A 204,665-nucleotide genomic window follows, 5' to 3' on the forward strand; every position below is an offset into this window, starting at 1 on the left:
AGAAAATGGGAAGGCAATCTGGCCTTTAAATCTTCCGACAGCGAAGAGATATATGTAGAAACAGTGACATTTAAAGGCACAATCATTGGCTCGAATGTAAATAAAAAGGTAACCTTGCCACCAAAATTTAAAACCAGTACAGGAGTTTTAGTACATAAAAAAAAAAATCTAAGTTTTTATTATTTTCTGATGCTGTTAAGGATTGTCTCCTTCAGTAATGTTTCTAGAGTGAAGCAGGCCTTTATATTGAAAAATAATTACCAATACCTATATTTTATGTATGGATCCATGTCCCAGGTTAAATTTCTTTAATTATATCCCTTGTTATAATTGTGGTTTGCATGGCCAGAAAGTGCTGATGGGGCCTTTTAATGGACCGATATGTGACCATTGGTGACATAGAGATAAAGGATGAAATGGTTGAATATGACATGTATGATCATGTCCAAGAATATTAGGCCAAATGATCATTATCATTATTATCATCATGGTTGCTATTACTAGTATTACTATTACTGTCATACTCTAAACCCTAGCAAAGCTATTATAGAAAGTGCCAGTAGTCTGGAGTCCATATATTGCAAAGCCTCAGAAATGAATAGGCTCTCTCACACACTCACACACACACACACACACACACACACACACTGATGGATACCGTCTTATTCCAGGGAGATAATTGGCTGCATTTTCCAGCCAGTAGGGCCCCTCGTTTTCAGAGAGGTTTCTCTCTCTTTCTCTCGCACGCGCGCAGGGGGAATAGAATCGTGCCTCGCGGGCCCGCTTCTGCAGTGGGGATCTACCGCCGGTGTGCTAATGACGGGAGAGCGCGAGACACACAGAGAAAAGTAGAGAGAGACTGAAAAAGAAAGCTAATGAGAAAGAGAGAGACCGGGAGAGAGAAAGAAAACAGGGAGCTGGAGAGAGCGAGTGAGAGACATAGAGAGAGACTTGGAGGGGGGTGGGGGGGGATTTCTCCCGCGGGCTCAGTTGACCCGTGGAGCGGAACACCGCGTGACGCAGGTGCAGAGTTCAGCACCCGCATGTCCGCGAGCGATTCCCGCTCAACAAAGACAAGAAGCTGCCGAGCATCAGTGGCTACAACAACAAGGACGACAGGTTGGCTGGAACAATAAACAAACAAGCCAAAGAAAACAAAAGCAACAAACACCAGGAGAAACGCCACTCACAAATTAAGTCAGACACTATCCTTTAATTAAATGACATTGTCATTTTAAACATTGAAAGGACCTCAATCTAAAATAATGTAATGACATTTTAATGATAGCCTACATTTTTCTGTTGTGGATTAATCAAACTGAGTGGAAAGCTTCAAATAATTCACTGAAGATAGCCATGCTATTAAAATGCTTTTGATTTGGTGGAATTAAAATCAAAACATTTACCAACTATTTTTTATGGCCTTGGTCTGTAAACAAAAAGTAGGTCTGTGGTGATGACTAAATCTAAGCAACCACCAGCAGGGCTTAAAATGTGATGATTACATTTAAGAAACTTTACTGGTGCACAAACTCAGCTTGGTGTTAATGAAGAAGAATTATAGATGCTGTAGTTTATAGAGGATTTTAATTTTTCCAATTCAAAAACAGCTAATGAGACCATACAAATCCTAGAGTGTAATTTGAGCATAATAAAAAATTATATTAAACAAAATTTTAGCATTGAATAAAACAATTAAAATGCAATTCATTTGTGGCATAAATCAAGTCATCAGTGTGTTTTAACATGAGAATCCAAGTAGGAGTAACATCAGTGGCTGGTGAAGGAATTCTTACTACTGCCAACAAAGGTTTTTTTTTTTCTTCTCTCAATTCTCTGTATCAAGCCCCAGGCCTCTTGAAAATGCTTCAGTCAAGGCTCTGTCTGTGCAGAAACTACCTGGTGCTCACAAATGAGTCTTCCAAGTTCATGCAAATCTGGTTTTGGGGAATTTCCCTATAACATCTTGTGTAGGATATTACAAATATTACAGATTTTATTCATAAAAGGCCAAATATATATTGCACATTTGTAAGGCACACACAGAAAAATGCACCATTTTAAAGAGTTATTCCTCGATAATATAGATGTTCATTAGCAAAAAAATTGTATAACATTTAATGTTGACTAAAACTTTTTAAATTGTGTGATTTCTTTGTATTCTTTTTTTTTTTCAATGGTCACCACCATTGCAGTGATGCAGAGCAGTGATTGTTTAGTGTTTTTTTTTTAAAATTATATACAACAAAAAAATTTGGACTCATCATTAGATACTAATACCACAAATCAAACCTCATTTAAATCCTTAAAAAAAAATGCTTGTCACTTACTGTTTTAATGTGTTGTTTGCTACTCTCCACTGAAACCCTGCAAACTCTCAAATTAACAAATACAAGTTAATATGAACCGAGAGTAAAAATGAAAATATAACATTCCAGGCGAACACAGGAGTCAGTGGAGCTTTCTAATGCAATTATCCAGCTCCCCTCTGTGTATTATTCTACTAACAAGACATCCATTCACAGCCCTCTGTGAGTTTCTGGCATGGAGAAATTATTCCGACTTCTGCAGCTAAGACCAACGACAGAATATGAGAATTGAAAAGAGATGTATCATGGCGCTGTGACACTGTTGAGGCATTACATTACAGAGAAGACCAGAACGCGAGAAGCCAAAAGTCTGAGGCAGGATGAGTAGAAAAGGTTGGGGTGGGACAGTCCCCAGATCTCACTTCTATAGACCTCCACATCTGGATTATTACAGGTGTGGATTTTCGGCATATTACATAAATTGTAATAACTTGTGAAAAAGTATCAATTCTGCATGGGTTTGAGATCGTCTGTCAAAGTTTGTTTTTGTATGTCTGATCAGGGTGAAAAACAACACTTCCTGTGCACCAGGGAAAAGTCCAGCAGCTGCAGAGTGTTTAAAACAGCAAATGAGCGTTCAGGAGCTGGATCTCATATGAATCACTTATGTCTTTGATGAATTAGTCTTAATGGGGAGCAAAATTTATTTTTATGAAAATGTCACAGGTTGTTACTTTAATGAGAGGACCAGCGGAGGGTAATCCAGTTATGAGCATGGACTGAGCTTATGAGGACAATGAGAACGTTTGATAGATGCCAAGTGTGAGAGAAGTGGTGACGGTCTTTTCTATATGCTGCCTGTCTGTCCGCCTGTCTATCTGCCTGTCTGCCTGTCTGTCTGTCTGTCGTTTTGGCTGGGAAGTGAGGGAGCAGACCCCCATCAGCAAAGCCCCTCAGCATTCTGTCACGCAATGGGCTGTAAAAATGCTTATCCAACACACACACACACACACAAACACACACACACACACAGGTTATGCAGCACACAGACAACCGATTGCTGGTCGGGAGTAATTCCTGCTCGGGGCACTGTGCTCCAGGCAAGGCAGGCGCGTGCTGGATATTTCATTATTCATTAATTTACTGTTTAACAAATCCTGTCATTACTGAGCCCGAGCCAAGTTCACTCACACACACACACACACACACACACACACACACACACACACGCAAAACACACACTCACAGCAGTGGGTGTCAGGCATGGCAAATCGGCCTGTTTGATCCCGGCCTCCTCAACAAACGGGGAGAGAGCCATGAATAATAAGAAACGTGAAGCCTCGCCGGAACGAGGGAGCGTGACACTGTCTCACAAAAAGCCCTTTAGCGTGGAGCGGAGCTCCGCCGAGGCCTCACCGAGGGCCCAGGGTTCATTATATGAAAAGACAAAACAAACAGTTGGCACAACCGTGATCGATATGAAAAGGCAAAGCTCCCACACACACAAAAGGCAAAAGTGAATCAGTCATGTTTGACAAAAGACGGCGCACCGTTTCCTTTCTGCACACGGAGGAGCGTAGCATGGCTTCTGTTTAGCATTTTTACTACTGAGTCCACTAATGGGATCAGGATTAAAGCTGTAAATATGTTTCTGGCTCATCCATCCCCATTTTTGGCTCAAATCCCCACAAAAACAAAGGAGTATCTATGTGAGTTTCCCATGAAACAGTTGAATGTATATAGAACGATGAAGTCAGACACTACAATAATGACTTTTTGCTTTCCCTTTTCAGTCTAGTTCACTTAATTAATTAAGAGAGGAAGCCTCGAGGCTACACATATTCATTATTTCAGAAAGAAAAACATGTATCATAAATATTATAATGATATATTTGAGTTGTACAAGTAAATTTTTATTCTAAATCACTCTGTAACCAAAACCACCGCGCCAGACTGTGTGGCGTGCAGCTGGAGAAGGTGGAGAAAGGTGACCAGAGACTTGACAACAGGCATGCAGTGAACACGAAGGGTTAACGCCTTCAAGTCCTGGCACTGAATGCCACAGCGAAAGGATAAGGCTGTCGGTCCAAGGAGAAACAACTTTATTTCTTGATCTTCCGCCCTCAAGTACGCCGCGGTCTGTGGGTGGCCACAGACTTGATGTCATTAACATGTGACATATGTAGAGCTGACTGGGAGTGGCTGGAGGCCAGTGTTTGTCTTCGCCACTGTTCCTGTGTGTGCAGGGGCCAGGCAGGCTGAGTCTGGGCTTTGTCAGCAGTCAAGAAGCCAGCCACAGCCAGGCCGCTGTCTGCTGCTGTTGATAGTGAACACGTTTATCAGTATGCATGACCGACAGTGTGCATGAATGTGTGTTTGCCGTTATAGCTCAGGGCAGGAGGTTGGATGGTAGTGGTGGTGGGTGGGGTGGGGGGTGGGTGGGGAGGTCTGGCTGGCTGTTCTATCAGGGGGGTCCTTGTTGGTTGTGTGGTCAGGGACACAGGCAGTCCGGGTCCCTTAAGGTTGGACTGAAGACACTGAGTTGAAGTGACACAGCTGCTGCTGCTGCTGAGGCAAGGCTGCCTCTCCAGACGGGTCAAGGTTACACAGAGGAGAACACATCTCTGCCACATAGCTTCTCGCGCTCACTTACACACATCAACACCCACATACCAACACAGGAACGCGAAGCAAACTCCCTCTAAGCCACCAAGGTCAGAAACCCCTGGCGACTCATACATTTATAAGGAGAAAGCTTCATATGTTCATCACTATATTTCAGCATCCTTGTCATAGTATCAAGTCAATGTTGATTGATGCTGACATGCCATTGCGTATCATCAAAAGATCCAACCCATTCGAATATAAGGGATGACGCCTGCTTACATTTTCTTCTACATCTGCTCAGGTCACATGACCTACCACTCACGACTGTTGAACCTGCAGCCTTCTAAACTTTAAAGGAACATTATCACATTTTGGTAAATACACTTTCTTGCCAAGAGTTAGATGAGGAGATCAGTACCGTTCTCATATCTGCAGCCAGGAGACAGTTAGCTTAGCTTAGCATAAGGACTGTAGACAGAGGGAAACAGATAACCTGGCTCCACCCATAGAATCTACAGATCATTAACCATGCTATATCTTACTTATTTGAACGTATGTTTTTATATTCTATAGGGTGTTATGTGCCTGACTACTTATTGGTCAGGTGTAGTAAGTTTCCGCTGCTTGCCTAGCAACCTCACCATGACAACGAAAACTCCAGTTGTGTCCCCATGATCTGTATCCTTCGGTGGGACGCGGTCTACGAAGAACGCCATAGACCACGGTAGCCAAACTGAAATGAGACGGTCTGGCCTACGGAGGATTTTCCGTTTTTGCATCCAAAGCTGTGCCCGCCGATTCTGTTGCCTAGCAACCGTGACACATAACTAACCAGGCCGCATTTGAAGGAACCTTCAAAATGGGACAGTCTAGTCGCGTCGCCATGACGCAATCGGTCTTCAAATGCAGCCTCCGAGGAATGCAGCCCCTGATTTGTGACACAGCTAAAGACTGTAGACAGAGGTAAAACAGCTAGCCTGGCTCTACCCATAACTAGAAAACTGCTTGCATAGCAACCTCACCATGACAACAAGACTGCTCAAACTCCCAGCCAAACATTCATTTTGTTTTTTGACACATTTAAGTTTACTTTGAGTGGCAAAGCAGACAGTGATGTGCACCAGTGTTCACCAAGAGCGCGGCGGTCTGTCTCTCTCTCACCGTACACAGTAAGTGTCAGTCTAGATGTAACTAGACCTTAACCCCCACGTGTTTGCCATGACCACAAGCATGTGAGAGAAAAGTAGGCTGCTGTTCTTCATGAGATTTCCTCCATTTTTTCCCGTTAAAGTTTTTCTTGGGGAGTTTGTCTGATTCATGTGCACATCACCTCTATTGGACTCCAGCTTGTGAGTGTATGTGCATTATTAACTCCCCGTTTACTGACACCCCCCTTCCCCCCACACATCCGCCCCAAACGCACACATACACTCATACACCTGGTCCCCTGACAGCCAGTTGTTATTAGCTCTGTTTATTGTTGGAGGCATGCTTGGGTCATACCGCTTACAGACACATAAACACTGAGGCAGGACCTGACAAAGGGAGGAGGGATGTCACAGTAGGAGGTCAGACACGAGACAAGAGCATCAATCGCAGACATAAAGACAGTTCAACTCAGTGAGAGGAGACTACTTTGACCGATACGCATACATTTTCAAAACTGTTAATACCATTTTTCCAGTGTGAAAATGTTTAGAGCTGCACCTGATTGACTGACTCTGTTAAATATGAAATCCTGCTGGTGTCATGATTTGACAGCTTTTACATGCATTTAGTTTGATACTAAGAAATGAATCCACATAGATTGATAATAGCAGTTTTTTAAGGTTAAGGTAATTAACGACTCTAAATTGCGAGTATGTGAATGAGCATGAATGGTTGCAGCCCTGAAAGGACAAGCTGTGTGGCTAATAAATGAATGAATTAATAAAAGTTTGTGTTCAAAAGTCCAAAGGGGATATTTTCTTCTTTAAAGAGCGCTTTAAAATAAGGAATAAAAAAGAATAATAGAAAAACATCAATCTGTCGAAAAGTAAAACGAAGTCGTTGAGTCAAATTTCATCTATTAAACAAAATCCTTGCCGCCACAGAGGCCATAGTGCATGATGCTGTGGTTGGTTTCCTCTTCACTATAGTAACTACAAAACAACTTTTTTTCCCCTTCAGGTTTCAAATGTAATGCAGATCGAGGAGACAATTCAATGCTCATGGACGAGGCACTAAATTATTTATTAAGAAAAGTTTTGGTGCAGAAACAGACTCTGCTGCACGTAACGGTTCCTGCAGATCCTGCGGTCAACACTGCGGGAGGGCATGTGTTTTTCATCCCCAAATCAGTGCGCCCTCCACATTGAGTTGGGTGTTTGGACCCATGTGTGCAGGCTTGCAAGTAGTAATGAAGTCATTTCTGCAAACTGGGATACTGTCAGGATTAACCTTGTGCTAAATTTTAACTTTGATCTGGAAATCACATCTGGTCAACAAGCACATACTACCCACTCTGTTTCATCCTGATGCGCATCTATGCTGTAAATTCACGGCAGACACAAAAAGGTGTGATCAAAGATTTGGAAAAGCCGACAGTCCGGAGGAAAGATAAAAATGAGCGAGGCTGATGTGTTATAGAAGAGGAGGAGGTGGAGGAAAACAAACCGTATTGTCTGTTGGTTGTTCCAGATAAAAACGAAAATTCTGCTTTGGCTCACAGACAGAGACAGTTGGAGAGAGAGAGAGAGAGAGAGAGATGGCCTCAGGGCGATTGAGGTCTCTGTTCAGTGTCTGAACAAAATGCCTAGTCTGATCGAGTGAGCAAGGCCATGAACCAACCATCCACCCCTATAACATCCAGCCCACCCTCATAACACTTCTGTGTGGGGGAGAGGGAGAGAGAGAGTGTGTGTGTGTGTATCCTGTATATTTACTTCTCAGTGTGTGAGTGTCTCTGTGTGAAGGCTTGACAGATAGTTATAGCCATCAGTTCTCTGACAGTTCATCTCTCTAAAAATCTGACATACAATATAGTTTGTTAGAATACATATTTAATGCAGAAAACTGACACCCACTGTCTGTTGAAGCTGAAGGTTTTATTAATATATATATATATATATATATATATGAATATAAGGCTCATTATTTTTGTTTTCACAAGAAAAACAAATATTCAAACAAAAATCTAATAAAAAAAATACAATTTTCAACTAGTTTGACAAGACATTTTTTGACAGTACCCTTTTCTCTTCGTACCTCTCTTGCCAAGAGTCAGATGAGAGGATCGATATCACTCACAACACAGTAAATTTGATCTACAACCGGGTGCTAGTTGGCTTAGCTAAACTTAGCATAAAGACTGGAAACACAAGGAAAAAGCTACAGATGAAACAAACATGATATAGTGTTAAATAGTGAGCTTCAGAGGTGCTGCTTAGTGGACTTTATGACTTTCTTGAAAGAGATGTTTCCCCTTGTCTTCGTGCTAAGCTAAGATAAGCTAAGCTAACTGGCTGCTGGCTGTAACCTTGTATTTACTGCACAAACATGAATGGTATCAATCTTCTCATCAAACTCGCTGCAGGAGAGTGCATAAGCAAATTTCCCAAACTGTCCTAATCTGTTTCTTACGCATGTAGAGAACTTATTTGTTTTACTTTTCGTCTTCGCTTTATTACCAGGATCATTTTCTCAGCTAAAATCCTACAAAAATCTCAGCACAAGCTATGAGCTGCTGCCATTCAAAAAAATCCAATATTGGCATTTCAATATTCATATCAGCTGAACCAAGTGTGTATCCGTGTTGGGGTGTGTATGAGACAGGGACAAGGAGACAAAGGGGACACGGATGTGGCCCATGGGCTGCTTGGGTTAGTTTGGACGGCAGCAGCAGGGCATCTCTTGATGCTGAACCAAGAGGACAGGAGGAGGCCCAGCCATGACGCTCATCACATCTGAAGCCCCAATCTGTACTGGTGTCTCCCCACCAGTCAACTAGCCAACACACACACACACACACACACACACACACACACACACACACACACACACACACACACACACACACACACGCCTCTAATCTCTTCTGACAGTGCTCACATTCAGTTAGGCCCCACAGTGCTTGTGCATGTCACTGACCATAAACAAAACATACACTCCTCTACAGGAGACACGGGGCGTGGATACCCGAGAAATACCACAAGACAGGGGTGTGGGGAGTGTGTGTTGTAGACGTGTGTGCGAATGCCTATGATGGGTGTCTGAGTGTGTGTGTGTGTGTGTGTGTGGATGTGAAGCTTCCAGGGAAGGAGAACAGATGCCTGCAGGTCATGTCATATCTCTGACATTAGGGCAAAGTCAATGGCAGCCGAGTCAATGGAAACAAAGAGATGTCAAGCAAGCAGCCGGGCTGAGTGCTGCATGAGGCCAGAATCTCACATTATCTTGTATTCATGGTTCTTCTTTTCCATATTTGGTAGTTTGTTTTTCCAGTAATATAAAGTTTGTGGAAATGTTGTAAACATCTTGAACTGCTACTGAATCTCCAAGGGCGGTGACGTTACCCTGAGATTAAGGAATGAGACAACGCAAATACGAGATAAGTACAGCTTTCACTAACTGATATCACGCTTAATTGTTGACGCTCAATGATTGACAGATTTTTAGAAATATATTTAATCATCTTAGACATTCAAATTCAAACAGGTTCCTTCCTGACAGGACCACTTCAGGTAAAGACATATCTAGTCAAGTTGAATATGAGAAAGTCACAAAAGGCGTGAAAGGTCCCTAATATGCTTTGGTGAGGTTTATGCTGCGTTTGTATCGTATCAAAGTTACCACAGAGCTTCCTACTTGTAAACAGTATTTGCATCAACTTCCAAGTTTTACTATCACTGGGAAAGGCAGATTTTTTTCTTTCACTGTATCTGACTTGGGGCTTTCTAATATGGAAGAAAATCAAACCAAATAAACATGGACGCCTTAAATCAGCCAATGTTTTTCAAGCTAATTAAACTCAGATTTAATGGATATAATTTTATCTTGTCAGTCATGTGTTTATCCCTTGTCGCAGTCCAGTAACCCTATGAATTTTGTCCATGTTGGACAATTCTGTACCTCACAATTACAAAACGTAGTATGCCCTATATGTACTTATCGTACGTTTGAAAAATGCTGCCCCCCTCTCTGCTCAACAAGCCCCAAGCCTTCGTCAACGGGACACGGTCACACCCACGAAAATGACAAAAACTATAGATGCAACGGCTGCTAGTCAAGCTAGCTTCTAGAGACAATGGCCTGCTGCCGCCACAAGAGGGCAGTAAGAGATGAATGCACACCGATGCACACAGGCAATGTCAGATGCTTTATGGGACACAACGCTGCTCTGAGATCAGATGTAAGGAGACATATCGCTTCAACTTCAGTATCAATCTAACCAATGTTTTTAGCTTTAACTTGTCACTACTTGCCCTGACGGGACGCCACACTGCCTCAACCATACCATAGCTGCCATGCTGCCACATGGAAAGCAAGAATTTAAAAAAAAAAAAAGGTTAGCACTGGACACCAAAAAACTGTTGGTCCTCAACTTCATTTCAAGTTCTTGTCTGGCGATGGGGACGTGAAGTGAAAGTGTGGGAATCGTTCCCATCTCCACCAGCCATCCATATGGCATGACTATATAGCTTCTTTTCATCACCTGGTTATTGATTGCGGTCACCAGCTGTCTACAACTACAGTAAATGCTAAATTGAAGTACCTATCATGGTAAATGGACTGTATTTATATAGCGTCTTAACAACCATTCATTCAAACACACATTCATACACCGCTTCGGTATCTTGCCCAGGGTCATGTGGACTGGAGGAGCCGGGGATCGAACCACCGACCTTCTGATTAGTGGACAACGCGCTCTGCCTCCTTAGTTTACTGATGCACAACTTCACCCTCCTTCAAACTGAATAAACAAAGACACAGAAATGTACCTCTTGTTTGTTAGTAGACCACCAGATTAAAGATTTAAAATGAAATTTTTAAATGTAATTACCCCACAAGAGCAGCCAAGGCTCATTTTGATGAATGTTTGCTAAGGCAACGACAGACCTGCACGCTGTGGTTTCGCTGACAAAGTGAGAAAAAAATAAAACCAGAGAAAGCCACACACTTGTTCCAGTGTTCCCACATGTTTATTCAGCCATGTCTTCAGACATTTGGTACAGTCATGACTGTAAGCTACACAATGTAGTTCTAGATTCAAATTTTGTTCATTTAGATGTTGTGTCTCTCCTTTTGTTCCAGAGTTAAGAAAAATGACATTAAAACTGAAGGAAAAAAGGAAATTATTCTTTTCCTGTTTAGGAAAAATATTGACACACACACACACTCTCCCCTGGGGATGTTTCTCATATTTTTAGCTACTGTCAAAAAATATTACTTTAGATTTTGGTGTTGTGTTTCGGGTAGATGAGCTTCCAGTTTGCGTCCCTGGAGAAAAAGTTTGAATCCCAGTGCGCCACTTCTTTGGCTGCTGGCTGCTTAGTGAATGGAAACACGGTGAGACGTTCCCACCAGAGAAACTGTGGCGTTTACAGACTTGTTTTAAAGTGATTCTAGTTTTACTAAGCGATACAAAGCGGCGTGTGACGGGGAAAAAAAAGAAGATGGCATAAACAAAAGGTACGAGTTGGATGTGAAGCAAAAAACGTCATGTAGATGGCATGTACCCTTGGATCAATTATTCAATCCAAGTGATATTTTCTGATCTGCTGCGCCTGGGGTTGAGTTTCTGCTAAAGTTTAGGTGCCAAAACTACTTGGTTAATGTTTCAGAGATTTCACCTTTGTGGTTAATAGAAGCAAACAATGACTGTTAATTGGGGACGGGAAGCAAACTCCAGGCTGTGTTATTAAAGTCAAACACGTAGAGGTTGCTCAGACTGAAAATAGAACTGTTAAATAAATAAATAAATAAAAACACAGGAGTACTTGTTGGTTTGGGTATTTTATAACAGGTGCTGGTGAGAAGATGAAATATGATCCAGGATGTCTAGTTCAGGGAGGCAAGACCTGACTGAGAATCATTTTATCCGACACATCAAAGATTCATGACATATTTCCACGGTTCACTTTACAGTCTTCTACGAGGAATACATGATAGCCTGTATCTGACTGGCCGGTGCAGCGGGATGACAGATGTGTTGCATTACGTTGTGGCAAATCTTTTTATTTTGCCTGTTCTGCTTGAAATTAAAAAATTACATTTGATTATGTTCGTTAAAAACAAATGCAAACAGCTCCACACGTACATGCGTATTATCCATAAACACGTAACCTGTGTGGAACATACTGAGCCTGTAGTTGTGGTAACGAAGCGCTTTAAGATGTTTCTATGGATTTCCTCTATGGATTGCTTTCGAGCGATGCCAGCGGGTCACCGTTACAATCTATTGTGAGTCCGAGCTGACTGTCCTGCACGAGGGAGCAAGCTCCAAACTTGAGAAAGACACTTGTCAGGTCTTCAAGGTGCGAATGTTTGATAGTCAAAACACAGCTTTCTGCTGGAGTATTTCTCTACGAGCCTGGAAATGGTCAGATTCAAATCATTGTTAAAATGAATGTAATATTTTAGTCATGTCATGAATTGTCTAGTTATGTCTGTTTGTTATATGCTGCTGATATAGAGCAAATGTTCTGAACCCAGAGTAACAGTTGGTGTCTAGTAATAATCAAGTCACTTGGGAATGACTTCCTACTCCCTTTTTTTCTAACCCACTGATTTCATCACTGTACGTGTCTGAATGCAAAACTGCTTTACCCGTTAAAGAAGCCATTTTAAAGTTTTGCTATTGCTACATAGCAATTGTTAGCATTAACAGCTCTTTACTGGCCAGCCGTGCCAAGCGCTTCGACCGTCGTTGAGTTTACGAGACAAACGGTTAGAATACCTCTTCTGAGCAGCTGCTTCTTATAAAGGTAGCCTGGACACTACAGGGACTCGGTATCAGAAAGCGACGAGACAGTCCGGCTGGAGCGAGGCTAGCTGGTTAGCATGCTAACTTCAGTAGAAGAAAAGACATGACAGAAAAAGAAGCAAAACTCTTGGTGAGTAAAGGAATGAAGCTTAATGCTGAACTCACGTTTCTTCTCGACTGGTCAGTAAACAGCTGCTAATGCTAACGTTAGCTATGTACCAATAGCAAAATTTACATACAGGTTCTTTAAATAATGTATGTTCCAGCTTCATCACTGCCGTCATTCAACGAAAACGGCCCTGTCTGTTACTCCGATAACTTTTTGGACTTTTTAACCACCTTGTTCCAAAACTCTGCTCTACCTCTCAAGAAGTGTGCGGAAAATCCTGCAGCACTAATGCACAGAGGAGAGACTGGTTTTAGATTACTTTTATAAGTCAGTGCACACACACACACACACACACACACACACACACACACACACATACACAACTAACAGACTGAGCATGATTGACAGCTCTGACCTGAATGTGCACACATGGTTACTTCCCTCACACACAAAGCAAGCGCACACACAGACACACAGATACACAGACACACATGCTGCTGTACACAGTAATAATGACAATGATACATATTCTTACCCATATGCATTCATATGTCCAATGACAAAACCATTAACTGTGTGTGCATATATGTATGCACTATATAATGTATACTATGCATGTATGTATATATGCATCTATGTCGGATGTATATATATATATATTCATTCATTGTGCCTGCAGCTATGAGCAGCATTACTTCCAGTTTATTTTGGTCTGTGAGGATGAAGAATTTATTCATTTCCTATTTTTGTGTCATGCAATCATAATACATGTACAGTATTCTGCATATAGCCCAGATACATTCACTTTCCATTTCAACAATTTTAAACTCCAAAAGTCCAAAATTCTTCTTTCTTGACTAAATCCCATCAACATTATAAAACCTATATGATATGAAAAGTTAAAGTGCTAACACCTGATGACCTCTATATTTTTATACAGTCAGTATTGGATGAGTTTCTATATGTTGCTGCTTTTTAGTGTGTGTGTGTGTGTGTTCTGGCTCAGTATTGTATCCTGTTTCAACAACCTTTTTAAAAGCCGTCTCATTTGCTGCCAGGGACTTTAAATTAACACAGCCTATAGACTTGATTTCACTTTCCTCATATCCATTTTGACATTTAGAAGACTCAGTCACCCTCTGGTTTTATGGTGAAGGCAGGGCTCTGTCTGTTCACATTAAAAGCACTTGACCATGCCTGAACTTACGTCATGCGACTGGTAAATGTTCATCTTTTTGTTAGTGGAATCACGTTCCTGTGACCCTCAGAATTATTAGACACGTGTTGCAAAAGTTAATGGTTGGGTTGAGGTTTGATACGTGGTGTCATTGCAGTTGAAGCTCTTTAAAGCCAGGAATAATCTCATGAAAAGGGCAAAGGGCAATGTGTTAGCTCGTTGTAACACTCTCTGATTTACCCACTCTGTCAGTAGCACTCAGAATATTGGTTCCTACTGAAAATGTGAACTTTAAAAACAGGATACTGGACACTGTACTTTTATTTTCAAACATTAGTCAAACAGGAAGAAATAATACATTTTTGGAGGGACTATTTTCAGCCATGGATGAATACACATTTACTGTGCTAGGAAGTATTAATGGCAGGACAGTGTATGTGGGATTGACTCAGAATAAACTACATATTCATCACTCAGTGCAACAGTGTAGTTCACACATACTGTATACGGCCGTACTAAGTCAGGACTGAGGGTTGTTGTGCAGTCGGAGCATCGTTTCTCTCAGATCCTCTCTAAAATGAGCCAGAGGCGAGTCGAAGTGAGTGTTAACAAGAGGAATACCAGCAGCTTCCAGCACTGAGCTTCAACTTGCCCACTGGAGCCAACAGTGGGCGAATACTCATCGCTGCTCACGTAATCATTCTGACTTCAGCGTGGTAGATCCGAGGGGTTGTTCTTATGACCTGCAGGGCTGCACAGCGACGACTACAGTGGCTTGTTTGGATCATGTGAACTGGAAGGACGAGGAAGTATGATTTTTTTTTTTTTTATTTCTAATGTATTATTTTCAGGGGAGGGGATGTGTGCACCCGTCTTTCACGTTTTTACGCCTCAGCTTCAGTAGTTATTTAAATTAGCTTTTAATAAGTTTAGGGGATTTAAAGGGGAACAGATGCAAATATTCACTCTATGTATCCCCTTTTTTTTAGGCAAAAACTGAGAAAATTATTGCCTCATTATCCTGAAATCACTTTTTAATTTGAATGAATTGACTTAGGCATAAAAAAAATACAGTATTACATACCATGTTGTGACTGTGCAGTGCAAAGTAGTGATAAAGTAATAAAGCAGACGTGCCCTATTTCTAACTTTTTTAAGAACAGTGCAGTGTAGCATCCGAGGCGCGCGCACACACACACACATATACACACACACACATATACATACACACACACACACACACACACACACACACACACACACACACACACACACACACACACACACACACACACACACACACACACACACACACTGATAGCAAAGGCGGAGCAGAGAGAAGCAAAGCAGAAAGCGAGAGGAGGGCTCACCATCTTCTCCGTTAAGCCTGGCTGACTAATTCTTGCTGCTAATTTGCGTTTGGTTAATTAACTAATTACTGAGGATGTCTGAGGGCGAGGCTGTCTGTCAGCCTGTATCAGTAATTATTTTCATCGTTTTAATTAGACTCACACTCTCCTAGACTCAATTTCTCCCCTCCCACCGAACACACACACTCTCACACTCTCACACACACACACACACACACACACACACACACACACACACACACACACACACACACACACGTACATACAGACAGATACACCCACACACATGTTCAAGCGTCCTGCACTTTGTAAACAGCCTGACAACAGTACGGTCGCCCTATAACTTCTTTATCTGGTGCGCTGATGTTTAGGATGAAGGTTCATGATAATCTCAGTTTACAACTCAATGAAGTGGCTGACAGAGAATTAGGACTTTCTACTGATGTGCTGATAGGACATTATTATGTGCAGGGTCCTCCCATTGGACAGGACAGTTAAAGATGCATGCCACTGAAACATCTCCTCTGTGTGTAGTGAAGAGTTTCTATTATCTTTAAATAGTTACGGAGGTATAAGCCAAGTTAAGGTGTTTAAAGCATGAAACTCTGCCAAAGAGTTTAGAAATAAGAAAGGACAATATCAGTATGAAGACGTGGAAGGAGGTCTGCACACAGGAGGCCTCCGGGTGGAGTCATGTTACGCAAAAATAAAGGGTTAGGGTTTTGAGATATGAAACTAAAAATATTCCTCCATAAAGAATCCCTTAACTGCAGCAGCTTGATCAGTCATTTACTAAATTCAGTGGATTAATCCAGACTGACTGCAAACACATGATCAAGTGTAATCTAGGATTTTTAACGCTGTTTTCTTTGCAGCTGCAAAGAAGATAAGACTAATGAGACTCATGAAGTAGACAGAGACAATTTCCACAAGATCAGCGTCTGGAAAGTTAACACAGCAACAAGTGTTTTGTCTCAGTGATCTGGTAAGTAAACCATTCCCATTACAAAGGAAATTACCCACAATGCAGTGTACTTGACTGGCCAAAGTAGTGAGTTCCTGGATAACTGTACAGCAAAAGTTGATTTATGTTAAACTTTTTTTTTTTTTTGCAGTGTTATCATTGGAACAAATGAAGAGATTGAATTGTTTTCGCAGTGTTAGTGTCAATCTGAAAACAGTCTAAGGAGAGTTATTGTTCCGCGATTATCTAAATTCAGAATCGTCCTAAAACTCACCCGTACAGTGTATTCAATCTAGAAATGACTCAGCTTTTCTGATTTGTGACCTCTAGGTTAATACCCCCCACCCTGGCCTCCTCCCTAACACATCGCGTCTTCGACCTTTGCTACTGAATGTCCACATGGGTCGTCGCTCTACGAGTCGGAACAAACAGTAAGTGCCGTCACTTTCTGCGGTGAGGACAGTGTTTCAGAGGCTTCTCCATGCTGATAAGAATAACACCAGTGTGGCGTGTTATCATTTAAAGATCTGTGAAATAGAAAAGCAAAACAGGGCTCAAGTGCAATAATTTACCATGGCTGGAAAAATTATTATACATAGATAATTCTGAACTATAATGAATAATGCAATGTCAAATCCAACCACGAACAAAAAAAAAAAAAATCTTGTAGAGAGAAATCTTTTCTGTAAGGCTCTAAATTTGTTCTTCGCTTTGCTGTTGAAATTGTGATTTTTTTTTTTTTTTTTTGGAAGTATTGTTGTTTAGCTGTTTCCTGCCCAGAATAAGATGCCTCATCAGCTTTCTGTTGGGTCAGACCCTGGCAGAGAGAGGGAGAGTTGTAAATAGTGAGCAGATCTCTGGCAGAGCGGCCGCACAGCAGATTTCATCCCAAGAAGCCAACTTTAGTAAACAGGCAGAACTAATGAGGACAGTGAACACACACACACACACACACACACACACACACACACACACACGCACACACACGCACACAGACAGGCAGACATCCACACCCACATACACACACAACTCAGTGTCTGAGCATTTGGAGGCCTCGGGGCCCCGGGGCCAGAGCAGCCCAGATACCTGATGGGAGCAGGGACATCAAAGCTGCAGGATTAGAGAGAGGAGAGAGGAGAGAGCGCCGCAGGGAGGAAATGCTAACTTATTATCCGCTTCCCAGCTAATCCTGTTATCTACAGAATATAGCTGTGTTTAACCCCCCTACACACCTCCCTCTAACAACACACACACGGGGGTTCAACAGCCTCCCAGAGCGCCCCCTGGATCCACGCCGGCCGAACCCCCTCCCCAAAAAATAAAGGAAAAAAAACCCCAAAAAACATCTGGTTGTGTATCGTAGTTTTTAAGATAATGTAGACGTAGTTGAACCTTCGCCACACATCTAAGTCCTGGTCCTCCTCCTCCTAGATCCTAGCTCAGACACCCTACTTAGGCTAATAACCTGTTCCCAAACTGGTCCTGACGGCTCCTCGTCAGTCGTCGTCGGCTTTCAGGTGATGTAACACGCCCTCTGGCAGACATATTGGAGATCCACAGATCAGAGTTGCCCCAGGCTGAATGAGGCACCAAAGCTGAATATGATTTAGTCCCCCCACCCCACCCCACCCCCCCAAAGTCCATTTGATTTGTTCACCTACATTCACAAACCAGGTTCAGCACAGAAACACACTTTGAAGTGTATGTAAATGACAAGTGATTTAATATTGCACCATGTGCTGAAATCTAATGTTTTGAAGAAATGTATCGTTTTCATGTCCATATGTACAGAGGAGTGCAGCTGAATGTGAAAACAGCGCCCTTGATCAGAGATGCTATCCACACCGTGTCCTCTGCATCAGAATCAGGTTTGTCAGGTTGCGCCCTGCCGACTGACGACGCTAATAACTGCTTCAGTAAATAATACTGAATATTTACAGTCATTTCATTTCCCCGTTTAATGACACTGTCGCTTCACAGATCTGTCATTAGATGCTCTTGTACTGCATGAGGGTAACATGAAACGCCACCTCTAAAGGAATTTACCACTCTTTACCTTTGGCCGTCTGTGAAATAAAATACACTGAGGTGAGACTTTCACAATAGATCTTACTTTTCTTTGCCAAGTTAGCTCGCTGGTTAGTTAGCTATTGCTTTTAAAGGCAAAAATATGATGGATTAACTGTAACTGTGGTTTGATGATAATGAAAACTGACTGTTCTAATTGCACCGTACATGTAAAAGTCCAACTAGGGACAAGAGTTGAAAATTAGCAATAGCTATAAACTCTCATCAGTTTCATGCTTGGTATTGGAGCTATGTTAAATTGCACTGTTCCAATTAAGTAAACAAATAGGTAAGTAGAAAAATAAACTGAAGCATAAGTAATTTAACTTATCGTTATTCAGTTTTGTAAGAGTCATTGGACTTTGCTTCTTCTTTTATTTACATTTTCAAAAAAGAATATTTTCAACATTGAGGCTAAAATTTTAGTCGAGTATTGATGTTGCAAAGTCAAATATCCTTTAAATGGGGTTTTGTAGTCTCATTTAAATGTCTTTTTTTATCTATTACACTAAGTGCACTTGCTTTCAATAGACAGATCTGATCAGTAGCAGCTCCTCATGAGTTCAGAAGCTGTAATTGCGACTTGTTGCATATTCAGCTGCCTCTACTCAATTTAGAGATTAAACCTCTGCTGATGTGATATAATGGACCTGGCTATTGTTTCATTTGAAAAAAAAACTAACAACAAACAGAACTAGCAACAGAATGAAGAGGAGAAATTGCGTTATTATTTCATATGTAGCTGATACTTTTAGTCATTTAGAGAATGCATTCAATAGACAAAGTTGTGCAGTTATTTAGTTCTTATTCACTTCCAAACAGTAACATGCACTCTCAGTCCCTGCGCCCTAAAGATGACCTCTGTGCTCACAGCATGTGCTCTGCAGAGTCAGTTCACACTCACTGTTACATGTTGTGTAACAGGCAACAGATTCGTGATATTTGTGACAGCATGTAAGCCGCACACGGACCACTAATTCCTCGTGATTAAATTGCATTATAATGTGGTATGACAGATGATTAATTGGCAAATAAACAAACTTTTAATTATGGATCTTTATTAGCCTCTGTGTAAACGATGATGAGATAATTGCACACCACCACCACAACAACTTATTTTACGTCCGCAAGATGGCCGCATGAAGTCAAAGGGATAATGACGAGTGGTCGCGCACATTCATTTACTGCAGGTACAAGAGTTTACTTCTAGCCATAATTAGCTCATTGTCCTTTCTGACCGTAACACCTGTAAAATAAAGAGAGGAGGGGAAAAAGGGGGGGGGGGGGGAAAGAGAAAATTCCTTGCAGATAATGTTTATGTGAACAGAAGTAGTAAAAGAATATGGCGTGCTAATACATGCAGATGAAGTGAAATTGTCATTAGGCTAAACAGCACTAAACTAATTGGGAGTCATGGACCCTCCTATCTGCTAATTCTAACCCTAAACCCCAGCCCATATCTGCAAGTTGATGGAGGAAGAGAGAGAGAGAGAGAGAGAGAGAGGGAGAAGGAGGAAGAAAAGTGGAGGGAAAGAGCTGAAAATGAGAGTGAGGTAAAGAGAGGAAGAGAGAGATGAAGCCTAATTAAGAGTGCTGGGATTTATGCAAATGAGACGGTGCTGATATGGTAATCAGAGCCTGCAGGGCCGTAACAGGCTGTGTGCTGTACGCGCCGTATTTGTGTGTGTGTGTGTGTGTGTGTGTGTGTCTAAGAGGCTGACAGCTGGCTGTGAGGAAGGTCAGAGCCAATCAGGCTTTTATTCTAATGCACACTGCCCTCTGGCCACTCTACCATCTCTCTCTCTCTCTTTCTCATGCACTCGCTCACTCTCTTTCTTGGTGTCTCTCTGCCCCCCGCTGTTATTCTAACCCTCTCCACTCACTCTCCCTCTCCCTCTCTGTCTCTCTTTACATTTCACTGGTTGCCTGTCATGATGCATCCTGACACTGCACACAAACCTACACACAACAATTGTTTTAACACATTCACTGGCAATAGGACTTAAACACACATTCATCGCTACCTCGTCCATATATGATGAATGACACTTTTTTCCGTCTTTCTGTCAATTTCTACGCAACTCAAACTCAACTTTATTGCTAAAAAAAACAACATTACATTCATTCAAGTCAGCACAAAGCTTGAACTTTATCCACGGTTTTTACTGAGGTAACAGGGGATTCAGTTTGTAAATGCACAGTGTATTGTAGGATTATGTGTATGTCATTCTAGATAAAATAAATGGCAACATGAACTATGTGCTTATGTGATAAAATAACATTATATAATATCAACATTAACGGCCTTGGAACCAATCAGAGTTTTGAGGGAAAGGGTTAAAAATCCTCATCATCCTATTTGAGAACATCCATGAAAAATAGCGACAGATAAATGTGTGGATGAGTCGCAGCAGGGTTGTTGTAGGTTGCTGTAAGTTGACTGACATCAGCACATTTCAGGTCACAGTGAAAGGCAGTTCGAGCTTCTCTAGCTTCAGTAATGTGACAGATTTCCGAGTGCAACTCCGTCTCCTTGAAATTGTATTTATCCGCACAACTAAACTGCAACGGCAAATACCTCCAACCAGGAAGTGGTTAGCGTGGATGGCAGCTTTGGTTCAATTTGGGAAAGATTGTGGTTTTGGTGTAAATAAACTGAAATCTGAACTTTTTCTGTATTAAACCAAAACACAATCTTTCTTTAACCTTAACCAACCACTGTGAGAGTCTAAACAAAGCCATGAAAAAGTTTGATAATGTTGAAGTTAATGCCTACTCCAACTGGATACAGTATACTGACGACAACTGACATTGATATTTGTTTAAAATCCAACATCTTCTAAATGTCTCATGCCAACGCCACCTTGACACATAAAATACCAACATCTGCCATCAACATCTAACATCTGCTGAATTAGGTTTTGACACCAAACTGATTTTCTTTCCCAACTTAAGTTTAACATCTGTTTGAAGTTAAAGTCGTTAGAGTCCAACGTCTTTCGGGCGTCCGGTGCCTGCTGGGTAGAACACAATCCAGTCGCACGTATTTCCAACAAAACGTATTTGCCGTTTATTTGTACAGAAACGTAAATTCTAAGAGACAGAGTTGCAGAGTGAAACTGAATATGTGCGCAAGGTTTTATTTTTGAGAGTAATGTAAAACATATCCTTGAAATGTGATTGGATTGCAAAACGTCTGCATGACTTATGACTGAATATAGTGCGATACAGAGTCGTGGAGAGACATGGAGCAGTTTACTGCCAGCTGAAATCCATACACAAACCTTTACTAAGATATAGCTCTGCTAGCTAACATTCCAGTCTGGTGTTATATCATGGGTGGGTTTATTTTGAGTTCAAAATGAGTCATCAAAAATATTTTTTTATATTTTAGAGAAAAAAAGAAACTTTTTCACATAAAAAGACTCAATAGATTTTTTAGCACATGAAGCATGTAACAAGAGCCCAGTGTTGATGTGCAATGAAAGTATTTAGGATACAAAGATGTATTATTCATTTGACTCTGTCTCTAAGTTAACTGCTCCTAGCAACCGTTACCAAGCTGCTACCGATACTACAAAATAAAATAACACTTCCTAACAAAAGAAATGGGATAACTTGAATGCAATGTCAGGCTAAATGAATGGAGTTAAACACAATGGCAATTCATTCTGATAATCCAGCCACCTGACACACATGCGTGACTTTTGAATGGCTGTCTCATCACTTAACAGGTGAGTCAATTTACTGAACAACCTCTGAAGTGCTGTGACGTTAAAGCAGCGCCCTCCCTCGTCAGTCACAGCGGCTTCATGCGTCACTGTAGGATTTCTGGACCTCACAAGTGGAATTAAACACAGAGCTTCTTGATAAGTGTTAAATGCATGCATATCTGCATGTGCACGAACACACAGTCTCTCTCTCTCTCTCTCTCTCACACACACACACACACACACACACACACACACACACACACACACACACACACAACCCAGGGCCATGTGGCCATATCAACACATCTGAGTGTAATCCAGTTAACAGAGTATCCCAAATGACTAAATTAATCAGAGAAATATTATCTGGCTCATCTCTCTGTAGTGCTTTGATGTGTGCGCACACACACAAAAACACACACACACACACACACTCACTTGTATACACACATGGATACACATACAGAGGAGGAATTAGTGTGGAACATTGGTCTAACTGAGAAATTACTTTACCTGCTCTGATAATAAGGCCTCAAACCCATGGAGAGGCCTGCGAGATGCTATCATTATATCGACACCCCGAGGGGCAGGGAAACAAACACACACACACACACACACACACACACAGCTCTCTGTTGTATACATGGAAGTGAGAAAGATCAAAAAGATGCATTGATTCACAACTGCAGATAGAGAGTACAATAGCAAGCAAAAGAACAATCATAACTTGCTGCTGCACCTATGTACAAGTCTTCACCAGCCACATTATTCTTATGATGATGTTTAGACACAGTTGAGGTTATATTGTGCTGTTAACAGAGCTCTGGCTTCCTTGTTATCTTTCCTCCAGATGTTACAGCCGCCAACAGCCAAACAAAGGCGTCCTGACTCTGAACTTGTAATATTCACATCCATCCACTCAGTGACACATGGAGTTTTCCTAACAATATAAAACAGTGACTGTAAATCAGTGTAATCTGAAAAAAGCTGTGGTAAAAATGTGGGACAGATGTTCTGTTTCAATACGTCTCCTTCACTCCTGCTATGACAAATGCACCAGGAGAAAATACACATTTATACTTTTCTTAAAACTTCTAATCCCTCATGGGCCGTCCACCAAAATCACTTTCTTAATACACTGCATTTGAAGTAAGACAGAGTGTATGCAAAATCCCATTATTATATAATCACCTTAACTCCATCACATATTTTCACCGTACTTAATTGAGTCTTGGTGCAGAAGCTTAACAGAGAGAAGGTGCAGCGCTGCTTTGGAAGGCTGGTGTCACAGGTTATGTGTGGACACAATAATAATGAACAATCAGCAGAGGATCAAAATCAGTCAGTTAAAAGAAAAACAGCAACATGTACGTCTTGATCTCAGTACAAAATTTACGCCGCTTTTCTTTTAACTGAGTAGATGGATGGGACTTAAATCAAACTTGTAATTACATGAGAGTGTCAGTGTCGCAGTCTTGACGGTGCGTGACTGAATTTAATTACCATTAGTTTACAATGAGAATCTCTCTGGTTGGTCCACTGATGCTACAGCTGACCCACAGTATGACTGTGTGGCTACATTAGCATGTAGCCATGATCTAGCATCTCTGGATCGTTTTTTTTTTTTTTTTGGGTGTTCTGTGTTAATTAAAAAGGAGCATGTTAGCAGAACCACGTGGCTCTGAGCCAAACCAGCACTCGCGAGCAGAGCAGAGCAGAGCAGAAACCTCCATTAAAATAATGAAAGCAATAAAAGCAACAACAACAACAACAACAATAAAACCTTTGGAAAACATTTCATAAACCATCAGCAGCCAATTAGAGGAGCCAGCACAGGCTGTGCTGTGCTTTGTGTGTGAGTGCATGTGTGTGTGTGTTGGGTATTAGAGCGTTACAGCGCCCAGCCCGGCTGTGCCCTGCAGGCCCGACCTTCTAATCATTATCTGTCTGTCTTATTACGCTCCAAACCGGGCCACTCTTAAATAAAATATGCAAAGGTTTCTTAAATGATGACCCGAGGCTGCGCGCGCCGCCGCTGCTCTACATGCTGTTAATCTGAGAAATGCAAATTCCCTTCATCTCGCACTCGCCTTTATTAACTTTTTTGAATTTAAAATTCCACGAACAATGAGTTCTGTCAGCTTCTGAAATGATATTTTCTCTCCTCTTTTTATGTGCGCACGGAAGCGAGTTTAGAGCATGAAATTACCAGGGGAAATATGAGCGGTTTCATCTCTCCCGCACAATTTAATTGGCTGCTTTGCAATTATTAGTTTTTGCTGCTAAAGTTTTTTTTTTTTTTTTTTTTTTTTTTTTTTTTACACTTTACTGTTACTGTTTCCTTAAAGTGGCAGCTCACAACAATGTTTTATGTTTCCACTTGTGTGTGTGTGTGTGTGTGTGTGTGTGTGGTGACTGCAATTCCACCACCAACCGTTACCCAAGCCAGCTGCTCCCATTGGACAGCTGATTCCATGTGATTTGCTCAGTGATTTGATGTTCAGATTTTAAATTCAGTGATGTTGAAGGAGGTTCAGGAAACTCAGAGGAGAACATAAAAATAGATGAACAGACATGTGTTTGACAGATGATCGGATCCTTACGGCACATTGACATCCAGATTTCACCTACAGCGGGATGATGTCCAACACTGAACTTTTCCATCATGCCCATCTTTTCTCCTTTCTCTTCTGTGTCCATATTTTTCTCTTTCTCCATCACATTCACCGTGATTTTATCCCTCAGTCATTCACCTTTCCACTCTCTCTCTCTCTCTCTATCTCTCTCTCTCCATCTCACAGATCAAACAGCTACAAGTGAGCATGAACTTCTGACTTCACCTCCTCAGACTGTCAAAGCAACATCTTGATGTGTTCATCACTGCATTGCTTCAAATTACATCTCTGCTTAGGACGACGAGGGTTAGATCAGAGCAACAGTGGAAATAGTGTGAGGTTGTTACTGAACCATTAAACCACTGGGGCTGAGTCATGATGGGTCAATGGTGAGTGTGCCGTTTCATTCTCTAACTTCAAACAAGTCACTGTTGTGCCTAAACTCAACCAAACCTTAAACCCAGACAGCAAAATGTAACTTCTGGCCCAACACATGCCTGGGTCCTCGGCCCGAGTCTGGCCCGTATACAGTATTTCTACATCTGGGCAGATTCCAGCTGTTATCTTCCATTATTGTCTGACTGCCACAAGATTTGCTGTGCATGTGCCAGAATTGATCCAGATGTGCATGTAGCATCTGATTATCATTCTGCGTATGGGCCAGATTCGGGCCAGATTCGGGCCGTGGAACCAGGCGTACACTAGACCAGAAGAAAACAAGCAAGTGGCCCACGTATGGGCCGGGGATTTTTTTGCTACCTGGGAACTTGTATTCATTTACTTTGTAGTCACTTTGGGGCAGTGTAGCAAGCTGCACACACAACACTACTGACACATCACCTTATAGAGTTATTATGGCTCCCATGGTATTTACAAATTACAAAACCAAGAGCCATGGAGCAACATTAGCCTAGCATTCGTTTGGAGTTGTGTTTTTGGCATCCTGACAAATATTGGTCCAATATTCACTTTCCTTTTAGCTCTATTTTGGTCTCTACCAGCTCCTGAGGATAATATGCTAACATCAAATCAGAAAAAGTACTGACAGTGTGTTTTGACATTTAATTTGGGTGAAATTTGGAGGAAAAATTAGTCAGCATCAACAGTCCCACTGCTTTTAAAACTCCGGAAAACTTTTTTTATTTTAATTCAAGAACTTTATAAACCTGTTGACGATGTTCCTGAGAACATTCAGCTCCAGTAACAAACTGATTGTCTGCTGCAGTTTCTTCTTCGGTTTTTATCTTTCGTGTCTTATTTTGCTCTAAAATATCTTCTTCTGTCTCACCACTTACCCCCCCACCCCCGCTCTGCTTCCATCCTCCTCTGGTCTCTTCCCCTCCTGCTTGGCGGCAAAGAGTAATGGACGAGGTTATGAGTGTGTGAAAGCTTCAATTACTACAGAGGAATAATGACTCTGAACTAATGTTGATTAGAAAGAAAGGACGCCAACGTAACGGGGGCTCGTGCTTCATTCCCCTTAATCACCCTCCTTATTTACCTCTCTGCCAGACTGCGCCATCTCAGCTCAGCTTCAAGCAAGGAGCCGGGACGGGATGAGGAGCACAAAACCCAAAGGTAGTGTATGAAATTAAAGGTCCAATGTGTTGAAATATTAAGCAGGAAGATAAAGTGGCTAAAAGAAGAAGAAGAAGAAGAAGAATATTTAGACTTTTATCAGCTGTTTGTATGAATCTGTTGTCCTAAAATGAGCTGTGGCAGAAGTTTAGTTGGTGAGTTTCACCAACTGTTAATTTTGTCAGCATTTTTTTATTTAGTGTTAGTACTGTGTCAAATGTCCTCGTTAGTTTTTATTAGTTTTTAAATCATATCTAGTCAACCTCATCCTGTTTTTTTCAGTCCTGCTTTAGTTGACAAAAGGTCTGAGCATTTTAGTCTTATCTTAGGCAAAGAAAAGTAGTTTTAGTCAGAGAAAACTCTTGACATTTGAGTCTTTTTGTAGTCATTCGAAAGAAAAATATCATCTCGTATCTTTCTCCCAAGCCCTGCTGCAGTCATCGTTAACGACCAGTGGGTTAGTCCAAGTCGTCACTGTGCTCCATGCTGTGTTCACTGAGTGCTGCTGGCTGATATGACGCACACAGCACAAGAAACAGAACTGCCGCACTGAAAAAAATGACGATATCGCACCATCATCTAATCATATTCATGCGAGAGAAAAAAGTAGTTTACAGACATATTTAGTCAGTTTTCATTGACAAAATTAGCACTAGTTTCACCAAAGGGGGCTACACTTGTTGGAAGTGATTTTTACAGCTTCCTTTCGATCCTGTCACCATCTTTGACGGCATTAAAAAGTGATTTCACTCACTCATCAGGATTCTTTATGGTAAATATAACTTTATTTAAGATTTATACTGTTATGATTCACTTATATAAAAATATGTCAACGTAGCAACTTAGCTACCTGTTATTATGCAACCTAACCTAAAACCTCAATTTGCTGTTGTTACATCTTTACTGGATGCTAATTAGTCAGCATTAGAAGTGTGAGCAGCTGTTGTTTTCGACTGTGGATGCTAACTATTTCCCTTCGCTTTAGTCATTATGCTAAGCTAATAGTCTCCCAACTCTAGCTCTGTACTTAACATACAGATATGAGTTTTATAGATCTGTTCATCCTATTCTCACAACTAAAGCAAACTATTCCTTTCATTGACACTCAGTTCATAAAGTAGTAGAAGGGCTATAGAAACAGTTTCAGTTTGTTTAGCTTCCTGTGTTGGTCATTGTTTCACAGCACAGCGTCTTTAGTCAGTGCGTGGAGTTATCTCAAAGCATTGATATATCAGCTGGGTACCACTTTACAATAAGACCACCCTTATAAAGGCTTTATGAATGGTTTATAACTAGTTTATAAATTAGCTTGTTAACACTTTATAACTCATTTATGAGCTGTTATAACACATTAGATATAAAGGGCAACGGTGACCTGTTGCTTGCCAAGTAGTGAGCTCACATGTCTCATTAGTTATTGAGCTTTCTTTGTTTTCTCCATCGTCCAGCAGTTGTACCTGCTGTTCCATCACATAATTGTTAAGTTACTAGTAATGAGCCACCATCAGCATCTTAATGGTCAAAAAGTTTCATTTGGAATATCAAATTATGGCAGATCAAATTATCATATCAAATGACCTGATTCATACTCTAAGGCCTTGGCAGTATTCATTACCTTGACATGTTATCAGCCCTTTTACCAGCGTAACTAGAATAAGAGAGCCTTATTGTAAAGTGCAAAACTCATCAACATTTGTTAATGAGTTACTATAAAGCTCCTTTTGCCAGTTATAAAAGGTAGTAACTCATTGGTAAGATTAATGAGTATTAAGCATTTACTTGATCTTGCCAAATAGCGAGCCTGCATCAATGTATGAAGACTGTGTTATAACTTGTTTAGAATTGTTTTATTTATGATTTATAAAGTGTTAATGACTGAATGAATAACCTAATTATAAACCATTTTTAAATCCTTGATAAGGGTAGCCTTATTGGAAAGTGGTACCCAGCTGTACTGCAGCACACACAGGAGACACAGGCTGGCTTCAGTAATGAGCTTTCTCTATTCTTAATGTGCTGCACTTCCTGTGGTGTAAATACCACTCACTCCATGACTTTGTTTGTTTTACCTCATTATGATTCTGACATTTAGACTCCAAGTTGAGCAACTGAGCTCTTAACTGAACGACACACATGAGATTTCACTGCTCTCCTCACTTTCCTAAAAAAAACCTGTAGTCTGCGTGGTGAAGTGAAAACACTGAGGGTCAAAGGGTTGTGAGGCTCATGCTCAACTTTTTAGCAGCGGAGTGAAAACAGCAGCAGCGTCTCATGAACCTGAATCCAACGAATACAGGAGAAGATGATGAAAACGGTTTAAAACAAAGTGAACTTGAACTGGAAGCTCTGCACCCTTATTTCTCATTCCACGTTCCCAAACGACATGTACACAAAGCCCACACCTCCTCTGTGCTGCGTTGTAATTTCACTGTGCCAACATTGTTTCATTTTCACCGTAACACCCCGCACCCCCACAATTACAGCGTTTCTCTGCTCTCGACAAACTTCCTATTGTCCTTGGCGCACAGTACTTCAAAGTACAATTCACCCACCAACCCCCCCTTTCTCCTCTTCCTCCTCCTCCTCCTCCTCCTCCCTACAATCCTTTTTGTTTTGCTGTCGGTGTTCAGTCAAAGAACTTTGGGGCTGGTTTCAAACATGCAGAAGATGCTGACGCTAATTCTTCGCAGCAACACAAAGCAACGCTCGCCGCTTTGTTTTCAAACACGGATGAACAGTGGGCACACACATGGAAACAAATACGATTTAAGAATATGAATCACACATTTTAAACGTTTTAAAAGCGTCTGCATCCAGTCAACGTGTGTTACAACGACTGCAGTGTTGCCGTTATGGAAACAAATTAATGGTTTCGTACGTGATGGATTGTTGTGATGCCGGGCGGAGGAGCAATTGATTAGGCCCGCCGGATCATTGCCAGAAGAGCAGTGCATTGTGGGTAATGGAGAGGAGGTGTTGGTGGGGTGCACAGTGACACCTGCACACACACGCAAACAAACATTTACACACAAACACACACAGATTTATCTATCCTGCGATATTGTTGGTATTGAATAATTCAATGATTTTATCAGGCTCCACCACAACAAATGACTTAATTATGCTAATCTGAGCCAGAAACTCAAAGAGAAGTGTGTGTGTGTGTGTGTGTGTGCGTGCACAAGATTGACAGGAGCCTACGGGCTTCAGCACTGAAACGCTGATCTGGAATTTCACATCCTTATCCCGAAAGCCTTAGGACACACACACAGACACACACACACGTGCAAAAACTTGTTCATGCGCACATTCTCTCACACACACACACACACACACACACACACACAGTGCCCAAAGAGCCACTGGGCGATTAGCACTATCCTACCTAGAGTATTTTGATTTGCATACCAAGTCAGATGGAATTCATATNTGTGTGTGTGTGTGCGTGCACAAGATTGACAGGAGCCTACGGGCTTCAGCACTGAAACGCTGATCTGGAATTTCACATCCTTATCCCGAAAGCCTTAGGACACACACACAGACACACACACACGTGCAAAAACTTGTTCATGCGCACATTCTCTCACACACACACACACACACACACACACACACACACACACACACACACAGTGCCCAAAGAGCCACTGGGCGATTAGCACTATCCTACCTAGAGTATTTTGATTTGCATACCAAGTCAGATGGAATTCATATCAGTGTGCAGCAAGTGTGACAGACACAGACACACACATACACACGCACACACACACACACACACGCACACGCACACGCACGCACGCACACACACACACACACACACACACACACACACACACACACACACACACTCTTACATACATACAGAAGAGTATGCACAAGCAAAAAAAAAAAAAAAAAGAAGAAGAAAATCACCTGCACACTTGTATAAAGGGAGTGTGTAAAGTGAACACAAAGCAGTTGTGAGTGTGTCGCTGGCTCCTCAGTGAGGTTATAATTCAGCGTGATGGACTGTCTGTGTCTGCAGTGTATCACCGTGGGGCAGCACGCACGCACACACGCATACGCATACACACACACACACACACACACACACACACACACACACACACACACACACACACACACACACACACACACACACGAACCTGTGGTCTCAACACATTAACATAGAGCCGAACAACAGCCTGCTTCACAGTGACTGAGGAAAATAAACTCTACGTGTTTGGTTCGTCTTTAATGGCATGACTTGCTTTTGGTGGACTGTACTCAGTGGTACTAAAGAGCTGACATCATGCAAACCCAAATTATTTTAGTTTTACGAGAAAACCTTTTTATTCATTTCCGTTGTTCAAATATTTTCTATAGTTGCAAATTGAGTTTTGTCTCATTTCCTTGTTTGTCTGTTTCATTTGCAGGATGTCTGCGGACCTTGTCCACAGATGACAGTGAAATGTGGTGGAGAGTTCGAGCGCTGGCTGAGCAACAAGTGAGATTTGATGCAGATGTACATCAGGTTGAATAAAAGATCCTTCAACATTCCAAGAAAGGAGGGTATTTTTTCAGCTTTGAACGCAGCTCAAAGACGACGACACAAAGAGGTCAGACTCATGCAATAACTGCTGGTCCTTCTCTGACCCCTGGAGCCGGTGTTTCTCACTGGAATCAGCATTTTTCTAGCGACTTAATGTAGTTAAAAAATATCAACCAGTGTCCAGTGATCAACACTTAAATTGCAGTTTGATGCAGCTGCAAAATTAAACATTTCTGAAACTTTCTCTTATTTCAAAAATGAATTGAGAGAACTGTGCTCTTTTACCGTAATTGTTGAATCTGGTCATAAAGTAACACACACCAGCTAATGGACAATAACAACCATATCACAGTAACTACATGGCGCTGACTTCATGTCCCTTAAACTGAGTATGTAATATCTCTAGAGCTCATTATTGTCAGTGTTTTTAAATCTGTTTATGTGACAATCTGACAATATATAAAACATAATATATAATATAGTGAAACATCAAAAATCTTGAAACAAAAATTAAGATAAGCAGCTCGAACACTAGTTTAACCGTTCATTGTTTTTAGTTGGAGTTAGTTCTGTGAGCTGTCACCGTCACCAGACCTCATTTACTGAGAACCTGTGTGTCCTCTTGCTACAGGAAAACTTCGACATGTGAGATATGAAATGAATTTCATATTTAGACATGAGGTTTCTCGCCTTCTTTTATTTCTCGCTCCAGATAAGTTGCACTTGAACAATAAAAAACAAACTTGAGTTCTTCTGTCAAACGTCCACGCTGCCCTCAGTCCACCACATACACACCGACAGTCCGGCAGCACAGCACGGACAGAAACACTGTTTAATGGAGGCCATGAACGGTTTTATGGAAAACAGCTGTATTGAATCTGTTCCAGCTTCTTTCTTTTATTTTTTTTTCCCACCTCATGAATGAAATTTCCCATGCTGCACTGCTCCGGGCTCTGGCACATCTAGGAGGTAGAGCGCTCTCTTTCTCTCTTTGTCTCTTTCTTTAATGCCTTCACACACCTTATTGCCGTTTGTCAATTACTGACACATTTTGGCAACAAACACGGCATTAATTGAAACATTTAATTAGCATTAAAACCAGCAGTAATTAACACCTTTTCTCCAGCGCTCTCTGAGCCCAGCTCAAATTCTATTAAGGCTTTAAGCGGCTCACTATTTCCCCTGCTCTGCAATGACTTTTTGCAGCATCCACAGATGTGTGTGTGGGTGTGTGTTTGTGTGTGCGCACACTCAGGGCCCCAGGTAAGGAGCCTCCGTGAGGAGTCGAGCACCAAGGCCAGGCCTGCTGGGTGCCCAGGGGAGAAGAAGAAGAAAGGCAGTTGAGGAGGGAGGCGAAGAACGAAGAGAAAAAGCACGAGTGGGGGGGAGGTCAAGATGGAAGGGGAGGGGAGCGCTTGAAAGAGGGACGAGGGAGAAATAAGGTGGGAGGCAAAGGAAAGACATGAATGAGGGAGGGAGGGAGGGAGGGAGAAGAGAAGGAGCGACAGAGGGATTAAAGGAGGAGGTGGACTGGTGAGCGAGTGAAGACGAAGAGGAGGAAGAGGGGGGTGTGTGTGTGTGTGTGTGTGTGTGTGTGTGTGTGTGGGTGTGTGTGAAAGACAGCAAAGAAAGAAAGGTGAAGCAGAGCGACTGAACATATACACACTGAGGATTAAGCAACGCTCTCATGTGTGTGTGGCAGTGTGTTTTACATACAGTGCGTTGTTTGCACATACTTCTGTGTGCGTGTGCACGTGTGTGTGTGTGTGTGTGTGTGTTCGTGTGTGTGTGTGTGTGTGTGTGTGTGTGTGTGTGTGTGTGAGGCCTACTTGGAGCCGAAGCAGGGGCCTGGATTAGTTGCGTTTGCCAGGGCTGGGGGGCAGGATTAGCAGGCCGGGCTGCTGTCTGACGCCGCTCTGCCACCACTAATGGCATTATTAATAGGCAGCTAAAAAATTCATTAAAAAATCCATTAAAAATAAATGTGTTTTACATAAGACTTTGCCCCAGGTAGGAGAGGAGTGGGGTGGGATGGGGTGGTGGAGGGTGGGTGGGTGGAAGGATGGATGGGTGGGGGGAAGGCATGGGAGGCAGGGGGTGAGATGGGTGCAGGAGGGAGAGAAAAATGGGAAAGACGGAGTGGGCGATTGTTAGCTTTGAGGTCAGCTGAATATCACAGTTCAGATAGTGGAGAGAGAAGCAGCGAGGAGTAAACACACAAACACTCATGTGACTGGAAACATCCTGGATGTGCGATAATGAGGCTAAACCAACAAGACCGACATCTCAGCTCTGCTCGGAGAAATGTCTACAGAGCTCACGTCGAGTGTCTACAAGCCTCAAAGTGCATGTTAAACAAACGTCTGCGGCGGCTGCTGCTGCACGCCGTCAGTCCTCCTGTCAAACTCTGACATGACAGATTTTAAAAAGAATGAATGAAGAACGCCTGTGACAAAGTAAAGGGAGACGACCGGAGTCTGGACAGTGCACACTGTCACACTCCAGATGATAATACACAACATGTTTGTATAAAGAAATGCGCATTTCTTCATCTGTAAGAGCAAGAAAACTGAAAATGATTCACCATGCATATTCAAGAATACATGATGAAATCAAAAATATGCATCAATTTTAAATGATTCAAATTTTTGGTTCATTACAAAGCAAAGATGTGAAACTTTGAGGATCTGGTGAGTCGTTCCTGAGGAAATGACTCAGTGTTTAAAAAAGCACATATTTTGTTTGTACTGAATATGCACAGAAATGAATATAGCTTTATACAATAAAAAAAATAATAAAAAAAAATTCAATCAAATATTTCAAAAACCTGTCTCTGCACTCAGGAGCAGAACATGTAGGAAAAGCAGAGATTTATGTTGCACTTTACACACAAAGACTTATTTAAAGACAAGCAACCCCGTCCCCTAAAAATGCCATTCATAAATAATCAGAGACAGCGAACAGGTTCTGAAAGTGCTCGACTTATTGTCCATGTTGGCTAAAGAGTGAAGTTCAAAGTGCAAGTTTCTACATGCTAGTGTCTGAAAAGCCTCGGGTATCAGTGAGTCTACACACTGAGGTGATGCCACATAATTTATCAATAAACTTTATAGTTTCACACCCAAATAAAACTGCAGTTTTCTTCTTCACTGCTCTAAAACAGTAGCTTAGACAGGAAGTTGCGCTGTGCAGCATCTGGCAACTACTGTTTTTGAGCGACGGAGGAGAATAATTAGTCATTAGCTAAACATCAGCAATTTGGCAACATGTTACACTGGAAAGTCCCACCAGTAAAAAGATTTATTCTTCTATCAGTGAGTAAAGTCGGATAACAAATTAAAGGTTCGGTGATATTCACGTATCTGCTCATGTTTTACAAAGAGTTTAACCTGAGCCATGTCAAACAACAATGACAGCAATCATATCACCTCCATACATACAGGGTTGGCAGGATACAGCTGTTTAAAAAATTGTTTTTGTCATCGCCATGGTATCGGATCAGTACTCAATATCGGCAAATACGCAAGTTCAGGTATCTAGTAAGGAAAAAAAATGGTATTGAAATCTCTAGTTCTAGAGGGATGTTGTGGTATAAATGCATTTTAAGCAAATAAACATCATGTTTAATTCCACTGTAGAATTCATTCATGATGCCATTGTTCATATATGATAATGTGGATATTATTGTTTCTTACGTCAGCACATGTAAAACGTGAAATGATAAAGACGCAGGCAGTATTGATTCAATTGTTTTCATTAACAGGAACAGTTAATAAAGCAACAACATTGGGCCCAAATCCAGCTGCTGCAGGAAAAAAAATAATGATGATAAAGAGAAAGGAAAATATTGGCACACTGAGCATATTTTCACACACCACGTTTGCTCCAAAACACTATCCGTAGCGAAGTATTTAAACTGATTAGCCTCTTCAAATGAGTGAAATGTTGGGGGATTATTATCTTTGAGGGAGAGAGAGGGAGAGACAATGAGGAGAAGGTGAAAGGTGAGGAGGTTCTGCTTTGTGCGTGCCTTGGGGACATTTAACCAAATCAGATTAACAACAAAAGCTGCGTCTTTGGACACACACACACACACACACACACACACACACACACATACATATATATAGCTACATAAGAGAGTGGGTGTAGGGGCCTCACAAAGCGCCTAGAGGCCCTTGCTGTAGCCTCAGGGAGTCACATATGCAGGAAGAGTCAGTGGAGATTCTGGTAATTGTTCGCATACAAACACTGTGGCATCCATCAACACACACACACACACACACACACACACACACACACACACAAACACACAAGAAAATACACACGAGCATCCTGTGCAATAATGGAATTTGAATGAACAGGCAATAAGACGCAGGTTTCACAGCAATCACAGATTCATTTCCATCAGGCCGCTCTGCCCCTCAGCGTACAGCACGGCAGAACAACGCGGGATAATCCGCAGCACAAACTGCTCCTCTATCAACACATGTCGGCTACACTGACAACACATCACAGCTGCCAGGAGAAACTGCATCTTTGCAAATGTAAGACTTGTCGTTTCATTCACACTTTACACGCAATCACTCACACACACACACACGGTCAAAAGTGATCACAGCTGTCAGTCACGGAGCAGATGATGTTGATAACTTGGTCAATTTATTATGTTGTTTCCAGTGAATATTTGAACATGATGCTGGTGTGATAGTCACTAACCTACACTGTCCCGAACATGGATTTACTGCACATATTCTGTTCAGGGCCAAGGCTATTTGAAAAACATTCACACACTGGTAGACTGCTTTTCCAATTACACTGCGGTGGCAACATAATCGCTGGCTGGATTTAGTTCAGTCAACTTTTTCTTTTTTTGAATGATTGAATGTAGAGCAACATTCATAAACAGCAGCAGAGTCACCAGGAGCTGGTTGGGGCGGATGGTGGACATGCAAAGCACACAACTAGTAAGTTTTGCTACTGCTGTATAGCCAGCGTTAGCATTGCTGTTTACTCACCAGTCTAGAAAGAAACGTTGCAAGTTCAGCATCGAACTTCAATCCGTTCCTCACCGAGAGCCGTCTCCTGCAGGGGGAAGCAACACCGATGTTAACTCTTGTCTCCATCACATACTCAAGTTAGCACGCTAACCAGCTAGCTCCAGCCCATCTCATCACTTTCCGACAGAGACTCACTGCAGCCTCCAGTCTGTGGTGAAGACGTAGCGCTGCTCAGAGGGAGTATTATAACCTTTAAACGCAACGATGGCTAAAGCTCGTCCAGCGACAATCACCACCACCTGCTCCCGGTAAAGAAACCATGTTTGGCCGGCAGAGAAAAACTTACAAATGGACCCTTTAACCAAGTGCTGAGAGTTGCTACACATGAAATATAAGAATGCTGTAGTCACTAAAGTGAATATTGTTCTGCAAGATCAGACAGTGTGGTGGAAAACAAATACGTTGTCTGAACATTTTACTGATCTGCTCTGCATCAATGTCTTTGCAGCCCGGCCACATACATAAATTACATCATATCCTCTAACTGAGAAAGGGTTGTCTCCTAGAAATGGAGAGCTTAGAACGCAGCATAAATAAAGCAAGGGTCGCTCATAAGAGGATAGTGATAGCGATCGCTTCAAGCAGCTTCACTAAAACAGTGGGTGAAACACCAGCATTAGAGGGATTGATAGGGTTCAAATGACAGTTTCTGCAGTCATCTGCTACCTGCATCTAGTGCCAGATCCCTGAACCCCCCACCCATATATTACAGTTCTTTGGCTTCTGAAACAGGCCTAGTGTTGTGTTCATAAATGAGAATAACTGAGAAAAATCACTGCTTTGTAGGCATGAGAATGGGGAGGTCATCTCTCTGTGCAAAATTGCCACAACAACCATAAGCATGGATGATATTACAAGTATACAAGTTGTTGAAATAGAAGAGAAAAAGAAGATTGATTAGATTAATATCGGCAAAAACATTAAGTTAACCACTCCTAGCAACCACTACTGCAGCTTCCAAAGATGTCATTGATAGGATGGATGTATCAGTCACCACGGATTTGTTCAGGCAAAATAACCAAACAAATAACTTCAATAATGACTGAGTGAAAGCTACAGCAGAAACAGCAGATTATCAGTCTAACCAGCATCATTGTGTGAAATCAGAACCCAGATCTTTCTCTGAAGCTGGATTTTTACTGATCCATGAAATTAAATGTCAAAGATTTTGTGCAGTTTGGGCTGGAGTTGCTCTCTGTCTCCTCCTCCTCCTACAGCATCATCACCACCACCACCACAACCACCACCACCATCATCATCATCATTATCATCATCCATCAAGTGCTTGCTGGGTAGATATCATGAGGTGATTAAGAATATGTCAGCAAAGGGAACCTGTATCAGAGCCGGAAAAAAAAAAAGTCAAACGCAACTTACCGAATTTGGATGAGGAAGGGCAGAAAGTAAAAGGCAGGAAAAGAGCACCTCCCGCTGTGTAGAGAAAAAGACAGCAAAAAAGTCAGCAACATTCACACTCAAAGCAAACATCAAACATCATCAAACACACAGAATGAGACACTTTGATCTCCCAGGCTCCACAGGAAGCCAGCATCTTTGGAAAATCCTCCAAATGTAAATTAATTTACTACAGAAAGAGTCTCCCGAGGCGCTGGTGCGCAACCGAACGCCAGACATCAGAGGGTTAAACCCAAACTCTGCAGCTCAGCCCACAGAGACAGTTCAGCCGTAGTGAGTAAATCTTAACTCTGAGCCATGCATGTAGGCCCCCCCCACCACCACCACCACCACCACCACCAACAGCACAAACTAACACGCATGACAGAGTTTTACATTACTCCTGAGTCGATTACCGAACACACAGGGAATCTGTTTGTGTTAGTGCCTCAGTTCATCATTACTGACATCATAAAAAAATAAATAAAAAAAACTCCTCAGCATGTTTCATTCCCAGCAGAGGCCTTTTTTTTTTTAGCACTGAATGTTGCATGAGAATTTAGGATGTGTTAGCAAACAGACTTCTTCTGCAGGCTTTTAGCTGACACTTCAGTCATATATTAAGATGGAGATCCTCCTCCAACGTGCTGTATTTAATCATTCACATTTGTGCTTATGCAACACATAAGGATTTGCTGGCCTGCACATAAGCCAACATGAAAAGGTATATGCTGCCACCTGTGCTGGAATGTGTAACATTGGGGCTTCATTGCCATGTTTAGATTCTGGATAATTAACTTGGATTAATTAATTTTCTGGCCACTTTAGGGCAGCAGAAGAAACTGCAAACACAGCATTGACATTACTGAAGTTGCTATGGTGAACATGCTAGCAAACAGTTGCCCATTTACACATGCAGCAGACACAGAGCAACGTTAGCATTCATATGGAGTCATGTGTCTTCCCTCCATTTCCCTCCATTTCCCTCCATTTCCCTCCATTTTCTTCCATTTCCCTCCATTTTCTTCCATTTCCCTCCATTTCCTACTAGCCTAGCCTTAAGTCTCATGTAGTTACAAACCTCACATTCATCTGTTTCTTCTTGTTCAGGATACACATGTGAAGCCTTGCTAACAGCTAGCCTCCTCATCTTGTTACTCATCTGCTTTCTGGTGATCAGTATCATGCATCATATATAGCCTAGGCTACTTCCTGGTTCCACCACGTTTGAATAGCAGTAGGGAGAGTCATCATTGTTTTACACAAACCGTCTTTTCCTGAAAATGATGGTTCCACAGATGTCTTGGTCTCTACTTAGTTGGTGATTTGTGGTCAAAATTGTATAAACTGCATATATTTATTTTTGCCAGTTTGTCTGTTTCTCTGTTTGTATATAGTGAGCTCCCCCCGCAGATGGTTTAGTCCAATCAACCTGTATAAGGTGTGCTCCTTTAGACCTGTTTAGTCATGTCATTGCACTCAGGGGGTACACTGCTCTTTTAGGCCTGTGTTTCAGATATATATATCAGCTGTAAAGGGAGCCAGTTTGTGAGTATGTTTAAAGCTCCTTCACTGTTTGTAGAGTATAGTCTGTTGGAAATTCATTAGAAGAAGAAGAAGAAGAAGAAGAAGAAGAAGAAGAAGAAGAAATGGATGCACCATACAAGTAAGTAGCCAGTCTAGTGTGGACACATGGAGAAAGGACTTTTAAATTAAAAATATAACTCCAGTTAATGTAATAGTTACAGAAGGCACAAGTCTATTATTTATTTATTTATTGAATAATTACATTAAGACATCTTTTGAAGTGTTTCAAGATTTAAATACAATAAAGATACTTAAGGTTGTTTTGAGTAATTGACATAAAACTTGTCTTTTTAAACATCCATTCATTATCAAAATACTGGTTTATATTGTTTTTACTGGTGATAACGGTGCCTTAGGGAGGGAGTGGCCAATCTGCAGCTCTTTGCACCAAACACCTCACAGAGGACCAATCACACACCTTCACCTAGTAACTAAACATGTCATGTTGTCATGTTATTTTGCAACATACAGTACCAGTCATTTTATTACCTGTCTGGAATCACTTCAACATGATGGTAAGGATGAACACGTAGAACATTTTAAACAGAGTTGCAGGACTTTTATTTCTAGAGAACCAAAGTTCAGCTTCACTAATCTCCAGTGCATCCGTTTCATTTCACTTCACAGTAATGAGGACCAGGGGTTCAAGCCTTAAAATGCAAAGGAAGAAGTTGGTGCATGTGTGTGTGCACCTGCAAAGCTTGTCTGCGCATGACATGACATGAATATGAAAAGTGCTATTTTCGGTCGGGCCACACTTCCCGTATGATCACCAGCTGAGACAGTTGAGGGCAGAGTTGTTGTTGTTTTTTTAAGAGCTGCTGCATCACTGCTAATGCAAAACAGGAAGATCATCATTTAAAAACAGGTGAAAGAGAGAGTAAAAGACAGTGTTACAGACAACAACATCACTCCACATCACATCACCTCCAGCAGGACTCCAGCTGAGAAATGCTCGGCATGCTGTCTAAACATCTTTCCTTCAGGTTACGGTCAGACGTGAGCTTATCCTCCGCTGACTGACATGCTTGTCTTTTCCCTGTCAGTGTAAAATAGCTGGTAGATGTGAGAGTAGGATTGTGTCTCTCTCTCCTATACCTCTCCTTCACACCGAGAGAGACATCGCGGCCCCGCTGCCCCTCCAACCTGCCTCGAGGTCCTATAATCTTTTTACAATGTGTTGAAACAGAGCAATAAATCTGTTAGCTTACAATCTAATTTCCCTGGCCTTTTCCAGAAATCCTCATAAACTTTTGGCGCCCCCATTAACGGCCCTATTGAATCAAAGCGCTTAATCTGCTTCCAGGTGAGGGGTCAGAAAATGAATGCTTTGAGATCCATCACGCTGACGGGAGCAGAGAAAACTGGGCGAGGGAGAGCGCTGGGGAAAAGGGCAGCGTCTCTTCCTCATAGGTCAATAGCAGCCAAGAGAGTCAGTCATTCACTTTTTCCCTCAGCGCCGCTCTCATTTTCCATTTAATATGGACATCCAATTAATGTGAGCACGTCTGGGGCGGCCCGGATCCTGGTGAATTATGGTCCATCATCCCCCCAGTTATGGCTCGGCAAGAGAGAGGGAGATAGAGGAGAGGAGAGAAGAGAAGAGGAGAGGAGAGGAAACTAAATGAGAAGAGTATAGGGGAGGAAATTAGGAGTAACAAGGAGAGGAGAAAAAAGAAAGAAAGGAAGGGAAAGTAAAGGAAAGGAAGAAGAAAAACAAGGAGAGGAAAAGTTGAGGGAAAGGAAATGGAAAAGAAAGGAAACGAGGAAAGGATAGGAGGGATAAGGAGTGGAAATGAAACAAGGAGAAAACAGGAAAAGTAGGGAAACAAGATTGGGAAAGGAAACTGGAAAGGAAAGGAAACAAGGAATAAGGAGAGGAGGGCCATGGAAAGGGAATGAGGAGAGAAGAAGACCAGGGACAGGAGGATTAATGGGCAAGGAAAGGAGGAAAAGGAAAGGAAATTAGGAAGGAAGAGGAAAGGAAATTAGGGAGGAAGAGGAACAGGGAAAGGGCAAGTAAGGAAACAAGGAAACAAGGAGAGGAGAGGAGAAACAAGGAAAGGAGAAGGAAAGAAAAGGACAGAGGAGAGAGGGAAAGTGAATGAGGAGAGGAGAGCCTTTCTAAAATTAGAGATAATTGATTGGTTGTTGGGGCAGCAATGGCTGCCTCTGATTGGCTGCTAGGAGGAAGAGCCAGATTAGATTCCAAAGTGGAGCGACAGACACCTGAGCTGTGTGTGTGTGTGTGTGTGTGTGTGTGTGTGTGTGTGTGTGTGTGTGTGTGTGTGTGTGTCTGTCCAAACAGCATTACACGAGGGCCTGTGATATTAAACCTGGACAGCAGCACCTTATTGTCGCAGCAACGGGGATTTGTCATTGTACCTCATTATCCAATTAACACCATTGGGGCCCGCGGCCAAACACACACACACACACACATACACACACACACACACACACACACACACACTGGACCTTTCTCTGTGCGTTTGTGTGTGTGTTAATATGTGGATTTCAACAAAGTTAAAATAGGAAATGTTGGAGGAAACTTTCAGCTCTGCTGGCAGCTGCTAATACATAAAACTTTCTCTTTTTGAAATTCATGACACAGAAACAAGGCTTCTGATCATTAGAGGGACTGTTAATTATTTTACATCTGGTTTGTTGTTATTAAGCACTCGAGTACAGACACTGAAAGAATAACACACTTCAGAGAAGTTAGAGAATGAAAGAAGGAAGTCACAAATTCAACAATTACAAGACTTTACTCTGCACATCACCTTCACTATGTGACTTAATTGTCTAGTTTATTTCCTTCTTAATCCGACTCATCAATCTTTTAAGAACACTGCCACAAAACCATATGTACTGCACACCCGGGGGCTGTTTTAGATGACACTTTAATGGGTTAGTTTGCTGAGTAAAGCCTGGATTCATGTTACAGATTTTCAGGTTCAGAATTAGCACGATAACACACTCAAACATGCAAACACACTTCCATCATATATTGGAAATGTTATTATTCACTTAATTTTACAGGGAACATGATAATGATTGCATAGTGGATGTGAGACAATTTGAACGTCTGTAAAGTTTTACAACCAATGATAAATCATTTTAACGTTTACTTTCAGTCATAGATGCTAACGGGACATTTAGCATGTTACACTTTAAAGGGATCTTTATGTGTCTTTGTTTTATCTTTCTTCAGACCAGGGCTCTATATCTTCTCCTGAAATAGCGTCCCAACGGCGGCGTGCTTACAGGACCTCAGTTGTCATGGTTACCATAATAAACACACAACTGTACCAAGAGGGGCGTACCAATCGTCGCCATGGTTACTATAATAATGGTCATGGCTTGGTTGGGTATAGCCACTAAAACTACTTGGTCAGATTTAGGAAAAGATGGTGATTTGGGTTCCTCAACATTAGACGAACTTTGTTGTCATGGTTACAATAATAACAACACGGTTAACTTTGTTTGAACGCTCATGGATAAAAGAAACAACATAAATAGTTCGTTTCACATGGGAATCGAACTTTTCCTTTGCTCCTGTCATAATCACTACGACCACCGGGTGTCGCGGAACAACAAAACGTAACCATGGGTCGTAATAAGGGCTTCGTTCTTTTACAGGAGGACAGTCTCGGACTGGTTTACTTAACCATTGATTACTGTTTGAGACATGTAGACACAGAATATGATGTGTAGGCTGTTTGTCACAGTTTGAATCCACTGTAACAAACCAGGAATTCAAACTGCAATTCTTCGCACAGAAGGGAACTACAAACTTTGTACAACTACATTTCAAGCCATCAGGAACTAATCTAAAAGAGCACTACTTCATTTTTACTGTTTGGTTTAAGCAACTAAAACTACCTACAATTACATATTTTTTTTATACATCAACCTCATGTCCCAAAACTGTAAGGAAGGACGTTGCGATAGTATCACAGGTGTAGCAGGAGTTGGACACTCCACTGATTGCATCAAAGCTCAAATAGCAAACACAAATTGAAGCACTAAAAACCCAGGCTGTCCTCACAGCAGCTTGGCACGCAGGGCTCAAAGGGGACGAATTGAAACCTTAAGTGGAGAATGAATGAAAAGAAAACAAACTAATAAAGAGCATATCAAAACATGGGTCATCCCAGTATTTCCCCAGATTTGGAAACGTTTCAGACTAAATGAAAAAAATGTGCATTTCATTAAATGCTAATATCTGAGCGGAGCTCCACGGACTCTCTCTATCTGATTGTGTCTCTGCTCACAAATAGATCTCTCCCCGATTCTGGAGGAAAATACAGGAGTTATTGCGAGGATACAGGAAGTATTCCAGTCCAGAGCCCACTAAATCCTGATGTCAGATGTTTTATTATTAAAACTCTGAAACATTCATTCCACTCTTTGCAGTTCTCAGAGGCTCAAAGACCAAGAGGAAGAGGGAGACGGGACAGGCTGGAGTCGCTCATAATGCCAGATACAACAGACACACATCTTAACCGACCATCTACAGTAACACAAAAGGATATGAACACTCGACAAACTTCTATGCAAAGACTATTACTGATAAAAAAGAAATTTACATCAGTGAAATGCAGTGAAACACTCTTGAAGTATATTACATTTTAAAACTTTTAGGCCTTTTCTGGGTTTATTTGATTTGAGGAGGCAGACAGGAAATGTGGGAAGAGAGGTGGATGAGTTCCCTGACTTTTCCGGACATTGCTGCTATGTGGTATTCATCTTAGATCACTCCTGCCTTTCACAGTATTTTAAAGATTGCAGAAGCTACAGTGGCCAGATGGGTTTAGGGAATTACTGAGCATTTAAAATTGAACTGTCTACATGACCTCTCATGAGTCACGTCCCAACATAAAAGACAAAACGATACGCATCCAGGAAACAGGAAAAATTACAGTCATATACCACTAAACAATTTACCTAATTATGTTGTGTTGGCAACATAACCACTTTCTTGATTATGTGCAGAGTCAAAGTTTGTTGGGCGACACCAGGTCGCGGATGAGGTGGATGGCGGGGGCGTAAAAAAACGTATGATTGTCACTCCAGAGACCAGAGTTCACATCCACACTCCCGTCGTAGACAACAAGAACATTAGTTATGGTGAAAGTAATAGGTTGGGTTATTTTAACATGGGTTTGTGTGAGGTACTTATCTATAGTCAGTGTATTACCTGCAGTAGATTTGAATCAGCGCACTCTTTGGAGAAGCAGCAGGAGTTTTAGCCACTTTTAAAGATACCCACGGAAAAGTCTACGCATTATTGTGAATATTTTCACCGCTTTATCTTGCCGTCAAACAGCCCTTTACTTTGGAACTACAGTTTGTGAGCCGTTGAACTACCGTAAGATTACGCATGAGCACAACGGCGCTGTGCACTGTATCACTCCGCAGATCAGCTGTTTGAGTCAGGCAGGGCTAAGTGTAGGTGCACATATGTACAAAATACAAATATGTGAACATTTTACTGACACGTTCACTATCGGTAACAAATCCTAATTACTTGAATAGAAAGCATAATAAAAGCATATTGTCTGGGAGACGAGATCTAGTTCAGCAATGCGAAAGTGTCGTAAAGTCTTACTGTGGTTGTTTCAGCTGCATTCAAATTGCTTAAAAGCAATCTGAGCTTGTGCCTCATCATATGTTTCTTCCACATGTAATAACAATCGACTGAACATCAGATACTAAGAAACCAAAATGTATAAAATTCCCCTCCTTAAGTGTTTTCCAGACTCGTCTTGTACCAAAGTTGTGTCACGTTCGGTGGATAAAAAGGTTACAGTAATAAAAAAAAAAGCAGGTCACAATTACATCCAGTCAGTTAGCAAAACATACATACATCAATACTTTCAATACACTAAAAGCTCTGATAGTTATTTTAGTAAATGTGATTAGAGAGAAAAAGGTAAAATAATGAAAGAATAAATTCCTGCCATGTGTTGCAAAAAATAAGGTTTTCTGTGCAGGAGAAATTCACAAGTATTCTGGCCTTGGAGGAAACAGGATGGGACTAGAGTTATGACTGTGTGTGTGTGTATGTGTGTGTGTGTGTGTGTGTGTGTGTGTGTGCATGCACGCACTGCATCATAGCTGTGTTTTTAAAGGCCTAATGTTTCCTGACATCCCACAGTTAAAGTATCATAGAGGCAGAATGATCGCCCCTGGCTAGCAGGAAAGAGACTGCCTGGGGCCTTTCGCTCTGGGCAAGAGTGTGTGTGTGTGTGTGTGTGTGTGTGTGTGTGTGTGTGTGTGTGTGTGTGTGTGTGTGTGTGTGGTGAAATGGCCTTTCAACATGCAATATTCTCTGTGTCATCAGCTTAAACAGCTAAACAGGGTGTTCAGGGGAGAAGAGGAGGAGGAAGACAGGAGGAGGGAGGATAAAAAAAAAGAAGAGACGGAGAGCAGACGGAGGTAGAGAGAGGGAGAAAGCTCTCAGTGCCGACACGCAGCATTACAGCCTGGCTCTGCGCCGGACTCCTCTTTTAATGAAGGAGGAAATGAAGACGTGGGATGAAGGAAGAAGAAGAAAGAGGAGGAAAATCCTTGTGTTAAGTCGACTCTTATTATCTCATTATGCTTCCCTCTCTTTTTACCACTCGCACTCTGTCTTTCTTTGAGCGTGTGTGCCTGTGTGTGTGTGTGTGTGTGTGTGTGTGTGTGCCTGCAAAACGTGCTGGGATCTCCATTAGCAGCGACGCCGAGAGAGAGAGCTGTGGTGTTAAAACCCGTTCCTGAAATAATCAAGCAGATATATAATATTCAGCGTTAAATTATTCAAGTGTTAAAGGCTCAGAAGTTTGAGCAAATTGCTGCTTTTTTTTCTGCCTTTCCTCCTGTTTTAAGTGCAGGAGGCAGGCTGGTAACGATGTGCACTGCCGGGCCTGAAACTAGCAACTCTAGGCCTGGACTTGAGGTCTGATCTTTCTTATTAGCGAGCACATATTCCCCAGTTTGTGTTTTGTAAGGGCTGAGGTCTCCAGCTCCCATTAACAGGCAATTAAGGCCAGACCCGAGCCTGACTGCATTATTCTACAGATTATCCCAATGCAATTAACGCTAAAAAATTAAGCTGTTTTAATATTCTTAATGTCAATGTAGGTAAAAATCTCACAGTGTGGCTATTAGATACACAAAGCAATACCTTACAGATGTATTATTAGGGCAAAGCTGCAGTGACTTTTGGCCTGTAGCTGCCACCGTGCAGGAGAGAGTGAGAGAGGAGGGGAGGGTCAGGGTACAGTAGTGTATAATGGTGGATAGTGTGAGTCCACACAACAGATGAAGTCATTTCACACTCGTCTGTGAATGAAATGAGAGGCCGGCGATAGCATCTCCCCTCGCGCCCGCTCTCTGCCAGCCGAGCTTTTGATCTTCCCGAGCAGCGCTGAAATGATCCTCTGTCCGAGTTTTTACAGCAAATCAGTGCCGGACAATTCTCTCCCTCTGTCCCCATTTTCTGTCTTGTTCTGAAAAGCTGCCGAGCCAAGAGTTCAAAGCTGGAGCCCAGATGAGATGAGCACCACTCGCGAGGAATTACATTAGTGCCTGACTGTCCCATGTGCTGGCACGTAATACATCAGAAAGAGAAGAGAATATTTTCATGACTTGAAGATGGCCATATAGTGCTGTAAAAGGGCTGAGGGAGTGTTACTGCACAACCTAAATTCCTGTGGTATTAACCTGCATCCGTGTCAATTGGACTGCGGTCAGGTGGAGGAAAAAACAAAATGTCACCCGCCTTCATCACACATACTGTACAGCATAGCAATTACAGGAAAAGAGCATTAAATAAGAAGGGTGCCGAAGGAGGCAACACAGATTCACTTTAACTGAAGTTAACAGTCCTAAAGCACCGTGTCTACAGTCACCCAGGCTGTAGACGAAATCACTCACGATGAACGTGTCTTCAGACTGCATGCAAACCAAATTTCCTTCTCTTTGTTTGCAGATGTTACCACTGGAGTCTGTGTATACTCACCCCAAATAGCCAATGTAGGGATGAAGCAAATGCTGGCTATCCAGCAATGTATACACCAATGGGTGTGTGTATATGTTTGTGTGACAACTCAAGCTCTGACTGAATTGATCAGGAACTCCACTTCTTTCCGTTATTTTTCTTTTGTTTCTCGTCTCCAAAATGTCCTGAATTTTACTCATACATCCTCGGGATTATCGCAAAATCTTTCCTCAAGTTAAATTACTTTCATCGCACGCTTTTAACACTTGGGGTATACACTTTCACTTGTTTCTTGTGAATTAGATGAGAGGTTGATAAGATTCATACATCTGTAGCTCTCTGTACACATGTAGCTGGAGCGAACAACCAGTTAGCTCAGCTCAGCACACAGACCGGGAGGAGAGAGAACCAGCCAAATGTAACAAAATCCACCTACCATATATCTGCTCTGTTTAATCCGAATGAAAAAGACTAGCTAGGCTGCTTCCAGTCTTTATGCTAAGCTAAGCTAAGCAGCTGTTGGCTGTAGCTTCGTTCTTAGCGTACAGGCATGAGAGGGGTATTAATAGCTATCCTGATCTAATTCTCTTTGCATCCACTTATATCTTTTCATTGTCTCCATATGCTTCTAAAATGCACTTTAAAATTACTTATTTAAGATTGCAATTAGGTACAATAATGATATGACATTTATAATGAACAGTTCAGGCTTTAACTTCATCATCCGCCTTTGTTTTCTCTCCTAAATAGGTAAGCTGGAGGTTTATTTCAATTTTGGACTTCTTTTTAGCTGAAGTGGAGTTTCTCATTAAATTTAGAGGTTAGCGTGTCAGTGCATTGTTCTCATTAGGATAAAATTACCAGACAAGACTTGCACTATTTATAGCACATTTCACACACCCACGAAAAATTAGAAAAAAAGTACATGTCAAAGAAGACAGACACATCCACACCCTGCTACTGTCTTTCTCTCTCTCTCTCTCTCTCTCTCATACACACACACACACACACACACACACTTCCTGTGTTCATGTGGAGTGGAAGCAACATGCAGGCAGGGAGGGTTGAGCCATGAATCATGACTATTATCATTAAGTTAAGCACCAACCAACCCCAAAGGCAGTGAAAGTCTCTGTGGAGAAACGGCACTCTAAATGAGCCTGATTATTATTATTGTCCTCCAAATGAGAGTGATTAGTATTGATGTCTAAATGAGCACTGAGACTATTATTGCCCTGATTATTATTATTATTATTATTGTGGCAACGTTATGAGGAGCAGGCAGCCTTGCTCATCTTTGCTTCATTCACTTTTAATTCCACAGGCTGCCTCTTTTACCGACAGCAGCATCACATGGTCACTGTGACACACATGCACACACATGCACACAAATCTAATAAAATCAGTTACATATACATACATGTTCACACGCTGGTATTATCTAGATGCAAACAGTTGCATTCATTCATAGTTACACATGCACAAATACACATACACGTCCACATGTAGAAAGACAGAGATGTGCACATTCATACACAAAAAGACACACACTATCCATCCACATTTGCACTGAAATACCTGCATGAAACCCGCACTAACCTGGAGGAAGGCTGCGTGCAGCAAAGCAGCGGCGATGTGTGATGGAGGAGCATATGGAGGTAATCCCCTGCCTTCCCTAAGAACAGAATAAATAAATCATCATTACATCTGGACAGATAACAGATCAGAGGAATCAGCTGAAAGGAACGCTGCATATGTTAACTCAGTTAACGTGATCGACGTGAGGGGCCCATCATCCCCAGCGTGTTGTTTTCGGAGCTAATCGTTGCTGCTAATCAGTGAGTAAACATGGATGCTTTGGTGTTTTTCACTAACGTAAATGTGTTGTTGCTGTTTACTGTTATAAAAATGTTGTTAGGATTTTATGAAATCTTCCAAATGTATCATATTTTCCAGTCTAATGATTAAATTTAAATGATGAATTTAGGAATTAGGTTTGGAGTTTAGATCAGACCTGACGGCCTGTACAATGTGTGTGCATCTGTGAATGTGTGTGTTTGTAGGTTTATGTGTGTAATGTGTGCATGTGCGTGTATCTGCGTGTCAGGACAGCTGTCAGATCACCTCACTGATTGGCCAATATGACAGGTTTCAAAAACAGCCGTGGGAGGAGAAAGGAGGAGGCGGGCTGCCCAGCTGTCAATCACTGCCAGTCACAAGTCCAGCTCAGCCAACAAAGCATCACCTGGGCCCACACACACATAAACACACACACACACACACACACAACCTACAAGCCTACATGCACAAAGTATAATCCATAAATCTCCATGCACACATCCCCACACAACACACAATACCACATTCACATATAAAAGCCTTAGTGCTTTGCACGCACGTTGACTGACTCTATATCATTCTCACACACACACACACACACACAAACACACACAAACATACACACATACACAGTCATCGGTCTTAGCACAGACAGGCATTCAGTTTGACAGAGTAATTATGACGTCCCACTCTGAAGGAGCCCTGGGCTGAAAGGTGAGAGTTATCGATCCCACACAGGAGGAAATTTATCAATGTCCAAACGCTCAGCTCTGACAGGAACCCAATCCACTTAGAGCGCAATGTTCAAACTGTTCAGGTCTGCTCTGAAAACAAACCTCTGCTCACTTTAGAGGCGGGTTGGCCGGCTGCGGGGGTAAGGCACGGGGACGGTTCAGACGGGTCAGATGCCAACTGAAGACCATCTAAATAGTTATTTTGGCATTTTAGTCTTCTGCTGTGCACCTTTTCCTCACCTAGAACCTTCACTTCTGCAGCATTAGTACATTTATAGTTTTACTGAATGGCTTTCAATTATTCCAAGGGAATGTTTGAGCTTTTATCACTGAGGTTTGGATTATACCTGTAGGTGAGAAGAGCAAATAGAGAGAGAGAGAGAGAGAGAGGATTTCCAGCTGAGAAACAATGTCCTGCTGCGAACTCAAAACACATGTCTTGTGATTATATTGCATTCTGTTCCACCTAGGTGTATCAGTGCAGAATTATCATCACTGGAGACGAACTGGCGACTAATTTGGTCTCATCCTTGTTGGATTTCTCCCTGTATGACTGTTGAACATTGAAAATTAAAATGTGCATTATTTTTTCTTTGATCTCTGATCACAATCAGGGCAACATATATCTATATCGAACATACAAGAACGGTTTTAGGATAGTTATTAACATTTTCAGCTCTTGGGTCAAGGTGTGAGTCTCCGACCGTGAACACTACTGCTACAAGCTGCCATGGAAATATCTGCCAGATCATCAAACTAAAAGTCACGTGAAATGTCACTGCTTCTAGACTCTAAAGAAATCTTTACTCATATTGTTCATCATGGAATTATTTTCTAACAATTTTTGCAAAATAAGACAAAACCATTATGAAAATATTATGAATCTGATTGGGTGAATTCAGTACTGTGCAGTAGATTAGAATAACTACCCTAGTACAGTTTCCTGTATTGGTAAGTATTTATTTTTTCTCCTAAGTGCAGGTTTTGCAGCCCTTCAGTGACTCAGGCAAACACCAGCAGCAGCAGCATATTAAGAGCTACAGTATTTGGGTAACTACTCACAGAAATACTGAGGAAAACATTTACAACCAGCTTCTAATAGTTCAGTTCAACATTTTGAACACTGGATCATCAAAACTTTGGTCGAACCTTCTTAATCTGTTGCGTCCCCTTTTGTACGGTCCAGGTCCCAAATACAACTTCAGCTACAGTTGAAAGTCCTTATTTCTCTCCTTTACTGACTTAAATTTACACAAGGGAGTGAAGTTTATTATTGAAGTTGGAGTGTCAAGACTGTTTCTGTTCCTCTTTCATCCACAGCCAGTCTGTCCATCCACCCAGCTTCACCCTGTTGTGCTGACCTGTGTCAGAGTTTTGGATCAGACCCAGTCAGTTTTTTTATGAAGACTTCTTGTTTAGTTCAGTGTAAGTAATAAGCATATTACAGTACACTTTACATTTTACTGTTAAACTCTCTCTGTGTGTCGCCCACAGTCTGAGCTGTGCGTCTGCTGTGACTGGGGTTTTACTGAAAGCTCGTGTCAAAATATTTAGACTGCTCTCAGAAACCACGCTGCACTCATGTCGGGTTGAGTCGGTAACATTTATCTTTGACTGACAGATCAAGGTAGTAAAGTGTGGCTTACTGCAGCTTGAGAGGATTTTGATATCAATCTTGTAACTACAAACTGGAATTCTTACTACAGGAACTCCGCCTTCTATTTTCTAACTAGAAAAATGGTGAAACATCGAACCTGAGCGCATAATGTACCTCACTGAAATCAAGAGATACGCAAACACACGGCTCAGAGTTTAAGGTAATGTTTCAATTAAATGCTAATATGCAAGATTCCCTTCTGGAACACATTTATCACAATGAACCTTGCAAACCTGTTCTGGAGTTGCTTGTTCGTTTCCTCGATCAGGAGCTTCTCACTCAGTCAAGAACTTTAACATAGTTTTCAATGGTAGACAAGTCACATATCAAGAAATAAAACAGATAAGGACACTCAGAGAGTAAGAAAAAAAAAACCTGAACAAAAATATGATGAAGAATGAACCAGAGTAAAATAAAGTCTGAGAATAAAGGAAGGTTTTTGTGTTGTTATGGTCCAACAACACACGTGGTTTAACTAACTCAGGCTCATGATTATGGCATTAAAATAATCTTGTTTATTCTCATTCAGTATTCTTGAATAATGCTTTTTTTTTTTTTTTAAATAGAGGCAAATAGAGTAAAGAGTGGAAACCATGATCATCATTCATATGTTTGTCCTGGTGCTGATCATGTGAGTGAAGTTACACGAGGTAGGGGTGTTGGGAACCGTTCCAGCATGCACTGTCTCATCTAAAATCATGATCAACAATCTTTTTTTAATAAACCTAAGAAAGATGGACAGTTGTATCTGAAAATGAATTCATGTACTACATAGAAAATGTCTTGCTCATGATCCAACTAACTGTCAATAAGACTGTTGCACTTTTGACAAGACAGCTGAACGGGCCAGAGCTAGCTGGTTAGCGTGCTAACTTCAGTCGAAGAAAATAAGTGATAGAAATAAAAGCAAAACGAGCGGGTTGCGTTTCACTTCTGGAGAAAGCTCATGGCGAGTAAAGGAACGAAGTTTGATGCTGAACTCGCAACATTTCTTCTCGACTGGCGAGTAAACAGCCGCTAATGCTAATGCTATGTAGCAACAGCAAAACTTAGAAGTAGCTCATTCAAACAAAACAGTTTATCTTTGTTCTCATAAATGGTTCACATTCTTATGGGAAGTGCAGTAACAGATATTCTTTTGAGCATGTTTATCTTCTCAAGAAATGAAACAAATGAAAGAAATGCTCAAAAAGACATTATATTGACTTCCAGTAGCAAGTGCAACAGCCTGGAAGTGGCATCACAAACGCTACACATCCGAATCACAGGCTCACTCCTCAGGACCCCCCACCAAATGGGTACAGTAATCCAGTGATTATGATGCTTGCATGATCTTGCATGTAACTAATTAATTTCATCTTGAGTGATTACAGTAATTTACAATATAATAATAATATTAAATGGATGCCATTATGTTACATTTCAGTTTTTGTCTTCCTGCATCACACTGAAGATGAGTGCTTCCATGTTGCCTTGCACAAAATGTGATGAGGAAACGATGACATCTTAACTTATGTAATACTAATACTTACTTATACTAATAGTAGATACTTTGTATTAGCAATAATGATTTCATATTATTCCATAAAATAACCAGATTTTATTTTCTTATTGTAATTTTGTGATGATAATATGCACCTTTTACGTGACGTACTGACTCTTTTGACTCAGGTCTCCTCCTTTCCATGCTTTATACATGCAAACACACAATACCATACAAATTACAGACTATTAATTATTCCCTTGAAACCATTTTAGCAATTTTCTGGATCATGAAGAAACAAATCTTTCCCTGCATTCATAGTAGAGTTTGATCAATACTGTCAGAGGACTGCTTTCAAAATGAGATTGTCATGAGAGAGGCCTGTCGACTGAAACATCAGCGGAAAAGTGTGGTGAAAAATATATCCATTAGGGATGTGTGTGTGTGTGTGTGCGCGTGTGTGTGTGTGTGTGTGTGTGAACCCTCTTTTTAAAGTTTTGACCCTATGCACCACAAGGGAAAACCCATAGTGCACCTTGTGTGTGTGTCTATGTGTGTGTTATTTGTCTTCCCGCTCATCATCGACTCCACCATCATACTATGCCGAGATGCCGAGCACCTGTGGACATCTGCCTGCGGCCTGAGGTGATGTCCACGCCTTCATTTTTCTCAGACAATGAGTGGAATCATTTCCCCTCACACAGACCCCTCCATCATTATTGACACAGAATTATTGATCAGGACCTCGTCTGGTAAATTACAACCTATTAGTCAAACCTTTTTCCCCCTGGTTCTGAAAAAGACCAAAGAGCAGAAAAAAATGTTGATGGAGCGAGATTATGGAGAAGCTGGAAGATCTGCTGGGCGGGTTAACGCTGCTGACTGGTATTATATATTCTGGAAATTTCTGTTTTTGCGCCTGTTAAGGAGATTTATTGGGCAAATGCAGATTAAACAGCAGACAAACACGCTCGCCCGACCCATTCCTCAAGGTGCCGCCGACACTGAATCAACATTAGTTCAAGGAAGCCGAGGTTCCAGGTGAAATCTACAACACTGAAGTCAGAGAGCACACCAGCTGCCTCACTTAATTTTTTTTTTTTTTTTTGATGTTTTGCCCGAGGCCTATCCTACTAAAGAGAAGTAATTTGGCTTATCTTATCCCAGAGACCTAGCAGCTGCTTTTTATTCTTTTTTGTGAGGTCTTTTTTCTCATTTAGTCCAACAAAGATTGTCCTCATAGATTGACCTTCTCTGTGCCTGCAGGCCGTTGCCCTCATGCCAGTAACTAGATAACACACTCTATCAGAGATTTGAGAAAATCATTGGGAAAGCAGTGGGGCTGATAGTGGCATCAATCCTAACCTGACACCAGGCTGGGTCAACCATTTATCTCTCCACACCGCCTCTGGTCACAACAGCGGCCATCTTGCTCTGCTACATCCTTCTTTAATAACCTTGGCCACGTCTCTTTGCAGACTGAGAGGATAAGGCACCGCCGCACTCCTAGCTCCTCGCCTGATCGCCGCTGTTTTGTTTGCATTTTACCCGTGAAAATCGCATTCAGACGCGTTTACCGTCAGATCGACAAGATTGTCCACCAACAAGCAAACACAAGCACACACACACTCAAGATGTGTCTAACAAGAGGGGCCAAGGCTCCCAAACTCGTTAGCATAGGAGTTAATGGTGACTCCACTGTCATTAATTCCCCATGGTGTTTGACTTAAATGCTTCTATATTGGTGGAGTGAGAGATTCCCAGAGGCCTCCTAGCACTGAGATCATTGTTTTTCACTTACTAACAATGAACTTATGATCAGAGTGCTGCAAGGCTTTTAAAAAATGCCCTGTAGGATCATTACAGACCCTGTGAGTGTGTGTGTGTGTGTGTGTGTGTGTGTGTGTGTGTGTGATGCTGCCAATGAGGCCAGCAGAGCAGCAGTGTGTCCGAGGCTCATCTCGTTGCTCTGTGGCGCAGCCAGGATGAGTGGGGAGGTTAAATGGGGCGTCATCAATCTCAATGAAGTGCAATTATTTTCTCACTTATTAATCATTGCAGGCTAATAGCTAGTGGCAAAGCTGGGACCGCCATTTGTCAAACTTAGCAGATTTCTGTAATTTTGTTTCCCCGTTTCCCTCTAATGTTTGTGTAGACTTTGGCAGATATCTATGGAAGGCTGCAATAAGTCTGTGCCTCCAAGTATCTATCTCCTACCTGCACCGCAGAACTAACTGAACTTCTCGCAGTTTCTCTATGTGAGTGATTCTCTCCATTTCAGAGCTGAGTGACTATTTCATGGTCTGTGGCAGAGCAGAATGGAAAGCTTTATTTGCAGAGTGCAGCATGGACGACCTATTGATGGTTAACTGCACTCAAACCCTTGCAAACTTAAAACCAATACTCCATACTCTGGGTTGTTTGTTTCTAATTCCGCAATAAATTGTGCATGCATTTACGTTTTATTAGACACTGTATACATTCTGTTGGAAGAAAGAACCACAACATTTTCTAGGCTGAGAAATGTTACGCAACAACACTGCAATCTGGCACAGCAACTTGACATTTATCAGAAAGGTCATTATGTGCAACAAGGTGCTAACAAGGCCCAGTTGGAACAATGCCTAATCATGCCATGATTAAAGAGTGACTTAATAAGGTAAGCAAGAGGAGATGTTAAACTACTGGAGGTCAGCAGAAACAAGATTTTCAGCTGCTGTTAAATAGTTTGTTAAAACTGCACTAATCAACATTTTATATCAACAGATCAGATGACTAATGTGAACAAGCCCACAGAGAATTATTACCCAACTCCTCAGTTCCCCTCGGCTCTATAAAGCGTTTTAGCATCTTTCAGGTCATTGTTTTGAAAGCTGGTGACTAGAGTTTGAACGCACTGGAGCATTGTGCAGCTGGAGAGACAAATATTTCCCTCAAAAGTCGGCAGAGAACAAAACTTCCATTCATCGGGTGGCCAATCATGACTCCAATTGAATTTTAATCTTGCTAAAATGTTCGGTATAACAACTTTATTTTTATTTTTTAATTTAAGCAGCAAAAAAACTCTAAATAATAATCTAGATAATGTTTTTTTTGTTTTACAACTCTTTTAAATAAACCAAAATCTGTCCATTGTAATATATAAAAATGTACCTGAAATATTCAGTAAATCTAAACTGTATAACGGAGATCATGTCTAAGTAAGATTATCTAAAACCTCTCAAGCTGCTAATGCTGTCTGCACACTTAAGTTAAATGTCCTGAAACCCTCTTTTCTCTTTCAGCTCCGTACTGAGTGATGAGCGTCCACTTGAATTTCTACCACCGATACTTCTAGTTGTCCCACATAAGACATTTGTGTGTTTATGTTTTTGTTTTCTTCTCTTTTCACTGGGTTGGAGTGGAGGCATTGCTCTGCCAGAAACAGGTGATGTCATTATTTTCTTCCACCATCAGAATAGGATGACGGCTGTTAGCTGGTGTTGCCAGGGAGACACTACTACTTCGACCGTTTGTTCAAGTTCAAGTTTATTTGTCATCAGATTGAACATAATCAAAAACCTATGAACAATAAAAATGAGAATTAGAGGATAAAGCTTGTGCATTCTTCTGATAATTAACAAATCCCACCTGTGGTGTTAGTTCATTCTGTGGCCATCAACCCAAAGCCCATTGGTTCCTACTGAAGCCGTAAATCTTTAAAAACAGGTCACAAATATAAAGTTTCAGCTGTGTACTGTAGTTTATAGCAAGTGAGTGGCAGTGAGGCAGACAAGAGGTTTGTTACCCAGAAAGCAACTGTGCGCTATGTGAAAGATGGAATAAGAAAGATATTCTGTCGCTTCTAACTTTCTCTCTGAGTGACCGGTTTACAAATGAATATAGCCAAAATCACAGCACAGTGTTTGTCTTTAACTTGTGTGTTTGGTGATTTTGTCTGACAATGTTGTGGTTATAAAATCTGGATTTTAGCAGCAGCCTGGAAATGGCTTGGAAGTTAACATGCAGTCTTAATGGGCCACTTGTTCCAACTCGTTCCATCGTCTGACAACAGAAACAGAAAATCATGTGAATGAGAACAGCTTTATTGGGAATTCGGCTTCTTAAAATAATGTGTGTGTCAGTTGTTTACAGTGGTTGCACAACAGTTTTCAATTATGTCTTCAGTTTTGCTCATCGACCACATGTGGTCCAGCCGTATAGGCTTTGACCAACAGCTCTAGAGAGCTCTATGGTACATATTACTGGTTTTGGTCTTTTTGTGGGATTTGTTGACAACAGGAAAAATGCAGAATAAAACCAGAGTATAATGTAACACTAACTAAGTGCAGTGGTGGAAAGTAAATAAGTACATTTACTCAACTACAGGTACAATAATGAGGTACAGTTTGAACGTTTTTACCTTACTGAACTTATTTACATTACCTCAACAGCTGTAGTTACAAGTTACTTTCTGATTTCACACACACAGTACTGTACTTGATCAATTTATAAAATGTGATGCTTTGTTACGGTTTAAAATAACCAACAATATACAAACTACCTCTAACATCACTGTGCAGAAATGAATTCAACTGTAATAATATTAAATAATATAATATATAATAATATAACAATTACAGGAGACATTTTTCTGCATGTGTACTTTTACTTCAGATATTTAAAGTACATTTTGTTGTTAATACTTATGTACTTTTACACTACTGTAGTACTACTTTTACGTATGTAAACGGTCTGAATATTCATTCCATTACTGGTTACAGCTTCAACATTAAAATGCCACATACACATTAATGCATATGAAATGATTCTGAACTAATATTATATATAACGTAATAATACAACACTAACACAGGTCATTCAGTATTATAATAGAGTATTTTTTACTTTTGTCTGGATGCTTCTTCCACCACTCTCTAAATTCAAGTGTGACAGTCACATTGTCAACATTCTTTACATTCTGCAATAACTTGAATAAGGGGAGCTCTGGGTCACAGCTTCAGGAGAGATTTCCTGCCAGGGGCAAAAAACTTTCGGAGGCTCGTCTGCAGGATGCAGAGGCTCAGCAGGTCGACAGCTCTGTCTGCCAGATGTGTCAGGCAGTGTTGGCTGGAAGAGGCAGGACGACTGTGAGTGCTGTTTCTACTGTTTTCGTTTGTTTTTGCTCTGATATCTTAATTGTTTTTATTAAAGCAATAAAGGTTGAAATTTCAGTCTATCAGCATGTGGTTGCAGTATTTTGTGTGTGTGTTTGTGTGTGTGTGTGAGTGTGTGAGTGAATGAGAAAACGAGGGAGAAAAAAAAGAAAGGAAAGAAATTAGTGAATTAAAAAGTGCATATTTTGTTGTCTTCAATAATATGTAATTTGACTCACAATAATGGAACCACAGCGTTCACAACACTTGATTTGAGTGTGAATGAGAGACACGGTGATGCATAAATAGTTGGGTGTAATCTGTAATTGGCCCTGAGCTAAATGATGACTAGCAGACAGATGTGTTTAAGGACAGACAGTGAAATAACACAGCCCTGTGGATGTGTTTGGTTTGGCAGCCTTATCGAGCTGTCGCTTTTGAACAATGCCCGGTGAAAAATTCATCAATGAATGTGTGGTCAGTGTGGGACATCTAGTGGCAGAGATGGGGAAAGACACTAAGCTGTAGTTAATTGATGTTTTCCCTGAAGATTAAGACTGTTTTAAAACACTATCCTATTTTATGTTGAGTGTTTTTGCTGCTAATGAGCAGTGAGCTCAATTTTTTACTCAATAGCAGAACTTGGTCATTTGACACTGAACTTTGACGTAACAGCTATATTAAAGTCAAGATATATAGATATATAGGAAGTCAAGATAATATTTGTCATTAAAAGCGGCAGCAAAAACAGAAAAATAATCATTGTCAATATACAATAATCAAATTTCATATCAATGTCACCCAATGTGAATTGTACATGAAGCACACTCATGCTGAAACCAAACCAAAACCAAACTTCAGGTTTTAACTAGAGTAACTTCAGAGATATATGTGCTGCTTCATGTAGTCACAAAAACAATGCTTTTATTTTGTACAGTCCATATCCTTAAGAGTAAACAAACTTGTTATGGTTGCCATGTGAGGCCTGGGCATAACCTTTAGGTTTATATTTAATCAATATGAATAGATGTTTTAAAAGAGGTGAGAAGAAAGACAGTGCAGAAAAAGTGACTGAATCATAGTGGAGGGATTGTAAAATGAAGAAGGAGGAACTGATTGGATTTTGGTGGCTAAAGGTCAAAAGTCAAGGTCACGGTGACCTCACAAAACATGATTTACACCTTGAGGGAATTTCTTCAAATTCGGCGCAAACATTCGCTTCGTCTCAAGGACGAACTGATTAGATTTTGGTGGCCAAAGGTCAAAGGTTAAGGTCACAGTGACCTCAGAAAAGACCTTTTAGCCATTACTTAAGACTTCACACGGTAATTATGACAATATTTCACACAAATGGTTAATATTTTAAATGACCCTGGATAAACAGGGATGTAATCTAAAACTAGTGAGGCGGTAATTCTATTTTTATCTATTTGTTTTTTTCTGGGTCATTTTGAAGGCTGCAGTTTATGATGCTGCTGAATTGCACGTGTTTCTGTTATTTTGTCCATCTCATTTATATCAATTAGGGTCAGCTACATAATAAAAACTACTTTTCGTAGGATTCAACAGCAGCACAAGGGTTCCAGACAGTGCTTCAGAGGCTTTTCAGGAAGTTGTTTCAGGTGCTGGTAGACAAAATCAACGGTCACGTCTCACAGAGAAAAATACCTGCACACTGAGAAAAAAGTCATAGCATAAGAGGTGAAATGAAGTATAAGACTGTGTTTATAAAAATGTATTTATTTTTAATTATTCCATGTGAAAAAGGTGAGAACACGTGAGGTAATGTGATTTTGTTTTGTCGCCTCTTTCTTCTGTCTTTCTTCTTTTTTAATTAAGTGCAGCTCATTTGACATTAGCACCGAAATTGTATTTCCCACCTGCCAGCAAATGGTTTGTAGATTATAAATTCACTTGTCCTGAGAGAGGAAATCACTCTTTCCTCATAAAAGCCATGCATGTCTGCTGTATGGTTTAAATGTGATGCTTGTTAATAGAAAATAAAGATACTTTTATTACCCCTGTGTACCAATATGTTTCTCCTCATACTGTATATACAATCTGTATTTCCTCACTGAGCTGTAATATCACGCCCTAACCACAAGGTGTCCTCCTTGTGACAGCAGAGGATTAAAGTACCAGGTTGAAACAGGTGACAATTCATACAGAGGGTAACAGCCTCTTTATCAACTGACTGAATCAGATGTGAAGTGAACTCTAAACACTTGTCAAAGTGAACTACAGATCCACATCTGACCGTGCAGCTTCTGCAGACTGAAGAGCCGCTGAAACTTGTTGCCTAAAACTTTTCACAAATGAATATTTATTATTAATCAAATTTACTGTGCAATAAATCTGGATCAAACAAGATTTATGGACCAAACTATGCAGTTTGCAACATTATGAAATGATGTAGTTAATATGGAGATTAATGAGAAATGATAAATTGCTGTTTTTTCTTGACTTGAAAATGTCTTTTCTTTCATTTTCTGGCGGCCTGTTTGTGATATCAGCTGATAAATTAGTCACATAATCATTTCTAATTTTGAGTAATCGGTTGGACAGCCGTTTGGAGAAATTGAATACTTCTGAATGAGCAACTTGTTTGTGATGTTTTCAGTGTACTGCTCCTTTCCCTGAGATACACAACTCCACATATGGTCGTCGTGTCTCCGCCCAGCTACCCCAGACTCCCGCTGTTGTTTCTCCGCCCAGTGCGTGAGTGTGGACTGGAAGATAACAGTGGAAACTGGGCAGGGTCTTGCCTGCACATGAAAGCAGCTTCGACGCGTGCACGGTCCACTTTACCTCTAGAGAACATGACGAGCCTTTGCGCAGCTGCGAGACTTTTAACTGCGCTCAACTTCGACTCGGTGTGACATCGGTGATTCCTGTGGGCGTTACTGCGCAGACACACCGGCGGTGTTGAAGGCTACAACTTTGGGAAGTGTGTGGATTTGTTGTGAGAGCTGAGAAGGAATGCGCGGATTTGGTGGCTTTTCCTCTTGTTGTTTCTCCCCTCGGAGCCGTGTCGTGACTCCAGCCAATCTGCGGTGTCCGTCTGCTTTATCGAGTGTTTTTGTGAGCGTGCAATCGTCAGCGAACATGCAGCACGATGTGGAGCTGCACCCCTGCCTCTAACAGACTGTTTACCTGTGTTGAAACGGAGCAAGGTCGCACGTCTTGCCTGTGCAGAGGCTCCATGGGAAACCGCCGCGCGTAACGCCGGCTCTCCATGGAGGACTGGTGGAGAAGCCGCTCATCACAATCCACACTTTAACACAGTGAGTGACACTTGAAACAAGATGAGTCAAGACCAGGACGGGATATCCTTACCGGTGCCTTGCTTCAGCGCTTGTCCCGGCATAGAGAGCCTCCGCGGTGAAAGCACCAGCAGCAGTAGCGGTGGGGGAGGTGGAGGTGGCGGCGCCTCCGGGATCCCCGCAGCGGGGAGTTTCTGGCAGGACTCGGTGATCGGAAGCGGGGGGCTCAGCCCCACCGCGGGAAGCTGCCCGATGGACGGCGGAGGTTTGCTGTCCACCGGGAAGTCGTGCAAAAACAGGCCGGTGACGGTGGCCTATGTGGTGAACGGAGAGGCGAGCCAGCAGAATAACGCGGAGAGCATGGCTCTGCAGTGTCTGAAGGACGCCTGCGACACGGTGGGCAGCAAGCTGGAGACCGTGAACTTCAGTAAACTGGACTTTGGGGAGACCACGGTGCTGGACCGCTTCTACAACGCAGGTGAGTCCCCACCACCCTGCCTTATGACTGACAGGATATAACTCATTGTTAATGTGGTCAATCTTTGTCCTATTGGGATTTTTAGATCAATCCTCTAAATGCATTTCATAGGATTTAACCTAATCTTCACTCCATTATAATGATTAAACTGGAAGATCAATAGTCCTCAGTGACAGCCTGAAGTGCATTACTTCATCTTGGCATGTGGTACAGCCATGCTTACTTCTCTCCCAAACTAGTTTCAGGGGTCAAAGGTATCACCTGTGTTCCTGGAAACAGTTTGCCTGCAGGACAGGTTGCTCTGTGCACCATATACACATCACCTCAGCTCTGCATGTCAGGACTTGCGCCTGCAGCCTTCATGTCACACTTATTTCCACACTGTATTGGACAAAGTTGGAACTCACCAAGCAAAAAAAAAAAAAAAGTATAATTTGGGGTTGTTTAATTTGCTCCACAAATGTGGGGGTGATTGTTATATTTTCCCCCCACACATAGTTTCCCCCTTCCATTGTGCGCCTCCAGTGTTGTGCTGGAGTGTCATGGGTTGAGCCATGAGGCTGGACTTTCCACTGGAATCTACGAGCAGAGAAACAAACTTGAACCCTCAGACTGAAGCACTTTCCCTGCTTTTATTCATACTGTATGTGAAGTACTTGGCTCCTAATCCTACTGGAAATGTTCAGTTGCATAATAAGCATCGAAGAAGAAAAAAAAAAAAATCATTGTTTGGAAAGCAGAACTTTCAGGGGCTGTGGTCAAATAAAAAGCAGCTGTAATGTACAGAGCTGAAGGAGCCAGAAACAGCAGCCACTGTTTGCATTTACCTCAGATATTTGGTATCAGGATCTGTTCAGCAGATATTGCAGATGCCTGTGACGAGCAACGCCTTAGCAAAATACCAAAGTGCGAGTGTCAAGGATGCAGCTATATTGGTTTCATCAAATTTTAATGGGGCCACATCTCACACCTCACCCAAATACAACCGTTTCTTCTCACTTTATTGTGCACTGATAAAAACGATGACGACTTTAGCTGAGAGGAGATTTCATCTGAAGGACAAGCGTGCATGAAAATGTGAAACCTTGTGGTCTAGATTGTTGTCAAAATTCATCAAAAAGAGTTTTCAACAAGAGGGACAAGTTTAAGAACGTAAACTGTGCCTGAATAAAGGAGAGAACAACGTTACAGGACACAGCAGCAGAAATAAGGAGGTAATTTACCAGGAAGACGTCAGCATCCAGGTTGGAACCAGACTCAAACTGGTTGGATTGAAGAGTGAGCGTTATGAACAATTATTGTTTCAACAGCTTTATAATGACTCATATTTCAACACTTACCTGCTCTTCATATTGAAATACAGCCGCGGAAATCCTGTTGAGTCAATTTTAGCTGATAATCTTATAAACAGCTCTGGAAGAAATGAATGTTGAAATCCTATTCAAAGAGTGACTTAAACATTTCGTGTATTCTAGACATCTTGGACAACTTTGACTTTTCAGCCAAAGTTATCCCACTTTTAACACAAACTCTTAAATGTTTTTAATAACCAGGAAGTTACCTTTTATAAGTGTCCCGGCCCAAAGACAACAGCAGCACATGATGTGAAGCACATTATTGAGGTTTCCTGTTTATGCATGACAAAATCGTTCATGATCATTTTTACTCCTTACCTGAAAATTCAGTCGAAGATACATTGGAGATAGAGTGAAACCAGGTTTTAATAGCTCCTGAATCAAGAAATAATGTCAATAATATGTTTCTAATGCAAAAAGTTTTTTGTTTTACCCACATCAAAGCTTAAAATGCCTTCCTGGTCAGAACATACCGGTGAAACCAGACAGTTGTAAAGTGCCTGTTCGACACATGACAGGCTTGTTGTTTGTCATAACATCACATTATTGGTTGTACAAACACATCAAGTTCTCCTTTTTTTTTTCCATCTGGTTGTGTTCCTCTGAACTACTGTGGAATTTACTCATAATCCACATGGGAGGCTGGAAAGGAATTTTCCCAGAAACACGCTGTTGTATCTATTCAAACACAAACTACTTCATCCTCTTCCTGCGCAAGTGTGTGTGTGTGTAGCAGATACGAAGGCCAGACAACAAAAACCTTTAAACAATGAGCTCAGAGCTGGACTGGAAGCTTGTGCATGCCTGTTGCTGTGGAAAGATGATTTGCCAGATTCAAATACAGCGAGAGGCTGCTGGTATCTGTCCTTAAATGCCGGCCTCACATGACTGTGCACAAAGAGGGCATTTGGCTGAGAGATGGCAGAGGCCGATAGTCAAGCCTTCGGGCCATGATGCACAGGATACGTTAGGGAAATATGTAGATGCAAACTTTTGCCAACAGTAATTTTTCATCAGAGGTTTTTCTTTTTTTTTCTTGGAAGCACAGCTGTTGATCACAGACTCTGTTCCTTCAGCTCTCAATGCTGACAGTCGAATCGATCAGCTGTTTGAACATGTTGCTCCGGTGTGTCACTCACAGTGTGATCACATGTTATTGACTGATACGCGTCAACAGTGATGTTAGAAAATAAAGCGGATGACCTACATGCTGCGACAGTCCGACGTAAAGATATATTCAATTTCAAACGCAGCAACACAGTGAGTCTTTATGGCAGCGAGTGGCTGCTTCCACTGGAACTAGATTTTTTTTCTAGGTCATAAAAAAAAAAAAAAAAAAGCAGAAGCCAAAATCAATAAACTAAAAAGCATCTGTCATAGCTGCTGGTTCGCTCCTCCATCAGTATGAATCATTGATATAATTTATGTCGTCTAAACTGTACAATCCCAAAGTTTGTTGACCACTGAGCACACATTCAGTGGCTGGGCAAAGGTCAAAGTGCATGATGGTTAGTGTGTTTGTTGAAAAGGGCCTAATAATTGTGGATTGAGAATCACATCTCATATTTTGGAGAGTAAGCCAAGCCAAGCCAATCAGCAGTCTTTGTAGGTGAGACTATTGATGGGGATATAATCTAATGACGACAGTCCAGGAATCAGAGAATAATTAAACATATCCAAACAAATATGGCTGCATCATAGACTGTATATTGGAAAATATGACTGACGTAAAGAACAGCTCTTAAATCAGAGCCACACTTCGTACTGCGGCATTTGTTCACAGGTGTTCTTGCAGTTTCTTCCTACCAGTTTTAGAAAATGATTTTCCCTCGGCTCATCTTGTACTTGAGACACAGAGTCAGGAGGATTCAGCGCTCTCAGTTGTTTCTGCCTCGATCATCTCGATGGAGGATCAGGTGAAAGCGGCTAAGAGGGTTGGATTGACGGCTCGATGACTTGTAGCGCACGGCGACAGTGAATCGCTCAAGCGGAATATAGCTCAGTATGTTTTTCAAATGACTACATCAATGATTACTTCAATTGACATAATAATTGCCGAGCTAACTGCCCCTAGCCACCTGGTAACGCAGCTTGTGTGTGGACTGAAAACAAGATGGAGTGGACAGATGCATCAGCTGAGGATTGTTTAGGTCAATATAACCACTCTCCTAAAAGAAGATAACACAAGGGCAAATCATACTGAGGCGTATTTGACATGCTGATGCTACTACAAACACATTCAAAGTTAGGCTATAGGCGAATTATTTGTTTCTCTTCTTTGATAATAGAATATATTTAATTCACATATGAAATAAATTTGTGCTGAGATGCTGGCTAATGCTCGAGATTTCCTAATTACATATGTTTGAATGGAACTTCTACAGTGGCTGAATACCTTGTTTCAAAAACACCTCGATTGTACAGACATACGCTGTTGCACCTTTCTCAGCGGGTTTGCCGTTGGGTCATGGCTGTGGTATGCGGAGCTTCATCTCTCCAGTCGATCATTATGTTGCGTTACTGTGTCATTTGCAGGGAGCACAATGGGGTTTTTTTTGGAACAATTCATTGCGCGCACTCTGAGAGCAGCATTGCCTCGGTCTGAGTGTTTGCTTACCTCTTGTTTTGCACTGAGAGCTGGAGTCTGCCACTCAGCGCTCTGCCAGCAGCACAGACACAACTCACAAATTGTTTTCAGGCTGTCTCACTTGTGTTTTCGCTTTGTTGTAATATTGAGAAGGTCTGAGAGGAGCACGTTGTTGAAAACTCTCTAGTCACAAGCTAGAAATATTTTTGAAAGCATGTCAGCCACTTAAACCCTCACTGGTATATCTTTCAATTTTCTTTTTGTATTGTGCAGTTTATTTCTCCTTTATTTCCCCGTGGCATTTAGCTTAACCGTAACGCTAACTGTCATTTAGCTTCGTAGCTCATTTGGTAATAAGTTCACATAGTTTAGTCATTTATACCATAGATTTCTGCCTGAGAACTGTCTGCAAACCGTCCTCTTCCGTGACGCAGTTTATGCTCTGACAGGAGGATTAAATAAAATTTCCTAAATTTTGGAGTTATTGGTGAATGTTGAAAATTCATGTGTCAATTCAAGTTCACCAAAGTTGAACTTGATGCAAAAAACTTCACAAGGATTTCCTTTTCCCTGAAAGTGGATTGTGATATTGTGAATTTTACAGAAAAGGCTCATTTTCTACCAAGGTCTCTATATTAAATTTGCTGTTAGTTGTTGCCTCCTTGCTTTGGTTAGACATGTTTTCTAATAAGTGAAACGCATAAAATCTAAACTGTGGACCCAAAGGTGGTGAGGTGTCCAGTGTCAACATCGCTGGGGCCTCGGCTGACGGCGTCTTGTTGAGAGCGTCTTGGGATTCGCCAGCATAAGACTGTACACTCAGCTTCCCGACAGAGAGGCCACGCTGCTCTGAAATCCCATCAGCTGGCCCTCCGCTAAGTTGTTTATCCTCCCTTCTGTTTACTCTGCATGCTTTGCTGCTCCTCAGAGGTTAGAGAGCACAAGGTCAGAAGGAATTAGCCCACAGGCCACTCGCTGGCGTCTGGGGAAGAGTGACTTCATTTCGGCGGGAGAGGTAGCTGCAGACGGAAACGGAACCTCAAGTGCATGTCGGTGAGGGAAAGACTTTTCTTTCTTTTTTTTGTGTCATGATGTTACATGCTGATATTTTTCAACAGGAAGTATAGTGTAGACTCCAAATCGGAAGCAAAGAATCAGTTCTTCATCATTCATTATTGTTGTGACATCCGTGTTACAATGGCGATTTGCCGGCAATGACACACCAGAGATCACTGTAATCACTCCAGGTTTTTTTGCTTTGACATCTTTGCATGTTCTTCAGACTAATAACACTAATCCCCAATGTCCCTCTGCACAGTATTTCAATATCAAACAGTCTGTTAAAAGGGTATTTTTCATATATACACAGACCGTGTTGTAAGTGCACTATACTCTTGGATAAACCCTAGGCTAAATCTCTTAAGTGCTCCTCAGAAAAATGACAGGAGGTGGAGAGGCGGAGTATCAGAGCTCCCTTTCAGGTCTTATCAGGGGTTCATTTGAGGTAAAAGGCAGCAGGAGTGGGTAGCCAGCGTCTTTAGAAACCAGTGGGGAGTGAGAGGGGAACTGACTCATATCAATTTTAGTATGGTGGTAAGGCAGCAGGAAGTAGTGAATGGGTTTTGTTGCCACGAAGATCTGTAGGATTACTGTCAATACATAATGCGTTTTTCAGTCCAATCATAAAAGTGTAGCAGGGGAAGCAGGGACACCAGTTGGCTTCTGTAAAGAGCGCAACTCCTTCTCAGTCAGAAAAACTGTTACTACACCGTGGTTTTCTTCTCCTACATACATATAAAACAAACCGCTGAATGCAACTAGTTCTCAAACACTCTTTGCATTTACATGCACTTGACAAAGTCAAACAAGATTGTAACAGGTGTCAGTTAACAGAGGTGTGTCTCTCATCTGTCTTTACACTTGCTCCTCTCTCATCCAGCATGCAGCTCTTGTCTGGCTTGTGTCTGTGTTGTGATTCTGCACATGCACCACAAAGGTCACAGAGTCAAGTACAAACTCTTGTGTTTGCATGGGTGCTCGTGGGAATGAGGAAAATCCTTTTTAGGGCGGCAGCAGAAAAAATGGTTTCATTTTACAATAAACACAAGTTATAGAGAGAGTGTGTGTTGTTTTAAAAAGATGTCTACTGTAGGCCGCCACACACCTCTCTTGACATTAACCCAACCTTATAACTTACTGGGTGAATTCTGGTTATTTTGTGCAAGTTACTGGTTATTTACTGCAATAAAGTTATATTTAATGTAAATTTATTAAAACTTTGGAAAGTAAGAAGCTATTTATACATTTTGCTATTGCTAGATAGCCAATGTTAGCATTAACATCTGTTTACTTACCAGTCTAGAAGAAACATTGTGAGTTCAGCATCCATATTCATTCCTTGTGTGTTTTCTTCTACTAAAGTTAGCATGCTAACTAGCTAGCCCCAGCCTGTCACGTCATTTTCCGATAGCAACTCACTGTAGCCTCCAATCAGATGTAGCGGTGCTCAGAGGGAGTATTACAACCTCTTGTCTTGTAAACGTAATGATGGCCGACGCTTGTGTCAAGCGACAATCACCACCACCTGCTCCCAGCAAGAAATCTTGCGTGTTAGCATGCTAACATTTGCTGATTAGCATTAAACACAAAGTACAGCTGAAGCTGATGGGAATGTTTTGCAGATATTTGATCATCATAAACCAAAGTATTGGACAGAAATATGTCAATTAAGGGGCAATCCATGCAATATGTGTTGTGATATTTCATTTAAAATCACAAATGTGCATCTCATGGTGGCAGTAGAGGAAATGTCAGAAGATCACTACACTCTGTCGGATTTATCGCAGGGAGCCGTGAATGTCTGTCTTCAAATTTTATGCCAATCCATCAGGTAGATGTTGATATTTTGACTGGATAAGTGAAAAGTAAAAAGTCAGGGTAGCACTAACGTAAGTAGAATTCCCCATCATTCGGTAGTTTCTTAGATATTTCAGTCTGGATCAAAGGTATTACCGTCCCGGGAGAAATATCACTAACTGAAAATCTGTAGAGATCCTGAAGGTCGAAGAATCCTTCGAAATCACCGTAGGCAAATTCAACAATTGGTGTAAAAATACCAAGATATCCCCTAAGGAGATTTTTATGTGATGTTTCTGCTGTTTCACATGGATCTATTCCACTCAGGGTGCTCAGGTGTAATCTTCACTAATTCCTTCTGTGTACAGCTTTATTTCAATGCAGCAGTTTGCAAACAAGTGCAGCTCTTGCTCAATCCTATCATGTGAAATAACTGAGATAAGGTTGAGACATTGTTTACTTGGAATAAAAACAAACCCCTTCTGTTTCAGAGAGTTGAGTTTCACTGAAAAAGCAAGCTGTAAATCAAGTAGGCAAGTCGGGGCAACCAGCCCACTAGCACGGGTTGAATTCACATTCTGTTCTCAGCTATTTTCCCCCTCGGGGCCGTGGCACTGCAGTTTGTAAAATCTCTCAGTGTGTGAAAAGACAACAAAGTGGAGCAGAGGCAAAAAAAAAAAAAAGAAGAAGAAAGAACCAGTCTGCCAGGAGAGCGGTGCAACTGGCAGCCTGGTCTCATTTCCTGCATCATAGTCGTTTCTTTCAAGCAAACTTTTGTCTAAAAATAAAGAGAGCATTAATCTCTGTGCTGGGCAGGGCATCCAAATATACTGAATAACCATTGTCTAGTATTTCCCATATTATCCTCTGGGAGAATAGCTATATTTGTAGACAGAAGTGCTCAGTTGAAAGACTTCTATGGTGCTTTTTCTTCCATTCCCATGGTGGTATTTTTGGGAGCTTGCTTCTATGGGCTGTTTATACTTTGCGTGGCTTTTCGGCCTCATGTGTAGCTGAACCTGATTTTGGGATTCATTATAGATGTTTGACCACTTCTAGAGGCAGTTAGAAGTCCGTTGTCACGTGTGCCCCATGGTGTTTGTTTTGTTCCAATTTGTATTTGTTGGCCGTTCTTTCCTCTGTTTAATGAAAGTGTGGTGAAGAAGCAGTCTGCGTTGCCAGAAAGCAAATTAAAAACCAAAAAGACGACAATAAAGACGTCATCCCTCGTGAGTGATTGAGTCTCCCCGGGGGACAAACACGCACCACCTTGTTGTTACCGGCAGCTGTTGCATCACTAGTTTTGACAACCTTGACATTTCCAGGACAAGTTGATGAGATAATTCATCTTCAAAAGAAGTTTCTGACATACTTTCCAAAGTAAATTACAATTTAATTACATTTTTGTGTAGGAAAACCAGGAGATTATTCTGCTGAGCTGTTTTCAAATCTAGTGGAACAAATTTCAAATCTCAAATATTTGACAGCAAGTCCAAGTCAAGACTCAAGAATTCACAAGCAAACAACAATTTCTGGTTCCAGTAATTTACCAGGTCAAAACTTTGGACTTGAATGTTTCTGGAGACAGCTGTTGGCAAGTAGAGGAATGAAGTTTGATGCTGCACTCACAAGACTGACAAGTAAACAGCTGTTAAATCTCCTTCAACAGGTCCTTATTTTGTTTTTATCTCGTGCTCTGATCTCATGACAGATGAGGATACGGGTAAGGGGAGGATGCAGTGCACGTTCATGTCAAACACAGAGTACACAGTTTATACATCAGTGGGTAAATACCTCAATCTTAGGCTCCATGCAGACCCTCGTGGACATGGGAAAATGACAAGAATTACAACACATCACACAGACCCTTGCTATTGAAACATCTTCTCCAGCACAAGCAGCACAAGAGGTAATCATCATGCAGCTGCCACAAATTGCAGGAACACAACAACCATCCTCTCCTGTTCCTGGAAATTTGGCAGAGACTTTGGACACTACTCGAAGGTTTTTTTTTTTTGTTTTTTTTTTAAGGGGGAGGAAAAAGACGACTTCTTGAGTGTGGGAAATGGTTTCCAGTGGCGCTGGGAGACAGTCTTTCCACTGTCTCCTGGTGTCCTCGGTGTGGGCCGGGCTCCAGGGAAATCCTCCAACTGCGCTCTGCTCCACTAACACGAGCCTCGCTCCTTCCTTCAGCATTACAGATAAGGGGGGAAATCTGAAGTGCTACCCACTGATGGTTTGACTTACATCTTTTTACAGCAGTTTCCTCGCTGAGTCTCCATGGTTACAGCATCTTATGTGGAGTTGTTATGTAAGTGACTGTGACGAGTGCTTTATTTAATAACTGTACCTGTCCTGTTCCTGCATACTCAGAGTCAAACAGGGGGACTCACAGCTGGACTCACAGCTGGCCCCACGGTGACCACTGGAAACACTGCTGCTAATGTAACTGCAGTGCTTTTATTTATGTTCACAAATGTGAAGTGTTGTTAGGCCAAAAAGAGGGCACATACCTGCACATGCAAACATTTAGTCCCTCTCTTGAACTGCTAGGTCCCTCTCTAGAATGGTAGAGTAGTGGCACCGGAAAATAATAAAGGGAAAAATAATGAAGTAGTTTTCAGCAAAATTAAACAAGATATGACAAAACACCCGAGATTTTAAAAATGCTAAAGTTGATAGTTTCCAGTACAGAGGTATATTTTGGGCTGGTGTGATTTATTTGTTCATGTTTATTTTTTCAGTAATGGCACCTCAGTTGTAAATGTAACACTCTCTATGTGGATCGGATCAAACAGCCCGTTAAAGAGACAGTATGTTACTCTTCTCTAACATGTTTTAGTTGAAATATGCTCCATAACATATCTTGGTGTGGAGAGGTGCTATGAAAGACTCATTGAACAGCCTGGCAAGCCTCGCTCTTCTAACCAATCAGAGAAGGCCAAAGTCAGGAGTGGGAGCTCCGGCTCCGGCTCCAGCTGTGACGCTTTTGGTCGACTACTCCTCCCACGCTGATACTAGCTTAAAGTAGCTAAACCAGCTGCTGAAAGACGTCGCTGTGAAAGATCCTGCACCGTGTGATCAGTTTAAAGTGCTGCGAGATGTTTGGTGAAGCCGCTGGTAAAATAAAAGTATTATAAAAAAAAGTCCTCATCCCATTGCATTGCGGGAATTTTCTGTTATTATGGATAGTGTTGCTACTTTTCTAGAAAGCATTCAGTTAAACTCAAGATTCACTTGCTTGCTTTTTTTATGGAGTTTTCAACCATATCTCACAGCCCTCTTCAGCAAATGAAACTTGATGAAGTGGAAGAAGGTCATGGGATATGGTTAAAAAAGCTCTGGGAAAAAGAAACAAGTGAACCTTGAGCTAAGAATACTTAATTGCAGATATCGTTAGTTGCAGGTGTGGAGGTAAACAAACACTCATCACAGTGGACAATGAAGTTGTTTTGTATTATGCATTAGCCTGCACAGTGTATAGCTTTAGGGATGCATATTGTAGATGGTGCACACTGTCTCAGTGTTGTTTAGCTGAAGGCTGTGGGGAGCGACTGTTTACATTTCTCAACATCCTACACTCATTAAAATAGATTTCTTTGTGTCCACATGTGTGCTTTCTCTTTGGCTCGGTGCACAGGAGAGAAATAGGCTTTCTGAAATAATCCATACCCACTCTAACTGTCTCCAGTGCCATTTAGATCCTGCTGTGATTATAATATTGAGCAGCACCCCCTTCCCTCCCTCCAAAAACAGCATGTGTTACTGGTGGAGGCACTCTGGGGAGGGCTGAGAAGGATCTATAAAGAGGAGCCAAAAGACACCAAAATCATCCCCAGTAAATTCATGTGGCTCTCCGTTTTCTGAGCTGCTCATCAGCCGCCGCCTCCCTCCCTCTCCTCTCCCTCTTTCTCCCCCTTCAGAGGCACCGCTGGGCCTGAGGCACCTGCAGCAGCAGGCCAAGTGCTGCTGAAAGCCAAACAGTGTGAGAGAATATTGAATTATTTTCCCTCCTCTGCTTTAAGCAGTAGGCGAGGGAATCAATGTAGTTTTGGTCAGCCGCAGCAGGTCCTGCTGTAGGAGCTGTAGCAGGATTATCAGGGCATCACTATGCATGTTTTGCGATTGTTGTTTGTTTTTTTTCTTTTACAATTTGTCTTATCTCTCCCTGGTGGAGATATGCTTGGTTTACTACTAATTTGAGGTGATTGCAAAGACTAAACTGACAGATAAGGTGAGCACATGCGATCAGATGGCAGAGCCTGGTAAAAAGGGGGGGCTGGGTGACTTCAGTTTTCTCCTTCACTGGCTTTATGCAGCCTTCTGTCAACACTATGTTGGCAGGTGTTGCTGTTACATTGGCATGCACTGAGCTCTGCTGTTGCATTGGTAAGCAATCACGACATCTGAATGCTCTCCAGAAACAATCAGATGCTCTGCTGTTAAATGACAGGCGCTGACTGTGTGTGATGTTTCCCATCTCTGTGCGGTTTGTCTGCATGAATTCAAGGTTGTTGTCCTTAATGTGGCGAGAAAACCCCTGTCATGAAGCAACTGGAAGACTTACACAGTTCTTGCAAATGTAGTTGTATGTGTATAGCGGACAAGAACCACACTTCCCAGCGCTGCATTTCAGAACTTTAATGCAAGATACCAGCATAACTTCCCTGCAGCCGCAGACAAAGCGAGGAATATCTCTTGTATCGATGTTTATGTAACACGATAAACAAAGTCACCCCGTGTTAGCCAGAGGTTTCAGCAATGCACTCTAACATCACAAGCTACTAAGCAGCCTAAGCAGATTAGACAAGTTATGCATGAAAATGAAAGTATCAAAACATTCACTTAACACTTGTCCAGAACGAAAAGAGGATGTAAAGCTAATGAACGCGCAACACATTCAATTCATATAATAAAACAATTGCTTTACTTCCTGTTAAAGACAGAACATCCCCTTTATACGGAAGAGCAAAATAATTCTATATGAAAGTGTAGCTACATCTGTAATGATATCCTGGGAGGATTACTGAACAAGCCTACTGGGTGCATGTGTCAGGGCCCTGCGCCAGAGCCTCTGTTTGAAGTGACTGTTGACATTACTTGTTGGAAAACCAATCAAATTGCCACAAATGGACGCCAAGCAATGGCAAAGAGACCGAAATGACTCAAAATAGCTGCAGAGAGACTGAAAGTGACGACAGAGAGCAGCAAAATGACTCAGAACAGATGCAGGGCAACTACAAAGAGATGTGAACCAACGAGATATAGATGCAAAATGACCACAAACAGATAAAGCAACCAGAAAGAGACACAAAAGGACGAGAAAAAGATGGAACCTCCTAAACGGAGAGGAAAGGATGAAGGTGGCGGTGTACTACAACTATATGCAGCTTCTCATTTCAGCCTGTGATGTGCTCTTTCTTCATTATTGCTCAATACATGTGCATCAAGACTGAAACACACACTCCACACTGACGACATCATACGCCACTAGTCAAGCGTTGTCAGCTCTCAGGGGCTTTGTTGTGAGTACAAAGCACTTATGAGAACTGATTACTCCTCTCAACTCTCCCAGCAGAACAAGACTCGCTTGTGTTTTGCCCCCTTTCTTTCTTTTTTTTTTTTTTTTTCATGTGCGCACACTGTCGGCCGTGTTCTTCAACAGCCACATTAACCCTGCCCTGTGACAAACAGCAAACATTTTACTTCCATTCGCGTGAAGCAGGTGAGGTTTTCAAGCAGAGCTATGCAAAATTGCCCCACCCAAGTCATATCTGCACTTGAAAACACTGCACTGAAAATACATCTGTATATTACGCCGTTGCCTTTTAATGGCCTGTTTGTATTAAAATCTTGCTCAGATGTTATATTGATGGGTCTCCTGCCAGAGAAATGAGACTAGCCTATCTTTTATTCATCAGACAACCAATGCTGTCTGGATGTTGACATTCAGTTGCACCTTGTGTGCATTTTATCTTCCTCCCTGCAAGTAAGAGCAGGGAGGAAAAGAAATAGCCTTTTATTCCGTGTTTGCTCAGGAATGTTAAGGTTTGTAGTGAGATTAAGAATGGTGTACAAAGCATTTCTATTGTTTACTTTCAGCCAAGTCCAACAAAATACACCCGTTCGAGCCAGTCAGTCTTGGTTTGGACATTTAATAATGTCCAAGCTGATTTACTGATGATATCACTGATAGGGATACGTCACGGATGTGGAACTAACAAGTGGTTGTTAAGCAGAGGTCAGTCCAAGTGAGGATTAAGGTGTACTTTCCCTCTCCGCCTTAGACGTCAGAAAGTGAAACCTAACTTGCACTCAATCAGGGAGCAGGCATCCTGATGCGAAGATGCTGGCGGCTCATCCAGAGAACAAAACCCTCTTGATCGTCCGCATCACTGCACAGAGCTGCGGAGCTTCAAATCCCTTATATCCTGTCCTGTGCCCACTTGGCTGTAATGAAAATGTGAGGCTGTTTTCCAAAGCTCGCGTTGAGGAAGGAGGTTGATGAGATGAGAATCTCTGAGGCCGGCAACAAGTACCTGCCTGTTCCTGGTTGAATTTGCATGTGCTGATGAGGAGTGTGTAGAGCTGCAGAGGCCCCTCATCGCTGACAAAAAGCTCTCCACTACTACAATCAGCCTGCCTTTGATAGGCTTTTCTCCGCAGTGTTGTGTTGTGTTGGCATGCAGCCACAGAGCCACTGGATTACATTGACTGCTTGATGTTAAATGTGCATTCAAATTGTGAGTCTTCACATGGATGCTGTCATTGAATGATTTATTCTGATCTAACTGGTTTTCATGCCACTCGAGTGGAGCAGAACAAGCTGTAGAGACACCAACACATTACCAAAGACCGTTTTTACATTAGACAGTGATTTAATCTTTTTTTTTTTTTTTTATTGAATTTAATCTATTGTAAACACAAGTGCAGCTCTAAGTAATTTGGGGCGAGTTAAGTCTCACATCTTAAAATACAAACTGCATGTGAAGGTGCAAGTCAAAATGCCTTTGAGCAGAGCGTTTGAACATTTTCCCCTAATAGTGTTTTAGTAAAGCTGAGACCAAGTCACACACACACACCAGACTTCAGAGAAGAAAAAATATGTAAATGTAGATGTAACGGGTTCGTACCTGACCCCTGCCCCAATCCCTCCGCCAAGTTTGATGCAGATCGGTTCAGTACTTCTTGTGTAATCCTGCAGACAAATAAACAAACCCAGGTGGAAACATATTCTCCTTTGCTGAGGTAATAGATTTAATAATTAGATATTTATGGTATATTGTTGTGGTGGATATGCCTGACACTGTCTTTATTTATTTTTACCTTCTTCATTCTGACTCGAGTCCAAGTCTCAAGAGTAACCAAGGTAATTGAAAAGATAGAGGCCGTCATATTTTGCAGAGATTGAAAGCAATTGTAGGCAAATTTGTGATTTTCAGATACATAAGAAAGTGATACTTGACTTGAGCCACACATTTCTTGTCTCTCAAACGTCATCAAGCTTTAAGATGATGGTAAACTTTGGTCTGTTTTGCACTGACAACATTGACAATAACCTCTCACCTCCTTAGCAATCAGAAACATGTTCAAACTCCCTGTTCAGACCTGCAGAATTAACCCAGACCACTACACAGGGACCATCAGAGACTAATGCACCGCCTGCAAATGGTCAGAGCAGAGCAACCCATCATCTGAGTTAGTCATGGTGTGAGCAAGTCTTTAAATCGCCCCATTGTGTTGAGATGACTGAATGTTTTGGTGCTTTTCTGCAGTAGTATTCGCCCGCTCTGATGGGCGCATGCTTGAATCAACGCATTAGGGGGGAAAAAGACTCGGTCGGCTGGATCAGAGATTCTCTGCTCTTAAGCTCCATGTAATTTGTTTGTTGACACAGAGAGGCGGATAGTTGGAAACAGATGAAAAACACAGGGTGCGGTGTTATCTCTGTGGCGCTCCTCTGTCATTACTGGAGTGCAGCCCCCGGGTTGATTTGTTTTTGTTGTCATCAGCGGCTGGAGGCGGCCTCGGGGACGGCGTGCATACAGCTCCACCTCATGTGAGGGTCTCCGTAACACCGCCATGCTTATTCTACAGGTTGATGAGCGTGTTTAACACCACACACCCACCGTAATAACCTCTAAATACAAGATTTGAGAGATTTTTTTTGGGCTGTGATATGACTATGGCTTCAGCTCTGTGGTAACACAGCAGTCTGTTTTGCCGGACTCAGCGCTGGGAACTCTCCGCCCCTTCACCAGAAGCTGTAGGTCCCCGCTGGCTTGAGTGACAGTCGGCAATATTTACTTCTGTTAACCTATTGATCCTGATCATATGGCTGAGTCCAGCTGGAGTCAGTGTGGTATTTACTGTGTTTGCATTTATTGACAGTGTTGAAAAGGTGGGTCGAGCCCCCACCATCGATGGAGTAATTCTGTTTTTCAAGAGCGTGCTTCTGAATTAGCTCCACTTGTCCCTCTGACATGAGAATCTATCACTGACAACAGACTGCAATAAAAGCTGCTGTGAGCATCACCTTTCACAATATACAGTTTCCACTGGTGACAAATGCGTGATGTGCTTTTGTATGTGTCCATTAACCTTTGACCTCAGAGCTGTGTCTCTCTCTCCCAGAGCAATAAAGACCAGTCGATGTTGTCTATAATGAAAACCACATATCAACAGTTAGTGACTTTCACCATTTGATTTGATGCAGGTTTTACATTAAGGTTTACACATTTGATTAAAGCTACACTGAACATTTTATTTTTGATTAGTATTCGTACACACGAAGCACATTTAATTGATCAAAATTGTAGTTTTCTCTGTCAGTCAACAAATCAATTTATTGAATAATTGTTTGAACATTGCATCACTGTTTTTTTGTTTGAAAAAAAAACACTTAACTTGCTAAAAGCGTTTCTTACTTTAGCAACAACACTCTTTACATTTGTATAAATTTCATACAAAAATCTGCTCTTGTTTTTAACGTGTTGATCATTGGTTTTTAGAGAAGAGCTGTTGGCACAGGTTTTGGAGAGGTGTTATGATAAGGCTTCTGGAGCAGCATTTGTCACTTGTTCAAAGTGAGTAAAAACACAATGAGGCTGTAAAGGTGGACTGGTAAATACCTCGGTTTTCGTGTTCGTGTGACAACGTTTCACGTCCCCGACAACCTCTGTAGTCTCATTTAGCCACTTGTTAGTAACCACCTTTTTTGTCATAGAATTTAACGTGAAAATGTCTAGAGCTTGTGTTGACCACAGACCTTATTTCAGGCATTTAACCAAAAACCCACAAAAAATTTTTTGTTAAAAACGCCATTGATTTCAGGACGAGGGAACCTGGAAGTGCTAAAATGCAAACTTACTTCCAGGTTTTAGGATTCATCCCTGCAGCACGCTATATGGTCAAAAGTATGTTTTTCATCTTGGGCTGTTTCTCATGGTTTTGAAAAAGGTCCATTAGTTCCAATGAAAGGAAATCTACAGTATACAATGATATTTAAGGGCGTTTTCACACCTAAAGTTCGTTTGCTCTGAACCGATTCAGTTAATGAGTTTATAAACTTGTAGCATTTTCCCCTTGGTTCGCTTTGCTTTCACACAGAGAAAAATTCCATCTCAGGTTACAGGAACTGTTGAGCTCAGACTCGTGAGTTCACCTGCCAGTGGGATCGGGTCGAGCTCAGAACTCTTTCGCACCGAAAACGAACCGCTCCAGAGTTCGTTTGGGACTGAGAACAGCTCCTCGGAAGGGTCTTTTGGTTCCCACCCGAGTGCGATTACTGTTTTCAAACCTGCCCGAACGAATCGTACCAAGGGGGAAAATGAACCAGGGTTCGGTTTAACCGGACTCAATAATAATGAGCTTCCATCTTTATACCAACAATTTGCATCTAATACTGTCTTTCCATTGACTTTATTTGCAATCACAGTGCCTTTTGAATTTACGCAAATTTCTGTGTGAACAAACCTTTATAGCTGCAGATCAATGCCCATGGTTTTGGAATGAGATGTTCAACAATCACATATGCGATTGATAAATCCCCAAAATCCCCTGGCCATAGTGCATCTGTATTACTATTGTCGCAGAGACAGACGCCTAACACAACACCTGCCTGTTTCTCACCATCAGACCTTGCTGTGGTGGAGATGACGGACGCCTTCCGCCAGCCCTCGCTCTTCTACCACCTGGGAGTCAGAGAGAGCTTCAGCATGGCCAACAACATCATCCTGTACTGCGACACTAACTCCGAATCCCTCCAGTCCCTGCAGGTAAGCCGTCACTACCAACAGGAACCGGGACGATCCTGCCGCCCTCGTCACTCCTGACACATGGTCGTGATTAAAGGCTTTATTTAGGAGCAGGCATGAGGCACGTAGGATTGACAGAAATGTAATTTGGTGACAGCGGCACATAAACGCATCAATAATTTGATGGAAGGAAACACATTTATGAAACATTTAGAGATGGGAAGTCAGCGGTGGCCTCATTTAGTTGTGGATGAGCAAAACAAATTGGGTCTCCGAGGGAAAATCGAGTTTATCATCGAAAGACAATTGTGTTTTGTTTTTCAATTAGTGATCAACCACTAATTTAAAGTGGTATTTTTATTTTTTGATGTCAGTGGTGTTCGTGCTCACCTGTTTTTATGTAGTGTTTTGTGTTTCGATTACATTTAAGATTCAACTTCCACCAATGAGCTTCTGTTTTCAGCACTAATTGTTTGTGAACTTGAAAAACGTATCAACAGATTTCATTAGTTACTTCATAAGTTTCGACCATGAGACAAGGAACAGGTTGATCTTGTTCCCGGTGCGAAGCCAAAAGAAAGATTAAAAAACATTTCTTATAAAATAAAACCTTCAGGGGAAAAGAACAGAGCTGCAGCTTCACACAACGAAATGCTGTATAATTAGTAATAGTTTAGCAGCAGTAATATTTTCTGTCCCGTCAGATTATTTTGATAATACTTCTGATATATTTATCCATGTTGAGAGTGAATGACAGACTCGCATCAGGCCGCAGGCTGCGCTGTAGTCAGTGTGTCCGGGAAGCAACAGTTACCCACAGAATCAATTCCTCTTGGCAGTTTTGCCTACAGAATAATAGCACTCACTTAGACTCATCTACTGGCTAAATGTATTACAAGATAAGGTTTCTGGTTTCTGGTGGTTTCTGAAAATCAACTTCCTGGGGGAAACAACGTAACTGCAAGTAACTAAGTGTTGTTACATGATTCCCAACGATATGCAAACATTTTTTCCGTGCATGCATTTAGTATAGATTGATTCACGACTATGTTACAGGAATCTGCAGTGGAGAGTAACAAAAAACTGTGTTCATGTTAAAATGTCCAGTTGTTGCTTTAATGGGCTGGAACGCTGTTTTGGCTGCGTCAGCATATGACAACAGTGCGAGTCTTATAGCTCCCGTGTAGCAGACGAGACGCGGTTCACGCAGTCTGAGGCCCGGGCTGAACACACCGAATAACCTCCAGCTGCAGGCGTGTTGCAGCAGAGGAACACTGACGCCTTTATAGTAGGTAGTTTGTGTAGTGAAGGGGAGTCTTATGGCGACAGGGATCGTCGGCCAGCGGCCACACTGTGCTGTATAGTCAGCGTGTAGCACTGCACACCCTGTCAGGGGAGAGTCAAGACAAACATGACATTAAAAGCAAATGCACATTCATCGAACCTCTATTATTTATGCTTCGTAATTGCTTTAGATGGCATTCAGTCCCGCTCCGATGCAAACTGGTACCTAATAGGCGTTTTCCCTTCCTGTGGTCTGCAGTGGTGCCCACCCGTCTGGCTGGGCGGTGGGCTTGCAGCTCCTCAACCCAACCTCTTCTCTCTGGTGGTTTCCTCTGATCGCTATCAGGCGGTGCTGTTTTAAACTCTGGGCTTTTCTTTAAATACTGGAGCTCCTTTTAAAAATACGGAGGCCTTTGTGTACTCACTGTACCCATGCTGGTCATGCTTCTTTTCACTGCAGAATAAAATAGTCTCTCTGTACACACAAGTCCAATCTGTTTGAGAATGAATGGAAGGTTGAGAGCTTATGATTTTCTTCACCTACTATTCTACGGTTTGATTGTATGTGCTTGTTGTGTGCTCAGGATTTCTTTCTTTTCATTTGTGATTGCTGAAGTTCTAGGAAGACATGGTGATGCTTTGTGCCATGTAATTTAAATAAGTGAAGTGGCTACTCTTCCTTTTTAGCAGCTCAGCCAAATCATCTAATGTGTGATGAAAGATTTGGCACCTCGGGCGATTTGTGTGTCTCTGGTTTAACGATATATGTACTGTAAGTGGTCCAAGTTAAAACTTGGGATATTATCCCAAAATTAAATAGGTGAAATTGTGGCAGTGGCAGAGTTGGATAGTTCGTTCATTTTAAAGCCTACATATAAAAAATTTATCAAAAACAATCTTCCAGGCGCAGAATATCTGACTTTATACAACACTAAGGCTTCAGTACGCTTCAAACACACCGGCTTGTACATCATGTCATCGAGAGAAGTTAAAACCCTGCGCGTTTTCACACCTCCACAGATCTGCCCAATCAATGCATGAAGTGGATGTGGTTGTAAAGCTTCAAGGTTGTCTCACCAACCTTCAGCAGCTCACCCCCACCCTTTTTCAGGTTGAAAGACGGTGTTAGGTGACCCAACAAGCACTGAAGCATTTGAGGCCTTAAGTTATAATATTTACATTATTTAACTTGCAAAAGATCAAACAAAGACCAATACTATTTTTTTCTATTACTAAAAAGCCTTTAGACTCAGGACAGGTTAATCATTTATTGTTTTGTAGCCTGGAGAGCTACCACCTAAACGTCAGGGATTCAGATCGTTAGGTTTTAGCTGTGTCATTCTACGTTGTACAGAGCGATGCCTCCCCTCCCCGAAAAGTCAAATATTCATGCAATGTAGCGACTCAGTCGAACGCTCGACTTGAACAGTTAAAGATACAAAATAAAAAATATTTGCAAAACCTTTTGAATACTTGGAGACCTTCCTCGCTTACGGCAGGAGGACTCGAGTCGGAATGAAGTCACAAAAATGAAACATTGATTTGGACTGAACAGCTCTGAGAATTGACTTCCCTAAGACTTGGTCTGTCTTGTGACTCCACAGCAGAAACTTTTCAAGGTTTGAGTTTTGACCAGGTAAAAATAAATAAGACAGTGTCAGGTATATCCGCCATAACAACATACCATAAATATTGAATTATTAAATATATTACCTCAGCAAAGCAGGTTATGTTTTCACCTGGCGGTTGTTTGTTTGCCAGCAGGGTCACACAAAAAGTACTGAACCAATTTGCAGCAAACTCGGTGGAGCGACGGAGCAACCCGTAAGATTTTTTTGGGGCAGATCCAGGACCATTTACTATGAATTAGTATGATGTATTAGTATTAGTATTGTGAATTCACATTTGTATCCTTTCCGGTGCATCACTGGCAGCAACTGTTACAACATAATGTACGCTTGCAACATCACAGCTTATCACCAGAAACATTCATTAGGTATTTCTCAACCAGCCGAACCCCCAGAAGGTCATTGTTATCATGATGAAATGTAACAGTCTCAGGTATGATGTGTTTGATTTTGGTTGAACTGGTAGGTTTTGTATTGTTTCGTTCAGTAACACTGTGTCCAGAACAGAATTGCCGTTAGGAGAAAATGTTCTTGTTGAATCTCTAAATGCATCTTTCTCTTCTCTTCTTTCAGGAGATAATTTGCCAGAAGAACACTGTAAGTACACAAAGCAATCTTTTTTTTTTTTCCCTCTCGCCTCTGACTTTCACACATTACTCACCCATTGCTCACACATCACACATATTATGTGGTGCAAAGAATATGCTTTTCTACAACATGCATGGAGCACAGTGTCTAGCACCTTATGCTTCTCCTCTCTGTGTTTGTAAAGGTTTTCTCCTCTGCAGCCCACTTTTGTTTAGGAGCTGTGATAAATGCTCCGTTCACAGAAATTAAAAATTAAAAAAAAAAAAAAAAAAACATCTTCTCTTTCAATTACAAGATGTTTTTTCTCAGGTGACAGCCGGTTCAGGATTTGACTTGCAAAAGCTGCAGCATTCAAATAAGGTGCTGACTTAAAACTAAGGAAATCCTGTTCTTTACTAAGTCACATCCTACTGTAGATCCTAATACAATAGCATGTGTACATACAGTATAGCATATGTTCTTAGTGCAGTGGGTAGAGGACAAACCCTGTAGTTTGGTCATTATAAACCACCGATGAGCCTTATTACAGCCCCAGTTTGCATAGCGGCTGCCAACTATTGCCACAACAGTGAAAGGATGTTTTTGTCATTGATTATTTTGACTAACCAACAGTCAAAAACTAAAAATAATTCAACTTGCAGTGATATTAAACAGAGAAAAGCAGAAAAATCTCTCATCTTAGAAGCTGGGAGTAAGAAATGTTTTGCATTTTTGCTTGATAAATCTCCTTAAATCATTATTCACTTATCCAAATGGAAAATTGATTTGACTAATTGATCACAAAGTAAAGCAAAGTGTGATCAAAGCAGGAGCAGGAGCAAGCTGATTGTTGTCCAGGAGTCCATGTTCAGGAGTCAGATGAAAGGCTTAGCTCTCTTAAGTGGCTTTTCAAAGTGGAAGGAGGTGGTACCTGTGAGGCATGAAATGTACTGATCTCTGACACTGACTCGTACCATGTGAGAAGAGCTGATTATCACTCACAGTGTGAGAGTGTGAGCTCACTGAGCTCCCTCATGTGCACTCGCTGTCTTTGTTCCTGCTCGTATTAAGGCACTCAGCTGCCCTCTGCACTGGTGCGTGTGCTCTAAACTATCTCTCTGTGCTGGTTGTAAGTGTGCTTGAAGTGCAGTAGCTGCAAAGTTTGTATTCATTTATATTTTCCATCTGTTTGATGTTGTTTTTTTTTTTGTTTTTTTTTCCTGCATGCTCCGTAATTAACAAAATGTTTATACTGTCTCAGTTTTAATCACTCTCATTCCCATTCAGTGCCAGACAGCAAATAAAGTAGTAAACTTTCACAGCTCAAAATACGCTCTGATCTCTCTTCTAATCCTGGGCTGAACAATTTATCAAAGTATTATTGAAATCAAAATATGACCCAGTACAATATCCAAATCACAGGAGCTGCAATGTTTTTTTTGTTTGACAAAGTTAAAATGTGTCACAACAAACCAGAAATGAAACATTATGGTGTTACAAAGACCTACACCTTGTATTCTTTGTCTTCAGACCTGTGCAAAAATCACATCATCTAGTTGGTTTATACTATTTCAATCAGGAGAGACGTCGTTCTGAGTGAGCGAATAAACTTTTATTGCCATGTGCAAAACCAGGGAGGAAAAGTGAAAGATGAAAGAGTCTTTGGCGATTGGACCCTCACCACACTTGAAAGGGGGTGAGGCTGTGTGAAGTATAGAAACCCCTTTTTAAAGTGTGACAGCGACAGCATGATTGGCTGGTTGAGATCTCGGTGAAATCTGATCATAAGATGTGCGTTGGGAGAGAGCGAGAGAGAATTGTAACCTTCCTGATTGAACTTGCACTTCGCTTGATTTAAGGAAAATTTAAGACCAGACTCTGTTTGGCTGCTTGTCTTTCACTTTTAACTTCCCCAAAGCCACAGAGTGGGAGAAATGTAGAGCCTGACAGCTGCTGTTACAGTTGCCAAGCTATGATTGGACATCATGCTGGTCGGGGAGGGACAAACAAATGCACTACAGGTGCATGTGCTTGATTATTCTCTGCTGTTACAAAAGCATGTGTTGCTAATTGGTTTTAACTAAGTGCATTTAACAGCCCACCATGATAGTAGAAAACCCAGGCAATTAGCCTCTGTTGGTGTACATTAAATTACTGTAATTGCATGCACATTCATTCCTTTGTGTTGGTGTAAATTCACTCACTGTAGCAACCCACTGACTTCAGATCTGCAGCATCCGCAGCCCACAGGTACAAACTCTGAAAGCTTCAGGCCTGGGTGGAAGAGGCCGTGTTAGTCATGACTACCTCAATGGGTTAATGGCGGTTGAAACAGTCATATAAATGAAGTGCTATTAGTTGTAGTCAGCTCAGTGTGGGTGTGTGTGTGTGTGTGTGTGTGTGTGTGTCTCTGTGAAGAAGGTGAGTGAGTAGGCATGCGGCTCCAATTCAATCCTGCTGTAACTGCAAATGGACAGATGGACCATCGGCAAGGCTAACAACCCAGATGACTCACTCGCTGAATAACTGACTCGCTCTCAGTCACATTCACCAGATTCCCCCGTGAGCCGGCGCCGTCACATGTGTTTCACTCGCGGCTCAGAAACCTGTTAACCTGTGAGCAGACTAGCGGAGGTTAGCTTCGAATGACCTGCAGCCGCTCTGAAATATGCATCATGTCTGTCATGTGATCCCCATGATGGCATGAATCACACACACAGGGGAGAGCTAATTATAGTGTCAGGGTTTTGCAACTGTCTGGTTACACCTTACAGAAACAGGGGTCACAGGTTTATTTCTAAGAGGCATGCAGTGCCATTGAAGCGACCTGTGATGTCATGAACTGCTGTTGCACAGGAGGAAGTAGTTATGGCTTTCATTATTTCAACAGTGCACTTTCCTTTCACTTCCTTTTTTCAGTCTGCAGCAGCAGCAGCAGCAGCAGCAGCGGTGTGTTTTCTAAAAGAGGCTGCTGAAAAGCTGAAACCACGGTAGAATATTAAAGCCGTCAGGATGCAGCTGGGTGGCAGCTCAATCGCCTTCAGACGCTCTCATGTTGTGTTTCACTGCACATCTGACATTCTTGGAATAGCTCTCCTTGAAAAGACCTCGGCTGCTACTTGAGGATGCAAACGGTGGTTTTCCTGCCGTCTCTTTTCTCTCTGTGCTGTCTGTAAACACCACACGCACGTGTTTCCTCTTTGTTTATTCAGCAGTGGCAGGAAACTTCAACAGGAGCATCGCGACCGCTGCTGGAGAGTAATGTGAAGTTAAAACAAACACAGATACAGAAATCTACCTCCAGACAAAACACACATGACAAGAATTAGAGCTCAGTAAATAAAGAAGAACACTTTTGGTACGACTGCAGCTGAAACTGAAACAGACATGAAACAAAAAGTACTCCTGAATGCCTCGGCTGCAGCAAATAACCGGGTAGAGCTCTGCACCAGGTGAGCGGCGGAGACTTCTGCGTCTGCTCGATTTTCATGAGCGCCAGGCTGCATGAACAAGTGGATTTTGTAAGCGCGCTGCTCTAAGTGTTTGTTGTTGTTGTCAGAAAGCAGTTCCTAATGCAGGTGTCACTGCTGATGCAGATCACTCCACCCCAGCTGCTGCCTGTTTAGACCGGCTCACCGCAGACAACGCCACATATACGCTAGTGTCTGTGGAGACGGATCAGAGCCCAATCCCTGTGTCATTAACTAAACAGGTCTGACCTGCCCCAGGCAATCTGCTTCCTCCACACACGATGTAATGTTTAACTGAAGTGTGTGTATTAAGTCAGCTGTACAGAGTTTTGTTTGTTACATAATTTAGATAAGGTAACTGTTTAATGAGGGTGTGTATTGTACAGTACTATAAATGCACACCTTGTACTGTAAGGCTATTTTTGCTTATACTACATTATACTCTCAGTTTGGTTATTAATACATATAACAGCAACAACATGCTCCATATAAGCCAGACTATAACCACAACATACAATAGCTACTTATAAATAAATAATGAGGAGGAATAGCATGTTGTTAGTCTTACAAAATAAACTGTATATGATGTTTAAACCAGTAAAAACAAGGATATAAACCAAGAGGACACAGAAGGAGCAAACTGCCCTTATTTTTTATTTTATTTAAATGTGTCAAACCCACAGAGTCACCATTAGTGTATTTAGTAATATTTTGTATTGAAAGTTTTATTCTTGACCTTAAAAGTAGACGATTTTCAACACAAGGTCCTTTTACTTGCTGTTCTGGAGCTTTTGATCATGTTACGGGGCCTTCTTCAGCAGGTGGAGTTCAAGAAGAGAACAGAAGTAGGTCAGGCAAAAAGTATTTAAATATCTATAATCTTAAAACCACTAGGCAAACTCTATCTGCTGAGGAAGATCATGTGTTACTATTGAAAGGTCCAGGAAACCTACTAAATGGGTCTTGTAGTGTAGCTTGTGCAGTCGGTGTAAATTTGAGGAACAGCAAAAGCTTTGAATATTTTTGTTTTTTAAACAAACACAGTTTATACCTTTTTTAAAAGAGGTAAAGAATAAAGTACAGATTTCATTTGACACACTAAAATAATCCCGTGATGTTTAAATGTAGTGATATTTGTTTTCCAAAAACTGCGTCTCTTGCATCAACAGACATGCTCAGCCAACTACACCTTTATCCCGTACATGGTGACGCCCCACAACAAGGTGTATTGCTGTGAGAGCAGCCTGATGAAGGGCCTGACCGAGCTGATGCAGCCCAGCTTCGAGATGCTGCTGGGACCCATCTGCATGCCCCTGCTGGACCGCTTCATCCAGCTTCTCAAAGTGTCGCAGGCCAACTCCCAGTAAGTACAGCGATGGGCGGACAATGGGTACATCCACTTCTTTCTGTATAATATTAATATTTTAAATCACGAAAAAAAATTAAAAGAATTTATTCCATTTTAATATGTGGTTTAACCAAACCAAATCACCTAATTCATCAAAAGTTAAGATGACAGCATCATTGCAACCCTGCTAAGCTAACATTAGTTTCAGTTAGCGGGAGTTTTAGCAGTTTTTTTTCCCGTTGTGATTGAATTTAGCTAGCTACTGCCTCATTTAGTGATGTGGGAAAACACACTTTATTGTTTGTTTGTGAAAATGTAAATGTTCAATCACTTTTCACAGAGGGGGAAAATTCAGCAAGTAAATTTAGTTTTAGCTTAAGCTAAGGCTAGCTGTATCTGTCCTGCTTTAGCTAGCTGTCTAGTTTTCTTTCACTCTGGAAGTTACATACTGGTTTGTGAGGAAATTATACATTCCTGTGGTTTATCAGTCTCTTATTGGTTAAAACAGATGCTAAAAATTCAGTCAGATCCCTGTCCTAACTCAGTTTTGACCAGAGAAGTAGTTGCTGCGTCTTGGCTTTGTAGGGCTGAATAGAGTTAACGGTTATTTCCCTACGATCACGAAAGTGTTAATGATCATCCTTGGTGCTGGAAATTGTTGAAGGAAACACTACTGACAACATAACAATAGTGATGACAAAGCAGTGGGATTTAGGATGAGGAAGCAGAAGAGAAAAACCTATTTAAAGCAATTTCTGCAAACAAGAACTTCCTCTCAAAGGAGTGTAACATGAGTGCTAATGACAGGGCACGTGTGAAATGCCCAAAAACTGCCCAGATTTCCTTGTTTGTAGTTTGAAGCAAAGGTTAAGCAGGGAAACAATGTTCAACTGGTTAATGTATTAAATGCAAACTAAGGTGAAGGCTGACAAATTAGGTACTTTACAGATGAGGATCTTCTTTAAGTTCCTGTAGAGGAAATTTGTTGCTTCTAGGTGTTTATGTTTGAGCAGCACTGTGACTGTTTTTCAGCACAGGTCTTTGTTTTACTGTCCCACTCTTCCTTTTTTTTTTTTTTACTTGCTGTAATTATTTTTATGTGGTACATCCCTCAACTTTGACTTGCGTGGTGATTTGCATTTAAAAAAAAAAAAAAAAAAAACATTTACACCGCCTCAGTTGCTGGGGTAATATTTTAGGCTTTCCTGCCAACAGGCAATGAAGCTGCCAGTTAGTTGAAGCTCAGCTCCAGGAATAGTGACTCAGGTTTTACAGGCAGAAAAAGAAAAAAGTGCACTTTGATGAAGCGTTTGTCTCCTGGAGACCAGCATCTATGAATCTCTGTGCTGTGTTCACCGGTTATAACCAGTGAACACAGCACACAGAGATTTAAGCTCAGCCATTGCTGGAATCTGACCTAAATGCATACTGTACATTGTGTGAAGGACTACTGTAATACCTATTTATAACCAACCAGCTACATATTAAATGCATTATGCCTCATGGCTCTGAGACCTGTGCTATGAACTGACAATGTGCTTTACTGTGTGGACTGTACTGCAATGGGCTGACATTGGCCTTTTAAATAAATCAGTGTATCCGTCGGTGTCAGTGTTGCCTCGTTCCAATGTCATGTAGGTTTAATTTCAAGCTAATTTAATTTTAGTCAGCAGACTCACATGGAACAGATTTATTATGGGAATAAGAGTTTGTATTGAGCATTTTTTTGAAATTTAGTCTTTAACCTTGTCACTCTCTTCAAGGTACACTAAATTCAGCAGAGAAGCGATTGGGGAGTGACAATAATCCGCAGAAGGCAATCATTTGTTCATGGATCTTTTAAAATTTTTTTACTTTAGTTCTGAATTTTGAAACAAGGTTATGAATCTGACTAAGAGTTTAGTGCTAGCTCTCAATAATCGACACTTTTATAAAAAATATCTGTGATATAGATTAATTTCATGCGGCACAAAATAAATGGATATTTCAATATCCAGCCCGGGTTGGAAGTGAGTCTCTTTATGTGTGATAAAGTTGAATCAGAACATTCACAACATTTTCCTGACTTTACTTGTACATGTATGTAATATTCTGTATGTAGACTTAATTTAAGACTTAAAGATTTCACCTGAGAACAATCGGAAGTTATGCAATTGTGTAACAGTGAAGTATCAGTAACAGTAAGAAAATGCAGGAAATTAAGTGAAACTCCAATCATGTTGGAATAGCACCTTAGGGAGATTCGTAGGTACCTAAAACAATTTGATTAGTCTGGTGTTAATTGGATTTTTTTATTGATGTTGTTTATCTTGAATAAATATCAGAGCATGCTAGCACAGAACATCTGCTTTTAGTCAAAGGAAGCATGTCATGACATGATAAGTTTAAATAAGAGAAGCCGCGGTAGCTTTTACGTAGACGTGTTGCTGTGTCATATACTTATAACCAATGTTTTTTGTCCTCCAGTCAGTATTTCCGTGAGACGATTCTGAACGAGATCCGGAAAGCTCGTGAGCTGTACACTGGCATGGAGCTGGCTGCCGAGCTCAGCCGAATCCAACAGAGGCTGGACAACGTGGAGTGCCTCTCAGTCGACATTGTCATCAACCTGCTGCTGACGTACAGGGACATCCAGGTACGGCTTCTCTCTGAACATCAACATGTTGCTGTCATTTGTCAAATTAGGCGTGCTCGCTTTGAGTAATTAACACAGGAGATCCTTGTGGAGACAGTTGTTAGTTGCTGGTTAGATGCATGTGACAATATTGGCTTGTTTTACCGAAAGGAGCGACCTTTTTGTACATCAGTTTCATGCAATTCAACATCTGCCTTTACCAGAAGCAGAAGAGTTTAACTCCATTCATACTGATCGTTGTTTCCCGCAAGAAACCATGTGTGGCGGCAGAGAAAACTTACTTATAGCACCTTTAATGTCTTTGACCAACAGCCGAAAAATTTGCAATAGTATAAAACTGGCACAAGGAGCAATCCTGGCACTGATGATGTCATAACCAGTCAAGTTGGGTGTTTTTACTTGAAAGATTTTTAATCAATTAATTATTTATCAAAATAGCTGGCAATTAATTTTCTGGCGACTGACTTATCGACTAATCATTCCAACTCTACGAAACACATGTCGGTGTCACAGAGGTCTTTATCAGGCTCTGTGAGGAAAATGACTTCAAAATCAAAAATCAATATTTCTACGTCCACAAAACTTCTCAGATGATTTCAGTCTGCAGAAAAAAAAAATGATCAAACCGAAACCATCTTACGACACCACATTTTACACCCTGTGACCATGACTCCTCAGAGAAGGACATGCAGAAACCTTCTGCAGAACATCCCAGCAAGTTTCCAGTATAAACTATGAGGGAATATTAGACATTCACTAATTACTGATGCCCTTCTTAAGTTCAAACACACTGTCAGATGATCCGGGCCTGCGTGCTGATGTGCCTCACCTTGGCAGATGAAGCTGCTGTATAAACTTGCTGTGCCACTTAGAGAGAGAGGTCACTGCCTCAGCATCAGTCTGCCGGTGTCATTTTCTCAAACCGGGGCTGCCGCAGACCGCCTGTAGAGAGCTCTAGGCAAAGCTTTTGGTTTGCTCGTCTTAAATCTGCCGCTCTCGCCGCTTTTTAGTCATCGCATAGTGATGGCACTCACAGTCCAGATCCTCCCACTCACCATAGGCAGCACTCAGACTCATAAATCATTCATTAGAACAACAAGCATTGAGGACTCGCTGAATTATTCAACGTGCTTTGGGTATAGTGACTATGTAGGCAAGTAGGAGCAGCAAAAATGTGATGAAGGGACGACTCAATTATTGAAGTGCTTTTGGTGTTAAGCAGACAGTTGATTCTCAGACAGAATGAATAAAAGGACATCACAAACGCTGCCTCTGGCCTCAGTGAAGCTCAGTACCTTGATGAGTTGGGGTTGCAGGTTTGGAGGTCACTGAGTGCAGAGGAACGTGGACAGCAGTCCCACAATGCAACAGGGGCTCATCACTGTGTTCCTTACTAGGATTATGAGTCCATCGTGAAGCTGGTGGAGACCCTGGAGAAGCTTCCGACCTTTGACCCCGTGGCCCATCCGCATGTGAAGTTCCACTACGCCTTTGCACTGAATCGGTGAGATGACGAGCACGACAACATCCAACCACACACACACACACACACACACACACATTCAGTTTAACACATTTACCAGGAGGTTTTCATTTGTGTGTCGTTGCTGCAATCAACTTTGATATGTGAATAATGTCGTTTTACCTGTTGACAATAGAGTTAAATAGGAGGCGCCCTGAAAGCATCTTAGCGACTGAATTCTCACTACTGTCTTCGCTGTATTCACCTCCTCATAGGTCACCTTTATGCTTTGACACAAGTCTGATTACTTTGCCTGTATCTTAGATATTTCTGAATATTTGGATTCATCTATTCATGTATTCATCATATTCCACATATGGTTTGAAATGAATTTAGTTCAAATGAATTCAGCTGCTATATTGATGTCTGAAGAAAATACTCCTTTCTGATTGCCTTATAGAACAAAGCAAAGATCGATTAATAGCATCCAAGTACATTAAACTGCAAGTAACCATAGCAACAATACTTATTGAGACTTAATGCTATGCTACCAAATAATGACTTTCACTGAAAGTGGCCTGAATATTAGATGAATTACACAGAAATGACAGATTACAAAAGAAGAGATGGAGTATGATTTGAACCTGGTTCTTCTTTGGTAATTGGCACATTGTATGGCGGGAGGGAAATGACGAACTCGTCTGGGGAAACTCACTCTCTGGCTTTAGCTTATCCCTCATGTCCATGTATCAGGACAACCTGCAGGCTAAAGTGTATAGGAAATGTACATATATAATGATAATTACTTTTATTATATATTTATTGTAGTAGTTCACTGTAGGGTTTTAGATACAAAGGTCCCTAACTCTATAAAACCAGGGACAGTGTGGTTTTATGGGAAACCAACAGGTATCTTTTTGGTCTTAGAGGCAGCATTTACCATCTGTTAGCAGCAGCAGTGGATCCTAAAATGTAGTTTTGAGTTTTAAGTGCTGCAATTTGAGTTTATCTGTTGGATCTGAAAGGCTTTTCTTTGAGCAACAGGAGTCTTTTTTTTTTATTAGTCGCATGTGTGCAGTTACAGATGTACAAAACAGGGAGGTTTTGACTGCCTGTTTCTCACCAGCTGCTCTTCTTGTAAACTTCCTGCGGTTTTCGAGGTGCCACTGCCTCAAACAGCAATAAAGCGTGCTGTTCTTTAATTTGGCAGCAACTGGAAAATGTTTCTGCAGGGTGCCAAGATGTCCGTGTGTTTGCTGGCACTGTCTGGCCCATTATCAGGGTGTGATATTGAGGTTTTTTCTAAGACATTCTGAGAGACAGATTCATGCGATAACTGTTGATGACAGCAGAGTCTCCTTCTGTCGTGAAGTTGAGGTGCTTTCCTCAGGTTTATAGCAAGACGTCATGAGTAGAGCCAAAGGCTGTAGGAGGTCTTTTATGTCAGCTTACCTTTTCAAGAAAGCAAGAGGAGTCTCTGTTACTACGACAACAGCTGTTGCATGTGATTGTTATGTGATGTGACTGTGGTTTCAGATGATTTTATGTTGCTCTTGTTTAGATAAAAATGTGGTTGACAAGGCAAAAGATTATTTGGACAGTGGTGGGAGAAGTAGATCTTATACTTACGTCAAAGTAGAAACAGCACAGTGTCAAAATTTTACTTGAATTTGAATTTATTAGTACAAATATTAGTTTCAAAATGTACTCAAAGTACCAGAAGAAAAAGTACTTGTTATACAGTGTGGCCTTAGTCCAGGGTTGTAGTGGTCTGTACAATAAAATAATAAAGCTGAAAAATGAGTGTGAAACTGAATGAAACCTTTATCTGAAGTGGAGTATATAAGTCATTACCTTGACGTTTCACTGTGTTCTGACTCTATGAACCTGACGATTATCAATATTCAGCCTTAATAAACACTTAATGATTGATCTGGAGTAGGTGCTCTGCTTCTAAATGAATCTGCCAGCTTGAAGTGAGTGTTTGACTAATTGGCTTCAGCCTCTCGTCCGCCGCAGGGCAGCGTCAGGCACGTGAGCGTTGAGCGCTGCTCGGATGTCTGACCGAGCGATGGAACAATCTCCTCCATCCAAAATACCCATCAACCCTCTGGAGGGAAGAAAGAGAGAGAAATAGAGAGATGCGTAGAGGAGAGAGCAGGTCATGTCTCCCTGAGCGCTCTTCCCTCTGGACGGTTTCCATGGTAATAGCTGGCAGCTCATATGTTTTATTTAACCTTCACGCCCCGGAGAGAAGCCACTTAATGTCAGTCAGCATTATTTTTTTCTATGACCATCACACATTGTGCCCATGTGAGACGCAACTTGACAGAAAACACCACTCGTTTCTTTCTAAAAGTCTGTGTCCTGACACATTCAGTAACTGAAGATCTCGGCCTGATTTGAAATTTCATACCTCGAAACAGAGTCGACACTGTGCCGCATAAATTACAATGATAATGAGGAAACAGATTTTTCCTGAAGCTTTCAGTGACCTTTGTTGATATTAATCCCCCATATGTTATGTAATGACAAATGTGTTGATGAAATGTGAGAATCAGCTTCATTAACGGTCTCTTTGTCCCTACTGATGAATAGATCGTGGTAATTAATGATTAATATATAATGGGCATAAATGAGGGCACTTCATGCAGCTCAAGTGGCTCTTTGACTTCATCTCATCGCTGTGGTTCTAATGCACTGCAAGTCAAGAGATAACTTGTGAATTTAAATAGTGCTGTTGTAATGTCTGCTTTGACTATATTCAACTTTCTGTAGTTGTCACTATCAAGAGCTGTTGCTGTGTTCACTTGATATTGTGTAAATCATAATTACAAGCAGCCGAGTAGGGGGGGGGGGGCAAAAAAAATTGTTCACATCAGCCAAACTTGTAATTCTGAAGAGGAGATTTTGGAAAATTTCTGACAGTGATGACATTTGCCACAGTTTGTCAAGAGACTGTTTGAAGAAGAGCTGCGAACGCAACAATAAGGGGCGCAAGGGTCGTTTCTGAGAACGACTGATGCAGGAAACACTTCAGAGTAACGCTGCAGAGAAGCTTCTGAATCTGCCCAAACAATCAAACAGAAACACACATTAAACCAACCTGTTTTTTTTTTCCAATTAAGTGATAGTTTCAACATCTTTATCTCCCCAAGTCAACGCAGCTTTGGTTCCTAGTTGCATCAGGTGGCACGTCTTAGTTTGCCATGATGACTCCCCGTGGATTGATGATGTGATCCTAAAACGTGCATCTTTATCTCATATAACAACATTTTTAAACTGATGATATTTCCTGTCTAGTGTTCAGTCACGTCTGACCTTTTTGTCCTCAAGCATCGTCACGTGTCCGGACTGGATTCTGTGCCATTTGCTTGGTTGAATACATGATCACGTGTCATGCAAACCTCTCAGTCTAACATATTACAAGTCAACAGCAGCACATGTCACCGCCCCCCCCAGAATGACCATGAAGTTGAAATTGAACATTATAGCCTTCATTCAGTCAGGGGTTATTCTATCAGATGTAGTTAAATGTTCCCTAATAAACTGATGACTGAGATTATAACTAATTACACGTGTGAGTCACTGACAGTCAATTAACCTTTGATAGATTTGTCAAGATGTCATCTGCCCAGCTGAACATTACTTCTGTTTGCTTCTGGTTTTTTTTTTTTTGAACGCAGCAGAAGCATTAAACTCGTCTTCCCTGGACTCTGAGAGATCACAGCAGGAAATCGAAAAAAGCTTTCATGAAGAGGCATTTGCGTAATTTAACTAATTAAGGCCTCAAGAGGTTGCAGTTCATTTCCTGACGCGAGAGTCTTTCTCTCTTTTGTTATTTTTGAATGGGTTACCTATTATAGAGCCTCAATTATTCCCTCTCAGGTTTGTTATAACAGAACCGTCTGTACCTGAATGATGCACAGTTGGATCTCGCTAAACAAAGGTGGCGCTTTTTTTTAAATGAACCCAGTAACCTCAGTAATTCAAGTCAGGCTCCTAATGGAGTCCTGTGTGCCAGATATCATGTTCCAACACAATAGCTGTGCATCAGTTCCCTAGCTACACACAGCAAACAACCGCTGTGATTATTTCATTACGCAATAATATACAAGATCTTGTGCAGATTTTTTCATCATTATCCATTCGCTCCACACTATATACGTTTCATCATGTTGTACAAATTGTATTCTTTATGCTATCATGAAGAATACTAATATTTTGTGTGTGTTTTGTTTTGTAATAATGTTTTTTGCCAACAACATTAACACTTACAGACAGTTTTATCAATGAAAAGCAGCTTCTCCTGATGTTACACATTAAAGTTTGTTTGCAGTACTACAGAGTAATACTGCCTCTGTGAAAACACGGTCTCCAGCAGCTCAGGGCTACATTAGCCACTAACACAACTGACTCTCCAACTGAACTGTCGGCGGTGGAGTTGCATTGTGGGTAATGTAGGCAGCAGGTTTTGACAAGCTAGGAGAATGCGTGGAATGTGCTCCATCGACTCTGATCCACCTTCGGGAACCAGGGCTGGAGAGTTCTTTAATGCATAAGACCAAACCCAGCTCTCGACCGCAAGCAAACCTCTGACAAAGATGTGCATAAAGTGCTTGGGATTAGCATAAGTTTACTGTTTTATAACTCCCATTGTTGTTAAATAAGAGAGGGCGTGCCACCTGTTACATATTACATGAGCTGGAATCACATGGAAACTCCAGTAGAAACTCCAAAAATAGAAAACCACAGAGTGTTTACATGACAAATGTTAATCTGTGAAATGGACCGTGAAAGATTTAAACCATCCGTTTCAAATTTGATTCATTTTCTGTCTGAATGAGCCAATTCTTGTATTTTTATGAGCCATTTTTGTTCTCATTCATATCTTTTATCCTGATGAATTCTGTTGAATTTCAGTAAAAAATGCAGCTAATTTCACCTTTAGAAAATTGAGAGTACTCAAGATAAAAAGCCAAAAACCTGACACCTAAGTGAAGGTAAACCTCCAAAAACACACTTCTACATTTCCCATAATGCAACTTAATATTGTCTTAGCATCCCCAGAAGATCAAACAGCTATTTCCACAGTCCGAGTTGTTCTTCCCATGAATAATAAATTGACTCTGGCTTATGCAATTTTGTGCAGTGACCCTTTAAGATTAGGATGGTACATTGTTATAATGAATAAGTGTTAATAGTCACAAATACACAGGTCTCCACTGACACATGCCTGGATAGATGTGATTAGTTTATTCTTCACTGCTGCTGCAGGAACAATTTCTCACTCAAGTTCAAAAATGTCAGATCTGTAATTTACTTTGCGTGCTGTGTGTGTGTGTGTGTCTCTGTGTGTGTGTGTGTGAGCGCAGGAGGAACCTGCCAGGTGACAGACAGAAAGCCCTGGACATCATGCTGCCCCTGGTGCAGGACGAGGAGCAGGTAGCCTCGGACATCTACTGCCTGGTGGGGCGGATCTACAAGGACATGTTCCTGGAGTCTCACTTCACTGACACACAGAGCAGAGACAACGGCACACTCTGGTGAGAGAGCTGCAGGGCAGGATGTCTGTGTGTGTGTGTGTGTGTGTCTGTGTGTGTGTGTGTGTGACATTTCCATTCGGGCAACCAGTTGGCTCCTTCAGACTTTTAGTCACATGTAAATATTGTTAGAAGAAATGTTTTCGAAAAGGCGAGATGCACGATGGCTTTAAGCTGACTCACTGGATCGTGGCAGCACAGTATTAAGAGTTTACCATGAATGGTGCTGTGAGTGAATGAATGAAGGACATTCTGAATAGCTGTTATCAACGAGGTAAAACTCTTTGTTGGTGAGGAGAATTGCAAGTGTCATTCAAGCAGAGGCCTGCCACAAGTCCACACAAATAGCAGCGTGTTACAGCAGTGACATGTAAAAACGCATCATACCGTCGTTTCTCACAGCTTTTATCACATGTGCCAGAAGCATGAAGAGGATCCCGGCTCTGTCAGCTAGGAACAAACGTGAACACTCACAATACCAAAGATGACTGAGGGATTTAAATGACAATATGGTGCGAAATATAAACGGCATCAGTTCATCCTGTTCTCAGCAGTAACAGGCTGCTGGTGGGAAGAGGAAGCAGTGATACGGTGATATTTCTGGGTCTGTCAATCAAGCCGCATTTGAATGACACTGTAAATGTAAATATAAGTATTGGTGCAACTATTTCCTCCTTTAATACCATTAATCTCTTTAATCTTAAAGTGAAATTGAATGTGAGAAACAATTTTCTCTCTAATGCACCGATCATGTAAAGACAGTAACACGGACACAAAAGGAAAAAGGAAAGAAAGTAGTCCCCTCAGAGATGAACATAGGCGTACAGTGTGTTGTGTGTATAGATGATGATCATTACAGTGTGTGTTTCAGTAGGCCTGAACTTCTCTATTAAAGATGCTGCATCACTTCCCTCAACCACCAGACCACAATGTTGTTGTGTTTTTCAGATCAATAGAGTTAACCTACTTTCTAGTGGCGTTACAAACTTTGTAACCTCACCTCTCCTTTGTATTCTCAATAGACTGATTTTGAGAGACTAAGTAGCTAAAATAAAGTAAATGAATGGCCGAACATATTTCCTTTTTACTTCAGTCTTACCTTCCTCATGAGGAAACTTCTCACAGGATATTATGTCATGCCTCGAGATGTTGCAGCATCTGTGCTTCGATAAAACCTCTATAAATAATTAGATGCCAGAATATTGTTTATTTAGACCAAGACCAGAACAAGTGTGAGAGGAGAGGTCGTCTGCTCATATCAGTCTGATATAGAATCAATGTCCAGTTGAAATTTGGCTAAATTAGACTCAGATCAATATAGACTGAGTATCTTTAATTGCAGGAATGTCTGTTGTCTGCATCCCTTAAGGTGCTAATGGCATCTTTTTGGATGGTGATTTTTTTAAGTTCAGTCTGCCTCTAAATCCCGCCGAGACCTTTGGGATGTTGAGCTGGATGTTCACATCACGAACGAGCCGCGGGAAAAACCTGCAGGATCTGTTTGATGCTAATGGGTCGGCACAGAGCGAGGGTGCGCGGTGAGGGTTTCCAGCACGTTGCTGAATCTTGAATCCAGGGAATTCAGTCTTGCTTTGGTCCTAGCCTGTGCGCCACCTCCTCATATGTATGCTTGAGATGTGAGCACAGAGAGGCCAACAGTAGCTGACAGAAGTTGACTTAATAATAACTCAAGGCTGCTGATTGCCTGCTTCTGGAAATTGCTTTTAAGATCTCATATCTTTGTTGATTGAATATGCCACTTAGATAATCGAGCTCCCATCTGGCTGTTATTTTCAGCTCCGTGTCACAACTTGGCAGAAGCCCCTAATAACATTCACACCCCTTCCCTCAGCAGAACAGATTGCTCATTAAATAAATGAAATTTCTTGTTTTGCGAGGGCACCCACAGTTGCTGTTTGCTGTTCTGTGGCTCCGACTCAATATGGCTGTAATTGTTTTTGTTTTGTTTTTTTTTCTAACTTGACGTGTCGGGGGAGGCCCCGTCTTGGGGGGATGCTTGGGATTCGGAGTGACGCATTTCTTGAAAGAACCTTGTTTATTGGAGTCATTTATTTTTCTTCCACTTCCTCTCAGGTTTAAAAAAGGGTTTGAGTCAGAGCCAACACTACACTCTGGTATCAACTATGCCGTTCTGCTCCTGGCAGCCGGACACCAGTTTGACACGTCTTTCGAGCTTCGCAAAGTGGGTGAGTGGACGCTAGACTGGATATTTATGTGTCTCTGATCTAAATATGTTGCTTTTCATTGTAGCGCATGCTGAGATTTCAACTAGTTTACAAAAGGGGGAGCTCGTATCGAATGATTTGCCTCTATACACTGAAATCAGGTTAAAGCTGCACTGACCAATATTTATAAGAATACTGGGTATAATTTGAGAGATGTCGCTGATGGTGACAAAGCCAAAGGAATTTATAATCTAACTCTGCCCTAAATTTACCAGGGCTTTTTGCATCTTTCAGCTCATTGCTTTGGTTCTTACAAGCTGCAACCCCCCCCCCCGTTTGCAACTGTTTCCGTTATGTTCGCCGGCTAGCCACCAACTGTGTCTGTGTGCTGTCACTGAAAACAACCGCCTGCTGCAGCCAAATGCAGAGCTATGAAGCAAGTACATGAAAGAATGAACCAAAACAATGAAGTTAGTGGCTGGAAAACTAAAGCAATGAGCTGAAGAAAGTTTTTAAAGCTCCTCATTCTTGCTGCAGAGTGGGGCAAGTCTCTGTGTTGTCACTACAAGCGTCCCCTGTCACGTTAGACATAGCTGTTTGATCCATTGTATTGTGAAAATATCAGTTATTGCTGCTTTAAAGAAAGACAAATCAGTTAATATATGGTAACAATTTCTCCTGTTTTGCAAGCAAGCATGCCGTTAAGCCTTTGTTCCCTGAAATCCGAGGCTCAGAGGAGCTCAGGAATGTGGGAAACATAGCAAGCAGTCCTGGGAATCAGCCTGCAGCTCCCTAAATTAGCCCAACCCTCTGTCCCTCGAGCTCCTGCTTACCCCTACACTCATCCCAACAACCCCCACCTGCCCCTGCAAATGATTGGTTTCTGCAGCAGGCTGTGTAGGACATGTAGCGGCAGCTTCGCTTAGCACAACCCAAGAATATTATGACAACATCTCTTACTAAATACGATGACAAATTTCAAAGCTAAAGCTCCATACTGCGTGTTGTGGCATATCCAAGTAGAGGATGGGCTTCCTAGCTACAGTCTCTCCTCCACTATTTTATCTGCGTAAAATCTCAACTGGTGATGGTCCCAGGGGAAACACAATAAAATAATTATCTTCCTTTATAGATATAATTTCATATATGTCATCTTGTTTTCCAGGAGTGAAGCTAAGCAGCCTGCTGGGTAAAAAAGGCAGCCTAGACAAGCTGCAGAGCTACTGGGATGTGGGCTTCTTCCTGGGCGCCAGCATCCTGGCCTGCGACAACACCAGGGTCATCCGGGCCTCGGAGAAACTCTTCAAACTCAAAGCCCCCATCTGGTGAGCAAACAGTTAAGCCGGTTGTCAGCTTAGCTTGCCGAAAAACACATTTCAGACCACATCCATCACCAACTGTGCCTCTGTCATTGTGATCTGAAGGGTGCTCGGCTTTCTCTTGAAACCACAGTGGCCATCTGTGGCCATTGTGCAAGCATTTGGTGTTTTTTCTCGTGGAGAACACAAAATACCACTTTGCTCATTTGAACAGCACCCTTCCTTTTCCAGGGATTTGGTGGCTGTAACAGTCTGGTGTTGTGAAGAGTTTTAACACGTGTTACAATGCAATTAATTTGCTCTATGGAGAGAACGGAGAGGAAATGCTTTTCTGCAACAGGAAAGACAACTAGAAAGAGTTTCACATTTAAATTGTTGCAAACGACATGTAGTGGACATTTACCTTCAGCTCTAATGACGCCAACAAAGTACTACCATGAGACCATGGGCAAAAGCTTTTCTTAAAGGTCCATACTTGACACTTCTCCGGTGTTTTATTTGAAGTGTTGATCCATAAGAAGATATATTTGTGGTTTAAAGAACCAAAAAAACATCTCAATGTAGTTTTACATCTCCTCTCCCAGGCTTCTCCCTGAGACTCTCCTCTGATTGGCTGACTGTTTTCTGAGTGAAAATGAGTGAAAATCCTCCAAGGTTGGATGGTGGGTCCAGGTGGGCGGGGCTTGGGACATGGCTGAGAGTGGTGACTGCTTTGTTGTGACATCACAAAGTTACAGGAAGTCCTAACGGCTGGTTTTAAGGCTCAGTTTCTGAATACAGGCTGTGTGCATTTCTCTGTGGACTGAGGCTTTGATACTTTCACAATATTAATATAGAACCTAGACCTGATCTATAATGAGAAAAGACATGGACATTTACCTTTTATATAAAATGACAACTTGCAACTGCAAATAAATTGTTTAAGTTTTCTAAACACTTTAACCTATAAGTGATGAATTATTAATGTGTGTTAATTGTAAAATAGGCCCAAACGTATTCTTTGATTTAACATATGATGAACATGAAAATAGCTTCTCTAATCAATGATACTCTCACATAATCCTTTCATAGCTAAAATTGTCTCAAAGACGTAGTTTCAGAGGCTGAGCCAGATCTGAGGAGGACAGTAAACTGTCTGCAGCTTCTTTTTTTTTCCTGCAGTGCATAAAGACCCTGCTGTTCTTTGTTTGTGTTAATGCTGTGAAAACTCTTTAAGTTTCCATTAATGTCATAGAGACAAACGTTACTCATTCTGGAAACACAATCATATGGCGTTGTTTGTTTTAGTGATTGTCTTGATCTTTTTTCAAAGGTTTAAAACAGGATAATAGATACACAAATTATCTGCCAGTTTGTTTGCATCATTGGAGATGAGATTTTCCTGGCGAGAAATAGGACGCATGTTACGTCTGGTAAAAAATCAAGATTTGGCTTCTTTTCAGCCTTTTTGTGTGTCTGGCTGGTTTCAGGTATCTGCGCTCGCTTGTGGAGACCATCTTGATATATCAGCACTTCAAAAAGCCTGGTATGGAGCAGCCGGCCCCCAAACAGGAGCTGGTGGATTTCTGGATGGACTTTCTGGTGGAGGCAACCAAGAAGGATGTCTCCTCTGTCCGATTTCCTGTAAGTGACACCAGCCAAGGAACCGGGGGCGAAACAGTGGCTGAGAATTACAGGGCAGATCTCGGGTTACTATGCGTGGAGACCAAAAAAAAAAAAAAGAAATAGCTCCTACGTGCTCAGCAAACATTAACTGGTTAAACAGATATAAACATAAACATCTCTTCTCTAGGTGCTGATACTGGAGCCCACCAAAGTGTACCAGCCTTCATATTTGTCCATAAACAAAGACGTGGACGACAACACGGTGTCTATCTGGCATGTTGCTCCTGATGACAAGGTGGGTGTCCCTCTGCAGTAAAAGCACATCGTTTACAGCATGTTGTCCATCAGCTGACCTGGTCTAAGATGAAAGGTTGTGTAAAACATTGATCACATGCAGCAGCTAGGAAGACATCCATCTGTTTGTCTTTTCAAAATACCCACCCCACCTGTCTGGATCAGTGTCGTTCTGCTTGATATGCAGTCAGCAGCAGTATTACACTGTCAGCAGAAATAGTGCAAGTGGAAATGGTGAAAGATTGGTGAAAACATGACAGTATGGATGCTAAAATATTTAATTCCTTTTAGTATACTCTGCATATAAAGATAATGATACCTGTGGTAGAATGTAAGCCTAAAATATTTAGAGCTGTAACGTTAATGTTAAATAATGATTAAGGACGTGCAGTTAAGTCTCGAGATTTTGTGTAAGTTGTTGGTAAAATATACTTGAAACATTGTTTGTGTATTTTGAAGCAAGGACTGCTCACATCTTATAAGGAGGTGAAGGTGGTGGGGGATTGAAGACTATACAAGGCAAAAAAATATCCACCATAAAATCCTACATTGTGCAAAATCATACACCACAATCATAGTTTTTTTTTTTTACCAGTTTGATGCTGAAGGTAACCACAGCAACAACACACATTATCTAAACTAATTCATGATTAAACTAAAGATACTCATCATATTTACCAGCAATGGATGATGATGATGATGATGATGATGATGATGATGATGATGATGATGATGATTTCCAGATTTCCTGTTTGGTTATCTTTGGTTAGATTCTGTGATGTGATAACAGCCTCTTGTTTCCTGTCATGTTCTTTGCATCTGCCCTATTGATTATTATCTCATATTGTAGCAGATGATTGCTCACCTGCAGTGCAGGACATAAATAAAAGTGTTTGCTCACCAGAAACTGATCCCAGTAAAACTGCAACATCAGCAACACTGACTTCAGATTTCACACTTAATTCATGTGCTGGAATGAATATAACAAAAACCCACTAATGTCTTTTTAGTTTATGGAAGGTCAGTCAGCATGTTTTGGTTTATGGTACTGCTCTGATGCTCCTATCTGTCTGCTGTTGTCAGTCAGCAGAGCGTATTACACAGCAGGCACATTGATTTAACGTCTCCCAGAAGCTGTAATGATGTTATTTGTTTCGATCTGTCCTGCAGCACAAAGGGATTCATGAGTGGAACTTCAGCGCTACATCAGTACGAGGTGTCAGGTCAGTGTCTGCTGCTTTTTAATGGCACACTCGTATTACGCCTGAGTGATGTGACGGTGACCTCACACCTGCCTCCATGAGGGTGATTGGTTTTGATTTGTCGTAGGAGATGGCGGGTTGGAAGGAAATCAGATTGAATTTGATTTGAATGCTTATTTAGAGGCCTGAAGAGGTGAGAATATCCACTGTTTCAAGTGGACAAACAAAGAAAAGCTAGAAATAAATAAACAGAACTTTGTGAAACCGGAGTAAAGAAATGTTCGAAATCATTTCTGCCATCAAGATGAATGTCACACCTCTTTTAAACCTCATCTCATCAGCCATGTTTATAGCCAGTTTTGAACTCTTATTACTCTCAGATTGCAGTTCTGTGAGTGTCACTGCTTAATGAATAGTCATTAATATTGAATTTATAGTAGCATGCATCAGTTGCATGCTAATGTGCAACAATAGCACCGGTGCATATAGAGCAAACCCGAAAAAAGCTTAATTAAAAAGTATGTACAAGAGCCCCGACCATGAAGAAACCATGATCAGACAAATACAGATTCTCTCAAAAGAGCATAAACAACGTCCAGTCAAGATGCACGTACAAGTGTTTAAACTTTAAACTTTTAATTCACAACTGTGTTTTGAATTTTGTCTCTGCTTATACTTCCGCAGGTCAATGTTGAGAAAGAGATGTTGCTCTCAATAATAATAAATAGTTTTCTAAGATTGTTCCAAAATAATAAATATATGCAAACATTTGCAAAATGAAAATGGCTGGAAAATGAAAAACTTCAAATGCAATTTAACGTATGATGAAAGAAATATATAGGATTTATGAGCCAAGCAAACATTTGCATTTGGTGCTAAATCAACACGTAAAAGAGTCACATTAGGGGCCAGACATGCAGAAGTGTCTCGTCATGCACAAAACCCTTGCAAAAATCATTTGATTGAACACATACATGATGCACAGTAACATAACAGAGCATGCAGATATGTACTGTACAGCACTCTCACAGCTCCACACTGTACCAGAGAGCTCCATTAATATCACAGACACTCCGCCATACACGGTTTTCATGATGTCTTCCTCTGCGCCTGCTTTTCCACGGTCCTCAAAGGAATTCAGTGTCAGATCGGAGAGAAAAGTGGAGGGTTGTGCTCACATGTTGCTAGGGAACGACTCATTCTCTGTGCCCACTCAGCCTGCAGACAGGCAGCGGGACACAATAGCAGCTCTTCGAGCAACAATATGACCACACATACAGGAGCTCCGCTGTCTGGCTCGGCCGCTCTGGCCTTGGCAGAATTGGGCAAGCGCTTATCCTGGCGGATAAAAGTTTTCAATTTAGCTGTTGAATGGAACCCGTTCATCTTTTGTGCAGAAATTCAGCATCATTTAATTTGATAATTTTCAAAACAACATTTATGTTTGTTCCTGATTCAGAATTTTGCTTAGAGAGAAACTGTATAACTGTTGCTGCAGCTCATACTCACAATACTACACACTTAGTGTATATATCAGCAACATATATTGTTGTTACATCTGTCTACGTATCCTGCTTTACTGGGTTTTATGTTTTGATGGAGTGGCTGTCCACATGCAGTGACAAACAGTCTTTTATTTGATCCCAGAGTTTTGATGGCTGATGTCATGAGTCCGGTGAAAGGCTTCTTTCATCCTCTGAGTCATATTTGCTCTCATGGGATTATTGTTCGACTAACTGTGGACTGTCTCTCCTCAGCATCTCCAAGTTCGACGAGCGCAGCGCCTTCCTCTACGTCCTCCACAATGCAGAGGACTTCCAGATCTATTTCTGCACAGAGATGCACTGTAAAAGGTCGGTCCCTCTGCATCTGTTTGACATCATTAAGCAAGTTCAAACAGTTAGTTAACATCATAAATCTTTACATGATGTGACAAAGAAAGACTTAGTATCATTTTCATGTGACTTTGGAAATTGTATTATTTGTGTAAAGAGCCTCTGTGAGGTTGAGCCAATCAGAAGAGAGGAGTCTCTGAGCCTCTCTTCTGATTGGCTGACTGTTTTCTGAGTCATCGAATAGAAATATAGCAGATTTCAGGTAAAAACACTCAGAGAAACCAAATCTTGCAAGGTTGGATGGTGGGTCCAGGTGGGCGGGGCTTGGGGCATGACTGAGAGTGGTGACTGCTTTGTTGTGACATCACAAAGTTACAGAAGTCCTGACAGCTGGTTTTAAGGCTCAGTTTCTAAATGCAGACTGTGTGCATTTCTCTGTGGACTGAGCGCTTTGATATTTTCACAGTATTAATATAGAACCTAGACCTGCTTTATAATCAAGCAACACATGGACACTTACATTTATATAATATGGCACCTTTAAGACATCCAGTTATGTGATTGTGACTCAGATATTACTGTAGGTGCCACTTTCTGATAATAAATAAATGATAAATAATCGCTTTAATGATAGTTTATAAATCATTTACTAAAGCTTTGTAGGTCACAGATTATCATCAGATTAATTTGGATCATAAAGATGCATGTCACACAACAAAGACCATCATCAGCTCCTTCCCATTACGGTGAGATCATCTCTTCTTAAGTTGTACCCATCTCTACAGTAAAGTTCAGGCACTCTTGTCAGCTCTGCACTCAGGTGGGAAATCTCACACCTCCGCGTCACCACCAAAGCACCTTCTTTCATTTCGACACCACCTCGGTCCTCGCTTAGTGTTCAGACTTGTGACTCTCACATCAGAGGCTCCCGAGCACTTCCAGTGCCATTATCTGGAGTGTGAGAGTCAGTGAGTCATGCCTGCTGTTGTTATGATGCTGTTTTCCTTTTTAGCGCAGAAGTAAGAGGAGTGGCAGTGGGATGGGAGGGGTGAGAAGGAAGGACAGGAGGAAGGAAAGAAGGAAGGAAGGAAGTGTGTGTGCGCCTGTGTGTGTGTGTGTGTGTGTTTGTGTGTGTGTGTGTGTGTGTGTGTGAGAGACATGCTGTGTGTGCACACACAGGCACACGTGTGTTACTGAACACCTGCAGGCACGCTGTGTGTGACAGCATAACGAGACAACTAATTCACAGCTTGTGTGTGGGAGTGGTAAAGGTCATTATATGTATGTATATGTGTGGGAGGTGTGCATGTAAACATAGTGTAACCCTTTCTCGATGAGACCAGCAGCTAAATAAAGCTCCTCAATCACAATATGTACTTAATGGATCTCAGACAACGTGCGGATCCTGTTTATTAAATGTCTCTGAAGTTTATTAATTACAGATGTTATAGATAAAATTAAAAAAAACATACGAGACAAACAAGTTTTTTGCTCTACTTCTTTATGAGACACAGAAAAATATCGTTGATGTTATTGATGTCAGGGCTGTAAGACTAATAAACTTTATTTACGCCTTTTCAAAATAAAGTTGCTTTATATTGGAAAAACTGGAACATTTAAATGTTACTATAATATAAAATCAGGCAAATAAAAGTGATATATATATATATATCATAAATACTTTACATTTTTACTTTTGGGCTTTTTATGTATTTTTCTAGCCATAGGTTTCCATTTATACAAACGTTACAGCAGAAATGACTGGAAATCAGTGGATGTCTTGCACAGAAAGAATGGATGTATTCTTTCTGTGCAAGACATCCACTGATTTTCCATTCTACATTTCCATTATCACATTTTTGTGATGTAAAATGAAATGTTGGCATTCTCAGCTTTAGGCTTTCCTTCCCTGTCACGCTCATTATAAATAAGCCTGGGTATAGGAGTGAATCAGAGAAATGCCTTTATGTAAATACGTTGCAGTCTTTAAGTATTTAGGACAAACGTTGTATTTTTGCTGTGTTGGTTCTTCTCCAGCGTGCCGGCTCTGACAAGAAACAATAACTTTAAGGTTTAATTCGTTATATTTTGCTTTATTTTGAGGATGTTTACATCCATATTGGCCCCGTAATTGTGTGACCACACTGTTCACGAATTATGAACACACTGACGAACAGAAAGCGTCTTCATGCTGTAAGTGATCTGTGCTGCATGTTTGTATGAGACTGACCAGGAGTGTCTTTGGCAGATTCTGCGATCTGGTCAACAGCATAACAGAGGAGACCTGGAAAGGTCCGGAGGAGGGAGACTGTGACACTGACGCCTTAGAGGTGAGAGGACTAGTTTTACTTTTATAGTGGCTCAGTGCATGAAGTTGTATTAAACCTATTCCTGGACAGTTTCATCAGTGTCAACCTGCTCCAGAGCCAGTGCTCTTCTTCCATTAGTTTTATGTCCATATATTTTACCTAATAAAGTAAGATCAGTCTTAAAGCTAATATCAGATTCTGTTTAGATAAAGGAATCCTAACATTATGACCTTCAACAAGATGGATTTCCCTGCTGCTCAGATTAAGCAAACTGTGTACCGTGTCAGTCATTCAGCTCTTTATTTATTGCTTGTATAACAACAACATTTTGTTTCCCCACATTGTTTTGTTACATCCTGTCGGGTTTCTGTGGTGTATATATGTTTTCATGCACGTAGATGTCACAGGAAATATGATATCCATCAAAAGTTGAAGTAGAAGTAGTGACAGAAGAAAATCTTTCAACAATGAATTAGCATTGGACGAGTCCGATGTTGGTGCCAGATATTTAATTGTATTTCATGCTAACGTCAAAAGAAAAAGCACAGAATCAACAATGTATCTCCGTCGCTTTTTATAATATAAATCTGTATTAATCATGTATGAACTCAGGTTTTCCATTAAGCCCTTTTAATGCAGCGCCTCGTAATTTGCATTATAATAAGTGAATCGAATCTCAGCTGCAAACCCAGAGAAATGAGCAGGAACCAGCTGGAACAAGGCCTGAGCGTTTGCTCTCGTGCTTTGTGTGCTCTGACAGTATAGAGCAGACACCTGCTGCTGCATTCACCTGTTCCTCCCTGCAGAGCCTGGGGAAAAGAAAAGCTAATTACCCAAAACACTGCCGCACCCTCTTTGACTCAGCGTGGCACATATCAAATGTCTAACAGGTTACTCTCTGAGGTGGTTTTATATCCGCATTTGATGCCGCACACGAGCGATCAGGCTGGATTCGCTGTCAGTTAGTCTACAGCCTCAGCTGTCAACCTGAAACCAAGGTCTTCCTCAGCGTGTTTCCTGTAAACATTAATCACACGTTTCACAAAGGAAAAGAACATGAATTGTGCCTTTGTTACTGAGGAATCGATGCAGCAGGTTTAAAGTAATCGGATTACAAAATGAAAAGACCATTTGTTTAAAGTTAATTATCAAAATCAGATCATTTTGTTTGGTTTAAAAATATTTTTTTGGATCAAAATACTGACAGTCATTTTTTGATTATTTGATTTCTTTTTATTTATATGTGAGGAAACAAATCTCTCGTGCTTTACTTTGGTTAGGATTACAGTTGTCTGTATAGACATTTACTTTCTTCAGTAAAAAATACTGCAGCCCAAATTAGTTTGTTAGATTAGGTTTAATTTGTTGCAGCCAAATGCAGTTAATTAATAATTTACAGTAAGTGTTTGTAATCTGTAATCAAATAACCAAGACCTACAGTGGTGCAGGTCTTTATAGTGAGTGTTACTAATCCCTACTGTACATCACTTTAACTATTAAAAACGACTGTTTCATGCTCGTTGTCCTTGTTTCCACAGTACGACTATGAGTACGACGAGCACGGAGAGAGGGTGGTTCTGGGAAAAGGCACGTTTGGAGTGGTGTACGCGGGCCGAGACCTCAGCAACCAGGTCCGACTGGCCATCAAAGAAATACCAGAGAGAGACAGCAGGTGAGAAAAAAGACACCGTGTGTGTGTTTGTGTGTGTGTGTGTGTGTGTGTGTGTGTGTGTGTGTGTTTTTATTATTTATTCTGGAAGTTTCACAATGTTCCAACAGAGCTTTTACATACAGGTACACGCATTGACGACTCATTTCCTGTATCATTTTTTGCATTGCTGGCAGTGAGGCCTAACGGTGGTGATCAGTCAGTCAGTCTGTAGTTTCACAGAGACGAATTTCAACACCTGCTGGTCTGTTCGCAGGGACATGTGGTGTTGATATTCATGGTCCCCAGAGGACGAGTTTTAATTAGTTTAATGACGCTGTAACAGTCGATCTAACACCACGAATAGGTGAAATATTTTAATTGTCCAACAAGTTGGTCCATGCCAAGCCGTCTCAAGATATTAATGTTAGAGGTGTCGCAATATTGATGGTATTGCAATAACCACAATATTTAAAAAATGAAATGTTGATATCATGTATCCTGTATCATTATGACTAATTCAGTCTTAATGTAACTCAGATTATTTTTACAACACAATGTGAAAATGAGACTGATCAAAAACCACAGGTTAATTTCCTTCTTCAGAAACTGGATTGTTTACATTCATGTTTGCCAGATGGCAGTCTTTTTCTTCTTCTTCTTCTTCTTCTTCTTCCTCACATTGCGACACATATTTGAACGTTACCTCCAGCGTGAAAGCAGCAGCAGAAATATGTATTGCGGCGCCCACATGGTTGAGTGCATGCAGGTGCTTCCAGGGGCTCGTGCATATCGCAAACAAGACGAGGGAAATACTGAGCGTCCAGTGATTAATGAGAACATCATGTCCCTCTCTCTGATCTTTGTTCCTGTTTCTCTCTCTAACCTGTCAACTATCAAATAAAGGCAAAATGCCAAAAACAAAGACTCCACAGGGAACCTCCAAGATAATATTTATATAAACCGTCTGACGAAAAAAGGAAAATGCCATATTTGCACACAAGATATTTTGTAATCAAATATGCAGATTTCCATGCAATCTACTGAGCACAATAAGAGGATTGACTCTTTTGATGTGAATCCCCCCTCAGGACATATTTTAACATCTTTAGCCGCTCTCCTTGCACATGTTGTATTTATCATCCTGTGCACAGATTGAATTACAGCCCAGATGTAAACAGGTGTCTGAGCCGTTAGTGCCTCATCTTGTTGTGCATTAGTGTTGAGCGTCATTAGGAAAAGTGCCGCTTTCCTCCGACTGAGAGTGTGAGGCGCACATCAGCAGTGTCCCTGGTGGGTTTCTGGCTTCCAGTGCGCTGGTATCCGCTTGAGTGACTGGCTAGTGGAGAGCTGCGAAGGCGAACTCCCACCCCTCCGCCTTTTACTCCCTCCGCCGTCTCTCCTCAAAATGCCCGTCTCCCCGTGGTTCTGCCTACTCATCTCAGATTGCAAGGCTCTCTCACTAGACTAGATGATTCCACTGCCACACTATGTTCCACTAATCACATCAGCAAGTCAGCGGGGCGCTCGGCTGCCAAGAATGTGGAGAATTTGGATAAATAATTCAGAAGAGGATTGAAATCTCAAGACAGGGAGAGAGAGAGAGAGGGAGAGGGAGTGTGATTCATGCAGAGAGCTGAATGTGAAAAGAAAATGCTGGCAGGCAGCTTTCACAAAACAGATGTACCTGCTGTTGTGATCAGATATTAAGATGCAGCCTCAGTGTTTTTCTAGATTGGTCTTTTGGCTCTTGGCTCTCGACGCATTGTCAGTAGTCATATATATCTGTCGCTCTGAGGAAAGGACACGGAGGAGTTACAGTGTCATCTCCCCATTTCTCTTCTGACAAACACACACTTAGATCATCAGTCAGTTCAGATTTTTTTTATTTATTATTATTAGTAATTTGAGCTGAAAACATAATGGAAAATGAACTGACAACAATTTTAACTTGTTTATTTATTTATTTTATTTTTTTAATGGACAACTTCACTGCTGGCAGGCAATTGTGAATATTTTCTGGGGGTTTATTATAAGAGTGATTTAATATCTTTGGCTTTTCAAGTCATCACCTTGAGTTTGGGATCTTGTAATTTGCTGATGTATAGACCAAATGATCAGTCGATTAATAAAAAAAAAAATTGGTTAATTGATTGATTCTTATTTGAATCATTTAATGGTTTTAATTTAGATATCTGTGGAGTTTGGCCATTTTAAGTTAATGCCCAGTTATAGTTTAGTTATAATGGTTATGTAGTTTGGGAGGACATGGCTCGACCCCTGAACCCAGGTTGCATCAGGAAGGGCATCAGAGACTATGTCAGTAATGTAGAAAGTAATGTAACTTAATGTCTAGTCTCAGTACTTTGGATATGGTACGTCTCCCAATACAACTGCGACCCCTCAGCTTTCACAAATGAGTCATTTTAACAGACTCCACAGGAGATTTGATACTGAACCTTCAAAAACACAAAGATCTGTAAGTGTAGAGATGATAAAGAGAGAAAAAGGGAATACTGTCTACTTTTTTAGCTTTCAGTAGTTGTCACTATTTAACCTCCTGTATTATTGTATCTGCATGAAATCCAACACTAGTGCTTTTAAAGCCTCATCTACATACAGTATGTAATTGTTCCCGTCTGGCTTCTTTAATGCAGGTACTCTCAGCCGCTCCACGAGGAGATCGCTCTTCACAAGCACTTAAAACACAAGAACATCGTCCAGTACCTCGGCTCCATCAGCGAGAACGGCTTCATCAAGATCTTCATGGAGCAGGTCCCTGGAGGTGAGACACACCTGTTGTCGCTGATAATGCTCCTACAAAGAGGAAACCAAGGAAATAAAAACACACACAACTTGATTTTATTGTCAGACCCCCCCCCCCAGCCCCCCACCCCAAAAAAAAAGTAATAACCAAAAAGTTACTTCAAACATTTCATGAACAATAATTATTTTTTAATACGAAAACCCCCAATAATCACACTACTTAAACTGCTAATAAACTAATAGAGAGCGAGATACAGACTTCATACTCACTGACACTCTGAACTGCAGACTAATCAGTGCCGTGCTGCTAATCTCTAGTCTAGAGTGAGCGTATTAATCGTTGTTGTACTTTGTCCCGCTGTGTGCAGGGAGTCTGTCGGCACTGCTGAGGTCTAAGTGGGGCCCCCTGAAAAACAACGAGCCCACCATCGGCTTCTACACGCGACAGATCCTGGAGGGGCTCAAATACCTGCACGACAACCAGATAGCACACAGAGACATCAAGGTAACTGAACACAAGTTATTGTACGATTAATATTCTTTGTATTATCTTTGTGGCATCGTTGCTGCGTCATGCTCAGACGGATTGTGTAGAGAATTGAGGGAAAAGACTATTACACTTGAACCATCTTAGAATTTATTACCATTGGTTTATATTTTACAAGGACTTCACTTTCTTCATGATAACGTTTACACTGACTGTTACCACCACTCTTGTGTCAGATACTGTAGGTCTTTCCCCGGGAATAACACGCTGCTGCAGAGGAGATTTGCTGAGATTTTGTTATAATAAGTAAGCATGAATAGTGAGACTTAGAGGTGCTTAGAGGTGCAACCACCTGCAGAAACTCAACACAAAAGACGTCAGTCCTGGCCAGTGGCCACACTGCGTGACTGACATATGATCTCTGGGAGCATCACTGCAAAAACACAATGACAGTTTTAAGAAAAACTAAAGAAACGCATGAGAGGGACAGACTGCAGAACACCTAGGACAGATTAGACGTTTGTAATGCAAAGGAATTTTTCGTAAAGCTCATTTCATTACAGGAAAACTTGATCTGCTTTAAAGGATCAGTTCACACATTTTCAAGTCTGTCTTGAAACAACGTGTACAGTGAAACACGTTCTGATGGTCGTAACCGCTCCTCCTGTTCATACTGGCCTCACTAGTGTGCTCGCAGTGTACAGTAAGTGATGGTGGACAAAATCCATGGTCCTTATTCTGTTCATCAGATCAAATAGGAATCAGAAGAGAGCCTCCTCTCTTCTGATTGGCTCACTGACCTTTTGTTACTAGAGCTCCAGATAAAAGCCTGAGAGAGGAGATTTAAAACCACATTAAGATGGTTTTTAGTTCTTAAAACTACAACTATATCTTTTATGGAAATCAGCATTTCAAATATGTGTAAAATATGGCACTTTTACACAGCACAAAACATGTACAGAAGAATAGATAAAATATAAGGCAGGTTTATTTGTATAGCACATTTCAACAACAAGGCCATTCAAAGTGTTTAACGTAAAACACAGAGGAAATTAAGATTAACATAACAAGAAATAATACATCTACCCACCCAAAGATAATAAGATCCACGAAAAGGAGCTGCCACAGACACTCACAGACGTCTGTGGCATTTGTTTTTGCACTTTTGGAAACTCCGTCCCCGTGGCTCTCCGTGCACAGTCAATTGGATTTGGTGTGAACACATAACAGGAGCGTCCTAGCTGCTCACAGCATTTTGGCATTTTGTTTATAGCTCTTTGGCTACAATAGTAATCCTGACTTCCCTTTTTTTTTTTTTTTTTTTCGGATCCCGTCCCCTGTTTTATCTCAGTTAAAACAAACAAACACTGATAACGCCTCCATCACAGACAGGTCGTTAGGGTGAGCAGCGTCTTCCCCAAGCGTCCACCTGATTTAACAACACAGTCATATAAGCGCCATTAGCAGCACGTAAATGTTAATCACCTTGTTTTGGCTGGGAGCCCCCCCCCCCCCTCCTCCCTCCTCCCACACACGTAATGGTGCTGTGTAACCTGCTGTTTGTCGCTTTGCAGGATTTGTGAGCACCTCACATTATCTCAATACCATCACAGTCATGGAATTTAAGCAGCTAAACGGGTGTGTCTGTTCTCATGGATTGTCTTTTCAATCTGCAGGGTGATAATGTTCTCATCAACACCTACAGCGGTGTCCTGAAGATTTCAGATTTTGGCACATCCAAGAGGTTGGCTGGGATCAACCCCTGCACCGAGACCTTCACAGGTACGCTCTGACCCTCTGACTGACAGATCTAATGCTGGATTTGTCTGCTAAATTCCCCGAAGTAGACATTTTCATGAAGGAGCAAGGGGCTAAACTTTCAGAGACGTCGGGTCTTGGCGTGAGTCCGCGGTCAGCTCGGGCAGGTTGGTGCCCCTGTGATGCCACCGCCACCACAGCAGTCAATCGCAACTCAGTTTGACCTCTTGCATTGGGTCATCTGGCAGCTGATTGGAGCAGACAGGGACTTACCCTGGAAGGTGGAGCTCTTTCAGGAAACTGGGCTACTCCTTATTATAGCCCGGGCCGGCTATAAATGTGTCCCTGTCTGTTTTTAGCTCAGCACACGAGCCTCTAAAAGCAGCTAAATACGCAGGCAGTGGGCTATTATTAGAACAAAAGAGTCCTTTCAATAGAAGATGAAAATGTTACTTTGGATTGAGCAGTGATTATGTGACAGCACAGGGAGAGAGGCCATTTGCTGTTGCACACACAAGGCCATAAGCCCTGTTAAAGCTTTTGTAACCCGCTTGGTCATTTGAAAGAACTGTGTCATCACCTCAGGACACAGGCAACGTATAATTAGGCCTAATGCAAGCTGTTTTTAGATTTTACATCAGTTTCTTTCACATGCTGTTGGCGTCACTTTAATTTAATACATAATCTGAAGGTTTATCTGCAGTTCTTATTTCGTCCTTAGTGTTGTATGTGGAGCTGATGCAGAGCGAGTTAGCTACAAAATGCACAGAGAGCAAAAGTGCATTTATTTTTCCAGAAGCACAGAGACTCATGTAGACCGGATGTCATTAAGATAAGTTCACGACGAGCTTTTACCGCACATTTTTGACACAGTAATTTAGTCAATGACTAACTTTTTTTTTTTTAGGTTTGTGGGTTGATATATCTGATTAAAGATATCTGATTAAAGGAGCTATTTGTAAGTTTTGCTATTGCTTCACAGCTAACGTTGCATTAACAGCCGTTTACCTTCCAGTCTTCCCAAGCTTCAGCCATTGTTGTGTTCACAAGACAAGAGGTTATAATACGTCCTCTGAGCAGCGCTACTTCTTCAAGGCAGCCTGGACATTACAGTGACTCAGTATCGGAAAATGACGAGACTAGCTGGTTAGCATGCTAACTTCAGTAGAGAAAGAAGTGACAGAAGTAAAAGCAAAACAAAAGGCTTGTTTTCTACCGCCGGAGACAGCTCTTGGTGATTAAAGGAATGAAGTTTGATGCTGAACAGACAAAAAGAGAAAAAAAAAAAGAAAAGAAAGAAAAACACAGACGCTAGTTAGCTTAGCTTAGCACAAAGGGCTGAAACAATGGGAAACAGCCTGTGTCTGTTCAAATGTTACAAATCCACAGTTTGACAATGAAATGAGTTTCTATCCCAAAATGTCACCTATTCCTTTAATGACAACCTTTGCGAAATCTAAAACCATTAGCAATTTATTAATGAAAGTATGTTTAACAACCCCTGCTGAAACACTGAGAGCCTGCAACGCATACACCCCATGTCATCTAGGTCTGTCTAAGTATTTCGTATGTTTTTCTTATGTTGTTTTCAGGCACACTACAGTACATGGCTCCTGAAATTATAGACAAGGGTCCACGGGGATACGGTAAACCAGCGGACATCTGGTCTCTTGGCTGCACCATCATAGAAATGGCAACTGGGAAACCACCTTTCTATGAACTGGGAGAACCACAGGCTGCCATGTTCAAGGTGAGGGACACCGGTGGTTACGCATCCCATCATCCCACTGGGTAACTGTTATTTTTAACAAACAGGGTGTAGAAGAGATGGTTAACAGCTGCAGGGACTTCATCCAGAGAGTGTTGGTCACCCGTGGTGATGAACAGCTGTGCCTCTGACATTTCAACAGAACTCAGAATGTGGTCAATTTTCATGTTTGAAAGCTGATAATTGCTCCCCTGATACGCACGATATTTCCTAGTCATCACACTTTTTAAGATGTTGTTAACTTGTCAGCTGAAAGCTTTACCAAAAGTGAGTTGCAATCATCTTATTCATTATTATCAAGTGCACAGAAACTGAATTAACCACTAACTTGTCCTGGCACAAGGCTGCTGAAGGACTAATTACTAAATTAACCTTCTGACTAGCTGTCACACTCCCAGAGCTAGAAACAGTTCTCCCTTAGACTCCATGATGGCACCAGACAATTAGGTTTATTAACTCTTAAACTGACGCACAGTTAGAATGGCACATTAAAAGTACAGAAAGCAAATGTAGTGTGTTGTTCAAGGCTTTTTCTACAAGGACACTTCAAATACGTTGTCAGTTAATCTATTGCCTCATGCTGCTCTCTGTCTGTTAAATGGCTATTTTCCCTCAGCTGACCTTATGAGAAAGACGCGATTAAATAAAATAATCAACAACCCTTGTGTCTGCACTTTATCAGTTCCCCTTTTCATGGAGATAAAAACCAGTGAGTCAGCTGTTGTGCACCTGCATTGTGTTGCCACCTGCGTGCTGTAATGTGATCGAGCTCAGTAGAAACTCTGTGCACAAGCGTTTGTTTGGACACAAATGAACGTGTGTAGCTCATTGAGAGGAAACCTTGAAGTTTCCAGTTTCTGCGTGCATTTGACTTTGTTTGAAGTGTGGTCGCTTTGGATGGAAATGTAAAGTGCTACACACCAATGAAATATTCTTCTTAGCCATATGTAGCCCATTAAGGGCAGTAAATATGTTTTAAGGGTTGTCTGAACGCCATTATCGCACTGAATCATGGAATTTTCCATACAGTGTGATTTAATTAAAGGGTGTGTGTTACTGTGCTGAATATAAACAAAACATAAAAGCAGATACTGAGATCTGCTCTTAAATGTTAGGTGCAATTAAATCCCCTTCATCTTTCAGACGATCTCATGTTGTGTCTGCACTTTATACGGCGTGTAGACTTTTCCCCCAGACAGTGGAACTTCTCAATACACTCTTCACTCATCCCTGTGGAATGTCTCAAGGGAGGGGCATCTCCCTGCTAATCTTAAATCAACATTCCTTATCAGCTACAACAGGAATTTCTAGCGTTGTTATTGTCATGAGAGTCTCATGCTTGAACTTTGAGCGTTACTGCTCTGAGCTTGTTACCCAAGCTAAAGTCAGGCCTGAAGCGCAGACTCACAGTTCACCAGGTAAACACTCACTTAAGCTGTCTCCATGCAGTTGATTAAATAATTTACCTTGAGGGCAGGACGTCTCAGAGAGTTCGCAGAAGCCGTGTGATTTCAGGTCTTTATTTGAAAGTTCGTCAGGGGGGCTCCTTCTGCTGCAGTCTGAACTGAACTGTGTGTAACTTTGTCTGCAGGTGGGCATGTTTAAGATCCACCCAGAGATCCCGGAGTCCATGTCGCTGGAGGCCAAAGCGTTCATCCTGCGCTGCTTTGAACCCGACCCGGACCGTCGTGCCACTGCCTTCGACCTGCTCACCGACGAGTTCCTCACAGTCACCAGCCGCAAGAAGAAGAGCAAGAGCAGCTTCACAGGTGGAGTTCAGTTCAGTTCTGCAGCTGAGATGTTTTCTGCTTTAGTCTTTATTTGCATCTTCAGTAGCTAAGCTTCCTGACTGTGATGTAATCGATAATATAATTAAATATGTGTGTTGTGAGTGTTTGTTAATAATCGCCAGCTGCTCCTTATGGACAAAGTGTTCATCTGCAACCTCAACAAACCTTTAAAGGTCCATATTTGACACTTCTCCTGTGTTTTATTTGAATCGTTGATCCATAAGAAGATTTATTTGTAGTTTTAAGAACCAAAAACCATCTCAGTGTAGTTTTACATCTCCTCTTCCAGGCTCAGGTCAGTGAGCCAATCAGAAGAGAGGAAGCTCTGAGCCTCTCTTCTGATTAGCTGACTGTTTTCTGAGTGATTGAATGAAAATAAAGCAGCTTTCAGGTCAACACTCAATCAAGGTTGGATGGTGGGTCCAGGTGGGCGGGGCTTGGGGCATGGTTGAGAGCGGTGTTGTGACATCTCAGAGTTACAGAAGTCCTGATGCAGGTTTTAAGGCTCAGTTTCTAAATACAGGCTGCGTGCATTTCTCTGTGGACTGAGCGCTTTGATATTTTCACAGTATTAATATAGAACCTAGACCTGCTTTATAATCAAAACAGACATGGAAATCTCCCTTTATACAATATGGGACCTTTAATCTCCATTGTTTGGATTTCAGAATAGCCTCAGTTCTTGTTGTGTTTTCACCCTGAAGAAGTAATGCTATCATGCGCCCTGGCACCAGCACAAAAAGATTATAGAAAAGCTTAAAATCTTGTCCGTCACTGTGTACAGGGAAATGTTCTGTTTTGTCCTTGATTAACTGCTTTTTTATGTTTTTCTCCCACAGCTCTGTCTCCAGGGTCAGGTGAGTTATTTCACTCTCTAAACTTCATCTCTCACACATATTTACCACTAGAGGGGCTACTTTATAAACAGGACATCAGTTCCAAGAAACATCTGCTTGCCCTCAAGAGGATGTAGGCTACAGTTTTCATTTTTCTTCTGCCAGCGGTTACCTCCCTCACACGACTCTGCCCTTTCCAAGAACTCCGTTGCACAACATGACCTCTTTCCAAATTCTTGAATGTCTTTATAATCCCTGTTTCGTAAATTACATGAAACAGTGATTATGATAATGTCATTTCCTGCCAAATACATCAGACAGAGCTAAACATGATGATAAAGTAGCATCTATTTGAAGCATTAGAATCCAGTTTTCACTGTCTTGGAAGCTTTAGCTCTCTTTGTGAAGAATAGCCGGTACAGAAAAAATCTCCTTCTGTGCTACACGGTAATACATCACATTATTAGTGTATAAATGATACATGAAGCACCAGTGAGGTTTAATTACATCTTGCATTCGCTGTCTCTTCAGAGTACCTCCGCAGCATCTCTCTGCCGGTGCCCGTGGTGGTGGAGGACACCAGCAGCAGCAGCGAGTACGGCTCCGTCTCCCCTGACAACGACCTCAACACCAACCCCTTCATCTTCAAGCCCAGCGTCAAGTGCTACAGCGAGAGGGATGTCAAGGGGCCCAGGTCGCTCTTCCTCAGGTAGCAAGTGGTGCCCGGGCATTTTATTTTTTTTAATGTCAAGTAAACGGGGTCAGAGCGGCCGTTTAGTAAAAGTCTGACATTTATTCCTGACATGATGCTGTTTTGTTGATTAGGTTTTCACTGCAGTATTGATGATAATACGCTGATTTACTCCAATGCAGAGGTGGTTCCCAACCTTTTTAGCTTGTTTTGAGTCATTTTTCCCTTATTTTATTTGCTGTTAAAAAACAAGTCATTTTCATCAATAAATCACTTTATTCGTCCCCAGTTGGTTGTGCAGCAGTGAAACAGAAAGAAACACGGCACATAAAACACGATAGAAATACAAAACTGAAATGGAAACACAATTGAAAATATTTCAAAATAAGTGGTGAAATATGAATAAAAATATAAAGTCATAACTTTTTCCTCACAGAGTTTAGTTGAGAGATGGCTGTGTGTTCGCCATACCTGTTGCATAGATTCTGCATCGCTGCCTATCTGTTAAAGTTTTTGAAGAATTTAGTTTGTTTTGCTGCAGCTAAATGAATGATGTCAAAGCCAAGACACAAGTTTTACATACATTCTGAGTTTTACTTGCATGTTTGTTTGAAAACTATGATGTAGGAGCTACATTATAAGTGGAAAATAAAACTTTGTTGTGGCAGTCCAAAAAGTTTTCTTTTCTTTTCTGCTCAGCATTCCTGTGGAGAACTTCGAGGACCACAGTGCCCCTCCGTCTCCTGATGAGAAGGATTCAGGGTTCTTTATGCTTCGGAAGGACAGCGAGAGGCGAGCCACCCTGCACCACATCCTCACAGAGGACCGGGACAAGGTGGTGGCCAACCTGATGGAGGCCCTCACACAGGTTGGTTATGAGAGGAGCTAGAAATGTGCAGTGTCAAATAATAAAAGCCCTCATAACTCCTGTATACCTCATCTGTTTTCATCTTCCTCTCCCACCGCTCTCACCTCCCAGGGCTCTGAGGAAATGAAGCTGAAGCCTCAGCTCATCTCCACCCTCGTGGTCAGTCTGGCTGACTTTGTGCGCATGGCCGACAGGAAGATCATCGCCAACACGCTGTCTCAACTAAAGCTAGAGCTGGACTTCGACAGCAGCGCCATCAGTCAGCTGCAGGTCGTGCTGTTTGGCTTCCAGGACGCTGTAAGTACTGCACACAAAAACGCTGCGTCACATCACAGAGCCAGAAGGTCATGGTATTTATTTTATTTAATCTCACATCTCATCCTGCTGGGTTAATGAATTATTGATCAAAATATTATCAATCAAACTAAAACAACCCAAACCCAAAATACTCCACATCTATCTGCTTTCTGCATCATTTTATCGGAGGCTCACATTTAAAACTGCAGCAGCGACAAAACACAAACTGTTCTTTTGAAGCTTTATTTGCTGAGATTCTCCTCTCCTGCACCTGTAACATGTGATTTTCTTTCTATTATCAATCCCCCTATCTGTAGGCAGAGGTGCTCCTAGCCTCTGCACCGACCATGGGCTCTGAACATTTCAGGATAATTGTTGTCATTTTGCATGAGCTGCAGACGGCAGCAGCGCTGTCGTGTTGCTGCTCCTCCTGCACAGTGATCTGACAGCTAACTGTGAAATACTTGTAACCTTTAAGTGAGGCAGTAAAAAGGTGGGGGTCTGTCAGGAGTAATTGCACATCGTGTAAAAAGGCTTTTCTGCTCTTCCCCTTCAGAGATGCAATTGTGCAGATGAAATTGCACTAGAGCAAGTGGTTGTTTTTGTATGAGGAAGAGGTATTGCATAATCCTGTAAGAGGATGAAGCTCTGATGCCTCCTGTTGGTCATCAGTGAAAACAATGTAGAGTAGAGGAGGGAGAAATTCATGCAGCCAGGAAGATTCATAGTTTGGTTTGTAGAGCACAAGTTCAAAAATTCAATAATTGACTGAAATATCTTAAAAGGTGTGCAAACATACAGTAGAATGGTGCTTTAAAGATGCCTTCTGGTCAGTGGAGCAGAGGATAATGAGAATAAAAAGGAACAATAAACTATATTTTAAAATACAAGACAAATCAAAACATAAACACTATTAAAAAGATCTGGAATATGAATTTAAAAATCTTGCAATTATTTGAAATGTATTCAGTATTAGAATACAGTATGACTTTCTTTCTGACTGTGGAACCTTTCACATTTCCAGGTAAACAAAGTGCTGCGAAACCACAACATCAAGCCTCACTGGATGTTCGCTCTGGACAACATCATCCGCAAAGCTGTGCAGACCGCCATCACAATCCTGGTGCCAGGTAGTGTCTCGAGCAGAGCGCTATGATAATAATATAAACAGAGAGAAGCAGCAAATCCTCACATCAGAAGCTGGAACTGACTTCATAATCAATCGAAACAGTTCATGAATGATCAAAATTGGTCTAAATATTCTTATTGATCGACTAATCAACTTTAATCTTTTCAGCTCTAATACTACTTTTAAAGATATATTTATGATTACTTGTCAGGAAGCTGATCTTAGTGCAGCATCAGAATCAATGATATTTTCCATACATAACAAATAAATCAAACAAAGTGCATCCTATCCATCCTGTTGATCATCATTGTGTCTTGTGTGTGTTCAGAGCTGCGGCCTCACTTCAGTCTGGCCTCAGAAAGTGACCCGGCCGATCAGGAGGACGTCGACGACGACACTGAGCCGGAGGGAAACTCCGCCCACCAGAGCCGGGCTCCTCCCATCGCCGCCCACGACGACACTGTGGCCACGTCGGGAGTCAGCACGCTCAGCTCCACCGTCTCACACGAGTCCCACAATGCACAGCGCTCTGTGAGCATGGAGCTGGGCAGGATGAAGCTGGAGACCAACAGGTAGGCATGAACGTCTGCTGTAATCGGATAGATAAACCATTAGATGTGTTATTATCTGTTCATTTCTGATAATAGTCTGTGAAATAAAAACTCCTGCTGTGTTTCCTGCGACCTGTTTGACTCCAGGCTGCTGGAACAGCTGCTGGAGAAGGAGAGAGAGTATCAGGCCATCCTGCAACTAGTGCTGGAAGAGAGAGAGCAGGAGATCAGACTACTGAGGCTGCGATCTGAGCCCGCAGGTCTGTACTCTGATTTCATTTCTACATTGACTGTAGGTTATACTAGCCTCACTTGTACAGCAGCTACTGTAGAATGCATGAAAGCGCAAAGAAACATTCAAACATTCACCAAGGTTGCATCAGACTGTTTTCCCATCAGCTCACAGCTAAAGTAATTTATAGAAGTTGTTATAACAACAGTGCACATGAACAGAGCTTCTTCTTTTTTTTTTATCAAATGCCTCCTGACTTGCTGATGTGATGATATTGCTATTGAAGAAATGATAGCAGCCTCTCAAAAGATATTTATATGTGCTGCCATTTTTATTTGCTTGTGTGTCAAAATTGGACATTTGAGCCCAATATCAATATCTGAGAATTACTGCATATCAACAGAAACATTATATCATCAGATATTGACTTTTTACACAAGCCTTTTTGATGGGATTTCCTTACATTCAGTCAGTATAGAGTCATGATAAACATTATGTACAGTGCACAATACAGCGTTACATAACAATATGTTCTGAACAATAAACTTGACCGAAAATGACATTGTCATAAATTATAACTATAAATGAATCCACAACTTTAACAAAACATGTTAAAGTTGAATTATGAAGTCTATATAATACATGAAAATATATGCATAATAAAGCCTGCCGATTTTGATTTTTATGATTTTTTTATTATTATCGTTGTTGTTCTTTACATTTTGTTATGATCATTCAAATGTTTTATATGTAGAGGACGGCCCAGTTTTAATTCCCTTTGATATTTTTCCTCATACTAGATGTGATAATAGATGCAGTTTTGTTTTGCATATCTGCCAACATACAAAGTATATTTTACTTTTATTTATCTATTTCACTATTTGTGAGTCAATATTATTACAATGTGTATATACAGCATACTATATTGGTTGGGCTTTAAGTATTGATTATTACCTTAATTTGCATGGCATAGGAAAAAAAAAGTATTGAATAAGCAAAGTTCACTATGACATGTGCAGTAAGGTCATTTTTTTCTATCCAGTGCTGTATACGGTTGCTATGAACTCAGTGAATGAATAGATGATTTTGGCTACTGTGATGATGCAGCACAGTTTTTCTTTGTGGAAATGTCAGCTGATTGAGCTCCGGTGCGCTGAAGGAATGTGTTCACTCTCTTCTCTGGCAGACGTCCCCACGTCACCGACGGAGGGAGGGACGAGTCAGACTCCAGACAGAGATGAAGACTCGGAGCTGACCAGCTGGCTGAGGCTTTACGGTGCTGACCAGGACTCCATAGAAAGAGTGAGTCCCTGCTTTTATCTTCTGGAGCTGGACCATGACTACTGCGTACTTTATTATTCAATCATTTTGTCAGTTGTTGTCATGTGTCTCATTTATCATTTGCCATTTTTTCAACTGCATTAACACTGTACACGTAAGAATGAAGTTTTCTTGGATATGCCATGAATCTGTTAGAGTTTATTTAGGTACAAGAAAAGTATGTATGTTTATATTAACATAGTGACTTGCCGTTTGTGCCATCATGATTTGTCTTCAATCAGAGCTTTACCCAGAGCTTCTCAGGCATTTCATCATATTGTGGGAAATGAACACTTAAGACTGAGGAAGAATGTATTGATCTCATTTTATCCACTCTGACTCCTTAGATACTGAATGAGGAGTATACGTTGAACGACATCCTCCATGATGTAACGAGAGACGATCTGAAGAGTTTAAGACTGAGGTAGTACATCCGTTTTTTTTATTTTCTCTTTTTAAGATGATTCACTTCTGTGTTTATTTAGTTACAAAAATACATGATGACACTTACATCTGTAGCACGCTAATTGTCCAGAATGCCCACAGAAGTCTGTGCATAATGGTAGAGTTTGTATTGATGTATTTTCAGGTTCTTACTTTAGGTTTGCAAAGGCAAAGTTTGCACTTTCTCAGGATTTAGCAGGTAGCTAAACTGCGCTCACAAGCTCTGAAAGTGTTTTCACAGGTGGCACAGATTTGGTTCTGGATGTAGTTCTCACAGCCTTTATATGGCTCTGCTCAGGAGGTCGCACTAATTGTGAAGTCTAGGTTCAGGTGGGGTTGGCAGAGCTGTGGTTAATTGATCAAGCTGATCACATCACATCTGTAAACCTGCTTCTTAGCTGACTGTTTTAAATTTCTCCCATCTGTGGCATCTTCTCAGCTCATATTGTGTCATGTTCACATAAGAGTGAAACAAGTCAAAAACCAATATTGAGCCATTATAGCCATCACTATATGTGCAGGACATGTTCATTTCTGCTTTTGGCATCCCACAGTATAAAAAAGTACATGGTGGTAAACAGCAGTACAAGCCCTACATTTATAGAGGTGAGAGTGGTGATGGCATGCAGACAAGGATGTTAAATCATTTTTTGTGGAGACCTACTGTATAGCAAGCGCTGTTAGTACAGTTAGCGACAGTAGCCAGGAAGCTCATTGTCTCATACTAAGCACTGCCTGACTCTCAGGACAAGAAAAAACAGTCAGAAGTAATGAAATGTTAGAAAGGGGAATTGTGGGCAGCAAAAAAATGCAGCCTTTTTTCAGTTCTTGGAAAACCGAGTTATAGGACATACAGGATAATTTATGTACATACAATCTGCAAGATACTGTATTGTGCTGTATATTGTAACCTAACAGTCTTTTCACTGTTTCTTGTCAGAGGTGGGATCCTGTGTAAACTATGGAAGGCCATCACAGACTACAGGCAGAAGCCAACCTGAGGCCTTAAGTGGCGACAACCACTCAGAGAAGCCAGGACCTTTGTCCCATTAACTCAGTATTCTCCTCTTTACCTCAGAATTTATAAGAGCAAGACTTTTAGGAGAAGAACCTGTGTTCACCATGTGTGCAGAGCAGCTGTCCATTCATACAACAAAACTCCCTGACCGGTGTTCTTGTAGTGTTTTATAATTTTGAAACAAGGATTTTGGATATGAGGTCATTGTGAAAGCAACAATTACTAAGAAGTGCCACTAGTTTTGTTATGCCTGATGGACATGGCGCCGCCTTTTTGTTACAGGTGCGTTTAAAAATGACAATTTTGGTGGAAAATCTATCATTCAAACCTTGAAAACTGTCAAAACATTTTTCTCCCGTCTTTACGAGATGTCACGTTTACAAAGCTGGAGACTGACTTTTTTTCTAATACAAGCCTGAGATACAAAATACTACATTCAAATTCATCTGTACTAATATTTTTATCATAGGCATCTAGTCACTACTTTATTTAAATTGATTTTTAATTTAATTGTTATGGTAATCTGAAGGATGTCAATGCATGCCCTCTTTAATTTCTTTTTTTTTCTTTTTTTTTTTTATCAGTACTGAGACTTATTTAAATTGTGGATGTTTTTTTTTTCACATTTCCTTTTTTGATAGGAATCTACATTTTTATTTTTCAGAAACATGTAAATATTGTGTTATAAAATTATATGTGAACAACATTTATGTACTTTAAAAATATATTGATAAACATTGTCAAATCTCCATGTGGACTGGAGCGAGTCTATGATGAACATGTGAAACATAAATTGGATATTATTGTATCTTGTAGTGTCACAAATCAAAGGAGATAATATTCAGTTAGTAATTGATATTACATTGGATCATTTGCTCTGTTTTTGTTCTTGTACACTGACAAAATTGTGTTTATCTTGCTTGTGTAGATATCAATCACATGTATGTTATTATGAAATATCAAATGCAAACAAATTTCACATGGAAGAGCCTTGACTTTTTTTTAAATTATTTTAAAACATGATGTCAGAAACCGGGGGAAACTAATCATGAGCAGTGTGTCTGTTTTGTTTCATATCTATAATGATTCAAGATTTTTGTGTCATATTGTTAAATAAACTTTTCATCTTGAAACTGTGAAACAAATATTGTAGTTTTTGCATCAGCATTACTTACATAATAGGCTAACACACAACCTACTGGTTTGTTTGTAGCACAATCTAAAACAGATGCAATTAAAGGAGCTTTCCACTGTAAAACTAAAAAAAACAAAACAGATACAGGCAGACAACATGCACACACACACACATACCTAATTACATCTTAGTATAAGTAAGTGCCTGAAAATATTACAGGACAATAAAAAACAAAGACCTTAGGGCTACAGAAAAAGTAAATAGATCACATAAAGTGATAAAAAAAATGTTCCATTGTAGTCTAACTTGTGCTGCTGTTCAAATGACTGCAGGCTATAATGGGCCTTTTAAGGCAAGCAAACACCAGTAAGCAGAGAGAGATCAACAGAGCTACAGGTTTGCTTGTTGTGTGTTTGTTTAGACCACTGTCACACACAACAAGGGTGACATACAATCAGACATCCATTTTGTCATTTGTAAGACAAGTAAGTAAGATATACATTAGTAAAGAACAAAGAGTATAAATCTAGTAAGTTTAATAGTCCTGTGTGGTTTCTGCTTCTTGTCTCCATAATGTAGAATAGCTACTACTGTAGGCTAAATGGGTATTCATGAATAAATATTTAATTGTGTCTTCTTCTGTACAGAAATCCCAATGGTAGAGATGTAATAGTGTAGTTGTCTGAGGTACAGGTGTGCTGCTTCCTGCGTGCCATATTTATTCATATCGGTGACGTCAGCGGGTTCTGAGCCATAGCACCCAAACGTTCTCGTCTCGCGGCCGTCTCCCCCTCACCATGACAACGACACTTTTTAGCATCGTCAGAGGACTAACCGTTAGCTCCTTCGCACAGGATCTGGCAACGATTTTTCTGTAAAATACTGTGTTTTAAAGTCGCCATTTGCGGAGATATTATTTCATGTAGGAAGGCCATCCTCTGCTGGTAAGCACCCTCATGCGTCGGAGACCAGCCGGAGGCAGAGGGAGACGCCGTTTAGCTGCGTGAACAACATGGCTCTGCTTAAGCATCCCTGGCTGCTGCTCGCTTGTGTTGTGTTGTTGTTGACGGTTCAACCTGCCTTCACTCGTTCTTCTCCGATATCGGACCTTAAATCTAAGATATCAGGGGTGGAGGAGCTGCTGGAGGAGTTCCGCAAGCAGCTCCAGCAGGATCAGGCGTACAGGGCAAGCGATGTGATTGACTCCTGTGTGGGCGACTTCGACGCCGTTGGGGAGCGCATCATCCGGGCTAGGGCCTCTGTGGAGCAAGGGGCCACCTTCCTGCTGGTCCCGGAGAGGGTGTACAGCTGGAAGGACTGCCTGCACGCCTGCTGCTCCCAGCCTCACTGCACCGTGGCGCTGGTCCAGGAGGACCTAAGGCAGCCCGGGGACAGCCTCCGATGCTACCTGTTCAACTGCACCTACAGGAACAAAAATGTCTGCTCCTTCGCTCCACAGCAAGGCTTCACCACATACAGCCGGACTCCCAACACAACGCAGGGACACCTCCCTGTTTCATCCAGCGGTTCAGCCAGGAGGCCGGGGGAAGGGCTCCCTGATGAGGGTGATGCACAAGGTGGGAGATGCTGCTGGTACAGTTAGCAGGCTTAGGGGTTTAACAACACGCCCTTCGACCATGAATCATAAAATGATTCGTCCATGATATCATCATGATATCATATCATTATTAGGCAAATGACTGTGTCTGAATGCCTAACCTACTGTTCATCTTAGGTTAAGATGATTAAAAAAATACACAGGGTCCTTGTTTACCCTTGCAGTTAACAAGTTAACAAGTATTTAATAACCAGGTAAACATGCTGGTTTGCTATTAACTTGTTAATTATAACTGAAAACAATTTAACAACAATCCAGTTACATTGCTGAAACAAGCAAAGGATTCTCCAATTTTATAATGGGCACAAAGTAAAGGTTTTATTCTGGTTACCTTGTCATAGGTAACATTTTAACCAGTGGTTCAATAATTAAAGCTACTGATCAAATTGAAATACAACTAAGAAAGGAGAATTTTCAAATGTTATGTAAAGGGTTTTTTTTTTTTTGCTGAACTAACATGAGGAACTACAGAATAAAAATGACTTGACATTTGTTTGTGAGGGAAAATGAATGAAGATGAACAAGCACAGCAGGGATTTGTGAGTGACTTATGATGGTTACTGGAAATGTTACTTAATTATTCAGTAGCATGCTACTCTTCTTATGCAGTAAACAAAACAGCAATGAAAAAGGGATGACTGATGTGCCTTTATTTATTGTGCACAGGAAAAGGTTTATGCAATAATAGAAACGTATCAGTTTTCTAACACTTCCGTAGAGCTCAGCACTTTAGGGTTAGCCACTAAAAACTGCTACTTATCTTGATAAAACAGGCAGCGTGGGTTAATGATTTGCTTTTTAGGTTTTGGTCTTGCAAAATTAGACCAGGGCACTGAGACCAGCAGCAGGTGTTTGTATGACAACAGTTATCTCTTTTATTTGTTTTACTAGTGATTTCCATCCAAACAGGCAGAGTGGACAGTGGATAGTGCAGTTACAGAAATTAACCACAAACTGTTTTGATAATGAAATCATTTTCTAAATCTCAATCTAAAGTGAATGTGTTTGGTATTTTTTCACTACTTTCTAGCAATTTATAGACTAAACAATTAATCAAAATAAAATAATCAGCAATCACAGCACTAAATAAGTACAATCTTTTAATCAAATGTAAAGATATCTCTATTTTTAATAACCTTTCTGAATGTCTTAACCCACTGTATACCACATATAACTGAGAGTTTCCTGTTTGCAGAGGTGGATGAGCCTCCTCGCAGTGACGCTGGGCAGGATGTGGTGATCCAGTTGCCCACAGACTGGGCCGTCCTGGATGGCCGGGACAGCGTGGATGACCATGGGATCAACCACTATGAATGGACTCTTGTTAAAGGGGACACAACCATCAATATGAAGGTCAGTGTTTACGTCACATAGTATTATATTCAGTTAATACGAATAGCCAAGCCACTTTGCAGCATATTGACCATACACAGTTTAATTTGGGTGCTCCCTGTGAGAAAGAAAGCCTGTAACTCACTGACAGTGGATTGCTCTAGCTCACTCCACTTAATTGAATTTCTTGTGTGAACGTTGCTAAAACTCCAGAGGAAAAGAGGCTTTGGTATTCTCTCATTTTGGAATCAGATGATTCTAACATTTGCATTTGCAGTATAAATGGTCACAGGCATCAGAGTCAAATTACATGTGTGTGTTTGCATTAGTTGTCGCATTTAAGTCAACAGAGTGGCTTGTCTCCGGAGCTCCATAATACCCTACTGTATCAACAGAGATAAGAGTTTTTATGCACAAACCTGCCTTGGAGCCTGCCCTCTGTTCACAGCCTTAGAGGCAACATGGGAAACTTCCAACACTTTCATGTATGGTCAGTTTTCACCATTTCCTACCTTCAACAGAAAATAGTTCCCAGTGAAAACACTTGACAGCGAGGCTTTTTTAATGCATTGAGAACCACAAAGAAAATTCCTCTTAGCTCCACTGAACTCGTGTGGGTACAGATGTCTTGAGGATAAATCTCGGTGGGAAAAAAAACCCTTCAAACTACTGCATTTGCATGACAGAATAATAGTAGGGGCTTATAAAAACATTTATTTTTCACAAGTCAATAAAGTTTTAAAAAGAAATGATGCTGGGATCAGATTTTGTAGCCTACTGCTAAACTCTGCTCTTACATTTAAGAGATAGAAACAATAGAGGTTTTCAGAAACGAGGGTCTTCGCTCATACAGTTTATTCAAATCTGATAGCAGAACTGTTGTCCATCCTTAGACTCTTTTTGTATGTGTGTTGAAGGCGACCCATCCAGGGCTTTTGAAGATAAGTGGTCTCCAGGAGGGTGTGTACACTTTCCAGATGACAGTCACCGACACATCGGGCCAGAAGAGCTCCGACAACGTCTCCGTCACTGTGCTGGCACCAAAACACCAAGCAGAAGGTGATGTACTCACCAAAGCATGTATCTTTGATGTGTGTGTGTGTTTTGTTTTTAGCTCTTTTGTGATGTACTGATTCTCCCTTAGATTCAAGGTTCATATTTAAACCCAAATGAAGGTGTTGCTGAGGCTGAGCTTTTGTGGTGGCCAGATGTGTAGTTATACTTTTCTGTGTCCGCAGTGTGCACAGGTCACTGTTCAAACTACCAGTTCAAGTGTGATGACGGTTGCTGTATTGACATCACCTATGCTTGTGACGGGAAGCAACACTGTCCAGACCGCTCTGATGAAGACTTCTGCCCAAACTGTGAGAAACATTTCCTGTTCAGAAATGCTTGGCTTGTTTGTTTTTGTTTTTTTTTGATGGTGTAAGCACAGTCTTTTATAATCTCTGGTATTATCAGAATCAGTTAAAGGAAACACGCTTAATGGGCAAGAAAGAAGAAAAAATACACAAAAGCATTCAGATCTACCCACCATCCATCTGTTTTCCTGTGATTACTGTAGTCGACAGCAGCAGGAAGTCAGTCACCCACCCTGTCGACCTACCCAGCCCTCATCGATCTGGAGCTCAGACAGAGGAGGCTGAGGATGGCTCCATGCTCCAGAATGGACCCAGGAAGACCATAGAGAGCATCGTACCACTTCAGGACAGCACTGTTACTCAACAAAGCCCCAGTCAACAGAAGGCTTCTGTCAGTCAAGGTAAGTGTTTATGTCTTTAAACACATTTTATCTCGAATAACTGCAACAAGAGACCTGAAAATGTTGCTGTGTGTGATAACACGAAACATAGTAGGGTGGGGATACATGGTTGGATGAGAATCTACCAGAATTTTTTACTTTAGCAGCACCTGTTCAAATGTGCACTAGCAGTGTGATCCTCCATCACTGTGTCTTTAGTGCAGTAGCCCTTTGTAAAGTGGCAGAGATGGTTTTAGTGCGTGTCTGGACAGAGAAGCAGATGGAGCCCCTGTAGGCAGCCATTGAGTCATAGCACAGAGCTGAAAATGCTGGCAAAGCCACAGGGCCACTCTGCATTCCCTGGGAAAGCAGCTCCGTGCTGCATATTCTCTGAGTGCAGGAACAAAGCACCTCTGTCCCCTCCGCCATCTGATCCCTGAATCAGGCAGACACTTCCACCATTGCTGTTTGCCATATGTATTACTAGGGTGAGGTGTATTCTCAGGAGTCTTTTCTTCATTTCACAAATGCTCAGGCCCGTGTTCACATGCTTGGCAAATTTAGTCCCCATTGTATAGCAGAGAGGAGAGGTCAAAGGGAATAGCACCAGATATATTTTGTACATTGTTGTCTTGGTGAACTCTGCTGATTGTGGGTAATGTAGTTAATCTTCTATCACTGAAAGTAAGGATTATTTTTATCGCTGATTAATTCCTCATTAGTCAGTCAGTCGTCAGAAAATAGTTGATAATGCTTGTCACAATCCCCCAGAGCCTAAGATGACGCCCTCATATTGCTTGTTTTTCCAACCAGCAGCCCAGCAACCAAGCATTTTAATTTTCAAACAGAGAAAGTCCTCACATTTGAGAACCTGAGATCACTGAATGTTTGGCATTTTTGTTGGATAAATTACTTAAATGACAAATAATTCATCCAAATTGTTGTAGAATAACATTTTTGCAATCAACTAATCAGATAATCCACTAATTGTTTCAGAGCTATGCTACACCAGTAGTCCCTATGTGCTTGTACACGAGGGGGTAAGTTTGCATGATTCCCTGATGTCAAATGTGAAACAAGGTAAAGGTAAACCGTTCTCTCTCTACCTGTAGATCCGTGTGCTGCAGCTCCAGTCGTAGGACCCTGTAAAGGCACCTTCCCACGCTGGTACTATGACCAAAACGCAGGAGAATGCAAACACTTTCTGTATGGTGGTTGCCAGGGCAACCATAACAATTTCCTCCAGGAATCAGACTGTGTCAGTGAATGCATACAAAAAAGTGAGAATTAGCTTTTTGCCCTTTTGTTTTACGCTAATTTTGTAACTGCAACATAAACTACTACATTTTACGAATAATGGAAACATCTTTCAGGTCCGGCTTTCAAACCAGCAACTGTGGCCCCTCCCATCACCAGACAGACTGAAATAGGTAATTTTTCTTAAACGGGGAGAAAAAGCGTCAGTATCATATCATTAACTTAGTGGTAACAGCTGACTGCTTCATAAACTAAACTGCATTTGTACCTGTTGTTATAGCTGCCCCTAAAGTCTCCCAGAAACAAGCAGAGAGCGACGTCCCGGTCTCAAAACCATTTCCAGTGATGGGAGGACATCCAATCCCAGAGTCAGGTGAGACCCAGCGTCTGTGTCTCTGTCCAGCTCTGGTTCCTTTCATGGTTTATGAGTAATGTTCTGTGTTTTCGGCCTCTGCTTCCTCCTCCTCCAGGTGCAATCCTTCCTCTGGCTCTCGGACTAATCATCACCGCCCTGCTTCTGCTCATGATCGGCTGTCGTCTCAGACTCGTTCGTCACAAGCTGAAGAAAGCCCGAGCCCTCACCACGGAGGAGTCTGATTACCTCATCAACGGCATGTACCTGTAGCCAATCAATCAGGGGCCGCAAATAGAAGAGCGCAGATATCTGACAAAGAGACTCGTCGAGGGTGTCATCATCAGAGCCTGAGCCAGGACTTCTTAAACTTGCACTCTGCATTTCTTGTCTCTAATTTGTCCTCACTTCAAGCTGGAAACATCACAACTCTCATCTATCATGAAAGTTTCTCACACTGAACCCCTCTGATTGATAAAACTGCTGCTGATAGACGCTGTCATCAAAACCAATGACATAGATGCTCGTGAATTCATGCTTATGTTGTCTTAACAAAATCTGATTGTGAATCCCTGAGGAATTATCAACACTCTTACTTAGATGCTGATATACTGGTCTGTATTCCCCCATTGATTTCTGGGATACACCTTAAGTCCCTTTTATTAAAATAATTTTCATCCCTGAAATTGGTTGCTTTGATATTTATTTTATTTATTCATTTTCCTGACTAGTGCTGCATAAAAATGTCATATTTCTGCCACTGGATGGCGCTGATCTACCATGCTGTAGATTTTACCCGAACTAAACTGAGGGCAGAACTTAAATACTTTGGAGTGCCTGTTGTTAAAGTTAGTCTTTAAGTATCCCAGAATAATAAAGCCATAGTAAGTTGAACCCACTCCTGCCTGAGTCTGTTGCATATCTTTCTTTCTCACGCAAACATTTGTGGAGTATGAAACTGTATTTACGCAGATGTATTCTTTCTAAGTGCTGTCTTCATGTGAGATATTAAAGTTTATTATATATCAAAAAATACTGGTGTCAACGATTCATAAAAATGCATTATTTCAACTTTACCTACATTTTAAACGCATTATTAAACTACCATCAAGGACAGTGAGGTCATTCGTTAGCTGTCTCTTCTGTGAGCGTGGGGCTCCCGGCATCATATTGAGAAGCAGAGTTTGCAAAATGCAAATAAAAATAATCAAGATTTTACAAACTATTTTTGGTGGTTAGTTATACATTTCTAAGGAGTGTGTGGTTGTGCTGATGGTATCTGGACCTCAGTTCGACTTCAGGTTGCAGCCTGCACACATACGATTCAATAAGAAAACGCAGACAAAAACATAAGCATCTCTTTATTTTCATATGCCATTCCGTAAACTGTGAAAGCCAGATCATCATCCATCACTTAGATCACCCAAAATAAAATATGCTTTTTTTTTTAATTTGATGTGTTTTTTTGTTTCTCAAGAAAACAGACATTCATTTGCTTTAAATTGTTGGAGTTTATTTTGGCAAAGCAGTGACTATCTCATTTAGCATCAGTCACCAGAAGAGCCTGCACAAATTGTTAATGGAAAAACCAGCGGCAGAAAGCAACACATCACCAAGTGGAAAGCACAGCCCTGCATGTGCACGTGTGTCAGTGTTATTCGTGCTCCGCTCTCTTCGGAGTTATGTTCAGTATGATCCAATGCGCTGCTTATTCTATGTGTAGAATGACCTAAAGAGTGCTGCACACCAAACAGGATGTGTGGGTTATATCAGCCATTGTGTTGCCTGTGTGTGTGTGTGTGTTCCTAATACTGCGGGCAAGGGAAGAAAGCTCATATGTTAGCAGTGAAGTCTACAGTTAAGATGACCCACACACACACACTGTAGCTAGGTGAATAATCTAATAGGCTTTCCTCGTCGCTGTCCGGCGTTCTTCCTACATTCAGCGTTGATGCTGCTGAAATGTAATAATGTAAAAATGGCTGACTGTAATTCAAATGATGAAACCACGAAAAAAAATCAAACCTAAAATCCAGCAGTTAAAAAGAAAACATAACCAAAAAGATGCAGGCCTGAAAAGAAAAACAAAACACCCTCTCCAGATATTTCTGTGCTGAGCTTCAAGCAGTCTTTCTTCCCAGCCTTTTCTGGGCTGTCATCAGTGTGATACTCTAGTCCATCGTTAAACTTAAAACAAAAAAGAGCATGTTTTGTTATGCTTTGAACAAAAATGTCAAGAGCTGTTTGACCCCATCCGAGTTTTCTCCAGGTTCAAACTTAAAGGTGGATTATGGACGGTCTTCCTCTTCAAAGTTCATCCCTGTGAGAAACACAAATCGAATGTCAGAGAAGAAGAGAAGAGGAGCAGCATTCAAGAAACCGTCCCCCTGTCATGCAAACACAAGGAGTTAGAATCACATGCAAAATATTAAGATCTGTCACCACAATAAAATCCAGTTTTTTCTACATCTCACAGAGTAGAAGATCAAAGAGAATAGTCAGGCAATTAGGGCTTAATGTTTTATGATCATTCAAATTAAGTAGCCATGCTCTGAAAACCAAGCATTTGCCTTCACACTGCTGCTATTTCAGTTTATTGTTTCGTGTTTTGGTCACAGAAAGACTAATTTCATTAGCTAGGCACCAATTTAGGACCATGGTGTTAAAAAAGAGGAAAGAAACATGCAGCCAGTTGGTATGGTATGGAAGAAGCAAAAAATGTCAACAAGCAGCAAAACGCAGCCCCTTTGTGATCCATATCCTGCTCCAAGCCACACCATTTCACCTTTGCCACTGTGAGAAGGAGAGAGGGGAAGAAGGGGGGAGAAGGAAGTCACTTCCACCTGGACCACTGCTTGTCTCTGTCTGTTAAAGGCACATAAATCACCCCCATCAAGGGCTTCATTTTGGTGCTGCCGTCCTCCATCTTGTCGTACTGCTCCAACATCTGGTTTCCTCCCGCCGGGCCGACGGGGAGAATCAGCCGGCCGCCGGGCTTCAACTGGTCCAGGAGCTGGGAGAGAAACGAGGTGAATGTAGCAGGTCAAGAGCATGGAGACACAAAGGAGGAGGATGGCTGAGGAGAACATTCCGGCGTTGCTATTTCAAGCTAGTATAACTGCCGTGTTGTGCGAAGTCAGTAATTTAAATTCCTCGTTTTGAAGTGAATTGGAACAATGTGACCTTGGTCATCAGTATTCAGAGAGACTCACAGCTTGGGGGACAGTGGGTGCTGCCGCGCCAACATGGATGGCATCATAAGGCGCCTCCTCCTCGTGACCCATTCGCCCGTCTCCCACTGAAACACACGGGATATCACTTACAGCCTGCCACAAACAACACATGGATGGATGTCCTCATCAAGCTGTCAGTTAAACATTTAAACATGGCTGTGTTCATTACTGACAAATCTTTTAATTCTGTTTTCAATTATTTAGATGTAAAAAATACCTCAAATAAAGACAAATACTCATATAAATACTGTACATAGGTGGCTAATGACAGAATTGCATCTCAGCACTTTGACATTGTATCAGTTGTGTGTAATATTTCTAGGTTTGTATCTAGTTTCCTATCACAGATTAAGCACTGAAACACAATGTCTTAAAATTTCTTACATCTGCCAAAAAACCACAGCAGCTCTCCTTTTCCTGTTACTTTTTGACATCGAATAGGTTGTGTATTGTACAAATGTGGGTGCAATAAGCTGAAGCTGATGCGCACCATCTTTTATGTAGTGTTACTCTGTGGTGTTGTCTTTTATTGTACTGTTATGAGTAATTTAGGTGTATTTATTTTATTTTTTTTACCAAAATACATTGCAAATTACATACAGTATATGTAGCAGTATCCAGCAACTGTTTGGTATTTTTACTATACTTACTATAAGGGTAAAAACTGGAATTAATTTTCTTAAATAAAAGTTCAGTTACAAAACAAAAAATAGATGCATTAACACACCCACACTAGTTTCAGCAGTTCAGCAATTCAGCAGTAGTTTCAGCACTACCACCCCACTGCAGAGCAGGTGAAAGTCGGGACTTGCTGCTCAATTATTTAGTACTGCACTATCCTGTCTACTGAGCAACTGTGTTTTTAGTTCCCCACTGAGAGGACAGAAAGGTCTAACAAGCATCACACTGTCCCTGGCTTTAAAACCAACAGTCAGCTGCAATTTGTGCCACACAAGCAAGCTCTAAAATTGTTTCACAATAGAACAAAAGAATGCACAAAAAGCCTGTAATCTGTCAATCAGTGACATCTTACCTATTAGCTTGACTCGGCCCGATGTTATCAAACTGGGGTCATCTTTCTTCACATTGTTTATAGAATCATCTACCAGCTCTTTGATGTGATCAATTCCTATAACTTTTCCTTTAGGACCTACCTGCAAAGTGTGGGAGGGAGGGATGGTATTCAGTTCATGCACAAAGAATTTCACAACATTAGACATATTTTATGTTGACTGGTTGGCAAGCTAATTAAAAGCGAGCAGTGTTATTATATCAGAAAGCCACCAAAGAGAAGTTGTATGCGTTTACCCGTCATGTGTGTGGCTCACCATTCGTGCAAAGCAGACGGACAGGATTCCACTGCCGGAGCCAACATCCAGAGCTTTGGCCCCCTCATACAGCTGATCATGTAGAAGCTCCAGTGCGTAGGCGTGCTGGGTGGAGGGATGGATTGGGGGGGGTGTCAACAAGGAAACTGCATTATAACCCATCACTCAGCATCCATATTGTATCAAACACTGACTATGATAAGGTACAGCCCACTCAGGTCATACAAGGGCTAAAGTAGCTGACAAACAAGCTCACACTTCTGACAGCCAAATATCAGAGGGATCTGATAAAGCTAACATGGCAGCAATCCATACAAATCCATAAATTAGCTTAGATTTGGTTAACTGCAACAAAAATAAACTGGTAAGATTATATTTGGGATAAAAAGTGGATGATAATGTGGAACATTTCTCTGACTGCTTCTCTTTATTATCTACTGAATGACTGAATGGGAGCAAGCTTTACAAAAAAAAATGTGATTCACAGGGTGCAGAAGTGTCTGAGAGTCTTTAAAGTCATACCATGTGTGGGGCGCTGATGGTTGCTTGATAGCCTTGTGGTTAAAAGAAACGTATAGATTTGGTTAGTTCATGCCTCAGACGTCAGAATGTATTTGGATTTTAGACTGATTTCATGAGTGGACGTACCTATTGACTGCGGCGAGTCCATGTAAGGATTACACCTAGAGAAATGGGCTCGGTCTGTGGCCAGCATGACTTCATAGACCTTGTCGGATTTAATAATGCCATTTTCTGTAGATACAAAAGAGTGTGTGTCACTGTGTATTATGGAAACACGCACAAGTACCAACACCAGGAAGACATACAGTATATTACATAAATCTTGCACTGAAACAGACAAAATACATAAAAGAATATACAAAATATAAATTAAGATACAGGTAACAACAATAGTATATTAGGTTATATTATACAACATATACTGTGAGTTTTTGTCTACCATTAGAGCTACCTATCCTTTAGGCAATTTTCCAAATCAATGAGCAGGAAAACTTTATTATCTTTTTTATTATTTCTGCATCACTGTGATAATATACCTTGAACTGTAACATTCCTGTTGGGTTATTTTACTCATTTCTAAACAGATTTTCAAGACAATGACCTATACCGACAACACAATATACAATTAGATACACCCTGACATCGGGGTTTATCCACACTACTATGGTACATATAGAGACAAATTAACAGTATGAATATATAATGATCACTGTATGAAGGGAGTAATTAGCAGAAAATACTGAGACAAAAAGGAGTGAAAAATATGAAAATATATGCAGGATGAAATAAAGACAACAGCATACAAACAGATGTGCCACACATCTGTGTACTGACATGAACTGTACTATTGTATATCAATACAGTAATATGAATTTACATATATTGTGACAGAGGATTTTTCCCTTATCACCCACTCCTATGGTAATGATAATTATTAATTAGACAACAATGGATAGTACGAATCTATACTAATTAAACTGTGTACTGTATGCAGAGATTTAAGGATGGAAAACACTGAGATAAAGAGGAAGGAAAAGTATAAAATTCTATGCAGGATGAAAATTAAATTGCAAATCACAACATGCCCAATATGAAAAATGTAATATCAGAAGACATTTCGGATGAAATGTAGCAGCATACAAACAGATGTGTGTTACTGGCATGAACCAGTCTACAGAAAGCCACACGTGTAAACTACAGAAAAGTGCACAAGCTTATAGACAAGTCATGAAAGAAATTAAAAAAGCTCCCCAGAGAAGTATTAGTGTCTTCAGAATAATCCTTCCTAACAGGTTCCTGTAGCAGCTGGTGCCAAAGGAAGGAAAAGCCAACAACAGCCGGCGCTGCTCTCATTACCAACTCCCCTCACCCTCAGAGCTATGCACCACTTTAGGATACATTACAAATAAACCATACAAGCTGCCAGATGGACACCTACTAGTGATTTCTGAAATTAACATAACCAGTACTGGCAGATTTCAAATCGTTTTCTTCTATCCAAAAAAATATATTCTCAGAATTCAAAACTGTCTTTGCAAAGGCCAGGGAAAAGAAAACCAAATATAATCTGTTTTCTATAGACTATAAATCTATTTAGTATACAATTTGAACACATAACTGGGTGCTGGACTTTAAAAATCCATGAGACATTCAAGGTTTTAAACAAATGTAACTGGGTGAACTATTACTGCCTGAACAGACCAGTTCTGAACACCGGTCAGGAGGACAGAGACAATGACAAAGTGGTGAATTAGCATGCATCCTGTGTGTGACCTGCTTAAATCCAGTTTATGCAAACTCAGGGTTAAATTTAAGATATTCGTGTGTCTAAATGGGTCAATGCCCGGTAAAGCGTTCAATCAAGAGGAGCATAAAATCTAAATATTAACAACATTAAACAAAACAATCAAAATAAGGATATTTGAATTTTATTTGCACCTATACCATGACCAAGTAAGGGAAGCTTTAACTTGAAAACATGTTCTTGTACCAATGCCAGTAAGTGATTTGCATCATTGACATAATGCTTCTGAATTTGACTAAAAAGCTGACCGTGAGAATAAAATATTTCAAGAATTTCATCATCCTGTAGTACTGACTTGCTTTGCATACTGAGGAACTGGCTTCACCTTCCTTGTGTAGATAATCTTTTTTATTTCCATGTGCAAGATAAATGGTACATAATCAAATCTTTTACCATGGAAGATAAACATAGATGACTATGCAAGTTAAGCTTCTGCTTTTGTTTTAGAGCAAATAGAGCAAGACTGGACTCTGTTCCCGAAAACAAAATGATTGCAACTGAACTGTCAACTGCTGTGCTGGACCGAACAGAATATAAATAGCCCTGCTAGATACTTTATATTGAAATTGGACTTACATATTCAAGTCCACAGACATCATCACATTGAATATCATTTTCCATTATGCAAGTGAGATACTTTACATGTCTGATCAGGGCGTTAGAGTTTGTCTCCTTTACCACACAGTGAACTACCATCTGATTACAGAATAAACCACGAGCATTGACGGCATCGATCACAGTGGACTGGATCATAATGGACTAGATAACAGCCGTCTAGCAGGGTGCAACTATGAGTCACTATGAGCCCTTTTTTGTGCATTCACTGTCGCCTGAATAAACAACTAGTGCCCACTGTGACACAGCAAATTGCTATTTACTATGATCCACTAAAAAAAGGCACTGCAGACCATAACCTCACACGTCCATCTGTCAGTGTCATTCATGTAACAGTGAGGTGAATGGTGCAGAGAGAGACATCAATGAATGTGGGCAGGGCACCTAGCCGCGCAGCTAACGCTAGCTGTAACGTCCCAAATGACGCACATAGAGCTAGCAGGCTAAGCTAACTCTAATAAAGAACTGAACCTGCAAAAATATTTTGCGACCACATACAAGATAAAATGTATTGTGTGTCGTTATTGGTAATTTATTTTGCAGCAACGGAGGCATGCGTCTGTTCCACGGCGTAAACGTGGTTTGGCAAAGGGGTGGAGAGAGGTAACGCTAGGTCAACAACAACATACCACATAGCTTAGCAACCAGCTAGCTAGCTACCGCGCTTGACTCAGCCCCCAAAACTAAACCGTTTTCGTGCAAGCTTCCCCCTTGAAGACGCCGGTGCTGCCGCTTAGCAAAACATGTGGACTCACTGCGGAGGTTGTTGACGAGCTCTGCGTGGCTTGCTCCTCCAGATTTCCAGGCCATTATTAAGCAGACTTTGCGGAGTAAGTAGACAGCAGCTGTCAGTGCCGCGCCTGCGCCGACTGTTTTGCCAACGAAGCTGACAACCTCGAGAGCAGACGGCGGAGCGGCGGGCACGTCACCGGACATCCAAACTATTTCACTGCAGGGCGGCCTTTATAACACACACCCTGACGCACAGCAGGGGCATTTTACAGTATAATGAATCAATTTAAATAAATGCGTTAACTAAGGTTACTTGTGCAGGAAAAAGCCACATTCCTCACTCAGTCAATGAAATTTGCCGCAGTAACATAGACGGTGGCCGCTAGGTGGCACGAGACACTTGTTTTGCTTGGTAACTCAAAATTCAAATGCAGCTCAGCACAGCATTTAATAACGCTACCAGAACAATCCATGCATATCTCAGGATCATCGTAACATCACAAATGAAATTTGTCTTAGTCCAACGTTACAGTTGTTTTTTTTTTAAATTGATAACACATTTCACACTGTCAGCACAACAGAAGTCAGTGTAGACTGAAATAATTGATCAGTTTGCATTGCTTTAATAGAAGTTTATACATTCACATCTAGTTTATCCTTGTTCAATTTTGTTGCCCTTGTGTTTGCTGTATGTCCATATGTGTATCTACCAATACTATAGTATAAGTCCCGGTCCACAGTTCATACCAGCTGGTAGGGGTAATGCACCATTTCACTATTTACCAAACGCTAGAATAACCCAGAAGAAGGACGGTTGCCTGTTATGGTTGTTTGACCCCACTGCGCCTCCGTAGTTACGTGCCTAGTAGCAGGCGCGTACAGTTCGGTTGCACTCACGAATGCTAAGCTAATACCGGTTAACGTTTTTTTTAACCTAAAGTGTGATAGACTGTTTCTGTTTCAATGGAGAGTATAAATGCTAAATACGTGTCCCAGAAAATCAGCAAAACGAGATGGAAACCAGTGTCGTATTCGTCTCTGCAACAACCAGAAGTCTTTGCGACTGGCTCGTGGGACAACGAGGTTGGCAAGTTGACACTTAATATTTATGATTAATCAACTTCACGGCAGACTTAATAAAAATATCAATACTTTTATTTCATTTCGCGAAATAGCGGTCATGCTGTAATTGTAAGATCACGACTTAAGACACGTTATGAATCGTAAGGTTCCCTTTCAGCATGCATCCAGTGCATTAACTAATATTGTATTTGCTATTTTGCAATGATTTCAGGAGTATTAAACTAAACCTGTTAATTACTAGTGTAAGGCATAAAGTTTGGCATAGCTATGGCTGGTAAATTCCTTGAGAGAGAGTAGACAATTGGCAGACAGTGGTGGAACAAGTAATTAACTTAAGTATGATGATACTCTCTTAATTGCAAATCACATTATGTCTGAAGCGAACTAAATCTGGAAAAATGGGTGCTGTTTTGTGGGATTTAAACTTTCATATTGTTCATCATTCATCACCTGTGTTTACTTTTAAGAAACACCTGAAACAAGCATTGGTAGCTTCCCAAAATACAGTGTTGACTGTGGAACATTTGGAATGAGGAATAATAGTTATATATGTGTGTTCTCTCTTTTTGTCCTTTTTTAAAAGTTATTTTAGAGTAACCTGTCAGTCCTTTATCGTTTTTATTTGGTGTAGTAATTCTGTGTGTCTTTGGGTAAAGTTATAGCTTCCTGCCTCTTCTGCACAAGCTCTTGTTTACTTTGGGTTGATGTATATCTTGGTATATGTAGGTAAAAGTGTCAATATAAATGTGAGTGTCTTTGTGAATATATACTGATTTATAGTTTAATCTGTAGCACTGTATCACTTTTTATAAATGATATGTTTAGTTTGTAAAATCAGAATATGTGAAGTAATTTTAGCTGTCAGTTAAATAGGCATATTGTGGCATAAAAGAATCAAGTATCTCAAAACTGAACTTGTCAACTGTCAGTATAACAAGTATATCTAAGTTGGACTTCAGCCCCAATGTGTACTTGTGGCAGGACAACAAGATTTCCTTCTGGTCTATTGGGAATCATGGAGGTCCTGGCATGGAAGATGGATTTGAAGGCGATCCACAGCTATTATGTGAACACAAGCATGATGGAGATGTTCTAGACCTTCAGGTAAGTCTCCTAATGTAATATAAATAACCTGAAAACAAGAAGTTTTCACTGTCAATTTATTTGATGTGTAGAAAATCCTAAATGCACAGTACTTTACATTTGTGAACTAGGATAACAAGATCTTGCCAACAAAAGTGATAGATGTGACATACACATAAATGTGTGTAAGCCTATTTACTTAAAGTGCCAGGGCTCATTTCACTTTGTTTCTTTTATACTTGACAGTTTCTGGACCAAGACAGAATCGTAACAGCATCTTCAACTGGAGCAGTCACCATCTTCCGCCACCACCAAAACAGTCAGGTATACATTATCCTCATACACAGTGTGCTTTACTCAGATCCAGACTACGCTGGAGGCAATCCATAACAAGCCTGCTTCTTACATGTGGACACATGGAGACTGCAGCCATTTCCAGCAGATCCTGGACAGTAAATGTAATATCTTATGCTGCCACTTGGTGCTCATTTTGTATAATGTCATGGCATACCTGACAAATGTAAATGTAAAATGTAAGTTCATTTTATCAAACCAAACTGTGAAAGTGAAAGGGCTGGAAATGGCTGCACAAATATGTTGTAGCTCAAGGAAAAGAGTTTTGAACAAACTGCTTAACTGGAAATATAACAAACTTGTGGTTTGATAAATCATCAAATTTCTTTTGTCTTCTCTCTCTTGACTGCAGACAATATCAGTTTCTCAGCACTGGACAAGAGCACATCGTTACCCTTGTGACAACGCCCCCTGTACTGGTGTTGTGTGCAGCAGTCCGGAGATTGTTACGGTTGGTGAAGATGGCAGGATCATCGTCTTCAGAGCCGACCAAGAAGGAGTGATTCGAGTCATAGGTGAGATTAAGATTAAACATCTGCAGTTAGAACAGCATTAGAATTACACAGAATTACAATTTGTGTGAATGACTTGGAATAATGTGACCAACTCCTTTTACCGCTCTCACATTACTAGAGAATGCAGACAGCAGCACGATTCATGCCGTGACTTACCTGAGGACAACAGAGATTTTGACAGTGAACTCTATCGGCCAACTCAAGCTGTGGGATTTCAGACAACAGAGCAACTCGCCATCCCAGATTCTCTCCCTGTAAGATCCCCTCAGTTATAAGAAAAAAAAATCAAATCAAACATTTATTTGTCTGTTCTGCTCTTTCCTTATTGTGCTTTTATATCTGTGTGATTTTGATTACAAGCAGTTGTGACAAGTTGTTTTCTCATCAGGTCGGGGGATAGAGTTCCTCTGCACTGTGTGGACAGACATCCCAACCAACAGCATATTGTGGCCACAGGAGGCCAGGACGGCATGCTCTGTGTCTGGGATGTGAGACAAGGCAACACTCCCTTCTCACTCATGGAGGCACACTCTGCTGAAAGTAAGATTTTATTGTGGGCAGATGGTTTAATTTAGCAGATATAAGCTTACAAGTTAATTTTGAAGAGGTTATATATGAAAAGGTTTATATTTCTCTTTTTGCAATAACTTCTGCTTTGTTCTATAAAAGTGTTTTTCTGTGGTTTTCTGACTAGTGTGGGAGGTCCACTTCCACCCGACCAACCCAGACCATCTGTTCACATGCTCAGAGGACGGCTCGCTGCTGCACTGGGAGACATCGTCACATTCAGAAATGCCTTCCTTCCTACAAGGCAAGTCAAAATATTACATGTCTCTTATTTTTTTAGGCTAGAGGGGTGATGACAAACTCCATTTTCCAAAGAAAAAAACAGCTCAATCAATGAAAAGGTTAGATTATCTGTAGGAATATATGTGTTTTTGTATGTTTAAGGATTGGCATAGTTTTAAAAATTCAGTGGTGGAATGGAAAGCACATTTACTCTGCTGAAGTACTTATATACAGTGTGATACACGTAACCAAGAGCCAAAAAGCTGGCATATCAATATACCAAGGAAGCTGTACACCAACATAATAATAGTATTTATGTTGCAGTATAATAGTACAGTAATTATTATAATCTCAAATCGTAATTTATGTGTTTTATCATCGTATTCCCAGGTGGCAGGAACAGCAGCATGCTCTCTCGCAGTGCAATGGCTCCGGCTGGAGGGAACCAGTCCCTCATCAGCGCCTGGCTGAGCGGAGACTCCAGTAAAGGTCGTCTGGAGACAACTCACATGCTGCCCAGCCAGACGCTGTCGGTCAACAGCTTGGATGTACTTGGACAATGTCTTGTCTGTGGGACTGACGGAGAAGCTATTTTTGTCAACAGACAGGTCCCAGTTTAAAAAGTATTTGTTAGTGCACAGGACAAGATGTTTATTTACAGTCAGTTTCAGCCACAACGGAGGTTTTATTGTCTGCCTTGATCACACAGGGAGCCACGAATACTATATGTTCAAAAGCGTGCTTGTGACATTTTGGCCTGTGTATTTTTCTGTTAATAGTTTCATACACATTTTGCAGTTTCATTGATGGATCATCATGGCTCAAGGTAAATCATTCCAAGCAGTTTATTTGTTTTCAGCAGTACCTTTTTGTATGAATGTCATTTAAAATGGTTTTGAAATAAATAAATAAATAAATAAAAAAGCCCTTACACAAATGTCTTACTGTTTTGTTAATACTGAAATTCATGCTTGTTTTTTAACACCACAAGTGAGTATTGTAGGTCTGCTCCTATATTCACATTTGTAGTTCAAATTACCTCTACTGCTGTATATAAAACACAAAATCCACTTTACAAGTTCAGCCCAGTTGTGTTCACTGGTACAGGTGAGTAGATGGTTCAGGGGTGAAGACTGAAAAGTTTGCATCCGGGAAACTTGTGTGAAGTTTCCCAACGTTTCACCTCATAATTCCCCCAGTCGCGTTCCGTTCAAAATTAAAGTGATAGCGTTGTAAATACCAACTTTGTTAACTGGCGCTGAGTGTGTCTCAGATTTTAAATCAAATTTAACGAAAATACATCTCACATATTTTAATTTAAACCGATTATTTACCTTTTCTAAACTATCCTCAGGGGTTACGTGCAGAAGTATTTTATTGTGAAATCTACATGCATCGGAAGTCTGTTGTGTTGTTTTGGAGTTTAGCTTGCGGCTGTTTTACTTGTCATTCAGACATCACAGGAATTCAACACGACTGGGAACCAACCAGCTCGACACTACAAGGACATTTTAAGTCAAAATCGTGTCCTTGTCGCTGAGAAAAGTCGAGGAAACGTCGTTTGTCGTCAAAATAGGACAAGTGTCGAGGGAAGCGGCAGCTACAGACACTGGTCAGTTGTCAAACACGGCTAACGAGCTAGCAGGCTAATTCTCAACCTGTTGTTGAATTAGCCTAGCAAGCAGCAAATGGATGCCTTTAACACACAGGGCCGCCGAGGCACTGCTGCGCCGCTTGATTTTATGCAAAGTGAAATAAAGAGATCAACATTTTGTGGCTCATCTGATCGATACGTTCTGGGGATATTAAGGCGAATCTGGCAAACAGCTTTAGCGCTTAATGTTAGCATCCTCGACGCAGAAGGATTAGCGTTGAAGTAGCGCTCTGTTAGCGGACAGTGCTAACGACGCTAGCAAGTGGACGGGGTCTCGTTTTGTGAAGGTGTAATCTTCATTTTGGTGGCAGGTTTCTCTACCTTTAAGTCTGCACACTAGGTTTAAATGGAATTAAAATAATAAAACAGTAAAATCAGCCTTTTTCTTTAGTTAATGTTCGTGTTATATTGCTTCCCAGCTGCTTATTATTAGTTTACCATGTCATATTATCAGCTGGTATTATTATATAGACATTCCTCTGTTTGTCATTGGTCATTTTTGCTTCATTAGTATTACTATTCATTTCAGTTTTCGTCTGATTGTTATTAGTTATTATTACCTTTTTTTTGCTTCAGCAGTTGTAACTTCAGATGTTTGTTTTGCATTGATTTGTATTGACTGTATTGAATAAGCTGCTGGGTGCCTACATTTCCTTAGGGATCTATAAAATATCTATTTGTCTTTCTGTTTATTCAATCTCAAATATGACAGTCTGGCTGATAATAATCTCCATATATAATCTCCACATGTGATGTTTATCTGTCAGTATCGGTTAATTAGTACTCTCTGCATCATATTTGTCCAACCTGTTAGGTAACATGACATGTGCTCTGCATGCCTGCTCATCACAGATTTGTTTTGAATATTTCTTTTCAGCAGCATGCAGATGTGAAGTCAGATTCCTGCTACCCTTTGCTGCAACCCTGGACTGAGTGACATCTTCTTCATCCCCTTCATAGTCATCATACATGCTCTTACATGAAGAGAGGGGAGAAACCCGAAGGATACAGACAGATGAGGCCCAAAACATTCCCCGCCAGCAACTACAGTGGCAACAGCCAGCAAATGCTGCAGGAAATAAGGAACAGCCTGCGCAACCTGCCGAAACCCTCTGACCTACCTAAAGTGGACATAGGTGGAGCTGGAAAAATGCTTCCTGAGGATCCAAGGCAGCAAGGACGCTGCAGCAACCCCAAAAACCCCTATCATAAGGCCTTACAGGAGATCCGGAAATCCCTGATGCCTTTTGCCAACGAGCCCAACACTTCAGGCCCTGAGGTGAACAAGCACATGTCACTGGAACCCCCATTTGTAGGTTTCGAGGAGGTGAGATGAGTGTTTTCGTGTTTTCGTGTTTTTTTGTTTTTTGTTTCGTTATCAAAACAGGTTGTTGTAAAGGATTGTGGAAGACTGTCATTTTATACATAACTCTGCAACAGATTAATCCCTTCGTGCACTTTGTTTAGGGCAGAATAATTTGAAAAATGACAAGTATGAAAAGTGGAATGACAAGCTTGTACAGTTGTGAATACAAAGTGGTTTCGAGGTTGGCAATCGCCACTTGTTTTGAGTGCAGGCCAGGTATGAAATGGTATGCAGTGCAGTAGTGATCAGCTGTAACATTAATAGTAAAAAAAAAACAAAAAAAAAACACTTTGACTACAGCTTGTTTGCATCTTGTCACACATTAATTGCTTAAACAAAAAAATACAACGTTTGTTTTGTTTTGTTTTTTTGCGTCCTTTAGCCAAGCAACAGTCGCAATGTGGGGGTGGCTATAGACTACAGTGGTAAGTTGACCTACCAGGACTCAATGAGGGAACAGATGGCTGTTGCCAACCCCAACACTACAGGCCTGAAAGCCCCAGGTACGTAAACAGTCTGCTGGGATTAACTGCTGGTTCTCCTCTTTTATTCAGCCTTGATATTGTTTGCAGGATTTGGGACATTTGCTTTAAGAAATGAACAATACACGCTGAGAAAGAGAGTATGAGTCACTGCATCTCATAATGAAAGAAGTTGTCTCGAAAATAGGTTTATGATTTTCATACATAATGTCGTCAACATACTGTACTATGAACAAGTACTTTGTATGTGTGAGTGTTTTGACAACAGTTCTGGCCCTCTATTAAAACCACAATAAGTTAATACTTTGTAGGCAAAGCAGAGTCAAATGTTCATGATGACTAACCACATCACAAAAGATTTGGTATCTGGGAAAGTCGTGTTTATATATGAGTGTGTATGTTTATTTTATTTTCAGTTGGATTTAAAAAAAAATTTATCCTCCTATTCACTTTGTTGATCCCACTTTTTTACAAATAAAGTCTTGTGGTTTGATTGTAGTTATTATGATATGAACCTTTTTACAGGCCAAATCATGGAGTATTTAAATAGTTATTGCTCATTATCAGAAATAGTTTTTGTCGAAAAAATTCTAACTGTTGTTTCCCTTCTGCTGAATAAACTCAGCCTCTTACTTTACCTTGATTGTATTTTCACTGCTTTGTGTGTCTGTAGGTGCTTCCCATATGCAACAGTCTGTGCCGAGGAGACCAAGCTGGAAAGGCTCTAAGGAGTCTCTGGCTCCTCGACATGGTCCCATCATGGTAGATGGAATAATGTACCGCTCTGACAGCCCCGGACCACCTCCTGCCTTCTCACAAGGTCACCCTGGGAACAGCCAGAGAGTCAACCCTCCACTGCCGCCTCAGGTACGCAGTGTGACACCTCCACCAAACCGCGGTGCCATGCCTCCTGCAACGTCCTGGGACAGCAACCCATCAACCAAGCGCTACTCTGGCAACATGGATTACCTTGTGCCACGCATCTCTCCGATACCGCAGGGGGCCTGGCCTGATGGATACCCAGCTGCAGCACCTCAGAATCAGCGTGGGATCAGCCCAGTGTCTGTGGGCCACCAGCCCATCATAATGCAAAGCTCTGGAGGGAGTAAGTTCACCTTCCCCTCCAGCTGGTCTCAGAATGGCTCCCCTCAGACAGACTACATGGCGGGGGGCAGCCGACAACCTCCTCCCCCATACCCAGTGAACCAGAGCAGCCGGCACAGTCCCACTGATCAGCAGATGCAGGCAGGAGGACCTGTACCCTCTCCCTCTTACGTCAACGGTGGGAACATCCCTCAGTCCATGATGGTACCCAACCGGAATAGTCACAACCTTGACATGTGTAACATAGGTCCTCCTCAGTCCTGGTCCCAACCCCCTCTGGCCCCTAACCAGCCACAGTCCGCCTCTGGCAACAGCAGCAACCAGGATCTGTCCCCGTCATGGCAGCACAACATCCCAGTTCGCTCTAACTCCTTCAACAACCACCAGCTGAATGGCAGAGCGGCCCACCCAGCCAGCTCCCAGCCCTCAGCCACCACAGTCACTGCCATCACCCAAGCTCCCATCCTGCAGCCAGTCAAAAGCATGCGTGTTCACAAACCTGAGTTACACACGGCAGTTGCGCCCACACACCCTCCGTGGCTGCAGCAGGCTCCACCCCCTCAAGCTGCACCTTCCTACCCAGAACCCTCAGCTCCTGTTCCTCAGATCCCTGTAGTAGCAGAGGTACCCAGCTACCAGGGTCCCCCTCCGCCCTACCCTAAGCACCTCCTCCAGCAGACATCTGCACCCTGTCCCCCGGCATACGATCCAGGCGCCAATAAGATCAGCTGTGGCAGAGATGAGCCCATGGAGGAGGAAGTCGGCGGCGGTGACAACTCCAGAGACAAGACGGCAGAAAACCCCAAAGGCACCGCAGCGACAGAGAAGGAGAAAAAGCAGATCACGACATCGCCCGTTCCTGTCCGCCGTAACAAGAAAGATGAGGAGCGGAGGGGGGAGTCTGGCAGAGTCGCACTGTACTCCCCTCAGGCCTTCAAGTTCTTCATGGAGCAACATGTGGAGAACATCCTAAAGAACCACCAGCAGCGGATCAGGAGGAGGAAGCAGCTGGAAAGTGAGATGCAAAGGGTGAGAAAGCAGTAACAACATTGGTGAACGGATTTTCTTTCTTAATCGATCGCAGCTAAAGATCAATCCTCTTGACTTTTCTCTGTTTTCTGACCTTTTTTTCCCCTTTAACTGTCATCAGCATATTATTTGTCTCTGAGATGTCTTCATCATATTATTCTACTTTTTTCTCAGCTGTTCTTTCTTCTTCCTCTCTCTCCTTGCTATCACTAACAGCTGATCTAAAAAGGTAAAGGTATCTCTGCTGTCCTGTGACATACACACATCAGTTATTCACGTAAGCTGTTGTTGAGAGACCGCTCTTTGTGTTTTAAATGCACTACATCTGATGAAAGCATGTTGCCCCTGTGGCTGAAGGAAATGCATGTCACTCCATGTTCTTCATCTCACCGATAAAGTCACTGCTTGTGCATTTTTGTTTTTGGACTAAAATGATAATGACAACACATAAAAAACATATTTTTGCATCTCAGTTTATTTGCATTGGTTTTCTACAGTTGATTCTCTTAATGCCAGTTTATGTCTAACCAGGAGTTTATGTGCTGTTTTGATACATTTACAAATTATATCTAGTTTTAAATTGCTTTTGACTTTGTCCTGTGCTCAGGTGGGTCTGTCTTCAGAAGCCCAGGAGCAGATGCGTATGATGCTCTGTCAGAAGGAGTCCAACTACATCCGGCTAAAGCGAGCCAAGATGGATAAATCCATGTTCAAACGAATCAAGACCCTCGGCATTGGCGCTTTCGGTGAGGTGTGTTTGGCCAGAAAAGAGGATACGGGAGCGCTGTACGCCATGAAAACGCTCCGGAAGAAGGACGTGCTGCTGAGGAACCAGGTGGCCCACGTCAAGGCTGAGAGGGACATCCTGGCTGAGGCCGACAACGAGTGGGTGGTGCGTCTCTACTACTCTTTCCAAGACAAGGACAACTTGTACTTCGTCATGGAGTACATCCCTGGAGGGGACATGATGAGCCTTCTCATCCGGCTCGGCATCTTCAAAGAGGAGTTGGCTCAGTTTTACATAGCGGAGCTCACCTGCGCCGTGGAGAGCGTCCACAAGATGGGCTTCATCCACCGCGACATCAAGCCTGATAACATCCTCATAGACCGAGACGGACACATAAAGCTGACCGACTTTGGCCTTTGTACTGGCTTCCGCTGGACACATGACTCCAAGTATTACCAGAGTGGTGCGTATCACCTTTCATTAACTGACAGGTCGTCTGTAACGTTAAATTCACCTTGTTATCTAAAGTAAATCCTCAGATAAGATTATTTTAAAATGAGAAGATGAACTCACAGTACATTTACTATAAAGACTCCCATGGTAATGCAGAGTAATGTACAAAACAATCACAACATGGCGGCAAAAAGAAACGCATACCCATCACAATTTCCAAGAACAAGTCTGGAATTATCCACTGATTATCAAAATCATTGCTGATGAACTTTATTGATCCACTAATTATTTTGGCCATATCAGTTGTGTCATTGTTAGCACTCTGATTGTCTGAGATTGTCCTGATAAAAGAAGTGGAGGGCATGATGCCAGTGTAGAGGGAGGTATTCATGTATTAAAGTAGTGACAGTGTAATAGTCTTGTGTCACGGTGTGTACTAACTTGATGAAGGCATCAGTCAAACTATGCAAGTACACCGTTAATATGCAGGACACTGGTGCATGTTCAGAAAGAGGGTGCAGGTAGTTTACATTCAGATAATTTAATCCAGTAAATTGTGTGTTGGTTATAAAGTTTCCAACAGAAGATGAACAATAATCTAACTTGGAGCTCCTGCAGCCTGCCAAGAATACATTTCTCTGCTAGGCAAGTGCTGCTTAACGTTCTGTCAGGAAACAACTAGATATTGATGGAAAATATCCAAATTCCTGGAACGCCTCAGACACAGTGAGAAATAATGTGACGCTGATATTTTGGAAGTCATGAAAATGCTAAATGCGAAGAGAGCACAAAAACAGTTAAAATACACACCAGCTACGCTGTCAGAAAGCCTCAGCTGATCAGTATAACGAGCAAAGTAACGAGCATTGTACTTTGTGGTCTGTCTCCAGGGGACCATGTGAGGCAGGACAGCATGGACTTCAGTAAGGAATGGGAAGACCCAGCGAACTGCCGCTGCACAGACCGCCTGAAGCCTCTGGAGAGGAGGAAGGCCCGGCAGCACCAGCGCTGTCTGGCTCATTCACTGGTCGGGACGCCCAACTACATAGCACCAGAAGTGCTGCTCCGAACAGGTGCAGTGGAGCAGAGGCAGAGGGCAGCGCTCTCACAATGTCACTCACTCATTTGTTTTGATTGTGATGTTTTTGCATGAGTAACTTTTAATGTGTACACTTTGTAAGGGCTGTGTGTACTTTAACTTAAGGTATCTGCTGAAACCGAGTCCTATGTTTATAATCTATATGCCTCACTGTGTGGAGCAGGTAACATAAGACCAGGGATTTCTGCGCCACATCACAATTTCTCAGACTCCAACGTGTTCAGGTGCCGAGAAATTCCTGTAGGACTGTTGTTTTGTCTAAATTTCTCATTTAGACAAAAAAGTTTGTCCAACACCTAAAGAAATATGACAAAGAAAAGAAGCAAATTCTCACATTTGAGAAGCAGAAACCAGAAAGTGTTTGGCATTTGACAAATGATCAATGAATTATTAAATTAGTTACAGATTAATTTCCTGTCTGTTGATGGTGCATCATTTCAGCTGTATGGAGATTTGATGAGCTGCCTCTGACAGATAGTAGATGTTGGTATCCTTTGTAATTATGCAGAGAAATCAAAACTAGAACAAACAAATTATAATTATAATAAATAATAATAACAAATTAGAACATAATTTCAAACCCTCCTGAGAAATGAGGATGCTGCAGATGACTGATGGAAAACTGTCTTCAACGTTCTCCAGGATACACGCAGCTCTGTGATTGGTGGAGCGTCGGTGTCATCCTGTATGAAATGGTCGTTGGACAGCCTCCCTTCTTAGCAACTACTCCCCTGGAGACGCAGCTGAAGGTATGTGAGGCACGTGCAGTGAAATGTTAAGCATCTGCATGAGTTCATTGTTTCCTAATGTCATCTCTCTGTTGAAACCAGGTGATAAACTGGAAGAGCACGCTGCATATTCCCCCGCCAGCCAAGCTCAGCCCAGAGGCGTCGGATCTCATCGTTAAACTGTGCCGAGGCCCGGAGGATCGCCTCGGTAAGAACGGTACGGACGAAATCAAAGCTCATTCTTTCTTCAAGACCATCGACTTCTCCAGCGACCTGAGACAGCAGGTGGCGCCCTACATCCCCACCATCGCCCACTCCACAGACACCTCCAACTTCGACCCCGTGGACCCGGACAAGCTGTGGAGCAGCGACAGCGACGGCGAGGACAACCACAATGACACCCTCAACGGCTGGTTCCGCAACGGCAAACACCCGGAGCACGCCTTCTACGAGTTCACCTTCCGCCGCTTCTTTGATGACAACGGCCACCCGTACAGCTGCCCCAAACCCATCGAGTATGAGGGCTACAACGAGGACGAGGCGGACTCAGAGGACCCGGTGCAGGAGGCGGCCGGTAGCTCTGCAACACAGGGCCGAGACCTGGTCTACGTGTAGCACCTGGGGCCGCCTGAGCTGCTTGTACATGAAGAGTTTGTGGAGGGTGTTTGTGTGTGTGAAGGGGGTTGCAACGGTACAGCATTTAAAACCTTAAACATAGGAATAAGTATGTTTGTAGGATGAGTCAGAACGCTCTGCAGAACAAGATCACATCAACACACGACACGTTGGAGGAATGGTTTCGACACTTTGGGGAAAAAACACACTGCTTAGCTTTCTTGTCGAGAGATAAATGAGAAAATTGGTACTCTTTCATACTTGTACAGTATATATGAAGCTACAGCTAGCAGCTGGTTAGCTTAGCATAAAGACTGGAAACACTATCTTTAAAGCACACACTAATTAACTAATTACATCTAGACCTGCAAAAAAGGATTATTTCCCTTATCGATAAATCTCTTTGTCTATATAATGTCACAAATGAATACAAATTTTAAAAGTGGCAGTTATAATTTTTATCATGGCTCAGTGATGTATTCAGAAGTCTAACTTCTCTCCAAAACACTACAGATATTCAGTTTCATGTCCATACGACATAAAGGCATCAACTCCTCATATTTGAGAAGTTGGAACCAGGAGATTTTACACTTTAAAAATAAGAGAAATAGTCACTTAATTATCAAAATCAATCAATTTTCTGTCAATGGACTGCAAAATTGCAGCTCTGGTTATAGCTCATGCTTTAACACTGAACACTAGGAGGGGGCTTTGTTACCGTACTCCAGATGCCATCCAGCTGAACGGTCACTCAACCTTGACAAACTGCATCTGAAAGCACTAGGCCTCATGTTTCTGTCCTAATATCACTGCAACAACAGCTGCTTATTTCGTAACACAAAACGGTACCAGAAAATACAAAATAGGTGATTATTTTTGACACAGAACAATAACCGTATTATTTTGGCTTGTGCACTAAATGTCTCCCTGGAGTGTCAGAGCTGCAGCCTCACAACAAGACTGGTATCCATCATCTTGTCTGACCTTTGGCGAGAAAGGAAACAAGTGTTTTCCCAAGATGTTGAAGTGTTCCTTTAATTGTGAGAGGTACACTGTGTGATGTGTGTTGCCTGAAAACCTTCAAAGGAACCGAAAGCAGGAAAAAAATAAAAATAAATAAAAATCAGGGTGCTCTCTTTGACGACTTCTGGCGTACCCCCTTAAAGCCTTAATTTATTTAAGAAAGTTGTAACTGCTAGTGTAGACGCTGTTTGTACGTGGGAATTCTTGTTAAATTACATTTATTGGTAAAAAAAAAAAAAAAAAATTGTCTTAATTTATATTTTAATGTCTGTTGCAATGGGGGATTTAGTGTTCATAGAAATTTGCAGGGATAAATTGCTCTAATTATTCATTGCTGTGCCTTTTTTATTCCTTTTTTTTTTGTTACCTTTCACCAAATATAAAGAGGGTTAATAATCAGACTGGCATTTTAAAATGAGAGTAGCAGTAGTGTGATTGAACTACAGTAGGTTTTTGTTTTATTTTTCTAATTTATACCTAAAATGTATTTATAAATTAAGTTGTACACAGTTGATGTAAATATTTTTCTCCTCCCTGTCAGCTGATTTTTTTTTTTTTTTCTTAGGGCAGGCCCTCGTCAGTGTCCACTGCTGCTGCCTTCTCTCGTTGTGTTGTATTTCTGTCTCTCAAACACCCAAAATCACTAATTCATACGACTCTAAATAGACTTAATTTCTTTTTTTCTTTCATTGCTGTTCACACTTCATTCTCGTCTCTCAACCAAAGCACTGAATAGGTGGGTTTCAGACCCACATTTAGAAAATAACGATCACAAGACCATTAAGTTAATGTTTAATGTGACACTACGGTATCAACCAGAAATGCCTTGCCCTTAGGCACCTGATCACTTCATTCTGTAATACTCCACCTGGGGGAAGCTTGAACCCCAGTTCCTTCAAAGTAACGTTCACATTTCCTGTCTGTGAGAAACACTACATCCGACTTCAAACTGGATGGATGGGTGGAGAGGACGGCTCTCCGTAACATATCACCATGATGATTTTGTAACCCGCTGTACTTTTCTGTGTGTTTAGGAAAAGATCTCTGAATGTAGTTATTATGGACTTAATGGTGACCACTGGCATTCTGCACTGGTTTTTGTGTTTTCATTGTAAGAGAGAGAATTTTATTTTTGTGTACATTATTTGCTCTGGGAGGTTTGGGAATAGGGAAGAGGGTGATAAATAAAGAATGTAAAGAACAAAACATGTTTTACATCCACACCAACCGTGTCGTATTCTTATTAGTTGTATTAGTATGAAGCAGCAACAGACTGCTAGACTATTCGGGCTGCAACTAACAGTTATTCTCTTTATCAAACTTTATCTGATGGTTATTTCCTCAAGTAATCGATTGAAATTCACATTTCAAAAGGTAAATATTGTACTTTTGAGGTTATTTCAGACAAAATAGTGATTCAAATTATCCTCACCTTTACATGCTGCAGCATTAAAGTGGTGTCACATTAATGCATCAGTAATTATACATTAATGTGACATGTCATTCTGATGGGCTACTTTTACTGAATATTTTTACACTACATTACAATGCTACTTAAATTAAATATCTGCGTACTTCTTCCACCACTACATGAAACCAAGAAAAGCAGCACAAAAACCACAATTAAGAAGCTGGAGGATGTTGAACAAACGAAGTTGAGCAAAAGCAGAACTCAAAACACTTAGAAAATACCTAATAACTTTCCCATTGTCTGACTCATTTACATTTTTTTTATTTCAATATGCTTCTATATTGACATAACCTACTTAAATCAAAGCTCAGATTTGCATGTTTACATAGCAGACATTATTTTAAATTGCACGTGCTGAGGCCCAGAGCCTGAAGGACAGAAAATGTACAACTGTCCAAATACTTCTGGCCTGGACTGAAACTTTCCTGCAGTTTATCCAAATATGAACAATAAAACCTCAGAATGATATAAATCTAGTCACACCCCAGATTTAGTCTCTGTTAAGGTTTAACAGTTTTAAATAAACACGTGAACTTGAGATCATGAGAAAGATTCAGGTTAGTGTGATGATATTCAGACCTGCTGCCACCAGAGGGCGCCACACACAGACATGATGGGAACCAGCGAACAGGCCCAGTGACCCACTTCCATAAGCCCCACTGTCATATCACTACTAATACTATAAATGTCTGTACGTACTGATGTTGACAGTGCACGTCAATGTTTTGTACCAACAACAAATTCTAGTGTGTAAGATTTCACTGTTAACTTCAACCATGAAAGTTTGAAGTGTCCATACACATCACAATAACAACTTGAGTGATTTTAATATAAATTTGAAAATTTATAATTTCCTGTGATTAAAGTACATCAAAACACAGAGCTGTGCAGACTGGATGTGTTTTCAAGCTAACTTTTGTCTAGACAGTGCAATGATTTGTTGTCTTTTTTACCACTGTATAATTTTGCTCATAGATTTACCAATTTTTCTCATAGTTCACTTTACACCAGATGTTAATGTGACCCTTCAGCAATGCGACGTTTTAAAAACTTCCCATCTGCTTTAAATAAGAGCAGAGCTGTTGCAAATCCAACATTCAGTAGGTCTTTCACTTGAGACTAATCTGTTCATTTCTAATCAGAGACAATTAGACATTTCTTTTTTATTTATTTTTTCCCCATTGACAAACTAATACCGATTTTAAAGTTTGTTTGTTTTTGCTTCCCACCATGCAGGACGCCACAAAACGGTTCTGATCATCAGGGCGGACAAACACAAGTGTGATCAATGACATGATTACTGGCTGACTCCCCAGGTTTTTGAAACTCACAAGAGGATTAGATTAAATTTATTAATCCCACAACTGGGAAATTCACTCCTTAACCTGGAGGGAAGGTGTCCACCATCTTTTGATGTGCTCTAAAATGGAGCAATGTACAAGAGAGATACTGATGACTGACGTCTGAAGGTTCAACTAAACACTGGAGCTCTGTGTTCAACCTGATTGTCCATAGTGTTGCTCTATTCTGTACATGACATCTATTGCATGTGTCCTCTTCTGGAGGTTTCTTCCATTTTTCCTTCACACATTAAAAAGTTTTTTTTGAGATTTCCCTCATTCATTCAAATTGAGGGTCTAAGGACAGAGGGAGTCTTATGCTGCACAGAGTGTGAAGTGCCTCAAGGCAAATTTGTAATTTGGGTTTATTTTCACGTGAAGTTTGAAGATCAACGCTAGATCACAGTCACTTTTTCGACTAAAATGTCCCCTCTTCAGGTCACAAACTTCCTGCTTGTTAGAAATGGAGTAAACACTGAGTTTTTAAAATCCGACACCGATGGAGACATGAAACTACACATCACTGAGGACAAACAAGTTAACTTAAACAAGCTTATTTTTAATGGATCTGCAAAATTGTTTGAATTTCCAAAGAGAACTTCTGTACCTCCCGCCCACAGTTACCCAGTGGCAAACGTTACACAACGTTACAGAAACGCTTCCAACCCAAAGAAATGTGCATGCAGGAAAAAAAAAAAAAAAAAAAATTCAACCCAAATAGGGAAAAAAAAAAAAAAAAGTAAAATAAATCATACAGACAAAAATAAAACATCAATAAACAGGACATACTGTATAATGCCGTTCTCTTGGCTGGAGGAGAAATTCAAACGTTTCTGCTTCGGTTCGGTGTCTCCATGACGACAGCCGGAACCAACAGAATATTAAACTGTAATTTCATTGGGTGGATGTGGCTCCGCCCACCACACAGCCCCGCCCCCATCTTCCATATAAGGCACAGGACAAAATAAACCCCCACATACAAAAGGAGCTGGCCACGCCTCTGTCACTTGGTAACAAATTGTAAATGACCGAATACGGTTAGACAACAGAAACCTCACTAAATGTACAAAATGTTAATCCTACATTTGTCTTTTTTTGATTTTATTTTTATTTCCTCTGACTGAAGGTGAGTGCTGCGGGTGGGGGGGTGGGGGTGGAAAGGTGAGGGTGTCCAACCAGGTGCGCTCAGGCAAAGGAAATATTAAAAATATGAGCTTGTCTTTAAACACTTTTTTTCTTTTTCTTTCTTTCTTTCTTTCTCTTTCTTTCTTTTTTTTTTTTTACAACCTTTAAAACAAATGACAAGAAATGTGACTGGATTTCTCTTTTTATCAGAAATAAAAATGATCATTAGATGAAGAATATGGTGCGGTGGAGGGGGGGTGGAGGGTGGAGGAAGAGGAAGGGAGGGGGGGATTAAACGAGTGAAGTGGTTTATTGTTTTATTCTGATAAAGAGACAGACAGAGTGTCAGTGTGCAAGAAAAACTCATGAGACAGGTTAGAGGGCGAGAGAGTTAGAGTTAGCAGTTAGAGAGAGAGAGAATATGTGTGTTTGTGTGTACGTCTGTGTGTGTATGTGTGTGTGTGTGTGTGTGTATGTATGTCTGTGTGTATGTATGTGAGTGTGTGTGTGTGTGTGTGTGTGTGTGTGTGTGTGTGTGTGATTGTGTGCGTTAGTGTGAGTGAAACAGAGGAGTTGTTCAACTGCAGCACTTGCTCTTCCAGCCTGTGACTCCGCCTCCACTGCTGATGTCGACGTTTTCACTGTTGGGCTCTTTTACAGGCGTCTGACAAAAACACAAAGGGACACATGTTAAATAAGATTAATTATAACAGCAATTTATATTATTGTTTGATTAAAAATAAACACAGAGTCCTGCTTCTCACATATGCAGGTGATGAGCATTATTTGCAATTTTGTGACTTTTTATTCATGGAGAAACTAAGAAGATTAATCAGTAATAAAAAAAAAAAAGATCATTACTTATAGCCCTGATTACCATGGTGTTAACAGAACAGAAAAAAACATCTCTGATTGCAGACAGTGTCTCAGAGTTTATGTCATCTTGCCACCATCATTTATCCCTTTAACCTTGGCTAGGACTGGGCGTGTTATTGCAGTAAGATATTTATTTTCATGCGAATATGTTTGGATGAGAATTAACAGGATTACTTTAGCCTGATAAATAGATACAGATACAGTATCACTCCATCTAATAAAAGTACTTATGTAGACCGTGTATACTCATGTCATAAAATTATAACTCAACACACAGTCGCACAGTGCACGCACCTTTCTGAGGATGTCTTCTGCTAACGTGAGGAAAGCCTTCTCGATGTTGATGTTGGCCTTAGCGCTCGTCTCAAAAAACCTAATGCCGTGCTCCCTCGCAATCTGTGGAGAAGAAAGGAGGGAGAGTTAGAACGACAAGTGTGGAAACAGTTGAAGAAGGTCCCGTCCAAAAATAAAGCGCCTGATCTCCTGTGTAGAACAGAGATCAGGTATCACTGGCATTAGCACCAACTCAAACACACAGTAGGTGTGTGTATGAGTAAGCAGATCTGTATCTGGTATTGCTAAATCCGCAGACCGACTAGTCACTGCTAGTCTGCTTTGAAACAGAGCTATACACACACACACACACACACACACACACACACACACACACACACACACACACACACACACACACACACACACACGTGTTTTCACTTGTTCCAGCTGAGCAGATCTCTGGAACTGGGCGGTGCTACACCTGAGATTACATCAGGTGACCAAACTCTATATGCTAACAGAGGACATGTACAGTAGGTGACATCACCACAGTCAATCCTCTGCAAGGGAACATTTGCAAACGTCTGCTATTACACTCTGTGGTATCAATGTGCCTCAAGCATGTCACATTGTGCCATAAATTGTAGCACTACAATGTAAATAGGAAAAAAAAGCAGAGGTGTGTCATCAGCATTTATGTTTTTAAAATGCAGTGAAACAATAAACAAGATGTGCCCAAGAGGAAGAGAAGGAGAGCGTGGACCCAGTCTTGGCAAGGGAAGTTTATGGGTTCTGGTTTTCATAAACATAAACAGCACGTACAAAACTGTATTCTGTTTCATTTCATGTTGTATTCTGATTGGATAAATGTGAGCCGTAGCAGCTGTCACACAGTGAGAATTTAATCTTACATGTCTGGCATTTGGCTTATTTGAGACCGAAAACGACCTTTGGCAAAATTCAGACATCTCACCGCGAGATCCAGAACCACCATTTTGGATCGGAGACCGAAGGATTTTACCACATTTCTCTCACAACTGTCAACTTTCTTCCTAGACATCCCGAAATCAATGTCAACAAGCATTTAGTTTAACACGTGTACATACGAGCAGGATTTTGTGGCATCTCAGCTCTTTATGCAACTTAGAAAAACTTTGAACCATGTTTTCAGCTGTTAAAACTTGTGAAATGAACAGTATTTGCATAGTTATCTTCTGTTTTTGAGAAAAATATGAACCAGACTAAAACATACTTTTCCATGACAGTAGCAGAAACAAATCTCTTAGATTCGGGGCCTGTCCTGTCTCATGATTTTGTGCTGCCTGTCTCTCTCCTGAATCTTGCTGCACTCTGACCGGACCTCTCCATCTTTCTACACTCTTTGCTGAAGAAGTATTAGGATTATTCTTCTGAGCTGACAGTTAACATACCAAATGAGCGCTAGAGAGGAAAGAGATCTAAAAATCACTTCTATGGTAATCTACAAAATATTAACTACTAACTGGCAATGCCACTCCAGTGACAGTGCAGAATCCTGTATCGTGTATGTACGGAGCTATTCCTTAAAAGGAGCTGTTCTACTTACTTAGTTACAGCAGATCTTGCACACAGATGATAAATCACAGTGTAATTTGCTCCTTTACTTATTACTGCTGCCTCTTAACTCTTAAGTAAAGACTGTTGAAGTATTTTTCTGATGTGCAAGTTTAGTTTCCATACACTTTGGCTATAGCTAGTCACCCATTAAAGATCCCAGGATTATCCTCAATGTGCAATCGTCCAAAAAATGCTGCTCCCCTCTTTGCTTGACAAGCTTCAGCCTTTGCCAACAGGACGCAGTCAGACCCACGAAAATTACAAACTATAGATAAGACTGCTGCCTACTGCCGCCACAAGTGGGTAGTAAATAACATGATGGATGCAAACAGACAATATCAGATACTTTATGAGATGTGGGGAGAGATCTACTTTGAAGCACCGACAGCACTGATGTGTGAGATATGTATATATGTATATATATGAGATATATATGAGATAGCTCATAAAAAAACTAATTCTATATCCTCAGTGACACGGAAATGTTGTGGTTTCATGAAGTCCAAGATCAACCTGTCAACGATTGACTTCAGTATGTTGCATTTTTGGTTAAATTCACATCTTCAACCTTCAGCTAGTCACCTGTACTCTGTGTGATTGAAGTCTTTGTCATTTTGAATTTGTTAAAAGGCCCCAATCGGACCGGCCATCAAGGCTCTTGTGTACAGTACATCGAGGCTTGGCTCTAAGTAGTTTTCTGGTGTCAAAATATGACACTGTGTCATGAGACTTCATTCCTCACATTTCACTGTTCACAGTCCGCTGAATTCCCAGCAGATTGAACTGGTGGTCACAGACTACACTCAGCAACAACATGAACTGTGGTCTTGATATTTCCAACAGTGCAGATGTCATTTCATCAGAGCTACTTTGAAGACAGCAGTGAGCAATGCTGTTGACATGATTTCCTTTTTTTTCTTTTTATAAACGATATCTGTTCGGTGATACGGACATGTTTGCTGTGTAAGCAGATATGAAAGCAGTGCAGTGGTTTTGTTGGTCTTTTCCAGCTGTTGCTGCACAGGTCGACCCAGTTCATACAGAATATACAGTCTATTTATTATCAGTTTAACCAACACAGAATGTTTGAATTATGCCTTTGTGTATAAAGTTTGTGTCCTGAAAATAAAATCCTCCTTTAGGTCAGAACTACTACTACTAACACTAGCTGCAGCAATATTTCAGTGTAAAGAAGTGAGTGAAATATGATTAAGTGCAGGAGAGTTAATGAACAAAGGTTTTTCTATATTCAGGGCTATAAATTGATCATGTAGCTTCAAAGCAGCAGCAACAAATGAGCCAATCAGCACGTAGGACCTTGGTGACAGAGGGCTGCTTATAGCTGCTGCATGGGACTGCACCATCTCACCTGCTCCCCCTTGGCTTTTGGTACAACCCTCTTGTCCTCCATGTCACACTTGTTGCCTAGCAGCATCCTCTCAACGTCCTCATTTGCATGCTGAAAAAGATAAAGAAGAAAGAGGTTACTTCTTCACATCGGCAACAATAAACGTTACCTTCATCGCTGATTTCACCCACACCTACTGGAACTGGCACTGGTTTGTTTTGACTCATTCACATTTTGACTAGATCCCATGAGTCAATCAATCAATCCCACTCAAACAGGTAATGAAAAGGTTATGTATTGACATTTCATCTTCTTTCACTTTCATTCTGTGCATCTAGAAATGATTGCACCTGTCAGTAGGTCTGGTACAACAACTCTGCTTCCCACATATTGATCGAGACCAGTGGTTCCCAACTGCGGGGACTGATCACTCTGTAACTGATTGTCAGGATGAATGAAGGATGAATGAATGAATTGATTAACTTTCTGCCACAATCAAAACTATTGTTTCAGCTCTAATAAGTCTACCTCTCTGGGCTTGTAAAAACTGTTAAAATGTTCTGATTAATACAAATTCCTTTTCCCACAGTTGAAGGTGACATCTTCAAATGTCTTGTTTTGTCCGACCAACAATCCAAAACAGAAGATTCTCAGTTTAGTATCGTGTATGTGAAAGAGCAGCATCAAATTTTCACATTTGAGAAGCAGGAACCAGGAAAGCAATTTAAATGATTCAAATTTAAACACTTTTGCTTGAAAGTGTTACAACTCAGAGATATACAAACTTGAATTATAGGTCACAAGTAGATATCATTTTGTTTTTAAGGGGTTACAAGCCAAAATGAAGGTTGGGAACCACTGATTTAGAACTGTATTGTACTTTCCAAGTAGCAGAAATCCCTGCGTCCTATTCTCTAGGGTCGACAACAAGCCTTCACACACACAGAGGTACAATATGAGCAAGGTCGAGTTCTTCGTTCGCAGGAAACGCAAAGTGTTTCCTTTTCCTCGACCGGACTCAAAGCTCTTTTAACAGCGAGGGTGAGAAAAATTACAAGAAAGCATTCCACACAAATGCAGTCTCTCCCCATCCGCTTCACTCAATAGGTAACACCTTCACACTGATCATGTGTTGTAACACTAAAGTATTCTGTATTCCCAGGAATAATAAAGATAGATAATAGGGGCTATTGATGATAACCGTGACAGTAATTAATCTGGTATGTTTGATCTGGAAAGGATCCCAGAAGATAACTTACATAAGAGGAAGAATAACAAGTTAAATTAGATAGGGAATAAGATAACAGCTTTAAACACAAAGGGGGGTGCGAGGGAAAGAAACACCAACACAGAGAAGCAACAGAGAAATGGAGTGTAAACCAGAGGCCTCATTACCCACAGAGACGCATCGGCCTCTCACAGGGGTGAGCTCAGCAGCAGGACAAACTGACCATATGTTACAGACAGCTTGTCTTCTCTGATAATCGCCCTGATTGGGTTCTGAAATATCAGGCCTGTTGGAGGCTGATGTCACCAAATGATACGTACAATAGTCTACACAACATTTTTCCCTTAAAAGGCCTTAAATCCATTATGACAAAATGCAAATGCAAACGGTGGTCCTCACAGATCCTGTTAAATCCTTTCTCAGCGACCCACAATGCACAAACTTTTAAAGGATCTAATAGAGGTATTGTGTTACAGTATTAGTAGATATAAATCTTCCTAATTAACAGTATGAAGCTTCTATATAACTACGATTGTTTACATAATGTTGTGAGTGTTGTACTGATGTTCAAGAGGTAAAACGGTACTAACAGTACAACGTCACAATGAGTCAGGTGCATGTGGACATCTGGTTCATCTGATGTGATTTAGTCACAGACGTGCTGCACAGCTCACCGCACGCAGATCAGCTAGCTAGTTAGCCATGTTGGCTGCATTCCCTTGGAAGTATTTGTCACTTTGTCATTATGCCAAAGATAAAAACAAAAGATGCAAAAGGAGTGCCAACGCTTAACTCTCTCAAAAGCCTCATCAAATCCTGTTAAGATCTTGGACAAGCATCACAGACCCACATGAAGATATGTGAACTGAGCCTGGTGTGTGTGTGTGTGTGTGTGTGTGTTTTTGTTTTTACCTCATCAATGTTGCGCAGCCATTTGCTGATGTTTTCGAAGCTCTTGGCGTTGGTGATGTCGTAGACCAGCATGATGCCCATGGCTCCTCTGTAGTAGGAGGTGGTGATGGTGTGGAACCGCTCCTGGCCCGCTGTGTCCCTAAACACACACACACACACAAGAAATAGACATTTGGTATCCATTGTTTTCTTGTATTAACTCCAGCCTTCAACCCAAACAATAAATGGCTCAGTAACTAAGATCTTCAACGCACCGCAGCTCAAATTGCCCATAAAATAAATGCAGGGTCTGATCAGAGCCAAGGATTACCTCATAGATGTTGATATTGATCCAAATCAGCTACAAACCTTAATATGTTTTGTTAAGAGAAAATAAGACGGAGCATAAAGATACATGAGCTTTACATCATTTTATTAGATCTTTACTTTGTTTACTCCTCTTAACTGGGAAAATGTAATGTCATTATTTACGGGCTGTCATAAGGTGTACCTGATATATCAATTATTATTATTTTCATCATCGATTAATATGAATATGAATTCCTTGATTAATCAATTTAAAAGTGTGTCGCAACTTTGCCAAGATCAAGATGATGTCTTCAAGTATATAGTTTTGGACCAAGAGTACAAATGCCCTCAAAACATTCAGTTTATAATAATACAAGCAGCAAATCTTCTCATTTAGAGGCTGAATTCTGTTTCGCAATATCTGCTTGAAAATTGACTGATACAATGATACTGATACAATGAATTGATTATTGACAACTAATCATTTAATCGACTCATCATTTCAGCTCTACTGTCAATGCTGGTCACCAATAAAGGCCGATAAAAGTTATAATATTGCTGTTTTGAGGCCCAGAGGGACACTTGTTATTTTAAACACTTGTACTCCATCTGAGAAACCTGCTGAGCCATTGAAGTAAAGTTGAACCTGGTACAAACACATTAAAATCCACCTCAGGCAAAAACCATGTCCCTCGCACGTCTGCACTGGCGTACACCTCAACTACGATGTTTTCCTGTGTGGGGAATCCCTGCCAACATCCATCTAATACTGCTGATACAGGAAAAGAGAAGAAGCCCAGGAGCACCAGCCTCACATGAGCAACTCAAACCTACACTTATAAAAGGTCGCTTCACCACAATCTCTGAGAGGCTGGCTAAAAGTACGATTCGACTCAAACTGCGATCTGATGAGCATGACCACGTCCTCAGGCGGTGAGGCAATACATGAAGATTAAATCCAGACATAATGTGCTCGGACAGGAAGAGGAGAAAATGTGATATGGACAGAGAGAGAAATGCACACAGCCACAGAGGAAGCCTAATGGACAGTATCAGGCCAAATGTTATCAAATTTCAGATCGTATCAAAATCATGAATGGATGCAGAGCATATATTATGAGTTTCAAGTGCACTTGGAAATGCTTTTATTGCAGTATTTACATTTTGTTATGCACATCATCTATAGAGTTTTATATATGCACAACTCACAAAGGCTGCAGAGATATTCAGAGAAGAGCCTTCAATATAACACAATAAACTTGCAGAATACAGACCCTTGAGTCCCTGTACTGTTTCATACTTATTGTCAAAAGACCAGTAGGACAGTAAACAGGAGCTCATATTTGACAACCACACAACAACAGCAGCAACATGCATTTACCACATTTCTAATAAGTCCTCTCTCTGTTTTTGGTGCTAGAGAAAGGTAAACATACAAGAAAAGAAGTTCATGTGTCTTCAACCTTTCACTTTAGATCTGTCCTTTTTTTTTTCTTTTATTAATTATTGGTTTGTCCAAAAACTGTGAAAAGTGCCCATCGTAATTTGTGTGGCTAATAGTCTGTGACCCACAGATATTTAATTTACTATGATAGAGGGCTGAGAAAATCAGCCTACAATCACATTTGAGAAGTTAAAAGTGGTTCATTTTTTGGGTATTTAAGCTTTAAATATTAATTTATCATCATAATCGAAATCATGCCAATTCATTTTCTCTCAATGGGTTATTAAATAATCAACTAATGGTGTCAGCTATACATACACCCATACCTTAGAGATTCTCCAAGCACTGTATTAAACGTCAGCAGGTCTTTCACTATAATGTGGTTTTTTTTTTCCGTTTGTGTGCACGTTCTCACACAACAGTGGGTGTGGATGTGAAGGTGTCTCAGTCATCTAGATAACACTGAATGACTATGACGATCCTTGGATGAATAGACTTCTCTCTGTTGCTTGTCATAAAAATGCCACTATATCAATTACAGTTTTGTAAAGCAACCTTGTAACATTTGGCCAACAATGGTTTTATGAATGTTTGAATTTCACTCAGTGTTTTTACTCACACGCTGCAGATTGAATCAACTGTAAAACCACCACTCAAACAAAGCATGGGAGCTCATTCACGACTTGGTTCACAAAAAATGAAATGTGGCTGTTACAATTTCCAACAGCCCCAATGTAATACCTCCAGTGCGCTGTTTGTTTGACCAGCAATCTGTAACCTAAAAGTATTCAGTTATTATCATGTACAACAAAGAAATGCATCAAATCCTCACATTTCAGAAGCTGGAGGCAGCAAATATTCAGAATTGTTCAATCATCAAAATACTAATTGTTGGAGCTCTAAAAGATAATGAGAACTGTTGCAGCCATATACATATAATAATATCAAATCTCTGTTAACCTAAGTTTAATATTAATGTGATAAAATTTTGGTAATTTAGGTTTCGTTAAAGAAAGTGTTAAAATCAAGTCATTTCGGTTGGGGAAAATCAGCTGTTGTGGGGTAAAACGATAACCCTGCAGCAGACCTCCTGACAGACTGATGACCATTTCCTGTTCTGACATATTTCTGGGCTTGAGGGAGGAATGTCGAACAGATGTTTCACTATGATGTAACAAGGCACAAACAGAAGAGGCCACACTGAAAGATGACGTTTTTTTTTTAATTTTTTTTACCAAAGTTAGAAGTTAGAAGTATCTGCCCACTTTGGCTTGGTTACAAATACATACAGGGCCTTGACAAAAACAACACATCACATAACAACACGCTGACTCACCAGATCTGTAGTTTGATCTTCTTTCCTTGCAATTCAACAGTTTTGATCTTGAAGTCTATTCCTGTGAAAAGAAAAAGAAAAAGAAAAAAAAACAGATCAGCATACACAAAATCTATCAAAAAAGAGGCATGTACTAGACGCATGTGAAGCACCAACAATGAGAAATAGATGAATGGGTAAATAGAGGCCTACAAACAGAGACTTTAGCACAGATGTAGGGAGAAACAGAAACCCAGTGACAGTGAAAAATTGAGAACAACAATAGAGAATGAGAAACAACCAAAGAAAGACAGCTAGCAGGAGAGGGAAATGGAAAGTGAGTGACAATTGTTTCCATCAGGGAGACAATAACATTATCTCTTCCTGATTCTGCACTGTCATGCCCAGACCTTGAGCCTATCAGCAGACAGCTGTGGGATCAGCAGCTGGCTAACAATGAGCATGCACGCGCACATGCGTACGTCATTACTGTAAAAACCTGAGCTTAGACGCAGCTGGTTAGAAACTTGATAGTATAATTAAAATATATTAGTGATATCTGATGTTGAAGCCTTAAAGAGTTTACACTGTGGTGGGAGAGCACACTATTTTTCTTGCGTGTGAATACCTTTGAATTTTACAAAAAACCAACTGTTCAGCAGTGGAAACTTATGGAGGATTATTTTTCACTTTCCGTATTCATTGGACTTTGGATTTAATTATTTTGGATACAAAGACACTGCACTACATGTACTGATCTTTCATCCAGGAGGTTTATTACCTTTAAGTTTTTCTTGGCCTACTGTCTTTATATTTCATTTTACATCTGTGCTTTTTAACTGCTACACCTTCATATCTGCATTTTTCAAGTGCTACAACAGGCAAGTGATTCAAACTATGGATCACTGAATCTACAAGATCTACTCAGGTGGATATCTTGACTCTAACCGTAAAGCATCTTAGGACTGAATCTGGTCAATTAATCGATTCATTGACAGGAAAAACGTAAAACCTTTGCTGGTTCCAGCTTCTCAAATGGGAAGATTTTCTGCTTTTCTCTGTTTTAAATTGAATATCTTTAGGTTATTGAATTATTGTAGGACAAGACAAGACATCTGAAGGCTTCATCTGGAAACTTCAGATGGGTTTTTTCTTTTTTACTTTCTTTCAAAAAATTAATCAATTTTAAAATTGTCAGCTGCAGCCTTAAAACACTAAGAAACATTATGAAGACTGAGACAGTGTGACTCACAACAGCTGTTAGCTGCAGCACAGGGCAGCAACTAAAAATTATGTTGAAGCTGCAGATGGTCTCTTTGAATAAGAGAGTAATCTTTTGGTGAATAAAATGTTACAAACAGTGAATAATGCCCGTACGTTCCATAAGTTCAGAGGTGACATTTTCAAAATTGCCTTTAACCCAAAAAGGTATAAATTTAATCACAATAATCAAATGTTGTCCATTAATTTTCCTGACTGATTTTTTCAACTCTGAATTATCGTGGTTCACAATATTTGGTAAAATAAACAGAATTATCATCTTTGTCATAACTGGAAAGGCCGGAGGAAGCAGTGATTCATCACCGTTTTTACTTTTGGCCAAAAAGCAGTGTCTCCTTGTTAAATACTGAGCTGTCAGTTGTGCTCTGGTCAGAAATTGTGGCTAGTTAAAAAGACCAAGAAACAGCTGTGCTCTAGGTGGGGCAGGGCCATAGAATAATGAAGGAGCTGGCTGCCAAAGTATGACTAACTAAATATTATTCACACCCCAGAGAGAGGGAGGGAAACAAAGATACAGTTGGACAGAAAGAAAAAGAGACAACAGGGGTGGGGGGTGGAGGGGGAGATATAGAAGATTTGCAAAATGAAAAAAAAAGCTAAATTTACCTTCACTGAGATGTATATCAAAAACATAAAACAGGAAATATAGACATTAAAACTTGTGATAACACTAAAAAAGTTAAGCACTTAAAAACCAGGCTTAGCAGGGTTCATGTTAGTGTGTTTCCTAGCGAGGAGTAAAAACACAGTGAGTGACACTTTTTTTCCTGGTGAGGTGCACTGACAAGCTTTCAAGTAAATCTGGGCATTGTGCAATCTCACGACATTGACCCAATCACTGGAAAAGTGGGCATACCCCTCAAGGGTCCAATGCCGAACTGGAAGTATTAAACAGAAAGTCCATGGTTTATGACCGGCTTTCTTTTTAATCCCACAGGAGCCATTCCTTCCATAAGTACAAATTCCACTGAATCTATTCGCCAGTTTCCATGTAAAATTCATGATGTGTTGTGGAAAGAGATTTCAGGTTGCAACATTATGCATATTCAGCACTCTTAATATGCATAACCTCTAATACACAACAGGAGGGAAGTGCAGAGAGAGGGACAGTCAGAGCAGAGGATTGGAAATGAAGTTGAGACACAGAGGAGAGAAGGGGGGTTTTCCAGTGGGGGTATTTTGAGAAGCAGCTGTGCATCTGTGTCTCCAAAGGTATGAGTACTGTGTCAGAGGAAGAACACACTCCCGTTTCACGTCCTGGCTCTGCTGTTTCTTCCCAAAGTTCATTTCCTTTTAGAGATGCTCCGATCGCATTTTTCCCTCAACAATACCAATTCCGATTACCTAAACTAGTGTATCAGCCAATACCAATACTGACCCGATGCCAATCCATAAAAATAAAAAAACAGCTGTATACTTTTAACACTGTATGGATGTGATATGATTGCTGTCATTGTTGGATGGCATAGGTCAGGTTTAAGCTTTTACAGTGGAAAACACTTATATTGATCAAAAAGCCTAGGACAGAATCATTCCGATAATTTTTTTTTTATTATAGTAATCAAATAGTGTGCATATGGTGTTCATTTTGGGTCTTTTCATACTTGACAACAGGTGGAAAAAGAATTTCAAACTACTGTAGCCAACTACTTTGTGCTGTCAAATGCTGTTAAACATTTCTCCGACTGAATCTCGTGTCTATCTCACTCACTGACTCGAGTCACTATGATTGGCTGAGTAGCATCACGGGACCAGTGCCGTAAAGGCTAGAAAAGCTGCACCAGTTAAAACAGAAACACTCCACCAAAATGTAATAATTCTCAATATTTTATAGGTTATAGGTCTGGATAGGACAGCATCTGGGTCAGGACCCAGACTGCAGTGCACCTACATTGCTGCTAACTTATTTACCAGAAATCAATTCTTCTTTTCCACTCTAACAGTAGTTGCCAGTGGCTGCACAGCACAAATTACTGTTTTGGCTACTGTTTTAAAATGGCAAAGAGCAATCCATTCCAGGAAAACTGCTGTTTTAAACTATGAAATCTATCAATACATCACATGATATTGGATTGGTGCGTCGACTCGCGTACTCACAGATTCCAAATTCAGTATTTCAGATTTCCTGATTTAAATACGTCTCAAGGTCTGAACCTGGTTTATATGAAGGGCCAAGTCTTGTCATATCTTGCAATCATTCTCCCAAGACATATCTGCTGTCTGTCCATAATGTACAAATAGAGAGGAGAAATAAACAGCAGAAATTCCCTTGCTAATTGTTTCTACTGTTAGCTTATTTAAATCTTCTCAGTACAGTTTTCTGCTTTTGTACCGTTTTGCCTGCAACTTTTCATGGCGCTGTTTTGGCCGAATCCCTTTTGCAAAAGAAGTTTCCAACCTCAAAGGGACTTACGTTGTAAAATAAATAAAATCTGTGACACTGCCCTATCAATTTAACCTGAATCCTTTACAGTGCTTTGATCATTTTTATATACTAGTTTGTGGCATTCACTAATCATAGGCAACTACAGTCTTCAGCAAAATAACAGAAACCAGAGATGAACCCACTAATCATATAAAATCACTGACTCAGGAATAAGTTACCACATGGCAGTACACACTTCTGAAGAGGCTCTGGCTTGTTCAGAAGTAAAACCAACAGCTCTTTACTTTCCCGGGAGGGAGTATGTCAGCTAATATCTAACAATCAATTTCAAAATAATTCCACATACTTGCCTTGATAACAATAAAGGAAACTGCAAGTCTGGATTACATGGTTTGAGCTGGATTATTTCCTGCATATTCTTAACACACCGCATGCTGCTCTGTTTTGCATACAAATGTAGAACGAAGCCACGACAACATAGGAGCTTGAGACTGGATGACAACTGTGTTGTAGTTTGTAACAGAATGGCTCTTGAAGGCAACCAATGAAAGCTTTTACAGAACATAATGACATGAGGGGAATTATGTGGGTTTGCAATTCCTAATGTCTGTATCTCTTTAGTGCCACAGATCTTGCTACTTTTTTTTGACAAATTAAGGTATGACCACTGCAAGTGAACACTTCCTAAAATTACATGAAAGCATTGACTGTTGTGGACAGTTTCAGTTCAAGCACTATAATCCTTGTTTTCTGGTCCTAAATGTTTTGCTAACTAACCTAAAAATTACCTGAGTTTTTGGATAAATTAGAAAAAACTGATGATGTTTATGGTAGTGACATCCACTAGGACAGTGTGAGCGACACTCTGACAAAGGTAATCATTTAACAGCCTATAAACCACAACATTTAAGTTGAGGCAAACAGGTGCTTTTGGAGCTTCATTTAAAATTTTGCTTTAGGGTAAAAACATAATGTGCTGTTGAATTGGGTTTTTCCTCAAGTGAGGCAAAATACCACCTGCAATTGCAAATGCATACAGGCATTGAAATATTTGACATACTACCCAACATGGCAGAGAACGCACTCCTGTGAGGAGCAAAGGTCACTTCAGTTTTGCTGAAGAACCTGTCAGTCTGCTCCCCCGCATCTCACCAACATCTCACATCGTTCCTCTGAACTGGCAGAGCTCTGATATGGTGGCTTTAACTCAAATAATGCACTTAATCGCCATGATTTTGTTCCTAATTTGGCAGCACTGATTATGACTGCATTCTGAGAAACAAGAGTGAGTGTAATATTACACAAATGCTAGGCTGATTGCAAGACAAAGCTAAGCCTAAACATTGACAAACATATGAACAAATACATAAATACCTACATGTGACAGCAAGCTTTCGAACAGAGCGACAGTTTATGGCTGTACCTCAACAAATCTAATCTAGCCTGGATGCCACTGGGAACACTGTTACCCATTATGGTTGTGTGTTCTTAGGCATACAGTCAGGAGTAGTCGTCAACACTTGGGTTTCATTAAAACTGGGCTTGAAAGTAAAGCTCAATCAAAGATCAAGGTTATAATGCCAGTGTACTGCAAACAGTCAGCTTCATGTGGTTCAGCAAAACACATCTAATGTTACACTATTACTCAGCACTGATCTTAAGCAACCAGAGTAAAATGAGCCTTCACTTGGGCCATGCAGGGATTTGACATAGCTTGACACTTGACTCATGTGAGCATGATGCTGAACGCATGCGTAGAAGACAAGAGAGAAAAAAAGCTGATCATGGCACCATGATGAATTGTTTATGGTTCTCCTCTGAACAGACATGGAAAGTTAGTAAGTACATTTACTTGAGTACTTGAGCATATAAATCACAGGTCTGTTACTTTATACATCTACTCCACTACATTTGAGAAGTGTTTACTCCACTACAATCATTTGACAGCTATAGTTACATCACAGATTCAGACTTAGCATACGAAAAACAATAGGTCCAAAATCATGATTATTTTCTGGATTAATCAACCATCCATTTGGTCTATGAAATAGACATAAATAGTAGGGAAAACGCAGAGTCGAACTTGTCACAGCACAAGGTGACATCAAACATTTGCTTGACTCCTCTGTCCAACAGTTTAAAACTCACAGGTATTTCTTGAACTATCATATGACGAAGAGATTGCTTTTTAAGTTACTGATTAATTTCCTTTCAAACAACTAATTGATGAATCAACTGATTGTTCCAGCTCTATAAAACATTACCTCTATAAAATGATACAATCCATTGTTCTAGGTAAGACTAAGCAACAGTATTTAAAGTAGTTATAACAGCTCCACAGGCTACAACATTAAGATGCTGTGTACACATGAATCTAGCAGCAGATATAATCCAATAGCAAATATGGTAATTTACATACATATATAATTCGGGGTATTTGATATAGAGACAGGTACATATAAAGGGTTTTTAATTTCCATTCTTTCCATGATCCAGAGATTTGTTACTTTCAAGATAACATGACAAGGACAAATCCATATGGTAATTTGGGTTGACACTAGGATGTAAATGTCAGTTTTTTGTGCTGGTATAACCCCAGCACGGCCCTGTACTGCTGCTAGCCTAGTTAGCTTACCAGCCACTGGGTCAACTGACATGACAGCAATTCCTCTGGTTCCTAAACCGGTTATACTTGCCATTTCTGGCAAACTAAACAAAAATAACACTCGTGGTTTGTTATTAAAGTCACAGTCATTTAAAAAATGGGTAACTGGGGTTCAGCCAAGAGCTCGTAAAGCTGCATAACTAGCTTCCCAGCTAACCTGTGCAGGCCTGGACAGCCGATGCATGCTGATAGCACACTGGCTAACCAAATATGTCCTGTCTACCATTTCCAGCTGCAGGGTAGCGTCAGGCGAGTCTCGCAGCTGTCAAACTAGTCAAAATCAGAAACACCAGCGGCTGTGTCTCCTGGTCTTCTTACCTATGGTGGAGATGAAGGTTGTGTTGAAGGCGTCGTCAGAGAAGCGGAACAGCACACAGGTCTTCCCCACGCCCGAGTCTCCGATCAGAAGCAGCTTGAACAGCAAGTCGTACGTCTTCTTCGCCATTGAAAAATAGCTTGTGTTCACCCAGATAGGTACAAAAAAAACGAATAACCTGTCACTTCCTATGTGAAGTCTAAAGCCAGCTCCTTCGCCAAACCGACCAACCGCCCCGCTCCTCTTGACTGTTAACAGTTAACAATCTGGGATTTGTTGATTAGCTTGGCGAGCTAGTTGGCTAAATACCACCCAAATAACGTGTCCGTTGACTTGTCCGAGAAGTTATAATTCCCGAGCCCGACTGTTTTCCCCCCTTACAGCATGAGGACAGAAAGCAAAAATAGGATCTCCTCCCGTGTGATTCCTCTTTTCCACTCTTTCTTTTCTCCCACACAGTCGGGACAAAATGGCTCCTCTCTCTCTCTCTCTCACACACAAACTCTCTCTCTCTCTCTCTCTCTCTCTCTCTCTCTCGCTCTCTCTCTCGCTACCCCGACTCACTCTTTCTTCAAACTAACGGAGAGCTAATTCAAATTCTCGGCACACCCCGTCATTCCAGAGCTCCGCCACAAGCTCGACCGAGAGGAATTAGAAAGAAAAATCTCAACGTCAAAGTGTGTCAAATTCGCTGTCTGTGCGGAGTTACTTTGTCTTTTTCTCTGGAGAGATTAGGACCGAAATACAGACGACCGCCGTCGCCTTCGAATGGGAGCCACCACGGCGACACCCTGGGCCCACAACCACGCCCTTTACTCCGCCCCTTCTGTCAACTTTCACTGCTCTGATTGGTCAATGTTGCTTTCAGTCCAGGAAGTGCCTTAATGCGATTGGCCATGTTCCCGAGCATCGAGCGGTAAGAGGCGTATCTTAGATTGACAGGCAGGATAAAAGCTACTGCGTACATTTCTCCGACATTAAGGCTCAAATCTCCATTCACATAAATGTAAGTAATGTGTCTAGTGATCCAATATGGCGGCCAGTTTCATGCGGATCTCTGATAACCGGGGTGTGTTTCGCTTTTCATGGCAAGCTGGCATTTGATGCGGTGACTATCCCAGCTGTGAGTCAGGCAAAGTGATGTCATATATAAGTACTTCTGTGCTTGTTACGGGCGTTTCCCACATCCTCTGCTTTGAGAACTGCAAGGACATGTATCCTCTAAAGTCTTTTAATGACCGAGAGAGTAAATGCATGTACACATTATTACTGTGGTGGACTTGGCTTTGGGCTTCGTGTGTATCTGTTGTGTGTGTTTGTGTGTGTGTTACTCTTTCCTTCTTCCGCCTGTCAGAGTAGTTTAACTCTTAGACACTCCTTAGGAATGCTGACTATGCCCTGCTTTCTACTGCCAAGTACAGACTTGACACAAACTAAGAAAGAAAGATATAAAGAACAAGAGAGAGAGAAAGAAGTCAGAGAAAAGGAAAGAATGAACAGCCCCTGGCAGCTCTATGCTGTATTGCTCAATGTAAAGAAAACCAACTGTTACATCAATAAACCAAAGTATTGGAAAAACTACAATTTTGACCTTATGGTGCAGGTTGGATTATCAACTGGGCAAAGCAGGCAACTGTCCAAGGACTGTGGACCTCCAGGGGCCCCAACAGCCCCAGGTTTACTCCATATTATTTGGATCTACATAATCAGATTAATCACAAATATGTTAGAAATTTCCACCACTCTAAATACAATATCAGTCCTCCATCCTCCCATCTTCTAGCATTGTCTTGTAAAGGATCTCTGTGTCAAAATCTAGTTTTAAGACCTAAATTATTTTTTGCTTTATATTGTGATCATTTGTTGTATTTTATCAAATTCTCACAGGAGTACTGAAGGTTGTAACCAACAATTATTTTCATTTGTACAGCTCTTCCAGCAGCATGACAAAAAAGAGAAAAAAGATGCAGACACAAAACCAGCCCATGCATAGCCTAAAACAGATGGTACAGAGGTTAAAAGGGTGATAGAGGGCAATAGTTTTATGGAGCTCACAGATTTTCTTTAAGCAGTACTTTAAGGTGCCATTGGCTAAGTGCAGTGTAATTATTATTTTTTATTTTAGCCCATATTCTAATCGTATCCCTCCTCCTCCTCCTCCTCCTCCTTCTCAGTGAAACAATCTTTGTTACCCTAATAAATCATGTCTTCACACAGAAATCTTCCCAAGATCAGTGTGCATTCCTGAATTTTGCTGCATGGGGCCCCAGGGTTCGTCCCACACTCTCACAAACAGCTTGCAACTACCACTCAAATTTCTACACTGTTCTGGCAGTGATAGTTATGCACATTTAAGGGAATAAGTATCTGTCTAACAGATACATGAAGATACTAAACCACACAACCTTATGGTTTTTGAGGTATTTTGGTATTATATTTTGTTTTAAACAACAGTGGATGGTTCAGAGGTGACAGGAAGTAAGGGGCGAGAGGGAGGGGGGAATAACTGAGCAACAGTATATGGTATGCATGTTGATCACTATAGGCCGCCAGGATGCCCCAACCTTATGTGTAGCTTTGGAAAATTGTTGCTTTCCTCAGCAGTTAAAACACATTTTATTCTATTCTAGCGCTTAAACAAGAAGTCAGTTAATAGTCAGTCAGTTAGTTGTTTAAGTAGTTTTTCAAGCAAAACCGCCAAACATCCCAGCCTCTCTGCTGAGAGGATTTTCTCCTTTAAAAGTCAAACCAGGGTCAGAGGCTGCAAATCAGCTTCAGTTTGTACGGTTCCTGTTAAATAAAGAAATAAAACAATAAATGAAAACTAAAATTTTCAGTCAAGACAAGATGGATGTCAAATCTTTAAAATGCTCTGAAAAACTTTACCTTAAACATCTGTAATCCCGTGGAAGCTGGGCCACTCTGTCCAGATGAGGAAGACTGTGTGGATTGTTTTGTCAACCACTATTTACAAGTTTTACATGAACTCTCCATCTCAAAATATCTTTAGGTTTAGGTCTGTCATGGCATTAAATTTGATGACATTACATGTAGTCTTTAAAATATTAACAGGCTCTTACTATTTTCTGGCATTTTATAAACTAAACTAATCATTTATTAATCAAGAAAATAATCTGCTGATTAATTGATAATGAAAATAACAGTTTGCCCAGTGATTGGGTCACTAGAGCACTATACAATTCAGGACTAACCTTATGTGAGACCCACTAGAGAAAAATTGGGCCACCAGTCAGACTATGACTTTGACCCAGTGTAAGTGTTATTTTATGTATTCCTTTTGGGTTATTTACCCAAACTAGGGTTTTTTGAAAAAAGTTCTATATATTATAGCTACTCTTGCTTTTTTAGATCATCTATTGCATGTTTTCATCAGCTGTTTAGCTTTATATTTTAGACCAATCATTCATTTTGGTTTGATTGATGGATTTTCCTGGCATCCTGTTTTCAAATCACATGACACAACACACTCACTTAGAAAGTTTACCTTGCACTGTAACATCATGGTGATGGTGGTCTCCCCTGATGCTGCTAACATTTGAGCTGGGGGGAGTTTTCAGTACACGTGAGTAATTTTCTCCATGAAATCTCACCCAACACTGCACAAGCCTACAATGACAGACTAAACACGGCAGGGTGAGATGACACATTAAGCGTAATGAAACTGTTTGTGTCAACCAGCTCTTCCACATAAAAGAAATAATGTGATGTGTTGAATTCCCCACATGTCTGTGCCTTCCACTTTGTGGTCACTCAGGCCTACGTCAGCAGTAACCACTAAACAAAACCTGAGATGTCACTTATTTAAAACAGGCAGAGGTGATATGGAAATTTTGGTAGTTTTATAGGGAATCACCCACCACCTTCTCACAATGTCACCTCCCACATTACACAGGGTAACTGGAAGCAGTTGTTGAGTCTCCTGGCCTCCTGTGGTGACATTGACCAGCTGCAGGTCAGAGTGTGTTCCACAATTATTTCACCAGGTGGTGCTGCTGTGTCACATTTAAACAAGTGTAATGGTCAAATAAGTCTCATTCATTTTGTATTGGGCCACAACTCAATTTGTGTCACTTTGGGAGCACACTTCTAGAAGCTTGATTATCTCACTTATTTTTATGGGGAATACCATTCATTTGTTTTAAATGTGGCTTGCAGTGTCTGGGTCTGTAGGAATGAGGAGTAATTATCTTGTTGTAAGTGCACCATATAGAAAACCGTGGCAGTTCAATGACTGTCATTGTGTTAATATCAATTAACAATGGCACATAGGAATCAAGGGAACCATAGAACCACTTTAACCGCATTGATTCAACATTGTTAGTGGGGAGTTTTCAACATTGAAACCAAATCTTGGACATATATTCAAAAGCATCTTATCAACGTGATGTAAATTATGTGTTAGTGTTTTATATCACACTCAAATCATATTCTAACTGAAAATGAGACTAATAAATAAGAAATAACAGGCAAATACAAGATTTATGCTCATGAAAAAACTAAATTAAATTAAATAGACAGAATAAAGGAAACATTTTCAAATACCTGCCAGACAAACATCAGGGAATTGAAACCCTGATTAACTTCTTGTTATTAAAAAGAAAATCACCTCAAAAAGAGCTGTTTTTGAAAATATGTTTATTATCTATTATCAACACAAGCTGTCTACAGGAGAGAAAACCTGAATTATCCCTAATTACCAGAATCAAGCTCAGCACAGAACTAATTTTAAATTCTTATCCAGACACCCAGACTTTCCAAAGATATCAAATACATCAGGTTGAAATTTATAAAAGAATTCATAAGATTTCTTCAGTATTTTATTTCAATTGAATGGTGCAACCATAAAAACAAGCTTGAACAAGGTGATGCAACATATAGCCTACTGCATTTGATCATGTCATGAACTGTGCAAGAAGAGTTTTTCCAAACCTGAAGCTATTTACAGTGAGAGGAAGAGAGGGGCACTGTATGATGAGGCATTTAAATTATATAGGCTATTAAATAGATAAATTAATGTATTAATTATGGGAGCATCCACCGTTATAATGACAAACAGACACAAATGTTTTAATTAAAGTTGTCACTGTGTCCATTTCAGAAGTTGGTGGCAGCCTTGGACCAAAATCAACTCTTTGGGTAGTAAAAACTCCATTTCCCATGGTCCTTTGTTCCACTCCGCAGTGATGTGGGGTGTGGTGGTTGAATGACTGTGTGTGTGTGTGTGTGTGTGTGTGTGTGTGTGTGTGTGTGTGTGTGTGTGTGTGTGTGTGTGTGTGTGTGTGTGTGTGTGTGTGTCGTACAGGAGGAGAGCTCCGTCTCTCCGCACAGACCGAGCACAGACCAAATCCACTCCGGAGCATCTGTGAGCGGAGGACGGGGGAGATGCAGACAGACAGCGGGTCTGCAGCGGATCTATCGGGCGTTTGAAATCGAGAGACGACATGAGTATGATATCTGAATTGAATGTTTTTGTCACCGGCTTTGTGGGATTTTTTTCACCGAGTGAATGTGGACGTGAAGCGGGACTGCAATGGAGCGTCGATCCATCGCGTAAGAGCTGCTGACCGTCTGTCTGTTCGCAGGCTAATATTACAGACAATAAGAAGAGGAAATTAGCCATTAGAAACAGTGGCATCTCATCATTTGTGCTGCTAACTATATGAGTCTGTGTTATTAGGCACGATAGCTTTTTCCCTTTATTAATGATCTAGAAGCCATACCGAATTTGATATTAATGATTTAAATATCTATGGTTACACAAGTCCCAGGCAGACAGGAGGACATCCAGGCTGATTAAAGGCTTCATTAAGGTTTCCAGCCTGTTTTTTTTTTTTTATGAAAGTGACATAGATTAATTTTGTTGAAACAATCACAGGACAGTCATGTCAAAAAACAAGAGCAGCGAGTCAGTGAAGGTGGTAGTTCGATGCCGCCCTCTGAACCGGAGAGAGGAGTCCAATGGGCCTGCAGGGGGCATCGTGCAGATGGACCTGCGGCTTGGACAGGTGATCCTCAGAAACCCTCGAGCACCAGCCAGCGAGCCCCAAAAAACATTCACATTTGATGCAGTTTATGATGCAAACTCCAAACAGCGAGACCTGTATGACGAGAGCGTGCGGCCTCTGATAGACTCAGTGCTCGCGGGGTTCAATGGCACCATATTTGCGTACGGGCAAACCGGAACCGGAAAGACGTACACCATGCAGGGCGCGTGGATGGACCCAGAGAAACGGGGTGTGATTCCCAATGCTTTTGACCACATCTTCACACACATCTCCCGCTCGCAGTCGGATAAGCAGTACCTCGTGCGGGCATCCTACCTCGAGATCTATCGGGAGGAGATTCGGGATCTTCTGGATCCCAACCACGCCACTGCCAGAGCCTTGGAGCTCAGAGAGAGTCCAGAGACCGGGGTGTATGTCCGAGATCTGACGTCGTGTGTTTGCAAGAGCATCAAGGAGATCGAGGAGGTGATGAACGTGGGCAACCAGGCGAGGGCAGTTGGGGCGACGGACATGAATGAACACTCGTCCAGGTCCCACGCTTTGTTCTTGATCACGGTGGAGTGCAGTCAGCCTGGACCAGATGGGAGGAAACACATCCGAGTTGGACGCCTCAACCTGGTGGATCTGGCCGGCAGCGAGCGCCAAGCCAAGACCGGCGTCCAGGGAGAGCGCCTGAAAGAAGCCGCCAAGATCAACCTTTCCCTGTCAGCACTGGGCAACGTGATCTCAGCACTAGCAGATGGACGCAGCGGCCACGTGCCGTACCGGGACTCCAAGCTGACCCGGCTGTTGCAGGACTCTTTGGGCGGGAATGCAAAGACAGTCATGGTCGCCACCTTAGGCCCGGCTCCCCAGCACTACGATGAGACCCTGACCACCCTCCGCTACGCCAGCCGCGCCAAGAACATCCAGAACCAGCCAAAAGTCAACGAGGACCCCAAGGACGCTCTACTGCGGGAGTTCCAGAGGGAGATCGCTCGCCTCAGGGCCCAGCTCAACCACAGGAAGTGGAGGAGCAAACAGAAGAAGGAGCATGTGGAGGGCGAGGGCTGGGAGAGAGACGGGGATGAAGAGACGGAGGGCGAGGAGTCGGAGGTGGAGGTGGAGAAGGAGGCAGAGGACTACGTGAAGCTGGAGGAGCAGCGGTTGGAGAGGGAGAAGGAGGCCATCAGAGGAGATCGATTCCTGTTGGCTGAGGAGAAGCAGAGGCTGCTGGGAGAGAAGGAGAGGATGATGGGGGATCTGAGGAAAGAGCAGGAAGCCACCGAGCAGCTGACCGCCAAGTACAAGGTGAGAGCTTAAACCTGAGTCCACTCACACCATGTTTTCAGTCTTTCTTTCTTTGTTCCTTCCCTTCTTTCTTCCTCAGCCCATTCTACACAAAGAATAACATTTAACAGTGTGTACACAGAGAGTAGGACATCAAACAGACGTAACAAAGGAGAAAACAAATACCTGGGTAATAGAGTTGCAAAACGTGAGAGGTAAAAGTCCCATTCATTTCTCCACTGACAACGTTATGTGACTTGGATCGGCATCAAACTCTCCCAGTTAAATCATCAGTACAAAAGATGAACCACTGCCTTTAGAAAATATCTGCCTCTTTGATTAAAGAGTCACAGGTACGAGCTTGTGCACAACACACCTCAACACACAACCTCAGACCCACGTCCTCTGTAAAGCAGACCCTCAATGTTTCATCTCTCTCTCTCTCTCACACACACACACACACACACATGAACACATACTCCATTGAAGAAGTCAGATTAAGGACATGTGGTCCATGGGATTATCATGTGTGATAATCTGATGATCTGTTATTAAGTGACATTATGGAAAGTAACCCTGGGAGCTTCATGTCTAATTACACCTCAGTGTGTGTGAGAGAGTGTGTGTGTGTGTGTGTGTGTATGTGTGTTGTAGCTCGACCAATACTGAACTTTCCAGTAGGGAGATAACTTTTCTGAATGACATCTGACAACTTGATGCACATTGATGTGTAACATCTATTGATGATGTTGATATTTAACAGAAAGTTGGATTTCAAACAACTTGTTTATTGCTTATTTTTATGGTTTTGGCCCTTGACTCTGTCAGTAGTAAAAACATGTTACTCTCTAGAGGTGAACTGATGAGTCAGTTCACCCTCTGGAGTCATCAGTGAGCAAAATGAGCATGTTTTATTAATAATATCATATCATGTGCAGACAGGCTGAGAAAACCAGTAGAAAGTGTTGATGTGTTGCTTTCACACGTCGTCTAATTTGTTTTGTAGAGCATTTGAAAGACATTTTTAAAACTGCAAATTAATATTTCATACATGGACTTTCAGTAACAAAGGCACAAAACAAAACCACTTTACATGTAAAACACTGTATTATGCTTTTATTTCTCACATTTTTCTGCTGTAACTGTTACATAATAATATTTTGAGTGATTATCACCAAAGATTTGTGAATCTTCACAGGCGCCTTTGTCATTTAACTTGTGTTTTGGGTTCTTGGCGGCTTTATACTTTCCCCTCATTCCTATCGGCTCTCCACTGTCGCCATGTGAAGTCTCCGAGCCCAACATGAGATAACCCTAATGACCACAGTGAGTCACCAGGGTTATTTTCTTATCTTTTAGAGAGCTGAGAAGACATGAAGTAATCTCTGTGCACTAGTTTGAATGATGCAGCTCCACTTCGCGAACGCTTACATCATAACTATGTTTGAATTTAACAAACAGCTGATGCAACTGACTCCAGTAGGAGTAACAGTGGTTCCAGTGACTAGCACTGTGTGTGTTTTTGTGCCTGTTGTCCTTAATCCAGAGCCTGTGTGGGTGTCTCATATGTCCAGACAGGAACTGTGGTCATTGTAGCTTAAAATGTCAGTTCCCCCCTTTTGCCCTTCCTGAACACACTCACACACAGTCAACAATCAAGGACTGAGTCAGACCTGCATCAATGACTTGCTCTGATTCATGGGGATATCCAGTCAATAAGTCACCCGTGCAGAATGACTGCAGTCTATAATACTGCCTGGACCGTCCAACACGAGACGCCACTGGATCAGCTTACTGCGCTGCAGCCTGAGGCACCAATGTGAGGGAGGGAAGATACATTTTCAGTGTCACCTCTGTAGGAATAATCGAAGGGCAAGTTTAGGGTTTGTGCTTAAAGAAAAAAATCCCTGCGTATATCCTCTATTTCTTATTAATCTGTGATGTTCTGTGTATTTTCGGAGCTATAAAAATGTTGTAAAGTTTTGGTGTATCCGCTTTTTCCCCGTTGTCTTTAACCGTTCCCAGAGCAGAGGTGTGAATGCGATGCAGTCAGCTGTGTAGGCGGAGGGAGCGATAGCAACAGGAGTATAATGTAATAACACACAGGAAAGGTTACAGTTATCCCCATGTCTCAGAACACAATCTGTATTATGGCTGGATTACTTTCTGTTCTACTGAAGCTGTTTTCAGTGAACAAAATGATCTGTTCCACAGTGGCAAAATGGTTCAGATCAATATCAGGATATAAAACGATATATTTATTTCTGACACTGGAAAAATGGCAAATGCATTCAAAATCACATATAAATGAAATAAACTGATCACTGAACACTTGGTACTCTTGGTTAAAAAGAGTCAATCTTGAAGCTAAATGCTCCAAATTGTTCCGGAAATACACTGAACATCACAAATTAATAACAGAAGAAGAAGAAAATGTGCTTAATTTGACTAAAACAGAAGTCTTAATACATTTGGGTGCAAATCTTTGTTTTTTTTTTGTGCATTAGACACCTGCACCCCAACTCTAAACTCCATTTTTGTATTTGGTTGAGAATAATATGTTTTTCTTAAATTTTTCAATAATGAACAAAACATCAGAAAATAAGTGAGTTTAAATGCAGGTTATATGACCGCCAGCGCTTATTTCCCATCTATATTTATGGATAAATTTGCTTTGAAATTGATGACAGCAGAATCCAAAATCCAGAGTGTCATAGTTATGTTATTTTTAGTAAATGCACTCATCAGCGCACACTCCGAACAAAATCTCTCAGATTGGCAAAAAAAAAACAAAAAACAAACTGACAGAGCGCTCATGTTACACTTGTGCCCACCTCCTCGTTTCAGGAGCAACGTAAGCACACGTTCATTTTTGCTTCACAGGTTGTGGCACTTTGTTAGTGAAGGTGTGAGGTCTGGGGAAGTCCCATGAGACAGAGCTAATGCATATCCTGATGCTGTGCCGTTCAGACCGGGTGCTTTCATGTACATTTCTGTACGAGGCTCCTCGTACCCCCCGCCCCCGTCACGTTGTCCCTCCGAAAAGCACCATGCTGTTGATTCTGTTTTGTGCCGAACCGTCTGAAATCTCCTGTGATCACACACCACAGCTCAGAGGGTCACGCCGTTTGATGCTGACTGGGGTGGCTGCTGAGTGATGTCAGTGCAGAGAATCAGCACAACTGCTTCTCCTCCTCCTCCTCCTCCTCCCTCGAGGAGGACGATGATTAAGGAGAAGAAGAATTTCCTGCCTTTGATGCATCAGTTTGTTGCCGGGGCTTTAAAAGGAAACCTGAATAACCTCAAAGCAATATTTGTCATGCAAGGATCGGAGATGCTAAGATTTAAAATCTGGTGATACTCACTTATATTTTTCTTATAGTCAACAAATCCCATGGAAAGCCCAAGACCAACAACGATTTGATCCTAAGTATTGTCTGATATATCTTGCTCCTCTGTGTCATACAGCTCCGTTGTGTAATGCATTCTCATTTATTGAGGCTTGTAAAATGTTGGCACTTCACATAATTTGGATTGACATCAAATCAGTAATTCACTACAAAAGTCCAAAAAAGATATAAGAAAGATAAGTGTAAAACATTTATAAAAACATAAGCAAAACATATAAATGAATAAAGTTTAATAGGTCATGACAGATATTTAAATGTGGGCAAAAATGAATTACAACTTTGCCGGTTGATTAAAACAAATGAGGTTTTTTAAAATCAAACTAGAACCACCATTGTGATCTTACAGCCTTTGCGATTCAGGAGACCCCAGCCTAGCTTTCCTCTGATTGGCTGACACTGATATTAACCCACCAATCACAGAACGTTGCTCCGAAGGTTCCATTTTTCTCTCTGCTCTCCTGACCAATGAGAGAGAGGTTGCTAGGCACAGAGTCAGAATCAGAGGGAGGGAGAGAGAAAAAAAATCACTCCAGAAAAATCTCCAATTATAGATAATATCAGAGTGAAAAGCAATTGAGTGTCTTCTCCCCTTTCCTCACTCTCCTCTGCCACACACACAAACACACACACACACACGCACACACACACACACGCACACACACACACACGCACACACACACACACGCACACACACACACACGCACACACACACACACACACACACACACACACATGCAACAAATGTAAGTAGGTCAGAAACCATCCTTGTGAAGCTGCGTTGGTTCAGCTGGTGTTTCTGCAGGGCGCTGTTAGCTAACTGGCCTCCAAGGTGCAGCGCTCCATCTGTGGATTGAGCTGTGACGTTGATGCAACTGTTATTTAGCTGCTGCAGGTGCCACCAGCTTTAATTTACAGGGGGAAAAAAAATATATAGTGTCGGGCGGCATGTTGGCTCTGACCTTCTGTGCCTGTCACTATCCCTAACCCTTTTCACCATTTCTCTTTTGCTGGAATGTGTGAAAAAGCTGTGATTCATTCACACAGTGAGGTTTATTGAGCAGATGTGTATTTGGGCTCAGTGACATTTCACTTAAATGATCTATTTGTATCGTGCAACAGAATTTAAGAGTGCAATTGGGTTGACATAAAGATCCAAGACATATTTTCAGTAGGGATGTCCAAAATATGTTTTTTTGCCACCTGTAATTTAATCTGTAATTTTTTATTTATGTATAATGTTTTTCTCTTTGCATGCTTGTGGACGGAGCTAGGAAGGCTCATGATATACTTGACACATTTCACATATGTTTCGTCCCTTCAGTAATATCCAATTTTGTGTTGTCGCTTCCTTTCCATTATGCGATCAATAATTGATCACAAAAAGCTTTAATATTCCATCCAATCTGATCATTTATATTTACCTGTGGATTGAAGATGTAAGTGACACATCTGACACACCTCATTTTTCATGGGCTATTTGAACCAAATACTGAAGATTGTGATTCAAAACCATAGAGTTTAAATTATTGATACGATAGGAATCAAAAGAACAGACTCCAGGACATCTGTAATTTTGAGAAATTCATTCTGTTGTAAATTCTGTAAAACTGAAACTTTATGTCATGAAAACACAAATAGAAATCAGCAACAGTAAGACTGACGGTCACACTGAACTGCCATGCAGTTTAACTTTATTATTCAGTCATGTCCTTGTCAGCTGATGAGTCGAATCCTCACCTAAAGCCTGTTTTGTGGCTATTGTTGAAGCTATTTCTTTGTCGCTACTTTTTGTGGAAGTATCTTTTCTAATGTCTCTGGCACAGTACGATGAAAGGCCCCGTTCTCAATCCGGCCTCTCAGCTCTGAATGGTGGGTGTTTTCCAACCAAGGAAACAGTTGGTGAGCACAGCTGCAGAAATATTTGAAATGCTGAAAAAACTACGTCAGTTGTGTTCAGCAACTGAGATGTTCAACGGATCCCGTCCCAAAAACTGTCCCATGGAAACAGCTTCTTTCTTTCTTTCTTTTTTAGGAAGTCAGCATTTAGTGTGAAAACGTTCCGCTCAGCTCTAACTGTATGTTTTAGTCAGCGTGTCTCGTCCTGTCAAGTTTTATCCACGCTGACATACTCTGCTTTGTACAACACATCGTTGAACTGCAAGAACTGATGACTGTGACGTGCCGACGGCAGCTGTGCTACTCCGCTGCACAGATGTGGCGTGTTTGTGCCAGTCAGAAAGCGAGGAGGCTCAGTCTGTAGTGTTTATCAGTTCTAAATCATGATGAAAATCATCACGATGCTCAGCCACGTAAGAAAAAAAATGTTATTTTATCATCCTTTACACTAGAGTTTTTGTTCTGTTAACTTTATCGTCTTTCAGTAGTATTTCTTGCTGTTATGAAACAGGTATCAGTGCAGTGGCTGTTGAGAATTTCATGCCGAACAGCAGCTTCTCATAAGGAGGCTGCTGTGTCCGACCCTGTGGACTATTCTTAGATCCACTTTTCTGGGTCAAAACTGTACTGCCTTCCCTCTTTTTACTGTCTCTCACATTAGAGATGTCTTTTTCTTTCAGTTTGTTTATTTAATATTTTATTTTTAAAGACGACTTAAAAAGTACCAAAGCTATCTGAACTTAAGATTTTAAAAACGTGCTTTTGTTTCTTGTAAGAATTAACTGATACTTGCATCAGGTTGTGTCTTCTTTTGAGAAAACATCACCACAAGGTCCATTTAGTAGCTCTTGTGGAGCTTTCAGTCGCATCACATGATCTTCACATTTCCAGTTTGTGAGCACTTATTCTCATCCATCTCGTCTTAAAAGCTTCAGAGATCATTTTTGACCTCGTAATCAGACAACTGGGCCAACTCCATGGGCTGAAAGCTCCAGAACAGCTACTAAATGGACCTTATGAACATCTTCTGTGATCCTACTTTCCCTCACTTCATTTAGTCATTTGTCTGCGTTTCTTTCTTTTTTTCTTACAGCTTTCCTAGAGAAGCACCATGGTATATAGATCATGCATCTTCAATTAAACGTTAGTGTTTAGGAATGTTACTACAAACTCTTGCAAATTTGGATCAAAGTGAAGAAGCCTAATCTGTGGAAATAAGAAAATGATATTAGGGCAGACCACTCTCAGGAGTGTGAATCCAATGAACTGAGACTAAGAATAAAAAAAAACTCCTCCGTGGCAAGCTGCCCAGTTAAAGTCTGTGTTGGGAAACACCGGGCTGTTTCTCTCCGATGCTTTTGATCCTCTGATTTTCTTTTGTAAAGAGCCTAAAATAGATGTTGCATTGTCAGCGCCGACAGCGAACAGAGGAGGGCAAGTTGGCCTGAGGCGGGATGACGGTTGAATCTTTCAGATGGAAAACAAATAGGTACGACAGTGTGTGCTTACGGTTTCCAGATCTATTAATGCATCATCAAGTCCTCTCTGTCTTTTGTTATCGGAGGAAATGGACATTGATCGTGCATTAAGGATTTTCCTACATCCTGCCAGCTGAAGTTCCACCAATCAGAGTGCACGGTCAACAACAATGCCCACTGCCTCATAGGAAAAATTGCCAGCATAACACACACACACACACACACACGCACACACGCGCACACACACACACAGACACACACACACACACACACACACAGATGCATGGCTGTATGGATAGAATGTCTGTTTCCTGTTTATATAGCTGCCTTCCTGTCTAATTAGGGGAGAAAAAAGCCTGGACAGTTAGATGAAGGCGTGTGTGAAGAATAGAGTAGAATAGAATAGAATTATTGTTTGTCATTGTACTGGTGTATACAATGAAAATCAGACACACTGCGTGATCAGAGCTATAATAAATAAACAAGAAGTATATAAATATAAATTAAAAAAAGAGTGAGAAGAATATAAATCTGTACATATTTCCTGGTAGAAACTGTCCATTAGTCTTGTGGTGTGTTCTTCCATGGACCTATAACACTGTCCTGAGGGGCGGGGGGACAAAGAAGGGATGGGTGGGGTTGAGATGGGTCTTTTTAAGATGCTGGACGCCTTCCAACAGGAGTTGTAGATGTTTTTCCCCGGGCAGGCAGGTGTGTGTTGTTGATCTTCTTAGCTGTGTTGACGACTCGAGCCTTATTGTCAGCCTCTGAACTGTTTCCGTACCACGCCGGGATCCCATGTGTCACACTCTCAGTGGATCAGCTGTTGTGGCAGGTTGACTTTCCTGGGTGTCTTTAGTACGTAAAGGTTAGCTGTTGTGCTTCCTCAGCCAGAGAGGTTATGTTGGAGGAACATGCGAGATCTTGTTGTAGAGGTCCAGGTTGTTTTCTGAGCACCAGAGTGTGTGTGTGTGTGTGTGTGTGTGTGTGTGTGTATGTGTGTGTGTGTGTGTGTGTGTGTGTATGTGTGTGTGTGTGTGTGTGTGTGTGTATGTGTGTGTGTGTGTGTGTGTGTGTGTATGTGTGTGTGTGTGTGTGTGCGCAGGACACTGATGAACAGCTCTTCACTGCTCTCCATCTTTCAGCATTCAGCGCTGCGTCACTGAAATATTGATGAATCAACTCTGTGTGTGTCAATGTGTGTGTGTGTGTGTGTGTGTGTGTGTACGTAACGTCTGCATGTGTGTGTGTGTACTTTTAAGTCATGGGATCAGCGGAGAAGGCAGAGCCATCTCTTAAACAATACACACTCCTCTGTCTCTCACACAAAGAGACAAACAAACACAGAGAGAGACAGAGAAACGTCTGCATGTAAACATAAAATATTCAATTTACGTTTATCTTGAAAAGGCACAGGGGGTGAAAAATTGATATTTTGAATGGAAGCGAGACGTAATATTTTGCAAATGTAACCACTGTAGCCTCATAGAATATACAAAGTAATTATCAAAACACATGAATAATTAATTTCACCATTTTTATACAAGCTGTGTAAAGACTTTCACTGCATGAGATTAGTTAAAAACAAACCTCCAAAACATTCTTGTTTTCATCTTAAAGGAGGAGTTTGATATTTTATAAAATACTGCTCATTTCTGTCTATTCTATATGAATGTAGTTAGCTTAGCTTAGCATCAAGACTGGAAACGGGGGATCAGCTAGCCTGCCTCTGTACAAAGGTAAAAAAAAATACCTCTAAAGCTCTCTAGTTAACATGTTTTATCTTGCTTGGCTAATTTACACAAAAAAAAAAAACAGAAGTTGAAAATGCACTTTGACCTTAATAAACTCTGACATGCATATCTCATATGAGTTCATTTGAATACATGAACATGAAAATGAGTCATGTTGATAAAGTCTTGCGCATGTTAAGTTTCTTTCAGGATAAAAGGATGTTTTCCAGGTTGGTGTGTGGTTAGGTTGGGATCTGCTGATTGCATGTCACTCACTGGATCTCCCTTGTGTGTTGGATGCAGGAGATGACTGACAGTGAGTGAACGGTAATGAGGTTGTTGCCTTTAAGGCTCCTTAAGTGCCTCTTGCATCGACCGGGACTGATGTGAAACAGATTCTCAGATATGTCCCGACCTTTATTCTCTCTTCTCTTTCATTCTGTGTCTCTTGTCTTTTCCTTTTGCACTTATCCCTCTCTTCTTCCGTGTTTCTGTCTCTTCCCAGCGAGCCCTCTGTCTCTCTCTGCTGCACACATGAGACCTGTTGTCGTCACGTTGTATTTATAGCCCGCTCGCTCCCAGCAGGCCCCCGGGCCCTGCTGTGATTGGCTGGCTGATGTGGACGAGCCAGCTCAATATGCAGCGCTTCACATTCTCTTCACTTTCCCATCAGGAAATGAATCAGTCACAGCCAAAAGAATTTGAGCACACACTTATGGGCAGATTATACATCCACGCACAAATATGCAGGCTGGCACTCACGCACACACATGTGCGCACAAGCTCCAGGAAAAAGTGTAATGTAATTATAAACGCTTCAGTGTTTTCTTCTTCTCCCCCTAGACTCTGCAGCTCAGAAAATATAAATACTCAAATGTATGTCGCCAGACTAGATGTGATTACAGCACATATAGTAGATTATAATGATTGTAAATAAATACGTAAGAGCAGCTATTCACTGACACACACACAGCTGAATGATGAAATGTGAGTAAAAACATTTATTTTAGTACAAATGTAAGGTACTTGTACTTCACATCTATCTATCTACCCATCTATCTATCTATCTATCTAACACAAGGCAATAACAGCTCCTTAGTGCTAACACAGATATAATAAGAATACAAAAGATGTAACAGCCAGCAGGATAAATAATCATAAACCTCTTAATCTAACTGAAAAGCTTATCCGCAGCCGACTTAATTGATATACATGGATATAAAATCAGGAATTAACAGTCACATGGTTTTGTTTGTTTGTTGCTTTTTTGGTTGAAGAACCTCGAACTTCTGTCTCTTCTTGTGCACAACAACGAAACGAGCAGAAAAGCTTTATTCCCGAGCTCTCCGCGAGAAAGCGTCTTTTCAGGGCCGGTAAAAAGAAGTTCATAATCAGAATGACTCACATGAGAAAAGCTGCTTCACTGACCAGGAATCTACAGTAAAAACAGTCAGACGTCCAGGCCCGTCAGTTGATGAGCTGCAGTTACAGGAAGGTTTATAATGACATGGTGGACAAATTAAAGTTCGCTGTGGCCTTTAGAAAGCATCATCTGACTGCATCTGTAAAACCACTGTTGTGCCTCGTTAACTAGAGAGTTTATGTTGGAGGAACATGTGAGATCTTGTTGTAGAGGTCCAGGTTGTTTTCTGAGCACCAGCCTTTCTGTGTGTGTGTGTAATGACTCAAGTGAGTCATCTGTCATGTGACTGAAGGTCATTTGGGCTCCTCACTGAGTCACCTCCTCCTCCTCCTCTTCCTCCTCTTCCTCCTCTTCCTCCTCTCTTGTCTCCTTTCTATCTTCACCAGCTCAGATATGAAAGAATTAGACCTGAACAAAACATGCTGCAGTTGTTGTAACACAAATCTGCCCTGGAGCTCATGACCCAGTGATCACAGTAAATGCCACAATAGATTAATTCCTTCCAAATAGTCAACTACAACTAAATCAATTTAGGATTAAATCTGTAGTCCACACAAAGATTCCTCCCCCTTTTGTTTATTTATGTATTTTATCATTATTTTTTACATTATTTTTTATTGCCTTTACACATGTAGTCTATATGTGCAGATGGATTTATTTATATATATTGTTTATGTGTAACTTATGTGTAACTTAATGTTTTGTATTATCATTTTCTTTCCCTTAGCTTTAAATAAAAAAAAAATCTCATGAGTTGTACCTTAGTGTTTCCTTAAAGTTCAACATTAGGGGAAATACGTTTAGTCTCTTTCTTTGTGGGAGAAGATTGATACCACACTTATGTTTTAAGTTAAATTTGGCAGGAGACAATTAGCCTAGCTTAGCATTAAGGCTGCAACCAATAGTAACACAAAACATATTGCCCCTAAAAACCATAAATTGTTGTTTTTATATTAAACAAACAAGAGACGGTGTTAATCAGTGGGATTTAAGGATGTTTGTAGGTGTGTTCCAGTCTTATGCTAAGCTAAGCTAATAACCATCATACTTAACACACAGTAATGACAGTTATATCAACTGCAGTTATTTAAATTTCAGGTAGTTGTAATGTAGCATTAAAGGTAAGTGAAAAACAAGCTGTTAGCACTCAGTTAGCTCACAGTAGCTAAGAACATGATCAACCAGGAATAATTGCCAACAACGCTAACGAACTGTTTGTTTCCCCAAAGCAAGTTCAGGAAAAGGGCGGCAAAAAAAAAAAAGCGTAACAGCCATTTAATCCATGTCTTTGATGATTTTGGTGAATTTTATTTACAACCGATCCAGTGACAAAACTTCTGACGTGAAGCCTTCTTCAAAGCCTGATGCTAATCTTGTTCCCGAACTTGTTTTAGGGGGGAAAAACATAGCGGTTCTTTGTTTCTCTGAGGCAGAGCGCTAAACTGAAATATAATGTAGTACACTTGTTTCCTCTTATAAACTCAATGCCTGCAAGCAGTTTTTTAGGATAACCAGGGGACATGTACAATATAACAACACATTGTTCAATTTTAATTAGATGTTTGAATCTATGTAATTGGGGGTTTTGACACAGTTTCATGAACACACTGAGACTTGCAATGGAGCCTGTTAGAATTAGATGAAAATGCATTTTCTTCACTAGATAAAGGTAAAGCGTCAAACTGTCCATTCATAGCCTGCCATGTAAAAGCCTGTAAGGGATTTACATCTACAGTAGCAAGAACAAAGTAATTACCTGCATTTATATGTAAATTTGTATTGAAATATGGTCAGATCTTCTTCTAAAATGTACAATAATGAATAAACACAATCTATTTTACTAATAACACAAATTATTTTATTGTTCTTGTCCATACTGAATGAAAAAAAAATTGAGTTTGCTCCTGATGTAAATCAGAGATAAAATAGTTGATTTGCATAAAACTGAAAGGGTTCCAGAGTCATCTCAAAGAGTTTAGATATTCATCATTCATCTGTCCACACTGACACAAATCGTCTGTAAATGGAGTCGGTTTGGTTCTGTGGCCACTCTCAGTAGAAGTGGGCGTCCAGCTCAGATGAAAGCACAAATCAGAATAATCAGTGAGGTAAAGAAGAAGCCCAGAGTAACAACCAAAAGCCTAAAGGAATCAGTGGAGCTGGTTAGAATCTCTGTTCACAAGTCTAACATATGCAAATCATGGTGCATGGCGTCCCGACTCTCCAAGAAAACATCACTGTGCCCCTGAAGTTTACTGAAGAGCTGCTGGGAAATTTTTTTGTGAACTGATGAAACAAAGATTGAATTGTTTGGGAGGAGCATACAGCTCCTATGTATGTTGATAAAAGACACTGTATACCAACATGAGAACATCATTGAGGGAAAAATGGATTTCCAAGTTTATCAAGGCGCCTTATATCATTATATCATCCTTTAAATCTAAACTGAAAACATCACTTTATAGTCGTGCCTTCCAGTTGTCTGGTTTGCTGTTCTTAATTAACCATTTAATTTGACTTTTATTCCTTTTATTGGTTTTAGATATCTTATTTTAATTGGACTATTTATAATTTTTTAATCACGTTTTATTCCTACATTTTAGTAGTTTTATTTTACACACCTTTTTACTGATCGGTTGTTAGTCTTAATTATTTTATTTTCTCAATGGTTTTTAATTCATACGTTTATGTATCATTTATGTGTTTTTAATTTGTGTTTAATGTTTTATCTTCACACTTCCACATAGTTTTTGTGGTTGTTAGTTTAAACACACTTGTGTTTATCAGTACTTGTGACTTAGATGATGATCAGGTAATTTCATTGGGTTTTCTTACTTTTATTTTGCCACTGTATCCAACCAACCTATCAGAGGGAAGAGACATGGGATGCATGAGAAAGAAAATCCCTGACATGAATCAGCCCTTTAATGAAGCTGAATGAATATGACAAAACACAAAGAGCAGCAAACCAGACACACACACACACACACACACACACACACACACACACACACACACACACACATGTATATACAGAGGACACAAAGACAGCTCGAAACAAAGAGGCTTCTCTCTGAAGGACTCCACTGTACTCTCTGCATGAGTTTGAGTGTGTGTGTGTGTGTGTGTGTGTGTGTGTGTGTGTGTGTGTGTGTGTGTGTGTGTGTGTGTGTGTGTGTGTGTGTGTTGCTCATATAATCAAATGGACAGTGTGGTATGTGCATGTATAGGCTGCACACACACACAAACTCTTTTTGTATAAAGACCTGAGACTGGAATGTGGCCAGTATAAAATGGCCGTGGCCCCTGTCTGCCCTCCTTGGGCCTCTTTTTTCTCTCTCTTCTCCCTCCTCCTTTTTTTTGCATTTTCTTCCTCTCTTTTCCTTCTCTTTCCTCTTCCTGTTTCTCATCTCTCATTCCTCTCGCGTTTCTACATTCATTTCAGATTTCTGCCCTCGGGACAGAGATCATCCGTTGTCAGATAAAGGCAGAGGAGACAGATTGCATCACTTCAACCCCAGGCCTTTAATCTCCTCAGTAACCAGAGATGTTGTTACCAGAGGCATGAAATTATAATGATTCTCCACCAGCATCAACGCACTCATGTGATCAAAACCTTTTAAAAGGTAGAAATGATAACTAGAAGAGACGCTGGGAGAGCAAACCTCCACAGTGCTTCATACAGCACTTCTTTCTACAGGAGCCCATCAGCCTTATCATTTCTCTGCAACCTTTTTACTACTGTGAAACTCTGACCCATTAGAGCCGGATGTGATCATGTCCTGCTGAAACGTGTCAAAACCGGTAAAGGCCGTCTGACAGCCAAAGCTCAGACTCAGTCAGAACAGCTGGGGAGAAGAAAGAGAAGTTTTGTTTGAGGAGAAAGAGGGACAGTGTGGGTGGTCGTGCACTGCTGCTTGTTTGTTGTTATTTACAGATAGCAGAGCAGGGAAGCAGGTGGGAATAACTGACAGCTTGTATTTCATCTGTGATCCTCTCACTTTTTTGGGGGGGTTTGTACATTTGTCAGACAAACACAAAGGGAAGTGTAAAAAAAAATCAACCCAGAAGCAGCTAGCAGCGAGCTACCTAACCTCAACCTGACGCACCAGATGGTTTGTCACACAGAACCATGTGGGAAGGCGTCGCCGGGAAACTGTTTGGAAAACACTTGGCATGTGATTGGATGAGCCGTCTGTCTGACGTAGTGGGAGAACGCCAAAGAGGAAACGCGACACGCCAAGCCGCGGTGTGAGCGAATAGCTCGGAGCCTGGCGAGATGGATCCTCACTTGCTATAAAGGCCAGCTGCTTCACAAGGTTAATGGAAACCAAAAAGTCATTGATAGAAAGCAGACAGGCCCGCTGTTGAAGCTGTGAACACATCCCACTGATGTTCGTGGGCAGCTCTGTGTGTCTGTATTTGAGGTGTGGGAGACCCTGGTATTTAAACCTCTGTGGGGTCTGCAGCCACGTCTTCTTGGATAATTGTCATTCAGGATCAATAGAAACTGTGCCAGATGGTTGTGACTGGTCGTCCCGATGGTACATAAAAAATAATTATCTTGCGAGGTGTTTCATGATTTACAAAGCTAAAAGCCATTAACTGTTGCTTTGGTTTATCAGAAGGAAGCTACCGTACTCAGGTGATCAGGGTTTATTCATTTAACATTAAATTTGAGGACCTGTGGAGGAGTCTGTGTTTTACAGTTGCAGATGTATCACATGTGGTGTTTTTAAAGGCTTACTCTGATGTTTTTAGGCTCAATAATTGAATTAAATTAAAATAGAATTAAGGGATTTAAAGGATTACGGGATTCTTCACCAGCAGTATAATCATCGGTGTCTGGTCAGGCATTTCGTAGGAGGAGTAGACTTGTGTTGGGGTAATTAGGACTTTACAGTCTCAGGCTTGTGTGAGACATCCACACAGTCACAGGAATAATTGGTCTAGTTTCTAGTCTTCTGTTAATGCAGCCTGCACTGATGTGGAGTTTTCAGGGTGATTCATGTCTGAGGTCTGACAAAGTTTCAGCAGAGCTCAGCTGGTTGTGGCACGGTGTCATCATGTCGCTGCTAAGCTGCTCACTTCCAGCTCCATGTGCCATCATCAGCACAACGTCTGTACTGGCTGCAGCAGCTCCAACACACACACACACACACACACACACACACACACTTTATTCTTGTATCTTTCATTAGTCAAATTTATGTTGATTGGTAAAATTAACTTTATGTTTTAGGTTTTGTTTATGTTTATATTCCTGCACATTGTAGCTAAATTCTAAAAATGTTACAACTTTTTCTGAAAAATCATAAAATTACAACTTATTTTTTAAAACATTACTTTTTTAATCAAAATATTTCGATTTTATATTGATTTTCAAATATAATAAAAAAACAGGTCAGCTGTGCTTTAATAATTTAGTAATTTAATAGCTTATAAATTGTGCATTGCAGTTTTTTCATGATTATTAATCCGAATGTTGTTGATATTGTTTCAGGCGATGGAGAGCAAGCTGCTGGTTGGCGGGAAGAACATCATCGATCACACCAACGAGCAGCAGAAGATGCTGGAGATGAAGCGGCATGAGATCGCTGAGCAGGTAAACCTGTGTGTTTCTGTGTGTGTGTGTGTGTGTGTGTGTGTGTGTGTGTGTGTATTCTGATCCCACGTATGATCTTTGCTGATGTAGAGAAAGGTGACGTTTTAATCGTTGCTTTCAGACGCGTAGGGAGAGGGAGATGCAGCAGCAGATGTTTGTCCAGGACGAGGAGACGCTGGAGCTGAGAGAGACTTTCACTTCCCTGCAACAGGAAGTGGAGGCCAAGACCAAGAAACTCAAGAAGGTAAAATATCTGCGCCGATACTTTATGTAACATGCAGAAAAGAATCACACGTGAATACAATCCAAATACAGCAGTATCTATATGTTTTTGCACACACACACAAACACACACACACCTTCCTTTTTGTTCCTAATGTGAGTATATCCCTCTTTCACCCCTGAACCCCTGAACCTTGACCTGGACCCTAATGACCCCCCTGCCTCGGACACATGCTCCGTCCGGACACACACTTAAATCTCAGTACCTCAAGGTTTGTCCTGCCGTCCCCTCCTCTTTCCCTGGACCTTTCCCTCCCTCCGTCTGTCTTGATCACTCTCTGTCCATGCTTTCCACCCTAACACTCTCCCTTTGGTCAAATGGCTCAAGAACTCCCAGTAACTCACCCCTAAATCCTTCAGTGCAAACCCCTAAAACCACGCTCCGACCCCCTTCCCTGCTCCTCTCACTTCCCCAATCCGCTGCACTGGCCGAGCCAGCAGGACTAACCCCCGAACAACCCACTGTGTGAATGTAGATGACAATGTGACTAATGATCCTGCGTTGATTTTTGTTCCCCTGGTGGCGTTTAACGCGACATGTGTGCTTCCCACCCTTCTCTCACTGCATGGTGTTGTCTCTCTGAGGAAAAGAAGGAGAATGAAATGTGGAGTTTTTCCCACTGTGCATTTACAGCTCCGGGAGCAGCCTGTGACGCTCAGACCGCTCAGACTCTTAGGTTTAGCTTTGTTGGCTGAGAAAAGCTGGTTACTGATGAACTAATGCAGCAGCCAATCAGATTTCTACACGTCCTCGTTTTCCCTTCAAAATTTATGAGCTAATCAGGAATGTGCAAAATGAAGCAGAGGTTGATAATAGCTACTGAGTACTTTTTCAGCTGGCTTCATAGTGGTGCATTAAGTAGTCACAGCGTAGCAGCAGCAGGGCTGCCAGCTCTCAGGCTTTTGGCATGAGGCGCCTGCTTTCAGGCTCTGTCTCTCGCTTCCACGTCGATACTGGTGTTCTGTTTGTTGACTTTGACTGTTTATATAAAGGATATTTTCCTCTGAGTTTAATTAGTCAGCACACAGCAGCAGGAACAACACGTGCATCTTCAAATTGGGAGAGATGTGCGTTTTTTTCCCCAGGTGGCATTTTTCATTTTTTATTATTTAGATCTCAAGACGCAAGTAGGCAAGATCAATTGTTGTTCTGTGTTTTTCTACACACATCATCTTTTTCTTTTCTTTTTTTCTTTTTTTTTACTGTGAAATTATTTGGAGTAAAGCAGCTAGTCCTGAGCTCCATCACATCTACCGGGACATTTTTCCTGGGGCTGTTTGCTGAGTTTGTTGAAATGAAGACAACAATGAGCAGGTTAAAAGAAAAGCCCAATAATCATCTTCAGTAACACACATTCAGAGAAAGCCGTTACACTGCAAAACCTGCGCTTGCCACGATCACCGCCTCTTTCACAAACACTGCTATTGCACAGATCTCCTGAATCAAACAATGTAAGCACAGGCGTTGTAAAAAATAAAAGAGAGTCTGATTAGAAATGATACAGGTGTGACTTTAGATATGAGCTTTGCTTAAAGTATCATTTTTTTATTACAATAAAAATAAAAATCACCTTCTCAGATGTAATGCTTGTAGAATCGAATGTAAATCACAGTCTGAACATAATGAAAGACTGAACCAGAGACTTCCTTTAGTCCATCAGAGAAGCTTTTATATCCTTGTACATTGTTCATAGTTTTGGATTGATTGAGCCACATTTCGCCCTTGTTTTGAAATATTGTGTTTGTGAACTGTGTAATTTCAACAATAAATCCAATCAGTTTGGGGGTTTTTTTTGTGCTATAAAAAGTTTGCGACCAGCTGCTCCTTATTGATCTCATTTTCCTTCAGAGCTTCACACTCAAGCTGCATGAACATTTCCTTGAACTGCAGTGACATTTTAAAGGCCAGACCAGGGCTAAAGTCAGGATTAACCTACTTGTGTGAAAACCCCATACAGTCAAAGTCAAATAGTGAGCAGTGTGAAAGCTCAGGAGGAGCGCCGGAGGAAAGAGGAGGAATGAGCTGGAAGGAGGGAGGGCTGCCATGTTGCTGTGCTGCCCTTCTTTTTTTTTTTTTCCAGACACCAGTGCCTCCAGTGCTGTTGCTATGGGCAACCAAGCTGCAGCGGGCTGGAGACCAGTTCATCTCCTCACCCTCTCTGTTTCTCTCTCTCTCTCTCTCTCTCCTTCTAGCTTTATGCCAAGCTCCAGTGCATCAAAGCCGAGATCCAGGACGTGAACGACGAGCACGTGAGGAGCCGACAGGAGCTGGAGCAAACTCAGAACGAGCTCACCAGAGAGCTCAAGTTCAAGTGAGTCGAGCAAACGTGCTCTGACGGTTCAGCAAACACGGCACACACTCATAGATACGTGATTTGAACGTGTCTCATTTTTCCCAAATGTTGAGATGAGCTGAATAAACCTCAGACATTATCCCAGGAAATCCTACAAAATCAAAGGAATGGCTCCTTAAGTCCTTTATTAGCACTTTGTTTAAAAATAAAAACGTGCTGTGTGTGAATAATTCATGAAGTCACACCTCTGCTCTTCTTATCTGCAACATTGCATTACTAAATCAATGTAATTATAATAACTGAAGGTGAAACATTTTATTTAAGCCCTACAAATTCAAATAAGCATAAGCTCTTCTCTGCCCCTTGATTGTGATTTGACCTGAGATTAAACCTGTGTGGTGATGGGTGTTGTGAACCTGCAGGTATCTGATCATAGAGAACTTCATTCCTCCGGAGGAGAAGAATAAGATCATGAACAGACTGACCTTTGACCCCGAGGAGGATCAGTGGAAGTTTCAGCCTCTTGTTGCTGCTGAAAGGTCAGTGTGGGTAGTCTGATGTGAACATAATGAACTCAAAATGTGATTTGGGTCAGAGCTCGTGACCTTTTGACCTTTGTAACATGCCTGGTCTCTCAGTATCGCTGTGACCCTATAGGCACAAAAATACTTTTGTTAGAAACTGAGATTTTGATATAATATGACCATTAACATTGATTTCTAATTGATTTTTTTCCTCATTGATCCCCTCCTCTTCCTCTATCCAGTAAATCCTCGCAGATGAAGAAAAGGCCGGCATCTGCAGTTGGATACAAACGACCCATCAGCCAGTATGCCAGGGTTGCCATAGCGATGGGAGCTCACTCCAGATACAGGGTAGGTGTATGTGTGTGTGTGTGTGTGTGTGTGTGTGTGTGTTACATGATGTCTGTTGAATGGGATGTTGACAGAAGATTCATGTCCAGTGATGTGAAGTGGATATTAAAGGTGAAACATGATTTTCAGACTCACATGTGCTGAGATTTTTGTTTAGACATAACAAAGGGAATATGCAGCAGCAGTAGGACCTTTTGTGTAGAGAAGAATTTGGAGTCATTGCCACAAATCTGAACTCAGTCAGTGTCAACAGCTGTTGCAGTGATACGGGGATGAATCAGGAGACTGACAATTTATTATTTCGTCAAGGTTGTGTGAAGATTGAGTGCTGTACAAAAGGCCGAGGTTTCAATCATAAAACACAGTTACTGTAAAAACGACTTTTTAGACGAGATTTAAAATTAAAGTTATTGTTAGCTGACATGATGGTAAGTGGAGCCGAGGAGCCAGTCCAGCACAAGCTTGACCTCTTAGCATGATAAGGCGTTAGCAGTGCAGTTATATGCTCCATGAGAGGCTTTGTACTGTATGTGATTAATAAAGTTAAACAACTTGAAGTGTTAGGACAGTTACACAAGACGTTACAATGACAGACGGTGGGAGGATATAGAAGTGTGCATCACATAAAGTAATGAATGGAAGCAAGGCAGCATTCAGTCAGTGTGATCCTGACGACTCACTCACTCTCGTGTATATTTGTGTGCGCAGGCTGAGAACATCATGTTTCTGGAGCTGGACATGACGCCTCCCAGCACCGCCTCACTGGATCGTTCCACGGAGGCCGACCAAAGTCCCTCTGTGGACAGCTCGCCCACCAAGGACAGGGGCGTCCGCAAGTCTCGCTCCTGGTGAGCCCAAACCCCCCCCCCCTCTTACCACAACCTGTCGGGAGCTCAGGAGCCTGATATTATCTTCTAATACGTCCAAATACAAAGAAATTGTAGCAGATGCATATTTTGACCTTATGTTTCTTAATTCAAGTTTAAAATGGTTTGTTGTATTTGTGTTTGTTTTGTTCTTTTGTGCTATTTGTGCTAATTCTATATATTATATATTATAATAAGAAACAGCAGAGCAGAAAAGCCAAATATTTGTTTGTATTTGTTTATTTTTCATCTGTAAAATGTCCCACTCAGTGAAATTTTTTGATCACAATTGTTTAAAATACTAATTTATGGGATGGTTATCATAAGTGTTTATGTTATCTGTTCATGTAAAAACATTAATCTATATATACAGTATATATTCTTCAAGTTCATCCATCATGATTTATATTATCCATTGATGTCAATGTAAAATACAATTCAGGGTGTAGATATACAAATAAGAAGTTATATTGTATGTGGGCCTTTACTGCTCAGCCTGTATCTGACGAGTGTAAAGGGTTTAGAGTCAATGCATCTCTAAATGGGATTATTCAGGATTAGCCACACCCTCTCTAGGCGGTCCTAATCTGATGGTTTATCTCTCATTTGCTCAGAAGCTTCTAATCTCAAATGCTGCTGGATAATCGTATTAACCTGCGTCAAAGTCGCATGTAAAGATTGTATTTTTATTTTTTTTGTATTTCTATCTTAATTTTTTTTCTTCTTCTTTTGCAGGTGTCAGCCCCCGAAACCCATCACTTCCTCCTCTTCTAATGTTTCCTTGGCGGCATGTCACACTGCCACACCCACAGCGGCACAGTGAAGCTTTAGTGAAGAGGATTTTTTTGTTCTATTGTTATTTATTTTATTCCCTCTGCTTCCTCCTCCTCTTTTCCTCTTCCTCTTTTGGCCATTGATCAATTTTGGACGACTTCTCTGTGAGGCCTACAGCTGGGACACAAACACACACCCACCTCTGCTGAATCCTGAGAGGTCATGGACTACCTTAATGGGTAGTTAATGAGGAAATGATCTCATGACAGGAAACAAAATGACCTTATGAACCTCAGAAACTCTGTAAAACATCACCCCCTCCTGTTCTACGGATGTAAAGAGCCACCAGATCCCCTTCTGCCATGCATGTTTGAGACCAAGAGCCTCGGATTATCCTAAAACAACTGGCTGCAGTGCTGCACTGCCCAGACTGGTGTGCGTGTGTGTGTGTGTGTGTGTATGTGTGTGTGTGTGTGTGTGAGTGTGTGTACTGTACATACAGGGCTGTATGATTGCCTGTTTGTGTTTCTAATTGTGACCAATAGAGATCTGGAAGATCACAAACTGCTTGTAGAACTGCTTGAGTCCCCTGTAGAATATCAATCAGTGTAAATATTTCATGTATCTGTTCACGTCTGTGTTGGCTTCTGGAGTTAAGAACGGTAGAAAAATAATGATATAACATATGATGTGTGCTGTTGTGGGTCAGAGAGGTTCCTTGAAGCCTGAATGATGACCTTTGTCTAACATTATTCCACTGTCCGTCCACTCTGTCTAATTTATAAGAAATGCCTTAAAATAATCATGAAAATTAAAATACTGAGGCATGTCACACTTCCAAAATCAATTTGCTGGATTTTTTTTTATTTATACCAGGACAAAGGAAAACACAGGGGAACATTAAAATCTAAAACAAAGTCACTTTAAATGTAGATCCAGTTGAAAACTAAGTGTCCCAGGTAGATTAAACAGAAATCATGGCTATTATGAAATGTATTCTTGGTCATGGAAACTCATTTGCTTTTTCTGGAGCTGGGTGGAGATTAAACTTGAGTAGTTTACTCTGTCATTTGAGGAAGACCATAAGATGTGGTTAAATGCCAATACATGGCCCTTGAGCTGAGATATTTTCAAAACACCACTAATGCTTTACCCTAAATTACCATTTAAGTCACTGGTGAGACCAACTCAACCATGGACTGAACGCAGCCGGTCTTTTTCCTTTTGTTTGACAATTTGCACAAAATATAAAAACAATAGAGTCAGTGGAGAAAACATATGTCTGTTTTGCCTTACAGTGTTTTCTCTGCCTCCACCTCAAAGTTACTTGTGTGTATCAGGACACCTCTTCGTGCATTATCCCTCTGAAAAGGAAGGTTCTGTTTGTTTGTTGTTATTTTAACTATATGTTCATTATTGAGGCTGTAATTTGCAGCGGTGTTGAACTGGACTCCATCATACCAAGACGAGCTTCTAATGTTTTGCTGGCCTCATTTCTAAACATGAAAGCGGAAGAATATGAGAAACATGTCAATATAATGCAGCCCAGTACACCACCACCACTGACTAGTAATAAACATATAGTTGAATTAGCACCTCTCAGAATAATAAAGTGGCCTGGCAGTGTATTTGTAGTAAAGCAAACATTAATTTAACACATACAGTGGCAAGACGAAGTACGTGAACCCTGTGGGATGACATGGGTTTTCTGTATTGATCGGTCATAAAATCTCCAACAGGAGGATTTTGTTTGTTTTTAAGACAAATTCATACATAAACGCAGGTATTTCCAAAGGCTTCACTCACTACTTCTTGCCACTTTAAGTGAGGACTTGCCTCCAGTCGGTCGGTGTAGCCATGTCATTTTCTTTGCTGTGTGGCTTCTGTGAAGTGACGCAGCAAATTAAAACCATTGCTGTAAAATTTAAATTAAGTTAATTCATCGTGGCTGCCGTGGCAAGAAGGTCAGTACAACCTAACCTGCTGACTGAGGGTTGTCTAAGTGAAGCTGAAGGGCGCCAGACTGGCCTGTTGTTTGGAGAGCAGGGTGCAGTTTAGTGTCACAGGGTTCTTTACTTCCTAGAGGTTAAGAGGAGCAGACAGTGAGGAGGTGGGGGGGGGGGGGG

General features: G+C 41.2%; 7 protein-coding genes across 11 annotated transcripts; 5 read left to right on the forward strand and 2 right to left on the reverse strand.

The window, feature by feature from the left end:
• Positions 1–60,707: 60,707 nt before the first annotated feature.
• Positions 60,708–125,554, forward strand: map3k5 (mitogen-activated protein kinase kinase kinase 5). The gene is made up of 30 exons (XM_022766415.1): positions 60,708–61,624; positions 78,560–78,699; positions 82,164–82,187; positions 86,797–86,990; positions 89,442–89,610; positions 91,008–91,114; positions 96,448–96,618; positions 98,710–98,822; positions 99,967–100,126; positions 101,590–101,743; positions 101,913–102,020; positions 103,190–103,242; positions 104,979–105,074; positions 107,305–107,386; positions 108,904–109,037; positions 111,671–111,798; positions 112,148–112,284; positions 113,943–114,048; positions 115,617–115,774; positions 117,384–117,561; positions 118,422–118,439; positions 118,950–119,127; positions 119,809–119,977; positions 120,089–120,274; positions 121,299–121,404; positions 121,732–121,975; positions 122,102–122,214; positions 123,373–123,488; positions 123,854–123,930; positions 124,891–125,554. Exons 1-30 carry the CDS (start codon positions 61,189–61,191, stop codon positions 124,949–124,951), a joined length of 4,116 nt encoding a protein of 1,371 aa, XP_022622136.1. The 5' UTR covers positions 60,708–61,188; the 3' UTR covers positions 124,952–125,554.
• A 31-nt stretch (positions 125,555–125,585) lies between these two features.
• On the forward strand, positions 125,586–133,402 carry lrp11 (LDL receptor related protein 11). Its single transcript, XM_022766431.1, has 9 exons — positions 125,586–127,680; positions 128,917–129,074; positions 129,971–130,112; positions 130,292–130,417; positions 130,618–130,815; positions 131,907–132,074; positions 132,168–132,224; positions 132,332–132,424; positions 132,522–133,402. The coding sequence occupies exons 1-9, from the start codon at positions 127,116–127,118 to the stop codon at positions 132,674–132,676; spliced, it is 1,662 nt and encodes a 553-aa protein (XP_022622152.1). The 5' UTR covers positions 125,586–127,115; the 3' UTR covers positions 132,677–133,402.
• Positions 133,403–133,747: 345 nt separating this feature from the next.
• On the reverse strand, positions 133,748–140,795 carry pcmt1 (protein-L-isoaspartate (D-aspartate) O-methyltransferase). 2 transcript variants are annotated; one of them, XM_022737941.1, is made up of 8 exons: positions 140,661–140,795; positions 137,613–137,717; positions 137,487–137,518; positions 136,965–137,069; positions 136,670–136,790; positions 135,616–135,701; positions 135,189–135,416; positions 133,748–134,723 (listed from the first exon to the last, which is right to left on the reverse strand). In XM_022737941.1, the coding sequence occupies exons 1-7, from the start codon at positions 140,713–140,715 to the stop codon at positions 135,237–135,239; spliced, it is 684 nt and encodes a 227-aa protein (XP_022593662.1). In that variant the 5' UTR covers positions 140,716–140,795; the 3' UTR covers positions 133,748–134,723; positions 135,189–135,236. The 2 variants fall into 2 exon arrangements, with proteins under 2 accessions (XP_022593662.1, XP_022593661.1); XM_022737940.1 differs by having other exon boundaries at positions 135,247–135,416; positions 140,661–140,793.
• Positions 140,796–141,483: 688 nt separating this feature from the next.
• On the forward strand, positions 141,484–145,378 carry nup43 (nucleoporin 43). Its single transcript, XM_022770397.1, has 8 exons — positions 141,484–141,720; positions 142,702–142,824; positions 143,050–143,127; positions 143,510–143,672; positions 143,791–143,926; positions 144,061–144,212; positions 144,367–144,483; positions 144,852–145,378. The coding sequence occupies exons 1-8, from the start codon at positions 141,601–141,603 to the stop codon at positions 145,079–145,081; spliced, it is 1,119 nt and encodes a 372-aa protein (XP_022626118.1). The 5' UTR covers positions 141,484–141,600; the 3' UTR covers positions 145,082–145,378.
• A 549-nt stretch (positions 145,379–145,927) lies between these two features.
• Positions 145,928–155,261, forward strand: lats1 (large tumor suppressor kinase 1). 3 transcript variants are annotated; one of them, XM_022765173.1, is made up of 8 exons: positions 145,928–146,073; positions 146,993–147,442; positions 147,864–147,984; positions 148,637–150,096; positions 150,704–151,286; positions 152,167–152,349; positions 153,018–153,124; positions 153,206–155,261. In XM_022765173.1, the coding sequence occupies exons 2-8, from the start codon at positions 147,095–147,097 to the stop codon at positions 153,716–153,718; spliced, it is 3,315 nt and encodes a 1,104-aa protein (XP_022620894.1). In that variant the 5' UTR covers positions 145,928–146,073; positions 146,993–147,094; the 3' UTR covers positions 153,719–155,261. The 3 variants fall into 3 exon arrangements, with proteins under 3 accessions (XP_022620894.1, XP_022620885.1, XP_022620902.1); XM_022765164.1 differs by having other exon boundaries at positions 146,996–147,442; XM_022765181.1 differs by lacking the exons at positions 152,167–152,349; positions 153,018–153,124; positions 153,206–155,261 and adding an exon at positions 150,313–150,325 and having other exon boundaries at positions 146,996–147,442; positions 150,704–150,731.
• Positions 155,262–159,162: 3,901 nt separating this feature from the next.
• Positions 159,163–175,120, reverse strand: rab10 (RAB10, member RAS oncogene family). Its single transcript, XM_022765224.1, has 6 exons — positions 174,611–175,120; positions 167,982–168,042; positions 164,914–165,052; positions 162,795–162,884; positions 159,848–159,949; positions 159,163–159,341 (listed from the first exon to the last, which is right to left on the reverse strand). Exons 1-6 carry the CDS (start codon positions 174,735–174,737, stop codon positions 159,255–159,257), a joined length of 606 nt encoding a protein of 201 aa, XP_022620945.1. The 5' UTR covers positions 174,738–175,120; the 3' UTR covers positions 159,163–159,254.
• Positions 175,121–180,511: 5,391 nt separating this feature from the next.
• Positions 180,512–202,686, forward strand: kif3c (kinesin family member 3C). Of its 2 annotated transcripts, XM_022765192.1 has the most exons (9): positions 180,512–181,924; positions 197,347–197,448; positions 197,570–197,692; positions 197,934–197,942; positions 199,924–200,042; positions 200,447–200,563; positions 200,791–200,899; positions 201,608–201,747; positions 202,501–202,686. In XM_022765192.1, exons 1-9 carry the CDS (start codon positions 180,512–180,514, stop codon positions 202,586–202,588), a joined length of 2,220 nt encoding a protein of 739 aa, XP_022620913.1. In that variant the 3' UTR covers positions 202,589–202,686. The 2 variants fall into 2 exon arrangements, with proteins under 2 accessions (XP_022620913.1, XP_022620921.1); XM_022765200.1 differs by lacking the exon at positions 197,934–197,942.
• Positions 202,687–204,665: the final 1,979 nt, after the last annotated feature.

The sequence above is a fragment of the Seriola dumerili genome, unplaced genomic scaffold, assembly GCF_002260705.1.
Source record: "Seriola dumerili isolate Sdu_G_001 unplaced genomic scaffold, Sdu_1.0 BDQW01000025.1, whole genome shotgun sequence".
Taxonomy (NCBI): domain Eukaryota; kingdom Metazoa; phylum Chordata; class Actinopteri; order Carangiformes; family Carangidae; genus Seriola; species Seriola dumerili.

What these genes read in the sequence shown, in the direction of transcription:
- map3k5 (XM_022766415.1), top strand. Translation starts at nt 61,189, where the DNA reads ATGAGTCAAGACCAGGACGGGATATCCTTACCGGTGCCTTGCTTCAGC. An exon ending in GCTGCGATCTGAGCCCGCAG is followed by an intron (nt 122,215 to 123,372) that starts GTCTGTACTCTG and finishes CTTCTCTGGCAG; the next exon opens with ACGTCCCCACGTCACCGACG. An exon ending in CTGAAGAGTTTAAGACTGAG is followed by an intron (nt 123,931 to 124,890) that starts GTAGTACATCCG and finishes GTTTCTTGTCAG; the next exon opens with AGGTGGGATCCTGTGTAAAC.
- lrp11 (XM_022766431.1), top strand. Translation starts at nt 127,116, where the DNA reads ATGGCTCTGCTTAAGCATCCCTGGCTGCTGCTCGCTTGTGTTGTGTTG. An exon ending in ACCAAAACACCAAGCAGAAG is followed by an intron (nt 130,113 to 130,291) that starts GTGATGTACTCA and finishes CTGTGTCCGCAG; the next exon opens with TGTGCACAGGTCACTGTTCA. An exon ending in GAAGGCTTCTGTCAGTCAAG is followed by an intron (nt 130,816 to 131,906) that starts GTAAGTGTTTAT and finishes CTCTACCTGTAG; the next exon opens with ATCCGTGTGCTGCAGCTCCA.
- pcmt1 (XM_022737940.1), bottom strand. Translation starts at nt 140,715, where the DNA reads ATGGCCTGGAAATCTGGAGGAGCAAGCCACGCAGAGCTCGTCAACAAC. An exon ending in GGACTCGCCGCAGTCAATAG is followed by an intron (nt 137,519 to 137,612) that starts GTACGTCCACTC and finishes TTTAACCACAAG; the next exon opens with GCTATCAAGCAACCATCAGC. An exon ending in CCATCAGCGCCCCACACATG is followed by an intron (nt 137,070 to 137,486) that starts GTATGACTTTAA and finishes CCCTCCACCCAG; the next exon opens with CACGCCTACGCACTGGAGCT.
- nup43 (XM_022770397.1), top strand. Translation starts at nt 141,601, where the DNA reads ATGGAGAGTATAAATGCTAAATACGTGTCCCAGAAAATCAGCAAAACG. An exon ending in GAGATGTTCTAGACCTTCAG is followed by an intron (nt 142,825 to 143,049) that starts GTAAGTCTCCTA and finishes TATACTTGACAG; the next exon opens with TTTCTGGACCAAGACAGAAT. An exon ending in CCATCCCAGATTCTCTCCCT is followed by an intron (nt 143,927 to 144,060) that starts GTAAGATCCCCT and finishes TTTTCTCATCAG; the next exon opens with GTCGGGGGATAGAGTTCCTC.
- lats1 (XM_022765173.1), top strand. Translation starts at nt 147,095, where the DNA reads ATGAAGAGAGGGGAGAAACCCGAAGGATACAGACAGATGAGGCCCAAA. An exon ending in CATTTGTAGGTTTCGAGGAG is followed by an intron (nt 147,443 to 147,863) that starts GTGAGATGAGTG and finishes TGCGTCCTTTAG; the next exon opens with CCAAGCAACAGTCGCAATGT. An exon ending in TGGAAAGTGAGATGCAAAGG is followed by an intron (nt 150,097 to 150,703) that starts GTGAGAAAGCAG and finishes TCCTGTGCTCAG; the next exon opens with GTGGGTCTGTCTTCAGAAGC.
- rab10 (XM_022765224.1), bottom strand. Translation starts at nt 174,737, where the DNA reads ATGGCGAAGAAGACGTACGACTTGCTGTTCAAGCTGCTTCTGATCGGA. An exon ending in AACCTTCATCTCCACCATAG is followed by an intron (nt 168,043 to 174,610) that starts GTAAGAAGACCA and finishes TTCTTTTCACAG; the next exon opens with GAATAGACTTCAAGATCAAA. An exon ending in AAGATCAAACTACAGATCTG is followed by an intron (nt 165,053 to 167,981) that starts GTGAGTCAGCGT and finishes GTGTGTGTTTAG; the next exon opens with GGACACAGCGGGCCAGGAGC.
- kif3c (XM_022765192.1), top strand. Translation starts at nt 180,512, where the DNA reads ATGTCAAAAAACAAGAGCAGCGAGTCAGTGAAGGTGGTAGTTCGATGC. An exon ending in AGCTGACCGCCAAGTACAAG is followed by an intron (nt 181,925 to 197,346) that starts GTGAGAGCTTAA and finishes ATATTGTTTCAG; the next exon opens with GCGATGGAGAGCAAGCTGCT. An exon ending in GGCATGAGATCGCTGAGCAG is followed by an intron (nt 197,449 to 197,569) that starts GTAAACCTGTGT and finishes CGTTGCTTTCAG; the next exon opens with ACGCGTAGGGAGAGGGAGAT.